The sequence below is a fragment of the Mytilus trossulus genome, chromosome 2, assembly GCF_036588685.1.
Source record: "Mytilus trossulus isolate FHL-02 chromosome 2, PNRI_Mtr1.1.1.hap1, whole genome shotgun sequence".
In the NCBI taxonomy this organism is placed as follows: domain Eukaryota; kingdom Metazoa; phylum Mollusca; class Bivalvia; order Mytilida; family Mytilidae; genus Mytilus; species Mytilus trossulus.
Window position 1 is genome coordinate 21529271 of NC_086374.1, and position 242872 is coordinate 21772142.

At 32.2% G+C, this 242872-nt stretch overlaps 4 protein-coding genes across 6 annotated transcripts; 1 reads left to right on the top strand and 3 right to left on the bottom strand.

Moving 5' to 3' along the window:
• Positions 1-3805: 3805 nt before the first annotated feature.
• LOC134704967 (uncharacterized) lies at positions 3806-46754 on the top strand. 2 transcript variants are annotated; one of them, XM_063563746.1, is made up of 10 exons: positions 3806-3866; positions 32063-32208; positions 32867-32881; positions 33107-33320; positions 34092-34124; positions 35337-35393; positions 38647-38682; positions 39386-39517; positions 45888-46145; positions 46417-46754. In XM_063563746.1, exons 2-10 carry the CDS (start codon positions 32074-32076, stop codon positions 46473-46475), a joined length of 939 nt encoding a protein of 312 aa, XP_063419816.1. In that variant the 5' UTR covers positions 3806-3866; positions 32063-32073; the 3' UTR covers positions 46476-46754. The 2 variants fall into 2 exon arrangements, with proteins under 2 accessions (XP_063419816.1, XP_063419815.1); XM_063563745.1 differs by lacking the exon at positions 3806-3866 and adding an exon at positions 4162-4283.
• A 16302-nt stretch (positions 46755-63056) lies between these two features.
• LOC134706727 (glutathione S-transferase-like) lies at positions 63057-72879 on the bottom strand. The gene is made up of 5 exons (XM_063565925.1): positions 72768-72879; positions 68985-69196; positions 68465-68599; positions 67876-68029; positions 63057-63693 (listed from the first exon to the last, which is right to left on the bottom strand). The coding sequence occupies exons 2-5, from the start codon at positions 69193-69195 to the stop codon at positions 63483-63485; spliced, it is 711 nt and encodes a 236-aa protein (XP_063421995.1). The 5' UTR covers position 69196; positions 72768-72879; the 3' UTR covers positions 63057-63482.
• Positions 72880-77603: 4724 nt separating this feature from the next.
• LOC134705654 (putative ferric-chelate reductase 1) lies at positions 77604-142915 on the bottom strand. Its single transcript, XM_063564374.1, has 8 exons — positions 142433-142915; positions 86907-87099; positions 86465-86526; positions 85385-85462; positions 81947-81983; positions 80613-80757; positions 79144-79387; positions 77604-78190 (listed from the first exon to the last, which is right to left on the bottom strand). The coding sequence occupies exons 1-8, from the start codon at positions 142665-142667 to the stop codon at positions 78042-78044; spliced, it is 1143 nt and encodes a 380-aa protein (XP_063420444.1). The 5' UTR covers positions 142668-142915; the 3' UTR covers positions 77604-78041.
• Positions 142916-153617: 10702 nt separating this feature from the next.
• Positions 153618-209736, bottom strand: LOC134706729 (reversion-inducing cysteine-rich protein with Kazal motifs-like). 2 transcript variants are annotated; one of them, XM_063565926.1, is made up of 23 exons: positions 209544-209736; positions 209118-209173; positions 198266-198340; positions 191597-191633; positions 178493-178575; positions 173423-173504; positions 172928-173122; positions 171345-171475; positions 170302-170433; positions 168020-168131; positions 167552-167728; positions 166696-166792; positions 165574-165710; positions 162320-162460; positions 161620-161826; positions 160645-160840; positions 160123-160212; positions 159588-159652; positions 159133-159260; positions 158062-158191; positions 157576-157680; positions 157041-157249; positions 153618-156181 (listed from the first exon to the last, which is right to left on the bottom strand). In XM_063565926.1, the coding sequence occupies exons 1-23, from the start codon at positions 209614-209616 to the stop codon at positions 155951-155953; spliced, it is 2889 nt and encodes a 962-aa protein (XP_063421996.1). In that variant the 5' UTR covers positions 209617-209736; the 3' UTR covers positions 153618-155950. The 2 variants fall into 2 exon arrangements, with proteins under 2 accessions (XP_063421996.1, XP_063421997.1); XM_063565927.1 differs by lacking the exons at positions 191597-191633; positions 198266-198340; positions 209118-209173; positions 209544-209736 and adding an exon at positions 179651-179698.
• Between the last annotated feature and the right edge of the window lie 33136 nt (positions 209737-242872).

The window sequence follows — 242872 nt, forward strand, 5'->3', positions numbered from 1 at the left end:
TTGAACTGTATAAATGGCCATAACTGGACATTTCGTTAATCAGTTGATCTCAAAACATCTTCAAACATCTGTCTATAGATGGACTGATCAAAAGTAATAAGAGCACAATTATTTGTAATGCTAACATATGGTACCAGTGGTGGTCATAGTTTTATTTCTAAGGGAAAAAAACGTCTTTAACGTCGATATATTTTTCGTTGAATTGCAAAGGTATTTTTTCAAGATTTTACATTTTGTTCATTACAGCATATTATATTTGAATCATTAAGCTTGAATATTAAAACTTTTAATTCACTTTGATTTCAACCCTGTATCATCTAATCAGAAGTCGAACCAGATTAGATTCGAAGTGACATCTTTGGGGTAAGATTTAAATAGTAGACAACACTTTGCCTTGTGAAAGGTGATCAGCTAAAAATAACAAATATGAAAATTACCTACACACACTGATAACTTAATCTAATCATATCATTCAAGGTTCAAACAATAGTGTTAAAAGACACTTATGTTTAGTTGATTTGCTTACAAATAAAAAAACAACTTAGTTAGACATAAACTCATCAAAGATACCAGAATTGAAATTTATTATTTGCTTAAGACGCGCGTTTCGTCTACAAAAGACTTATCAGTCAGCAAGTGACGATCTAATAAAAAAAAATTAAAATGCCAAATAATTAAATTACGAAGTAGAAGAGCATTGAAAATAAAAAAAAAAATATTTGCCAACCACTGATGATACTGCACTTTTTAGAAACGATTATGTTCAAGGTTCAGAACCAGAAACGATGACTAAGTCATTAATTAGAGGAGAGCATTGCTTAATGCGGGGTTAATAAATTGCCGATTATTGCTCCCGTTTGATATCAGATAGCGATACGACACGAAAATGGAAAAAGTCGGATTACTATCCTCAATTATCTTGAATGTCTTATCATTGTCTGAACGCAGTCGTTAAGTTCATAACAGATTCCTACGGGTCGGAAAGGTTCCAAATAGTTTGTCGAAGCACCCCGACAGTTAGGTGCGTCCCGTAACATTCAGGGAAACTCTGTCGATTTTGTCTAGTCGGATTACAATCGTGCCTATGTCGTCCAAATCTTGTCGATTGCAACTGTTTTTGCCGAAACCGTTCCGGAACAGTTCCGTTGTTAGTACGAAATTCGTCAATGATACCCAGGTCAGAGTCCCGAAAATTACAGAATACAATACGACTGAGACCAGACAAAGCCGTTTGCAATGCGATAGAGCAGACCGTGATAGGATTACCTTCCGACAGTACCTGATCATCCGGAGTATTCCGACAGTTTTCGAACAGATAACATCCGTCAGCGTCGGTTCATTGTCTGATCTCTGTCTGATTATATTCGGTAGAATCGGGACGAAGTCGTGACAGACTCGGTCGAATTTTACCAGGCGAAAGATACAAATTGGATTAGAAGCGGATTGAGAACGGGATTATTGGGATAAATTCGCTTGGAAACAGTGGAATATTGACGCTTCCTGAACAGTATATTATGGAACGCCACAGCTGTCTTATGTGGAACCCTGATATTACTTTATGTTGTTTTATCATTACATTGTTATTTCGTAATGATGAATTGTCTATTCCTTAAATGGTTTTAACATTACGTAATGATGTTTCAAAATTTTACCATTTTACACTACTTGATGTGTTTGTTTCATTATTTGATGTGGTCTTGTCATTCTTTGATTTTGATGTGGTCCTGTCATTGTTCTCCCAAAAGAGCACATATTAATAAAAATTAAACCCTGACCACATGCAGCACACCTTCATTATATGAACAAACAGACAGTAAAGAGAAAACTTCCTCGGATTCAAACTGTTGGAGGAGTTATGCGGAGTAATTATATACCCATAATGGGACGGAAAGACGGACGAACAAAGGTTAAACACTATGCCACCAACTTTCAGTTGCTGTTAAATTGCGGTGGCAAGAAAAAAACAGTTTCAATTGGCTGGCTCAATATATCGGTATGACTGGGTCATTTAAATCCATCGGGGTGATTTCATCAAGTTCCCAGGGGCTATTCGGTGCCGGTACTGCATTGGAATTATTTACTGTTTGTGGAGTGTACATTTGTCCATTTACGTACAGAATGTCCCGCACTAGTCTTACGTGGCAGCCATCAGCTCTCTTCTGTTTCATTATTGGGTACAGACTTTTCCTTGCCTGTTCGATGGCATCAGGGAATTGTTGGTTTACTCCATATGGTTTTCCTTTCAGTCGGTATGTGTTTGATAATTCTCTGGTCAGATCTTTGTAAAAAATAAATCGTGCGACGATCGGTCTAGGTCTTCCTCTCCTACCAGGCATAGCTCCGTGCCCGAATCTATGGACATTACCGAGTTCAACCCTGTGTGTGATACGAAGTTCGTTTAACATGAATTTTCGTATTACATCTTCTGTGTCTTCTTCTTGAATTTCATGTAGACCCGTGAAAACTAGATTGTTCTTCATCGATCTACATTGTAAATCTAATACTATGTCTTTTAGCTCTTCGTTTTCCTCTCTGATGTCACTAAGCGTTGATTTTATTTCATGTCTAAGTTCGAGGTATAAAGCGAATAAAACATTTTTTTTAATTATTAATTAATTTTAAAAAATTGATATAGTAATTCGCATGGAGTTTAGTTCAATTTTGTTAAAATGATGTAAGAAACATCGTTGATGAATAATTCCATTGCAAGTGAATAATTCGACATTAAATTTAACTCCTATAGCTAGAGAATAAATCAAATGAATTACGACTGTTATATCATTAAAAGGAAAGAACGTTAACATTGATAGTGAAACAAGGATAACCATTTGTTTGACTGATTCGATCCGCAAAAACGCATTTTAGGCCTATATTAGAAAATCAAACAGACCTAGAACAATTCTTTTTTGTGCACGAGTTCGATATATTTTTTATACAAATGTTTATGTCAATATCAGGTTATTTGACCGTAGGCAGTCTTTGGAGATAACCTCGATACTGTTGTTTTTATTTTTTTTAATTTTTGTATGTGTTTATTGCCAAAATCTACACATTCAAATAATCATAGTATATGATATAATAAAAAAAAAAATAAGATTGTTTTTTAAAGCTACAAGATTCACTTTCCATTTTTGTTCTGTATATCAAATATTTTGTTCATAACATTATGAGGTTTTTTTTCCCGCGTTTTTTCTTATAACCCAAATAGATTGAAGATTCAAATTTCTTAATTTAATCAAACACCATATTGTTACAATGGTACAAATAAGTTCACCAAAAGTTATAACATAACGTAAACACACATTGCTAGATGGGAAGATAAAAATAATAATTAAGTAAACAGTACTGGCGACGAGTGGAAATAAACAAGGAAGACGTACTTGAAATGTTACAAACTCTAAGAAATTGGCACAGCCTTTTGAATCATTTTTTTGTATTTTAACTGAAACAGTTTTCAAACTGCAATGTATTTTTCTGTGCAAGAAAAGTTCTAAATTTTGTGCTCGAAAATTTACCAAAGAAGTACATTGCAACCACATAACAATTTCAAGTTTACTTACAATTTACACAGTGTGAACATGTTAAAAACGTTTAAAGACCATACTTTCGTTCCCATAGTTTAGGACTTTATTCATTTGATGTTGAAAAATACAGGCAAAGTTAAGATGTTTATAAAGTGTCCTATATTTGACTTTAGTGGAACCTTCACTAAAACAAAGAAGTCTATATTTAGAGTAGAGTTCATCACATAAATATTTGAAAATTCCCAATTATCACTCAAACGTAATATTGATCCAGTTGGCAAATATAGTGTTAAAAGTCCTTCATGTTTAGTTGATTCGCTTAAAGTTGAAGAAAAAAAATAGGTAAGACAATTTTACACATAAGATTAAGAAACGTGAAGTGACCGTTCACTACTTCTTTTGCATAGGTACTATTTCTGTACTTGAAATTTGTAGTACTGTAAATTCACTTTTATCAATTAGAACTTTTGCTTTACTTTAAAATTATAGTAATATTCAAGTGCCTGTATTTTCCAGTACTTGATTTGTACTTCAAAATATGTAAATAACAAGTACCATCATGGATCACAGTATATCATGTTCGAACTATAAGAGATTTAAAATATTCCAAAGGCTATATTTAGAGTAGAGTTCATCACACAAATATTTAGGAATTCCCAAATATCACTCAAACGTAATATTGATCCAGTTTGCAAATATAGTGTTTTAAACAAATCACTCATGTTAAGTTGATTCGCTCAAAGTTGAAGAAAACAATAGGTAAGACAATTTTACACATAAGATTTAAGAATTGTAATAATCGATTTTTTTTTACTTTTGATTTCGAATAATGTAGCAAACTGCGTTCGTGTATTTGTTATCTTGATTCTTGTTACATGATACCATTCTGTAGGTAACTTTATTGTAACAAGACAATTTTACGCATAAAATTAAAGGTAACAAGAGCGGAATTATTTGTTTACATTTTACCGGCAAGTTTTTAACCCCAGATGGTACACAGAATAGAATCCTACACGGCTTCTGATTGGTTAATACAGGATTGGAATGAAAATTAATCGAAACCAAGATGGTACACAGAATAGAATCCTACACGGCTTCTGATTGGTTAATACAGGATTGGAATGAAAATTAATCGAAAGCTTATCCAATTAGTTTTAAACATTGCCGAAAATCATATTCAATTTTGCGAAGTTTAGAAAATATCTTCCATTTCTGCACGTCGGAGCCATTCAAAATATGCCTTTTTCATTAAGCGAAAAAAGTTGACGTCTTTTTTCAACTGCATTTTAAGTAAATTTTAGCCGCTTGACACTATATATTTTTTTGGTTGTAATGCAACACTGGCATTTCTAGTAACAGGAACTGTTATCCGTTTTTCCCTACTTTGTGTAGTCTTCGAGAAAAAAAATACGGAACACATGTGGTACCTTATGGAAAATGCATTACGAATAATTGCGCTCTTGTAACCTATAGAATTATAATAATCTATTTTTTTTTTACTTTCGATTTGAATAAGGTAACAAACTGCTTTAGCGTATTTGTTATCCTGATTCTTGTTACATGATAAAATTCTGTAGGTAACTGTATTGTAACAAGTGTTGCTTAAAGTAAAACACACTGTGTGAACGGCAACTTCTCTAAAATGTGGCATCCGGTTTCCGATGAAAAGTGACTTCAATTGTGAACTCTGATATTTTATAAACACCAAAAGTACAGCTTAAATAAATTTAATAAGACACAACATACAGATAATTCGTTACACTATTAAAAGTCAGATATTAAGAGAAACGGCTGTTTTATGTGCTGACTTACATTAATTTACGTGTTCGTTTTTATTCTGAAGTTATTCACGACTTCGGTGTTGACATGTATATCAATTATATGGTCATATATTATTATTTTATTTATAAATTTACTGTTTTCAAAAGTATGAATTATTCTAAATACGTCGGAGTTTTTTTTTTTATCCCAGGCAAATAACCGTAGCCATGTTTGACACAACTTTTTGGAATTTTGGGTCATATTGACCTTCGTCTTTGCTTGTCGTTCTTTACTATTTTGACCGGAGCGTCAATGGTGAGTTTTTTTTTTGAAGACGAAATACACATCTTGCTTTTAAATTATAAGCCATGTACCTTTGATAACTATTGGCATGTCGAAATGTTTTATTGTATTGTTTATTTCAGTATTTCTCTATCCTGAATGTTCTTCCATGTTGTTTTGTACTGCAGACCTGTCGTGTAATGTTGTCATTTTAGTGCTATATTTAACATTGCAATAAAAGCGCAAGATTTGGCAAGACACAAAACCATGTTAAACCCAATAGAGGTTCTTAAAAATGTCCTGTACTAAGTCAAGAAAATGGTAGTTGTTATCTTATAGTTCGTTTCTGTGAGTGTTGCCTTGTCGTTCAGTTGTTATGTTGTTTCGTTGTTTTCATCTTAAAGTTGATGTGTTTCCTTCACTTTTAGTTTGTGACCCGGATATGTTTTTTAGTAATCAATTGCTGTCTTTCGAACAGCGGTATACTACAGTTGCCTTAATTATATCTAACAAGTCTTTAAATAAACCACAGGATTTGAAATAATCTTCAACCTTTTGTATTTGTGGAACATGAAGTGAGTAGTACTGTAAATTTACTTTTAACAATTAGAACTTTTGCTTTACTTTAAAATTATAGTAATATTCAAGTACCTGTATTTTCCAGTACTTGATTTGTACTTCAAAATATGTAAATAACAAGTACCAACAATGATCATCATAACTCTAAGAGATTTGAAATATTCAAAAGGCTGAAAATGTAACTATGCAACCATAAATATGTAGTACAAGTCAAGTACTGTAAGATGAAGGTACCTAAATATTACAGTAGTTTTAACGTAACAAAATAGTACTGAATACTAATGTAGATTTCCAGTTCTACATAATTTTGGTACTGAAATTGTACCCATGCAAAAGTAGCTGTGTATACATTGTTGTTTTTTGTAATACATATATATATTTTAAATTTCATCTTAATTCTCATGTAGGAAAATAAAGATGTAAAAAAGAAACTTATAAATATATGGTTAACCATAATGGTTACAATAGAATATTAGGTCAGACATAGAATTATTTATAATAATATTTAAGCCATTCAAAAGAGGGACGAAAGATACCAAAGGAACAGTCAATTGCTTCAGCAACAAATGGAACTGTAAATCTAACTTTACACATGTACGCATATATCTACTTAATCTAAAGTCCGTTTTGTTTCTTTTGTATCTAATTAACGTTTAACCGAAGAAAGCTACAAGTCTTAAGGGTATATATACTTGATAGGGTATATTGAAAATTTACTCTTTTACATCGATTACTATTTCAAACAATTAACGATTAACAATTAATTAGTTCAGGAACTATCCGATGCGATTTCCTTTTAGACTTGTCATTTCACATTATACCTATTATCTTATCTGTACCTTCCGCACCTGCCAGATGCACAATCAAACGGTGTATTACGGATTTGATATATACACGGATTATAATCACAAGGTTGACACTACTAAATTTAATCATTGTCACATTGTTTCCTATTGTAGTATTTTAATAATCATGACTTCATAAAAACACGATACGAATACTACTGAAAAATCATCACTTAAATATTTAAGTCATATGAAACGAGTGACTGTTGAAAAATATTGTTTATTCATTTCTTGAATCAATGCATGTATTTATCATAAACTGAGTCTTCTGTGCACAAGTTTATCATTTTTTACCCCAACATATCATATAATCAGACAGACTGGAGCCAGCATTAAATCAAATTTGTAATTCAGTACAATACAATAATCTCATATATACATATGTTTACATTATATATAATAGTATCTATACTAAGTAATTTAACACACAACTTTGTGAACCAAAAAATATACTTCCGGCAACAATAGTAATAAATATCTATCAACTTCCAATAACATTCCAAATGATAAATATCATATTATGAATACCCGTCATAAACAGACACTCGCCGCCCAGGAAAAACCAACTTATAAAGTTTGGAAACCTGCGCACGGAGCAATGCAAGAACCGTTTCTGGATAATGATGCCGTACTCCATCATGATCATGATTATATAAAAAGAATTTTATATACAAAAAAGAAAGTTTTACCTATACGATACGGCTAGAATGACCACCTAGACAATTTTTTCACGAACCCGCAAAAAACAAATTTGCATAACAAAACATTAGGTCACCTGACCTATCGAATCATACATCATTGACCCATACAACATATTATAGAAACTTTAAGACAGTATTTTTCCGCTATACTCCGAAACGCTGAAAAATATATGTCCTAACTACACAATAATTTTGGCCACTAAATTAGACTCAACTAAAATATAAATTTTGCCGTGCAGACAGACTAGAAAAACAAAGAACGGGCGTGAGAAATGCGATATGAATACAATGTAAGATACTAATCAAAACATAAATCATAATAAAAAATTCAAACCGTAACATTCACAAACCAATTTTTTTCGTAACCTGAAGCCGATGATCAAGTGAATCGGCCACGTAACCATCTTTAGCAGTGTCACTTTTCCACCGACCGTGTCGTTCCCAACAACGTTCGTTAACATCTGAATTGGCGGCTGCAGTAGCCCCACCTGCTCTCAAAGAATGCAAACCAGTGTTTAAATCAGGACAAATACTTTTTAACCTAGAAACTATATATTCTCTAGCTCTGGTATAGCTTAACCGTTTATTTTTATATATTAATGAACAAACTTGTTTTGATCTGAAAATTAATCTAAATCAAAAGTTTTCTGATTCAGAATTAATCATAGCTAATTGAAAATACTTTTTCAATAATAAATATGGACAGGCAATTGACTCTCCTTTACAAATGACAATTTCGTCACCTTATCTATATTGGTCAGTCTTACTCTTAAATATCTTGATTAAAAAATAATCATCTTTGAAAACTATATCCTTACAACGAATACTGCTTATTTCATCATAACGAAGAAAAACAGCAAAACATAAAATAATCATAGTTAAATCCCGTATAACAAGTAAATCCTTACAATCTTTGTACTTAGAACATAAATTTATCAAAACATCTACGGTAATGTGATCTTTTTTCACTCTCGGTCTGTGTGGTTGTCGTTTTGCAGCTTCCATTAAATTCACAACGAAAAAATTTTTTGTCGGGTCTTGGATTCATTGAATGTTATGCGCCCACTTGGTCCCGTAAACGGCAGATTGCACTACACTTTTTCACGATCCTTTATCCAGTAAATGAGTTAAATATAACACAACGTGAATTGGAGAAGCGGGAATAGATTTTCCTCCTTCTTTAGATATAAACTGTTCCCAACGTTTAAAGGAATAAAATTATTTACTATTGGTGTTGCTGCTATGTGAATGTAACAAGTACTCTAACATTTACCCACCAAGTTGAGTGAAATTTTCTGAGATCGCTCCATACTGTGAAATATCTTGCTGAATGGTACATTTTAACCCGATCCCTAAAAAACAAATATAATGATAAATATCTAAAATCTAATTTTAAGTGCCAACATAGTGAAATTTATATCTGTCTTTCCGAATAATCCGTTCTTTCCTCTTCCTCTTATAACTACACTTGATGACAACACTCTGCTGTCTCCTACAAAACTCGCAAACCTTGCGAACCTTCAATACCAACGTTTAAAATTGGCCAAAAAGGAGCTGACCTCCAGTATGGAACAATTAGTGTACCGATAGATATTTCTTGTCTCATTTTTTGAATACATTTGGAAACAAGTGAAGGTGGGGTACAATTCAATTAATTTCGCTTTTCCAATCTTGATCAAAAGCATTAATACCTGAAGTATTGGGACACCAGTGCTTAAAGTTGAAGACCAAACATTTTGTATTATAATCTGACGCAAATCGATCTACCGTATGAGGACCCCACAAATTATCTAGAACTGAATACACTTCTGGGTCTATTCCCCAGTCATCACAGTCTACACTTTTACTTATCTGATCAGCCTTAACGTTTTCCTCTCTTGGTACCCACTGTGGTAATAATACAATATTGTTAAGCTTGCATACATTGGCTATCTTGATAGCCATTAATTGTAGATCGCCCTTTCTACTACCTTGCTTAATAATGTAAACAATATTTTGATTATCATTATACCATTTAATAGTTTCACCTTGTAATGTTTCTAGTAATGACAACAAAACTCTATATACCGCTTCTAACTCTCTCCATGTGTAGCTTTTCAAACTTTCTACTGAAACCTATACCGGAGGCATCACTGTAAACAATGCAAGAGTACTGTTCCACTATACTCAAATCTCTGCCATTCAGTATGACTACGTTTTCCCTCCAGAAAACAATTTCATCTAATGCTTTGCTATTCAAAAGCACAGGAACGTTCCAACTTGCTCTATACAATAAGCAATCGTACATACTCCTTGTACGCAATCGTACTACTGGGCCCATTGCCTCTTGCATAGAAATAATCTGTCCAATAATGGACGCCAAAAACCTGGCTGTTACTTTTATTTCACCTTTTCCCAACCTGTGAATAATCACATTCAGCGTATCTTTCAACTTATTCAATCTAGTTTCTGTCACATAAACAATACCATCTTTCATGTCCCACACCAAACCTAACCAAGTAACTGATTGACTTGGTTCCCAACTACACTTTTCTTCGGCAATTAAAAAACCAGCCGACCTTAAAGCATAACGTACAGTTAAGCTACAGAAATTACCCTTACTAATTTCACTTGCCCCACCTATGCCATCATCAAGATACATTATAATATGTAATCCCTGGTCTCTTAAATATTTTACAATGCATCTAACAACCTTTGTAAATATGTATCCTGCTGTACTTATACCAAAAGGTAATACGTTAAAAACGTAGTATTTTGTTACTTTTTCATGTTCATGAAACCAACTGAAACCTAAGCACGTTTTGTGATCTTCAAATATTTCAATATGATGATATGCCGATCGAAGATCGTATGTAAATAGATAGTCCCCCTTTTCGAACATATAACTAGCTTCAAAAGCATCTTCATATTTTAACCTAAATTTGTGTAAGTGGGGGTTTATATGACTGCAGTCAAGAACAAGTCTGATTTTTTCTTTATTCCTCGCAACTGTGAGAGGATTGACTACTTTAGGTTACTCGGGTACTTGAGATATACAACCCCGACTAATTAACTTAGTAATTTCGGATTCAACAAACTCTGCATTATCAATTGCCGTCTTATTGTTCCTTAAACTACAGCTTTCAGGTTCTGTATAAAACGGAATTTTGTAACCATCTCTAATAATACTAAGAATATAGTCGTTTGCATTAATACTTTGCCAATAAGTGTACGCATTGCGTAACCTGTTTACCGGTGAATCGTCAGAGTTCACCTTTGTAACTGTACTTTTACATGTGTGTTCAAGCTTGACGAATTGTGAATGCGTATCTTTTTCAATTGTGCTTTTGTCAAAACTATCAAAGTTTTCTACAGTTTTATAAAAACTATTTACATTTTTACTTATCTTGTCAATCTTGTTTCTTTGCAAATTTGCACCAAAAGCACCAGTTTGATGGTCTACCCTCCAGTGTCCGGGAATACCACACTCATAAAATTTCCCTGGGCGTTGAACTGGAACATTATTTCTACGTGCGTTGGAATTAAATATCGACGACTGAGAGGTACTGTAAGGGGTTGATGTATGTTGTTTACTTTGTTTCTCGTTTTTAAAGGCAGTGCTTTAAGGCCTGACTTTTAAGTCATGAGGTTCATCTTTTCATACGCAATCTTTGCAGGGGGTCTTTTGGCCAGAAATAGATCCGGAAATGTTCGAATTTCTCCTCTTCTTTTTATGGTATGATATGGTTTTTATTTCTTTCATTTACATTGGGGACTAAAGAAACGATCAGTGTGTTTTGTTTGTTTTATAGAACTTGTTATGAGTGTGTATTTTGCATTATAAGCAGTCAACCTGACTACAAACTATCATTATGTGTATTCCGTGCGGAAAGAGGTCGGGTCAATTTCGAGTGTTATCTGACATCTAAAGATTCTTTAATTAGTTCAGACGTTGATATAACAATGAAAAGTCGACTGAACATGATTAATATTGCATCTTCTATAATTCAAAGCGGAATTCGGTTTATAAACGAGAAACTGTAAAGCGTTTTCAATTTCGGTATTAGTTATGTATGTTGTCTACGTATTATCCTGGTTCCCGGTACTACGTTCCGGGTATCAGCTTTTTGTGTGTATGTGATGTGTAACATTACGATCGGGTACCAGCCAATCTACGTGTGTATGTGTACATGATTTCCCGCCAAAATGACCGATTTACAGCTATGGAAAAAATAGTCCATAAACGTTCCGTATAATGATATGCAAATTCATAATTAATCGTAACTTTTTTTATCTTTGTATAATAAATATAACAAAATGGATTCCACGAAATTGAAAATAGCATTATTTTACGAGGATTTCTCATATTTTTCTCACTTCCGGGCGCAGTAATACGTATGTTTTGAAGAAGCTCGAAGAATATGACAAAGTGAATTGAGAAGGAAACGGATAGATATACGTCCTTGCTATCAGGTAAAACAATTTAAATGTACAGAACAAACACATTTACTTCACACAAATAGTACAGGCTTAAGCTTTTTATTGTCTTATACACGACTGTAGTCTAGTCGACGGCGGTGACCTACAAGGTACGGGTCATACTGGGTCAAGTCTAAATATGTAAACATATCCACGTGCTATTAGGTAGAAAGCATCGTAATGCAATATCTACAATTTTTCCTCCTTTATACATCGTTTAACCAGATATATTTCTCCTTTATAAATCGTTTAACCCGATATATTTCTCTCAAATACACTTGAACACGGGTTGTATGTACGTATCTTTTCTAGTGTTTTCTTGTCCTTATTAAAGTTCATTTGTTGATGTTTAAATATTTTTGAACGACTGAACACAGGAGTGAATGAATGCAACAATTATATATACTGAAGACTTGGGCTGTACAATGATAGTGTACGTATATCATACTGATAATTATTCTAGCAGTAATTATGTTAATTTAGGATGTAATGACAGGAATTCATGAGCTATGCCTCAGGCTTTCTGAAAAAAATATCAATGACAATGTAAACAGGAACAAAACATTGACACGAATGCTGCTCTCTTCTATGTTATAGTTATTTAGGTATGTGTGTTGCACAAGTTTCAAAAAAATTAAGTTATAAAACTTTTTTTCAGGGCACAAACCCACTTTAAAGAGACTTGTCTACTGCCATACCCATCCTAATTTCATGCACCATTTGCAAGCAAGAGACTGAATGGTTTGCAAAATTAAAAATCAGGACGGTGTCCAATTAAAACAAAAGAACTAAACTGGATGAATATTGTAGGAGAAATCTAGAGGAAAGTTTTGATTTGTGAAATTGGTTTTCCTGAAAAGTCATTCATCCTAGCCTGCAGAAAGGAACTATAACTGTCCACCACCAACTGACGAGCTAATGTTGAGCTTCACATATGGAATTACTCAAATACCATCAATGTCTGTGTTTTCAGCACAGATTTCACAAGTTATGACACAGCTGTGTTTTTTATACCTGTTTATAGAGTTGTATACTAAATTTTATTTTTTTTATCAATAAATATATATTGTGTCATTTAAGAACTTGTATTTTGCCAAAAGATGCATACTAGTGAATGAAAGTGGTGCAGTTCATTTTGCTTTGGTATATAGAATTGAATTACAATTGTTCATGTTATTGGAATGCTTATAAAAATAAGGAGATGTGTTACAAGGTATATGATATTTAGTGAGTTAATCATTCAAGCAAAAGTGAATAAGAAATTCGTATAAGCAGTTACAGGTACATGTACTAATGTACAATCTCAAACAATGAGAAAAACTCATACCGTAAAGAGAATTTCATATTTACAAGTAAGTTTTGTTTTTGCGTTGAATAATTTTCTTCTATTGTTTTAATTGCAAATATTGGAAGTGGTTAAAATGCTAATGAGACAGCTGTTATGGCCACAGAGCCTTAATTGAAAACTTCTTTTTCATTCATACCAGTAGATTTTGCCTGGAGTTAGAAACATATATGCCAACTTTTCAAAATGCACATGGGGGTTTTATATGAAAGATGGTTCATATAGTCATACAAAACCTACAAGGGGGCCTTCAAATGGAAGCAGGACAAGTCGCCCCACTTTTTAAAAAACCGCCACAAACTGATTTATCAAATCGCCCCACATGTGAAATTGGTTAAATCATGTTTAATATTACTCCTGCCAACTCGCCCTACTTATAAAAAAACGGTAATATTTAGATTAATAATATATATATAATTAAAAATAAAAACTCGCACCACTTTAATGAAAACTAATGTACACAGAATACAAACAAACCGAAAATTAATTTACTTACTATTATTGATATATACTGAAATTATAATTCTAAAAAAACCCTGATTGTTGAAGAATAACTAAGTTTTGAAGCTTAGTTATTTGCATAACAATTGAAAAGAAACCTGTTAAATGTATCATAATGCAATATATGGAATTGAACTTATATTCGATGGGATAACATCTTTTTCCATAAGTGGGGTGAGTTGGCATTACTAAATTCATCCTGGTTAATAATATTTCACCGATTTCCATTAGGTGGGACCAGTTGGCAGGAGTAATATTAACGGGATTTAACACGGTTCACAAGTGGGGGCGATTTGGTAATCCAGGTTGGGGCAGTTTTTTTGTCGAGCCTGCAACTTTTGTCGCAGAAAGCTCGACATAGGGAAAGTGATCCGGGGGCGGCGGCGATGTTAGCTCAGTTCTTAAAAGCTTTATATTTTAGAAGGTGGGAGACCTGGATGCTTCATACTTTGTATATGGTTGCCTCATGTTACGAAGTTTCCGTCAATCACATGTCCAATGTCCTTGACCTCATTGTCAGGGTTCAGTGACTACTTGAAAAAAAAGTTAAAATTTTTGTAATGTTAAATTCTCTCTTATTATAAGTAATAGGATAACTATATTTGGTATGTGTGTACCTTGCAAGGTCCTCTTGCCCGTCAGACAGTTTTCACTTGACCTCGACCTCATTTCATGGATCAGCGAACAAGGTTAAGTTTTGGTGGTCAAGTCCATATCTGAGATACTATAAGCAATAGGTCTAGTAAATTCGGTGTATGGAAGCACTGTAAGGTGTACATGTCCAACTGGCAGGTGTCATCTGACCTTGACCTCATTTTCATGGTTTAGTGGTTATAGTTAAGTTTTGTGTTTTGGTCAGTTTTTCTTATACTGTTTGCAATAGGTCTTCTATATTTTGTGTATAGAATGGTTGTAAGGTGTACAGGTCTACCTGGCAGGTGTCATATGACCTTGACCTCATTTTCATGGTTCAGTGGTCAAAGTTAAGTTTTTGAGTTTTGGCCTTTTTTTCTAATACTATATGCAATAGGTCAACTATATTTGGTGTATGGACATATTTCATGATCTACATGTCAGTCGCGCAGGTTTTATTTGACCTTGATCTCATTTTTTACAATTCATTGCTCAGTGTTAAGCTTTTGTGTTTTGGTCTGTTTTTCTTAAACTATAAGCGATAAGTCAATTTTATTTGTTGTATGGAAGAATTGTTAGCTGTATATGCCTACCTGGCATGGTTTATCTGACCTTGACCTCATTTTCATGGTTCAATTGTCAATGTTTAGTTTTCTTGGTTTATGTTAAGATTATGTGACAGTTGTAATAAAGCTTTATTATTAGGATTATCAACATAATATCAATGATTAGTAAAGAAGGCGAGACATTTCAGTGTGTGCACTCTTGTTTTTAAAGTTGGGCGATTTGTCATGGATTCCCTTCAAATATATTCTAATGTGGTTTTTGGCTTCTTCGTGCATTAACAAGCTCATAGCCATTGTTGAATTAATTGTTTTCTTTAAAATAGTCGACAAAATTGCTCTTACAAAATTTCCATTTGGGAGCCTTGAGCTCGATGGGGGAATACTCTGCAAATACTGACAGTTGCCAGGTATGGTCATCAAAAAAAGTTGACATGTTACTATGTACATTTACCATTATTTTACTTGATGTTCTTGTATGACTCAGTACAGAGACTAGTCAATCTTTGTGAACTATTTTTTTATGGGAGTCATAGAATATGCGTATACAATCAATAATTAAAAATAGTCTATTTATATTGAAAAGGAAAAGTTCTTATATGTCTAAAGAAGAGGGACGAAAGACACCAAAGGGACAGTCAAACTCATAAATTTAAAGCAAACTGACAAGGCCATGGCTAAAAATGCATTTCATGGGAGGCACAGAAAATATACTGTAAACATAGACTATAGATATAGGTGATCTAGGTACAAAAGAATTCTGAATCTTAAATTCTACAAACCACCTCTGTTCTATGGAAGATAATGGTATAACTAGACTAGAAATACACACAACCTGTAATTAACTGCCTTTACAGCGCTTTCGCGCTTTGATTTATTTTACGTGCAGCTTTGTTTTCGGCTCTGATGATTCGTTTCTCATCTTCAAAGTCGTCGGCCAGACTATGAGTTTCGTATTCTGTCACTGTTTTCCAGCCACTTTCAGATTGGTCGGCCAATTAAACTAATTTTTGTCTATGCCGTAAAATATCCAAACCTTCACTGATACTTTGTGCTGACTTTTGGGTCTGTTCGGTTTGCTCCGGGTCTTCCCTCAGAAAACATCTAGCTTCCTTCATCTGATTGGCAACTTTGGAATTTACTTTAAATTGTTTTTCATTCCCTTTCCTTTTAAACACATAATTGTCCGAATTCATCTCTTCAATCTTAGCAAGTTGTGTTTCTGACAGTTGTCGTTGATTTTCGTTCGTCGACTTTTGGAAAGCGTCAAAACTGCTTTTCATAATCCTGTCCATGTGATGTACAGTATCATTCTGTCAGTTGAAACAGCTTCTTGCACACGCTGTTTAATCAAAGAATCTAGCTGTACCGGCTCCGACATTTTAACTATACGATGTCTACGGCTAGAATGACCACCTAGACAATTTTTTCACGAACCCGCGAAAAACAAATTTACCTAACAAAACATTAGGTCACCTGAACTATCGAATCATACATCATTGACCCATACAAAATATTATAGAAACTTTAAGACAGTATTTTTCCGCTATACTCCGAAACGCTGAAAAATATATGTCTAAAGAGTATATTTACTTGATAGGGTATACTGAAAATGTACTCTTTTACATCGATTACTGTTTCAAACAATTAACGATTAGACTAATTAATTAGTTCCGGAACTATCCGATGCGATTTCCTTTTAGACTTGTCATTTCACATAATACCTTTTATCTTACCTTCCGCATCTGCCAGATGCACAATCAAACGGTGTATTACGGATTTGATATATACACGGATTATAATCACAAGGTTGACACTACTAAATTTAATCATTTTCACACTGTTTCCTATTGAAGTATTGTAGTATTTTCAGCATGACTTCGTAAATTACATTACGAATACAAAATATCGAGAGTTAAAATAAGGCGTAGGTACAATTTCCAATTTGTTAGCCTTAAAACTTACGTTATAAGTAATATAGGACAAAGGCTTAATATGATGTTGATTAAATATTACTCCATTTCAGGCCATCAGTTTGTTATAAATAATGAACATTACCAATAGGTTCCAGGTCGCAGGGTTTAAACAGAAAAAGGTTTAGGAAGCAGAGAAAACTATTCTCAAAATGACTTTAACAGAAGCCAATGCCAATACTAAAATATCATGCTAAAATAAGGCTTACACATAATTAGATACTTTAAGGGCATACGATACAGTTTTGATCCTGTATTTACAAGTTCGTGAAAATTTGCATGTAGGCTATCTTTTACCTGGTTAAATCAAATATGTAATAAAAAATTTACCTTCATGTGCTACTTTTTGAGTAAAATGAGGTCGCAATTTTGTATATTTGCTCAAAATTCAGATTTATGGCCGTAATTTCTTTTCCGAAAGATAGACATAACTTTTTTGTTATAAAAGATATACACAAATTGTTTTTTTGTTAAATAATCGGTAATTTCTGTATTTTATAAGTATCTTAAAAAAATTAGGCATTTTTTATTCAGAAATAACTCATATTTATCAAATGTTCATGAATTGAGGAAAATACGTCATTTTTTGCTGCATGTTTATCAAAATTAAAAAAAATCCTCTATTTACAGTTTTATAAAATTTGGGCCACATAATCTCCACAAAAGCACAATTTGTGTTTATCTTTTATAACAAAAAAGTTATGTCTTTCTTTCGAAAAAGAAATTACGGCCACAAATCTGAATTGTGAGCAAATATAAAAAATTTCGACCTCATTTTACTTAAAAAGTAGCACATAAAGGTATATTTTATATTACATATTTGATTTATTCAGGTAAAAAATAGCCTATATGCAAGTTTTCACGAACTCGTAAATACAGGATCAAAACTGTATCGTATGCCCTTAATTTAGTCACAGACCCGTTTTATCGCGGGTGTGTTGTAGTATCTTTAATATTAGAATACATATATAAGGATATCTTTAATACTATATAAATAACACATAGCTGAAAGGGTGATAGAGCAGATTGGTACCCCGAGAAAACATTGTCAACCGCGGCGAAGCCAAGGTTGACAATGCCTTTTCGAGGGGTTCCAATCTGCTCTATCACCCTCTCAGCTATGTGTTATTTAATTTATTATACTGAATGTTCTGTTATTACCGTCGATTTTTTTTAATTCAAAGTAATAAACTGTGACATCTTGTACATAACCATCCGTATTTGATAAAGCGCGCACTTGATCAAACGTCTCCGTGAAGGGTAATAGAGTATTTGCCATAGGATGGAGCCGTATTTAATAAAGCGCACACTTGATGAAGCGTCTCTGTGAAGGGTGATAGAGTATTTGTAGGGTAATAGAGTATTTGCCATAGGATAGAGTCGTATTTAATAAAGCGCACACTTGATCAAGCGTCTCTGTAAAGGGTGATAGGGTATTTGTCATAGGATAGAGTCGTATTTAATAAAGCGCACACTTGATCAAGCGTCTCCATGAAGGGTAATAGAGTAAATTGACACCCTCGTATTAGCCAATCAAAATCTGGCATTTTGACATGAAGTATAATAAATGATATTATTATATTTCAAAAATGTCATATTTTGATTGGCTAATACGAGGATGTCAATTTACTCTATCACATGGCTGAGAGGGTGACAATTTTTTTGAATGTTGTTACCCTCTCGTCTAAACCAATCAAAAATCGTCAATTTACAGGACAATGGATTGAATTTACATCAAGTAGTTGAATACAATGCTTAAGTTTTACGTTTTGGCTCAAACTTTGTTATTAAACTGTCTAAATAAAAAAAAACATCTGGCTAAAGCCTCGGTCACACCTTACCGGATAGCTCAAACGGACGCCTAACGGATAACTTTTTTTCAATCCGTTCATGTCCGTTAGACGTCCGTTCTTATCCATTGACGTCCGTCCATATCCATTGCAAGTCCGGTTAGCGTACGTTTTATCCGTCGACGTCCGTTCTGTCCGGTGGAAAATTTTGAGCATGTTCAAAACTTTGAACAGACGTCCAACGGATAAAATGTCCGTTGAACGTCCGTTAGGCATCCGTTTTGTACGGTACTCGTCCGTTTCGTTTCCGTTTTGTATCCGTTACGTGTCCGTTATACATCCGTTGGAGGTCTGGAAGATGAATTTACCAACGGACTTTAACCGGACGTTTAACGAATAAAACGGATGTTGAACGGATGAGAAACGGACTTCTACCGGACGTATAAAGGATAAAACGGATGATGTACGGATTTGAAACAGATAAATGCCAATTGAAAATTTCGCGTCAGAAATGCCAATTATTGGTATGTCATATTTCTTAAGGTTCATCTTCTTCTTCTTTAAATTCCTAGCGATCCTTCAATTATTGAAGATTATTCGCCGGGCCTCGACAATAAAATTTATAATTTACATTATTGAAGCAAGAAATAATCAAATAACAAAATCAAAATAACGTAATTATGTACATTCGAAAAATAAATTTTGATAAAACTATATACATTTGACAACAGAATAGTAAGGGGTAGAATATGGGGATGAGAGCAGATTCGGTGACCATACTCTTAAATCCGTCTACTGTACTGCATGATACTATTTGTTGTGCCAAAAAGTTCCAATTTATAATTGTCCGTTGATAAAATGAATATTTATAACTGTCTTTAGATGTTTGTATTTGCCTAAATGAGTGCTGATTGCTATGTCTGATTCTATTGTCTAGTGGGATCAAAAGGTTATGTGTAGGGACTGCAACAACTTCATAGTTTTGTAAAAGAAAACAAGCCTGTAACGTAAACGTCTAATTTCGAGTGGGTACCAATTTAGGTCTGTCATCGTTTCAGTAACTGAACTGTTGTTATGGAATCGGTTGCATGAGAAGCGTGCTGCTCTTCTCTGAACTTTTATGATTTGTGTAATTTGCTGTTTTTGATGTGAATCCCTAATTGTTGTGCAGTACTCTAATTTTGGTCGGATAAGAGCTTTATATGTAAGTGCTTTAACTTTTGGTGAGGCTATTTTTAGGTTTCTACGAATAAATCCAAGGAGCTGATTTGCTTTTGATGTCATGTTATCTGTATGTTTGTCTCATTTTAAATTTGATTGAAGAGTTAGGCCTACATATTTTGTAGAATCAACTTTTTCTAGAGAGTGATTGTGTAATTTATAAGTAAAGTCTAAAGGTTTGCGTTTTTGAGTTACACTGAGAATGTTGCACTTATCAGAATGAAAATGCATGAGCCAGTCCTGCTCCCACCTGCCAGCCGCTTCTAAGTCAGACTGTAATTTATATATGTAATTCATGTATTCTTATTATTCATATTTGATCTTAGAGTATAGGCACGTCTTCACAATCAAGTAGTTCTTATTCAGGCCAGACACTGCCCTTTGATGAAAAATTGAAGAACAAACATACCAAAACCAGTTACAAAGAAACATTGTGAATATTTATGCGATTTACATGTATTATTATTTTCGAATTTGATTTTTCCGTATATCTTGTTCATCCGTTTCATCTGGTACGCTTCCGTTAGGTGTCCGTTTTATGCGGTATTATTCCGTTGGATGTTCGTTCGACATCCGTTCTGTCCGGTACGTGTCCGTTTCTCGTACGTTGCATATCCGGTGTGTGTCCGTTAAGCCTCGGCCACACCTTACCGGATAGCACGAACGGACGCCCAACGGATAAAAATAAAAGTTGTCCGTTGACAAAATTGTTATCCGTTGGGAGTCCGTTGATGTACTGACCGAATAAAACGGACGCGTAACGGATGCATAACGAACACACGGAGCCTTGACTCACACAGAACAGCAAGCTATGAAGGTCCCACAAATTACTAGTGTAAACCCATTCAAAAGGGAAAACCAACGGTATAACCTATATAAAAAAAACGAGAAATGAGAAACACGAAAACTACTGTATATCAGATTCGTGACTAGGGACAGGTACAAACATTTGCAGCGGGATTAAACGTTTTAATGGTACCAAACCTTCTCTTTTTTCTGAAACAATAGTATAACATCACAACATAGAAAAACACACGATAAAATATCAAATGGAAATCTTAACTCAATCAAAAAATGTAAATTTACATGTTCCTATAATTTTATTGAGTTATCCATATAAAAAAATCGCTTTATTTTCGATCTTCGATTATAAGTAAAAAAAAGACTAAACAAGAACAAGAACTCCTTCTGTGGCCACGATATCGATTCCCAGTTTTGTTTTCCATTTCTCTTGTATAGGAGATGAGGTTTTATGTATCTTATTTAGAAAAAAACATTATAGAAATTGTTTGTTTGGCTTTTTAACTGTTTTGATCTGAGCGTCACTGATGAGTCTTATGTAGACAACGCGCATCTGGCGTATTAAATTATAATCCTGGTACCTTTGATAACTATTTACACCACTGGATCGATGCCACTGCTGGTGGACGTTTCGTCCCCGAGGGTATCACCAGCCCAGTAGTCAGCACTTCGGTGTTGACATGAATATCAATTATTTGGTCATTTTTATAAATTTCCTGTTTACAAAACTTTGATTTTTTTGAAAAACTAAGGATTCCCCCCCCCCCCCCCCCCCGGAGTAGATTACCTTAGCCGTATTTGGCACAATGTTTTTGAATTTTTGATCCTCAATGCTCTTCAAGTTTGTATTTGTTTGGCTCTTCAAATGTTTTGATCTGAGCGTCACTGATGAGTCTTATGAGAGAATTTTAGGTTTTTGTCTCCCGTTGGCCATTTAACTTGTAAATTAAACAAAAATAATATATTTTGACGTACGTAATACACCTTAACTTGGCCGTTGTAAAATTGTGTTTGTCTCCCTTTTTCCATTAAGTTAAAATCTATTTACAATAGCGAATTCCACGAGCGAGAGTTTACACTCGTCTTATATCTGAACATATGATACGTAACGAAAAAGCAAACTTTGCTCGCAGGATACACATGAATATATTGAATGATAAACAGTAAACAATGATTCATATTTTCGTAAAAAAAAAGGTTTATTTTCAACTAATTTGTGAATATGGCGTGCCAGAGAGTATACGGGAAAATGAGTTTTTGAACATATTTATTCTAAAAAGGATAAAGTTGATCAAAGATTAAGGACCTTGTACAAGTTCAGTAATTTAGGTAAATATATACATGTAGGTTGTAGTGTCTTTATAATATTTAGACATATTAAAATACCTGGATTCTTTGATCGCTTTTGTTAATATTTGTATGAATACCAAACATATTTTTTTGTGTCTTATTGATAACTCAGCTTTTATTCACTTTTCAATGAATGATATGTGTCGTGTGTGCCACAATCTATCAAAAAAACTTTTACCGGGAAAATACATTAGGGCAAGTGAAAAAAAACATATCGTGGTTATCGCGGTGTCATTAATTTGCCATGTTTAGAATCCCTTGAAGGAGCCTCTGGCCTTTGTTAGTTTTGTATTATTTTAATTTTGGTTTCTTGTGTGCAATTTGGAAATTAGTATGACGTTCATTATCACTGAACTAGTATATATATTTGTTTAGGGGCCAGCTGAAGGACGCCTCCGGGTGCGGGAATTTATCGCTACATTGAAGACCTATTGGTGACCTGCTGCTGTTGTTTTTTTCTTTGGTCGGGTTGTTGTCTCTTTGACACAGTCCCCATTTCCATTCTCAATTTTTATATCTGCTTCATGATAAAAGAGGGACGAAAGATACCAGAGAGGCTGTCAACCTCATAGATTGAAAATAAACTGACAACGTCATGGCCTAAAACAAAAAGACAAACAGACAAATAATAGTACAGAGGACACAACATAAAAAACTAAAGACAACGCAACACGGACCCCACTAAAAACTGGGGGTGACCTCAGGTGCTCCGGAAGGGTACGCATATCCTGCTCCACATGTGGCACCCGTCGTGTTGCTGATGTTATTACAAGTCCGTTAAAAAGTCTAATTCGATATGTCACATTCGTGACAAGGGAAGAGTATTGTAGATAATCCAGACTACAAGAAACTTGGATATATAGTAAAACCTTGGTTCTAAAGTGGTAGATCAGTAACCGGGGCGGATCCAGAAATTTGACAAAGGGGGTTCCAGAAAAGAAGAAAACAAACAATTGGTGTCTCCTTTACCGCAATATTCACGTATTTTTTTTTACTTAATTTCAAGTAATGAAACTTTAATTTTTTTAAATTATACTTGATGCATAAAAAAAATTTCGAAGTGTAAAACTTGCCAATAATTACCAATATTCAGACTGAAACGGCCAAATCGAATTGAAAAGTCTTAAACATGTTAAATGACTGAGAAGCAAAAAACATTTTAGATTTTTCTCAATCTTCAAATCACATTCCGTGCTGTAATTTATATCAGTTTAGTCTGTTGTAAACTCACTCACTCACGAGTTGGTATGAAAAAATGAAAAGGAAGCAAGGACTGTAATTTGAAAAATTGTCTGAAAAGGTTTTTAAATATTGACAATTTCATCTTGTAAGAACGAAATAAAAACATATCTTGCATGGCCTTATTCTGCAACCATAGGAACATCTTGTTCTTCATTAATATTATTTATAAATTCAGCCCTTCTCTTATTAATTCCAACACATAATTCAACAGTACACGAGAGTTAACCTTTACACTTGTCAACCTGTCGACCTATGCATTTATCGACTTTTCAAAATGTCGACCTGTCAACCGAGGCCTGTTAACCTTTACACTTGTCAACCCGTCGACCTATGCATTTATCGACTTTTCAAAATGTCGACCTGTCAACCGAGGCCTGTTATTTTTTACAAATGTCAACCTGTCGACCTTTGCATTTAACGACTTTTCAACATGTCGACTATCCAATCTGTTAACCTTTAACCTTTACAATTGTCAATCTGTCGACCTATGCATTTATCTACTTTTTAACATGTCGACATCAACCTTCTAACCTTAACACTTGTCAACCTTGAATACCTTTCTAAGGTCCACTTGTCAACCTTTCTAGTGTAAACCTGTCGACCTGTTACTCTGTTAACTAATGTCCAAACATGACTAAGCCGATTTACGTCTTAATTTTGACCGATGGAACTACAGTACCGTTTATCTTAATTGACCCGACCTTATGGGGTATAGTCAGATAGTTGAACTCCTTTCTATCAGCTCGATAGAATGCCGACCATGCATACCTATTTGTATTCTGGTATAGTGAGGTCGATAATTCCCTCAGTTTCGAGAAGACAGAAGACGGATAAAAAATGGAAAATATTGACATTCATATACCAAAAATGTATGTGGTAAATTATTTTTCTGTAATTTTTTTTTCTTTCTATTTTTTGTACACATTTTACTTTCGTTCAGCTAAATAAATGTCCATTGTGTTTGATAAGGATGCAACCAATTTATTTTAAGGGGAGGGGGTGCAAGAATAAACTTAAGGCGAAATTTAGATTGAGCCTATTTTGTCTAAGCTTTCCAACATTTTTCTTAACTCCAATAATCTTGTTTATCGGCCATTTTTTGGTTCTGTTTTTCGTAAATACTCTTCCAAAATTGGTTTCAACATTAATTCGAGGGTCCTGCCTATTTATTTCAAATTTGATCTAAGCCCCTCCCAGATAGATAGGATTGTTATGAAAAAAGATTATGTTTAACGCATAAATATAGAATAACTATATATTGTCTCGAAATATCAATGCTTAGAAACAACCTCGCTTTCTTTCCTGTTTCTAAGCCTTGTACAAATAATATTGATATTTTGAGACAATTAACGGTTATTCTGTATTCAATTTTTAATGAAGACATTTTGGGAGGGGAGACTCTGAAATTGAAATTTTGTTTTAAAAATTATCTAATGGGCAGAAATATCTTCATTTCGATTCCCAGCAACACCCTCCCCCCTTTCCTGAAAACGAATGGTCCGTGCCTATTTTAGAATTCAAACAATATTAGTACTAGCCGACTGAAATCTGAAATACAGAAACCGGCGAAGAGAGACAACCATAATTTATATTATGTCTTTGAAGTCCGTATCATTGTAAGCCTGAGTTTCTTGCGTTAACGTACGTAAGTTTCGTTTAAAACATAAAATTCTCTATGTAGACGAACGCTCCTCTATCGTATTAAATCCTAATACTAGTACCTTTGATAACTATTTTGATACTTTATCCACTATTTTTATGGCAGTTATTATTTATGATCAACTGTAGTTTGAAAAGACCTATGAAAGGAATATTATTGTTTCCATTCATTTTGAAGTTTAAAGATTAGTCCGTAAAACTCTGGGAAAGTTGTTGCTATATTGTAGTTTCTAATTAATTCCATAGAATTGTAATATTCTCCATTTTCAATAAAGAGATCATTTATGAAAAAGGTATTTTTACTTTATCCAGCTTTTCTCCAACCAATCATAATTTATTTTTCATTTAAAAACAATGGTTGAGACAATATGTGTTCAGTGGTTTACACAGTGAAGCCGATGATGAAAATACATTTTTAATTGTATTGAGTGCTGATTTTGATGAATACTAAATAGTTTCTCCACCATTCATTTAAAGATAATCTGTCGATAACACCTTCCTTGAAGAATAATTAATAGGGTCTAAATCTGTTTTAACCCAGGATAGCTCAAGTGATTTTATAAAGGATTCAATATGTGTCATTTTTACACCGCCATCCTCATAATTTGAGATAAGTATCTTCCTTTTAATGTTGTCCCCTTTACCATCCCACAGACATCTGTAAACCATAGCTTCCACTTCCATTAATATATATGGAGAAGGATCTGGTAAAACATTAAAACATTGAATTAAAATTGGAAGGACAAGAGTAACATACTTCCCTATTTTAAAAATCAGTCTGTACCAATCATTTCTTATAAATATGCCAAACTAATTGCTACTAAATGTTTCCATTACACACACGTTAGCAGGATCTCAATATTGACAGTTTCAATTCCAAACCTCCTGATTGCACCTGTGCTAGTTCCCAATTTTATATATTATCTAGCTGGCAACGTTATAACCGGAGACCTCAACATTGCCAATGACACTTCCCTGCGAAACGTGTTATTCAATGGTTCGAAAAATCCATCAATTGGAAACATATATATTATAGATACCACAACTGCAACAAGTGTATTACGATATTTCGTCTCTCGAGACAGTTAACTGTTGAGAGTGGAGAAATGTCGCTATACACGAGTTACAGTGGTGAAATCTGTTTCTTTAATTATTTTTATGGCACCCTCAACGGAGTTGGGGTGACATATTGTTATTCTACGTTTCTTTTTGTTCTTTTTTTTATTATTTTTCTTCCACTATTTTTGTCCGGAGCAGTTCTCGAAATAGAATGGACCAAAGTTGATGGAACTATGGTATAATGTTGACCACCATGCGAAGTTGTCCCTCTGACTTTGGAATGGTCAAGATGGCAATAACAATATGTCACCCCAACTCCGTTGAGGGTGCCATAAAAACAAAAAGAAACGTAGAATAACAATACGTCACCCCAACTCCGTTGAGGGTGCCATAAATATTGATAAATTCAGTCGAGGATCATGCCAGGCAATAGTAATATGCGAGAAAGAAGAGAGGAAGATACTCTTTCCGAAAGGATTAAGGTTTTAATGTCATTAATACAAATCTAAATAAACAAACTGAATGGGTCTATCCATACCCATGCCACATCAATATATAGCTGTGTCTTCCAAGTGCTCCACGATACATTTTTCTTAACTATTAACAACAATTTTGTCAGCAATCAAAGCCGGGTTTCAAAGTTATTGTGAAACTGCCTATTCTAGAAGTGGCGTGAATCAGATGTGGATACTAAAGTACTCCAAAGATCTTTAAGAGTACAAACATTTTAAGACTTTCATCTTGCAACTGAAAGAGTTGGTATTGGTATTGCTTTGTTTAATAAAAAAGAATGGCCAACATAGATACACGTATCTTGTCTTTGTAAGAAATAAATACCCCCGATTCAAACAAAAAATACACTGAAACTGACACTATCAAAATGCTTGATTTCTTGGTTGCCCATATTTGTAACGGTTGGGGACAGGTATTTTAACAAAAGATAAGCATTTCCATAGACACCGACTGTGCTACTTTTTCTACCGACTTGTTCCTTTATTCTTTTGAGACTGACTTCATACCGAAACTTCTTAGTAAGAACTAAAAGAAGTTAGCTATATCCTTTAACTTAACTTCCCGCTATATAGATGATTTTCTCTCACTTAATATTTCTTAAATTTGGTGACTATGTTTGATTCCTCTGTCTCATCAAACTAGAGATAAAGGATACAACAGATACAGTTGAGTCAGCTACATACCTTGACTAGCATGTAGAAATTGACAATGATGATCGGTTGAAAACAAAACTTTGAAACAAGAGAGATGATTTCAGCTTCCCAATTGTGAACTTTCCATTTATATGTAGCAACATTCCAGTAGCACCTGCACACAAAGTATGTAACTCTTAATTGATGCGATATTCCCCGACTTGTATTTTCCGTCATGATTTCCTTGCTAGAGGATTGCTGCTCACAAGGAAGGCATTAAACCCAAGAGTTACAAATGGTGAAGTTTGAATCATAGCTTCGTAAATTTTACGTGCGCCATCCCAAATTTGTTTACAATTACGGAATATCCGTTTCACAGTTGATATCGGATATGTTCCTAATGTCGTAACTACAGTCCCGCTCCTTTTCCATGTATTTGATCTTCCGAATTATACTATTTACCGGGTTTGTAATCACATGTGCAACACGACGGGTGCAACATGTGGAGCATGATCTGTGCCCTCTTTTATTTTTATTTTTTTATTATAGACTTTGTGGTAAACCATCCAAACCAGGAGATTTTCCATTTTTCAAATTTTTAAATATGTTTTAAATTCTGAGCTTTTTTATTGCTCCTCTAAATCAAAATTGTATTTATCAGAGGGAGAACTGGGTTTCCCAAAGAAAAGAAGTTAGTCCTGTGAAGATCATTTATAAACTTTTTCGTGGATGTATAAAGATTCTCATAATAAAGCCTTTTTTTCTTGATCAGTGATAGCTTACCCCTATCTAAAGTTATGCTTTTATTACGGTACATTTATAATTTATAATAGCTTTATAATGACCGAAAAGTCACTAAACACTGACAGACTGAACTGAGCATCTATATCACATGGCAAAGCATACAACCATCTTGTATAATATCAAAGCTAGATAGTTTGACTGATAAAGTCATGCCAATTATAAGATACACAGTTTGTCTCTGCTTTCAAATCTTTCTGTTTGAACCCGTCGAACTGGAACTTATAAATTATTGGTAATATTAATTATTTGGAAAACAAAAGGTCCTGGAATGGAGTATTTTTTAATCAACAACATTGTCCTATATTAGTTATAAATAAAGATGAATTCTTTGATTCGCTGTTTTACGTCATGTATGCCCACTAACAAATTGAAAACTGTTCCTCATTTTTAGTCTTGTTATCTTAGAAAGTCTTACTGATTAAAATACTACAATAGGTAGCTATTTGACAATTTAGTAGTGTCAACCCTGTGATTATGACCCGTGTATATAGCATATTAACCCTGAATACACCGTTTGTTGGTGCGCCTGTCAGATGCGGAACGTACAGATTATGTAATAGGTAACAGGTGAATATACTATTGGTATCGGTAGCGGACTCGACCCGGAACTTCTTAATTATTGGCAATACAAGTAATAGCTTTTCTAAAAAGCTTGTCGTATTTTAGCTGATTATATTGAGATCAGTGGTTTATGAGTAGTTTATTTTTATTGGAATATTGCACTTCAAGCAATATGAAAACATAGCGCTTTTTTTTACTAATATGTCAATTTTGTTGTATTATTGGTGGACCCGTGTTATAATGGAAGGAGACTTTATAAAATTGAGAATGGAAATGGGGAATGATATTATAATAAAATGTATTCTGTGTCTATAATCAACTTGATGAAAATAGCATATAATGTAAATATACTTTTGAGGATTACTACTTGACAAAATGGACAACAACAGAAGGCAGTGGCGGATCCAGAGGGCAGAGGGGGACGTAGAGGGCGTACCCCCCATCCCCCCCCCTTTTGCTTGTTTTTTTTAAATGATTAATCATACTAGACTATGTGAACTTCGCCATTTCCTGTGTAATCTATTATTTAATTTTTATGCGACAATTCTTTACTTATTTAAGAAGATATTTTTCGCCATAATTTACTGATTGTCAAAGTCATGTGATTTGCTATGGTGGAGTTGACCAGTGCTTGGAAAAACGTCGCTCAGTCATTTTGAAATTCAAATTACAGTAACACACTGCTTAAGCTGAGGATGACAATCATGACACCTTCAAAGCGACATAGGATGGAGAAAGAACATATTGACTTCTATTTCACTATTCCACCAAACAGGAAGTAATACTCTAGACTATAAACTATAACACTCTCATGAAAAAAGTTTCATGGTAATATTATTTACCTACGAAAACATGTTTAACCCCAAACGCCATTGTCATGATTGATAATGACGTTCAATTATTTATATAAATACAATGTAATTAGGCCGTTGGTTTCTGGTTTGAATTGTTTTACATGTCATATCAGGGCCTTTTATAGCTGACTATTTTGTATAGGCTTTGATGATTGTTGAAGGATGTACAGTGACCTATAGTTGTTATTATTATACTTCAGTATGTTTTTTCTATATAAAAAATAATAAAATATTTGTGCTATTTCATTCCACAGACCATTTGCCAGTCAATAGTTTCAAAGACTATTACCCCAGTTAATAGTTTCATAATCATGTTTCCCGTACTTTTTCATGCTTACTTTTCATTGGACAATACTGATGTCATTGACTATTTTGCTTGGCAACGTCACACTCTAAAATTGTAAACGGTCTGTGTGTGTCGATTGTACTTTCACCTACAAGTTGCCAATATAAAAGACAGAAAATCTTCGTGTGCATTTTTTAAAGATCTAAAATATAGTACCTTATTCATAATATGGGTTCGGTCGTAGTATTCGAAAAGTGAATTTGCGTTTGGTGCATGTACTTTAGCTTAAATTTATCATATGCACGGAACATTTAACACAAGTATTTCTAGTCTTGATTGCAATTAATCAAATATTTACAAATACAAGAAGGACTATATAGCTATATAAAAAAAACATATATAATTCATCTTGTGCATGTCAAGTTATATGACTCTTTTTTCTTTTCTTTCAGATGATATATGTACACTTTTGGAAAATTAGTTAATTTGATATATAAAAACACTTGATGACTGTTTTGTTCAGTATAATAAAACACCTACATAATGACAAAATTTCCCAGAAAAGGATTGCATGCCGCCTGGCCCCATTTAAATCAGTCTCCTGACAACTCCAAAGAAAAAATCATCATGTACGAGTACATCAAAGATCATCTAACTGTCTACCCCAACATGCAAACATCTTTTTGGGAGTTCGCTGTGTTGCAAGTTTTTTGGGTTCGAAGGATCGTATAAATGATTGCCATGGGCTGTTGGGGGTCATTGTCAAATATAGAGCTGTGCATTGTAAAACGCTAAATTATATAATTTGCAACAGCTGACACTATAGTATTCTATAATGCACTTAAACTCTTGCCAGTAACAATACCGTGATGCTTGGTGTAGGCTTCTTTGAACATATTGCTCACCTTGTAATTTGTGTATTCTTCTAATCAGTATCGTCGGGTTTGTTTATTTACACCAGAAATCAATGAATCGATGAAAGTGCTTGAAACGAAATTACATCTTCTGTAAATTCCGTGATACATTTGTAGTAAATATTTTCTAATCAATATGTCCAAGCAATGAGAAATAAATGGTTATTAGTTTTATACATAGAGCATACGTTTTGTGTATTTACTATTTAAAATATAAGCTTTATACGAAGAAATCTAACACAAAAGAATCTCAATCATTTAACCGTTTTAATACGCAGTGTAAAGTGTAAATTATACACATTACTGTTCTATTAATAGAGAATAGCAATAATACATAAATGTACAGTTTCTTACCAAACTAGCAACAAAATTTCAAGATTAAATTCTCACATTGTCACAGTTTGTCTTGAGTTATCATCATAACTAATCACTATAGCAAATGAACACTTTATCATAATATGTACCTATAACATAGTATCATGATTTCAATCCGACCCCACTTACGGACGCGTGGAACATATAATACATGCCACTCATTTATAGCCAATCAGACGTTAAAGTGACCTTCATTTCCCCCAGAATCATTCCGGAAACAGCAACGAAGCAGCCATTAGATAGTATTTATAACCAATGAAATAACAGAAATACCGTAAACAGATTTACCCAAACCTGACGTTTAGCCTCTGACTAATCAGAATCAGACCGTATCAACATGGTGATACGGTAATAAATTACGTGGAAAACAAAAGGGCCTGGAGTGGTGTAATTTTCAATCTACACCTTTGTACTATATTAGTGATATATAAAGTTGAATTCTTTGATTCGTCGTTTTTACGTGATGACGGCTGAAAAATTGGACTTCGTAATCTAGTATTATAGATTTTCATCCCGGGTGTGTTGAAATTGTCCAACTTAAGTTAACCACAACTATAGCATAGCCATTTTTTTCGTTAATCATAGTACTAGTGCGACAATACATATAATATGTTAATATATAAATATGAACATTTTTGTATTAATAGGAAAAGGTCTTAAATGACCTTCAATTTATTGGAAAACACCGTCTGAAACATACATGTAGATATACGAAGTCACAATGATCACATCTAATACGTGTACAAAATAATAACCTCTCTTGACACTATCCATTAAAATTTGATGTAAAACAATCATAACATGTATAAATATTCAAAATATGGTTCAATTTACAGGTTTTCAAAGTATGGCCACGGAGAACCAATATGTTATCAAATTAAATCTTCTGACTGACACATCTGATGAGTTGAGTAAAAGCAAGAAAGCAGTAAATTTCTTTAGGAGATACAAAGAAGTAAATTTCTTTGGCAAACACAAAGTTGTAAGTATGCTATAAAAATACAAATGTCGTTGTTCAATTAAGAGCAAGTTCCAGGTCTTCATTTCCAAGGGAGTTAAATTGTATTGGTCACGCTAAAAAAATAGTCTGTATGTTACAGATCAATCAACGTGATGTAAGAATGAAATACCATGATTGATAATGTTTTATTCCGCTTGAACGATTAATTAATTGTTACTTGCTTAAAGTTTACCAGAACATTTGGACTACCTACGAAAAAGACAAACAACGATACATAATAGTATACTTCTATTTGACTCTAGTGTAAGTGTATGAACAAAAAGACCACCAGAAATATTCATTAATAAAAATGTACGGATAAATCTGACGTAGTACTGTCGCATGAAGAAAAATGGTATTTTTAGTATTTCGAACATTCAATTCTTTATTAACCACCCCGCATTAATTACACTTCATGCAAAGAGAAGAACCCATGCATTAAAATGTAGGTAGGTCAATCTGACCTGTGTTGTACGCTTCATTGACTTTTTTATTTTATATCATCATGTTTTCAATACATTACGATTTATTTATTATGTATTGACTTTTATAGCATATTTTAATTCGTGAAATAATCAACAAACTCATAATAGTAACACAAGCATTGTTATTATTATAACGTTTGCTTTATCTTTTTTAGCTGATGCTCGCATCGGTAAGTTTCAATTCCTTCTTTATTCTTTATGAAAATATTAACCAAAACAATTAATACTCTGTTAAAACACGAGGAATTGTATTAAACTAAAAACACCCATTAAGTATGAATCTAGTTCACCTAGATATTTTAGATTGAAACATTTCTACTCGAAATTTTAACATTATACAAAATATAAAACTAGTTTTTCTACATTTTTTGTTTCTTTTCCAACCTTTTCAAAAGTTTTTAGCGTGGATATTTGGTTTAATAGTTGGAGTACTAATTGGTCTACAAGTGGGTAAACATCAACAGGATAGAGAGGACAACGACAATAAAACAATAAGTAATGGAACAAACAAGGAAAGTTCAAGTAACGCATTCAGTAATCAAATAAATCAACAGATTGCACAGGAAAAAATCATGAAAGAAACACAATCTTCTTATACGAGTTACAGCAGTAAGTTTTTTCTGTTCATACTTTTAACAAAATTAGCACAATTACATATTTTCCCGTCTTAATATTTAGAACATACTAAGATCAATATTAATATTTTTTTTATTTTTTTTTTCAAAACTGAAGATTTTTTTTATAAATTGTTAAATATTTCACAGTGATATCTTACCATAGCTTTGTTAAAACTTGTTAATTTACTTTTGACCTTAAATATTTATCTCTATAAATATATGAATTGAAAGTATGTAAAGAGTACATTACAAAAACATCACTTTAACAGGAAAGACCTTTCAATTGTTTTACAAACAATTGATATACTAGTTTGTACAATTTTTTCGTTTCTCGTTTTTATTATATAGATTAGACCGTTGTTTTTTCCGTTGAAATGGTTTTACATTTGTTATTTTTGGGTCCTTTATAGTTTGTTGTTCGGTGTGAGCCAAGGCTCAGTGTTGAAAGCCGTACATTGACCTTTAATTGTTTCCTTTCATAAATTGTTATTTGGATGAAGAGTTGTCTCATTGGCACTCATACCACATCTTCCTATACCTATCATGTCTAAATTATAGGAATATAACTGTGTGCATATGATCATTTAATAACAAGTGTAACGCCAACGGCAACTAAACGCACATACGGTGGGGACACAAATCTAATTTATTAGAGTTTTTTCTTGATAACATTTAAAAGAAATGAATGTACAATGTAGCAAGGAAGAATTTGTTAACAGATCCACAGAAGTGTTCATTTTCATCTTTTTTTTTTATTTCTAAGGTTTGGAGAAGTGCCACTATGAAACATCTGAAGGTGAGTTTTGTTTCTAGGAACATATATTAAGATTCAAGATGGAATAAAAAAACTAACAAGACTTATTTATTGGTTGTAGTTGACTGCGAACTAGCTTTTAGTTGCTGCGAGTTATGTTATGTCGGTGTGTTGTGTGTCTTGTTTTTATGTTAGTGTTTTTAGGACTCTTGACGTTTTGAGTTCAATCGATATTACAAACGTCTGATTCCGGATTAGATAATGATCAACAGATTATCTTATATGTGGTAGGACATCCTGATACTTGGTAAGATTAACGCAACCGAAAAAAGTAAAACCAAACATATAATCGGTGCCATGCATTTCGGGGGAAAAGTTTACTGTTATCCGATTATTTGGTCGAGAAAAAGACCCGAAAAATATTGTACCGATTAAACTCCTAATTTTACTTCTTTACATTGTTTTAACCTGACCAAGTACCAGAATGTTCAACCAAAAAGAAGGTAACCTGTTGAAAAAAATGATCCGGAGTCAAAAGTCGGTAATGGAAAAAAATTTCATTGCAACATATTAACATGCTGTGCAATTACAATCGTGTTTCAGATTAGGGAGACGGTAAAGCGCTAACAAACGTGTTTGATAATTTTTTATCTGTCTGTCCCTTTCGAGAACTTTTATATAGTTTAGTGGTTGCTGTTGATTAATGCCTGTTATAATTTTGATTTTCTTAAATTTCTTTGTTAAAAATAAAGCCATTACTTTTCTTGTTTAAATTGATACACAGTTTTCTTGTGTTGGCTTTTTGAACGCCATATGTATTGGAATTTTCTCATTGTTGACCGTCAGTGGTAATTGCTTACTAACATTCCATTTGGTCTTTTTTTTATTTAAGTTTATTTACGAGAGAACATAAATAGAGACAGAATATTTGTATAAGAAGTGGATTATGATGGAAAAAAACAGTAATTTTATCATTAACCATATAGTAAAGTAAAAAAAAATCATGAAAAAAACAAATAATAGATTTTTTCCAAGAAAAAAAAAGCAAGCATTTGTAAGTGAATCCTGACCCAGTATAGAAGGAAACAGATAAACGTTAAAAGACATATTGACACAACTAAGACACTGTGCATATTTGGATTCAAATAAACACATCATAGATGTCAGGACTAAATTTTGTATATACGCCAAAGTATAACTGACATGTAGTTAAGACATAATATGATTACTTATCAAATTTGTTTAAAATTTCAGTTTTTCTGATAAAATTGGTGAATAACACATTTGAAAATGAAGACTATTGTACAATAGGTAAGTATTATAATTAAGATTGGTCTAAGTAACTATAACTATATTTTTTTTCAATCAAATATATAGTTTTCACGTTTAAATCAACACATCTACCAGGAAATATGTGTTTAGTTATAGGCAATTGTGTAAGATGTAAATATCATTGAAAATACACCTATGTCGTGTAATTGCAAAAATTCTGAATACACCTATGGTCCCATTTCCCATGTCATAACAGGATACCTTAACAACGCTCACGACCGAAAGTTAAAATCATTCCTCAGTAAAGGACCTAAATATCGTCCCCCGTCAACTATTAATTGGAATGAGTGTCGTAATATCACCCTATTGTTTGAAATGGGTAAAACGAGAAAAAGCTGACAAAAAATCTTTGAACTCTTTTTTTAATTCAGTAATGAAGATAGTTGGTATTCGAATACAACATTTTAAAGAACCATAAAAACGCTATTTCGTGTATCAAACATAAACTAAAAGAACTAGCCAAGGAATTTGTTTTTGGTCCTGCCTGATAAAGCTGCTAATAATATCATTATTGTTTGACGTAAATTTTATATAGAGGTTCTGCAAAAGGAAATCACGAATTTACAAACATTCCAACTGACTTCAGTTTCAGGTACAATAAAAAAAAATGATAATAAATTGTTCAAATAAGGCCTTTGAAAACAGTGGAATTAATTACTTTTGGAGTGTCAAAAACTCGTTGGAAGTACTTGATAAATTGCATGTATATATTGGTGGTTATGAATCTGTTCAAAGTTTTGATTTTTCTTCCCTATATACCACTTTGCCTCATATTCTTATTAAGAAAACATTCACATCCCTAATTAACTGGGCATTTAAAAAGTCAGAATGCGAGAACATACGTTCAAACTCTTTTAGGTCATTTTTAAGTAGCAATAAACAAAAAATCTATGTCAATTGACATGCTTTGATACTATATATGCGCTTGAATTTTTACTTGATAACATTTTTGTTTGCTTTGAAGATTCCGTATATCGTCAAGTTATTGGAATTCCAATGGGGACTAAATGTGCACCACTTGTTGCGGATCTGATTTTGTATTGTTATGAGTTACAATTTATGACTAAAACTAGCAAAGACCCATCAAAACAAAATTTGATACAAAAATTTAACAATTCTTTCAGATATTTGGATGACATATTGGCTCTCAATAATGACGACTTCAGTATGTATACTAAAAAAAATTATCCTGTTGAACTTACTTTAAGTAAAACTAATACTAAAGATGACCACCGCTCTTTCCTCGATTTTGATATTTGTATTTAACGGGAAGCTTAATACAAAAATTTCTGATAAAAGAGATGATTTTTCATTTCCTATTGTTAATTATGCATTTTTAGATGGTGACGTTCCCTTGCCATCATATTATGGTGTTTATATCTCAACTTGTACAATTCTCTCGTGTATGTAACAACGTATTAGATTTTAGCGAGAGAAATTTATGTATAACTGAAATATTATTACACCAAGGTTTTCGATATCACAAACTGGTCAAAACATTTACTATATTTTATCACCGGTATAAGGAAATAATTCGTAAATATAACTCAACATGCAGACATCTTATACGTTCAGGTATTTCACATCCAATTTGTTATGGAAATATTCTTTATAAAGCACAAAAATGCCAGTATTCACCTCAGAAACTACAAAAACCTTTAAATAGACTTATCAAAAAGGGATATAGTTACGATACTGTTTTCAGGTTATAAAAGATTGTATATTTTGGCTTTCATATTGATTCACTTATAGGGTCTTTGTATCGGAACTAAATACATTTATTTCTAAAAAGCAGTTGTTGGCATGACACAGGTTATGTTCTTCTCATATATTAAGTTAGTATGATACTAAACCCCTAACGGGGAGGGTTGTGTCTGATATTCATATGATGAAAACATAATCTTTCAATCAGTTTAATTGAGGTCTAGAGCTGGCATATCAGTTAACTGCTAGAAGTCTGTTGTTATTTATGTATTATTGTCATTTTATTTATTTTCTTTTGTTACATCTTTTGACATCGGAGTCGGACTTCTTTTGAACTGAATTATAATGTGCGTATTGTTATGCGTTTACTTTTCTACATTGGCTAGAGGTATAGGGGGAGGGTTGAGATCTCACAAACATGTTTAACCCCGCCGCAATTTTGCGCCTGTCCCAAGTCAGGAGCTTCTGGTCTTTGTTAGTCTTGTATGATTTTTAATTTTAGTTTCTCATGTATAATTCGTAGTTTAGTATGACGTCCATTATCACTGTACTAGTATACATATTTTTTGGGACCAGCTGAAGGACACCTACGGGTGTGGGAATTCTCGCCTCATTTAAGACCCATTGGTGGCCTTCGGCTGTTGTCTGCTCTATGGTAGGGATGTTGTCGCTTTGACACATTCACCATTCCCTTTCTCTATTTTGATAATATTTGTTTTTCATAATCAAAATGTATCTTTATAAGGTTTATGCAATATATAAGCATCATATCAACGTTGTTGACGTTATTGAACGTTCGTAATGTCAAAATTGTCCTATCACAAGAAACAGAAATAGCTTTTGCTGTCAAACTTACATTAACGTATAATTAACAGAAAAAGTAGATAATAACTGAAGTTTTATGAAGTCATAAGCATGTTAAAGGCGTAAATAGGTCAGATAATCAAGCATCATCAATGGGGGCCCTTCGGCTGTTGTCCGCTCTATGGTCGGGTCGCTTTGACACATTCACCATTTCCGTTCTCAATTTTACATGTATAATGTAAGTCAGTGAACTAAATTATGTATTACAGTGTCAGTGATGAGTATCAGGTAAACGCAATTGTATTGATAATTTTTAAATGTATACGTATGAAAAAACTATGGGATGTTTAAACTCATTTGATATTTTCCCTGGTCAAGTGAAGCTGTTTAAACACAGGCGTTCCGAATTATGCGACCTGGGCTTCTTAGGTATTTATATATCAGAAAATATCGTTAAAAAACTCCGATTGATCTACAAAATAATTTGATATTTAGAAATTTCTGTATAATGACTAATAAACTCAAATGGTAGCATTTCACATAAATGAATTGTAATGATGTCATCCACTACCGTGAAGTTAAAAACAAGAATAGGCCATTGCTTGTCGTTACTTTTACACAAGTAGTTATATACTTTGTGGTTTTTATTACCTTTAGCTCAGAATTTAAAGGTTCAACTTTACTCGTGATCATTTATATCAAACAATTTTTCCATATTTTGTAGGATCAACAGTTGTAAAAACAATATGTGAATCGGAAAGTAAGTTATTAACATATACAATGACTGCCATGAATAATTGTTGTAAAATCTACGCCACTTCAGGACAAACATAGATGACAACTAGAACATGTGTTCATTAGAGATGAATGTATTTCATTTTTTTATTCCCTTACTCATCAGATCATTTTCTCATATTTTTTCATTCTCTATTCTTTATATTTCAGAACCCTATTTCTCTCAACCTTTGTGTTATTTTCAATCAATTTTATTTCATGAATATTACTTTTTTTACATTTCTATTGTCATGAAAGTTTAGTCATTTGAGTTGTGTTTCTTTAACTTATATTTATGAAAAAAGTTATATTGTCGTTAAACTGCTTGTACTAGAAAGAAATATAATTAAACATAACAGGTTGACGGGGTTCAGAGAAAAGAGGGGAAACACCATACTGTTTTCGGCAAAAATTAACATGTTTATGCCATAAGTTTTCATTTTCGAAGTTCTGATCTTTGATTATTTTAATCTCAGTATTTGTTGATTATACATGTGATTACGATATCTTTTTCAATAACTACATTTTTCTTTTTCATCATTTATGCAAGAGTATAAGTTTAATTAATATACAATACACTATCCATAATGTGTTGCAAAACCACATACTGACAAGACCAAATGAAATATGAACTATGTTTTTGAATATCTTTAAGTTATTTATAATCAAGTAATGTGTATTTTCTTAAGTTAGTCATCATGCTTGCGAGAAATGTACAGATGGGAGCATGCTACCGTCCAGTTGCTTCTGTGATAAGAAAGTTAACTGTGTCAACGATGCAGCCTTAGGAGGTGTAGCAGCAGATGACTCTAAAAAAACATGTAAGTTATTATACTAGTGTATTGTTTTTTGATTAAACATATAGTAATGTTTTAATGCATTCATAAACAATAAACCATTATAATTCTCGTCAATATAGTATCTTATATTTCAGGATTCTGTGTTATTGAACTTTAAAATGGAGTGGCGAAATCTAAAAAAAAACTCTTAGTAAAGGAGTTTAATGCACCCAAAGGACAAACACCTGGATTTTTTTTAAACGAAAGAACACATGTTAAACTTATATTTTTATCATGCCGTAAGAAAATGGTCGAATTAATGTAAAAATGTCTATTTAGAGCGTTCTGTAGTGTATAAGACAAAACTAATTGATACACTCAAATGCTAATTATTATTACGAACCACAATAATACAGCTATTGTTTTATACGCAAATGTAATAATATAACACTAACGATAAAGTAGACAACAATAATTTTTAAAATATTTACCATCAACATTTTAAAAACCGGTTTACTTTAGAAGTTGTGGTTTAACACGATTTTAACCGGTTTCTTTTAATAACAGGCTAATAATAAAAAGATTCATTGCTTATTTGGTATTAATATACTCTCCAATATTTACTTTATACAAAACAACTTTCATTTGTAACAATTCGTTTCGATTTACCAGAAATCCGTTTCACAATTTATGTAATTTCGAGCCGTTATTTTTTTATTTAATTCTTATTCGGATCAGTTCTATCAATGTGTAAGCCATTGCAATAGTTTAACTTTATTTCACTTTAACATGTGTAAGTGTTTATATATTTTTTAACATTATTTGATGCTTTGTTGTTAATTTCATTGTTGTATTTTTTATATATATTTGAACATCTAGAGAGGATATAAATTTTTTTTTTATCAATTTTTAAATTGTGTTTAGGTAGCAAAATACAAAGATTTTTTATCCCAAATCAGACATCTTTAAACTGATGTAATTCCCCTCTTCTTTCTTTAAATTTAATAAATGATGTACCAAAAGAAAGAAGAAGGATTAATCTTTCAAATTGTGATAGTTTCATTATGACATTATTATTACATAATTGAAACGTTATGTATTTAGTTGCAATATTGTGATGTCCATACTTAAATAAATTTAGCTTCTTTGTTATTCATAGCATCTCATAATATTTTATAGATTCTTGCACAGAACAGTTTGACCTCCAACACTGTGTCAGTGACGCTCGAATAAAACAAAAGTTAAAAGGGCCAATTAAGTACGGATTTTAAGAGAATTGAGGACCAAAAGTTCTTTAAAAGTTGTGTCGAATACAGCTAAGATAATCTACTCATGATGTAGAAAAGCCTTATATTTAAAAAAATCTAAGTCTTGTAAATAGTTGATTTACAATCATTACCACGTCAACGATAATCATGTCAACACATAAGTGCTGACATCTGGGCCGCTGATAACTTCGGGGAATAAAAACTCCAATAGCAGCGGCATCGGTCCGTGTCAGTGGTTGTTTATAAACCCAACATAGATACCAGGAATGAAATATTTAATATGCACCAGACGCGCGTTTCGTCTACGAATGACTCATCAGTAACACTCGAATAACAAAAGTTAAAAAGATAGAATTAGGAATACATGTATACAAGAGAAAGCCGGTAAGAATTCGGATCATGAATTTGACTCAACGGTTTTACGAGATAATTTTATTATAAATGCTAATGCCCGCGTCACACTGTCCCGATTTTTACGCCGATGGCAACACGATTATTGAAATTTTCAAAATCGGGTCTGATCGTATCCAGATCTGGCTATTCGTAGTGCCATCTTTAACCATCGGAGAACCATCGGCCACTTTTTCTAGCCTTCGGCGACAACTTCGGGAAGGCTTCTAAATTTTTTAACATGTTAAAAAATCCCCGAAGATGCGTCCGATGTTGAAGGTACGTATTGAGTTCGTATCATTATCCTCACCATCGTAATGTCACCGGGAATGCATCTTTGAACATCGTATTGCATTCGTGTTTCCATCGTTTCCATCGGGCAGTTTTGACATTACGATGTCTACACGAATTAATCACGAAGCTACCCGAAGGTCTTACGATGGCAACACGACTTCGTGAAGACCTCGTAATCCCGTCGTGTTGCCATCGAATAAAAGTACGAAGGCGACAAGATTGAACTACGACGGCAATAAATCCAGCTAAATGTAAGTTAATTTTCGTGCTAAAATACATTTAAGTGATGACATATCATATGATTCTATGAGAACATGAAAGGCGACAGCGTTGTTTCTATTAATTCAAATGGAACAAGAAGAGCAGCTATTACAGGCTGAGGATTTACTTTTACAAGTAAAATATTATTTTTCGTCAATTTTTCATATCAAGTAACATAATGAAAATCATAAACGCGCATTGTACACCAACACTGCAGGTTCACGTATATAGGGAAACCAACTTTTTCTTCATTATTCTGATTTTTTATGTATCGTCTGAGTTGTTGTCACACGAATGTTTTCTCCATAGCGATTTTGTTTTCTATATGTCATATTTTACCGCATTTGTTGCTTTCCCCACGTCCTTCCTTTTAAATTGTCTATATTATTATGATATTCTCATGGAAAGAGCTCTTTTTGAATAAAAGGGATCAACGAACCCATTACCTTACCTTTAAAATAAATCAGTAAACATGGGCATAATTATGGGTGATTATATAGATTAATGCACACATTTTACAGTTCAAACAAGGCAATGCCGAGCGTGGCATCCCCTCGTATGTAACATATGGGGGACAAATATGGACACTATATCTGTATATGACACATGCAGAAAATGGTAAATTGAATATGCATATTTGGTACATAAACTATTTTTTTAGAAATCAACCAAAACATTCAGTAACTTGAAATACCTTTAATATTGTCTGTAGAACCAGTAGGTTAAAAAATGAGCAACCAATTTCCTGTGCATCATACTATTTCAAGGAGAAGCTTGAAATAGCGTCGTAAGCTGTACACGAAGTCATTTGGACATCGTATGGCCATCGCGCCATCATCGTTATCCATCGTGTAGCCTTCGTAATCCATCATGTAGGCTTCGGCTGAGATATGAAGCTTAAATACCCGTCTTCTTTTAACCTTCGTATATCTATCTTTTGCTATCGTATATAATTTCGGCACCATCGTATAGACTTCGTTATTCATCGTATTCGCTTCGGTCACTTTTTGGTATTTTAACGAGATCGGGACCAACTTCGTACGAAATTACAAATTTCGCATTCGGATGTCAATCGTATATAAAAATCAGGACAGTGTGACGCGGGCATAATGGTTATGTATAATGCTTGCTGGAATAAAAGTAACATACCAAAAATACCATACTCCGAAGAAAAGTCAAAACGAAAAATCCCTAATAAAATGGCAAAATCAAAAGCTCAAACACATCATACGAATAGATAATAACAAGTATACACCTTCTTAATGTTCTCTTTTGTTGTCAATGCAATCAATGCCTCAAAAAGATTTGTTGGTTAATGAAAAATCTTTTCTAATCGTTTTAAAAAATGCTAGGATGTATGTCGCTTATAGAAAGCATATCATTAATTAGTACTAGTTAATAAATTCATTTCTGGCTTGCGTTACAATTATAACAGGAATAATGACCAAAACAATCAGTTAATACTTTACATGCTAACGAGTTTTTAAGCTCGTATAATGAGATAAGACGATTCCTTACAAGCTGGTTAAGTCATGAGAAAAATAGAATGTACATTTCAAACGGTATTGTTCCCTTTGTCGTCTAATGATCGTCCTATTCAGAAATGATCTCCTATCATATACTTTAATATAGAACCGGTGAATGGCAAGAATACTTTTCATTCTATCACTAGGGATGTATTTTCACAGTAGAGATTTATGACAGATTCAATCTCTGTTGAACAGATACAAGTTATACCAGGACTGGAAAAATCTCTACCAGTCGACGAGCGAAACATGTCTTTGATGACTAGTGTACCATTTAATAATCCAAACAAGCGCTCTGAGTCTCGCAGTTAAAAGAAAGCCAATAGTGATATACTATCCTGTTCTGAAATTTGTAAAGCTCAATCAAGTTTTGTTGCGAATTATGTACAGTGAATTTGTTAAATATCCACATTGATAATGCTTGATTACCTGACCTATTAACGTCTTTAACATGCTTATGAATTTATTAAACTTATTTTACCTTCAGTTATTATCTACTTTTTCTGTTAATTATACGTTTATGTAAGTCTGCTTCTTGTAATAAGACAATTTCGACATTACGAACGTTCAATAACGTAAACAACGTTGATATGATGCTTATATATTGCATATACCTTATACAGATACATTGTATTATCAAAATTGAGAAAGGGAATGGTGAATGTGTCAAAGGGACAACAACCCGACCACAGAGCAGACAACAGCCGAAGGCCACCAAGGGGTCATCAATGTAGCGAGAATTCCCGCACCCATAGGCGTCTTTCAGCTGACCCCTGAAAAATATGTATACTAGTACAGTGATAATGGACGTCATACTAAACTCCGAATTATACACAAGAAACTAAGATTAAAAATCATACAAGACTAACAAAGGCAAGAGGCTCCTGACTTGGGACAGGCCCAAACTTGCGTCGGGTTTAAACATGTTTATGAAACTCAACCCTCCCCCTATACCTCTAGCCAATGTAGAAAAGTAAACGCATTACAATACGCACATTAAAATTCAGTTCAAGAGAAGTCCGACTCCGATGTCAAAGATGTAACAAAAGAAAATAAATAAAATGACAATAATACATAAATAACAACAGACTAATAGAAGTTAACTGGCATGCCAGCTCCAGACCTCAATTAAACTGATTGAAAGATTATGTCTTCATCATATGAATATCAGGCACAATCTCTCCTGTTAGGGGTTTAGTATCATACTATCATAAAATATATGAGAAGAACATAACCCGTGTCATGATAACAACCTTTTTTTTTTTAAATAAATGTGTTTAGTTCCGATGCAAAGACCCTATAAGTGAATCAATTTTAAAACCAACATATGCAATCTTTTATGACCTGACAACAGTATCGTAACGATATCCCTTCTTAATAAGTCTGTTGAAAGGTTTTGTGAGCTTTTGAGGTGAATACTGACTTGTTGTGCTTTGTAAAGAATTTAACCATAAAAATTGGATGTGAAATACCTGAACGTTATATTTACGTATTGTTTCCTTATACCGGTGATAAAATTTAGTAAAAAATGTATAGACCAGTTTGTGATATCGAAAACCCTTGTGGAATAATTTTGCAGTAATACATACATTACCCTCGCTATCATCTAATACGATGTTGCATACACGAGCGAATCTAACAAGATGAGATATATAAACACCATAAGATGGTGACAAGGTAACACCATAATTGGATAATTAACAATAGGTATTAGCTTTATTTAAAGTAAGTTCAACAGGATAAATGTCTTCAGTATACATATTGAAGTCGTCATTATTGAGAGCCAAAATATCATCCAAATATCTAAACGTATTGTGCCATCGTTGTATGGAAAAAAATGAAGTCATAAATGAACAAAATGTCTTATCTAATAAGAAACTTCCATTTAACGTTGACAAATAACGTTGTTTCTATCAAATCTGGTATTCCATACAGGCTATATATATACTGAATGGAAAATTGTCCTCTGCTTTCTTAACATATTTTTCATTTCTGGATTTAACCCAAAATTAACAGTTAGGACAATATTTAAGAATATCTGATTCTCGACCTTTGACCTCAATTATGCAAAAATCCTACCACGCCCCATGCTTACGACATCATTAATCAAAAAGTTTACCATTTTCTCTTTTCAGTGATATATTATTCAGCCGTGTGTTCGGGGGATGCATTCAATTATTTGTTTTCTTATTCTACCGCTGTTCTATTAATCATTGAACGCAAATACTAACCATATATAGTTAGACTGTTATAGTTGTATTCATATATATACAAACAGTACACACAAATAACAACCTGATACCTGCTCTTTGATCAGGTTGTTGTCTCTTTGACATATTACCAATTCCATTCTCAATTTTATATATTATAATACCTGAATATACTAAAATATTTTGAAATTACAACAATTAAATGACTAGAATTGTACATATTTTCAAACTGATTTTTATCCTTGGTTCTAATGTTGATGCAGAACACAACTTACTTGTTACCTGAGGGTTGAGCGTTCACAATTTTGTTAAACTCTATAACATAAGTCAATATTGTTCAGTGGTAGTCGTTTGATGCTATCTGTAAGATATATTAAGAATTTATTGTTTTTGCCCTGAATTTCAGCTACTTTTTTTGTTTTTTTTTGTTTTAAGGTTTTTCGCATTTGTTTGATCTTTGTAGGTAGTGAGTGTGCAAAAACGTTCAACGATCAATTTAAATACCAAGGCAATGCAAGTTGCTCTAGTACCATTCAACGTTATGTTGATATCACATGCAAGGACGGATATGGTGGGTCCATGTGTAATGTCATAACAGCACTTCTATGCAAATTAAAAAATGGACAGTCTAACTTAAAGGAATGCAACTCGTCAAAGTTAGAAGAATGTACAATGAAATCAACGCTATCAGGAAAATATTACCATTGCGAACCGTTCACGGGTAAGAATTCTTTAAGCGTACATTTGGTTTAAAATTTTCAGTTTATTATGGGAAAGTATATTGCGTTGCGTTAACTAGCCATCAAAATTGTTATTAAAGGAGAAATTCCAAACTTCTGAAAATGATGTTAGCTTCATAAATGATGAAGAAAAAGGATGAAGTGAAGTTTTGAGACGGAAGCACAAGTTGAATTATATATTAAAATATTGACCAAAAGGACAAAAAGACAAAAAAATCAAATTTCTATTTTCTTTTCATTTCCATATGACAGATTCCAATATTGGAAAAGCAAAAGACCAGAAAGTTTGTTACCTGGATGCTGCCCCCTAACAGAAAGGTAAACAAATGAACAATTATTCCAAGCAGTCTCATATTGTTTTTGCCATTGGTTGCACCGTTATATAATACATACATCTATTCACTTTAAATTTGCATATTGAAATTACAGATATTGATATTTTGAATACCGGGTAATTAACTGGGTTACAATCAATAAATGACATGAGATATTTGAGGCATTCACATTTCTGACGAAGGGAATAATTCATGCATATTTGATATACCAACATTAAGTTAAGCCTAATCACAATCTTAAATTTATAAATTCAAAGCACTTGAAACTGTTCAGAAACAACCAAAACAAACACACAAGCAATTCGAAATCCCAGAACTTGTTTGGAAAACAAAATTTCAAATAAATCATCCTCTAGGTCTCAATGACAAAATATCAGGACAGGGGAACATAACACAAACTTCTATTGATGTAATTAATATTGTCAATATACGACTTAGAAATAATAGGTCTCATGGTAAACGCAAAAATCGTAAACATCGAACCAATAATACACTTATTGTTGTCAATGATAAACAAATACGGTAAATACTTTTATGCAAACTTGGTTGAATACCAACAAGTAAACTATACGCCATTTCTTCATTTTATTTTTAGCCGGATTTGTGAAAGATAATTCGGTTGAAGTTGTTGAGATTTAAGGCGGGTGGACCGGAGGGCGCTTAGATGGGAGGTTTGACCCGGGCGTCTTCCAAGCCATGTCCTTTCATTTACATGGAAATGCTTTTCCTATATTTTTTTTAATTAAGATAGGTTTCCTGTGACTAGATTTCAAGACTTAAGCTTTTCCTCTTCTTGAACTTTGGATCATTCAGAAATTAAAAAAAAAAACATTTTTATCGTTGAGCGATCGTTACTTGAGCAGAAATTGTCAGGAGTTGTCAAAAAATATTTTTGTCCAGCCATATGCGTTTTGAAGGCAGATGTAACAGTTGTTTACGAGTATTTTGTTAGCCTGTTATGAAAATACACCCGTATTTTTACAGCCGTTTGTCATCACAAACTGTGTCCTTCTATCGAAATATCAGAAAATCGTCAACAGCCTTTACTTGGATTAGTATATATGAATAGAGGTATTGGTTTTATTAACTTATCTTGCATATTGAACGAATCTACCACCTATATCCAAATATCTCCATATTTTGATAATACAGAACCATATTTTTTTTTGGATGATACATCTAGTTTAAGATATGTTTCTTATGGCTATGTCATTACATCGTTGAAGACATTTTTAAAGAACGGACATAAATACCGTCCTCCATCTATATAGATTGAAAACAACATCATCATGTCATTAAATACGCTTTGTCTGTCTGCTGTTAAAATTGGTGTAATTGTGAAAATTTTGATTTAAATCTCTAGATTATGAATACTGTAGATATTCATCAAATTGATAATGGAAATTGGGAATATTTTAAGGAAACAACAAGCGACCAAATAGCAGACGACAGCCGAAGTCCACCAATTGGTCTTCAAAGCAGCGAGAAAATCCTGCATCCGGAGGTGTTCCTCAGCTGGTCACTAATTAATATTGTGTACCAGTTCAGTGAAAATAGTCGTCACACTATACTCCATGACATATACTAAGTAAATACACTTTAATATATAAATTAACCCTCCCCATATACCTCTATCCAATGTATAATAAAAAAAAAATACATAATAATATGCACAGTAAAACACAGTTTAAAAGAAGTCTTAGTCCGATTTCATAATAGGTAACAAAATAAACGGTCTTAGTCCGATTTCACACCTCAATTAAACTGATTGAAAGACAATGTAGTCATCAATATGAAGATCAAGTACAATTACTTCCGTTAAGTGTTTAGCATCATACCGTCATAAAATATATCAGAAGAATATAACCTATATTATTAGGTGAATGCCGACATTTTTGTACTTTGGAAAGAATATCACCATAAAACATTGGATGTGAAATACCTGAAAGTATATGATGTCTGCATGATGAATTAATTACAATACTCATAGAAGAAGACCCTATATCAATACTGCACGAATAACAATGAGATAAAGAACAACGATCAAGAGTTGTTGACATATGTTCTAAACTATGTTAAAGTCCTTCCTTTAATCATAAAGTGATTAAAAATTAATCTACATGTAACTGCCTTTTGGTCAAAGAATTTTTTTTTTTTGGGGGGGGGGGGGGGGGGGGATAGTTGGAACACATGTACACATGAAAAAAAGGAGATGTAAGGTATTGTACTAGACTTTTGAGAAAGTTATATATACTTGATAACAATATTAACACAACACATCTAGATATTCAGGGTCTGATCCATACATTTAAAAAAAAAGGGGGGGGGGTGTTCCAACTATATATCCCCATAATATAATGCCATCCACCATTACTATAGTTGTTTGTTGGGAAGACAAGACACTAGGCACTTTTTGTTACTCAAGGACACACATTAACTTTAAATTTAAAAGAAATTCCAAAGATTTTTTTAAATTACATACAATGTACAGGAAAACTTATTCTTTAAATCAACATTGTTTTAATGCAATATTATTTGAGCATGTTGACCCCTTTTCTAGATTTTTTTCTGAAGAGATGTTTATGGTAAATCATGTTAATGGTACAACCATATTTTAAATTAAATAAATGGATGACTACATGAAGAAATTAAAAAAAAAATCAGCGTTAAGAAACTCACTGTCTTTTCATCATATAAAATAATGTGAAACTGTTGTCAAGAGAGTCTGTCCATTTTATTTTGTATATTACCATACCTTTTTCATTAAATTGCTATATATTAAATTATTTTAATATTTCATATTTTTAATTAAATAAGATTACCATGTGGTCTTTGCTGGAAAGAAATCACTCCATTTGTACTCATATATTATGTATATACTAGTATATGCCAATATTTAAAGTATTTTAAGCAGAGATTTACAATATGCATGTACATCTGCCATGATCTGGCATGCAAAATGTTAACAACAAGTAAAGAATTGACTTTATATGTGCAATATCTATAATGATTTATATCATGTATATATACAACACATGAGATTTACAACTATTACATAAATTGGATGAGTCGAGCATGATACAAAAATGACTTTCTCATGTACTTAGCTTTCATGCGTCAATCATGCGTTTACAATATATGTGATACACGCATGTATTTATTACATGTGAAAACCACATGTAAAAATCATGCGTTTAACGCATGTATTTATTACATGCGAAAACCGCATGTAAAGATCATGCGTTTAACGCATACTTCCGATACCGCATGATTTTCGCACGATTCACACATGATTTACGCATGTAATAGCCTTTTATGCGTAAATCATGCGTTTGAGAAATCATGCGATACACGCATGTTTAAAACGTGCGAAAACCGTATGTGAAGATCATGCGATTTACGCATACTTCATATTTCGCATGATTCACACATGATCCACGCATGACTTTTGCATGTAATGGCCACCATGCGTATATCATGCGTGGCACTTTTGCCTGTGTAGCTTAACCCCATTTTCTATTACAAAGTTGTTGACCACTGAATTTACTCTTTTTTCTTCTGTTCGATTATTGCACCCGCATTTAAGAGTGCAAAATGCCAGTATCTGCGCTTTAGCATTGAAGACCATATTAAAATAAAAAAAAATAATAAAGCGTGGAAACGAAGGATAGAACCTTTTACATTATCAAGTAAACCCTTCCCTGTCAATTCTAAATCTGTCAAATCATAAGCTCCACAGTGAATAAAAATAAAATGTAAGGTAAAAAAAAATCTTTTTGCATCCAGTAGGGAGTCCAAATCTTTCATCTGTAAATCAGATTGCACAATACAGTATGCTGTAACACCTTTTGACCCCAGTCCAAGGTAATGTTCTTACCATATTTCTTCACCTCTAACAAGGCAACTTCCAACTATCAATAAAAATTTTGGGACCTGTAAAAACCTGTAGCTTGTTAGCCTTTTGAAACTGGAAAAAAATTGCAACCTAATATAGCGAGAATAAGCATGCGATTTCCATCTGCCTAATCTCATAATTACCTCACCTGAGACCCCCTGTCTGGCTAGTTCCGTGGCTCCCCCTCTTTTCGTAAACTATGTGACCTAAAATGACCTTTACCAACTATATGAAGAAAATGTAAAGCTTTGATTGAATTAAGCCAGATTATTGAAACGTAAAAAAAAATATAATTTCTATTATATTCATGAACGATGTCCTCGAATATCTTTTTTTGAAAACAAATGAAATTGATAATAGGGTTCATGATTTACCCATTTCTAAAATTAAACTAGAGGCTCTTGAGAGCCTATGTCGCTACTCTTGGTCTATGTGCACATTAAACAAATTGCACAAATGAATTCATGACAAAATTGTGTTTTGGTGATGGTGATGTGTTTGTAGATCCCACTTTACTGAACACACTTGCTTCTTACAATTTTCTCTATCTTTTATAAACTTGGCCCTTTCGTTATACAGGACAATATTTTGAAAACTTAAAAAAAATTACCAAATTAATGAAAATTGTTAAAAGTTTTACTATAAAGGGCAATAACCCCTTTTTGGTCATGTTGACTTATTTGAAGATCTTACTCTGCTTAACATTATTCCTGTTTTTACAGTTTATCTCTATCTGTAATAATCTTCAAGATAAAACCAAAAATGGCAAAATTTCTTGAAAATTACCAATTCAGGGGCAGCAACCCAACAACGGGTTCTCCGATTCATCTTAAAATTTCAGAACAGATAGATCTTGACCAGATTAACACTATTAACCCATGTCAGATTTGCTCTAAATGCTTTGGTTTCAGAGATATAAGCCAAAATCTACATTTTATCCCTATGTTCTATTTTAGTCATGGCGGCCATCTTGGTTGGTTGGCTAGGTCACGTGATACGTATTTTAAACTAGATACCCCAATGATAATTGTGGCCAATTTTGGTTTAATTTGAACCAGTAGTTTAAAAGGAAAAGATTTTTGTAAAAGTTAACGACAACGGACGACGACGACGACGGACGAAGACGGACACCGGACGCAAAGCGATGAGAAAAGCTCACTTGGCTCTTCGGGTCAGGTGATCTAAAAAATTAACTCCTCAAAGCGGTTTGTATTCTTACCGGCAGAAAAAAGCATATAATAATGAAGTGATGGTGTGACTCATACACAACACAGAAGTTCTTCATAACGAAATTATCATATCGTCTCCACTCAGGTCCGTACACTCCACATATAGTCAAATTGTAAACAATCATATCCCTGCCACTTCAAAGCTTAAGGCCTTTACCGAACATTTGCAAGTCCAGACTATGTTACGTTAATTAAACGAACAAACTTATAAATTCCGTATCTAGTAGGAGTTCTACTAATATGTCAGTGCTTCTAACTACCTCCCTTACTACTATCATACAACTTGTTAATAACTTTTGTAATAAAAAATATCACAATAATGGTATTAATTATTTCTGGAGTGTAAAAAAATCCTTCGAGGTTTTAGATTAAGTAAGTGCTTTTGATGGTCCTTTCAATTTTGTTTATAGTAATATGTTTTACTCTCTACATCTCACTTCAACACAATCTCATCAAGAAAAAGTATTCATATTTAATAAATGGCGTTTAGAAAATCCCATTTCAAATGTATTTGCTGTTACCAGGCGATGTTCCTTTTGCTTTATCACACGGCGTTTATATGTCCATCTCGTTCGTTATGCTCGTGTGTATGCATAACAGATAAGTTATTTAGGCACGGATTTCATTACCATAAATTACTCATAACTTTAACCTTTAAACAAACTTATTAGTGAAGGGTTACTTATCATACAAAAGTTGTGATTCGATCTTTGGATATACTTGACATTAGCACAAATATCGAATTTGTCATCAGAAAATTTAAACATAACTTAATTTGTATTATTTTCTAACGTTTTTTATGCCCCACCTACGATAGTCGAAGGATATTATGTTTTCTGGTTTGTGCGTCCGTTCGTTCGTTCGTCCGTCCGTTCGTCGTACCGTTCGTCCGTCCGTCCGTCCGTCCGTCTGTCCCGCTTCAGGTTAAAGTTTTTGGTCAAGGTAGTTTTCGATGAAGTTTAAGTACAATCGACTTCAAACTTTGTACACATGTTCCCTATGATATGATCTTTCTAATTTTAATGTCAAATTATAGTTTTTACCTCAATTTCAGGTTCCATACTGAAATAGAAAATGATAGTGCGAGTGGGGCATTCGTGTACTGAGACACATTCTTGTTTTATAATTTAATTATTTGATTTGGTTTTGGGAGGGGAGGGGATGATGTTAAGATACACATCCACGTTTATTTTCTATTTAAGGACATTACTCTATCTATGCATAACATGATACTCATTTATTAAAAGATGAACTTCTAATTATCCTACTGCCTGTCGATAGTTTTGGTTTTATATTCCACATGTCATGTTTTCTTTGGCTGTCCATGAAATTCAAACATTAAATACCTTGGATGGGTTTTAGTTGAAATAAGTCTCTGATGTATACGGGTTTTTTTTTATTGTGTTTTAGCTTTCAACTAGCTTTCAGTAACTATGAGTACTCTCAAATCGTACTTTCGTGTTGATTTAGCCTGTTAATACAATTTTTAATGCATTTTGGTAATTTACAGTTTACTCACTTAAATATCTTGTCTCACTATTTAGTATATTCCTTGCTCACTTAAATATCTTGTCTCACTATTTAGTATATTCCTTGATTAGTGTTTTGTATGACGATAAATTTCACTTCTATTCTCGAACTATGAACAACAAAATTATTTATTTGTAATATTTCCGTACTTCTTATACGGGTGCCACATGTGGGGCAGGATCTGATTACCCTTCCGGAGCACCTGAGATCACCCCTAGTTTTTGGTGGGGTTCGTGTGTTGTGTCATGTGTAATATTGTTTGTCTTTTTGTCTTTTTCATTTTAAGCCATGGCGTTGTCAGTTTGTTTTAGATTTATGAGTTTGACTGTCCTTTTGGTATCTTTCGTCCTTCTTTTACTACCAATTTTTTGTACCTATGAACGTGTTTTTTGTCTTTGGTGGTATTTTGTCCATGTTAATGGGTGTCTTTATGATATTGTTTTACATTTACCCATTTGTTTTGTTACTTTTATTTGTACATTGTGTCATAGATCAAATCTTTTCGGTTTTGGTTTAGGTAAGTCATTTCAATTGATATTTTATAGGTGTCCTGGTTTAGGTAAGTCATTTCAATTGATATTTTATAGGTGTCCTGGTTTAGGTTAGTCATTTCAATTGATATTTTATAGGTGTCCTGGTTTAGGTAAGTCATTTCAATTGATATTATATAGGTGTCCTGGTTTAGGTTAGTCATTTCAATTGATATTTTATAGGTGTCCTGGTTTAGGTAAGTCATTTCAATTGATATTTATAGGTGTCCTGGTTTAGGTAAGTCATTTCAATTGATATTTTATAGGTGTCCTGGTTTAGGTAAGTCATTTCAATTGATATTATATAGGTGTCCTGGTTTAGGTAAGTCATTTCAATTGATATTTTATAGGTGTCCTGGTTTTAGGTAAGTCATTTCAATTGATATTTTATAGGTGTCCTGGTTTAGGTAAGTCATTTCAATTGATATTATATAGGTGTCCTGGTTTAGGTAAGTCATTTCAATTGATATTTTATAGGTGTCCTGGTTTAGGTAAGTCATTTCAATTGATATTTTGTAGGTGTCTTTCTATGTTGTCATTTCAAACTATTGTTTAAAATTGGGTGAAGGTCGGTGCTTATAACAACTTTTAAACCCGATGCATTTGTTTGCATCTGTCTTAATAAGACGTGGCACGGTACTTGTCTATCTCAAATTCATGTATTTGGTTTTCATGTTATATTTGTTATTCTCGAAGTGTTTTGTCTGATGCTTGGTCCGTTTCTGTGTGTGTTGCGTTTCGGTGTTGTGTCGTTGTTCTCCTCTTGTATTTAATGCGTTTCGCTCGGTTTTGGTTTGTTACCCCGATTTTGTTTTTTGTCCATGAATTTATGAGTTTTGAACAGCGGTATACTACTGTTGCCTTTATTTAAGTGAGACACCTGATGTTCAATTGTTGTTGTTTTTTTAATGTATTGCATAAGTGTTTCTCGTTTCTCGATTTTTTTTCTCTACATTAGACCGTTTGTTTTCCTTGTTTTTATTGGTGAACACTTGTAATGTTTGGAGCCCTTTATAGCTTGCTGTTCGGTGTGAGCCAATGTTCCGTCTTGAAGGCTGACTTTGGCCTATAATGGTTTACTTTAAATTTATAAATTGTGACTTGGGTGGAGAGTTGTCCCACTGGCTACCATACCATATCTATATAATGTGGAGACATGAACATCTATTATTTGAAATTGACGGTATTTGCATTGAGAAACATCAACTATTTGCCTTTTCAGGTAAATCATTTTTAGAACTCTATTTTATCTATTTTTTATATTTTTTTAAGTATTGACTACAATTCTTTCTACAGTTAAAGATGGGCTGCAAAAATATTGCGAGGAGATATATTCTACCAGTGGTGTTAACCAGATGTGGATTCTCAAAAATTCGAAAGATCTACTGCTTAACCTTCGATCACAATCTTTGCAATTTTGCAGCAACATAAAAACTTTTGATTTTTCTACGCTATACACTACTATTCCCCATGCTCAGTTGAAAGATCGACTTCACCATCTCATAAAACAGAGCTTTTTCTATAAAAATGGGAATCGTAGATACAAATTTCTTGTTTTGGGATACAATAATTCATATTTTGTAAAGAATCACACTGAATCTTCCAGAAAATATACTGAAGATGATATTATTAAAATGCTGGACTTTTTGATCGACAATATATTTGTTGAGTTTGGAGGATTTATATTTCAACAGACAGTCGGTATTCCAATGGGTACTAATTGTGCACCCCTGCTGGCTGATTTGTTTTTGTATTCGTATGAAGCAGAATTTATTCAGAACCTTCTAAAAGACAAAAAGAAAAAGCACCTTGCGAAATTCTTTAATTTTACTTTCCGATATATTGATGATGTTTTATCATTGAACAACCCATACTTCAGCCAATACTTACATCTCATATATCCTAGTGAACTTGAAATTAAGGATACTACTGATACTAGAAGGACTGCTTCATACCTTGATCTTTTCCTAAATATTGACGTAGATGGACGACTTCACACGAAAATCTATGATAAACGGGACGATTTCAACTTCCCAATTATCAATTTCCCATTTCTTAGCAGTAACATACCCTCTGCCCCTTCGTATGGTGTTTACATATCACAATTGATACGTTATTCACGTGCTTGTTCACACTATACGGACTTCATATACAGGAGTGTGCTCCTTACGCAGAAACTGCTCCAACAAAGTTATGAGGAGGATAGATTAAAATTGACACTTCGTAAATTTTATGGACACCATCACTAATTGGTGGATCCATATGATGTCTCTTTAACCAAACTAGCTAAGGACATTTTTACCACATGGTAGATTGTGGTTTGTCATTATGTCGTCTTATCTTTTAATTACCAAACGTGACTTATTCCCGATTGTGACTGTTTTGCTGTATGTGAATTCGTATTACTATAAGACGTGTTTCTGTACTTGTTTATCCCAAATTCATGTATTTAGTTTATATGTTTAATGTTATATTTGTAATTCTCATCTTCTCATTTTGTCAAATGTGTTGACGTCTATTTATTATATTTAGGTGTTACGGATAGAAAAAATAATCACCGCCTTTATTAATATATTTAATTTTGTACGATTAATTACGTTTGAAGTTGCATTCATAACAGACTGGACATATATATATTACAGTTAATTGCTATTAATAAGTATTACAATATGCATTTTGTTTTAATGAATTAACAGTATTTAGTTTTAATATAATCGTAAAGCAATCCTAATTCTAGCTCACTTTTAAATTATAGTTTTTCATAGTTATCAAAAGTACCAGGATTCATGTGTGACGTCATGCTGTTTCTAAATTTTATAAATTCAAATGTAGCATAACGTTTGCCTTTTCGCCATCGTATGTGACGTCATTTTTTTAATTGCGTTAACGCCTGCACTGATTCTGGTGTGTCTATGCTGTATTGAACTTGGCATCATGTATTCGGGTTTAGTTTTCTGTAATAAGTTAATAACAACTCCCTCAGGCAAAGTTGGCTTTAGATGAACTTGGCTATTATTTTAGGTATTTTTTTACATACAGCTCTTCAACGGTTTCGGTACTTATACATCTTCGGATTTCAAATGTTTGGCTTTGAGCGTTCCTGATGAAGGTAAGTCCAGAAAAGCGCTTCGGACGCAAGAAATTAATAACGTGTTGTTTTCAATATTTTACATCACTGGGTCGATACCTCTGCTGGTGGACTATCAGTCCCCGAAGGTATCATCAGCTCGGTAGTCAGTATTTCGGTACTGACATGATTTAACAAACTTTACTAAAATTGTCCGTTTATAAATTTATAAATTATTAAGAAACTAAGGTTTCAACTCCCTCAGGCAAAGTTGGCTTTAGATGAATTTGGCTATTATTTTATGTATTTTTTGACATACAGCTCTTCAACGGTTTCGGTACTTATACATCTTCGGATTTCAAATGTTTGGCTTTGAGCGTTCCTGATGAAGGTAAATCCAGAAAAGCGCTTCGGACGCAAGAAATTAATAACGTGTTGTTTTCAATATTTTACATCACTGGGTCGATACCTCTGCTGGTGGACTATCAGTCCCCGAGGGTATCATCAGCTCGGTAGTCAGTATTTCGGTACTGACATGATTTAACAAACTTTACTAAAATTGTCCGTTTATAAATTTATAAATAATTAAGAAACTAAGGTTTCAACTCCCTCAGGCAAAGTTGGCTTTAGATGAATTTGGCTATTATTTTATGTATTTTTTGACATACAGCTCTTCAACGGTTTCGGTACTTATACATCTTCGGATTTCAAATGTTTGGCTTTGAGCGTTCCTGATGAAGGTAAATCCAGAAAAGCGCTTCGGACGCAAGAAATTAATAACGTGTTGTTTTCAATATTTTACATCACTGGGTCGATACCTCTGCTGGTGGACTATCAGTCCCCGAGGGTATCATCAGCTCGGTAGTCAGTATTTCGGTACTGACATGATTTAACAAACTTTACTAAAATTGTCCGTTTATAAATTTATAAATAATTAAGAAACTAAGGTTTCAACTCCCTCAGGCAAAGTTGGCTTTAGATGAATTTGGCTATTATTTAAGGTATTTTTTGACATACAGCTCTTCAAAGGTTTCGGTACTTATACATCTTCTGATTTCAAATGTTTGGCTTTGAGCGTTCCTGATGAAGGTAAATCCAGAAAAGCGCTTCGGACGCAAGAAATTAATAACGTGTTGTTTTCAATATTTTAATACTTTAGTTTCATTATGAATATATCTTTCACATTCATTTGTTAAAATTTACTGTTTGCAATAACATGAATCGTTCTATATAATAGTGTTCTTATCCCGGGCATATTACAATGCCGTATTTAGCAAAACCTTTTCAACTTTTGATATTCAGTGCTGTACAACTTTGTACTTTTTTCACTTTCGGTCTTGTATATCTGGGCGTTATGTATTCGGGTTTAGTTTTCTGGAATCAGTTTTCTGTAATTAGTTTTTACTTCAGTTTCATTATGTATATCTCTTTCATATTCATTTGTTAAAATTTACTGTTTGCAATAGTGTGAATTGTTTTATATAATATGAATGTTCTTATCCTGGGCATACAAACAATGCCGTATTTGGCAAAACCTTTTCAACTTTTGATCTTCAGTGCTGTACAATTTTGTAATTTTTTTTCGTCACTGGTGAGTCTCGTGTGGACTAGACGCGTTTTTATCGTATTGAATTTTAAACCTGATGCTTTTTGTTATCTATTAATCATGCTTTTCTTTGTCTAATATGTTCTGCTTTTTATTTGTATTGTAGTCCTGTAATATTTTGTTTTCATTTCAATGTTATATTTAACTGTGCCATTAAAGTGCGAGGTTTGGCATGCCTTAAAACCAGGTTCAACCCACCACTTTTATTCCCCTTTAAAAGTGTCCTGTACCAAGTCAGGAAGATGGTCATTGTTATAATATTGTTCGTTTCTGTGTGTGTGTTGCATTTTAACGTTGAGTCGTTTCTGTTTTCTCTTATTTTTGAGATAAGACGTGGCACGCTACTTGTCTATCCCATATTTATGTATTTGGTTTTGACGTTATATTTGTTATTCTCGTGGTGTATTGTCTGTTGCTTGGTCCGTTTCTGTGTGCTGTTGCGTTTCGGTGTTGTGTCGTTGTTCTCTTATATTTAATGCGTTTCCCTCGGTTTTGGTTAGTTGCCCCGATTTTGTTTTTTGTCCATGGATTTATGAGTTTTGAACAGCGGTATACTACTGTTGCCTTTATTTTACAGGTACAAATGCTTCATCCTAGAATTTCAGATGAACAACTGCAAGGATAAAAAGCTTTCTCTTCTTGTTTGAACTATGTGAAGTTGGTGGATGGCATCGTCCCTGAATGTGTTTACTGCAGACGAGATACAAAGAATGTTCCAAGAGTGAGAACAACACGAACAGATTAACACTTATAGTGGTACATTACTTTGTTTGATATTTGGCATATTTTTTTTCCATTCTTATAGCATTATGCAGATTGAGTTGGAAATTAAATTTGGTAATATTTGATACATCGTCTTGGTTCTTTTTGTTGTTGTTGTTCTTTGATGTTATATAGTGTGTCCTTAATGAATGTACAATGCTATCGAAAAGGAATATTTTCATTTCGAATAGATTTTACACATTTTTTACAGCAAATGACCTTGAGAGCATTCCGATGTGTTGGTGCTACAGACATTTCTTCCCACATGACATGCTTTTATGGCAAATCATCGGATGTTTTTCGTATAATTACGCGGATATTATCAAATCTGAACTAACATTCATTATCGCTTATTACATATCAATTCCATCAATGAATTTTGTTTTAGATACATGATATGAAAACAATTTGTCGTGAGAAATATATATATCAATACTATATCGAAAATTTGTTTTAGGTCCTCAATGCTCTTCAACTTCGTAGCATAATTACCTGACGATATCGGGATATCGGTATTTAGTCGGATCTTAACATGTACTTGGATCTGTTACAAACCGGTATTTTTAAAAATAAACAAACAAATGTCGAAATTTTCAGGACTTAATTAAATTAAGATGAAACAAGCAAACGAATTTTGTTGCGTCTAGCACTTTGAAAAGAAAATACTTTTTTACGGTGTTGACATGAAGATTAATTATATGGTCATTATGATAAATTTCCTGTTTACAAAATTATGAATTTTTCGAAAACTAAGGACTTTCTTATCCTGGGAATAGATTACCGCAGCCGTATTTGCACAACTTTTTTGGAATTTTAGGTCCTCAATGCTTTTCAACTTTGTACTTGTTTGGCTATGTTACTATTTTGACCTGAGCGTCACCGCATAGTCGTTTGGAGACGAACATGCAACTGGCGTATTTAATCATAATCCTTGAAAACTATTAACTCATGCGGAAAAACATGTCAAGAACTTTTTTCGACAAACACGGGAAAATATGAATGCTTACTCAAATCCAATCTTTTAGAAACACGAATAATTACAGATGAGTGTTCTATCATAGGAATAGTAGAATAGAATGATATACACATGGATGAAATTATATACAACTGTTATACAAATATTATTATATATGTGAACAAACCAGGATATAATGATAACAATTCATTATATCATTTCGATATAATAGTTATTGCGGTAAGGTTGAATTCCCTGACATTTATTCATCACCCACGCACAAAAATATAATCATTTAGGAATTTTGGTCCTCAATGCTCTTCAACTTCGTAATTTATTTGGCCTTTTTAACTTTTTGAATTCGATCGTCACAGATGAGTCTTCTGAAGACGAAACTCGCATCGGCCTAATTTCAAAATTCAATTATCCTGGTATCTGAGATTTTTTTACTTATCTAAATTTCAGGTATAGAGATGGTATTTTTTCTGTACTAAGTACTTGTACCCTCAACAAGAACTTGCGGTCATTCGATTTTCAGCACTTCAGTACTTGGATTTTCAATGTTTCACTGTGAAATTAGATTTGATTGTGTCCATTTGTTATTGAGATTTTATAAGATGAGACACATCTGCGAGACTAATTACTGGGATTTCAGGAAAATCTGATAGATGTATATCTTCTTCCAATGTTCTAATTTAAAAAATATATAACAAAGCTGTTTAAGTTTTTCCGTCATTTAATAAATTAATATATTTAATTAGTTGATACGTTGCTCAAAGCCTATATGCTGTCTATTTATTGTTATAGCAGAATTACATTATTAGGCTAGAATTTCTCTATCATCTACTTTTAGTTTCATCTCAGGGAGCTTTTTGTAAAAGTTCCCGAAATGACAAATGTGCAAGAATTCAAACGAAAGGTAACTGTCTAATGAATGTACAAAACCATAAACGTTAACCAAAAATAGCAGTCACTGTGCCACTGTGTCCCGTATCTATGATATGCCAATAAAGACTAAGCCGGGCAAAATAATTTTGAAAAACACGGACTGTAGGTAAATCGTCATGAAAATGTATATCTTACAAAAAGTTTACAGTATAGTTTGGTGGGGTTTGTGTTGCTTATTCTTTAGTTTTATATGTTGTGTCATGTCTACTATTGTTTGTCTGTTTGTCTTTTTCATTTTTAGACATGGCGCTGTCAGTTTAATTTAGATTTATGAGTTTGACTGTCCCTCTGGTATCTTTCGTCCCTCTTTTATAAGCTGCATGTGATCAAAGACTAAATTTCTACTCCCCTGCATTAGAAATCACTTACAACTCATAGGTTGTAGTGTAAATAGACATATGTAACCAATTGGCACTAATCATTATTTTCAATTTCAAACATGTTTTATGATTTCAATATTGGCGATTTCAAGTCTTAACACCTTGATACAACATGTGCTTCCTCCTCATGATAATTCATATACAATACGACTGGTCCCGTTATTGTTTGCTGATGACCCAAACATTATCAATAACTCTTCTCTGAAAAAAATGTGTTATCCAAAAAAAAACTAATAAGTTCCATCGAGGATTATGCTAATCAATAAGCTTAAAGCAAAAATGGAGACGTTTACATGTATACGCGTTCAGAACTCGTTTAGGTTTATAGGCTGTGAGATCTTTGATACAAATTAGAATGAAACAAACTGAATGGCTCTTTGAATATACATGCATCATCGAAAAGGGTCAAATACTTCACATCTGTTCTACCTCAATGACAAATATAGTGTTGTTCCTGCAGATAATAAAATTAACGGTACCAATTTTTCTGCACTAAATTTATGAAGGGATGATTCATTCTTCACCATTTTGAACTCTTGGTTTAATAGCTTCCTTGTGAGCAGCAACCCTCTATCAAGGAAAGCATGATAGGAAATACAAGTTTGGGAATATCGTATTAATTGGGAGATGTATATTTCGTATGCAGGCGCTGCTGAAGTGTTGCTACTTAGTAATGGAAGGTCACACTTGGAAAGCTGAAATACTCTTTTTGTCGTAAAGTTTAGTTTTCAAGCGACCCTCATTGTCAATTTATATAAACTCCGAGATAAGTGAATAAGATAAAATTGAGAAAGGAAAAGGCGAATGCGTCAAAGCGACAACAACCCGACCATAGGGCAGACAACAATCGAAGGCCACCAATGGGTCTTCAATGTAGCGAGAATTCCCGCACCCGCAGGTGTCGGCCTTCAGCTGGCCCCTGAAAAATATGTATACTAGTACAGTGATAATGGACGTCATACTAAACTCCGAATTATACACATGAAACTAAAATGTAAAATCATACAAGACTTAACTAAGGCCAGAGGCTCCTAACTTGGGACAGGCGCAAAATTGCGGCGGGGTTGAACATGTATATGTGATTTCAGCCATCCCCTTATACCTCTAGCCAATGTAGAAAAGTAAACGCATAACAATACGCACATTAAATTTCAGTTCAAGAGAAGTCCGACTCAGATATCAAAAGATGTAACAAAAGAAAATAAATAAAATGACAATAATACATAAATAACAACAGACTACTAGCAGTTAACTGACATGCCAGCTCCATACCTCAATTAAACTGATTGGAAGATTATGTCTTCATCATATTAATATCAGGCACAATCCCTCTCGTTAGGGGTTTAGTATCATACTATCTCAAAATATATGAATATAAGAACATAACCCGTGTCATGCCAAAAACTGCTTTTTAGAAATGAATGTGTTTAGTTCCGATTCAAAGACCCTATAAGTGAATCAATATTAAAGCCAACATATGCAATCTTTAATGACCTGACAACAGTATCGTAACTATATCCCTTTTTGATAAGTCTATTTAAAGATTTTGTTAGTTTCTGATGTGAATACTGAGTATTAACAAGTCACTTGGAGACCTCTACCTCAACGATATTTAACAGGGTGGTAATCGTCTCTGTAAGAAGGCAATTAAAATGTTCAAGTACAAAGAAAGCTTTATTTTGATGTGTCATGTACAATCAGTAATACATTAACATATTAAGATTATTTACCGTATATCTGATCGTACCAAATACAAATTAGTCGAAATAATTGTGCACAATTACGATATGGTTGAAAAAGGTAAGGAAGATATGAAAAACGAGCGCCTGATGGCAACTATTTTATCAATCACTTCCATATTGGTTAGACATTACTGAGAATAAAATATTTGAGAGATACACACACTGTGTTATACCAGGTGTAAAGGCGTAAGCAATGGTGATATGCATTATTTTGTCGTGAATTGAATCATTGAAATACACATAAGAAGATGAAGTATGATTGCCAGTGACACAGTTATGAAGCGGATTCAAATTGGCGTATAGACATTACCAACTAGTGATCACCGTACGGTGTTTAAATTACATCATGCTGTTATTTTCAAGCGGTACAAATCTATCGGAGTTGAGATATGCAGCAATATTTGGTCTTCTTTCAATCCGATCCCGAAATGACTTTAATAAAGGGCAATAATCTGCACTCTTCCAAGCGTCCGGGTAACTTGCCTCCGTAGCCTTTAAAACCCAGAATAGTGTCAAATCGACATAAGTGAGTTTGTCACCAAATAGAAATCTAAAATAATAAAAAATACGGTATTATAAAGGTATAAAGGTATATTCCTATAAAAACGATGTATGCAACACACATGATTAATTGAAAAAGATAAGCCCGCGTCACACTGTCCCGATTTTTATATACGATGGACACCCGAATGCGAAAATTGTACGCTCGAACGAAGTTGGTCCCGATCTCGTTAAAATACAAAAAACTGACCGAAGCAAGTACGACGAATAACGAAGTCTATATGATGATGACGAAATTATATACGATAGCAAAAGATGGACATACAAAGGTTAACCGAAGACGAGTATTTAAGCTTCATATCTCAGCCGAAGCCTACACGATGGATTACGATGACGTCGTGTACAGCTTACAATGCACTTAAATAATATGCCGAAGGCATCATGCGTTTTAAATTGTTTGATCAATATTGAATATATATTATATTGTACATTTCATTTCTGGTTTTATTTAAAGACGGAAGACCGACTTGAAGGGTAAAACTTTTTGTCTAATTCTTATAAAACTTAGTTTATTATCACCTCGCCTACTACATGTAAGTTGCGTGTAGATTAAATTGTTATGGACACTCTAGAACCAAAATGCTCAAAACTTGGTATGGTGTTACTCGTGAAGAATATCTTAAGCGCTAAGTTCAAAGGTCAATGTCACAGTGGCAGTTGTAATACCGTATAGCGGGTTATTTTCGCGGGGTGTAAATTTTCGCTTATTTTCGCGAATAGAACAAAATCGCCAAAATAAATTCCGCCAATTTAAAAGTGTACATGCAAAGGTAATGTTAAAAATGTTGGATCCGCCAAAATAATAACCGCCAAATTTTTTCGTATACCTTATTCAATGAAAATCGCGAAATTTTGCACCCGCGAAAATAACCCGCTATACGGTACAAGGCAATATCACCCTTGTGGACACTCTAAAACCAATATGCTTCAAAAGATTTTAACCACATTTGGTATATTGTTCCTCCTTGTAATGATCTGACATTTTTTACGTTCAAGGCCAAAGGTCAATGTCATGCAGATGGACTTGTTTTTTTCTTCTTGAAATAGCATAATACACAGGGAATAGGTTGCTCATTTTTTAACCTGCTGGTTCTAACGACAATATCAAAGGTATTTCCAGTAACTGAATGTTTTTGTTGATTTCTAAAAATAAAATAGTTTATGTATCAAATATGCATACTAGTATTCAATTTACAATTTTCTGCATGTGCCATATACAAATATAGTGTCCATATTTGTCCCCAATATGTTACATACGAGGGGATGCCTTGTTTAAACGGTTAAATGTGTGCACTAGTCTGAATAATCACCCATAATTATGCCCATGTTTACTGATCTATCCAAAAGGTAAGGTAATGGATTCGTTGATCCTTTTTATTCAAAAAGAGCTCTTTCCAGGAGAATATCATAATAATATAGACAAAAAGAAGAATGTTAGGAAAGCAACAAATGCGGCAAAATATGACATATAAAAAACAAAATGGTTATGGAGTAAACATTCGTGTGACAACAACTCAGACGATACATAAAAAATCAGAATAATGAAGAAAAGTTGGTTTCCCTATATACGTGTACCTGCAGTGATGGTGTACGAGGCGCGTTTATGATTTTCATTATGTTACTTGATATGAAAAATTGACAAAAATAATATTTTTCTTGTAAAAGTAAATCCTGAGCCTGTAATAGCTGCTCTTCTTGTTCCATTTGAATTAATAGAAACAACGCTGTCGCCTTTCTTGTTCTCAAATTCATATGATATGAGCTCCATGTTTTGTTAACGTCTTTCTTAACTGTCGTATTAGACTGCCCAGTGCATATCGCGCATGGCACTTTGAATGCATTTTAGCGCGAAAATTAACTTACATTTAGCTGAATTTATTGCCGTCGTAGTTCCATCTTGTCGCCTTCGTACTTTTATTCGATGGCAACACGACGGGATTACGAGGTCTTCACAAAGTCGTGTTGCCATCGTAACACCTTCTGGTAGCTTCGTGATTCATTCGTGTACACATCGTAATGTCAAAAATGCCCGATGGAAACGATGGAAACAAAAATGCAATACGATGTTCAAAGATGAATTCCCGGTGACATTACGATGGTGAGGATGGTGATACATACTCAATACGAACCCTCAAAATAATGCCCGCGTCACACTGTCCCGATTTTTACGCCGATGGCAACACGATTATGGAAATTTTCGAAATCGGGACTGATCGTATCCAGATCGGGCTATTCGTAGTGCCATCTTAAACCATCGTAGAACCATCGGCCACTCTTTCTAGCCTTCGGGGACAAATTCGGGAAGGCTTCTTAATTTTTTAACATGTTAAAAAATCCCCGAAGGTGCGTCCGATGTTGAGGATTCGTATTTAGTTCGTATCACCATCCTCACCATCGTAATGTCACCGGGAATGCATCTTTGAACATCGTATTGCATTTGTATTTCCATCGTATCCATCGGGCAGTTTTGACATTACGATGTCTACACGAATTAATTACGAAGCAACCCGAAGGTCTTACGATGGCAACACGACTTCGTGAAGACCTCGTAATCCCGTCGTGTTGCCATCGAATAAAAGTACGAAGGCGACAAGATGGAACTACGACGGCAATAAATCCAGCTAAATGTAAGTTAATGTTCGCGCTAAAATACATTTAAAGTGATGACATATCATATGATTCTATGAGAACAAGAAAGGCGACAGTGTTGTTTCTATCAATTCAAATGGAACAAGAAGAGCAGCTATTACAGGCTGAGGATTTACTTTTACAAGTAAAATATTATTTTTTGTCAATTTTTCATATCAAGTGACATAATGAAAATCATAAACGCGCCTTGTACACCATCACTGCAGGTACACGTATGTAGGGAAACAAACTTTTTCTTCATTATTCTGATTTTTTATGTATCGTCTGAGTTGTTGTCACACGAATGTTTACTCCATATTCATTTTGTTTTCTATATTTTATATTTTTCCGCATTTGTTGCTTTCCAAACATCCTTCCTTTTGTTTATATTGTTATGATATTCTCCTGGAAAGAGCTCTTTTTGAATAAAAGGGATCAACGAACCCATTACCTTACCTTTAAGATAGATCAGTAAACATGGGCATACGTATGGGTGATTATTCAGACTAGTGCACACATTTTACAGTTCAAACAAGGCAATGCCGAGCGTGGCACCCCTCGTATGTAACATATTGGGGACAAATATGGACACTATATTTGTATATGACACATGCAGAAAATGGTAAATTGAATATATAGATATAGGAAGATGTGGTGTGAGTGCGAATGAGACAACTCTCCATTCAAGTAACAATTTAAAAAGTAAACCATTATAGGTTAAAGTACGGCCTTCAATGCATATTTGGTACATAAACTATTTTTTGGGGAAATCAACCAAAACATTCAGTAACTGGAAATACTTTAATTTATAGGAGAAGCTAGAAATAGCATCGTAAGCTGTACACGACGTCTTTTAGACATCGTATGGCCATCGCGCCATCATCCTAATCCATCGTGTAGCCTTCGTAATCCATCGTGTAGACTTCGTGATCCATCATGTAGTCTTCGGCTGAGATATGAAGCTTAAATACCCATTTAACCATTCGTTTAACCTTCGTTTGTCCTTTTTTTGCTGTCGTATATAATTTCGGCACCATCGTATAGACTTCGCTATTCATCGTATTCGCTTCGGTCACTTTTTGGTATTTTAAAGAGATCGGGACCAACTTTGTACGAACTTACAATTTTCGCATTCGGATGTCCATCGTATATAAAAATCGGGACAGTGTGACGCGGGCATTTAATGAAAAACAGACCGATAAGATATGTAATTTAGTTGCACATTAATTTTTGATTATAAGTGAACAACTTTGATTGAATATAACCTCTAACTGTTATATATCCTTAACCATTTTTTTTACGAACATGAACGGGCAATGTCATGTAGTGCCCCTATTAATTACAGATTATCATTGGTCATTTCAACCAGATGACCAATGATAATCTGTGTATCGCTATTTTACCCGTGTCGGTGATGTTAATTTGATTGACAACGGCACATGCATCCTTAGTTCCAAACGATATTTTTCATATCACTCTACTATGCTGAGAAAATGATCATGCAGTCAGTAAGATTAAATTTAAAATTTTGAATAATACCTACCCTTTACCACCATTGTTGTACTTCAGTACAGATTCAAAATAAGACAGATATTTTGGAATCCTTTCAGCAGCAAATCTTTCTATGTATGGTTTAGTTTCCTCTACTTGTGTGAAGTAAGACGCGGTAGGATTAACTCCATGAAAAGCCAAACGACCTGAATTAGATACCAAATATATAATAATTATTAAGAATTATTGCTTTTAAAGAGGAGGCCCCATTATTCAATTTATATAAAAATAAAAATTACAACGCGCAATGACTTATAATCTTGCTGAATAGCAAGTTACAACTAAGATTGTCACAAATATCATCTCCATAAACCCCTTAGGAAAATTGGTAAATCAAGTTTTTATATTTGGAGAAATTAAAAAAAGTCATATTAGATAATAAAATATCAAAAAGGTTAAAAAAAAAACCAAAAAAAAAACAATATTATGCGTGACAATTCTGCGTGTTTCACATTTCTTCCAGTCATTTTTTTCCCGTCTATTCGGTGATAAGTTTAGGTCATTTGTTGCTAATCTAACAATTTCAAACCAGTACCAGTAATCTTTTACTAAATTAATCTGATTACGTTTTGAATTCTTACCCTGAGCTAAATAGTCATGAAGTTCTGTGTTAATCATGTCAGCACGCCATTTATCTTGCTCATTATCCGGAACCAGTCCATACTTTTCACCAAGGTACTTGCATATCACTGAGGTTTGTCCTAACTGAATATCACCTAGAATAATATTCAATGGAATAATGCCTGACGTTTAATCATTTACCTTTTGAAAGACAATAATTTTATTTTGATATTTGTTTCAATACGGACTGTACTTAATAGCAGTTTTGCCAAGTACCTATTAGCAGTTTGGTCGGCAATTCACCTTTATAGTAATCCACAATGATACCAATTAACATTTAACATTTATGTCATAAGGTATCTTTTTTCAAGATTCAGTTTGTTTCCTCTCTAAATTGCATTGATTTGTAAACATCTTAGAACTTCTTTGATCAAATATTGTCATGAATTGTTATTGAATATTTTTGCGGCAGCATATTATCTTCCTGATTTATGGTCTTACTCTAAATGCTGTTGTGTCGTTCGTGAACGTAGAGTTTACCTTTTCGGATGACAGGAGGGAAGAGTACAGGAAATCCATCCAGTTTATCTTTGGAGTAAAAGTATTTCATTATATCTTCTCTACTTTTTATCATATCTTTGTACGGTATACCAAGTTCTTCAAATATTAGTCGAATGTATGCAGATCGTCCGATGAGGAAAGAATGGTAAAATAACTCCCATTCTTCAGTCTGTGCTGCTTCTTCTGTCATTCTACATGTAATGAAATAAGTTTTAGTTGATGCATTTCATTTTTTAAATACATGGTTGTCAATATAAGAAAACGCGAGGAAAGGCTGTTTTTTTTTTTAATAAAATACCATATGTAACAACGAACAGGTACATGGTCCTTTAAAAATAATTAAGAAAATTCGAATCAAATTTTCATTACATAGCAGATAAGAAATTTTTTATAGTTGTTTAAGAAATTTTAGAATTAACTTGTAAAGTCTGTCGTCAAGTCTTTTTCGGTTAAAATTTAAAGGGACGTTAGAGCACTGTGTGTTCGACTTTTTTCTTGTGTATTTCATTGATAAAAAAATTAATGTCACTGTCCTTTTCTGGAAAAATTGAGTGAATGAAAATAAAAAAAAAATAAGTAGGAAATACACCTTAGTTTTTAACATGTGTAGAAGCCCAAAACGTTTTAAGTGTAATTCAGCGCCCCTCCTGTGTTGTTATGACTCCTCAGAAAAGTATCTAAAAGACTCTTATACTTTATTTCATAGTACTGATATATCAACACATAGGCTAAATATATAAAAAAAAATGGAATCTGAAGCACGATGAAGTATCAAATGAACTGTATTCCTGTCACGTAGTAGTGTCATTTTAGCGGTATTTTTGTAAATTGCCATTGAAGCGGGAAAGGGAATTTGGCTAGTCATAAAATCGGATTCAATCAATAACGTTTTCCGTAAATGAGTACCAAGTTATCTGTTATTTTCAGTCTGTTTCTATGCATGTTGTCGTTTGGTTTTGTTGTAGTTCATTGTATTTGTAGTTCCGTTGTTTTCCTCTTAAAGTTGATGTGTTTCCGCGAATACTAGTATGAGTTTGTTACCCGGAATTATTTCTTGCTTAATCGAACTCTGAATATTGAAAAGTGGTATACTATTGTTGTCTTCATTGTTCGTTTTTAAAGCAGTGCAGTAAAAAACGCAAGAAAAAAAAACAGATTTACCAACCTTTCTTTTATTTTTTATGAAATAAATGGCAGTTTTTTATGATTTTTTTTCTCATATTACCGGTATATATTGTATTAAATTTCTTTTAATTCCTTGGTTTAGTTTAAAGCTGTTTTCATTGTTCAAACCGAAAAAAGGATCTGAAGTCTTGTTTCCTTTGGTTCCCGTTCTGTATTTATACATTCCAATAAATCGCAATCGTAAATTTTTAATTTCGAAACTAACTAGCTATTATTGTCAATATAAAGATAAATAAGGATATTTAGCGTAGATACCAATGAGACAATTACCCCTAGAGAACATATGACTATGATGTTAGGACTCCGCAAGGTCTGTAAAATGAGTAAACCTGATACCATTCAGAAACAATTAAATACCCTTACATAAAAAATGTGAAATTTATCAAAACAGGCTGAATGATACAGAAACACAATAGGTAAATAACATAGGTTGAATGAATATTTAGAGATTAACTCCATTTATAACACGGAACGATATTAAAGTTACAGCACAATACATCAACTTAGTTTATCTTTTTTTGCACTTGATAGAGTTTTGCTTGATAAAAAATCCATATGTTACCACCTCAATGTGAACAGAATTATAAATTCAGTCGATATGTTAAGTAAGGCATTTTAAAACTGATTTATATATTTTTTTCTACATTAGTGAACGGAATTAAGTCTGAAAAGATCATTTCCATCCGAACAACAGATAGATTATTGAGTATTTTTGAGTCTTGTGAATTTTTATATATATGTCGAATGTGGGAAAACCGTACAGTTAAGACTATCTCAAAACAAATAAGTTCAATATGTATTCAGACTGTTCAGTAGTTGTTATTTGACATATACCGACTAACAACATACTGAATTGTCTGAAAGGTATTGCTGATACTGCAGACTATAGGTGATAGATAATTATGTAAGTCATCATTTCAAACCATATTATAAGCAATATGTTAGACACTTTGTTTATTGTTTCAAACGTAAAAACACTGACACATAGCATTTTAAACTATATGAAATTTGTAAAATCACTCGAAAAAAATCGGACACATTCGAAAAATCCCGGACTGCTCTCGGAAAAAGCCGAACATTAAAAAATAAAAAATAGTCTCAAAAGGTCGTTTTTAATGCAAATCAAGAATTTTTGGCTCCTTTTTATAATAAAAAAAATGTCGGGTTAGCAATATTTTTCTATATTGTATACTATCATACATAAACTAACTTTGTATGATAAACTTGAGCGTCTATATCACGTCTTGTTATGAATGAAGTCTGTTTATTCACTCGAAAAAAAAACAAGATCCTAGCTGGAAACTACACCTACATTTTTACCGTGGTAGGGGTATGATATCTCTTGTACTATATATAACTGAGTACATTTGATTGTTTTAACCCTTAAGGAGATAAGAAATGACTAATGAGGTCATCATCTATAAATAAAGTTTAATATTTGATTTATTAATTAATAGCTCTGAGAATTTTCAGCGTTCATGATAATTTAATCATCAAAACCTTATTTTAGCTGATGCGTCACATTATAAGCAAACAAAGGCAAAATAAGTTATCAATTCTGCACCTATCATCTGTCGCCCATACTCGAGCGCCCATAGTTTGTGTAAATAAAAATACAAATTCTTAATCCGTTGTTTAATCAATCATATCAGCGCACTATAAATCAAATCTACAAGACAAATTTCCCAAATATTGATTTTCTTGGGTATCATTTCGATGATGGGAGATAGGAAGAGCAATGACGGTCAACTTACTGGGTATTTTGATATTTCTAGAGATTGAGAGCTCATAACCGTTCACAATCGAAATATATATATATATATATATCTAATAACCCAAATAAGATTGCTAAAAATGTATTTTTTTTGTAAAATATGTATGCAAACAAAAATTGAAGACAAATACCATTCCATGACATTCCCATTTTATAAAGGGAAAGAGAAAAATAACTTAATGTATTTAATTGTTAATATTATCAATAATTGTAATGGTAAAAATGTCTGTAGATTCTACCGTTAGAAATGATGTATAACAAAAATATTAATAACAAATACTTTTTTATACAACCTTTTGATATTATAGTAACCTTTAAATTTAATCCTGGTATCTGTGATGAGTTTAATCATGGTAAACAATACACTTTATATTGAGCTTTTATCAATTATTATAATTAATCATAATATCGTTTTTGCTAATAAATATTGCCTTTTGTCTTTTTCGAGCGTGTGTTGTTCAATTGTATAGGACATGTCTTCAATAATAAAGAAGGGTTATGGGTTGAGCTCATTTAATGCAAATGAAAACTTTGTTTTTTCTTCTTCTATAAGGTAGAGCTAGCTTGTTAAATATTCATATGTTCTAAATTGTGACATATTTGATAATATTAGAAAATGTAAACTCAATCACAGAAACGACAAAATATAAAATTACAAAATGTGTATTTATAGTATAATCCGAGCTTTGTAGTACACCAAATGTTAATATCTATACAATATAAAATAACCGTATACGTTATACATCAAAATTAAACATTACAATTCGCATTAGGGTACACATAAGACGATTAAAAATACTTACCTTACTTCCTGTGTGTGTTACATACAAATACAAGAAAGAAGAGGGATAACTCTGATTAAATATAAACTAACACCTAGTGTCAGTTGAACTTGGTCTACCGTAACGTAAATGACGTATAAAACACAAAGATAGATTTGTGGTTACAGCATATCATTATTTTTCTCTTGTTATGTATTACATCAATGGTGTATACTTTGATTATAGATTGTTTTAATTAGATAAAACAAAAATTATTAGAATAGTTATCAAATGTTCCAGGCTTATAATTTGATACGCCAGACGTGCGTTTCGTCGAAATAAGACTCATCAGTGACGCTCAGATCAAAAATGCCAAACAAGTACAAATTGTAAGAGTTTTGATGATCTAAATTTCAAATGTTTTGGCAGATACAGCTAAGGTAATCTATGCATGTGATAAAAAAAATCCTTAGTATTTCGAATAATTCACACTAATAAAAAGTAAATTTGGAAAAAATAACATGTAATTGATATACATGTTATCTATAATACTATACTAGTAGTCAATGTATTATAAAAATCTAAAAGATAAAAACAAAAAGTACAAAAAAAATATTCATTTACCTTTATATTTAAAAGTTAACCTTCTGCTGAATTCAGGGGTAATACCAACAAACCTGCTTGTCTAATTATGATAGTTAGTCGAGCACAACTTTTAATTGTACTGAAAAATTCATATCTCTTGAATTAACCTTTCTTCAACTTAAACACTGATATGCATCTTCAAAGGTTATCGCATGAATCGTATTTTGTGAGAGAGAAAAAACCATTACAGTGTGGGGGCCGTAATATAACGTCTCCCCCGCCTTATTAAAAAATCGGGATTTAATTTGTTTCTTTGTCCATAACATCTTCTTCGGGCTGCTGTATCAAACTTAGTTTCACTCAAACCAAAAAATTGTTGTGGTATACATATTAAATGGGGCCCACTATACATGCATGCAAACTTCAAATGAATACACCTATCAGCATCCCTCACTCTTTCATGTCAAGAAATAGGACAAACAAATCGTCAAAATAGACGCTTCTAGTACCTGTCGACCAACTTTTGGGCAAATTTTCTCCAACAAAACCCCTGCGTCTTCACCCTAACCACCCTTCCTTGTGATCCCCTATCTCAGCTTTGATGAAATCAATATGTACTAGTAGCAGGAAACAAGTCATTTGCAAGTAGTTTGCATATTTTGCAAATAAACAAAAATTATACATTTTCTGAAAATTATTTATTTGGTAAGGGCTTATCCTTCACTACATGTGCTACATCTTTTTGAAAAGTCGTTTTTACTTTTTTGTTGACATAGCAATATTTTGGTTTGTCTGAACAGAACAATGCAAAGTTCTGATGATAATCATCTCTTATGGAGTTCCTTTGCGTTATTATTGTTTGAATACAAAGTTGGTTGTGGTCGAACGACATCAAATTTACGACATATATATATATATATATATAAGTAGTCGATTTTGAAATAATTAAGTATTACGTTAGTACATAAATTGTCGCACGGACACATGGTAGTACAGAGTAGTCTTTTGGGTCTTGAAGAATATGAATTTTTGTGGTGAATGAATTCACGCCTACGCATGAGGGAACAGCGACCTGGCGGAATCTAACAGTTCTTTTATTTCCTCGTATTAATATTGCCCTTTGTTCCTGGTATTGTACTAGGTAATTAAATGTTGACAGGACATATGTTTTAGGTTCCGTGTTCCGGACACGGGTTATTTATTACTGACATAACTGTAAATGTTTCATATACACAGGACTGATATTCACCTAAGTTTGTCAATGTTCACTCCTGTAATTGTTTTATTCACCATACGACAAATTGTACAAAGGTTATATATAACCATTGTCAAAATAAATCACAAGTAAAGTCTGTTAATTACACAATGTGTGTGGTTGTTGTGAGATAATGTTCTACTATTTATTGTTCATCCTTATTTTATTTTCCTCCAAGTATACGATTATAGAAACTCGTTTCCTTTTCCTTTATTCATATGATTATAAGTACTCTGTAGTTTGCTGTAAATAGTTATACACTGCCAAAATAATATAGACCAGTCCATAATTCTTTTTTTTAAGACCAATTCAATATAAATTCATTTAATTTTCCTTTACTGTGTAATCAATGTTAAGTGATATACATAAGTGGCCCGGTACTTATACATTCCGTTATTATGCTATGGTAAAACAATATTGGCATTTTTGTCTTTAATTTTCCTAATGTACTTTGTCTATATGCCTTTTTGTGTTTTTTGTTGACATATTTGTTTGTTTGAGAGTGATTACGATTATAACATAATGTTCACTGCTGTATCCCTTTCTTTCATATTTGTGTCTGTTGTGTCTGTTTGTTTTGTTCGCATATCGTTGGCAATATTTTGGAATTTTTTGCGACTACCTGACAAGTGGGAAGTTAAACTAGATGTGACACAAGGGTTAATCGACCATTTTTTACAAAAGAAAATGTCTTTGTCGAGTCAGGGGTATGACAGTTGTTTCCATTCGTTTGAACTTTTGATTTTGCCATTTGATAATGGACTTTCTGTTTTCCATTTTCCCTGGAGTTCAGTATATTTGTTATTGTGCTATTTACAAGGTTGCCATCTTCTGGTAAGCTCTAACGGCAATATTTTGATGGTTCAACAATATAGTCCTACTAATAAATTATTTAAATTACCTATCTCTGGGTAAACTTGTTTAAATTTCTTCGATTTGTTTTTACTTAATCTTAGTAAAGAATCTCTACGTACAAAATATCTAGATTACACAACTCTTCGTGCACTAGTTATTGCAAGATGTATTCAAAACATATGAAAGGTTTTATCACTCTCAAACAAATTCATTTTTTATTCCTATCCCTTTTTTCCATGAGGACAACACTATTCTTAAAAAGAGTGGCGGAAGGTACCAGAGGGATATTCAAACTTATAAGATGAAAATAAAATGACAACTACATAGTTAAAAATGAAAAGACAAAAATAGTAAACAAAAAACAACACATTATTCCTCCTACAAAATGAGCTAGAACAATTATACATTACAGAATACATTACAAACACTCACATTTGGTACAAATGTTTGTCTTGCTAACTCTTCCTCAAGTTTAAAGGTAGAACAAGAATACATCATACATTCTAAAATGTGTTTACTGTACTATGGTTTGTCTTTTGGTCTTTTTATATTTTAGTAATGACATTGTCTGTTTATTTTTGACTTGTTTTGTGCATGTCCCATTTGCATCTTTCGCCTCTCTTTTATATACTATCACGTGGTGTACATATATCAGTATGGCTAATTTTTTTCCAGATTCAGTGTAAATTTTTTAATGATATCAACAATATCATACTATAATTGCCTAAAATGTGAAACTGGTAGTTGAAAATTTTGAACATTAACAAGCACAACACACATATCATATTTTTGTTATAAATAAAGAAATACTGTCCATGAGTAAAGTTATATCCCGTCCATTACTAAAGACAAAATATTACATTGATTGTCGATTTAGTTCATGGTATTGGTTGTTTATAGTTCATTTAAACCAGGTCTGGGTGTTTGTTTATTGTCGGAAGTTGTGACGGTCTAAACAATAGTATGGTTGCTGGTTATTGTCGAGAGGTTTTGCGATTTAAACCATGATATGAGTGTTGGTGCTTGTTTGTTGACTAGCATTGTTGCTATTAAAACTATGGTATGGGTTTGGTGCTTGTTTGTCGTCTAGTATTGTTGCGAAGTAAAGGATGGTAAGGGTTAGGTGTTTGTTAGTGTGGTTTGTGGAATATGTTGCTAGTTTATTGAATAGAGCCGCGACGATTTATAACATGGTATAAGTGTTGATGGTCATTTATCATTATGACTATTATCTACTTAGAGCATGGTATGAATGTTGATAATTATCTATAATTAATAAAGGACGTTACCTAACAGTAGTATACCGCTGTTCAAAACACGTAAATCTATGGACAAAAAACTAAATCGGTGTAACACACTAAAACTGAGGGAAACGCATTAAATATAAGAGGAGAACAACGACACAACATTAAAATGTAGCACGTACAGAAACCGACTAAGCATTAGACAATAACAATGAGAAATAACAAATACAATTTCAAAACGCAAAACATTGCACTATCAAGAACCAATGTGAACATTGATGCTTGGTTTGGTCTAGATGTGTCTGCGAGAATCGTGTCTATTAACAACATGGTTTATGTCTTAAAGAGTATTTATTTTGTCAAACATGGGGTGTGTATCTATACTTGTAACATTTTATTAAATTGAATGTGTGTTTGTAATAGTTTATTGTAAAGAATTGTAAAGATTTGAACCATTGTTTGGCTGTTGGTTGCTTGTTTATTGTCTAAAATTGTGATGATTTAAAACATGGTTTGTGTATAATGGCTTGTTTAATTTGTAGACTCGTATCAATAAAGGACATTGTTTATGTGTTAGTGTTTTTGTCTAAGCCTGTGTCAATTGAGTTCATGGAAAGAGTGTGGATGGTTGTTCATTGTCTAATCTCGCGACATGGTATTTATTTTCGTATATCGACTTGTAACGATTTAGATTATGGTATGAATGTCTGTTTTTATTTGTTTATTGTCTAGATTCATGACGATTTAAAACACTGTAAATGTGTTTGTGCTTGGTTATTGTCTTAGCTCGTGAGGATTTTGGAAAAGGGTGTGTATGTTGGTGCTTGGTCATTATTTGGTCGACTTGTGTTATCGAGTTGTAATCTTAGGTAATCATTTTAATAATTTAAAAGATCTTTAATAATTATTAAAAAAATACAATAAACATATAACGTCATTTTTCAGTGTCTTTTTTCACCATTTTATTATCTGTTAACTGAAAATCTAGTTTCGGCTAAAGTATTTCAATCAGACAATTGTTATTGAAAGAAAAAGTCTCCCCACTTTCGTTATTGAAATCTGTAGTCATATTATGTATAACAATTGTGTTAAATACATTCTACATCCCAGTATAATGATACATTATGATTGTCATTCTTTCGATATTCCGTGACCTAATATTGCAATTAGATCTATAACAATCCCCTTCTTGAGCAATCATAGTAATCTCTTGAGCAAAATGGTTGTTTTGTACAGTCTCAAATTATCCATTCAGCAGTTTACTGGAATGAAAAATTTTTAATTCCAGATTATCATCACGATGAAATAGTATACACAACGTTGTCCATCTAGAAACTTGCACAAACTAAAAGCCAATCATAGACAATACTCAAACAGTTATATCCATATACCAACTGTATACAATAAAGGAAGCGGAAATAATATGGAGCCAGCATTCACAACAGTGATAACATTTACAGTTTCTACAATGCTTATTAGTCTCTCCGACATAAGAGGTCTTTCGTGATGCTTTTCCATTAAACCGGCTACAAAAAACAACATATAAAAATCATATGGAACAACTGTCATAATAATAGTGATTATATTGTGTGACGAAAAATCATTGATCAGTATGGAGTAACTGTCATATTAACAAATAGTGTATTGTGTGACGAAAAATCATTGATCAGTATGGAGTAACTGTCATATTACCAAATAGTATATTGTGTGACGAAAAATCATTGATCAGTATGGAGTAACTGTCATATTACCAAATATTATATTATGTGACTAAAAAACATTGATTAGTGTACTTATTAGACTTTAGAGGCAAATTTTTCAATATAACTATATATTAGAAATGATTGCAATATCTGTAATACAAATAATTTTACAATGTCGTCTATAGCTTTTGTTATATTCATAATAACTTTTTTAATCTATTATCATGATTTTTTATATCCATAATGCGATATTCGAGTTCAACTTAGATTGGCTTTGAATTTTGTGTCCTCTATGATTTTTTTTAATACTTTATTTTGCCTTGTTCTTAAATTATTCGAGCATCATTCATTCGTCTTTTGCAGACAAAGCATGGGTCTGACGTACAACATTGCAATCCTGGTATCTATCATGAATTTTATGTATAAATATTAAATCGATGCCACTGCTGGTGGAGCTTCATCACAAGGGTATCACCAGCGCAGTAGTCCTCACTTCTGTGCTGACAAGAATTATCATAGATATGGTAATAATTATAAACGTTTGCATTTTTGAAATAATAAGGGTTTTCTACCTCAGGAATATATAACCTTATCTGTATTTGTCAAAACTTTATTTTTTTTTATCCTCAATGATCTTCCTTCAATATTTGGCCTTTTCAACTTTTTTAATGCGAGCGCCACTCATGAATCTTTTGTGAGTAAATGCACGTGGTATCTATGTTAAGTTTCTTTCCGTCGATTTTATATCATTGTTCGAAACTTTTTAAAACACTTACCGGAAACATTTCCACGTGCATAAAATTGTACCCATTCATTCGTCAGATCAACACCACTATCTCTCCTCTTAACAGGAACAATAAAGCGACAATATATATATCCATTTTTGCTTTCGGAATGTTTCAGTGCAAAATTGTGTTTTTCCTGGGGACGAACATGTGGATGAGGATCTTCAAATGAAGCTGCTCGTATAGGCAAGGTTCTTGTGTGTTGGAAGATACATCCAAAAATAGCATCGCCACCCTATAATTCGTTTAAGTATGAAAAAAGGAGTTAAAATTTTAATATTTATATTGTTTGATAATAATAACAAACCGAATGTTGTGTATTTTGTATAGGTGTGTTTTCAGTGGTCACGTTTTCTTTTAAATTTACAAAATTGTTTGTGGGTCAGTTAAAAAGTAGGAACACAAATTTATGTCGAATAAAACAAAACTGAAAATAAATTAAAAAAAACATATTTGCGTCACGAACAATTAACTGAAATAATAGTTATGGTTCGTAAACGAAAATCATTACCAATCGTCTTTAGGAAGCACGTTCGTTGTGTACATCACGAAAAGCTGGGGCTTTTACGGTACGCCTTCAAGAGGGCGATAATTCGTAAGAAAATGTGAGTTCCAGTAACAATCCAAACGCTTCTTTAATAATATATCCTCTAGAACTAGAATTTAAAGAAACAACAGACACGGCTTCCTCTGTCTCATTTTTAGACGTTAACTTTTACCTTAAATTTGACATTAGCGGTCATTTCAGTATCATAATCTATGCGAGACGATGTTCATTTTGGAATTATCAATTTTCTCCACCTTAGGAGCAATATAACAACTTAACCAGCATGAGAAAAACATTTCCCAACTCAAAAGCTTGCAGCTGCTACTCTTTTTAAAACGTCACCCGTGTCTGAGGATTTTGATGACATGAATGTTAAATTCTAAGAATTTAAAAAAAATCTAAAATGAGGCGGAGGAAGCCGTGTTATAGTGTTCTTTTATTTGTCTTTATTTGTCTTTATTTGTCTTTGTATATAACTATTACTTTACCGTGTAGTATATTTTTGGTAATATACATTTGACGTGGCTCCCTATGGTAAAAAAAATATTCTGTCTTTCTTTTTAGGTAACGTGCTTTATCTACACCTTTCTGTGTTTTCTTTGCTGACATATTTGTTTGTATTTATAGTGATAACGATTAAAACACAATGTTGATTGTACCTCTATTTTTGACATTTTTACCATTTATGTCTGATTGGTGTCGTCATACATCGTTGTCAATATAATGGAATGTTATGCGACTGTCATACAAGTAAGAGGTTAGATAGCTATAAAACCAAGTTTATTCCAACATTTTCTACATAAATAATGCCTTTTCTTTTTGATAGTACTACTATTAATATCTTAATTAAATAAACCTACTTACATATGATGACAATCAACGGTACGCGAATACTTATTGTAAATCTGCTCACCATTTTTCTGTCTGACGAGAATCCAACTGCCAACCAACCATCTGATTTTCCACTTAGCTCGAAATCTACAACTGCCTTTTGTTTATCCATCCAGTAGCTAAGAAAATAGTCGCACCCAAAGTGCTGACAATTCTTCATTCCATGTCTGAAATTGGTAAAAGAAGGACGAATTTTTCATTATTTTTTTATGTTTCCGTTCCCTAACTTAAGTTCGTTTCAACCAAATGTAATGACACAATGCTTATTACCATAAAACTCAGATCAAGTACGAATTTTGGTAGCGTCACTTTTATATTTATTTAGGTATGTCCCTTTATAACATTATATGCTTCTATGAAATAATTTCGACATTTAAAAGATTTGTTTTTGCTAAATGATACTGTGAGGATTCTTAACTAATTCACAGTTTTTGTGGACAAACTAAAGTTAGAGATGACTACCACAAAGGGCTAAAATAGAACCATACATATAGTATAAAATTGAAAATGGAAATGGGGAATGTGTCAAAGAGACAACAACCCGACCAAATAAAAAAACAACAGCAGAAGGTTACCAGCAGGTCTTCAATGTAGCGAGAAATTCCTGCACCCGGAGGCGTCCTTCAGCTGGCCCCTAAACAAATTTATACTAGTTCAGTGATACTGAACGCCATACTAATTTCAAAATTGTACACAAGAAACTAAAATTAAAATAATACAAGACTAACAAAGGCCAGAGGCTCCTGATTTGGGACAGGCGCAAAAATGCGGCGGGGTTAACATGTTTGTGAGATCTCAACCCTCATAGTACATGCAGGTTTTCAGATATATACCATCTCGCATACTAACTCATATCATGCAGAAATGCACCTTATGTTCTCTCCTTATTTTGATTTGGTTTTAAAAATCGAGTGTTGGAACGTATTTTATCAGAATCATTTGGTTACCATGCAATCAGTGTCTTCATCATGACAGTCTTTAAAATTAAAACTACATATTAAATAAACGACATTGCTTGATTTTAGTGTTTGATACAGGTTGGTTGTCACTGTGCAAGACACAGTCTGACATAGAACCCTATGGGAAAACCAGACAACATCTAATGTCAGAAAATACTGTCAAACATCCAAACATATTTAAACACTGATCTGTGTCCACACTTGTGTGAAATAAAAGACTAACTTTCAATTAGGATGATATGGCTTAAGTGGTCTACTGCTAGTGCTACCATCGAGTACGGGAGGTTTTTGATCCAATTTAAGACCCGGTCCAAACCAAAAACTTTGATATTAGCTGCTTCTCCGCTAAGCACGCGACGTATAGACTTACTCGTATCATGTAAAGTTTGTACTATACCTGAAGCAGCTTCTGGTCTTTCCACATTCTAATCCATCTGAAATGTATGTGTTTACACTTGAGAAATGTTTAAGGGTATGACTGCTGTCAAATTTGAGACGGGACATTGTAACATACAATCAAATTCGAACCCACTTTGCAAAAATGCGAAGTTTTTTGTGTGATAATGGATGAATGTTGTTGAATAATAAATATTGGTGCATCATTTACAGTGTACGGAATAGATTAAATGTTATAACCAGTATAGCAGTTTTTTATGGGTAAGGTAATGTTAATATGCTTTAATACTATTATAGTCCAGTCGATTTGTGAAACAATTGTTCAGACTGTGGTAAAAGCATCATACTTTGCAGAGTGTTAGTTGAGGTCATAACTAACATGTATAGCTATGGACTCAATTCCGAAATTCAAAATGGCGGCTCTGGGCGGCTATTTTAAAATCATCTCCAAAAAATTAATAAACATTATTAAAAAAAATATGAAAAATATATTACCTCACAAATTTTGATAACCTTTCGTATATTGTAATGACAAAGACTATCAAATGAGGACAACTAAAGTATCAGTGACCTTATTGGATGGTTGCCATTTTGAAAACGTAAATTTCCAAAAGATCATTATTTGCTATCCTAAATTGTTATTTGAAATTACACTGATTTTTTTTTCATGCATTTACAACTAGTTTTGCTAATCATTTTTTATGTCTTTTGCTAACTCTATATGATATATTCACCAAGTGCTCAAATAAGGCATGCATATGTTGACAAAGTAAATATATCTAAAGAAATACATAAATCTTATACTAGCAGTTTAGCTTGTAAGACCTAAGGAAAACATAGGTAAATATTGGAATCACTGGCGCTGAAAAACCTAATAAACAAATTGACTGGAAAGAATTCCGAAACGCCAAAAGAGGTCACGTGAGGATTTACAATGATGAGATATCTGACTATCATCATGAAGCATAAACAATTATGATCGACAATAAAGTAAAAGGTAAATGATTTATCATGTAAACCTACATAAGTAATGCGGTTGTCTGAGCTTTTATGAAAATGATTCTATATACCATTGTTCATAATTGTGTCTATCTGGACACTTCCTGGAATGTGCCACTTAATCATTGTTCATGTTTGACTTAAAAACAGATCATTTAATTAATCGTGATACATGAGTGATTTAAATACAGGTCATTTCATTAATCGTTGTACATGTGTTATTTAAATACAGGTCATTCCATTAATCATTATACATGTGTTATTTAAATACAGGTCATTCCATTTATCATTGTACATGTGTTACTTAAATACAGGTCATTCCATTAATCCCTGTACATGTGTTATTTAAATAGGTCATTCCATTAATAATTGTACATGCGTGATTTAAATAATGGTCATTCCATCAATCATTGTACATGTGTTATTGAAATACAGGTCATTCCATTTAACATTGTACATGCGTGATTTAAATACAGGTCATTCCATTGATTATTGTACATGTGTTATTTAAATACAGGTCATTCCATTAATCAATGTACATGTGTTATTTAAATACAGGATACTCCATTAATCATTGTACATGTGTTATTTAAATACAGGATACTCCATTAATCGTTGTACATGTGTTATTTAAATACAGGTCATTCCAATACTCATTGTACATGTGTTAATTAAATACAGATCATTCCATTATTTATAGTACATATGCAGTTTTAACACAATTCAAGTTCATATAAATCACATTACTCATTGTGCATGCTGAAAACTGAATTGCAATGAGGCAAACCAATTTCGATACACATTTTACAGAATCCCTAGGGTACAATGTATAAATATAAATAATGTGAGGGTTTGAAGTCTTTAACACTTGTTTATGGTATATTTCAATTTCCCAGTGTTACAACATGAGACAATCTATATAATAATGTAAATCTGATTAAAACTATCTACTGTATCCAAATGTAATTTGATAAAATAACGACCATCATTGTAATTGTTATGAGACTTATGTTCGTTAAAAAATGACATTTTATAGCAATGCATCACGTTTTTAATTTAAAAGTGTTCTCTGATATTTAGCTGTTTGTCCAAATTAAAGCAGACAAATAACATTAAGCTGGAATGTTTTAAATTCAAATCAGGTATCGTAGATATTCTTGTTATCGCTAGCATGCATCTTTTCTTCATCTTAAATGTATGCACTCGAAATTTTGTATTCTCGTTTCATCTCTTATTTTCGGTAGGATCTATGGTTCAAGAACCATACACATATTTTAATGGATGTTTTAAGAAAAGGAGGAAAATGAACGGAAATGTTTAACTTATTCAGTATTTGACATTTATTGACCAAGGTTCTTTGATGAAACCGATTCGTGTTTAAATAATAATTTTATTTTCACAGAACCTTTCTTTGTTAATACATTTCTTTGAAGGTGCTTTGAATGTGCAGTTCTAACACCAGAATATCATCAAAAGGGACGAAAGATACCAGAGGGATAGTCAAACTCATAGATTTAAAATAAACTGACAACGCCATGACTAAAATTAAAGACAAACAGACAAATAACAGTACAGAAGACAAAACATAGAAAACTACAGACTACGCAACACGAACCCTACCAAAAACTGGGGGTGACATCATGTGCTCCGAAAGAGTATGCAGATCCTGCTCCACATGCTGCACCCGTCGTATGCGCGCGTATTGCTTGTGTTATTACAAATCCGGTAAATACCACATCTTCCTATATCTATTTCGTACGTATGTTCGTGAAAAGGAAAGGGTATTGTAGTTAAGACATAAGGAACATATCCGATATCATCTATAAACGGTTATTCCATAACGGTCAACCGACTCGTGATGGCGTCTGTAAAATTTACGAAGGGATGATTGCAACTTCACAATTTGGAACTCTTGGTTTAATAGCTTCTTTGAGAGCAGCGATTCTTTATCAAGGAAATCATGATAGGAAACACAAGCCTGGGAATATCGTATCAATTGGGAGATATTTACTCCGAATGCTGGGAAATGTTGCTTCATAGAAATAGCGGAAAGTCCACAATTGGGAAGCTGAACTCATCTCTTTTGTCGTTTAATTTTGTTTTCAACTGACCCTTATTGTCAATTTCTAGATGTAAGCAAAGATATGAGGCAGACTAATCTATAAAAGAGCGTATCTATAACGACGTATCTACTATATGTTAAAATACGTTGAAATCTTTTACACATTTGACCAAAGGGTACTATGATGTTTTCCATATAGTATTAACATACCCATTTGAAATGGACGTGACTATGTATTTATACATCAAACGATCGAAAACCCCTATTGGGTCTATTTTCATTAAGAAAATATGATAGCCCAATCGGATAATGTATAGATGCATCTAAGATGTTTTACCAAATAAATGAGTTTGTAATTGGATTGTTCTGTCGACTTACCTGTGATGGAAGATTTTTCTGTATAACTGGGGTGTTCTATTGACTGCCGTTTCTGTCGGGTTGTCCTCGTATGGTTTCCTGTCCAATTAAGAAAGACGAATAAATGTTTAAATATACTGATCATGTTCTGGAAAATGAAACGTCTACAAAGACATAATCATTAATTTAATTACCGTTAAAAAACACATTTAAGTCATATGAAACGAGAAACTGGTGAAAAAAAAATGTTTATCACATTATTGAACCAATACATGTACATATCATCAACTAAGTCTTCTGTGCACGGTTCTATCATTTTTTAGGCATCCATATAATCATCAAAATGATTCTCTCGGTCTGTTATGGTGTGAAAACATGGAAGCTCAATAAATTGTGTGTTTTAAAACCGTAGTTGTCACCTTAGTTAGTAAACACTCAAAAAAGATTTTAGAATGAGAATATGTATGATTATCAAAAGTCTTCTTTCAAAAAGTTAAACAATGTCAATAAAGCGTGTATTTTGTTTGAGATTAAAATCAGTTTATTTCAGGTTTGATTACAAAAAACGTTTGTTATAAACTAGGCTGTTAGTTTTCTCGTTTGTATTGTTTCAACACGACGGGTACCACATGTGTTACCCTCCCGGAGCACATGAGATAACCCCTAGTTTTTGGTGGGGTTCGTGTTGTTTATTCTTTAGTTTTCTATGTTGTGTCATGTGTACTATTTTTTTTCTGTTTGTCTTTTTCATTTTGAGCCATGGCGTTGTCAGTTTGTTTTAGATTTATGAGTTTGACTGTCCCTTTGGTATCTTTCGTCCCTCTTTTCTCTTTCCTTTCACATTTTGCATGTCTGGTTTTTTATACCCAATTATACTGTATTGGTTTCTTCTCATTATGAAAGATCGTTCAGTGACCTCTTGCTACCTACCAAGTCTTCATTTTTAACCCTGGTTGATAATTGGAATTTGAGGAAAAGTGTATCAATATCAATATGTTCATGACAAACAACACATTGCTTGTTTATTGTTTATTTAGTTGGAAAGTGGGTTTAGCAGGAGACTTTTTTCTACAGGAAACAGATGTTAGTAATGAGGTATACCTGTGCGTATAATTGCTGAAGCCTTTGCTGGTTTTATTCTAGATTCCATCGTAGATAATACCCTATAAAGAAAAAATCCATTATGTGTCTGTCATCTTTGAACTTACAGTTATTATATTTATGAATAATAAAATTCATAGAGAAATCTATCATAGATTGTAATTGACCTATGAATAACAAATTACCAAGCATAGTGTGTCAGTTGAAACCACCAACAGTACATATAGTATAGACATCCTTCTCTCATTTATAATTCATTTGTAATAGACGGAAATATTTCTATTTGAACCCCTTTCCCCTTTGTATATGTATTTACTTATTCCGTCAACAGTGTTCAATCGAAAGATTTTCTGTAAAAAAATGAAGCTTCAAAATAAAAAAATAGAATCTCAGACTTTAAATTGTGCGCATAAACCTTCCTGTAAGAAGTGTGTGTACTTACCTTCCTGTAAGTTGTACCTCACCATGCATCCTCAGCAGTACATATGTTTTTCTGTGAAAGTTTTTATAAACGACTATGCTATCACGAGGTGAACACACTGAAGTAGTTGTAATATTTGGTCTTGTTTTCAGTATTCCACCATTAAAGATCAGTGTTCCAAGGTGGATATTATCAGGCCAACAAATAAATATATCTGAAAAACAAAATTATGGTTAAAATTCCGACAAAATAAATGAAGGTAATTTATCTAATTAATGTTAACCATATGTGCGGTGAGTGTTTTTTTTTTTTATTATTATTATTATTATTATTATTATTATTATTATTATTATTATTATTATTATTATTATTATTATTATCTAATCACATTCATTCCTGTATTTTATATATTAATCTTTCAATTATCGGAATTAGAGCATTGAAAGAGGTATTATGGATAAATGGGAACCACGATACATAAAGGATATTGATAAAAATAGACATTACTTTAGAAAGTGGCAAATTTTTGTATTACTTTCGTTTCTTTTGGGTCTTTTCTGGGGGAAAAGATGGTTTCTGTTATTGTGTGTGTGTTGCATTATGCCTTTTAAGAGGTGGCATTGGATGTGGGGATGCAATTCCTTGTTTGAAGTATTCGAAATTTCGAATTTTACTTATAACACACTTCTAACTGCAAGTTGAGACTTATTTCATTGTTGTGGAAAATACCTCGCATATATTATACATTCTGACGCAGAATTTTCTTTAAATGTATTTTAAAAAAGTACATTAGTTTTCTAATAATATATATCTTGGGTAAACTATGACAAAACATGAATCTGATAGTGTCTTTATCATCTGCATTTCTTCTTCGCCGTTCTTACAATGGCGTACTTCGTTAGCATTGTAGAGATAGTGTATTCTAACTTACTTTAAGGATACAGCACTTTTATGAAGCCTAAAAAAGCAACAATACAACATTTGAAAGTGGTTTACATATATTGAAAGTTTACCAGAATTTTATGGTGGATTTTAAACAAATAATAGTTATCAAAGGTACCAGGATTATAATTTAGTACGCCAAATCAACTATTTACTTTGGTTATATATATATATATATATATAAGGGATAATTTTCTTAATTACCGTTTATGCAAAATATATTGCCGATAATTATTTTTTATTATACTTTTTATAATAGTATCCAGTATGTACACTTCGAAGTTCGAAATATTAGTAAAATGTTCTCATACGCCTTTTGTTTTAGTTTTGGTGTATATATATCTACCGTTCTAGGCATGTGTCGATACATGCAATTTATAAACAAACATGTATACTGAAGCTTTACAAATCACTGAGAGTTGGTAACATTTTTAACTAGTGACAAAAAGTAAAAGGCTTCACTTTAGATGTCAATAGTGCTAAAACGATACAACTCGAAATATAGAGAAGCTAAAAACCAAATGTAAAATCATTCCCATTACTAGAAGAGAGGCGGCCATATGCAAAAAGAATAGTCAAATTCGGAAGTCGAAAAGGCACTTACAATGCATTGCAAGACAACGATATATGACAAAATAAAGTCAACAAAACACAATATAGAAAATTAAAGACTGAACAAAACAGGGACGAAAGATACCAGAGGGACAGTCAAACTCATATATCAAAAATAAACTGACAACGTCATGGCTAAAAATGAAAGAAGACAAGCAGACAAACAATAAAACACGTGACACAACATAAGAATAAGCAACAAGAACCCCACCAAAAACTAGGGGTGATATCAGGTGCTCTGGAAGGGTAAGTAGATCCTTCTCCACATGTGGCACCCATTGTGTTGCTTATGTTATAACAAATCCGGTAAATAGTCTAATTCGGTAGGTCACATTCATGAAAAAAGGGGATTGTAGTTACAACGTAAGAAACATTAGTAAAACGGTTATTCCATAACGGTTAATCAAGTCGTGATGGCGTCCGTAAAATTTTCGAAGGATTGATTTTAACTTCACCATTTGGAACTCTTGGTCTTATAGCTTCCTTGTGAGCACCAACACTCTATCAAAACAAATCATGATAGGAATTGCTACTTAGAAATGAAAAGTTCATAATTGGAAAGGTGAAATTATCTCTTTTATCGTAAAGATTTGTTTTCAAACGACCCTCATTTTCAATTTCTAAATGCAAGTCAAGATGTCAGACCGACTAAACTATTTCTGTTGTATATATATTTTTTTTTTTAATCAGAGTGATCCTTTTCAAAGTGGGATTTATCCCTCCCTTAGACAAGAAACTTGTATCTACGTTGGCTATTTCTTTTTATGAAACAAAACAATACCAACTCTTTCAATTTGTATTTTAGTTTGGAATGTAGAATACTTGTGTAAAGTGTAGAAAAGTCAATAGTGTTAATACTTTTGCAAGATGAAAAAGAGTTAGATTGTATGTACTCTAAAAGATCTTTGGATTTTTTAAGTATCCACGTCTGATTCACGACACCTCTAGAATATGCAGTTTCGAAATAACGTTGAAACCCTTCTTTGATTGCAGATAAAATAGATGTTGATAATTAAGAAAGAGGTTTCGTGGAGCACTTTGAAGACCCAGTAATATACCATTGTTTGTAAAGACACTTATTTAGTTTAGGTATCCAATACAGTGATGGAAGATCCAGTTCTTCATCTTTGGTTGAAATGTAGCATAGAACATGCACGACTGTTCCATTCTGGATTACCTGACTGTTGTTATTTAGAACATATTAGAAAAAAATACATGACAGATTATTCTGATAGTTCTAAGGGGAGGTTAGAGCTGATTCTGACAGTTCTACCATAGAACGCTTGACCAGTTCTAGTAATGACAGATTATTCTAACAGTTCTTCATTAGAACACTTAAGGACAGTTAAACGATCGAGTATTCTGACAGGTCTACCTTAGAACAGTTCCATGACAGACTATTCCAAATATCACTGTGTCTAAACCACACCGGCACAATTTGCTCGGACTCGATGGTATCTAACATCCGGCACAATGACGGAACACCAATAGACAAAAGAAAGGTAGGTTTTTCCTTATTTTTTTATTTTTTTTATGATATCGAAGAATATATATACATATACAACTATTTTCTATTGTGAGATGCAATATTTTCTACAACCGTTCTATATTAACGGAGAAATAAGTCAAAATGCATGTTAAAAGTTTTGGATTCTCATAAATTCTATGTATAACTTTTGGACTAGTTTGAATCTCGGTCTATATCTGTAATTTATGCTTACATACTTTTGATTTTTTAACCATGTATGCGTACATTGCCTATGTAAATTTTAAAATTGTTTGTATGCACATTGAACGACAAATTTATGTGACGTATATAATTTTTCTGACGTCAGACGCTCAAACCATCCATGTGTTCGTAGATAGTAAATGTATTTGTGTCCTGTTAAATTGTTCCTTTTAAAATTGTTATACGATGATGACTGATTTACCCATATTTTGACTATTTTATTAATTGTGACTGTTTATTTAACGCATCATGTAAATGTAGCGGAATTTGATTAGACTGTTATTAAAGTGAGAGGGTTAGCGCTATAGAACCAGGTTTAATTCACCATTTTCTACATTTGAAAATGCCTGTACCAAGTCAGGAATATGACAGTTCTTGTCCATTCGTTTTTGATGCGTTTTGTTTTTTGATTTTGCCATGTGATTATGGACTTTCCAAATTGATTTTCCTCTGAGTTCAGTATTTTTGTGATTTTACTTTTTTTCAAAAAGACGAATTGAGTGAACCTTGCCTCGAAATTGTTTAATTTCTCGTTAAATTGTTCACATTATACGGAAAGAAAGGTACGAGAAGATAGATATTGACACGGAGATTACAAATTTAGTTATTATGTGCATCTCAATAATTTTAACTCTTTGTATGGAAAGAAAGAAAAGGGTCATGTCAAATTAAAATACACCGGTTTCGTCAATGTTGTTACTACACAATCACACGGTTTCGTCTATATATATCACCCGGGTTGGGTTTTTTTTAACAAACAATTTATGAAAAGCAACTTTGGCACGGATCTGAACATTGTCTTTCGAGAATTTAAATATATATTTAATGCAAAGTAAACTTGGCATGTTAAAATCTTTTTTAAACGGGCATTTTTGGACCTAGTTAATTATGATAATACACATTTTCCTAATGAAAGGCGTATCCCTTATTTCACTTAACTTCAAACTAATTTAAATGGAATATAAATACTCAATAGCAAACAATGGTATCTAATTATTTTGTAACATTATTATATTTTCTTTGTTTATAATAGTATTATTTAAAGATGAAAAATAAAAGTATGTGTTTTGATTGTGCCATATTTTAATTTACTATACTAAATTATATACACTATGCATTCAATCATTGACGAACAGTCCATAACCGACTATAATCTATACTGTTCTGCACAAATTAATCATGCATGCAATCCTTCCAGATTTTCTGGTACTATATATACTGTGTTCCTTGCGCACCAAAGCGAGTTTTCACACTTAAGCATCCATAACATAGCAGTGAGATTTGTAACTTTCTTCCCGTTTCTGGTAAGCACATTTATTTTCCTAGGCATGTTTTTCGCATTATTTTTACAGTTCAAATTCATTTTTTTACAGTTCGAATTCAATCAAAACTTCAAGATAACTTTCGAAAACAATATCTGACAATTTTGTATTTTCAATGTGAATAAAAGTTGGTTTGCAAAACATGACCGTCATTTATATCTAGGTCTTATTTAGAAGAAGTGACGGTAACCACTTATCCGATACACATTGACAATGAGACAACTTTCTTTAGACACTAAAATGATGTTGAATTAATCAAGTTTAGGTCAGCGTATGCCTTAAACAATGAGAAAAACACACAAACTGCATCAAAGCAAGCTATAACAGGGCCATAAATTATTAATGTAAAACAATTCAAACAAGAAAACTACCTGCCTATTTTATGTTCAAAACGAATATGGTATAAAGTAACCAAAGACAACCATGGAATTACAAGCTTGTGACTCGGGAATGGACTAAGTCAAAGTGTTGTCGCTGACACAAACAGAACATCAAAAGTACAAATAATAAAAAATGATGAATAAACCTTAACTCGTCTTATGACAGAGCTTGTATAGTAAATTCGCGATTTGTGCCAAAACTTGTATCATAGTTAAAATTATCCCTTAAATATAATAAATATACGTGTATTCGCAGTTTACTATGAAGTCCACTATCACTTAAATAGTATACATATTTATTAAGGGGCCAGCTAAAGGACGCCACCGGATGCGAGAGTTTCTCGCTTCATTGAAGACCCATTGTGGCCTTCGGCTGTTTTCTGTTCTATGGTCGGGTTGTTGGAATTTGTATGAACTTTTCATGTTGATAGACATTTTTAAATAATCTGCTGGTTTTTTACTATTTCAGATGACAGAAAACGTTACAATTGAGGCATTAGATGAGTCATTTCATGAACTTATCAATGAAAACTCATCAGCTGTTTCAACTGCAGTCAACAGGACCGATGATCAATATGTGTTTGTTTGCTGTTTTTAAAAACAAAATATGGCCACAGACGTCCTGAAATAAGTCACTCTTACACTGAGAAAAGGAGACATGAATGCAAGATCTGTCACAAAACGTTTGCAGACAACGCCCACTATCTTGGCCATATGAACACGCATATTGGACATAAACCTTTCAAGTGTGGAAAATGTAATAAACAGTACACATACCAAGGTTCATACAAGAGGCACTTGAAAGTGTGTAACACTCTTAATGCTACAACGTTTCCAGTGTTCAATGTGCCCTAAGATATTTGACAGGAAAGATCTTATAACTGACCATGTGACAGGAAAGCACAAGAAAGGTGTAGCCCAATGTCATTGTCAAGTATGCAACAAAGGCTTTCGATACAGATCTAGCAGGTCTAATCATACTAGAAAAAAACATCATTGAGGATGAACGATCTGTTATTGTTATTTTTTATGCCTTAGTTATATTTATAGATAACTCTTAGGAAGCTACCAGTTTATTTTAAGAATGAAAAAGGGGGCAAAAGGGGGGGAATTGTCCTGCATTTGTTTTCAGTGTTCATCTCTGTCCTGCTTTTTTTTTTTTTAAACTTTATTCGGTCCTTTTTTTAAGTAGTAGCTTATTCCCTTTTTACATAACTTGTTATCCTGCCATTTTCAATCTAAACTTTTGGCTTGCCTTTTAAGCAAATTGTACCCACTAAAATCAAATGGTAGCTTCCTTATATTGTTAACCATGTACTTTTTTTTTTCTACAAATGTTTTTTTCTACAAATGTTACTACGAGAAACACCTTTTTCTACAATTGTTATTTTTACCATTTTTTTTATTATTGGTTATAACTGTTTGTTAAATCTATTGGAAGATTGTAATAAAATTGATTGGAAATTTGAACTCATGATTTCATCAAGCAGATAGAAAAAAGTAAAATCACAAAAATACTGAACTCAGAGGAAAATCAATTTGGAAAGTCCATAATCACATGGCAAAATCAAAAAACAAAATGCATCAAAAACGAATGGACAAGAACTGTCATATTCCTGACTTGGTACAGGCATTTTCAAATGTAGAAAATGGTGGATTAAACCTGGTTCTATAGCGCTAACCCTCTCACTTTAATAACAGTCTCATCAAATTCCGTTACATTTACATGATGCGTTAAATAAACAGTCACAATCAATAAAATAGTCAAAATATGGGAACATCAGTCATCATCGTATAACAATTTAACAGGACACAACAACATCTACTATCTACGAACACATGGATTGATTTGAGTGTCTGACGTCAGAAAAATTATATACGTCACATAAATTTGTCGTTCAATGTGCATACAATAGTTATCAAAAGCACCCGGATTATAAACAATTTTAAATTTTACATAGGCAATGAGCGCAGACAGGGTTAAAAAATCAAAAGTATGTAAGAATAAATTACAGAAATCAAACTAGTCCAAAAGTTATACATAGAATTTATGAGAATCCAAAACTTTTAAAAGGAACAATTTAACAGGACACAAAAACCTATCCACGAACACATGGATCTACTTGAGTGTCCGACGTCAGAAAAATTATATACGTCACATAAATTTGTCGTTCAATGTGCATACAAACAATTTTAAAATTTACATAGGCAATGTACGCATACAGGGTTAAAAAATCAAAAGTATGTAAGAATAAATTACAGAAATAGACCGAGATTCAAACTAGTCCAAAAATTATACATAGAATATATGAGAATCCAAAACTTTATAAAGGGAACAATTTAACAGGACACAATAACATCTACTGTCTAAGAACACATGGATTGATTTGAAGATGTATTTCATACCCTTACGACATCAAGTGTGCCTTTCCCTTAAATGATAACCATGGTTACAACAGTCCTTTTCCATTGGGGACTTTATTTCTCGTTTCAAACCGATAAAGCAACTTTTTACCACATGTTTTTAGGTTTTTGGAAAGTGAATTTGAACATCAACATGTGGATAGATGTGTTGTATGGCACGGTACGACAATTCATGAACGGACGAATCGATAAAAGAACAGAATTAAACAAGTATCCTCCTCTTTAAGACTGGGGTATAACATAAAACAGTAAAAATAATGTTAATACTATGCAATACATGTTTAATATCTTTAAATAGAGCAGTACTGAAAATCATATAAATAATAAGCCGCTGTCCCGTGAACAAACTTGTTTTCGAACGACCCACAATCTCCTTTTGAACGCTGAAGTTAAATAATCAATTATAATGTAATGCGATTATGATTTTTTTCTTTGACCAAACCGGGTGATGCATTTTGAAATCTATGACGAAACCGGGTTGTATACATTGACGAAACCGGCCAGTTGCATTTTGACATGACCCATTTCTTTCGTTCCATACACAGAGTTAAAATTATTGAGATGCTCATAATAACTTAATTTGCAATCTCCGTGTCAATATCTATCTTCCCGTACCTTTCTTTTCGTACGTTGTGAACAATTTAACGAGAAATTAAACAATTTCGAGGCAAGGTTCACTCAATTCTTCATTTTGACATGCATTTTGACTTATTTCTCCGTTAATATAGAACGATTGTAGAAAATATTGCATCTCACAATAGAAAATAGTTGAATATGTATATATATTCTTCGATATCATAAAAAAAAATAAAAAAAAAATAAGGAGAAACCTACCTTTCTTTCATCTATCGGTGTTCCGTCATTGTGCCGGATGTTAGATACCATAGAGTCCGAGCAAATTTAGCCGGTGTGGTTTAGACACAGTGAATATATTCGTATAGGAAAATAAACAAAATACACTCATACAAACAAAATACAAATTAAATAGTTATCAAAGGTACCAGGATTATAATTTAGAACGGCAGAAGCGCGTCAAACACAATTCTTTTATCTCTTCCACAAATGCTTAATATTGCGTGCATCAAGGTTTCTTATGATCATATTATAACGCATATAGTACATACAATAAGTTAGCGGCAATTCTATTAGATTCTTTTATCCTCACCCAGAGCACAATAAAATGTTGAATACACTATATTGATCTGAGTACTTAATGGTCTATGTTACATTTGTATGAATTCATTTGTTTAATGAATCAGTGCAAGTTAACAGTTTCGATCGTTTTGTTGTATAGTTATTTTTGTTTTGTTGCTCCATTTATATAGCTTGATTTAAAGCGAAGTCAAAACAGAAATTATTTCGAAAATCATTTTGCATTTTTTGAAATATGGTATGATTGCCAATGAGCCAACAATTTACAAAAGTTCGAAGTGTGTTCATTTTATTATTTAAACAGAAAAAAACAACGACCAGATGCATTATAAATCAAATATGAAAAACAAATGACAAACAGCAACCAACTGTAATAACTAAATAACTGACTCCTAACTTGGAATAGGCACATAAATAATTTGACTGGTTTGATATTAAAAAAAGAAGATGTAGTATGGTTGCCAATGAGACAACTCTCCACAAGAGATCACCTGACACAGAAATTAACAGCTATAGGTCACTGTACGGCCTTCAACAATCAGCAAAAACTCATACCGCATACTGCATAGTCAGCTATAAATATCTTTATGAAGTACAAAACAGTTAACATAAAGACAAAAACACACAGTATTGATCTAAGAGTACTCGTAATAAATGAAAGCTAGTTCACACGGGTTGGAAAACTACCCAGATTATGTGACAAACGTAATGAATTCAACTTATTAAATTATTGTCAGTGTTCCATTTTGCGGTAGTTACACAGTTAGATGCATATATCATACAAGTGAGAGGTTTCGCTAACTATTATTAAAGCTTAATCCACCATTTTCTACATATTGAAATGCATGTACCAAGTCAGGAATATAACAGTTGTTGGCAATTCGTTTCATGTGTTTGAGCTTTTTGATTTAGCCATTTGATAAGGGACGTTCCGAATTTTCCTCGGAGTTCAACATTTTTGTGATTTTACTTTTTACACCCTCTGCCTCACTGCAATTGCATTTACATACTTCATTGATGCACTACTCTGGTTCATGATTAAACGTTACGGATATCATTCCCCTTGCACTTGAGCTGTGCGATGGCCGACGGTATAACGTGAGTTCTCATAGACAAAGTCACTGCATACGGAAAAATTTCATATGACATTAACTAAATTGAAAGCAATTGAAAAGGAACAAAAAGTTGAACGGATAAATGTCATATATATATATAAGATGTTTGATTGTAAAACAACGCATGTACCTTACCCGCTTGAAACGAAGGATACACTACAGTACTAAAGAACTCACTTACACATGACCGTTTAAAAGATCTTATAATTGTAGAATCTATTTCCCATCTTATAAACATTTTCAATTTATAATGCGCATTTTTTCTCTCAAAAATTTCCACTTATAATGATGAAAAACGCAAAAATAGGAATACGATCCCCTTTTGATTATTTTATGCCATTATATCTTAAATTTATCTATTAACAACACATAAATCAATGGACTTGGATGGAGAAACATGATTGAGGGTAAATTTCTAGAACATTTTTATCGAGGTAACATGCATTTAATTGTGTTCAAAATATTGATCGAATTTTCATTTATCAATTCAGATAGGTAGAATTATGATTTTAATTCATTCAGTAAATGCTCATATAAAAAGGAAGATGTGATTTGATTGCTAATGAGAAAACTCTCCACATAAGACCATAGGACACATAAATTATTTACTATAGTTCAGCATGTTTAAAAGTTTATTAACAATTTTACAAATATATGTGACATCACCTTTTAAATTATTCCCATCACCATTTTACATTGCTATCACATTAGTGGAAGATATTAGCAGGCAAAATCGAGGGAATTGTGCAAATGATGATACAAGCATGAAAATTACCACAAAGCATCATTATTATATACTTTTAAAGAAACAACTGCTGGCCAATAAAAAAAATCATTTTTTCAAGATGGCCACCGCCATTTTCTAAAATGGCTGTTTTTTCAGTTTGAAAATACTGATTTTTTTCTGGAAAACTTTTCTTTTACCTTCTTTTAGTGAAAAACAGCTGTCAGAATAGGCAGCTACCTTCTTTACATGTGGATAATTCACTAGACATGAGTATTTGACACATTCAGGGTTTGCGCGTGCGCGAAAATGTAACAAAATTCATTAAAAAATATTTTAACTATTTACTGTAAAATAAGTGATTTGGGATTTTCAATGATATTATGATTTGGTTTGATAACATTTTGCAAGGTTATGACACACATGATTTTACAATTTTGCGCATGCGCAAACTATTTATAGACATAATGAGTGATTTGTATGCACTACCAGGACAAACTGGTATAAATCGTAGTTCATCTCATTACTCTTAAAAGCAAGTAAGTGTAAAATCTATGATGTCACTGTTTAAAAACAAGCCAATTCAGTTGCATTGATCAGGTATTTGATGGATAAGACGGAAAATGTGGTTAAAACGGGAAAAACATCAATAGTAACGGCAGATTAGCCACTTTTGGTAATGGATATTCAGTGGGAATTGCCTGATTTGTACGGAGAAGATAAGTTTATCGTCATGTAAGGTGGATTTTACATTGAAATGACTTGTTATAAAATTATGGGTGATATATTACGTGAAGGTAGATGGACACATGTGTCATGTGTCCTCACTTAAACCATTATTGCAACAACTTGAACGGCATATTCTTGTATGTATGTTCAAATGTACCTAGGACTAGACACGCGCATCAGATAAACTCTATGTGTTTTAGCTTGAAAGGTATATATCGGCATAAGAAAGCTAAACACAGAAGGTATAATCATGTCATGACTCTGTGACGTTCAAGGATTTGATACTAACTGGCGTAAGAAAATATATTCATCTCTACCACAGTTTAATTCCTGGCGTTCAATTATAAAATAAGAACCTTTTGTGAATTTGGTAGTATGCTTATTTCATGAGTCAGGTTTTGTACAAACAGTTCATATAAAGCATGATACTGTATTCATTTAGGTCTTGATCGTGTAACATATTCTCGATCGCGACCGATCTTCTCCGAGATATGGCTTCCCTTCTCTTAAGTCATCCACAGGTGGCAATTGATTTTGAAAAAGATAATTTTACTGTTCGTAAGACCAGAAAATATTTTTCTTATAACACAATTGATCAGACAAAAACAGAATAATGCAATTGTAAAGGGCGATGTGTTGTCATAGGTTAAACCGAAGACCTCATTAAGACGTATTGGTGGTAGCTAGACCAGAAGTCAGTAGACTATCAGATACATTTGCAAGCTCTAGTGGTTTGAGGCATAATAGATGAACGACTGAATGAACACACAAGGGTTTCTTTAAAAAGATCAAAGGCAAATAAGTTGAAGATCGTTTGAAGCAAATACAAAACGAAGGAGAACCGGTTTCTTATAACCAGATTAAAAGAACAACTCCTATTATGTCGGTAAAATAAAACTGTTAACGTTTTTGTAAACATCAAAGCTAGAGCTCTTCGATATCTTTTCTAGACTTTTATGTTTTGTCGCACTGGACAAATTGATTTGGAATATTTCTTAATCCATAAGGACAAACTGCTCCTCCGTTTTGGTCTTCGGATGTCAGTTTAAACAGTGGTATCAAATCGGTGCAAATGGATAAACTTGAAACATTTTGTAATTTGCAGATCCAAATTCTGACGCATTTATCGTTGATATAGCAGCTATGGTTAACTCCAGGCCACCTTGTAGGGAATCACTATTGGATGATTTTGCAATTGTGTTATATGGTTATACGGCCTTAAATAAAACTTGTATCGATAAGTATTCAAGAGTAGATATTGTGTTATATTTATTAAATGAATCATTGAAAAGCTAGATTTGAGAAGACAAAAGTTGGGTTCTGGAGACGTTTTCTCTATGAAGATGACAACGAAACGAAATTTTCAAAGTGTCTTTGCGACAGAAATGCTTCTGTAGAGACTAATAAGGATACTTTCCAGCTACCCCTTGTAAGCATGGAGAAGCAGATATACGAATGTTTGTCCATGTTCGGCCTGATTATGAAAATTGTTGTAGGACGGTAATTTAAGGTAGCACCGACACAGATGTAGTAGTATTGAGAATTGCAGCACTACACAAATATGGTGGAACAAACTGTGAATAGGTTTTGGCAGGAATGAAGACTTTTGATAGCTTCGTGTACATGATATATCAAATGCGTTTGGTCCTCGTGTAGCTACTCTTCCTTTCATTCATTCATTCAGTGCATGTGACACTTAGGGAATAGGTCAGTTTGGATGACATAGGAAGTATTTCAACATGTAAGGGACGTACTTATTTCTTTGCTGAAGTATAAAGACACATACAAGGACATAAACGAAGCATTTGTTGGCATCGTGTATGACAGAACAACATCACTATTTGCTGTTAACGTGGCACGATGTAAATTTTAACCCAGGAAGCAGCGGCATTGTGATCTAGTTCCGCCTGGAAGAGGTTTTTTTCAGAGCACATCCGAAGAGCAGCGTATCAAGGAGGATAAGTTTTGGCTCAGCCTGATTTATGTACCAATTCATAAACACTGGGGTTGGATGAAAGAAAAAAATCGAGGACTTCTTCGGCTACCGTTAAAGTCGTATCCTCCTGTCGGGAACTTTTTAAATGAGGAGGCGAAAAATCCAGTTGTCTTGATGACTGTAAATGCTACCGTTCTGTCCTTCCTTGCACGAGTTTTGGTTTTGGCTACTGTCCGATAATTTTAAGATAACGAACCTGTCTTTCTAACAAAACTAGGCTCTTAATCTTTACAAAGAATGTGATATCACTTGTTAAGTTGATGAAAATTATAAATAAAATACATTTTCAAAAATTTTGCCACCATTTTGAAACGGGAAATCACTCTTTTTTGTCATTTATGTGTTGTTTTTCCGTTCTTTAGGAACTGTCATTTACGTTTAATAAAACCTTACATTGGATTATACCTAGAGCACAACTTTCAAAGATTTACAACTGCATATGACGCCATTTGCAAAATGATCGGTTGCCATCTTGAAAAAATGGAAATTTTTTATGGCCAGCTCCTGATTTCTTTTAATTATCGTTTAGTCCACCTGTATACCAAATTTCATGCTTGTATTTCATACTTGTGTTATTACTTGTTAAGTTGATGAAAATTATTAAAATATTTTTACGTATTTGCATCTAATTTGGAACCGGAAACCACTATTTTTCTTCAGTTATGTGTTGTTTTGTCGTACTAAGGAGCTGTTTTTAACGTTTTATCATATATAAATTGAATTATACATAACACATCTTCCAAGGATTAAAATCCCTTGTAAAATTGCTTGAAAATAAAAAAAATCGAAATTTTTGACTCGTTAGCCGACATTTTGAAACCGGAAGTCACCTTAAGTTTCATTAATGTATTGTCTAGTCGTTATTTATAAACAGTTATTTTCTTTTTATCAAATCTAACAATGGATTTTACATATAACACACCTTTCAAAGGATTAACAAATATTAGCTTATTTGTTATGACGCCATTTTCAAAATGTGTGGTGGCCATCTTGAAAAAATGACTATTTTTTCTGGCCAGCAGTGGATTTTTTATAAGTATCATTTAGTTAACCTTTATACCAAATTTCATGCTTGTATCACGATTTGAACAATTATGTCCATAATATCTCCCACTACATTTGAGGGAGGATGATATGCGTTTGGATTTTTCGAGAGCTTTGACATCTCGTAGCCTTTCTACAAGTAAACTATCCAATTTTTGTAATATTGACAATTTTTGTTTTATAGTATTATCAAATTAGTATTTCATCAATACATCAAAAGTATATGTTTCAAATATTTCAAAAACTGATAGCTCTGTCTGAAGGGGGAACATACGCATGAATAAAGATTGATTGATTGGTTAATTTATTATTTTTTATTTGCTTAACGCCAATGACAAACGTTTCAGATTTTTTCAGGAAGTAAGAAATTTAGAAATAAATCAAATACGTATGTTCTACATTAAATTCTATGAACAAAAGGCAGGAAATTTAAACTTTCCATGAAATTAGAGTCTGAATCAGGATTTTGAGCAAAGTGCAGACATTTTTCCTCAACACATGCCATCTTCAGAAAGCTGAGTACTAATAGTCCGGCGGCTTTGTAAAAAATTGTGCACATCCTGTTACAAGCATGAAATTTGGCATAGACCTTCCTCAACTATTACTCTTTTATTTCAGATAGGGAGGCATTTGAAAAAAATGTCTCACTTCCGGTAAAATCCAAAATGGCGGACGTTATACTTAAATCAGCCCAATATCGAAGGCTAGCGTGTAAAAATGTCCTATTATCATGCTACTATCATAATATTTGGTACAGCCCTTTGTTTTTTACTACTTTTGGATAAATTAAATAGATTAGATGTCTTCAGAAACCCCACTTCCGGTTAAAATCCAATATGGCGGACATTGTACTTAAATAAGCTTATTTTTTAGGGAGGGTAATTGAAATGTGTTTTAACGTATTGCTATTATAATTACATTGTGTATGAACCTTTCTTTGGTGCTTCTGATGGAGACAATGTATAAGACATATGTCTTAAAAACCCTTACTTCCGGAAGTATCCAAAATGGCGGACAGAGAAATATCAATTTTTTATTCAAATTTTCAACTTTTTTCAAAATGTAAAGAAATGATTTTATTTTGTGCTGGTCATTAAACTTTTGGCTTTAAGTTATCCCCAAAACCACTTATTTTAGCATGTTGTAAATGCTAAGATATAAAGTTGACACTTCCGGTAAAAATATGACGTAAATTTTAAAGATGAGTCCTCAATCTATTTCTTCGATGTAGAGTTTTGGATAGATTGATTTAAACAAAATAAAATCACTATAGTACTAAAAAATATTTAATACTACTTCTATTTGGCCAAGAATACATGCTTATTCACAGTCACCACCACATACACACAAGGCAGTGCACGGGAGACCCGATTTTACACATTAAAAATAACCGCGGCATCCTTTCTTACATCCATAATGTACAAGCTTCTGAAAAAATGATGAGGTCTCAGAAAGAGTTTTTTTTTAAAGGGACCCTCTTTGTCCCTTCGCAATCCATTAGTGACAAGACTAGGTAGCATAAGAGTCAATCCAAAGATCGTCTCACTAAACACCTGCATTAGTATATTACACGTTTTACATGCTTGAAAAGACTAGAACAAGTCGTTGGAATAGCCTCACTTAAAATGAGATTTCCCTTTTGTGCAAAAATTGACTTTCTTGGTTCGTTAATCATGTTAGATCTGATAAGTTTGTACAGTACAACCCCGGTGATTTAGGCTGATCAATCGTCATTCTTTATGTTAAAGTCACATCTTCAAATACCATTAATGTCTCCCACGCAGTCTTTTTTTTCCTTTTCAAGCAAAAGAGAACAGTATCACAACCCGTCATAAGGTATTGGTCAGAAATAAAAGTGTGTGATCACTCATTGCCTAGTGCATTTGAAAGGCCATTGATAGATATCAATCCAAAGATTTTTGCCTCCCCAAATACAATCAATAGTTCGTCTGCCCCTTTGTCACGGAATAGCGAAATACTGGTAGTTTGAAAGCTGCTAAAAGAAGCAAGGGCAACATTTAGGGGAAAGGGAATACACAGACGAACCCATGATTAAAAACATCCTCAAAGATGGGAAAGTTTTCTGAGAGATGACGACAGTAAGAAAGAACTTTTAAGTTTTCATTCACAGGAGCTTGCTCAATACAATTTTGAGTACAAGGTAGTTGAAGCAACAAATGCTCAGGATGTTTAGTGTTATCCAACACTTGATGATGTTTCAAGTTTAGCACCATGTTTACACGAAGAGACTGACACTAGAATCAAGATAGATGTGTCTGATGCAGTGAAACATAGACTTAACTGAGTCATGACTCAAACAGTCGATACTGATGTCATTGCTGTTTCGCTATTCCGTGACATAGGGCAGACAAACTTTGGTTTGCATTTAGAAGGGGAAAAGTATAAGATATATATCAATCAATGACCTTTCAAATGCACTAGGCATTAAAAGATAACACGTTCGCTGGAAAAGGAACTGCGTTGGTGACATTAAGGGAGTTTGAAGATGTGACTATAGCATTTAGAATGATGATTGACCAGCCAACATCACCAAATGGATTTGATGTTTACTGTCATTGAAAACGATACGTGGTTTTGTTGGAAGATAAAAAAAAAAGAAACAGATTAGGTTAACAAGGCAAGAAAATATGTGTTTTTGCAGAATTTATTAAGATGTGAGAAACAATACCACAGTCTTTGTAAATGTTGGAAATCAGCTCTCCGATTGTGAATTGCGGCCTACTGAGTATGCTGATTGGGTATTATGTCCTTACCTAAATAAAATACCTTGAAACTGAAATACGAGTGGATGAAGTCTTGGATGCGTATGGTAGTTATAGCAACAAATGGTCAGGATATTCTATCTTATCCACCACGTAATGTATTTCAAGTTCAGCACCAAGTTCACATTTAGAGGCAGACACTAAAATCATGGTGCATGTGTCTGATGCAGTGAAACACGCACTTAAACGAGTCATGATTCGAACAGTCGTTAATGATGATGTTGTCACTACTGTTTCGCTATTCCGTGACATAGGGGTAGACGTTGTGTTTGGGAGGGCAAAAGACTTTGGATTAATATCTATCAATGGTCTTTCAAATGCACTAGGCAATGAGTGATCTGAGTGATCTGAAACACTAATTGTTATCCATGTCTTTACCTGTTGTGATATGGTTCTCTCTTTGCTTGAAAGGGGGGGAAAGACTATGTGGGAGACATTGATTGCATTTGAAGATGTGACTTTAACAAAAAGAATGATGATTAATCAGACTAAATCACCGGGGTTTTACTGTAAGATCGCACAAACTTAGCAGATGGGTATAACATGGTTAACGAAGCAAGAAAATAACTATTTGCGCAACAGGGACGGCTTTTCGAGGCTATTCCCTCAACTTGGTCTAGTCTAAATAATGCAATATACTAAGCCAGGTGTTTAGGGAGACGAGCTAAGGATTGGCTCTTATGCTACCCACTCCAGGCAGGGACAAAGAGGATAACTTTTGAAAAACTCTTTTTGAGGCCTCATCATTTTGTCAAAAGCTTATACATTGTGGATGTAAGAAAGGATTCCGCGGTCATTTTTAATGTGGAAAATCGGGTATCCCGTGCACTGTGATGTGTGCATGTCATGGTGACTGTGAATAAACATGTATTCTTGGCCAAATAGTAATAATTTTAAATAATTTTTAGTACTATAGTGATTTTATTTTGTTTAAATCAATCTATCCAAAACTCTAATTCGAAGAAATAGATTGAGGACTCATCTTTGAAATTTACGTCATATTTTTAACCGGAAGTGTCAACTGTATATCTAAATATTTACAACATGCTAGAATAAGTGGTTTTGAGGATAACTTTAAGCCAAAAGTTTAATGACCAGCAAAAAATAAATTTATTTCTTTACATATTGAAAAAAATGAAAATTTGAATAAAAAATTGATATTTCTCTGTCCGCCATTTTGGATATAACCGGAAGAAAGGGTTATTAAGACATATGTCTTATGCATTGTATCCATCAGAAACACCAAAGAAAGGTTCATACACAATGTAATGATAGTTGCAATACGTTAAAACACATTTCAGTTACCCTCCCTAAAAAATAAGCTTATTTAAGTACAATGTCAGCCATATTGGATTTTAACCGGAAGTGGGGTTTCTGAAGACATCTATTCTATTTAATTTATCCAAAAGTAGTAAAAAACAAAGGTCTGTACCAAATATTATGATAGTAGCATGATAATAACACATTTTTACACGCTAGCCTTCGATATTGGGCGGATTTAAGTATGACGTCCGCCATTTTGGATTTTACCGGAAGTGAGACATTTTTTTCAAATGCCTCCCTATCTGAAATAAAAGAGTAATAGTTGAGGAAGGTCTATGCCAAAATTCATGCTTGTAACAGGATGTGCACAATTCGTGTGAAATATGCTTGTAGCCGCCGGACTAGTCCGGCGGCTTTGTAAAAAATTGTGCACATCCTGTTACAAGCATGAAATTTGGCATAGACCTTCCTCAACTATTACTCTTTTATTTCAGATAGGGAGGCATTTGAAAAAAATGTCTCACTTCCGGTAAAATCCAAAATGGCGGACGTTATACTTAAATCAGCCCAATATCGAAGGCTAGCGTGTAAAAATGTCCTATTATCATGCTACTATCATAATATTTGGTACAGCCCTTTGTTTTTTACTACTTTTGGATAAATTAAATAGATTAGATGTCTTCAGAAACCCCACTTCCGGTTAAAATCCAATATGGCGGACATTGTACTTAAATAAGCTTATTTTTTAGGGAGGGTAATTGAAATGTGTTTTAACGTATTGCTATTATAATTACATTGTGTATGAACCTTTCTTTGGTGCTTCTGATGGAGACAATGTATAAGACATATGTCTTAAAAACCCTTACTTCCGGAAGTATCCAAAATGGCGGACAGAGAAATATCAATTTTTTATTCAAATTTTCAACTTTTTTCAAAATGTAAAGAAATGATTTTATTTTGTGCTGGTCATTAAACTTTTGGCTTTAAGTTATCCCCAAAACCACTTATTTTAGCATGTTGTAAATGCTAAGATATAAAGTTGACACTTCCGGTAAAAATATGACGTAAATTTTAAAGATGAGTCCTCAATCTATTTCTTCGATGTAGAGTTTTGGATAGATTGATTTAAACAAAATAAAATCACTATAGTACTAAAAAATATTTAATACTACTTCTATTTGGCCAAGAATACATGCTTATTCACAGTCACCACCACATACACACAAGGCAGTGCACGGGAGACCCGATTTTACACATTAAAAATAACCGCGGCATCCTTTCTTACATCCATAATGTACAAGCTTCTGAAAAAATGATGAGGTCTCAGAAAGAGTTTTTTTTTAAAGGGACCCTCTTTGTCCCTTCGCAATCCATTAGTGACAAGACTAGGTAGCATAAGAGTCAATCCAAAGATCGTCTCACTAAACACCTGCATTAGTATATTACACGTTTTACATGCTTGAAAAGACTAGAACAAGTCGTTGGAATAGCCTCACTTAAAATGAGATTTCCCTTTTGTGCAAAAATTGACTTTCTTGGTTCGTTAATCATGTTAGATCTGATAAGTTTGTACAGTACAACCCCGGTGATTTAGGCTGATCAATCGTCATTCTTTATGTTAAAGTCACATCTTCAAATACCATTAATGTCTCCCACGCAGTCTTTTTTTTCCTTTTCAAGCAAAAGAGAACAGTATCACAACCCGTCATAAGGTATTGGTCAGAAATAAAAGTGTGTGATCACTCATTGCCTAGTGCATTTGAAAGGCCATTGATAGATATCAATCCAAAGATTTTTGCCTCCCCAAATACAATCAATAGTTCGTCTGCCCCTTTGTCACGGAATAGCGAAATACTGGTAGTTTGAAAGCTGCTAAAAGAAGCAAGGGCAACATTTAGGGGAAAGGGAATACACAGACGAACCCATGATTAAAAACATCCTCAAAGATGGGAAAGTTTTCTGAGAGATGACGACAGTAAGAAAGAACTTTTAAGTTTTCATTCACAGGAGCTTGCTCAATACAATTTTGAGTACAAGGTAGTTGAAGCAACAAATGCTCAGGATGTTTAGTGTTATCCAACACTTGATGATGTTTCAAGTTTAGCACCATGTTTACACGAAGAGACTGACACTAGAATCAAGATAGATGTGTCTGATGCAGTGAAACATAGACTTAACTGAGTCATGACTCAAACAGTCGATACTGATGTCATTGCTGTTTCGCTATTCCGTGACATAGGGCAGACAAACTTTGGTTTGCATTTAGAAGGGGAAAAGTATAAGATATATATCAATCAATGACCTTTCAAATGCACTAGGCATTAAAAGATAACACGTTCGCTGGAAAAGGAACTGCGTTGGTGACATTAAGGGAGTTTGAAGATGTGACTATAGCATTTAGAATGATGATTGACCAGCCAACATCACCAAATGGATTTGATGTTTACTGTCATTGAAAACGATACGTGGTTTTGTTGGAAGATAAAAAAAAAAGAAACAGATTAGGTTAACAAGGCAAGAAAATATGTGTTTTTGCAGAATTTATTAAGATGTGAGAAACAATACCACAGTCTTTGTAAATGTTGGAAATCAGCTCTCCGATTGTGAATTGCGGCCTACTGAGTATGCTGATTGGGTATTATGTCCTTACCTAAATAAAATACCTTGAAACTGAAATACGAGTGGATGAAGTCTTGGATGCGTATGGTAGTTATAGCAACAAATGGTCAGGATATTCTATCTTATCCACCACGTAATGTATTTCAAGTTCAGCACCAAGTTCACATTTAGAGGCAGACACTAAAATCATGGTGCATGTGTCTGATGCAGTGAAACACGCACTTAAACGAGTCATGATTCGAACAGTCGTTAATGATGATGTTGTCACTACTGTTTCGCTATTCCGTGACATAGGGGTAGACGTTGTGTTTGGGAGGGCAAAAGACTTTGGATTAATATCTATCAATGGTCTTTCAAATGCACTAGGCAATGAGTGATCTGAGTGATCTGAAACACTAATTGTTATCCATGTCTTTACCTGTTGTGATATGGTTCTCTCTTTGCTTGAAAGGGGGGGAAAGACTATGTGGGAGACATTGATTGCATTTGAAGATGTGACTTTAACAAAAAGAATGATGATTAATCAGACTAAATCACCGGGGTTTTACTGTAAGATCGCACAAACTTAGCAGATGGGTATAACATGGTTAACGAAGCAAGAAAATAACTATTTGCGCAACAGGGACGGCTTTTCGAGGCTATTCCCTCAACTTGGTCTAGTCTAAATAATGCAATATACTAAGCCAGGTGTTTAGGGAGACGAGCTAAGGATTGGCTCTTATGCTACCCACTCCAGGCAGGGACAAAGAGGATAACTTTTGAAAAACTCTTTTTGAGGCCTCATCATTTTGTCAAAAGCTTATACATTGTGGATGTAAGAAAGGATTCCGCGGTCATTTTTAATGTGGAAAATCGGGTATCCCGTGCACTGTGATGTGTGCATGTCATGGTGACTGTGAATAAACATGTATTCTTGGCCAAATAGTAATAATTTTAAATAATTTTTAGTACTATAGTGATTTTATTTTGTTTAAATCAATCTATCCAAAACTCTAATTCGAAGAAATAGATTGAGGACTCATCTTTGAAATTTACGTCATATTTTTAACCGGAAGTGTCAACTGTATATCTAAATATTTACAACATGCTAGAATAAGTGGTTTTGAGGATAACTTTAAGCCAAAAGTTTAATGACCAGCAAAAAATAAATTTATTTCTTTACATATTGAAAAAAATGAAAATTTGAATAAAAAATTGATATTTCTCTGTCCGCCATTTTGGATATAACCGGAAGAAAGGGTTATTAAGACATATGTCTTATGCATTGTATCCATCAGAAACACCAAAGAAAGGTTCATACACAATGTAATGATAGTTGCAATACGTTAAAACACATTTCAGTTACCCTCCCTAAAAAATAAGCTTATTTAAGTACAATGTCAGCCATATTGGATTTTAACCGGAAGTGGGGTTTCTGAAGACATCTATTCTATTTAATTTATCCAAAAGTAGTAAAAAACAAAGGTCTGTACCAAATATTATGATAGTAGCATGATAATAACACATTTTTACACGCTAGCCTTCGATATTGGGCGGATTTAAGTATGACGTCCGCCATTTTGGATTTTACCGGAAGTGAGACATTTTTTTCAAATGCCTCCCTATCTGAAATAAAAGAGTAATAGTTGAGGAAGGTCTATGCCAAAATTCATGCTTGTAACAGGATGTGCACAATTCGTGTGAAATATGCTTGTAGCCGCCGGACTATAATTCTATGCACGAAGCTATAAGATTTAAAGTTGTATTTCTGACAAAAGTGGCAGTGTATATATATGTATTTATATCTCGTACAGCCTAACGGACATTATTTCAACATTTTTTTATTGGGAACCAAATGAAAGTTTACCATAGAGTCGGCTGCTCTTGACCAAGGTATATAAACTTTTGCAAGTTTACCTGTCCTATTGAATCAATACAATAGCTAATGTTCTCTATGTAGTTTATTCACTTGGACTTTTAAATTTCTTCTAAGAGAAATCTATTACTCAGTGATTAATTTGCCTGACCAAAAAAATATCTTTTTTGTAGATTAAAATACATGTATAAACCCACATAAACTGCATGTGATACAATTGTATTCAATATCAATAATAGATTTTCAATCTGTTCAATATGGGCACTGATTTAATCATAAAAAGTGTATTTCTGAATTTTTTTAACCATTGCATGCATTCATGTTCTAAACAATTTGCATGTTTTTTGTGGTTGTTCAGTTATAAAGAATACATTTATGAAAACCTTTATGTAAACATTATCATTTCAAGTTTTTATTTGTAAACACACATAAAAAGCAAATTTTGATAGGTCAAGTGTTAAAATTTGATCAGAAATCAAATTTTTATTTATAAATAAGTGTTTATATCAAACAAATTGAAAATGCATTATTGATTTAATAAATACAACATCACATGCAGTTTTATGATTCCTTATTTGACAGGTCAATTTTTTGTTTAGGTAAATTAATCAGTTAGTGATAGATTTCTCTTTTAAGAAATTTAAAGGTCCCATTGAATATACTAAACAGAGAACAATACCTGTTGTATTTGTTGGATGGGACAAAAGAACTTACAAGGTTTCAATGGACAGGAAACTTGCAGGTGAATCTGTGGAAAACTATGATAGGGTTCGCACTAATACATGACTGATGAAGCATGCCCTAGTCTACAGCCCCTCCTTCTTCTACATTCTGTTATACGTGTTTTGCTAATTCACTTTTCTGTTATTTGTCATTTTTTCCAAAGTATCATTGTTCTTTGCCTCATGATCACAAACTATTAAATATACTTCAAAAGCCTCTAGTAAGTCTCTTCCAATTTAATTATGTAATTATGTAAAAGCTACATTGAAAATTCAATCAAATATATAGTCATAACTTTATATGTAATGTCATTGTTTTATACTATTGTTCTCTGCTGTCTATTTTATGTTTTATATTATGTAAATATGTTGTTAATTTTGCCATAGCATTCTATGCTTTTGCAATAAAGATTCATTCATTCATTCATTACGAGTTGTTATATTCATGGTAAATTGTAACTTAATCATAATTTGTTATAAGGAATGAAGAGATTCGAAAAGGAGCTACTATAGTAAGCAAACTTACAACGAAAAGCAAATTAATTACTAGAAGGGTGTAACCATTGAGACAAACGTTAGCGTTACTTAAAGACAATATGAAATGTCATAAATGCAAAAGACAAATGTAAATTGAAGAAAAGATGGTCCAAAAATATAATCAAAATAATGAAAGTGGAATAGAATACCATACAATGAAGTATGGCAGTAATCCGCTTCAATACATTGTATGAAAAGCAATTTATTTTCTCCTAAACTAATTTGTGATACTCTAGAGAAAATGTCTTCAGTATCCAACGATTTGTGACGTCGGCACAGGGGAATGATAGAATGACCAAATTCTTTGACGTCTTACTACAAATGGTTCAATAGAATTATCGAATCATTTATCATAATCATAGAGCTATTTATGGACCAGACAAGCATAAACGGTCCTGATAACTGGCACATTATTTTAACTAGTTTTTTCTCTCATGACCATTTAATTTGATATATGCCTATGCTAAAGAACTCATGTACAAAATATGGTAATGCAAATGTAACAATAAACTTCCTGTCAGCAATGGTTAACGTTTACATGTCAAGTGAAATACGTACATACTCTCATGCGACAAGTAGATGTTACTTCGGTTCTTTTCCTTGCTTATATATATATATAATGTTTGTGGCACAACATCCTGTCCACAAGTTAACAATTTTTTTATTTTTTTTTTCTGTGAGGGTACTTTTTATATGGCCTTCCAAATACCGTTTCGATCCCTAACATCACTGAAGAGACATTTATTGTCGAAATCCGGATATGATGTACTAAAGAAATATTGACACCGAATGATTGTGGAACAACATCATGTCCACAAGTTAACAATTTTTTTTTTCTGTGACGTATTAAATTTATATTAAGATCCATTTTGTTACATCTTGTGATCAATTTTATTTGGCAATCGCCAATGGCAGTCAGCAGGGTTAAAGAACATCAGTTGTTCGACCTGTTAGTCAAATGCGTTTTGTTTAAATATACTTTTTCACTCTTTTGGTCTTTTGGAAAATGTTGTTTGTGCTGTTTTTAGACCCTTCTACAACGAAATTTGTTTGACATGCACACGTATAAAAATTGCGGTTTTTATCCAACGCAGTCATAGGTTTGAACGTAGTTTTCAATTTAGACTCGTTTATATTTTTTGTTTGGGCATGTATCATATTTTCCCTCCGGTTTATATGATCCGTTCATCCTATATATTGACTCTTAAAATTCAAGAGTTAATCTAAAAATGAGGGTACTTTCTCTAAAAAATGAGGGTACTTTTTATATGGCCTTCCAAATACCGTTTCAATCCCTAACATCACTGAAGAGACATTTATTGTCGAAATCCGGATATGATGTACTAAAGAAATATTGACACCGAATGTTTGTAGAACAACATCATGTCCACAAGTTAACAATTTTTTTTTTCTGTGACGTATTAAATTTATATTAAGATCCATTTTGTTACATCTTGTGATCAATTTTATTTGGCAATCGCCAATGGCAGTCAGCAGGGTTAAAGAACATCAGTTGTTCGACCTGTTAGTCAAATGCGTTTTGTTTAAATATACTTTTTCACTCTTTTGGTCTTTTGGAAAATGTTGTTTGTGCTGTTTTTAGACCCTTCTACAACGAAATTTGTTTGACATGCACACGTATAAAAATTGCGGTTTTTATCCAACGCAGTCATAGGTTTGAACGTAGTTTTCAATTTAGACTCGTTTATATTTTTTGTTTGGGCATGTATCATATTTTCCCTCCGGTTTATATGATCCGTTCATCCTATATATTGACTCTTAAAATTCAAGAGTTAATCTAAAAATGAGGGTACTTTCTCTAAAAAATGAGGGTACTTTTTATATGGCCTTCCAAATACCTTTTCGATCCCTAACATCACTGAAGAGACATTTATTGTCGAAATCCGGATATGATGTACTAAAGAAATATTGACACTGAATGTTTGTGGAACAACATCATGTCCACAAGTTAACAATTTTTTTTTCTGTGACGTATTAAATTTATATTAAGATCCATTTTGTTACATCTTGTGATCAATTTTATTTGGCAATCGCCAATGACAGTCAGCAGGGTTAAAGAACATCAGTTGTTCGACCTGTTAGTCAAATGCGTTTTGTTTAAATATACTTTTTCACTCTTTTGGTCTTTTGGAAAATGTTGTTTGTGCTGTTTTTAGACCCTTCTACAACGAAATTTGTTTGACATGCACACGTATAAAAATTGCGGTTTTTATCCAACGCAGTCATAGGTTTGAACGTAGTTTTCAATTTAGACTCGTTTATATTTTTTGTTTGGGCATGTATCATATTTTCCCTCCGGTTTATATGATCCGTTCATCCTATATATTGACTCTTAAAATTCAAGAGTTAATCTAAAAATGAGGGTACTTTCTCTAAAAAATGAGGGTACTTTTTATATGGCCTTCCAAATACCGTTTCGATCCCTAACATCACTGAAGAGACATTTATTGTCGAAATCCGGATATGATGTACTAAAGAAATATTGACACCGAATGTTTGTGGAACAACATCATGTCCACAAGTTAACAATTTTTTTTTTCTGTGACGTATTAAATTTATATTAAGATCCATTTTGTTACATCTTGTGATCAATTTTATTTGGCAATCGCCAATGGCAGTCAGCAGGGTTAAAGAACATCAGTTGTTCGACCTGTTAGTCAAATGCGTTTTGTTTAAATATACTTTTTCACTCTTTTGGTCTTTTGGAAAATGTTGTTTGTGCTGTTTTTAGACCCTTCTACAACGAAATTTGTTTGACATGCACACGTATAAAAATTGCGGTTTTTATCCAACGCAGTCATAGGTTTGAACGTAGTTTTCAATTTAGACTCGTATATATATATATATATATATATATATATATAACGTCTGGTTATTGTTAAAAATTCTTTCCAACGAGGTCACTAGATCGTTACGAGTAACAATACAACTACACAATACATAGTTTTATAAAGGCCAAAAAAGTCTATAAAACAACACCAATAACAAACAAAAAAGAAATATTAAAATTAGTTATCGATATTTCATCATAATCATAGTGATGAAGGATATCTGTTTTCCGAAATACTTATATACATTCATATAAACCTGATATATAAAATGAAAACGGGGAATAGGTCAAAGACAAAGCAACCCGATCAAAGAGCAGATAACAGCCGAAGGCCACCAATGAGTTTTCAACGTAGCGAGAATGTCTCGTACCCAAAGGTGTTCTTTGTTGGCTCCTAATTAAAAATATGTACCAGTTTAGAGAACATTGACGTCATTCTAGACTGCAAAATATATAAACAAACTAAAATATAAATAAAACAGACAATACTTACAAAGGTCAGAGGAACATGCGCAACAATGCGGCGGGGTTAAACATGTTTTGTAAGATCTCAACCGTCCCCCTAAAGAAACACGCACAGTAAAACTCAGTTCAAAAGAAGTTTAAAACCGATGTCAGAATAGGTAACAAAAGAAACTTTGCAAAATGACAATGATACATACATTAACAAAGGACTTCTAGCAGTAACACCCATGCTAGCTCCAGACCTCACTTAAACTGATGGAAAGATTATGTCTTCATCATATAAAAATCAAGTACAATCCCTCCCGTTAGGGGTTTAGTAGCATACCACTATGGAGTATATGAGAAGAACATTATCCGTATGATGCCAACAACTGGTTATATGAATGAAAGAATATGTGGAAAGTAAAATCACAAAAATACTGAACTCCAAAGAAAATTCAAAACGGTAAATCCCTAAATTATCTAGTGAAATTCAAAGAATAAAACACATCAAACGAATTGAAAACAACTGTCATATTCCTGACTTGGTACAGGTATGTAGAAAATGACGGATTAAACATGGTTACTAGCGTTAAATCGCTCACTTATATGACAGTCGCATCAAATTCCATTATATCGACAACGTGAACAAAACAGACATAATAGGTGAAATTGTCAAAATAGGAGTACAGCAGTCATCACCATGTCGAATTTCAATAGAACAAAAACAAACAGATATTTAATAAAGAAGAACAAAACGCATATATTACATTTAACAACCACGTTCGTTGCTTACCTATTTTTGTATTTTATTTTATGTATGTGAAGTCAACCAATAAATCATAGAAATAATTTAAGTCCTGTAACCGAATGGCTAGACAAAGATCAACAATGGTGTAGAAACGCGCGTTTGACGTACAATGTATGCGTTATTTAAACAGCTTACTATCAATACAATGACACATAAACCTTCAGCGAAGTCTTTGTTAAGTTTACAATCTATAATGTTACACAGATCTATCTACTATACATAAACCACTAAATCAACAATTAGATATAGGAAGATGGGACGTGAGGACCAATGAGACAACTCTCCATCCAAATAACAATTTAAAAAAGTAAACCTTTATAGGTCAATGTCTCTAGATATGTTGTACAAGAGATTTAAAATTTTACAACAGAACCGTTTTCGTAATGGAGAACAAACTGTTACTTTGAAATAAACAAACCTTGACGAGATTACGGATTAAGAAAAATAACTACATGTTTCAGGTTAGCATGGTTGTGCATGGTACTTAACTCTTCCCTTATGATTCAATATTAGGATAAAACAAATCAACAATTGCCTCTTACTACATACTGCCTCAAGTTATTTCGACCTACAAACTTTGAATATCGTTAATTTTATAAGGATTCTTCCACTTATCATCATTTACATTGATTTATATGGAGATAAATCAAATCATTATTTTTTAATCTTCATAAGAAATGTGGTGGTTTTGAAGGATGTGTTTTACAGTTGTTGGAAAGTCGAGCGTTTAATTTAGTCATGTTTTATGACCTTGAAATTAATAACGTTACCATGGCCTGAATTATGTTTTTTGATTATACATTTTCTATTGTTTATTTAAAGAGCAACTTGAAACCAAATATGAAGTTTGTACTGAAAAATAACATGTATATCGTCTATATTCTAAATTCATTGGAGGTGTACTGATTAGTATTTTGTAGGGGTTTATTTCTCACTGAAAATGGTTTTGAGCTAGCTTTTAGTAAAAATGAAATCACAAAAGTTCTATGGCAAAATCAAAAGCTCAAACAAATGGATAACAACTGTCATATTCCTGACTTTGTTCAGGATTTTTCTTTAGTAGAACATGGTTGATTGAACCTGCTTTAACAGCTAGCTAAACCTCTCTCTTGTATGACAATCGCATCAATTTATTTTATATTGACAACGATGCGTGGACAAAATAAACAAACATAATAGGTAAAAATGACAAATATACAGCAGTCAACATTGTGTTATAATCTTTGAACAGCGGTATTTTACTGTTGCCTTTATTAATCACTTAAAAAATATTTAATAAATTCGCCATAGTACAATAACGCAATGAATGGATGTGTAAGTACAGAGCCAACGAAGAAACATAAAAAGGCATATAGACAAAAAACGAAGCAAAAAATGAAAGACAAGCAACACATAAGTTTTACATTGGCACAATAACTGGATCTATGAGCAAAGAGCCACTCCATATGCATACGAGAATAACACAAACAAAAATGACAGGGCGTACAAGTAACTTCAAGATTTGTCAGATTGGAATCTTGTGTATGTTGTCTTATGGCAAGTTAATGCGTGTATACATCACTCTGATTGGTAAAGTCCTTTCCAACTGTTTTGTTTACAGTTTGTTCTGATTTTTTCACTTTTTTTTTTGTAATTATTTTATTTTTGATGATGAAACATGTGAAATTACATACTACAGTATTCGATACACATTTTAAAAATAAAGTTATACTTGATAAATAAATTAAGTCATATGGATATAATAAGATATAGATATAAATATTACAAAAAGATTTTGTTAATCAATCAAATAAATTAAATAAAAGTTGCTTCTAACAAATGCCATTTCTGATCCATTTTTACTTTTTGTACAGGGGTTAAGAAACATACAGAGTATTTTTTCTATATTAATCCAATATTTTAAATATTCTACACCACCACATATTGTGGGGGATATGTTCTTACATCTACATTTGTATATATAATATTTGAAATACAACAAAATATTGTTAACTATTTTACTGTTGACAAAATCCTCAGACACACCTAAATTGACTTCTTTTGCACTGAAAGGCAGAAGAATGCCATAATTTTTAATCCAATCTATAACGGATAGCTAGAAGTTTTGTGATACATTACATTCCCAAAAAATGTGAAAAATATTTTCTTTAATTTCTGAACAAAAAGTACAAAGTTCAGTTTCTTTTAATTTACATTTCAATAAAAATGAATTACATGGTAGAATCCTATGAACAATCTTAAATTGGAAGTTTTGCAAAAAAGAGTTTTTGGTTATGATAAAGGGCATGGAATAAATAGCATTCCAATCCTCAATCTGCATATTTAAATCTCTTTCCCATTTGTCACGGGAAGATAAAGATAACACTTTATTATCCTCCAAAAATAATGTATAGAAAAATTTACAAGATTTTGGTTCCTTTTTAACTTTATCTATTAATTTATTTTCAATAATTTCCAGTTTTGAACTACCTTCTATTATACTTTTCCATCTCTTTGGAATCGCACTTAAAATACTATAAAATTCATCATATAAGAATAATGTTTTATTATCTGACATAAGATCATTAATGAAAAATATACTATTTTCAACATATTTGAACCTCAAAATCATCTTGCCATCTATTTTGATGTTTGGATTCAGCCATATGGACTGGGTCAAAATTTCAGTATTGTTTTCAGCTTTAAGCTTATTTTTTAACTTGGAAAAATTTACCAGGATATCATGCCAAAATGGATTCACTTTTTCTGCTAAATAAAGTAAACCTTCCTGACTGAAGTGTAAAATCTTGTCCCCCCCCCCAAATTTTTGTATATAACTAAGTAGCAAGACTTTCCAAGGAGAGTAGTTTTGGCGATCTAATAATTTATACAGCCAAGACATTTTTACACTATAGCAAAAATAATAAATATTGGGCATCTTAGGACCACCATCACAGTGTTCGGACATTATCACTGCCCTTTTCACTTTATCAGGTTTTACTTTCCATAAAAAGGTTAAAAAATATATTCTGAATCTCCCTCAAAACCCCTTCTGGGGGGTTAGGAAGGACAGTCAGAACTTGGACCAAAATGGGAAGGGCTAAAGTCTTAATAACTACAACCCTCCCAATATATGTCAGTTCTCTATACGCCCAAGTATTGAGTAATGACTTGATACTGTTTATCTTGGCTGTAAAATTACATAGAGTTTTATCCATTTTAGCAAGTTCAAACCATTTACCTTGTAGTTTAAACCTCTCAGAATGGTTCCAAACAAGATTTTTTTCTGGGAAAAGTTTTTCCATACTACCCTTTTTTGACCCAATCCATACGGCTTCGGTTTTGTCAACATTACACCTAATAAAATTGAGAATGGAAATGGGGAATGTGTCAAAGAGACAACAACCCGACCAAAATAAAAAAACACAACAGCAGAAGGTCACCAACAGGTCTTCAATGTAGCGAGAAATTCCCGCACCCGGAGGCGTCCTTCAGCTGGCCCCTAAACAAATATATACTAGTTCAGTGATAATGAACGCCATACTAATTTCCAAATTGTACACAAGAAACTAAAATTTAAATAATACAAGACTAACAAAGGCCAGAGGCTCCTGACTTGGGACAGGCGCAAAAATGCGGCGGGGTTAAACATGTTTGTGAGATCTCAACCCTCCCCCTATACCTCTAACCAGTGTAGAAAAGTAAAAGCATAACAATACGCACATTAAAATTCAGTTCAAGAGAAGTCCGAGTCTGATGTCAGAAGATGTAACCAAAGAAAATAAACAAAATGACAATAATACATAAATAACAACAGACTACTAGCAGTTAACTGACATGCCAGCTCCAGACTTCAATTAAACTGACTGAAAGATTATGATTTCATCATATGAACATCAGGCACAATCCTTCCCGTAAGGGGTTTAGTATCATACCATCATAACATATATGAGAAGAACATAACCCGTGTCATGCCAACAACTGTTTTTAGAATAAATGTGTTTAGTTCCGACGCAAAGACCTTATCAGTGACTCAATATTAACGCCAAAATATGCAATCTTTAATGACTTGACAACAGTATCGTAATTATATCCCTTCTTAATAAGTCTATTCAAAGGTTTTGTAAGTTTATGAGGTGAATACTGACACCTTTGTGCTTTATAAAGAATATTTCCATAAAAAATTGGATGTGAAATACCTGAACGTATAAAAAGTCTGCATGTTGAGCTATATTTACGAATGATGTCTTTATACCGATGATAAAATTTAGTAAATGTTTTGACTAGTTTGTGATATCGAAAACCCTGGTGTAATAATTTTTCAGTAATACATAAATTTCTCTCGTTAAAATCTAAAACATTGTTACATACACGAGCGAATCGTACAAGTTGAGATATATAAACACCGTAAGATGGTGACAAGGGAACGTCACCATCTAAAAACGGATAATTAACGATAGGAAATGAAAAATCATCCCTTTTATCATAAATTTTAGTATTCAGCTTTCCGTTAGTGATATAGATATCAAGATCGAGGAAAGGGCAGTGGTCATTGTTAGTATTAGCTTTATTTAAAGTGAGTTCACCAGGATAAATTTCATTAATATACATACTGAAGTCGTCATTATTGAGAGCCAAAATATCATCCAAATATCTAAAAGTATTATTAAATTTGTTTATCAGATGTTGTTTTGATGGGTCTTTGCTTATTTTTGTCATAAATTGTAACTCGTAACAATACAAAAAGAGGTCCGCAATAAGTCCAGCACATTCTGAAAATTTATCAACCAAGTATAAACACTGATTTAGGGATTTTTGGTTACCATCTAGGACTACGGAAGAATCATCAGCGTATTGACTCAACAGAAATTCAGAGTCATTAATTGTTACACCTGCAACCTCAGGGTCATTTTTAATAGCTGCACTTGGTAATTCTAGCACTAAAATAAATAGGTAAGGAGACAGAGGGACCCCTTGACGGACCCCTCTTTTTAATGAAAAAAATTCTGAAATATAACCATTATTCAACACAACACTAGAAGCATCACAGTAGCAAGCCTTAATCCAATTTATAAATGTATGGTCAAATCCATAAAACTGATGTTTTCACTTGTGTTGTTGCGTTACTTCATTTATCTCATGTAAGGTGAGGGTTAAAGGCTTACTAATATTCTGTATTTGACGGTCCCAAGTCAGGAGTTGTTTTTCAGTGGTTGCTGTTTGTTCTTGTCTGCAATATATATTTTTTTTCGTGTTGTATAATAAATATATATAAGACGTTGGGTTTTCTTTTTCAAATTGTTTGAATTTTTTGCATTTCCTTTTATAGCTAACAATATATATAGGTTAGTGAATTTTTTACCTTAGTTGTATACATCCGCTCATTTGGTGTCTGGCGGATAGGTGTCTGTTTAGAAATCATACCACCTCTCCTTATCTTTAAACAAGTATAAATGGAGTGAAAAAGTAGTCACATTACAAATATATAAAGAAATCATAAATGGGTCACGTTACTTTTAGAAGAAATTTTAAACCATTACATTATGTAATACTAGAATTGATTACAGTTGAAAGAACTGGCATTTATCAAAACAAAAATTCTTCATTATTTCAAAAAAGTTTAGAGCTACATTTTTGAGAATACAATAAAAGAAAATTAGATTATCTATACATGACAGATTCAAAGATTTTATTAGAATTTTGCTCGTAATTTTAAATGAATTATTGTTTTGTTGAAAACTTATTATACGACCAAGTTATCTCTCATTCTTTCGGAGATGACAACTTCAAATTGTTCAATTATGTAAAAAGAATAAGATGTTGTGTGATAACCAATGAAACACCTAACTACAAGGGAAGCAACAGATTCTATTAACTTTTTTCACCGTTTGGTTTTCAACAACGAGTAAAACCTATACCGCATATTCAGCCATAATGGAAGGATCGAAATTGTCTTATATTCTAATTTTTATCAACAAACTGAATCCCCAATAAATAGTAAATCTTACAACTAAGCAAACATTTGGTACAGGCATGTCCTAGATTTTTCTAAATAAATGAATAATAACATGCAAAGGCAATCATACCACATCTTCTTTTTATATCTACAAAAAGGGCATATCTCCTCTTATGTACCGTTGGCTTTATATAGTGTTACTTAACTTTTCTTTTAATGTCCCTAATGTTAAGACAACTAACAACGTATGCAAATCTGTTTTACAGCCACAAGTATTAATCAAGTTTGATCTGCCAAATCTGTTAGGTGTAAACTTTCGAGATGAAAGTTTGTCTCTCAAAACAAATTTGTCTATGTTTTCCTTGTGTAACGTTTAGCTGCCACAACTGTTAGCTGTAACCGTTCATATTTAACAATATGTCGGCTGTAAGCGTTCCTGGTATACGTTTTGATTGCTACATAAATTAGCTATAAGTGGTACAGTTTGAATGTCTCACTTGTTATCTGTTATGTTCATGGTTTAAGTCCTTTTTGTTATGTGTAATGATCCTGCTGTAAATATTGATGTAAATGTTGCTGTAAATGTTGCTGTTACACTTGCTATTTGTAATTTTCCTTAATTAAATAATTGCTGTCATATAAGTTATTTCTAGGGTTTTAGATGTAAGGCTTGTCTGTGAGAACTGTTAATTATTTCCCTGATTGAAGTTTTGTCTGCCACAATTTTTAGCTGTACGCGTTTCTGGTGCAGGTTTTGTCTGCCATGTAGGGTAGCTGTAAGCGTATCTTGTATAAGTTATATCAGCCAGGACTATTAATTGTAACGTTCCATAGTAATATGTAAATATTCCCTGGTGTAAGTTATGTGATCTCAGCTGTTGGCTGTAAGCGTTCCCGGTATAACCTTTGTCTGTCATAACAGTAGGCTGTAAGATTTCCTTATGTCAGTTGCCAAATAAATAAACTCACCATAGATACCGGATTTTTTTTATTTACGCCAGACGCGCGTTTAGTCTATAAAAGACTCATCAGTGACGCTCTAATCCAAAATAGTTTAAAAGGCCAGGTAAGATAGGAAGTTGAAGAGCCTTAAGTACCAAAATTCCTAAAAATGTTGCCAAATACAGCAAAGGTAATCTATTCCTGAGGTAGACGAACCCAAGTATTTCAAAAATTCAAAAATTTTGTATTTGAGTATCAGACGCGCCGAAAGTGGATATGGGCACTGAGATAAATTTTCGATAGTCACAAATAGTGAATAACTTGAAGGATTTTTTTTATTCTTGGTTGACTATAGTTTACCCCACATATACTCTAAAAAAGAGATGTATTCTGAGTTTTTTCTCTCATATTTGATATGTTTAATTCCAATGTTTTAATTGATTGCGAAAACGATGACATCTAAAATGTATCACTTGAGTTGTATAAAATCTAAAATATTTAAGGTAAGTGAGTTTGCTAGTCAGAATGTCATACTTTAAAAGGCAAAACTGTTCGGATACGAACCCATCGTTAAATCTATAGAATAAAATATCCTTTTTCTAAAAATAGTTTTACTCATTCAATTACTTCGCAAGTTGTTAAAATGTCAATACTTTTTCATTAGAAACCACTTCAGCTAGCAGAACTTTTCATCTTAATATGTACTAAGCTTGATGACTGAGAATTGAAAACCCTCATTGAATATAGCACTCTGCAATTAATCGTCATGAACTTTAAACACTTCCAGCTGCTGGTAATCTTATGCTTGAAATAGCTTTTGATCAATGACAGATGCCTGTATAATGTCTATTTCAACATTGTTAAACGAGTAAAAGTAGTATTGAGTAGAGACTAATGAGATGTAGTAACACAAAACTGCAACCGAAAAGCAGAAATAAACATATTAAAGCATGTTGACTATAGCGGAGGAAAGGCTAATTAAGGTGGTACCTAACACTTTAACTAAAATTAATTTGGCTCGTTTAATTTTCTTAAAATTTTGACAAAGTATTTACTTTGACCCTTTGACAAAAATATAAAAATTTCGAAAAATTTGAACCAACCGTTTAATCAGAAAAATTACACTGGTTATAGAGCAGTTTGACAAACACTTATTTTGATCATTGAGAAGCTTAATATTCCCTTGTGAACACAACGTCACATAGACCAAATGGCATGTAGGTGTCTTCTTTGTGTCCAATATATCAAAATAGGAAACAAAGGTAGTAGGCATTATCAAGGTGAAAAGGTTAGGGTCAGTTATGAAGTTAAAATCTAATCTTACCCCGTCCACAGATCAAAATAGACGCTATTGTGAAATTACACATTGGTAATATCGGCAAAAAAAGTACAATTTAGTCAAGACATATCAAATAGCTATCACTCTTTCAGTAAATAATAAAAATGAGATTACCTTTTAAGAACTATTGTTGATATATCCCTTTTAAAAAAGAAATCACGGTTATCAACTAGAAAAAAAAGATCCCCTCTCATCCTGATAAAGTATTTTTCACTTTGCATAAGGATTTACATATTTGTATTAAATCACATGAAAGTTCCAATAAATGTTCGAGCCTCTAAGTTAAAAAACAGTATGAGTACGTTTTCTGGATAATCACTAACTATCAAAATACTAAACATTCATTTAGAGATATATTATCGTCATTGTGATATTTAACAAATGTATTTTGAAATTTCTTTCAAACATTCAATTTAAATTTAAATAAAAAATTGATCAGTTTTACAGCTGTATTGTTGTTTTGTTATTCATTCATGAGTGTTTTGTTAAGATTTCATTTCAATTAATAAGATAAAAATGAAAATTATTTGAAATAAAATAAAAAATAATTATATAACGTTATCAATTCCCCCCTAAAATAGCGAAGATTACGACAGTTTTGTATGTGTTGACAGAGTTTCGCGTTATATGTATACGAATAAGCTGAATCAAATCGACAAATGCATGTAAAGTAATCAAATAAAACAAAGAATACAAATGATCATTAATATCCAATTCTTTGGGGTAAATTTAAAGAGATATTACAATGGCAACACTTACGAAATATCTAAACTGGTTCAGTATTTTAACTAAATGCATGATAGCTTCAGTACCATTCTTCATGGTTATTTGTAAACATCTCACATCCTTTAGAATATGAGAAATTAACAAATAATACGACATTAAACTAAACATGTTCATTGACATAAAAACAAAACCAATCGAACAAATTGTACATTTACCAACATAGATAAAACAAAAGATAACCAAACTTTCATAAAATACAAATACGTAAATACTGTTGTACCTAGTCATGATCAGCTTTGCTGTAAATATGAAGGTAAACAGGTTGAGCGTTTATTAACTTAGTAATAACTCAATTACATCTAAGTTAACGTAAGAATAGAATAATGAAATAAAACATACAATCAGCCAATCAGATTACGTGTTATTGCTTAATCTAGCTAGTTTTCCTCTGCTGATTTTCATTTGTCAGATTGTAATTTGTTTTAGTGACTATAGTTTTGCATCCATTGATATATATAATCACATTTGAACATATCACAATGGACATCTTCCCTTCTCACAAACACCAGACAATCTTATCGATCAATAATAATTATTAATGCTTTATTATTACAAAGAAACAGAAAGAATTTTGGGTAAGAGTTTATACAATGTGTTTGCTGTTTGGTTAACAAGCACTCAAAATATATCGATACTGTCCAGTGAATAATCATTACACTCTGCGCCAATAAATAGTTTTATTGATATTGAATTATTATATATATAATTGACGTGTATCCTTAATGCTATGTAGACGAAAATCGCGTCTGACGTATTAAATTACAATCCTGGTACCTTTGATAACTATTTACACCACTGTGTCGATGCCACTGCTGGTGGACGTTTCGTCTAGGTGGGTTTCACCAGCCTAGTAGTCAGCACTTCGATATTGACATGATTATCAATTCTATGGTCGTTTTTGATGTTTTTTTGTCATTTGATTTTGCCAAGTGATTATGGACTTTCCGATTGGATTTTCCTCTGAGTTCAGTATTTTTGTTATTGAACTTTTTATAAATATCCTCTTACAAAACTTTTTTCCCAAAACTATGGATTTTCTTAATCAAGGAAAAGATTACCTTTGCCGTATTTGGCACAACTTTTTGGAATTTTGGGTCCTCAATGCTCTTCAACTTTGTACTGGTTTAGCTTTACAACTTTTATGATATGAGCGTCACAGATGAATCTTGAGTAGACGAAACGCGTGTCTTGCGTATAAAATTTTACTCCTGCTACCTGGCTTTTGTGATGTCATCGTGACGTCACATTTCTAAAATATCTAAAAAGAAGTTGGATTTATCTAGAAAAGATACATCTGTTACTAATAGTTGTCCTTTGTTCATTTATGTATCATTACCATTTTGCTTAGTTTCTTTTGGAACCTTTTCTGACATCGGACTTTAACATAAGTTATACGGCGCGTATTGCTGTGAGTTTGTTTTTCTTCATTTGGTTGAGGTATAGGAGAGGGTTGAGATCTCAGAAAACATAATTAACTCAGCAGCATTTTTGCGCCAGTCCCATCAGATCGTGAGCCTCTGTCATTTGTAAGTCTTTCATGATTTTTGATTTTAGTTCCTTTATATATTTCGGAGTTAAATATGATGATCATTATCGATGAACAAGTACACAGTTTTGTTCAGAGCCATCTGAAAACGTCTCCGGGTGTGGGATTTTCTCGCTGTGTTTAAGACCTATTGGTGGACTTCGGCAGTTTTCAGCGCTTCGGTTTGTTTGTTGTCTCTTTATTTTCTCAATTTTAAATGTAATTTAACACTATAAGCATCTTTATATAAGAAATATTATGGCAAATTTCTGTTTGAATATAAGAACTATTGTCAAATATCTTTATATGAATTACATGATCTCAGTTTTGGCATATTTTAAATAAATGGAAAAATTTTAAGTTTGAAGTCTCACTTGAACAAAACTATATGACAAAATTCAAAAAATATACTGATTTCTTGAATGTTCACATTCTAAGTTACCACGCAGACACTCTTTAAATACCTTTTTGTCATAAAACATAAATCAAATATTTTGAGAAAAATAAGAAAAAGAGGGATACACATACATAGTCACTACTACCATCGTAAGATAGTATGGTTGAAGTAGGAACATGTCAATTGAAAAAAAGGAGGCGGGTCCATTTTCCAAACGCTGGAGGTTTCACTTACAGCGAGAGGACAAAAGCGCTCTAAATTGATTCTAGCATAGGCACGATAACAGACACACAAAGATTCAGACAATTTGTCAAATATTAAGTATTCAATTAGTAACTGGTAAGGTTTGGATTCAAATGATGAGCTATGCCATCCTGCAAAGGAAGTCATAATGTATTCGAAAAAAACTATCTATATATTCTAGATACTCATATGGTACCGGTCTAGATCGGAAAGAGACTTGAGAAGGGCGATAATAATAATGAATAAAAATAGATGTGAAGTGTATTAAACGCCAATTGTACTGTAACCAAACCACAATAATAACCTTTCACAATATCACTACAAACCAGTAAAAGTCTGAAATGGCCTATATCTGTACTCGACCGTACTGAGTTTTACTTGACCAGTCTGAATTGGTATGAAATTTAATTGATAATACTCGACTGTAGTCTACCATTCTTAACAGTTTGAACTTGTACACGACCAGTACTTAACTAGTATTTATTCGTCTTAACCATGCTCGACATAGTCTGAACCATACTAGACCAACTGTTTGCCAATCTAGACCTATATTTTTGGTATCTAACAACAGCTATTTCTCCTGGCTAGAAATTTGAATAAAATTTGAAATTAAAAGTATTCAACAAAGCATTGAAACTTCAACACCGTATTAATCAAAACATACATATATATCATCTTTAGAACAAACTAAAACAAGCTGATTAGATAATTCCAAACTGAAGAGTGACTTATATTTTTCAATGTTATTCAATTTTTTTTGAATGTTTCTCATATTTTTATGAATACTCAGTCTGGAAAGTTTTCACCATTAAATCAAGCCTAGTAAAGGTATATAGTATCAGTTGGAATTACCTAATAATGCAGTGTACAGTTTTTGAAATTATATGTAAAATAGTATATAAAGCAACTTATTAATTAAAAAAAGGACATTTTTGTTTTGTTAAACAAACAATTCAATATAATCATGGTAATTGAACTTCCATAGCAATCCTTGATTACCTTCTAAAAAACTGAAAAGTGTTCCAAAGTTACAATAAAAATCTATTTCAATTAAATTTGAATATGTTTTGTCAAAGTGGCATACAAGAAACACTTTAATAAGGTTTAATTACCTCAGTACATATGTGTTTTACAGGTAAATTTAAAAAGAAAGCCCTATTTTTCTAACACTCTTGTATTCCTTATCTAGTTAATTCAAAATATTTTAGATAATATATCCCAAATTATAATAATAAATATATTTCTAATATAAAGTTAACCGACTTCAGTGATTTTGTTGGCTATTGTTTACCACATTAAAAAGATATTTTTTTAATAATGATAAACTCTATGTAGTTTTTATTTAGGAATTTAGGAAAATTAAGTCACATTCCAAACAAAAAGCACTTTTCAAATAAGGTTTAACTACTTTCAGTATAGGTGTGGATTTTAGGTAAATGATTTTTTTTAACAAAACTCTCAAAATAAATAAAAGAAAATTCTAATATAAGATAATTTGATTTAGCTATCTCTTTTTGATAAATTTGAGAATCATGGAAGGATTTAAACAACTGTTTATATATATATATATATATTTATATATCTTTATTTTATTGTGGCTGTTGGCATGTCAGTTAAAAAGAAATTTATTTTAACAGTTCCAATCAAAAATAAAGTAGAGATTATTAGGTCAAGTAAGGTTCAGACTGGTCGAGTATTGTTCAGACCTATGGACGAGTATGGTTTAGACTGAATAAAATAGGTCGAGTACATGTTGCGTTTGGGTTAAGACTGTTTCAGACTGATCGAGTAATAGTTCAGACTATTTTCAATCGCAAAGGTAAGGGTCAAGTTTAAATCAGTGCAGTCGAGTATGGTTCACACTGGAGTCGAGAAAAACCCAGTACAGTTGAGTACAGATATAGGCCATTTCTTACTTTTATAGTGATATATGTAGAGGGGGGAAATTGACAGCAATAGATAGGTGTCTTCATAATATGTTTAGCTCTAAATTATATGTCGTCTATATATATATATATGTTGTGTACAAGATGTAAGTTTGCACAAATTATAATTTGTACAGGGTTTTTGTACAAGTTATATAAGTTTTTGACACATACCTTCTTGCACCAGATGATACAATTTTGTCCTCCAAAATGTTCTAGTTTTATGTTTTAAATTCAAATCTATATACTTCAACCTAACATTTAGTGCTGTTCTACTTGTCATCCAACTGGAAATGAGGGTACCTGAATGATTTAAATTCAAACTTTAATTTTCTCTTGATACCATATTCATATCCATTAAAAGTCTTTTTGTGGTCTTATAATGTATTAGATTATATCATGTAGTTGTGAAAATATGACAGAAATATGTGAAACAAAAGACTGTGTGCTTGAATCATCCATTTGTGTTAAGCAGTTCATAAAACACTGATAATTTGTACAAAATATCTGTACAAATTATAATGTGTACAACATTACAACTTGTACACAACATATATATTGGTAACGAATAATTCAAAATAGAAATCAACATAAAATTTTCCATATAACTATATTAAATCTACTTTGTTTTATATAGACTCGCCGTGGACAGTGACATCGGAACGAAATGTTTCTTATGCTACCACTGGGACTCCATCTCTGTTTGTAGTCTGTACTTTCCCGAGGGTAAAATTCTTCGACATTCAATGATTTATATTGCTACATCAAAATCTTAATTTTCCAGTATATGTATTATTGAGTTATATTGTGCTTAAATTGACGGTTTAAGGAAAAAAGACCAATTTATTTTAGTATTTATGTTTCCTATATACAAAAGACATACCTATGAAAGTTATTTTAGTAAAATGTGTCGGGGATGATAATAAGAATCATAGTTTATATCAATATGCCAATGTTTGTATTATTTTCAAATTTAGATTGTTACTGTTTAAAAAACATTATATCATCAAAAGAAACAATCTTCAGTTTATTTTACGTCGTACTTTTAATTTTCACCATGATCGTCTTCATTGATTACTTTTCTATAGTAGAGAAACATTTCATAAGCACCATTTAATTACTATGCAGTTTCAAACGTAAAATCTCAGCAGTGAAAGTTAAGTCTGCAATGAAGAAAATACGTCTGTAATTATAGTCAATTGGCTTTCGATATACTCCAGTAATTGGAATTAAAGCTGATGGATTTAATCTGCTGATAGAATTTCCTATGTCTATACAATTATTTTCCCTTTTAAGTTCCTTTATGAATGTATTCTTCTGACATTTAAGTCTTGTTGAAATCTCGTTCTCGAGTTACATCCATAACATGTGATATAAGTGGAAAATAGCAATGAATTTAAAAAATGTTATTATCAAACTTAACTCTGTGGAAAAATTGTATATTTACAATTAGTAGCTTTTCAGTAACATTTTTTCCAAATTTTGTAACCATTCAAGTCAGTTTTTTTAGTCACTTTTTAGAAAATTGATGAGGGGCACAACACTGATTTTACCAGAAATCTGTTCATCCCATATCACTGTTTTCTTTACAAATTTCTTCGATATGTGTTTTATTCAATCATTTATAACAAAAAAGCTAAAATAATATGCATGTTGTTAGAAATTATAATACATTAAGGAATGTATCTCCCTCATGCAAAGCTCTGATTCCTTTCACGGATTTGGCTATACTTTTTAGACCTTTTGGATTATAGCTCTTCATCTTTTATATAAGCTTTGGATTTCAAATATTTTGGCCACGAGCATCACTGAAGAAATATGTATTGTCGAAATGCGCATCTTGTGCAAGAAAATTGGTATCGTCAATTTTATTGTTCTTAAAACAGAAAAAAAACACAAATTGACAAAATTGACAGAATTGTAAATTTGACAAGAAAAAGCATCAAAATGAGATAAAACTTTCTTATATTAACAACTTCTTATAATTTTTAAAGTTAAATTTATATAGAATGATACACACCATTTTTATTGAAAGTATGAAAAAAGTTAAATTGTGAACCTGTGATTTTTTTTCACGATAATAGCCCAAAAATGGATAAAAAATTATTAAACGTGGGAAAAGCATAAAATTAGTTACTATTAAAGAGCCGTGGCAAAACAAGAAGTGCACTCCATATGATTTTTTTTCTTCACCAATTATTTTCTTACAGTCTTAAAAACCCAAAATCCAAGTTAAGAAAAAAGTTTAATTCTAGAAATAGTTGGCTCCTCAGAGATGTACCAGGTCATCTTTAACTGTAGTCTTCAATTTATTTCATCTGATCTGTTTTTCACTTTTTACGACACACCTATAGATACACTTGTATATGTTATTCGTAATTATTACATCCTTTGAGATTTTCGTGAAAAATGTTGGATTGGATGTATTTGTATTCTGTCATTTTCACTTCCTGTTACATGTGCGTGAGATATGTTGTATAACATGTGTTTATAAAAAAAGATGTGGTATGATTGGCAATGAGACAACTATCCACAAAAGACCAAAATGACAGAAAACAGCTATAGGTCACCGTACGGCCTTCAACAATGAGCAAAGCCCATAACGCATAGTCAGCTATAAAAGGCCCCGATTGTATTCTGTCATTTTCATTTTCTGTGACATGGGCTTGATATGATGTATTTTTTCTATCATTTTCACTTTCTGTGACATAGGCTTGATATGATGTATTGTATTCTGTCATTTTCACTTTCTGTGACAAAAGATTGGATAGGATGTATTGTATTCTGTCATTTTCACTTTCTGTGACAAAAGATTGGATAGGATGTATTGTATTCTGTCATTTTCACTTCCTGTGACAAAAGATTGGATAGGATGTATTTGTACGCTGTCATTTAACCTTTCTGTGACATAGTTTTGATTGGAGGTCTTTATATTCTGTCATTTTCACTTTCTGTGACAAAAAATTGAATTGAATAGGATGTATTGTATTCTGTCATTTTCACTTTCTGTGACAAAGATTGGATAGGATATATTGTGTTCTGTCATTTTCACTTTCTGTGACAAAGATTGGATAGGATGTAATGTATTCTGTAATTTTTACTTTCTGTGACAAAGATTGGATAGGATGTATTGTGTTCTGTCATTTTCACTTTCTGTGACAAAGATTGGATAGAATATATTGTGTTCTGTCATTTTCACTTTCTGTGACAAAGATTGGATAGGATGTAATGTATTCTGTCATTTTCACTTTCTGTGACAAAGATTGGATAGGATGTAATGTATTCTGTAATTTTCACTTTCTGTGACAAAGATTGGATAGGATGTATTGTGTTCTGTCATTTTCACTTTCTGTGACAAAGATTGGATAGGATGTAATGTGTTCTGTCATTTTCACTTTCTGTGACAAAGATTGGATAGGATATATTGTGTTCTGTAATTTTCACTTTCTGTGACAAAGATTGGATAGGATATATTGTGTTCTGTCATTTTTACTTTCTGTGACAAAGATTGGATAGAATATATTGTGTTCTGTCATTTTCACTTTCTGTGACAAAGATTGGATAGGATGTATTGTGTTCTGTCATTTTCACTTTCTGTGACAAAGATTGGATAGGATATATTGTGTTCTGTCATTTTCACTTTCTGTGACAAAGATTGGATAGGATGTAATGTATTCTGTAATTTTCACTTTCTGTGACAAAGATTGGATAGGATGTAATGTATTCTGTAATTTTTACTTTCTGTGACAAAGATTGGATAGGATGTATTGTATTCTGTCATTTTCACTTCCTGTGACAAAAGATTGGATAGGATGTATTTGTACGCTGTCATTTAACCTTTCTGTGACATAGTTTTGATTGGAGGTCTTTATATTCTGTCATTTTCACTTTCTGTGACAAAAAATTGAATTGAATAGGATGTATTGTATTCTGTCATTTTCACTTTCTGTGACAAAGATTGGATAGGATATATTGTGTTCTGTCATTTTCACTTTCTGTGACAAAGATTGGATAGGATGTAATGTATTCTGTAATTTTTACTTTCTGTGACAAAGATTGGATAGGATGTATTGTGTTCTGTCATTTTCACTTTCTGTGACAAAGATTGGATAGGATATATTGTGTTCTGTCATTTTCACTTTCTGTGACAAAGATTGGATAGGATATATTGTGTTCTGTCATTTTCACTTTCTGTGACAAAGATTGGATAGGATGTAATGTATTCTGAAATTTTTACTTTCTGTGACAAAGATTGGATAGGATGTATTGTATTCTGTCATTTTTACTTTCTGTGACAAAAGATTTGATAGAATATATTGTGTTCTGTCATTTTCACTTTCTGTGACAAAGATTGGATAGGATGTAATGTATTCTGTAATTTTTACTTTCTGTGACAAAGATTGGATAGGATATATTGTGTTCTGTCATTTTCACTTTCTGTGACAAAAGATTGGATAGGATGTAATGTATTCTGTAATTTTCACTTTCTGTGACAAAGATTGGATAGGATATATTGTGTTCTGTCATTTTCACTTTCTGTGACAATGATTGGATAGGATGTAATGTATTCTGTAATTTTCACTTTCTGTGACAAAGATTGGATAGGATATATTGTGTTCTGTCATTTTCACTTTCTGTGACAATGATTGGATAGGATGTAATGTATTCTGTAATTTTCACTTTCTGTGACAAAGATTGGATAGGATATATTGTGTTCTGTCATTTTCACTTTCTTTGACAAAGATTGGATAGGATATATTGTGTTCTGTCATTTTTACTTTCTGTGACAAAGATTGGATAGGATATATTGTGTTCTGTCATTTTCACTTTCTGTGACAAAGATTGGATAGGATATATTGTGTTCTGTCATTTTCACTTTCTGTGACAATGATTGGATAGGATGTAATGTATTCTGTAATTTTCACTTTCTGTGACAAAAGATTGGATAGGATATATTGTGTTCTGTCATTTTCACTTTCTGTGACAAAGATTGGATAGAATATATTGTGTTCTGTCATTTTCACTTTCTGTGACAAAGATTGGATAGGATATATTGTGTTCTGTCATTTTTACTTTCTGTGACAAAGATTGGATAGAATATATTGTGTTCTGTCATTTTCACTTTCTGTGACAAAGATTGGATAGGATATATTGTGTTCTGTCATTTTCACTTTCTGTGACAAAGATTGGATAGGATATATTGTGTTCTGTCATTTTCACTTTCTGTGACAATGATTGGATAGGATGTAATGTATTCTGTAATTTTCACTTTCTGTGACAAAAGATTGGATAGGATATATTGTGTTCTGTCATTTTCACTTTCTGTGACAAAAGATTTGATAGGATATATTGTGTTCTGTCATTTTCACTTTCTGTGACAAAAGATTGGATAGGATGTAATGTATTCTGTAATTTTCACTTTCTGTGACAAAGATTGGATAGGATATATTGTGTTCTGTCATTCTCACTTTCTGTGACAAAAGATTGGATAGGATGTAATGTATTCTGTAATTTTTACTTTCTGTGACAAAGATTGGATAGGATGTAATGTATTCTGTCATTTTCACTTTCTGTGACAAAAGATTGGATAGGATATATTGTGTTCTGTCATTTTCACTTTCTGTGACAAAGATTGGATAGGATATATTGTGTTCTGTCATTTTTACTTTCTGTGACAAAGATTGGATAGGATGTAATGTATTCTGTCATTTTCACTTTCTGTGACAAAGATTTGATAGGATATATTGTGTTCTGTCATTTTTACTTTCTGTGACAAAGATTGGATAGGATATATTGTGTTCTGTCATTTTCACTTTCTGTGACAAAGATTGGATAGGATATATTGTGTTCTGTCATTTTCACTTTCTGTGACAAAAGATTGGATAGGATATATTGTGTTCTGTCATTTTCACTTTCTGTGACAAAGATTGGATAGGATATATTGTGTTCTGTCATTTTCACTTTCTGTGACAAAGATTGGATAGGATATATTGTGTTCTGTCATTTTTACTTTCTGTGACAAAGATTGGATAGGATGTAATGTATTCTGTAATTTTTACTTTCTGTGACAAAGATTGGATAGGATGTAATGTATTCTGTAATTTTTACTTTCTGTGACAAAGATTGGATAGGATATATTGTGTTCTGTCATTTTCACTTTCTGTGACAAAAGATTGGATAGGATGTATTGTATTCTGTCATTTTTACTTTCTGTGACAAAGATTGGATAGGATGTAATGTATTCTGTAATTTTTACTTTCTGTGACAAAGATTGGATAGGATGTAATGTATTCTGTAATTTTTACTTTCTGTGACAAAGATTGGATAGGATGTAATGTATTCTGTAATTTTCACTTTCTGTGACAAAGATTGGATAGGATATATTGTGTTCTGTCATTTTCACTTTCTGTGACAAAGATTGGATAGGATATATTGTGTTCCGTCATTTTCACTTTCTGTGACAAAGATTGGATAGGATATATTGTGTTCTGTCATTTTCACTTTCTGTGACAAAGATTGGATAGGATGTATTGTGTTCTGTCATTTTCACTTTCTGTGACAAAGATTGGATAGGATATATTGTGTTCTGTCATTTTCACTTTCTGTGACAAAGATTGGATAGGATGTATTGTGTTCTGTCATTTTCACTTTCTGTGACAAAGATTGGATAGGATATATTGTATTCTGTAATTTTCACTTTCTGTGACAAAGATTGGATAGGATATATTGTGTTCTGTCATTTTTACTTTCTGTGACAAAGATTGGATAGGATGTAATGTATTCTGTAATTTTTACTTTCTGTGACAAAGATGGGATAGGATGTAATGTATTCTGTAATTTTTACTTTCTGTGACAAAGATTGGATAGGATGTAATGTATTCTGTAATTTTTACTTTCTGTGACAAAGATTGGATAGGATGTAATGTATTCTGTAATTTTTACTTTCTGTGACAAAGATTGGATAGGATATATTGTGTTCTGTCATTTTCACTTTCTGTGACAAAGATTGGATAGGATGTAATGTATTCTGTAATTTTTACTTTCTGTGACAAAGATTGGATAGGATGTAATGTATTCTGTAATTTTTACTTTCTGTGACAAAGATTGGATAGGATATATTGTGTTCTGTCATTTTCACTTTCTGTGACAAAGATTGGATAGGATATATTGTGTTCTGTCATTTTCACTTTCTGTGACAAAAGATTGGATAGGATGTAATGTATTCTGTAATTTTTACTTTCTGTGACAAAGATTGGATAGGATATATTGTGTTCTGTCATTTTCACTTTCTGTGACAAAGATTGGATAGGATATATTGTGTTCTGTCATTTTCACTTTCTGTGACAAAAGATTGGATAGGATATATTGTGTTCCGTCATTTTCACTTTCTGTGACAAAAGATTGGATAGGATATATTGTGTTCTGTCATTTTCACTTTCTGTGACAAAAGATTGGATAGGATGTAATGTATTCTGTAATTTTTACTTTCTGTGACAAAGATTGGATAGGATATATTGTGTTCTGTCATTTTCACTTTCTGTGACAAAGATTGGATAGGATATATTGTGTTCTGTCATTTTCACTTTCTGTGACAAAGATTGGATAGGATATATTGTGTTCCGTCATTTTCACTTTCTGTGACAAAAGATTGGATAGGATATATTGTATTCTGTCATTCTCACTTTCTGTGACAAAATATTGGATAGGATATATTGTGTTCCGTCATTTTCACTTTCTGTGACAAAAGATTGGATAGGATATATTGTGTTCTGTCATTTTCACTTTCTGTGACAAAGATTGGATAGGATATATTGTGTTCTGTCATTTTCACTTTCTGTGACAAAAGATTGGATAGGATATATTGTGTTCTGTCATTTTCACTTTCTGTGACAAAGATTGGATAGGATATATTGTGTTCTGTCATTTTCACTTTCTGTGACAAAGATTGGATAGGATGTAATGTATTCTGTCATTTTCACTTTCTGTGACAAAGATTGGATAGGATATATTGTGTTCTGTCATTTTCACTTTCTGTGACAAAGATTGGATAGGATATATTGTGTTCTGTCATTTTCACTTTCTGTGACAAAGATTGGATAGGATGTAATGTATTCTGTCATTTTCACTTTCTGTGACAAAGATTGGATAGGATATATTGTGTTCTGTCATTTTCACTTTCTGTGACAATGATTGGATAGGATGTAATGTATTCTGTCATTTTCACTTTCTGTGACAAAGATTGGATAGGATATATTGTGTTCTGTCATTTTCACTTTCTTTGACAAAGATTGGATAGGATATATTGTGTTCTGTCATTTTCACTTTCTGTGACAAAGATTGGATAGGATATATTGTGTTCTGTCATTTTCACTTTCTGTGACAAAGATTGGATAGGATGTAATGTATTCTGTAATTTTTACTTTCTGTGACAAAGATTGGATAGGATGTAATGTATTCTGTCATTTTCACTTTCTTTGACAAAAGATTGGATAGGATATATTGTGTTCTGTCATTTTCACTTTCTGTGACAATGATTGGATAGGATGTAATGTATTCTGTCATTTTTACTTTCTGTGACAAAGATTGGATAGGATGTAATGTATTCTGTAATTTTTACTTTCTGTGACAAAGATTGGATAGGATATATTGTGTTCTGTCATTTTCACTTTCTGTGACAAAGATTGGATAGGATGTAATGTATTCTGTCATTTTCACTTTCTGTGACAAAGATTGGATAGGATATATTGTGTTCTGTCATTTTCACTTTCTGTGACAATGATTGGATAGGATGTAATGTATTCTGTCATTTTCACTTTCTGTGACAAAGATTGGATAGGATATATTGTGTTCTGTCATTTTCACTTTCTGTGACAAAGATTGGATAGGATATATTGTGTTCTGTCATTTTTACTTTCTGTGACAAAAGATTGGATAGGATATATTGTGTTCTGTCATTTTCACTTTCTGTGACAAAGATTGGATAGGATATATTGTGTTCTGTCATTTTCACTTTCTGTGACAAAGATTGGATAGGATGTAATGTATTCTGTCATTTTCACTTTTTTTGACAAAAGATTGGATAGGATATATTGTGTTCTGTCATTTTCACTTTCTGTGACAATGATTGGATAGGATGTAATGTATTCTGTCATTTTCACTTTCTGTGACAAAGATTGAATAGGATGTAATGTATTCTGTCATTTTCACTTTCTGTGACAAAGATTGGATAGGATATATTGTGTTCTGTCATTTTTACTTTCTGTGACAAAGATTGGATAGGATGTAATGTATTCTGTAATTTTTACTTTCTGTGACAAAGATTGGATAGGATGTAATGTATTCTGTAATTTTTACTTTCTGTGACAAAGATTGGATAGGATATATTGTGTTCTGTCATTTTCACTTTCTGTGACAAAGATTGGATAGGATGTAATGTATTCTGTAATTTTCACTTTCTGTGACAAAGATTGGATAGAATGTAATGTATTCTGTACCAGGATTATAATTTTATACGTTAGACGTGCGTTTCGTCTACATAAGACTCATCAGTGACGCTCAGATCAAAATAGTTTGAAAAGCCAAATAAATACAAAGTTGAAGAGCATTGAGGACCCAAAATTCCAAAAAGTTGTGCCAAATACGGCTAAGGTAATCTACTCCTGGGGTGAGAAAATCCTTAGTTTTTCGAAAAATTCAAAAGTTTTATAGACAGAAAATTTAGGTAAGATTGGATATATCTTCATTTGTTTCTGTATATTTATAGATTGAAAAACTAGACCAGTTGAAAATGTCTTATTAAATATTAGAAGTCATATAAATATGTCTTTAGGTACGGATGCGTCGTTTTGGTTGGTGTCTCTTTAAAGTTTATCCCATATCTCTTTTTATTCTCGGGTCGTCTGCAGAGAATTGTTTATATCTTATTATCCCTCGCATTTGTATATGAATTAACCCTTAAGACGACAAATATAATTTCATCATTCTGTTAGTTATTCTGAATTGCTTTTATTTTGTTTATCGATTTCGCCCACAGTAATTTCTACATTCAGACCTTTTTTTTATTGTAAAACCAAAGCATTACTTGAGTCAATTGATACAAGACAGTAAGTCTCAATAAAAGTTATATAAATCGTATCTAAACCTGTCAAAACAGTTTGTTTAAAGTGTAAGTCACTCCTAAATGTGTGTCTATAAGACCAAACGCGACGAATCGTCATTATGATATATTTCCATTAGTTTTTGTAATGAGGTGTTTTTGTATTCAGTGCATACAACTAAAGCTTTGGCAGAACTGTACTGTTGTAGTAATTTTTTTAAAAAATCACTAAACGCCAATTTTTATAAATAATAGATTTGATTCAAACAACACCATATATCAGTTTCAAATTTCGTTTGTGAAATTTTTAGTACTAAACTTTGGTCGATATGCAATTCATGGGTCAAAAAAATTCTTCAAACCAACAGTTCTCAATAAACTATCCTGCATTAAAAACCCTTAATAAACAATGATCCAGTTTAAATCTACGGGTTTCTATAAGAACACATCGGTTTCGTCATCCGGTTACCAATAGTCCTTGTAACTTTCATTATATTCTTGAAATATTTAATGAAAAAAAAATACATTTCAATGCGTAGAATTCTCGATTCCAATGCTTTTTGTAAGATTTGTGCGACAAGTTTGACGTTACTGTTTTGTAAGATTTGTGCGACAGGTTTGACATTACTGTTTTGTAAAATTTGTGCGACAAGTTTGACGATACTGTTTTGTAAGATTTGTACGACAGGTTTGACAATACTGTTTTGTAATATTTGTGCGACAGGTTTGACGATACTGTTTCGTAAGATTTGTGCGACAGGTTTGACGATACTGTTTTGTAAGATTTGTGCGACAGGTTTGATGATACTGTTTTGTAAGATTTGTACGACAGGTTTGACAATACTGTTTTGTAAGATTTGTGCGACAGGTTTGACGATACTGTTTCGTAAGATTTGTGCGACAGGTTTGATGATACTGTTTTGTAAGATTTGTGCGACAGGTTTGATGATACTGTTTTGTAAGATTTGTGCGACAGGTTTGATGATACTGTTTTGTAAGATTTGTGCAACAGGTTTGACGATACTGTTTTGTAAGATTTGTGCGACAGGTTTGACGATACTGTTTTGTAAGATTTGTGCGACAGGTTTGATGATACTGTTTGTAAGATTTGTGCGACAGGTTTGATGATACTGTTTTGTAAGATTTGTGCGACAGGTTTGACGATACTGTTTTGTAAGATTTGTGCGACAGGTTTGACGATACTGTTTTGTAAGATTTGTGCGACAGGTTTGATGATACTGTTTTGTAAGATTTGTACGACAGGTTTGATGATACTGTTTTGTAAGATTTGTGCGACAGGTTTGATGATACTGTTTTGTAAGATTTGTACGACATGTTTGATGATACTGTTTGTAAAATTTGTACGACAGGTTTGATGATACTGTTTGTAAGATTTGTGCGACAGGTTTGACGATACTGTTTTGTAAGATTTGTGTGACAGGTTTGAGGATACTGTTTTGTTTATGTAAAAGAGTCAATCAGTCTGAATCTGAGGTTGCTGTAAGATGTTCAAATAAGTGTATAAGTCTATTCATTGACAAATTAGAGTTTAATATGTTTCACCTTTTCTTTGCACAGAATAATCACTTTTGAGTTATGGACGTAAACTAAAAATATATATAGCCGCAATGGTACCACAACGACATAGCTCAGTTATAGTCTGGAGCAGTAATACTATGCAAGATACGTAGCTCAGTAATACTATGTAATAAACAAACTTAAGTTATATTCCAAGATACATTTAATAAGCTCTACAATATTCTCCGATATCAATACCCCAATAATAATGTTATCTGATGTCAAACTCAAACACCATATACTCCGGTATACATTCTTGATATTTATACTAAATATTAAATACTAAAATTCATGATAAAAGAGATGATTTTTCATTTCCTATCGTTAATTATCCATTTTTAGATGGTGACGTTCCCTTGTCAACATCTTACGGTGTTTATATATCTCAACTTGTACGATTCGCTCGTGTATGTAACAATGTTTTAGATTTTAACGAGAGAAATTTATGTATCACTGAAAAATTATTAAACCAGGGTTTTCGATATCACAAACTAGTCAAAACATTTACTAAGTTTTATCATCGGTATAAGGACATCATTCGTAAATATAGCTCAACATGCAGACTTCTTATACGTTTAGGTATATTACATCCAATTTTTTATGGAAATATTCTTTATAAAGCACAAAAATGTCAGTATTCACTGCAAAAACTAACAAAACCTTTAAATAGACTTATTAAGAAGGGATATAGTTACGATACTGTTGTCAGGTCATTAAAGATTGCATATTTTGGCGTTAATATTGATTAACGTATATGGTCTTTGCATCGGAACTAAACACATTTATTCAAAAACCAGATGTTGGTATGACACGGGTTATGTTCTTCTCACATATGTTATGATGGTATGCTACTAAACCCCTAACGGGAAGGATTGTGCCTGATATTCATATGATGAAATCATAATCTTTCAATCAGTTTAATTGAAGTCTGGAGCTGGCATGTCAGTTAACTGCTAGTAGTCTGTTGTTATTTATGTATTATTGTCATTTTGTTTATTTTCTTTGGTTACATCTTCTGACATAAGACTCGGACTTCTCCTGAACTGAATTCAAATGTGCGTATTGTTATGCGTTTACTTTTCTACATTGGCTAGAGGTATAGGGGGATGGTTGATATCTCATAAACATGTTTAACCCCGCCGCATTTTTGCGCCTGTCCCAAGTCAGAAGCTTCTGGCCTTTGTTAGTCTTGTATTAGTTTAATTTTTATTTCTTGTGTACAATTTGGAAATTAATATGGCCTTCATTATAACTGAACTCTAGTATATATTTGTTAAGGGGCCAGCTGAAGGACGCCTCTGGGTGCGGGAATTTCTCGCTACGCTCAGTTATAGTAATCTCATTAATACATTCCTTATAATAATGTTCTCCAGTATACATTCCTCAGTTATAATGTTTTCCGATATACATACCTCAGTAATAATGATGTCCTAAAAACATTCAACTGTTTTAATGTTCTACGATATACATTCCTCAGTAACAATGTTTTACGATACACATTCCTGAGCAATAATGTTCTCCGATATGCAATCCTCAGTAATAAAGATCTCCGATATATATTCCTCAGTTATAATGTTCTCCAATCTATATTCCACTGTTTTAATGTTCTACGATATAAATTCCTCATTAACAGTGTTCTACGATATACATTCCTCAGTAATAATGTTCTCAAATATACATACCTCAGCTATAATGTTTTCCGATATACATACCTCAGTTATGATATTTTCCGATAAATATTCCACTGTTATAATGTTCTCCAGTAAACATTCCTCAGAATTAATGTTTCCGGATATACATATCTCAGTTATAATGTTCTCAAATATACAATATATGTAAAACATGCGTGGCACTTTTTCCTGTGTAGTGTTACTTAAATACAGGCTCATACAGCGCTTGGTATATATCTTTTCATTTTTAGCAACCAATTTCGCTCAATTTTGTCAAAATAAGTGAATAATTCGACCTCATTGAATCGGTGTCGATTTGACCATGAACTTAACCCAATCGTTAAAGGTTGGTTACACATGTAGAAATCATGGTCAGCCATTAACAGGAACAGGATGTCAACAATTTTATTGACTGATTCGATCCAAAAAAAATATCAGTCAAATACAGGTAAAAACAATTATTTACTTTTTATTTAGCCAATAACATGAAATCAAACCGACCTTGAAAAATTCAATTGCACGAGGTCGTTAAGTATTGATATTTTTTTATGTTTATATCGGGATATATAACCATCGACAGTCTTCGGTGGTCATCTCGAAAGTTATTTAGATGACACCAAGACTAACTTACACATGAAATTCTGAAAAATGTTATCGAGTATATGCAATGCTAACTGTTTATTTCAGATCCCCTAAAAATCTATAATCATTACTTAGTTTCATTAGTGTTATTTATATTTGTGCGTTGGTTATTTTCCAAATTCAAAGTTGTGACCACTACTGTGATACAGATCTTTTGCATTCAATCCTATCTTCTTTGTTGGTTTTGTTGGGTTTTTTCTTTTTCTTGTTCTTATGTTTAATTTGTTTTGTTTTGTTTTGAAGTTTAACAATGTTTTAATCATTTTGGATAAACAACCATTGTACATGTGTTTTATACGGTTTTTGTTTTAAAGCTTTATTTTGCAATTCAAATTTTGACACATTTGAAAGAAAGAAAGAAGTTATATTATATCAGTTCAAAAGTTGTTTTCCAAAAAAAAAATCATTGACTTACCTCTGAAAATAAATTTAGTTTTGTTGGGAGGCACTACTTCTATAATCTTTAATTTGTTCGATCTCCGCGGACATTCGACAGAGTCAAACGAAGAAGTATTAGTTATATCAACGATATCATAGCTTTGGTTAGTTTTTAGTAACTTATCAACACAATCTCTTCCTGGTATGTTGCTAAGATTATATGATAAAACACAGTTGGTAAATCCTATCCATAATGCAAGTAAGTAGAACATTGTATATAAGTTTATTACAATGTAGTAAGTTTAACACACCACAGTCAATACTCAGTATACAAGTTTATTACAATATAGTAAGTTTAACACAACACTTTCAATACTCAGTATTGTTTTTGCTGTTGTTATTTAAAGCACATTTTAATCACCAGATAGTAACAGTAACACTTGTTGAATCTTCAGAATACAAAACATCTAAAGAATTGTAGTGATTAAATGCCATTCGAACGAACTATTGTCTGTTTATCACCGCTTCCGATTACAAATATAAAGATTTTTATGATTTGCGAAACCATCAGGAGCAGTACTACAAATAAAACCATAACAGACAAATTTAGATTGGTGTTCATCTCTCAAGGGTATTTAACGCAGTAACGGAAATATCGATTCTGTCTCAATTTCATAAAATATTATCAATTTATATATCTTATGATGTTATTTGGATTAATCAAGAGCATAATAGAATGTCCCCTGCTTTCCTCTTTATTTGATTGAGATATTTTGGTGAATGAACTAACTGCAGGATATTCATCTTATCCGTGAAATTACATAACGCATTTACAACAAGTTGTTTTAGTGACACATTTAAAGCTCTTAAATTCAATGTTATTTCCTTGAAAACGATTTTTTTACTATAACTTGAATCGTGGAAGTATTATATTGATAATATGCTTTAACTTAATGTACAGCAGATCTATTTATCAGACAGTTATTCAACTTCTTTCGAAGAGAAACAAAAAAATGTCCAAAAAGTGCTTTTCTTCAAGAGCGCCCCCAGTTTATGGTGGGGTCCGTGTTATTTGTTTTTTAGTTTCCTATGTTGTGTCTTTTGTACTATTGCTTGTCTCTGTATTTGCTTTTTAAACATAACGTTGTCACTTTTATTTCGACCTATGAGTTATAATGTACCTCTGGTATCTTTCGCCCATCTGTTAATCAACTTTATATTTGTATCCCTAAATTGAACAAGGAGTTTTTCATTATTTACTTCGGAACTTAAAGTATTATTGATTAATTTTCTTGGATACCAAGTTTTGTGGGGAAAAAGAATGGTTTCACTGATGTTACTTTCAAATCTGAAGGAATCTATGATTTTGTTAAAAACACTGAAATTGATGGTTCGCCTTCACAACGCAATTTCCGAACATGAGTATCTCACGAAAAATAAGAATTCCGCAGTAGGAAACTGTAGTTATATGTTTCAGGAATTTGTCGAGTGATGAATCTGACAACGCATCACACGGTAAAGCGGACTTAAATAAACCCTAACACCAAATTACAGAAATCCTTGTATTGTAGATGGACTGACGGACTAGCGGACGGACTGACAGGCGGATGGACGGACGGACAGACAGAGGTAAAACAGTTTACCCGTCTTTTTTCAAAGTGGGGTATAAATTATGTGACGTACATTTTGTATTTGAAAATTCGAGCTGATAATAATAAAATAATATGTTTGACGTAAATATTTGATCTCAAATCATAAATTGCAAGTATGTTCAATAGTGCACCATTACTCTGAACTTCTTTGCCGACAGCTATACAAATATAAAACAATGATGTTTGTCAAACTGTAAACATAAATCAGAAAACATAGGAAATGGCTGATGCATTGTTTTAGGTAATTATCTAAACTCTATTGATTTTGAAGCAATTAGTAGGATAGAGTATGAAAACAACGAAGATAATTACGTTTGAAATATTGGCAATTTCATAGAATTTTCAGCCGAATGACAAGCTGTTCCTAATTTAAATGTTTTCATTCCCACTCCATTCATTGTCAAGCTAGATAATAGAATAGAAAATGAAAATTAAGAACGTGTCAAAAAGACAACAACCTGAACAAAACACTTTATCCAGAAAACGGCTACAAATAGAGTTTTAACGCTCCGAGAAAATCCTGCACCTGGAAGCGGGCTTCAACTGGTCCCTAAATGATAATGCATACTCATTCAGGAACGATAATGCCACATCAAATAAACATGTATATACTGTATAAGGTATAAGGTCATCACAAAATATTTGGTTAGGTTAAATAATGATTGTGATGGACTGATGATTAATGTCAAGTTACATTGTCAACCAACTATGGTAGATTAGATGGTGATGGTACTGAACTGATGATGATGATGATGATGATGATGGTGATGATGATGATGATGATGATGATGATGATGAGGATGATGAGGAGGAGGAGGAGGAGGAGGAGGAGGAGGAGGAGGAGGAGGAGGAGGATTGATGCGTAATGTCAAGTTACATTAACATCCAGCTTTGATACATTAGACGATGATGATTGACTGATGTTTTATGTCAAGTTACATTGACCTCCAACTTTGGTAGATTATATCATGATGGTGATGGACTAAGGCTTATTGTCAAGTTACATTGACCTCCAACTTTGGTATGTTATATCATGATGGTGATGGACTGATGCTTCACGTCAAGTTACAGTGACCACCAACTTTGGTATGTTATATCATGATGGTGATGGACTGATGCTTCACGTCAAGTTACAGTGACCAGCAACTTTGGTAGATTAGATGATGATGATGATGGTGATGGACTGATGCTTCACGTCAAGTTACACTGACCAGCAACTTTGGTATGTTAGATCATGATGGTGATGGACTGATGCTTCACGTCAAGTTACATTGACCACCAACTTTGGTAGATTAGATCATGATGGTGATGGACTGATGCTTCACGTCAAGTTACATTGACCACCAACTTTGGTATGTTAGATCATGATGGTGATGGACTTATGCTTAACATCAAGATACATTGACCACCAACTTTGGTATGTTAGACCATGATAGTGATGGACTGATGCTTCACGTCAAGTTAGTTGTGTTCGTCTCCTTGTGAGCCATTACCAAATCGGGAAAAGGACATATGTTTGATAAGAATATTTGGTAATCAAAATTAAACATTTAAACTATCGGTCCAAATATATATATGTTTTCCTTGTTCAATGCGACATTATCAAACAAAATTAAGTCAGCAGTGGACATAAGATTTAAAAGGTTAAACCGGAAAACAAACATATTTGATGTATAACCCAAGATCGCTTTTCATGTACGCAGTACCGATAGCATTATTATGATCACAAATATAGTTCACGAAGGTTGTTATCAGCTACATCAATTGGTTATAACAAAATGCAATGAGAAATTAATAATAATAGTTATAACTCAATTACGAATGGGTTTGAATCGGAGGAAAATCGTACTTGAAGTGTCTATGATGAGTTTCTTTACAACAAATGTGAATTTCAAACACCACTCTGAAAAAGAACATACGTTTCCTGATGATGCAATCTATATTCCAATGTTCTGACATATGATGTAGAAATATTGAAGGTTAAAGATAGCTTGTTCTTGATAATTGCAGATTTATTGCTAGTCTTCAAGCCAAAGTGTTACTCTAATGCATTTTTCATATATGTCAACGTCTTTTACGACATTAATTGACCGAAAACAGAATTTAAGGAATGAGCACTGACGTTTATGTCTTTGCTTCGTTCTAAATGTAGTTAATTAAACCTGTTTCTTTTCAATTCGACATTGAGCATGTGTAAATTGGTAGCATTTATTGTTCTCATTTACACAAATTGATCAAAGCTGTTGATTTCCAATTTCTGTATGTGAAGTATCGATAATTCTGTTGTTTTCTTGGTGCGTAGTAAAACATGCTTACTCTTGCCTGACTTTGCAGCATGATAATTTGTGCAATGGGTTTACTAACCTTCACTATGAATTATCTTGTTTAAAAATTGTTATCCTTTAAAGTACTATTTGCTGATCGCAGATCTTCTGTATTGTCTGGATTCGGGCGATCTTGAGCTTCAATGGTGGAACACTGTGGCGTTGCATGGTTAGTACAGGTATATAAAAGAACGAACTCCAAGGAAAATTTAAAAAGTCCTAAATCAATTAGCAAAATAAAAAAAATGAAATTCGTCAAACGAATGGATAACCTGGTTTAGAGCAAGCGGAACTATACAATTTCATCATATTGACGTCGATGTGTGAACAAAACAAACATCTTAGGCACAATCGGTAAAAATGTCAAAAAAAGGGGTACAGCAGTCAGTATTATGTTATTAATCACCATAATAAATATTAAAAAAATGACGGAGTATAATAATAATTATCGAGCCACGTCAACTGCATATTACCAAACAAAGACAAAGTAGTAAAAGTAATAATTTACAAAGACATATAAAATTAAATATAACATGTAATGTTATATAATGTTAAACAACGTCAATACCTAGAATCTATACATCAAGACCATCGGGTATTATTTGTGAAATTGATACGGAATATTTATCAACAAGGTATAGGTATCTTCCGATGAACTTTTTAAGAAAAGGAGGAAACGTTCTTTTACATACATCCCGGGTACATCAACTTTCAGTTCAGACACTGGTGACGCTTGTTAGAAGAATTAAGAACAGAAAGTTTTAGGACAAAAAGTCACTATTCAGTTTTGAGATTATTTTTCTTTGGATAAGAAAAACCTAATTTAAAAAAATTGGGTATTCCCTCATATAACATTGAATCTAAAATGGCATACATTTGTAGTATTAGTATATAGAAATTTTGACTTCAACCAATTGGTCGCCGAGAGGTTACGTTAATTTGTTTGATTATAAATTAACCATTCCAAAATTCTAGGAGGGATTTAGTTTCCCAGTGCCGGATATAAATAAAAAGTTTAATTCAAAATAAAATGCAAAAACATAAGATTTTAAAAGTTTTCACCCTAATGTGGTGACGGATATCCGTAAAAGAGAGACTGTTTTTTTAGATATAAGAAGTTTAATTCTTGAAAAAACATAACATGGTATTGTCACAGCGGTGGTTAAATAAATATTATTTTGTCAGTTTGACAGACTTTTAAATGTGAAAAAAAGTAAAATCACAAAAATACTGAACTCAGAGGAAAATCCAATCGGAAAGTCCATAAACACATGGCAAAATCAAATAACAAAACACATTAAAAACCAATGGACAAGAACTGACTTGGTATAGGCATTTTCAAATGTAGAAAATGGTGGATTAAACCTGGTTTTATACCGCTAACCCTCTAACTTTGGTTACAGTCTCATCAAATTTCGTTATATTTACAATGACGAGTGAACTAAACAGGCATAATAATTAAAATAGTCAAATTATGGGGACAACAGACATCATCGTGTAACCTTCTAGTCTAAGAGAGAGTACCCAAATTGCACATATTAAAGTTGCCATTTTGAATTTATTTTGTATATGTATCCGTATTTTCTACATAGTTCCACCATTTTTTTTTAATCAAAATCAAAACATATTACCCAAATTGCACATATTTTTTATGGCCAAGATTAAAGTTGCCATTTTGAATTTATTTTGTATATGTATCCGTATTTTCTACATAGTTCCAACATATTTTTTGAATCAAAATCAAAACATAGAAAGATATGTTTGAACCGACCTCCAAACGATCCATGACTTGGTAATGAAGCATACCCATATTGCCTCCAAGATTCAATTACCATCCGTAAAAATCGTACAACTGATGTTTTGTTTTACTTCTTCAAATAATTAGATCCATTCGACAGTAGTCCGTTCTTTCTATTCATTTTTTAACAACTGAATGTCTGTCACGTTTTCAAAAGTTTACTTTGTTTACGTCACATGGCGACGTTTCTGTAGATTTACATTGTTTCATTAAATACTTTATCTGTCGCAATTGACATTTACTGTGAAAGTTTTGTATATATTCAAATATATTATCTATGCTGAAGTCTTGCATAATGATAAATCATAAACAACAAATTGCTTTGTCTTTATTATTTTCGCTGTTATTTTTGCTAAATGGGTGCTTTTGTGACATAAGTATAATGTGGATCATATGTGGATGCTTAAAAACTACAAAATTATGTTAAATGTACGTACCAAAAATCATCTCTACTAGGTGATCCTATGTAGATTGAAAGTGTCAATGAACTGATGAAGGAACTAGAAGATATTTTGTAATAAAAAAAAGGAAAATTCAAATAAACAGTTTTCTTAAACTCGACATCATTAGAATTCATTGACAACGTAGGTGTTTCATTTGGTGAAAGTGTTTAAGAGACATATTCCTTCAAACGTCTTTTTTTTTTTAAAAGAACCCATTTTTAACAGATACAATATGATTTTGTGTTTTGTTTTTATGCACTATGGAAGACAAAAGTAAAATCACAAAAATACTGAACTCAAAGGAAAATCAATACGCAAAGTCCATAATCACATGGCAAAATCAAATAACGAAACGCATCAAAAACGATTACACAAGAACTGTCATATTCCTGACTTGGTACAGGCATTTTCAAATGTAGAAAATGGTGGATTAAACCTGGTTCTATAGCGCTAACCCTCTCTCATTAATAACAGTCTCATCAAATTCCGTTATATTTACATGATGCGTTAAATAAACAGTCACAATTAATAAAATAGTCAAAATATGGGTACATCAGGCATCATCGCATAACAATTTTACAAGGGATTCTGTATTCTATTGATTGATCCTCATTTTATCATGTGCTTTTCACTGTATAGGGAAATCATTAAATTGTTTGGTTACTTTTCGGCGTTTGCCTGGTCGTGCAGTGTTTACAAGTTAAAATAAATTTTCGAAATTTAGAAATATCATGGTTAAATTATAATTATACCAATTATCAAATCAATATCTATAAGTATGACAAAAAAAGGTGTTGAAAACTGTTTTTTTTCGATCTTGGTCTGTAAAATGTCATGATAAAACAACAAATATTAAATCATCCCTTCGTAAATTTTACGGACGCCATCAGGAGTTGGTTTACCGTTATGGAATAACCGTTTCACAAATGATATCGGGTATTCTCCTTACGTCGTAACTACAACCCCCTTCCCTTTCATGAATTTGACCTACCGAATTAGACTATTTACCGAAATTTGTAATCACATAAGCAACACGACTGGTGCCACATGTGGAGCAGGATCTGCTTACCCTTCCGGAGCACCTGAGATCACCCCTAGTTTTTGTTGGGGTTCGTGTTGTTTATTCTTTAGTTTTCTATGTTGTGTCATGTGTACTATTGTTTTTCTGCTTGTCTTTTTCATTTTTAGCCATGGCGTTGTCAGTTTGTTTTAGATTTATGAGTTTGACTGTCCCTTTGGTATCTTTCGTCCCTCTTTTAAATCAATATATTCCCAGCACGAAGAATACATTTTGTAAAGTTGATTTGATGGACTGACTGATGGACAGGGTACAAACCTTAAGTCCCCTTTGACTTGTCAGTAAGGGAATAACTTCGATGTATCAATGTATCCCAGAAAGCATCTCCCATTTCTTAATTGTTAAAAGGTGTTAACTATCATTAACAATACATCTAATAATGAGGAAAGATAGTATATTAGATTACATGCTTCTGATTTGATTGTTTTGTTTAAAGTGTGTAAACTGTGTTTAATACAAATGGAAGATTGTAGGCATTGGAAGTGTATTCAACACAGTTCACACCTTAAAACCATGACAATCAACACAAAAACATACCTTTTAAATTTTTCCCTTGCTTATCCATCGTAAATGATGGTAAATACCTTTCAAATATTTAAAACACATCTAAAGAAAGAAAATACTGGAAATACATTTTTTAATCCTCTGTATGAATTTATGTTTTGTTAATGTGTAAACTGTGTTTATTGCACTCCCATTGCCTATAATGCACCAACTGCATTTCTTTGCATCACAGAGTAACTGTTAATACCAAACTATGACAGTTAAGGAAATTAATGTCTTGTCAATCCTCAGTGATGCTTAATAGGAAATATTTGAAAAAAACAAAAAACTTATAAAAATAAACAAGAACGTGTCCAAAGTACATGGATGCCCCACTTGCATAATCATTTTCCATGTTCAATGGACCGTGAAATTCGGTAAAAATCTTATTTGGCTGTAAAATTAGAAAGATCATATCATAAGGAACATATGTACTAAGTTGCAAGTGGATTGGACTTCAGCTTCATCAAAAACTGCCTTTACCAAAAACTTTAACCTGAAGCGGGACGAATGAACAGAAGAACGGACAGATGAATGAACAGACGGACGGACACACAGACCAGAAAACATAATGCTCCTCTACTATCATAGGTGGGGCATAAAAAGGACCTAGCTATAGTCAAATAGGGGCAAATCAGAACTTCAATTTAGGTCAATTTATTCCTTAATTGAAAATAATTTACAACTTTCTACCAGCTGATTTCAATCAAAGAATGTCTCTATTTTCATCATACTTATTGTGTAAACTTTATTTCAGGCACATTTCTACCATCTTCGCCTCTTTTAACAGCAAAGTAACCAATTGTCAGTTCTATGAAATCACAAAAACTACACATTTACACAACAAAATAACTTTATTTTTTCTCCTTCATTGTAACAATAGAGATGATAACAGAATGATATATATACAAAGCAATGACACATTGCATAGTCCACTATGATATTTTATGACTAGATGCAACGTAGAATGTGCACAACATTCATACTGATGTACACAAATACACCACTTCTCCATTCATACTGATGTACACAAATACACCACTTCTCCATTCATACTTGAAAATAAACAATTTGCATGTCTTTTTCCATATATACAGATATTTAAAGAAAAAAGTTATACTTCCATTTAGTTTCAACCCAATGATAGCTTTGATAATTTCTTTGTAAATGACTATTGTTAAATCATTATGGCTATTCAATGGTCTCAAAGTTTTGTGTTTGAAATAAATAAGTTTGAAAGTTGTGTCATTTTTCTGAACCAATCAGATTGCAAAGGTTTATGACAGTATTTAGTTTTATAAATATTTTGTTATTCCCATTTTCTATTATAGTCACAATAATTTTCTTTTAAAACACTTAACCCAACATTCATCTCATATTTATAGCAAGCACACACAAATCCCACACATTCAGGCACAAATCTTTCAAATATTGTGCAAATAATCATACAATGCTTTGAAGTTCTTTGGTTCGTTTATATAACCTTATACAGATTAAAAATGTACACAGTTATAAATAAAATAATATAAAAATTGTGTCTATGTACAAAAAGATTTCACCTATCTTATAAGTTCATGAAAATAACAAAGTTTGTATGGATAATTTAACACTTTCTATTGTCATAATGACTTTAGACTTTAACTTGAGAAAAAACATTGCTTGTAATCCTGAACTTCATTAATAAAAGGGAATAATGTAATTCTGAATTTTATTAGTTAAAGGGGATGAATTACTTTATACATATTCATCTGATCAAATCAAAGTTTTCCAGAATAAAGATGCAAATCTGCAAGAACCATAGTTCATTGTCTATGATAAAAAAATAAATATATGAGATATAATTTTGAAAAAGTGTCAAACAATTTTAAAGCAGCCAATATAAACATCAGACGTGTATAATATTATGTTTTGTGTCTTAGGCCACACCAATTTGATTCCTTGTTCGACGGACCCGCCCGCACCTATTTTTTTCTAAACAGATTTTTTTTATTTTTATTATATTCCCGCTTCCCGCATTCCGAAATGAAATCATGTCCATTTCCCGCACCGTTTTTTTTTTGTAAATATTATATAAAGATCTCAACATTGTTTTTTAAAATCACAGTCTAGGCTTTACATAACGATTTAAAACCTATCAGCACCCACAACACTGTTAATATCTGCGAGAATATTTGTTTCAGCATGAAACCAATTTATTCCAAGCGGGAGTGCTCCGATATAAATAGAAATACCAGTACAGAACAAAACAAAACGTTGGTTTCTATCCCCCTCACTTATATTCCCTATAAAAAAAAAGTTCGTTGTTAAAATAAAGTACAAAGAACTAGTACTTCTGAAGGATTTGCCTTCAACTGCAATTATAATGTATGGTGACGGTCATACCCGCTGCAAGTTTGTTCACCTGTCCTGGTTGATTTAGGGACCTGTCGTTCAGCAGTTATCGTTTGTTGATGTGGTTCATTGGTATTTTCCCGTTTGGAAATATAATTTAGATCGTTGGTTTTCCTGTACGAATTGTGTACAATACTAAGTTGTGGTCCCTTATAGATTGCTGGTTATTCTTGATCAAAGCCCTGTGAAAAATGCTGTACTTTGACCTATGTTTGTTATTATCAGGTTGGGACCAACCCTCCCTCAGACAAGGGCATTGAAGGGGTCATTTTACCATGTTTACTGTTGTAGAAAAGAAAATAGAAATACTAAGGATGTGTACAGTGCTACTTTACAAAACCTTTGACAACTTAGAATTTTTTACTCAAAAAGAGGAGAAATACATTATATTTTAAACAACTTTTCTAACAGAGGGATGGGTCCACTTATTTTAAATAATATTAAACTTATAAAGTAAATGTGTTAACATGGTTAAAGTCCAGGAATATAACAAAATTCTTGGACATGTTTTGACCATTTAATACCAAATATTATAGTTCTTAGGGAAAATATAAGCCCTTTTGAACTTAGAGTGTTTTTACAAAAAAAAAATATTATAACTTATTTTGACCCCTCATAAAAGGGATATTCATAATATTAAGGGGTTGTTCTGAACATGATTATGACTTGGATGGAGAATTGTCTCATTGTCAGTCTCATATACATAGACAAGATTTAATTATTCAATTATTTCTTGTTGAACAGGGAAAAAATACTTCATAAATTAAAGAAATGTCAAGGTACAAGTGATAAATTAAGTTTTAATATAGTCAAAACCTACTATTTTATGTTTACAAAAAAAAAATATAATCGCTCGCCTTTAATTTTTAAGCTTCACCTCAAAAATTTTCAAATTAAATATTTTTTTATTAAAATTTTCAAATCGCTCGCTCGCCCCAATTTTTGGAGTCCAAAAATCCGTAGAACAAGAAATTAAATTGGTGTGGCCTTACAAATAAGTGTTATTAAAAATAAACTTGAAATCAATTATAAAATTTGTAGAATTTTTCCAGCACTAATAAAAATATTCACGCTGAATGTTTTAGCACTTTCTACAGTAAGTAGAATAAAATTATAAACATTTAAATATCACAGCAATAACAGTTAACACTATGGCACATACAGTTTCTACAAATGTACAATCATGCACACACATAGACTTCACAATTATTCTTGGAAAAAAAACATAAAACTTTGTACATTTGTAAGCTGCAAAATCGTGTTTACTCAAATTTTTGCAACCTTTTGTTCAATGTTGATACTTCTGAAAGTTTTCTCATCACATAAATGGAATGATCATGTCTTAATTCTATGTTTTCAAATCAGAAATTTGGATGGTAAGATGAAATAAGCCTTTGAAGGTTTAATAGTCATAGAACAGTACGAATACAGCTTTTACAATAAGTTAACCAATATTTGCCAAAAGAAATTGTACGAGACAAAAAATGTTAGCTTGACGATTGAGATGTTGAAATGTATCTGAACAATGTTTCTGTGTTGATATTACAAGTCATTAACTAATAAGTAGGACATATACACGTACATAAAAATGCCATTTTACAATTCATTATATAAACACAAATATACTTTATTTGCATTTATAATGCATAAATCATATTAAATATATTTACATATAAATATTTGGTAATCATCTTTTAAAATGCTGTTTATTTCAGATAAATGACAATAAAACATAATAAATAAACATAACAAGATACACAAAATTGACATGCTAAAGGTATTAAATGGTAGAACCTAAATTGATTCTGGTGGGAAAGGATATAAGGCAGTTTTCTATCATATTGTTTTCTTACAGCAAATGAAAAGTGTAGCAAGTGAAACATTGATATGTTTAAGGGGAGGAAATTAGACAAAATTCTCGCTGAGCATTTACAGAAATGAAAACAATATATCTAGGGTTGAAATTAACTTTTAAGTTTTAACAAGATTATAGAGTTATGTTGCTAGTTATATTCAACCTACATTTTTGTCATTGATCTGTTTGACTTTTCCTAGGATTTATTAAATTGCTTCCCTCTGTGGTAAATTTTAGCTAAGATAAAAAGCAATTTCAAATTAATACCATTAACAATCCAATGCAAAAAATCCCAAAGAACACAAGAGATCTCTATATGGAGGAAAACTTGTGAAGTAAACTTGTTCCATTTGTAATAAGATTCAAAACTTTAATTTAATACAAAAGATTCAGATTCTATTTAATTTTGTTGGACTAATATGAAACATAATATCAGATCTAATAGTGTTATAAGTTCCAATATATCTAATTAAAGGATATAGAGAAGATGCCAATGACAAAAGTTTATGATGAAAATATCAATGTATGATACATGAAGTAAATGATAGAGAAATATAGTTTACAGTGTATGCAAGTTTTCTCAAATAAACCAAATGTTCATATCTTATTTTAGTGTCAGTATTTGAACCAGAATGTTTTCCCCTCTCAGAACAACTTAAATTTCATTTTATTAATTTCGCTGAAATCTATTACTTTCAATAAAAATATTCTTTGAATGCTTGTTAGTATCAAGCTGTGAAGGTACTTTCATCATCTTCATATTTATATCGATTGTTTATTGCTCTCATTTAATTTCAACAGACTAACTTGCATCATTACATTATATATTTATATTGTATATTACATATTAGACAAAGTTTATAGAATTGTAACTGTTATTATTGTAGCACCAGACTTTAAGTATATGTTTAATAATAACAATATTTGACAAAATAAGAGCAAAACAAAAAACCAGAAAACTTTATGTAACAAGATGTGAAAAAATCTTAAATAGAAATACCAGCTTTAACGAATCAATAACGAACATAAAATAACTAAAAATCAGCCATTAAGCAGTAATAAACACAGTAACTTGAAACTGAATCCAAACCACCTAACCACAAGGTGGCAGGTTCTTTAGTTGGTAGAAAGCAATGCTGACCAGTTAACTTTTAAGCCACAAGGTGGCAGGTTCTTAGTTGGTATAATGCAGTGCTGACCAGTTAACTTTTAAGCCACAAGGTGGCAGGTTCTTAGTTGGTATAATGCAATGCTGATTAGTTAACTTTTATTTAAGTTCAAAATCTGAAATGGCTAATAGTACTCAAATTAACAATCTAGCCATACAGTACTTCAAACATGGTATTTTAAACCAAGCTCTTATATCTTCTGAAACAAGTCACAACTATTTATATGTTTTGTAACTTCAGTATGGCTACCACAAGCCTCATATGAGATTCTTTATAATTCTAATGCTTATAATAAGTAGTTATCACGAAAACGTCAGTCTGACTAATGCTATCACAAGTAATGCTGTTAGTAAAACAGATTGATATGGAGCACCAGCTCCTCCTGACAGAGCACCGGCCCTAGAAAGGGCTGTTCCAGGAGTTCGTAGTGTTGCTAAAAGCAACGGTGTCATTGTTACATGTGATTTTAACAATGGACTGTCATTTTGAATGAGGTATTCTATTCTTTCTGTCTCTTTAATGCAAGCTTCAAGCTGAAAATAATTTGAGATAATTAATAAAACAATATTAATCAACACAGATTCAAAATACTAAAATATATAAATACTGTTAATTCATTTATTTTTTTTGGGTGAAATTATTACGGAAAACTGAAAATAAAAGAAACATTTGACTATATGCCTTCCTTTTTTACTTTTTGTTGCATAATTTTGTTTATGGTGATAAGGATTAAAACACAATGTTGACTGGTGACCCCCATTATTTTACATTTTTACTTATAATGTTTGTTTTGGTCGCACATTGTTGTCAATTTGATGGATACAAGTGAGAGACTTTACTAAGCTAGCTAGATGACCAGAATTTATCCACCATTTTCTCATTTTCTACATAAGGAAATGCTTTTACCAAGTCAGGAATATGGCATTTGTTATCCATTTGTTCATGTGTTTGAGCTTTTGCTTTTGATTTTGACATTTGATTTTTGCTAGGAGTTTGGTATTTTTGTTTTTTTACATTTTATAAGTGTGGATATTTCTTTCTTGTAAGTTCTGCATACAAGCCTTGAGGGAATTTGTATTTTGTTTTACACATACATTCCCTGGAAAATAAGTACTCTAAGAAAAATTATGGACCCACAGAAAATCTAAAATGTGTGGGTTTTTTTAATTTAACTCATTAGTGACAACTACAGGTATAAAACAAATATGCTATCAACTAAAAATTGTTTGCTATAATTCTATGTTCGTCTGTTTACCAATGTCAATATGTTAACAAATGACAGATAAATGTGTATTGAAGGTAAAAGTAGCACTCATAAATAAATAAAGGTCATCCTTTGTATATCAGTAATGCTTATTACAACATTAATTAAAACACTAAAGAATTACATACCTGTAATAGAGTAGGTGAGGCAGTAACAGGTTTAACTAAGACCACTAGGTCTGTTTCTACATTGAGGTAGCCAAAGACATCACATTCCCTCACCATTAACTGCTGTGAGAGGACATCTAAAATGCTGCTGACAGTGATTGGACCAGAAGGCCTTGATGTTGTCATCACATCAACCATATTAACACTATACAACATGCGTAACTCAGCAGCTACAAACAAAGTATTAAACATTTATCATTTGTCATCACTTTCTGCTTTTGTTTTAGTGTAAATTTAAATTATTAGCAATTACTCTTTTATCTGTATAAAAAATTAAGACCAATCAAGGTTGGAATACTTCTGTAAATGCAAAATCTTCATAATGCCTATGTAACCATTGAGGTACTACCTGCAAATCATATGAGGGAAACACACTTATCAGCTATATGGATTGCAAGTTCTTTTTACCTTTTTTCTAGACAGTCAATAGAGCATATGAAGGAATTAATGTGTTTTTCCGTTGTTGAAAGCATAAAATTAGTTATATAACACTTACCACATACAGGACAACAGCCCCCTGGTGGGATTATTGGACGACAATTAGCTGGTTTTACCAGTACACACCTGACATTTGAACAATCTGCTGTTTTGGAAACATTACCTATAATTAAAAACAATACTCTTGTCATTATTCTTCTTTTCAATGCATTCACCATGGCTAATATCTATGTATAACATTCAATGTCAGTTATTCATGATGTACTGTGAACTATTTCTTTTATATTACGCCCAGGTATGTATCAAGAAGGTTATGTTGTAGTAGCTTAGAAAAATATTATATGTTCAAAATATTTTTTCAGGATACTAGGCTAAGTATCAAACAAGGAACTGATGTCACAAGGTACGGCATAACTTTATATCAAAAATTTGTAACTTACAGACAGATACAGGAATGGACATCGGTAATCAAATATACTATTTTCTTTGTAGAGTAAAAATCATTTCATATCTGAAGCATTTTTTTCTATGCACTACAACTTACCCATATATTGCCCAATGACTCTACATTCACCATAATAATCAACAGTAGTTCTGGCAGCTAATGCAGCACATTCATGTGGGTAAGTTTCTCCATTGTGTCCACATACTGGTTCTGAAGTAGAACAGTCACTCTACAATGGAGGGCAATGGTAAATAGATTATCATATCAGGTATTTTAAAACCATAATAGCTACATCTATCACTGAGGTAAACATTATTCTATGCGTTTCTTTATTCTACATTGACTAGAGATATAGGTGTAAGGTTGAGATCTCACAAAACATTTTCAACCCGCCACAATTTTGCCTGGCCTTTGTTTGTCTTGTATGTTTTTTTAACTTTAGTTCATTTTTAGTGTGACATCTTTCTTTGCTGAACTAGTACATAATTAATTTTTTTTAGGACCCAACTGATGGTGCACGATTTGGTGAACTTTGGCTGTTGTCTGCTTTTGGTCAGGTAACATGTTGTCTCTTTGACATATTCCCAATTCCAATTCTTAATATTGTTCTGACATACTTAGCATAGATTATTTTAAACATGCTTAGATCAGTTATTCATCAAATTTACAAGTATCCTTACAAATCCATAAATGTTTAATTCAGGTATGTAAAAAATCTAACTTTAACATACTGATTCAATTGAAATGTTTAAATTCCTCCCTATTCAAATATATCCCTTGGTGTTTTTATTCATTGCCAAAGATCACTAGGTTAACTTTCAAATGTTATTCCTTGATAGTAATCAGCAATTACCTGTACTAGATTTGTACACATACATGTATACTGTAAACCTGACTGACTACAGCTGTTATATTTACCTGACAATGTCCCCTGTAATCAAGGGTTCGTTTATGGTGTAACAGTAGACAGGGGTTGGAGTATTCTTGTCCTGTTATATTTACCTGACAATGTCCCCTGTAATCAAGGGTTCGTTTATGATGTAACAGTAGACAGGGGTTGGAGTATTCTTGTCCTGTTATATTTACCTGACAATGTCCCCTGTAATCAAGGGTTCGTTTATGATGTAACAGTAGACAGGGGTTGGTGTATTCTTGTCCTGTTATATTTACCTGACAATGTCCCCTGTAATCAAGGGTTCGTTTATGGTGTAACAGTAGACAGGGGTTGGAGTATTCTTGTCCTGTAATATCACATACTGGGTCATGGAAATGGTGGTCACACTTCTCATGTAAGGGAACTGTAATGAAAACACATACATTAATAATCAGGAATATTAATGTCACAATGTGTGATCTGTTCAAATTCACATGTATGAAAAATTATCTCTCTTCTACTGCTAACCTAACTTTCTATTGTTTAAATTCTTTTTTCTAAAACATGTTTTATTCTAATATTCTTGTAAGCATCACTGTTCAATGTTACAGAATTTGGTGTCAAAGCACTGTTAAAATTATTAATCTATTTGCAACTATAAAATTTCTAGCATATTAACTTTAACTTTGGAGAAATAGTGTGTCTATCTATTGATGCTGACTATATTTTGTCCTTTTTTAAATATACTTACCACATTCATATTGAGGACAGTTTTCATAATTAATACTCAGACAAACTTGTCTCTTGGGTAAGCACCTATAAAAACAGTAAGACTAGTGTTAACTCACACAAACCTATAACATACATTCAATTTCATTTTCAAAAATGAAAGTAGCATGGTCAAGTCCTATGGAGTTTGCAGCTTTTATTCATAAAAATCATTGAATTATCAAACTTGCATACCATATATCATTCTTGAACATATTTACAAAATTTAACTGTTGATAGTTCATGTATGTTGCGATGTCTAGATAGAATCTAACGGTTTGAAATAAAAATATTTATCGGGGTATTTTTTGGCCCATAAAATATTAACATAGTTGTGTTAAATTTTTAGGACCCTTGTCAATGGTATAGAGACACCATTTATGTACAATATTTTTGATTAAACAGAACAAAAACATATTTATTCAATATTCAAAATATTTAAATAGGACAAGGTGGAGAACCATGAAATCATTTGGAGTTACTCCTAACTGTATAGAAGATATTCCTTTTTCTCTTACCTGTAACTGTCTCCACAAGGATTATCTTGACAATCATCAAAGGAATAACAAGACCCTTCTCTTAACTCATTTTTTTTCAATCTGCCACACCTAGTCAATAAAAAGAACAATTGATGAATAGAAACAGCAAGTTTTCATTACCTAAATTTATGTGGCTTAAAAATATTCTTTTGTTATTTTTACGTTAATTCCATGTACAAATGCTTTTCATAATTTATTATCTGTTTCTCTGCTGTGTTTATGAGACAGCCAGAAAACAGCTTTTTAATCTAAATAAATGAAAAACCCTGCATCATAAAAATAAAACATAAGAAAAATAAAGAATTTTGATAAGTTTCTTGAGTGTGTTATTGGTGCAGCTGAATATTGCAGTTTGAATAAAACATTGTATTTGTAAATAAGTCTAAAATTTATAAAAACAGCAAGCAGACTACAATAAATGAGTTTTAAATTTCGAATTTATGAATGAATGTACGTTACTCAGGGAAAATGCATCATAGTTTGTTTATCAATTTGATTTACCTTTCAGCCAGACAAGGATTAGGATAGGTCTTGCCATTATGTCCACATCTAGGCTGATAATCTCTGGAACATTCACAAGGCAGATCTCTCCACCGAACATTGGTTTCTGATGATGGACATTTATGCTTGGTACATATTACCTCCCCTTCATTACAAATACAATGGTTACAATCCAGCTTAAATTGGGAACCATGCTCTGTAAGAATAAGTATCTAAATATTAAAAAATATGTATAAAATGCCTATTTTCTTGAACTACTGTGTATTCATTTATTTTTGTAGGTAACAATTTTTATGGTTTAAAAAAAAACTTGCATAATTGTGGATATATAATTTCATGGTTTTGCCAAAGTCTGCATACAGGCCTATGTAAAATTTGACATTCGCTGAACATTTAATTTCAAGGTTCACCTATACCAACAAAATCAACGAAAATTGTCATTCAATGAATAATGAAGAATCAGCAGCATTGCTTACAACTGTTTTAGTTTTGGCTGTTCTGAATATGATGCTTTTTATGATATTCTTATGATCTTATGATTTATGTATTCAGCTTTACAAATGTTGGTCTTTAAAAATGTATCCAGAAACATGTGTCATGTGTACTGAAGGAGGTATAATTTGCTTACTTAATTTTACTGATAAACTCGTGATAATACTAAATCCATCAACACCAAATGATGTAAAAGCAGTTGTTTCTTTTATTTAAGAGTCATTAGAACTGAGGAAAGGACAACAGTAACTGTTTTTATCATATTTCTTATAATATTGTCAAGTTTTCATTGTGTTTGATTATGTTTGTTTTGTCAATGTATTTGCCATAACCAAAATTGGTTTTTGTATGTTTTGCAAATAAAAAATTATTATATAATGAATAAAATCTATATAAGTTTTTTAATGCATAATCTAATTATATCTGTGTAAAGAACAAACCAAGTTAATACTGTTTTTTTTTCAATGCATCATCCAAACATACCTTTTATAACAGAAGTCTGACCAAGGACACAACTCTCTCTTCTGAAGCATGGTATAGTTTTACACCTATGTAGGAAGTTCTGCTGACCACAAACACAAACCTGATGTTCAAAACATCTAACATTAGCCTGTCCCTCAGCATATAATGGTATCCTAACATAGGAATGACGAGGTACCAGTACACTGGATATATCTCCCATTCTACAAGCTGAAATACAATCAAGTATTTATCTATAGTAAAGTCATATGTTGTTCTTATATTCAAGTTTTAATTATTTTTAAAAACATAAATTCCTCAAAACTTTTCTGGATTTTAAGGGAACAGGGCTATGTTTGTATTATTTTATGAAAATATAACAGAAACAAGATTTAATAAAAAATCTTTTTTTTTTTAAGCGTAAAATTAGTCAAACTCGTAATTATCACTTTCATTATCATAATTTATTAATTCAATGTTCAAAATTAAATGGTTGGTTCTTATACATAATTCTCAACTGTATTTTTGATATTTTAAAAAAAATATGTTGACTATTTTTTTTTAACTGTATTAAAAAAAAGTCAGAAAAACAAAGTTCATAAAGTTTGAATGAATATCTAAAAAAAGTTCAACTTATTTCAAACCAAAAAGAAAAGTTATCAATTTAACCAGATGATTTTACTTCTGTACCCAATTTTCTAGTCAAGACAATTTTGATGTATACCTTTATGACAGACAAAAGGTGAACAACTTTCTGGATGTCTACATTTCCTTCTGTTCACCCAGCAAGTCTCTTCTTCAGGACAAGGGTTAGGGTTACAGGGAGTTGTTACTTCTTGTAAATTTATCTTTGGAGCAGGATCTGCTACAATTACAAACAAAATCACTTATTAGACATTATATAATTAATTGTACTCTGGAAATATCCATATTGCATTTAATATAATGAAACAGGTTTACATGCATTCTGATTAAAACAGCAAATATTTATTGCTATGAAAGACATAAATTTTAATACCATCTATTAAATTCTTCATCACCATAATTTTACAAACTATATTGAATTGATTAGATATTAATAATACAAGATGATCAGCCTATCACAATATTTTATAGCAAAATAAATTTCATTTAATTTAATGATTGCTATCAGTGTTTCACTAGATTTCACATTACAAAAAGGCTTTTCCAATTATTATTTTTATTTCAGAATGGTTTTGTCATAAAATCTATCATGGGTATCTAGCCATTTTGTAATTTTGTAATTAACTTGAAAATTATCCATGAAACTACAATAACTACATGAAAACATAATGAATAATATAAATAGAATGGATTTAATTAAAGTGTGTGTTTTAAATAAAGGGTTATGACTAGGACATGGTACACACAAATAATGCTAACAAGAATATATGCATTTACAGCAAGCGAGGATACATCTGTTTACCTACGCTAAATTCTCCTCTAAAGTAACTTAGTTTGTTATTTGTTAGTTCAGTGTCACATAATCATTTCATTCTTTTTTTAGTGTTTTGTGAACTGTTATTCGTAATTTTGCTATTTGTCTATTTTTCTTTGGACTTTTTTGGTTTTTCATTGCCCTCTTTGTGTGTCAAAATATTTTGGCCTATCTTTATGTATTATAATTTTCAACTAAATTCCAGTAATATTTTATGACAAACCAAAATGTATGAACTTCTTTGCATAGTATACTTTACTTAAATGATGATGAAAATGATACAAAGATAACAACCACAAAGAACTGACAAATTAACTTCAGCTTTACTAACATAATGATAAACCAAATCTACATTTAGCACATACAATGGCTTCAGTCTGTCCATTAAATAAAAGCACCAGAGGAATTCACAATTTCAACTTTCAAACTCGTCTACAGTTAGTTATTAAAACCAGATGCTCCGCAGGGCGTAGCTTTATACGACCGCAGAGGTTGAACCCTGAACGGTTGGGGCAAGTATGGACACAACATTCAAGCTGGATTCAGCTCTAAATTTGGATTGTGATTAAAAAGTTGACACAGCATAGGTTTCTGACACAGAATGAATGTGTTCTAATGAACTTAAAATTTTTGTTTTCTCTTAGAGCAATTCACTATGCTGTTGAATATTAATCCTCTCAAAAAAAAGTTTGAAGAAATTTTCTTTTTATTTATGAAATTTCAAATGAGAAAAATTGAACCCAATTTTTTTAATCACATCCCCCTTTCCCTTATTCCAAAACTAATCTCAATTAAAATTTCTAATGGAGTTTGCAACAATAACTACTCATTTAAATACATCATAAAATATTAAGATGTAAAAAAACTGCTTGTTATCACTGAATGGTAAAGATTATTTTAATTTATCAGTTGGTAGTAAAAAGTGAATATACATTGTATATTATATATAACAAAGATTTAAGTTGATTCTGGACAAAGAAAGATAACTCCAATTAAAAAAAATTCTTGCTATTTCACAATATTGTGCAATTAGATATTTCTTGCTTACTATTCTGGACAAAGAAAGATAACTCTAATTAAAAAAAAAATGCTATTTCACAATATTGTGCAATTAGATATTTCTTCCCATTGCACAATACTGTGCAATTAGATATTTCTTCCCATTGCACAATACTGTGCAATTGAAAAGTCTTGCTATTGCACAATACTGTGAAATTAAAGATTTCTTGCTATTGTGCAATACCATACAATGGAAAATTTCTTGCTATTGCACAATACTTAAAATATAATAATTTTAGATCCTGATTTGGACCAACTTGAAAACTGGGCCCATAATCAAAAATCTAAGTACATGTTTGGATTCAGCATATCAAAGAACCCCAAAATTTCAATTTTTGTTAAAATCAAACTAAGTTTAATTTTGGACCCTTTGGACTTTAATTTAGACCAATATGAAAACAGGACCAAAAATGAAGAATCTACATACACAGTTAGATTTGGCATATCAAAGAACCCCATTTATTCAATTTTTGATGAAATCAAACAAAGTTTGATTTTGGACCCCGATTTGGAAAACTGGGCCAATAATCAAGAATCTAAGTACATTTTTAGATTCAGCATATCAAAGAACCCAACCGATTCATTTATTGTCAAAATCAATCTAAGTTAAATTTTGGACCCTTTGGACCTTAATGTAGACCAATTTGAAATCGGGACCAAAAGTTAAGAATCTACATACACAGTTAGATTCGGCATATCAAAGAACCCCAATTATTCAATTTTGATGTTATCAAACAAAGTTTAATTTTGGACCCTTTGGGCCCCTTTTTCCTAAACTGTTGGGACCTTTACTCCCAAAATCAATACCAACCTTCCTTTTGTGGTCATAAACATTGTGTTTAAATTTCATTGATTTCTATTTACTTAAACTAACGTTATTGTGCGAAAACCAAGAATAATGCTTATTTGGGCCCTTTTTGGCCCCTAATTCCTAAACTGTTTAAACCAAAACTCCCAAAATCAATCCCAACCTTTCTTTTGTGGTCATAAACCTTGTGTCAAAATTTCATAGATTTCTATTAACTTAAACAAAAGTTATAGTGCGAAAACCAAGAAAATGCTTATTTGGGCCCTTTTTGGCCCCTAATTCCTAAAATGTTGGGACAAAAACTCCCAAAATCAATACCAACCTTCCTTTTGTGGTCATAAACCTTGTGTTAAAATTTCATAGATTTCTATTCACTTTTACTAAAGTTAGAGTGCGAAAACTAAAAGTATTCGGACGCCGACGACGCCGCCGACGACGACGTGATAGCAATATACGACGAAAATTTTTCAAATTTTGCGGTCGTATAAAAAATAATTGGATTTCTGTCATCTGTAATAGCTTTGTAAAATTTCCAAAATTACTGAGCAGTAACTAAGTATTATAAAAGTATAACAGCAGCAACCTATCAATTAAGGACTGCCAAAGTTTGCATCTGTGTAAATGATTATAAATCTAGCAAACAAGAACTTACTTATATATGGCATGAGTGATATACACGATCCTGGTGTCTCGTCAGCTGATAGTTTGTTACACAGATGTTGGACAGTCTGGCCTTTCTGTAATCTGCTATGGTCTACACATTTATTCAATATATACATACATTCATTTCTACAAATATAATATATATTTTATTACGAATTCTTTGGTCAATTGACTTTTATTATTTTATAATACAAAACAACTCTAATGTTACCCTTGTAAAATGTGTTGCAAGGGAAATAACCCACATGCTCCCCCTTGAATCAAATTTTTATGTAGACAACAAACAAATGTTTTATGATTACTGTCAGAATAACTTTCAAGGTTAAAACACCTTTATATAATCAACATTGTTTTGATAAATATTGCATATCTCATTTTTAAAATGTGTGTTGTTTTATTGTTTGCTGATATGTAATATAGCACAAACCAACCCTCCAGGGTTTAAATATTCATTTATAAATAAAGTTGATACTAAGCCATATCAATAGAATGTTACACCATTTATCAGTATGCTGCACCAAAAAAATTGCAATGCAATACAATTTTTATTTCAATGAGTCATTACATGTTTACAATAGGAAACTGTGTGAAAAGTATCCAACATAAAATAAATCAACATTAGCTAATATTAATATATAGCTATTTGGTAAAATAAAACAAAAATAATAATAGTTTTTATTTGCAGTTGCTGTCCATACTGTGATTCCATTGATAAATGTTTCCTGGGATGTATATTTTACATTAAGATATCCTTACGCTGCCCAACAACTTACTAGGTTAATCCCTATCTAGGTGACTTTGCCATAATTTTGATTTTTTGTAATATTAGAACTTTGTTCATGAATTCATGAAAGAGTTTGACTTTGTTCAAGACAATTTATATTCAATTTATTGTTTTTTGTTTCTCATGAATAAAGGTAAGCTTATGATGATTCTGGTGGTACTTTTGAATAGAAATTATAAAGTTAAATATTATTAAAAATCCAGTTATACTTCTTAGGTCAAAGTTTTTTCTGTGTCAAAGAAAATAGCTTAATTGACAACCTTCTGTTGTGGCTGTATTATTCTGAACACTGACTGTGACTTGTAGCAAACATTGTCAAGGACAAACCTGCATAGAGGAAGATGAGAAGGCTTTTTGTGACATGGTTTAGTATGGAGGGCACAGGCTATAGCTTTCCATATCTCTGGCTCACATTCTCGTATATCTGCAAAAATAAATTGAATTTACTTAAAAGTCACAAAAAACATCTTATGATTAATTTAAAACATCTGTTGTATACATCTGATGTGAATGTGTATAACTTTAAGAAATGTTATATTTAAAGAAGTTAAAGAAGAAGTAACTATTGACTATTCCAATAACAATGGATATCTATTATCTCAGTATTTCATGGTACCAGTCTACTTCTACAGATGGTATATCATCAAGACAAAGTGCTCAAGGTATTAACCCCCATTATACAGTAAACTTAGTTTTTTATAATAATAGTTTTGAAACATTTTCTGAGAGTACTATGATTCAACTCTACTGTTACAAATTGAACACATCTTCAGAGAAAATTTTCCCTTCAGCAAATTATAATAAAGGAATTATACATCATATTATAGACTGATAAAACCTTGAAAAAAGGTTATAAATTCAGTAGAAATATAAATAGGTTAAATATCAACTGAAAATATTGAGGTCTGTTGAAGTTTTCAAAAGTGTTCTGATGATAATTCAAGACAGAGACCAAACAATTATTGAAATTCAACTCATAATTAGGTTCTGGTAGTCAGGTATTTACATTTACAACACTTACTTCAAGAATTTTAAATGTCTAAATGTACTGTGGTTTTAGCAGGTACATGAAAATTCTTCTGTTTATTTCCTAATTTTGAATTTAGTGTCTTCAAATGTTGATGCTTAATCTTAATACAAAACTCAATCAAAACTAGCAGTTTCACATTATAAACTGTTGTACCTTTAACTGGAATGATCATTTGTGGCAGTCTTAAATTGCCTTTCTCCCATTCTATGATTTCTTTCTCAGCAGCAGAGTCAGCCTGAGCATTACAACTTCTGAAAGGTTGGGTTGGACGAAAGTTGAAACTTTTACAAAACTTAAGGCCACTACAACCAAGCTTACATGGTTCTTCCACTGAAAAATAATGAGAGTTCATAATAAAAATATACTGTAAATTAAATAATGAGAAAATTGTAAACAATTTAGTCAAGTCTTCTGTTTTATATTATTTAGTGAAGAATGCAACTGAGACATTGTAGTGAAAGAAATATAAAACAATAGACCAAAATAATATGCAATCTCCATTAATTATCCAATGTACAACTATTTCAATTTCAATCTTCCAACAAAAAAATATGAGGATAATAAACATTTTATTAAATTTGCAATTGCTTTCATTCTGAGTAAAAATAGGTTATGACTTACCTTCATCTAAACAGTTTAACATGGCTGCTTCTGTCATAGACACTGGTAAAGACAAGTCTTGACATCTAGAGTTAAAATCTCTCCAGGTACTGTACCACTCTGTGTTAAAAGTCTGAAAGGTAAAGTTAAGAATTTGAAACTAGTATAAAAACGTACAAAAATAAACAATCAAACTTTTCTCTTTTCTCACTAGTTATAACCTTATATACCTAATATGGTGACTATAATTTATAGAGAGTTAAGATTTATATCAGTTAAAGTTTTTTAAAAGACAGAAATAAATTCTCTATTATTTTTTTTGTTTCAGGACTAAGTTAAATACTTGGATGATCCAATTCCTTACATTCATACCTTTATATGAATTGTAAAAATATTTGGTCACATAAAAATATCTCCAAGACTATCACTCATTCTACATTTGCTTACCTCCCCTACCCTCTATTGTATAATCATACATACTTTGCATATATATGATACATTTTATTATACTTAGGTACTGGTTTGCACGCAATTACTTGAATTTGTTCAGTTACCTCTTAATGCAGACTGACATGGTATTGACAAAACTAAAATAACTTTGGACAGCTTATAAATAAAGAAAGACTGAAACCTCCAATTAGACAACATGTAGACACTGATCCTGACACAAGTAAAAGTAGTTTGACTATTTCCCACAACTGTCCACATACTGTGCATTCCCTTTCAACTGGTTATATAACCAATTAACATTGTTATACTGTATGTGTCAGGATAACTATGACAATTATTGGACTATATCTCATCAACCCCATTTCTCCTTCACAAAAATTCATCTCTCAAACTTGAACATCTTGCAGTAAGTACATCAGTATGTATCTCCTCATTAAACCAGTAAGCATTTTGTTTCTATCTATAATAACTATCTATTACTTCCATCTATCTTATACTATCATGTTTCATTAGGTTGATATGACCTAATCAAGTTGACATTTAATGAAATATTACATCATTACCGTGATTCAGGCTATTCTTGTCTACATTGTCTGTGATTACTGATTTTATCAGAAACCCTCTATATCATTATTGAATCAATTTGACTTTTTTTGGTAATGACGTTTATGATATTTTTCAATTCCATATTGATTTCATCCTATTCTATAATTTCTTTTTGCTGTTGATGTTGCCCTTGATTGATATTGTTATTAAACTTTTCAAGATGGAGGGGCAGAACTCTAAATTCAATTACTTTGGTGAATTGGGCAAGGGGGGAAATTGCTTTGCAGAAGTTTTGTAGAAAAAAAACAAGTGTTACACATTTTATTCAACATATTTTATGCTAAGTGGGTTTGCCATCCCAACCCCCTTACACCTATCACTGCTTTGCACGAAAACATTTCCCATTGGTTTTAAATAGAAGTTTTTAAAACTATGAATAATTAAATTCCATGAAGACCCTCAAACTAAGCTTGTATGTGTAAACATTGAAATATGAATTCAACTTTTAACTTATCACCCAGATGATGTAATAAAACATTTAATTTTACAAAATCTCTACGTTTATTACAATAGCGGACAAGTTTTATTTAACATTAACCCTCAACAGAAGTTTCATTGTATCCATACTAGTAAAATAAGTATGTATTATGTAATCAGATAATTCCATACATAGAAACAATTCACTACTGAAAAATATTTATGTATGTTTATTTATGGGAGTATAATACGTATAGGAATCTTTGAAGCTGGAGATATAATATCAATAAGTCTGACTTTATTTGACAAGGTAAATGTGATCAGTCTTTATGTGACCGAGTTCACAAGGTGGAAGGTATTGTTAATATTTCATTGCCATTATTACCATACAGTTTATAAAACATGTCCCTTTATTCTTTTAAGTGTGTTGTTGGGTTGCTGTCTTATACATTTGCACCCTAATCTTTTTTTTTAAACATAATATGATTAAGTTCTGTTTGAGAATTTACTTCAGCCATTAATTTATTAAGACCAGGGTAGCCCCATGTCTTTGTTGTTTGATCTATTCAATGAAAGCATAGCTTATTCGTCTAATACAACACTATAATTCATTTCTGCCATGACTTTTTCATCAAATATGCTGTTGTGATAGATGCCAAAATGCTATTTTTTCTTGACACATTTTTGAAATGTTCCCTTGTCACCTAGGTTCCAGACGTCTTGCAATTTTTTGCACATTGTTGTGATGCAATTCACTTCTTATGATTTCTAATTAACACAAACAATAATATTTCCCTAATAAAATCCCCAATAAATGATGGTATAGTTACCTTAGAGCATAGGTTCATACATCTCTCTGTAGCTGCCTTAGAACAACAATGTAGTCTGGACCCATCCATTATCTTAGGTTCTACTGGTGGGTCAGGACTGTTGTTAGATAGAAAACATCCCCAAATAGGCACCTGTAACAAACCATGTTAATTTAATGTCTCCACTCATCTCTCAATCTGACTTATGTTAGGACTTTGTGATCTGATATTCATTGTATTGATCATGTAAAACAATCTTTTTGTTCATTAAAAATCTTTACCCTAAAAACACACTCTATCATAAAGTTAATATCATAATAATTACACACATTTGTTAATCAAAAAATGTTTTTGCTAAAAATTATGGGTAATTAGCACTTCCTTACACAAATCATGCTAGAACATTAAATAAAAATTCCAATTCTTTTATACCAACACTTGTAGTGCTGTGGATTTATATTCTTGGGTATCATATTTCATTGATTGGTGAAAAACATGTATTTTCATGAGTACTTGCTATTTATCAGTTTTATAAGTTCTGTATTTAAGCCTTAAGGAAATTTGTATTTTGTTTTTAAAAAAACAAGAATGTGTCCATAGTACATGGATGCCCCACTCGCACTATCATTTTCCATGTTCAGTGGACCGTGAAATTGGGATAAAATTTTTAATTTGGCATTAAAATTAGAAAGATCATATCATAAGGAACATGTGTACTGAGTTTCAAGTTGATTGAACTTCAACTTCATCAAAAACTACCTTGACCAAAAACTTTAACCTGAACCGGGACGGACGAATGAACGAACTAACAGACGGAGGCACAGACCAGAAAACATAATGCCCTCTACTATCGTAGGTGGGGCATAAAAATACTAAAATTTGTAGACTTTAACCAACACAAATATTGAACATTTCTGGGTTTGTTTTTGTCTGGTTTTTTTTTTAAATTAGCACCTAACAAATAATGATTAATCTACAGAACGGGTAAGAATGTCATGAAGGGAGTTGTATATTAGTTAATCCTCTAAATGTTGAAGAAAACATGTTTCTACATTAAAACTTACATATGGTAAAGCTGGTCCACATGTTTTGATAAGTTCTGCTACAATCTGTTCGTTATTCTTCATTGTCATTAGAGTTTTTACACACGTTTTTCTACATTCTTCATTAGAAGCCACTGAACAACATGGTAAACCTTAAAAAAAATAAAATAACGGTCAACAGGATTATGGATGTAAGGGCAAAGTTAAATTTTCAGTGGCTATAGTCATCAACTTTTAAATCACTGAATTGATCATGTCTATATTACAGATTTAAGGCTTGCCAGTCACAAAAACAGTCTGGTCACTCTTTCCTATACATATATTACTTGTTGATTAAAATAAATCTTAAAGTCCACTTCATCCAATCCCCTTGAAATTCATTTCTATCAAACAATGCAACCTGTAACAGTTAGATTTTTTGAGATTTTGATACAACTTCACAAATGGAGGAACTACTCAAATTCTGCTAAAAAAATCAAATTCTTTCAATTTTATTTTTTTTCAATTTGTCCTCTTTAAATAGCTGCACATTGTATCAAGCCTTTCTATTTAATGAACCATTCTGTTTATCCTTCTTAAGCTGATAATTTGTCATCTTTTCCATGAAATCAAGTTCAATACTATCTAAATCATCCCTTTTTCCCCCTTAAATTGAAAATCCTCTTTAATATCTTTAATCATTTTATAAAAATATCAAAAATCTGACAAAACTGCACTTAAATTATCATTTTGAAATTAAAAACTAACAGTATTTTCCATATGTTGAACTAAACAACCCATGATTGGTCATGCTTGAGGAAATTTCCAGCAGTTGCTGTACTAATTAGCTCTGACTGACACCGACAGGTTACAATGTAACTAGCAGCTAATGAATGTCTAAAAAAGTAAATAGCGGAACTGTTTTGATATTGTTATGGCAAATTCTCCAACAACGCTCACATGTAGATGATGCAGAGGTGCTGAATTGATGCAGTTTGCCATGAAAGTTTTTTAAAATAAATGTTATAGGGTAAAAGTACAAAAACTTTACTGATTAAGCTTTATTCAATGCAGGTATATGTTTCTTTCTGCCAGTATCCGAGCCAAATCTTTTTTTAACAGGACAAAAAGTAGAAATGTGATCTCCAAATTGTGCATGAGAAGTAACTAAAGATGAAGATTACATATGCCAAAGCAAGTTTTTGTTTAGTTTTTGAAACAGAACATACTATAAACTCATCAATTTCTGTGAGTATAAAGAAATGACACTTTAAATAGATAAACAGAAAAGTAGGAGAAATGAAGGTAAAAAGAAATAACTATTTTTAAGGCTTAGTGAATATGTACATAATAATATACAAATTTCAATTTTGGGAAGTGGACATTATTCAAATAGAATGGTAATAATATTACAGAGTATCTTTTGTTTGTTTATTAAGTTAAGAGATGTCTTCATTTGTGACCTTGCCTTCTTCTTTCTGGCTCTATACCTTATTCTTTCTTTGGAGACCTTTTGTTGCTCTATACCTTATCCTTTTTTTGTGGACATTCACTCACTCACTCACTCACGGTTAAAGGCTTTTATTTAACATTTAGGCAATTGTGAATGACTGATGAAGACTTACTATCTATAGGATTACTATCTCTGGGTGATTTGACTTTATTTTGTAAACACTGCATGATAGTCCTGCTAGTACTATGACACTGTCCACGTAATGTTTGTCTTTGTTCCTGTCGTGTCATACTCTCCATGGCGAACATTCCCTGACAGACCAGCTGACAACTGTAATCGCTGGACGATCTACAACATCTAGCACCATCTACAAAAATTATACAGGAATTTACAAAAATCCACTGTTATTTCAGGACTGGTTTTTAAACTAATTTTGTTTGAATAAGTTAAAAAATGTATCTAGAGTTTTATTCTTAGACAAAAAGAATCAAAAGAAAAATTAAGACTTTAAGTTTCTCAAATTTTCTAAAACAAATCACAACCTTAAGTAAATAAGAAAAGTAATCTTGTGGATTTGATATAATATTTTAAGTTTTTCATTCTTATAATATCTTTAATTGACTCAAATACTATAGTCTGAGAAAAACATTTTTGTTTAAAATCTCACCCTCCTCTTTGTCCAGACAGCTAAATAATCTATGCTCTGTACTTTTACTACATTTTTCTTCCACTTCTTCTATCGATGTTGACTGAAAAACAAAAATAAGTCAGTTATGCAATTTAAAACTTAAAAATTTTATGCACATTTTAAATGCACCCTTGGAATCCTCTCAATATATGTAAAAGAAAAAGCATGGTACATATTAGTTCTAATTAGCTGCTTAACACAGAATAGTTTAAACAATTTAAAGAACATCTGAGAAAGAAATCCCACTGTTACATGGACGCCATAACTTGTTTTTTTACAAATTTATTTAATGTAGTCTACCAGAATTAAAGGTTTTTATAAACTAATGATGGAAAGATGGCAAACAGTGATTCTTCAATACAGAGGCTTGGGAAGATTTACATATTGTTATAAGAATTACTCAAGACTTTGGGTAAAAATTGTCCTCTACCAATGTATCTACTTCATTTCTAAAGTATTATAACTTTAAGCATTGGGGTATACTGATCTAATACAAAAACAACACTAACAGACGCACAACATGAAGACATATTGACAATCAACACCTCATAAAATAGTTTAAAAGTGTTCTTCTGATGTCAATACACTAATGTAGATCTCTGTTTCAGCAATGATTGTGTGATAACTTTTTGCAGTTATGAGTGTTGTTGGTTAGCTGTTTTACTGTTGTTATGCAACTTTAACTTTAATCAATGCAATTTTCTTAGTTAAAGGGGCATAACTCTAGATCAGTAAATGACTCACTAAACTGTGGGGGATGTGGTTTTGAGCATTGTGAATGACATGAATGAGTTGCAAAAAATTTGGAAGAATCAAAATTAAATTGATGTGTGGGAACTAAAACTGAATCTAAAGAAGGCTAGACAAAAGGACAAACAGACTAAAGAACGGTCAAGGATAACACTGAATGGTTGGAAATGCATCGTTATGTGCATTCTAAATTCAATAATTTATGAATTCAATTTTCTAAACTATTCTAAAATTTCTGGTATTTAATCTTATTCCTACATATGTAAGATGAAGCCACATTGTCAACAGGACGATTAGTATCATTTGGTAACCCACCTATTACCAGGACGATTAGTATCATTTGGTAACCCACCTATTACCATAATTAAACAGGCATCAAGTCAGCATACGTTAAAAGATTTAAGATAAGCTGATAGATTTCTACATTTCATTATAATCTTCACATGCAGTTGATTCTTTTTTCTGTATTAGACATGAAAACCACATTATTGCACCACTGCATGTTAAATAAGTGTTTTCACGACAGAACGTTAGATGAAATCTAATCATGAATCAGAATATGCATATTGTAATCGTTCCATACAATTGTTAATGCATGGCCTCTGAGATGAACAGGGAGTAAATATAAAAATCTTTACAGTATTATTCCATTTCTATTCTTTTCCTCTATCATCTATAGAAATAAGAAGATGTGGTATGAGTTCCAATGGAAACTTTCCATCCGAGTCACAATTTATAAAAGTGAACCATTATAAGTCAAAGTACAGCCTTTAACACCAAGCCTAATGGCTCAGACAAAACAGCAAACTGTAAAGGGCCCCAAAACTGACTAGTGTAAAACCATTTAAATGGGAAAACCAATGGTCTAATCTATATTATAACAAACATGTGAAAGCTCTCTTACAGACAAACATATACATGTTATATGAAAACTGGTTTAAAATATAATTTACATGATTTAGGAAATGTTCATGAACATTTCTTATATCAATCTTTTAAATTTCAATTTTATCTTCCAAAACAACAGTAACTTTTCATAATACTGAAATAAATTTCTACTTCAATATGAGTCATTCTATTGTATAAAGTTGGTGCAAGACCCTCCCATACTATTTTTACTAATTACCCAAGGTTCTCTGTTTTATAACACCGAAACCATTAAAATAAATCATTTCTGGTATAATTTTAAGTATCGCTTTTAAACTAGTAAACAGTTTATTAACGGGTTTTCATTATTATCATAAAGTTATGTAATACAAATTAAGATTGGGTTAAAACACAGAAATGATTTTAATTATTTACTAGCTTGGAAATGGAGAATAGTTGTTTTCCTTAATGGATGTTGAACACAATATATATCAAGTATTCATATTCACAATATAGGAAAAATTAATGTTGAATAAACAACACATAAAAATGCCATAGAATGTTTTATGCCCTGAAACATTTAAGTGTACATGTATTTCAGGACCTATAACAAATGAACAATGCAATAGGGCTCTTCACGGTTAGTTCTGCCATATTGGATAGGGGGCAGATTTTTCAGAAAGAGGTGGAAATAGTATGAAAGTGTGGGAATTCCTATGTGTGTTTCCAAGTAACTGCTCTGTTTTAATGATGTTTTCCCGTATGTTTCACACCGTTTTTACCTCCATTATGAAAATCTGTCCCCTATCCAATATGGCCGAACTAACTGTGAAGAGCCCTATTCGTAAATCTTAAACAGATTGAAAATAACAATAACTTCACACAAATTTACCAGTACTACGGAAATACTTAAAAATAACTTTGAAAATCCCTAACATCGTACAGAAAGATTTATTTTAGACATCTTGCAGTTGTGCTACCAAAGTTAACTTGGTCAAATAAGTTTTCTTTGACCAGGTAAACTAGGTCCAAGTAATCTGTTGTCCTCTCTAAGTTTTAAATCAAAAACTTGGACTAAAAGAAAACTGCATTGTGATTCCAGTCCAAGTTTAAGCAAGTTTCAAGAAAAATTGGAGGAGATTCTATTACATTCAAATCATTCATATTTTTTTTCAAAGTTTTCTTTAAAGGTTATTGTGCCACTATAAAAAAAACCATCAAAAACTTAAAAGAAAACTTTGACATATAACCAAGCTAACATTACAAGTCCCTGTTAGCATTACCATGCAGTTCAGAAGTTTAATCTTCTTTGATTTTGATATATAACTTCAAATTAAACCTAAACCTATTTGGCTTCGATTTGAACATGCATTTCACTTGAATACAACCATTACCATGAAAGCAAAAAACAGAGTAACCAGATCCTTAAATATTTACACATGAAATAATTTACTTGTTAAAATAAGTTGTTCTGTAAATGAGAAACAGTGAAAAAGTATAAACTTTTGTCCAACCAGACCACAACAGACCACCCATTCCAGCACTGTTTTATCAAAACATTTAACTGATCCAGATGAGTCTGATCTGCCAAATGCTTTTCCATGATTAATTTGTTTAGAACACATGTCAAAAAATGACATGTTTACTTTCCTGATAGCACTTTTGCCTTGAGAATTAATAAGATTAACAAAAATTTAATATTTGATTCCTCACTTTTTTCTAGAATCCAATGACAGAGTAGGGAGGAATTTCTAAGTCAGACTTTTCGTCATATCATGATATGAATATCATCAGGAGTAAAAAAAAATATTATCTTCTCAAATCTGTCTTGAATAAGTTTTTTTTTTAAATATACTTTTACAGTGGTATATAATTAAAGGGCTATTAAAATTTGGTTTTGACATCTTACTTAATCTGTAAATCATTTATTTTATCAATGAAGAGGATCACCAAAGGCTATTTCCTGAATTATGTATTTCACCGGGAAAAGATCGTCAATGACATACGCCTTTATGAAGATAGAAGGTGTGCCAGTATCAGCACTATTCCAAGCACTATTCAAGTGTCAAGCATTTTCAGGACTGTCATTCTCCAGAATAGTAGCAGAAAATTTAGGTTTTGAAGGTACAAAATCTCAATTTCTTAACAACTGTAAAAGGGTATTAAATCTTGATTTCTCAAATATTTTGTACAGTAAGTCTTTAAACTTAATCACCCATTGCCTCAACATAGGTTGGACCTGATGATTCCTACATTTTGGTTACATGGTGATGAAAGTCACATGACAAATATAAGGAACAACATTTTAGGGATACATGTATGCTAGATCAAAAATGTTCAGTAACAAAAAACAGGAACCATAATGAGGGCGGGCATCTATCATTGGTCAGGAAAAGATAGATAATTTATCACTTCAATCAAGTGGTACTGAATTTGGAAACATGACATAGACATAACTTTTAGGTTAACCCCAACATGTAACACTTATGGCAGTGTCTAATGGTCAACATTCATCTCTGTGGGAAAGGGCTTTACAAATAAAATCATTTGGTTTTAATGAAAATAACTCTTTGAGTTTGACAATTTTCTGGATTGGCCTATATCGGGAATGCTCAAACCAGAAGAACTTGAATACTTGATAAGATGATCACTGGCACCTTTGTTTTTGACTGATTTCTAAAGGTTAGAGGTCCTACAAGGTCAAGTCTCTCTGTCTGTATAGCTACATGCATCACTGTCAAGTCCTACATCAGATTGTTGATATAAGTTTATGAAACATTTTGCTTGGAAAAAAAACACGTTAAGATAGATGAATACAAGGATTCTTAGTTTAGGTGATTAATCATATCAGTCAATACTTATAATGTCTCAACATCTTTGATAAATTACTTGAAAAAATTTATAGTCTTATCAGAGAGCTGCACAGAAATAGTGTTTCACTGTGGCTCTTTGTTACATGCCTGGGTTTGCACTGTTCATGCTTACATTTTATATTGTATATTGGCCAATGCTCGATTGAAAAATTGTGTCCACTTTTGGTATTACCTAGGCATCATATTTATTTATTAGATATTCAACTGACTGGTCAGAAACTAGAAACCTGTGATTGGTTGATTGTTTGTTCATTTCTTTGGTTAATTGCATATTCTTTGCTGAATGTCCAATGACAAGTATTTCAGGACAAACAAATCTGTGTCAAGGTGATAATAATTTAATGCTACTTGTATTCATATTTAAGATACTACAGTTAGATATAATTAAACATTACATTTTGTAACTGTTTGAAGTTGCAATGCATTTTTAAGTTTTTCTCTCAGATAAAAATGCTGATTTCTATCTCACAATAAAATAAAGAAAGGGCTACTTGGGTAGTCATCAAAATCCCATTTTCAGAGAGTTTTCTGAAGAGGAAGAAATGTCAGTATTATTTACCTGTTGGCATGCTTCTTTACATTGTCTTTTGACAGCAAGATCACAACAAGCTCTGCCATTCCACTGGGAAATACTATGGGCAACTGCAAAGATAAATCAGAACTAGGTTTAAATATGATATGTAAATTAAATAAACTAAAGTACAACAATGACTTTAAAAAATTTGCTTGTAGATACTGTAAATTAAGAAATTTGTGTGATGTTTTGAAAACTCAGAAGTTCGCATTTTAATGGTGAGTTGAATTATTTGAATGCAGCATTTCTTTCTTGAAATTATAATAATCAGACTAAACAAAAATGTTTGTTCATTTTGTTTAAAAATTGCAATAATAAATACAAGGAGACATTTCCCAATTTACAGTACACCTAAACCTTTCTTCCATCTTAATGCTTTGGAATGGTCTACTTGGTGTCTGTTATATATAGGGGTTAAAACATTGACAACAGAAGACTGCAGTCTTAAATCATGTAGCTATCATGGCTAATGAGACAGATAACTTTCTTATTTTGTCACGAAAAAATGTTGTTTTATAAAAGTTGACTGCCTGCTACTGTCAATGATTTAACCGACGTCTGTCTCATAACAATTACACAACAATAAGACAACTGATACCCAGTGTTTTAAACTGATACCTCCATTGTCGCATATCATAAGTTTAAATCTGGTGTATCTTATCATTTCTACCATTTAAAACAAAGGTCGTGTCGGGTGGCCTTACAAAAATATCCATTTCTCCTCCTTCTATATGTTAATTTCGTCAACAGATCATTAAACTTAATATTTATGACATGTCGGATCCATTTAAAAAATGTTAAGAGTTGTAATTTTTAACAACAATAGTTAAATGATCAACTGCTCATCAAAACCTTAATAGGAAATGCCTTGCTATCTCATCTTCAAACAGATAAACAAACCGTTTGTACAGATGATATCTTAAGAAAATGCATTTTATTTCAATTGTTTCAAGATAAATGGAACATAACTAGTAGTTAAACAAGCTTATTTCTTGAGAGAAACTGAACCATGATTAAAATCAGCCATAATGACACTGACATACTTGGGGTGGCCTTTAAAACTTAAGTTCTCCAGTAAGCTAGACTTTTTACACAAGCTATGTAACTGTATGACTACCATGTGAATGATATCATCTGACCTACCTGACCTTGTGATTCAATATATGGGGTGGAAGTTATATGCCATAATCTCAATAGATACAGTCAAGTATCAACAACATTTCATCAATTTTTATTATACTTCAAACAGTTCCTAGAAGCTCTATTGTTTACCAAACCCAAGAAAAAGGGTCCTGTTCATTGCATATATCTTATCACAAACCATCTTAATTTAAGTCTTTTAACAACTCACAAGGGTTATTACTACCAAAAACACATCATTCCTACTTGGCATTTACGCCAAACCTTTCACATTCAATAAAAATATACATTTGCATTTCATAAAATGCACTTAAAAAATTTGATTTTTAACTCTTTTAAATGATACATGAAAATTGATTTTGAAAGCATGTCAATAGCTCTTACAGAGCTTTAAAATCCTTTGAACAAATAAAAATTAAATTGCATTTTTTCGTCAATTTGAAATTTGTATGCTGTCAGCTAACTTGTTTTTGTTTGTGTATTCCTTAGATATGTTGAGATAGCCGTACAATAAACTTTTTATTCCCGCTGCCAATCAAATATTAGACATAATCTATATTTAGCTGGAGGACAAGATTTTACGATAACGGTTTAAAAAGAGTAAGTCATTGAAATTCTCACAAAGAATATTGTATTAGCGCTGTAGAGTTTTGATGCTTATCCAAGCCACATTGAAGCAAAAGTGAATTGCTGTTATTACCCATTTGTTGTAGCAGAATAATAGAGACTGTTCGCTACTCCTCCCCAAATCGTTTATCAGCTTAAAACACCTAATCATTTTAAACCACACTGTTGAATTTACTTCACTGCATCCATGCATGAAATTGTCAAAACGTAATTACATTGAACAATGTACCAACCATATTTATCAAAAATCTAAATTTACAAAATAAAAAGTTAGACAATAAAACGTGTCAATCAAAAATTTAAATGGAATGTCAAAGCAAAAAAAAAAATTTAAATTTAATAGTGGCAGTAAGCAAACAAATTATTTAACAGTAAATTTTTAACTTTTTCGAGGCTCATTGATTTTATATTCTTTAGACTCAAATCTTTAGGCGTAAATTAAACTGGGATGTCAGTACCTCAATAATGATTTTATAGAGTTTTTATTATGTGTTAAATGTAAATTCTTTAATACTTGGATTAATACAAAATAGTTTTTACTGAAGTGATAATGATTTACGTCTAATGTACCAATCAATACATGCATTCAGAAGAAAATTAGTAAAATATTTGTTAAAGTCAACTACATAGAAAAAGTTTCTAAAAGGAAAGAGTTAACCAATAAATTTGTTAGGTTATCAAAATGGTATCAGACTGCAAATTTCTGTTTAAAATCTAAATAAGTTAAAAATATAAATACTAACAGGGGTCATGTGATCAGATATACTAAAAGAAAGGAAACACACACAACATGAGTTCATTGGAGAAATCCATGATATTATATTGTATCATTGCTAATAAGATACTTTTAAGCGTTGTCTTTTTTCTGTTTTGCCAAAAATTGGTTTCGGTATCGGTAATTTTGACTCTGCTCAACATTCTAGAAGCATTATCTTAGTCTTTAACACCATATTCTCAAACCCTTTCCTTGATTTTTAAAGTATTGGTGTTTTAAAAGATGTCATCAATAGGATGGTTAACATATCTAAATAGACAATCTGGTTTGAAGGTGATAAAAAACTTCAGGTAAACATGATGGCAGACAACATAGTATCCATAGTTTGTTTCATGGTAAACCTGGTGGCACTAGTCATCATGTTAAATGTTAAACTACAAAATTTCTTTACGGTTGTTAGCAGACTTTGAAAAAAAACATAAAATCACATATCCACCAAAAAGGCAAGTTTTTGGCAATCCATGAAAATTGGTACCCACGAAAAAAATAAATGAATCCACAGTACACATAAGCATGATAATGTATAGAATGTGCAAAGATTAAACTTAAAAGTCTTGCTGCTGGATCATGTCAGTCATGTTGATTTTTCAAAAATTTTGTTCTTATAAATTTGGCTGTTACTTTTCTCATTTGAATTGTTACACATTTTTCATGTCATGGCCTTAAAGGTTGCACTTTGTAAATACAGCTGTTTCTCAAAACACGCCTCTTTTGGGGAGATCTTGAATATTCCTAGAAAATTAATTTTGTTTACATACTGGTTCCCAGTTATGCTCTCTATGTTCCATATCACAGAGACAGAACTTAGGAATGTTACCAGTAAATAAACACGTGCATATTGTTTACATTTAAATCTGTGGTAACCTTTCATTCGAGGTAGGGGTAGTTAAGAAAACTAGTGTTAGTTTAAACTCTGAGAAGTTCAGGGCATATAAACTTTGAAAATATGCGGCACACTGCACAGCCTTATATTTTGACCTTTGAAACAAATTGTGATGCATATGAACTTTCAATTCTAGGATAAGATTTGTTTCAAAACTTCATAGTAAAAGTGGTACAGTTTTAGCCACAAAAGGAGTTCCTATGGGAAATTACATTGTCAGTATTTACAGAAATGCAACCTATATAGCTGATAATATTATTTTTCTTTATATTTAGGTTATCTGTACTCTGGTTGATTTAATGTCCTGCTCATTGACAAGTATACCCCATCTCTTCATTTTAATATTTGGTTCAATAGATGTCCAGCCAAAGACAAGTGAGCTACATTAACTATAAAATCTTAATTTAGTCTTCAGTATCAGAGACATATATATGTCTGTTGTAGTATAGACCCCTAACTTCACAAATATTGTTAAACCACATGATGTGAATTCCAAATAGTTTAGATTTAATTTTTCATGCAATATTTCAATTATTTTAACATAAATCTTTCCCAATTCACAAGTTTTAACAATACTATAACTTCTAAGTTTATATGACACAAATTCACCTTTAACCCAAAAGACAATCAACTTTCTCTGATGTAGAATGGCCCTCAAGGAAAATGGAAAGTTTATACAATAAAAACAATTTTTCTTCTTTAATCTGTTTAGCGTGAGTGTTTAATCAAATACATTATCCTAATTTATGTGACAAAAATGATTTCTGACTAGAAAACACTTCAGGATGTTTCGATTTTGGTGAGTTATTTCCCCTTGGTGACCTCAATAGTTAAACAAAATCCACCTTTGTTGTTACTGACAGGTGTCATGAAGGAAAATACAATATTAGTTTTTGATGGTCCTCCACTGAGCCATGAAAATTTGACAAAAATTTCAATACCATAGTTGTAAATGTTTATAAATTATTCTATTATTTCCCTTGCAATGCAGGTAAATTGTAAAGGCTGAATACAGTATAAGCTTGTGTATAAGCTTATAAAGGTGGTCTCCACTCCCCCTAAACAAATTTTACAAAACTGTTGTGAAAATCCTAAATTTATTGCATGGTTTTCATTGTTAAATAAAAGATTTTCAGATTAAAGTGTTTAATATTCTCTGGTAGAGCTGACAATAAATAGGATGTTAAGCCTCTCTCCCTTTACTTGTATTACTGGTCGATAGCTGAGGTCGATAGTGCTTAATTCTCAGTTTTTATATTTTAGGAGAAAATTACTTTAATTTCTTCATCTGCATGTTAAAGAATTGCTGTCATACTAACATATGATAATTGAAATATATTTCTCCTAAATGATTGTTTTCTTCTGGTGATATGACAAAGATGTATTAGTAGACTCAGGGCAGAGCTTTATACAATACCACCCATACACCACAGGAACGGTAGTAACTGATATACTTTGACTGTCAACTTGGTAACTCCCCGACTGTTTTGCCACATTTTCTACACTACTTCATACTACTGTCAATTAATATATCTGAGACAATATGTTTTGGACTAAATGTATCATGATATATATATTTTTATCAATACTAAAATTTAGTTTAAAAAAGAATTAGAAGAGGGTTTTTTAAAAGCTAAATGTCCAAAAAATTTCCAATGGAGAAACATTACTTTTAAAGTTAAATTTTCAATTTCCTAAGATTAAATGGTACTAAGCATCAATAGCATCATTAAAATGTTCAAAGTCTTACATCTGCAAGAGTCAAGACAACTTTTGGTTCATTTTTCCTTTTTGGAGTAGTAATCACTGTGGACAACATTGAAAGCACTGTATCCAGTTGCGGATTCAGAAATTTTCATAAGTGGAGGCCCGATTTTGTCATGCTTCAATAAATTCCCTATATAATTAAGCAACCAGGGGGGCCCCCTCCCTAAATTCGCCTCTGGTATCTTTGACATATACCGTTTTTTTTACATTTGTCCAGAATAAGTGAAGATTTTTTAGTCTTGGATATACTTAGACAAGGTTATTTCTTAAAGTAAGCAAATTTTGTGCAAAAATTGAAACTAGTAAAGTATCAATCTTGGTTTAACATAACTTGAATAATATAGGTAAATCTGAGGTACCACATTCTGAATTTCAGAAGTATCAAATTTGACAAAAAATTTAAGCAGCAACTTCATATTCATAGTGTTATTATTTACCTACAGCAAGTTAACTGAAAAAAAGGTATTAAAATTTACAAGAAACATTTTGTACCAAAGCTTATGAAGAACACCTGGAAAAGTAATTCTGGAAAACACTATTAAATCATGTCAACCATCAACTTTAAATTGTTTTTGGAGTATTTGTAAATTTATTTCACTAGTACAACATATCATAACAATATTAGTAGACTTCATTACATCTATTATCCTTAAGGTGAATTTGGGTACTTGAAGTCTGTGAAGAAATCCCAACTTATAGCTAGGTGGAATGTATATCTATAATATCAATAAAGGTAGCACATGTAAAGTACATGTATTATTTAATAATAAGTTAGTTGAATACAAATACCAGCGGAGGCAGATTTAGGGGGTGCAGGGGGTCCATGCCCCCCCCCCTTTTAGAGAAAAAAATTTGATTGATTATATAGGGAATCACTGAAGAGTGACGGTAAAGGGCCCCCTCTTGAGCAGCAAATGGGCCCCAACTTATGAAAATTTCTAGATCCGCCACTGACCAGTATAAATATACAAAACATTTAATAACTTTTTTCAAATCCAAATATTTAATATCTTGTGCTATTACTGATATTTTCTATGTTTTTCATAAATAAAATTGTTCTAGAGGTTTGTATCTAGGAATTGCATGGAGCATTTGTATATGATTTTGTCTATTATTATAACTTAAAAGCAAATTTGTGCAAATCCCAACACATGGGGCTTACTAAGTTTCCTAAGAGCAATTGCCTATTTTGAACAAAACACTTCATTCAAGGTTATGACATGTCAGAAGCTTGATATCTTCGCCCATATATCAAAATATCTATGTCTCTTTTGTATTAGGGTAGGACTGTTTTAAGAAAAAAGCCAAGTACTTGCCCTTCTATCATATGTACCTACTAAATCAATCACCTGCAGACAATATAGATTCAATCCCTTTCAATACCTCTGTAGCAAAGGATATTAAGTAGTGGGAGGGATACCATTGATAGAACATTCATTGAACATGTTGATAGCTACATCTTCAAGACTTCAAGGTTCAAAGAGATCAGCTATAGGCTCAGTATGTCTCTTTATACTGTTTATTGATGTCATAAACATATAATCTTATCTTGTTAATTAATTATAGCTAATTAGACCATGTTTTACTCAGGAAAACACAAGGCCAGATGTGGAGTAGATCTGACGAAAATAAAAAGGTATGCACAGGGAAGGAAAAGAAAACAATTAATTGTAAGCATGCAAATTCCATTAACCTGCTTGCAGTTTGTGTTTTTACATCCACTTTTCTGAAAGTGACTGTCTTTCATTGTTAAACCAACTCCTCAGGCCAGGGGTATCTGACTGTAAGGAATACCTAAAGTTCTTATAGGAAAGTCCAAACTTCTCATACTTGATAGATATATATGACTATAAACTTTCAGACCATACCATTATTACTTTACTTTAAAAGGTAAAGATGCAGGCACTCTCAAGTTTTAAAACCCGTGCCCTAGATGCCATTCTGAGTACTTGAGTATTTCCATCAATCAAAACAAAATTAGCAAAATAGTGAGGAAATAGTGTGTCTAAAGCACTTCTCTAGATTTATACCATCTTGACAAGAATGCTCAAACCAGAAAAAGTTAAAAGTATGGTTCATAAATTTCCTTAATATTAAACAATCCTTGTGTACTGTGGCTAACTCTTTGTACCATATAACCTTTTCAGAGATTAAATAGAAAACACTCTCATTTAAACCCTCTATGAAATATTTTTTTATTAATTTCAACCATATGGTTAATTTCAACAGTAAATATACAAGTTTTAGAGTTATTTATCTTTCCTGCCAATTAAATAATCTATTTTCTAATATTTTTAGCCTGTTTATCTTATTAAATCTACCAGCTTTTTCAATAGATTGGTGTTGCTAAAACACAACTTCAATATTTGTTGCAGTAATGAGAAAAATGTGATCCCCTGCTTAAATATTGAATCATTTCTGTCAGGACATTTAATTTAAAGAACAATAGTGTCACAATGGACATGTTCATACAAAACCTAGGAAAATTGTTAAAATTGAAAAAGTGTCATGTAAAAAAACAGCTCAGTGTCAAATTGTAAATATTTATTACAATAAATTGCATTCAGTTCAGTCATAGTAAAAAATATGCTGCACTAAGAAAATATGCTATATAAAATCTTTTTTTGTTATGTATAAATAGTTCTGATTCCAGGAATTTAATTAAACTTAAACTTGAGAAATGACTTTACAAACTTTAAAAAAAAAAAAAAATTTAGTATAACAATAAGGTTAACGTGAAATAAAAAAAAACAACACTTTTTAATGATTTTTAAAGAAAAATAACTGGAGAGTATGCCTATGGGCCACGATACCCTCGCTTGTGAATATACACAAGTCAATTTCCACATACAGATGCAGGATTTTGTGATTATAAACATTGTTTCATAACTGGGTTGAGGCAAACTTGAAAGTTAGATTATGAAAATGACAGGTTCAGTCACTTTTAAATTTATAAAGGGGCATAACTCAAGAATGGTAAAAGTAACATTTTAACAAATATTTAATTATGAAAAAAAAAGTAACTTTTGAGGTGTGTAGGTAATAAGCATTGTGTATAAGGTTTCAAGAGACAAACTAAGTGAGAGAATGGAAACAAAAAATTCAGCAATGTTTATGTTTATAAAGGGGCATAACTCATGGACTGTTAAAATGACACAACCAAATTTCGAACTTGATCTGTGCTTTACATGGTAATTAAGCAATGTGTATAAGTTTTAAAACATTTTAAAGGGCAAACTAAAGTTAGAGAACAGAAACAAATTTAGGAACGTACAGACAGGACAACCAGAGGGACAGGACTGTGAGACAAGGGTAACACTTTAATGCCACCTCCACCATGACATGGGCACTTGTTATTTCATTTATGTGACCTTAGGATAAACCACAGCTAGGTACCTCAAATTGTATTTTAAGGACATCTTGATGTAAATGTGTACAAGTCACTCATAAATAGAAACTGCAAAAACTCTGATTGAAGTAAAGTTGGGTCAACAGTGAAAAGTACATGTATACAAAGTTCATATTCTGAACACCAAGAATGTCAGATATCATTTCCAAGTTCACTACTATTATGTTTGTAGTTATTATCTGACTTGGGGTATTTGAAAGTCATGCAAAGTTCAAGAAGAAACACCTGCCTTTGGTACCAATTAGAGCATCTGAAATCTGACATTTGACATTTTCAAAATGTCACCTGTTGCTCTTATGACCAACACCACAGGGTGAGGGCTGGTGTCAACAAACTTTCTCAAATCATGAAACCCACAAAAAAATATCAAATTTTTGTCACGAGAACATGATGAAAATATTTTTCAAACATTTTGCAAAAGAACCTCTCAACTTCCTACTTGAATTGGTTGGAGTCAATTTGCCAGCACATCACTTAAATTCTTATCAAAATATTGAGGAAAACCACAAATGTCCCTGTAAAGAATTTTTAAGTAGTTGAGACTTTCTTTAACTGACCACTTCCATTCAAACATAATTTGTTAGTTAACAACACACAAACACCTTGACCTCTCAGATTATAAACTACAATTAACTCTTTAAATCTCAGATGAAAACTTTCAATAAAAAAGATTGTATAAATGAACAAAAGATCTTTGAAAAAAGATTCTCCCTCTAATCACATGAAAAAATAAACCAGTTAAACATCAAAAGTTGCAAAACAAATGTGAATCTAAACTGTATTGACAAACTGAATAAATACAATTGACAGCTAAATTAAAGTAGCTTAATAAAGCTGACCAGGTAAACAATGTTGACACTAGTGGACACACTATTTGCTTTTCACTGCCATCTTTTCAAAGTTACAATAATCGTCCATTTAAAACAGCTATCTGCTACTGTATTAAACATTTGTTTGGTACAATGCCTCTTCCTTGGGCTGTTTGTTCAAGCCCATTGACAAACTTTCACTTCTCATTTGCTGAAAAGTCAACATACTTCTTGAGCTTTTAGAGAATTAAATTGAACACAATTAGGCCTTTCACGATTGGTTTGTCACAGAGACTGACAAAAATATGTATTATAAAAGGCGTCACTTGTCAGTTTCAAGTAGATAATTGTTGAATTATTCACATTGCTAATTAGGCCTCCTTGAAATTTTTTGCAGAAACATAATTTGACTAAGAGTTACTTAAAACATGTACAAGCCATTCTCATTGTATGGAATTATACTTTTATGTTTTCAAATTATATATGATATTTTAAAGTACAATTAAAGACCCAAAATAATAATGCAAATACACGAAAACTTTCAATAATTTCTTCGTCTCAATTATTACTGTAGTGTAGAGATTTCGAGAGACAACATTTCTATAACCAAAGTCTCTTGTTTTTTGTGCATTTTAGTCTTTTGTTCCGTCTTGCACAAACATTAAATTGTTAATTTCTAAGTTACTAGTGCTGTTGAAGATGTTGCAAAAAGTATTAAAAGCATAATTCTTCCCTCTCTGTGGGAAGTATACATCATGTCTTCAACTAAGACACATACTTAGTGCTGGAAAATTGATGGCAATATTTCTATAATTCATGTCATAAGAGGCTATATTGAGAGTCATAACTCCTGACTAAATGCCATGCAATGTCAAGATACAGGAAAATGAGTGTAAATAATTGATGCTGTTGCCTTATCACTTAATAATAAACCTCACTCATTCACAGAGTTACTGCAAAACATAATTCTTTAATATTTCTACTATGTCATGTACATGTATGTAAGTATAATTTACTATAAGACTGGCCAAAAATTTTGTTTCATAAGGTCTTGAAAGAAATACAAGAAAACCACATTTAGCATGGAAGTAATAAAAGTAGGAACCTGTGAAACACTGAACTGAAAAGACTTGATGCATTTATAGGTTCACCATCCTCTGTGGTGCATTCTTACAAGTCTGAGATTCCTATCCAGGAGAAAGAGCTATGACCGTTGAAAATGACAAAACTAGTGATGTCAGATTGATGATGATGGACGTAATCCACTTTTCTTGGCAAAAATAAAAGAGAGGCATAAGATACAAGAAGAACATTCAAACTGACAATGGCATGGCAAAAAAACGAAAAAAAGAAAAACAACAGTACACAAAGCACAACATAAAAAAGTAAAGACAAACCAACCCAATCCACACCAAAAACTGAAGGGGTCGTATCTTCAATGTGCTTCTGAAGGGTATGCATAAGCAGGTCATATTCTCAGAGTTTGAATTCCATATATCCATAATTTTCAAACTAGCAATATCATAGTACATACACATTTCAGAAGACAATAATGTTGCTTTTAATTCATTATAATGAGATTATAATTTATAATGTGAAATAATTACTGAAATGAATCAGAAATATGATAATAAAGGTAATATGATCTGATAGCTTTAGAATGTTGCCAAAAACTCATGGGCAAGTTGATTAGGAACTCTAGAAATAGTCCAACAGGCTTATATTACAGACAGCTCAATATTAACAAAACATATCAAAAGTGTGCAATATTATAGGGTAATTGCATGAATATTGGGAAATATTGTCCCGAGTAGAATTCTATATTGCACGAGCTTGCGAGTGCAATATTTGTTCTACAAGGGACAATATTCCCCAATATTCATGCAATAACCCTTTTATTGTATAGCAATATAATATTTGAATGTAAAAATTGTTTTAAATTAAGATTTTTTCGTTGATGACGTCATGATTTTGAAGATTTATTGCACTAGTGCAATATTAGAATTCATTGCATGCTAACTTTTGGTTACTTTCTGTGGGAAATATTACATTGCTATGCAATAAAATGTAACCAAAAGTTAGCGTGCAATAAATTCTAATATTGCACTAGTGCAATGAATCCTCAAAATTCATGTTGTCATCAACGACAAAATCTAAGTTTAAACCAATTTTTACTTTCAAATATTATATTGCTATACACTATAAGGGTTATTGCATGAATACTAGGGAATATTGTCCCTCCTAGAACATATATATTGCACTCGCAAGCTCGTCAATATAAAATTCTACTCGAGACAATTTTCCCCAATATTCATGCAATAATCCTATAGTATTCAAATCAATGAAGTCAAATATGGGGCCAAACACTCTTCTTGGTAAAATAACCTTCAATATAAGTCACTTATATGTATCATTCCAGTCCCAATTGATGGTTTCCATTAAATTAAATAAAACTTCTTCAGTCTAAATAAAAGATTTATATTTTATAAACTTTTGTTGTTATTCAGATAAAACAATCCAGTCAGTCAGAAGATTAACCAAACATGGCTCCTCTTATTGTCAAATTGTTTAAATACAATGTGAATAAAAAAAATATAAATGTTAAATTCAGCATTTCAGATGAAAAGATAGGGCATGTTTAATATTTACATGACTAAACATTTACATCAAAATGACATTTTCCTGACGGCCATGTCTGTCCAAACACAGCCATAATTCTGATTTTTTTTGTGCAAAAAATTGCTTTCTATATACATGAACATGTAAAAAAGCCTTCAAGACTAAAGCTTCTGTCTATTCGGTTTTACAAATTGTAAACAGCAAATTGGTGTTCAAATTAACAATTGGTCATAAGAAGGTAGACTAATTATAATCATCATATATCATAAAGATTATAATTTGAATAGTTATTAATCATTACTCCAAATATAGAAGATGACTTTCAAAACAGTGCAACCGACTTTCCATCAGACACTCTCATGTCAAAACTACAGACACCAACAAAGGTCATTTTTGTTGTTTAGCTATGGACAGTTAATCAGGAACATGACTCATGCATTCTTTAGTTTAATTAAATCACTTTTTATGGTTAATTTATTAAAATATAAGACATTTGAGGGCTAATTAAATTAAGTTAATGTGATTTAGTAATTTCCTTGTAAATATTAAACACTCTCTAATATCCTTTAGGGAGTATCCAACCAGTGGCTGAAATTGAGTATGGTTTTTTTTAAGTTGATGGATTTGTTTGACACTTAAAAGATACATCCTTTCAATTCCCATAAACTGTCATGTTTTCTCTAATACTACAAGCACTTAAAAGTGAACTTGCATTGTTCCTGATGTATAATATTTCGATTACGGTACTAATTTCAAGTAATAGTGTTTTTTTTTTTTTTAAATTCATGTTAAGTAATATTAATAATTATCAATGTCACACATATGAGTATAATTAGTAAGATGACAACGTCTTTATTTTCCCAGAGATCTATGTTTTTTCTGCAGTTAGCTGTTTTCAAAAACAAAGATGTCTTCTTTTTTTTTTTACCTCATTGAAATACAGAGTCCCCTATTGAATTGCCTGAATGACTAATGGACAGACAGACAGATGGACAGAGTGCAAACCTGAAGTCTCCTTCAAATTTGTGGTGGGGGACTTATAAAAGGTGGTCAAACTTACCTGGAATTGATGTATTCACACAACGCCAAAACTCAATCTGAAAAAGATAAAAAGACAAACTTAAAGACAAGAATGATACACCATTTTCCTTGCTGCATTGCCATACATGGTTTATATTCAACTTTTAACAACAGGGGAGTCAATACATGTTTTGTTTTGTTATTTTCTAATTTTGTTTTATACAGCCTTGTAGCAAAATTTTATAACTATGGCCTATATTTGATCATTTCCACAATCAATTTCAAAAATTAAACCCGACATGTTGTCAAATTGCATAAAGTCTCAATGAATAGTTTCAACCTAGGTTGACTGTGTGGGGTGATAAGCTTCTTACAAATTAGATAAAAAGGCCTTTACACAAAGTTATAATGAATTTATTAAGGGTCCGGGATTACTTATTAAAATTTAACTTTTCCCTTTTACTTGCAATTTTAAAGAATTCTTTATGATACTTTATTGATTGGCCACCCAACAGATAAATTCAGTGTTAAAGTATGAGTTACGTGAAATACTACAAAAATTGTAGTATTTCGTGACTTTCTTTTTTTAAATTTAAATTTTTTGCAAAAAAGGAATTGAACATTTCAAATTGTAATCATTGAGTGATTAATGGCCATAATAACAATTTAGCTGTTTACATGTCTTTGTTTATGTTGTGTCAGGACAAATGACTGCCATTGACTCAGCTATACAATTTTGTAAAATCTCTAATTTTATGTATGAACATGCATAATGTAGACAGAACTTAGTTTGATTGTGTAAAGTTGAACAAAAATGTAAACTATACAAAGTATGAGATATAATAATTACAGTACATTTTTTTACTATGTCTCACAACAGTCGACTGAATAAGAAATCATTAACAGATCAGCTTCAGCTTAATGAGGAATTACTCTCCTTGCAGATCCTAAAACAAAAGCCATCAACGCAATCTCTCTGTACATATCTCTTAAGCTAATTCATCTTCCTGTCAACTTACATGCAGATTTAATTAAAAATAATTTTTGTTATGTTTTGAAGTACTTTGAGAATACCAAACTGACAGGTGTGATTTATCTAGTTAGTGTGTATATATTTGTGTGTGTATGTTGTTTATGTGAGGTTATTCAAAAGGAAAGTTGATAACTGCATAATATGATTATAAGACGTAATGACAAACATCTACTTTATCATATGTGAATTCATGACCCCATTAAAAAGTCTGCCTTATCTAAACAATGCACTTCCTTTAACTCAAGAATAACAAATCTGCAAATATCAAAATATTGTAAATGAGGTGTAAATGATTTAAATCCAATAACTTTATGCAATTTCGAAAATTGTAAAAATTAAAAGCCAGACAAGTTTTATTGTAAAAATGTGGTGAGGATTCAAAAACACATTGTGACTTCATTAATCCAAAGTTTATTATGAGATTATCTTGTAACAATCATCATAAGGCTAGCTTATTCTAGTTATGGTTCATTCTTTTAACTGTTTTCTTTCTTCATCCAGTAAAATAACCGGGACATTTGGAATTTCCCAAAACAAGACCTCAGTATAATCAATTGTGTTTTCCTGCCTTTCCCCTTCTGGAACCTCATTAGCATCTTTTAAACAATAACAATTTGCCATGTATTTTCTGTCTTTGGTGCCATATTAGATGCTATCAGTATCAACTGTACATGATTTAGGAAGACATGTTTCCATTATTTGTAGCTTTGGTCAAATTGCAGATGACTAATATATACTAGTAATTCAATTGTTCAGCTACAAGTCTGATTTCTCATCATCTGGGGGCAACAATAACAGGGAACTTATTTTTACTTATTATTTAAAGCCATCATTGAAACACACATTGGAAAATACAATCATACAAATTGTATTATATAATATAGAAGACCTGAAATAAAATATATACTGTGGATTCATTTATTTACAAGTGGGAATCAATTTTCATATCCACGGATACCAATGAAAATTGGTATCTGATGAGTAAATGTTCGTCTTTTTTAAACATGTAAATTTAGCTTAAACCTGATTTTGATCTTTTAAAATGTTCATTTAAAGACCCCTCCTTTGATTCCCTCATAGAATTTCTACAAATAACATGTAAATCTAATCAAAACAAAGAAAATGTATGTACTTCTTCATTTATCAAGATAGGAAGGAAAAAACTCCCCTCTAACAAGGCTTGTATCTCCCCTGGTAATCTATCCCAGAACAGGAAGTCTTGATAGTGCTCTAGGTTTTCAGGGTTAAATGCAATCTAAGCCTTGATTATTTCACATGTCAAAAATATTCTAGTTTTCTTATTTTAATTTGTAAAAGAAAATTAACAAAAAAATGTGTATCTCCTTGAAGAATGTTATTTTTCAATGTTCTATTTTCTATTACTGTATTATCAGAATCAATCTCACTTTTTCTTTTCTCTTGTGTAAGTCAGGTGAAAAGATAAAAACTTGAAAAACAATTTATCAACAAAACAGTGTTGTTGGCAGTAAATTTCTATAACCTAACTAACTGATTTAATAAAAAAAAAATCAAATTATGATAAATTGGTCTTTCTTTTTGAGACCCTGAATTTTTTTTGTTTTCAGTGAAACCACATTAACTTAATTTACAAGAATATCATTATTTCTTTCAACTATTTTTATCCCAAGATTTCCAAGATTTACACACGAAATTATGAATAACAATAGGCTTCACTTTGATTGAGGGCAATGTTATGATGACCTCTCTGACATGCCTCTTTTTGAGGTCTTTAATTGTTGCGTTGCTGTCTGACTGACATTTAACCAATATTAAAACTGGACTTTGAATCAATATGTTACGGACCAACTTGAAGAATTTACAAAAATTATGAAAATGCTTAAACATGTAATACATACAAAAAACCTCTTTATTTCCTTAAAATCTCATACCAAAATATCATTAATTTAGTATCAATCTTTCCTTAATCTCTTTTGTCATTTAAAAGAACCCTCAATATCTTCAAAAATATTTCGTCTTTACTTAAGATTTTGTCAAATCAAATTTTCAACCTACTTAGAAATATAATTTGTCATTCAAAGATCAAAAAGTCTGTCAGTTTTGATCCTAATTCCCAATAAAATATTTGAAAAACCTAGGGTAGTGTGTTTTGATTAAAATGAACATCAGGAGCCCAAAAGCTCTTACCCTGTTTTTTTAAAGGTGTGTTAGTTTACAAATCTTATCAATTTGATATCAATTGTGAGTACGTTTACGAATCAATATTATTCTATTCCAATTAAAAAGACATGCCGGAAATCTTATGTCATGAAATAATCTTACTGTTAAAAAGACTCATAGATATCAGAATAAATCTTTGCCAGAGGTACAGTCACAAAGGTTAATTAAATACAATGTCTTTCAGCAGGTAGTACCTGACAGAACTGAGTTGATAAATTACATGCATAAGCTTAATATTAACAATTAGTGTTATTCTGCTTTCAATTTAAAAATATATTAGGAAGAAATTCATTTGGAAAAGAGGGGTGAGGAGGAGGACACCTATTCCTTTATTTCATTTTTCAACATTTTTGTGTAATGCATTTTTTAAATGAATTGAAGTTACATTAATTACCTACATGAAAGAGGAGGGATAAGACCTTTATCGGGACTCCCGGATCGGCTGTTTTTAAGCTCGGGATTTCAGGATTGACCCTTTCGGGATCCGGGAATTCTTTTTTTCCGATTTCGGGATGCCGGGATTTACTTTATTTAATTTCGGGACCTCAGGATTTAGTGTTTTTAAGCCCGGGATTTTGGGATCAGGACCCCTCCTATCCCCCTCATGAAATGATTGTTAATTATTGGAACACAGGGGAAGACAAGAGTCAAGAAATATTCTTTATAATGGACTCATTTCAATAATATTTGTTAAAGGTGTTAGACATGTAAGTCTGTTCAAAATACCTACAATACCACTATTATAAAACTTTGAACATTAACAGGGCTCAAACTGTTCAATTAATGCAATATTGCTGAGTAACCCATTCAAAAACGTCTTTATGATGGATGACCCAAAACTATCCAGTTCTGATCTATTTGGGCCCTGGAAATTCTTATTCCGCTTCTTCCTCCTTTTCTTAGTAACTGTGTATCAATGTAAAGTTGAACTTGACTTAAACAGAAAATTGTTCATTCGGTTTTTTTTCTGTCAATATGGTTCCATCATTTGTAAGGCTTTTTGTTTCCATGGAAATTGATGACAATACTAACGTGACAGGATATTAACAGACAATAAAATGATTACCCTTAATAAACCTGATGGAATCTATTAAGTTCTGACAGCAGTAATTTATACTGAGGAAAATTTGTCAAATTCAGAAGTATGGAAACTTAATATAAACTGATCTCTAATGGACACAGAAATAAATAATCCTTGCAACAAAATTCATTGCAAAGGTAAGGCAACTAAGAGCAAAATCTATATAACATAGACAGCTTTAAATGACCCTGAACATAGGTGGATCCAGGGCCCCTTCATTGGAAAAATTTGGTTGATTATATAGTGAATTGCTGAAGCATGACTGTAGCAGGACCCCTCTTATGGCAGTCAGCTGGCCCCTTTTATAAAATGTTCTTGATCCACCATTGCTGAATGAATGCTTTTGGATTGTGGAAAAATGATATATCAATGAGATACATGTTGCTATTTCTTATGAAGCCAAAGTGTATCATGGTTGTGTTTTAACTCAGATTTATTTTTAAAAAGGGTGGGAAAAAAAACATGAAAAATGGTGAATGAATCAGAAATCCAAGAAAAAATTATCAATTTTCAAAATGTATAAGTTTGCCAAAATCCTCTCATGAAACAGCTGAACATTTAATTGACATGAGATAACATTATAATAGTTTTATTGTATTCATTATAACTTTATGTTATTACTACTTCATTTCGTAATGTAACTTACATCTGTATACAATTTCATATAACTTTTAGGAGGAAATAATACCTAGAATATACTTGAACAGTGACAGACTGTCAAGAAATTGCATTTTTGTCACACTAAATGTGCATTAAGACTATAGAATTACGATCCATTACAATACAATATAATGTGTTCACTAAACATATTAACTTGAGGATCTAAAGTAAGAAAAAAATATGGAATAGAAACAATAATCAACATCTTACATAACAAAGAAAACTTAAAATTACACAACTTGATCTCTAATGAAATGAAGGCAATACAGTCCAGTTAAAAACTCCTGCTCCACTCATGATACCCATAGTCTTGATCAACAGCTCTTCCAGAAATCAAAATACAAGACGATTTGGAAGGAAATTGGTAAAAATATGAATGATTTCTGTAACATCTTCATATGTGTTTTACTAATATGAAAATAATTGTTTAAGCAGCTCCTATTTATATCTATATAAGAAAATTAAATGCCATTTCTTCATAAGCAGCTGCAGAAGTTCATTTTTTGGAATTACAAAAACTAGCTTAAATAGTTGAAGGTGGTTCTAGATGATGAATTCAAGGCTCAAAATTTGTATAGCACTGAGGATATTTTCATTCATATTACTTTCGAATACAATCTTCAATGAAATTGTGGCATTTACGGAAATGTAAATTGATTTCACCCAAAGTTTAAATTTACATAAATGTTTACTATTTAATTAATTCACCTCCATGTACCAAATACCTTGTTTTACTTCTAAGTCCCTGGTAGTGAACCCCATACAAAAGAAACTCCCTTTCAAATACCTCAGTGCATTTACATAATCTGTTGATTAGCCAGGCTGTGGTAGTTTGGTTGCAAATCACTTGAATTCAATTTGTTGTAACTTTAAGTGCAGAATGCCTCATTTGGCTTTGTCAATAGGAATGAATTTGAAATAGAGTTGGTTTAAATCATAATGAAACTTTACATTGTTATTACAAATATGACCTGTATTTTTCTCTGACATTTTATGCTAATATCATCGATTTAATAATTACTGAATTTTTTTTACAAGCTTAGAGGTAACTATATGAAATAAGTGCATGTATTGTTTATTATCATATTCAAACAACCACTACAGATTTAATCTTCTATAAATTCTTTCACCATATGTGGCTTTTCTGACATAGCAAAGAATCTTTCTCTTCAATGATAAACAACTGTCAATCTAAACATGTAAGATGTACAGTTCTTCAAAAACCTATATCTTATCAGCTCATAAGGACTTTTATTTTGTACAACTAGCTCTATTTGATTTATCTGACGGACTCATAAGACAATAAGGCAGTATTTTATCCAATATACAAGTAAATTGTTCCTTACTGCAATATACAGTGTGTCTTGGGAGTCTTAGTGTAGATTGCTAGCTCTAAGTGCAGAAAGTTTTGGTTCAATCACAGACTAGTCCAAAGCCAAGACAAGTTGGCTCAGTGTCTTGAGTAATGTCATGGAGGACGGTTGAGTAGCCTTTCTGATGAACTGCAACTTATCATACCATTACTCCCCTTAAAGGGGAATAACTCTTATAAAACAATGACAAATTATTCTATAAGCTTTTGGTATTTTCAATCTTTCATTTGTCTGTGTGTGTGTGTGTTTTTGTTTAGACTAAAAAGGTTCTAGCCAAATGTATAAGGTTTCAATAATGTAAATCATATGAAACCTGCTTGTATAGGCTTAGACATTTAGTACTTCATGTATACTGTAACATACCTGATCTGATCTACACTGTTTAGATGTCTTAATAATCTGCTCTATCTGTTCAATCTGATTGCCTGTTATTACCATCTGAAATAGAAAATATAACACTGGTCAATAATATGTCTCTAAGTATAGCGTGTATTAAGACTTTAATGTATTGAGCTCATGTGGACAGTCAAACTGAATTAGACTATCTTGTAGCCCACATATTACTCTGGACAAAGTGGACCATGTGGTCATTTGAAAAACAATTGAGTTAATTAACTTTCCTACTGATGATCTGTAATGGTAAACCTGTATATAACTTTCTTTCCCCTAACCAGAATAGGTTTTTTTTCTTGAATCAATATATAGTAGATATATACATTCCTATTTATTTTTGTTAATTTCAAACATTTCATTCATTCCATTAATATCTGAACAGCACATCTGTATTTATCAAAAAAAAGTTATAAATTTTTCTCAGGGAAAAAATGAAAGTTTCTATATTCAGTCCACAGGATGCAAACCATGAGAAAATGAAAAAGATTTCATATGTCATGTCATTTTGTATAATTTATTTTAATACATCTTCAAAATACTCTAAAATCAAATTTTTATTCTGTTGAAGAGAGGTTTAGACAAATTTTAACAGACAAATGGTCTGACAGGAAAATCAAAGAAAAACATAAGATAAAGAAACAATAACTGAAAGAAGGTGAATCATTTTCCAAAGATCAAAGGAAGTGATAATTCATGAATAATAGCTTAGGTCAGCATGTTTTTATAACCCCTGAATACCCCTGTCATATCACACCACATTTGATCTTCTATGTATTAAACCTACTTTGCAAAACTGACTTCATACTGACATTTTGAATTAATCTGAGTGAAAATATCTAATACATAACTACCATGATGATTGGTAATGTTTTGGGCGATTACATGCCATTTTTGTAAGTTTAATCATGGCATTCATAGGCATTGTTTGGGATATTGTCAATTTAACATAAATCAGATTACTGTCAAAGCATAATTTATTCATTAAACAAATACCAGTAATGGATGAAAATTGCAAGCTAGCAACATAAAACACATCCCAAAATTTGGATGTCATAGGGTGACATTGGCAAATGTTATTTTAATATGTCCAAATATGTAAATCAAAAGAGGATTCGAGTGTTAAATCCTCCATACAAATACTTTGGTACTTTTTATTCTTAACACTTCCGTAAGAAATAAATGTCTTACAAAATGACATTTCCCCCTGCCACAGTGAATTACTTAAATGGAACATCCCTGTGCTAGTCTTTACAAAGTCCATGATTCAGGCAAGGATACACTTTATAGCAAAACGAAATAAAAATTTCAACTTTTTCTACTCATATTATCCTTATAATTTGTGGAAATTATGAATTTGATTGACTATAAGATAATTTTCCTACCCCATACAAAAGCCACAAAGTGGTACTGAGAAACGTACAAATAATATGAGCTGTTTTGATTAATAAATGTTATGTTTTGGTGGGGTTCATTTGGAACTGTGCCTTTGAAATAACAAAAGTCAGTTTTTCTTCAACTCTTAGTTCTTTATGTCCCCTTGGTATAATCCACTAATTTTTCAGTAGGTCTCAGAAAGATGATAAAAAAAATGATGCAGACTCATACATTGAAATAAATCATGGAATCTATATTTGGCTATGGAAAACTGACTTGAAATCTCTAAGTGTCTCATGATCCAGTTCTGATGTCCACAAATAAAACACTATCTGTTTGATACCTTAGTACAATGGATTTGGTTTGTTTCTGTTGACATATTTATTTTAAGAACAGTCAGAGAGAAAGTTCATACATGACACAAAATATTAAACAGACAGTATGGCCCCTACATGTCATATCCCTTGCACAGGTCATGTAATACACATACACATGTTGACAATACTGAGTCATAGAAAATTATTATTACTTGACAGTTCCTGTAAAAAAAAAGTTAGCAGAGTCACATTTAAAATTATAAAGTACATGACTGAACTGCAGTCTATTAATTCAAAATGCTACAGATTATTCAAGACCCTGCAGACAGAAATAAAATGTACATCTGTTGTGCATTTTAAAATACAAGTGCCTCCAGATAATTTGATGGAAAATTTTTAAATTATAAAATGAGGGGGAAAACATGGAAAATTATATTCAAGTCAAATTGTTTCAAAAAGTTAATTTTTGTGATTTATTATGATACAAACTAATGAACCACATGTAGTAGTACATTTTGTTATGTATTTAAGATTATCTAACAAAAACAATATGACTGCACTGCAATCTTTTACTTTGCTATTCAGCTGCTGGTTTTTTTAACAATTATATAAATCATGAAAGTTATTTCTAGGATAATAATTGTATTGGTAGATTGTAATCAAAAGATCACATTATCTCCAACTTATTAATTTCTACAGAGTCTGCAGGGGACTGAAATTCTATTTTCTTAGTAAAAAGCCATCTTCATAGGTTGATCGATCAGCCAAAAGCCAATTGATTGATGCTATGGATTAATTAGATATTTTATATTAAGAAATCTTATATTCCTAAAGGCATTTTTGTAAATTTTTAAGATTAAGTTACAGAACCAGTGAATGATGAAAATGGTTCAAAAAGACTGTGTTTGCTACATTATGAAAAGACAATTGTTATCAACATTTCATAGAAGCTCTGAGCATTGCAGTGTTACCCACACAAAACTATAAATTTCATAAGAGTGCACCTTGAAATTGTATCAATTAGAGCCCAACTCTGGATTTATGTGCATTACATAAAAGAAAGTTAGCAATACATTTTTTGGCCATGTGTATACAGTTAGATTCAGCTACATAGATCCTGTCCCTCTAAGTTCTTTCCCATATGAGATCAGATTAGTAAGTTATATCATGTGAGTCCCCTTTGTTACTAAACACCTATTTTTCACACCTGGGACATAAACCCAAGATCACATGATCCCCATAAACCAATTCTAAACATAAATCAAGTAATGTGATAACTCCCCACAAAACAATCTCAAGAAGCTGGAGTCATACCTCACAAAATTTAGGTTCAATGCAAATTTTATTATTAGGTAATTTAATCCATAATCATTTAACATAAATTTTGTATGCTAATAATTCTGCATTACTGTTTTTTTCACATATTAAAAATAGAAAGTATACCTAATGAAATTTATGATATTATCTAAAATGATTATGGCAATAATGTTGAAATTTGATGTCCTGTCTAAGATTATTGAATACTCTAGAGATGTAATATCAGTACCCACTGTCAGTTTATTGAAATATTAACTTCACAAAAGTCACACCTGATACCATACTCATTATTTATGAGGTGGTAGGGACTTATTTTTCTCAACAAAATTGCTTATCATCACAAATGTATTGTTTGCAATATTTCATAATCTTCTTTAACATATGTTGCATTATATGGTTATTCATCGTTAATGATGAATACAACATATTTGCCTTTTTCTATCTAAATTCCTTTTTCGACCTCTCTCTTTCACTGATACACTGCTGTATTTGTCACTCCACTCACAAACTACTACATTTCACTGTATATAAAGTATTAAATAACTGAACTGACAATCATTCATTTCAACATAAACATCAGATTTCTGGCAGGCCATATGGCACACACTCAAACTGACACAACTCATTTTTACAGTATTAAAGCAACACCTGGGTTATATAGTAAGTATAATCCAGGTGCTATCAAGTCTATATTCTCCCAACCATCTGTGACCTATCAGAATGTAAATCTACACTGTATATATATACTCCTGATAATCTACTGTGGTCAAATTACATGTTGTGTAGAAGTGGTTACTTTTTGCTAGCTGCTGACAACATGGTCCACAAATAGTCACAAAAAATAACAGAAGGACCTATAAGCTCCCTTAGACTCAATGTTAAAAAGATTTTTTTTTAAATCCCTACCTACCTTCCCTGGTTTTTTCCCCAAGCATGTGACAGTAAACACACATACTTTTAGTTTGGCGTAAGAGCTAATCTTGGTTCTACAGCTAAATTTCTGCTTGTTGAGTTAAATTTATTATACTGTGGGTAAAAAATATGCAACATTTATATCCCTTAAAAGTGCTTTTATAATTCACCCAGTACTTAGCAAATGAATGTCCAATTTTACTGGTAATGCGAGATATATATTATACACATGCCAAAACACTGGTGTTAATTTGTTCTTTATGTGTATTAAAAGATCACTGTAAATAAAACTGTAATAAAAAAATTCAGAACAACATGTCTATTAATTGTCTTGGAGAAGAGGAAAATGGGAAAATTTTCAATGAAGTAATTAAACAACACTCATCATCACCCTACAAATAACAATAAACAGACTCAAATCCATACACTCTTCAGGTCTTCATGTCTTCATTGTTGGATTGCTGTTTCATTGCCTCCCATAATTCTCTTCTGTGTGTTAAGGACTGGAGTGAAATCAATCTATCAATAGGCAATACATAACAGAGAAATCCTCATGAAAATTTAACCCACCTGAGTCAGGTGACAGTATTAACATGGAAAACCTTATGGGAATTTAACTGACCTACGTGTATCAGGTGACAGTATTAACAGTAAAACCACCCACTAAAATTTATAATTAACTAACTAAATATCAGGGACAGCATTAACAGGGAAACCCTGATGAAGATTTAACCAACCTATAATAGTTGACAATATTAACAGGGAAACCGTTAACCTCATCATTGAAAATTAGGCATGTAAGGTGACAGTATTAACAGGGAGACCCTGATGAAAATTTAACTGACAAAACCCTCGTGAAAATTGAGCCACTTTAGTCATGAAAATTTAATCACTTCATGTGTAACACAACAATTGTCAACAGTATTAAGAGCAGGGAATTTGAAAATTTATCCATCATTTGGAATTTAACACCATTTTACAAAGAAAACTATCTTCATCTTCAGAGTATTTTGTCGAAATCAATTACAAACTATGTAGAATTCCGCATGATACTGAAAGTGGAAAAACCATATAGAGTGGGGCGCTCATATTCGCCGTGGACACAATTTCGCCAATTTATGATTTTGAGGTGTAAAAACTTCAAAGGATGGTTGAAATGAAAGAAATATGCCGTTAAATTGTATTTTTATAACAAAAATGATTATTTTTGAAAATGAGACTTAATTTCGGCACTTACGGCAAAGGACCTAAAATTGGACAACGACTTTCAACCAATTTCCTGAATGACAAAAACAATTTCAAAGAAGCATTCCTTAGTCATTCTTTGACTGATTGCCCTAAATTTCATTTTTTTACACCTTTCAAATGTCTGCTAATTGTCTATAATGAAATTTATTTGATAAATATTGTTTAAAGCTGCAGTTATTTGGTTTTAAATGGATATGTAAATACAGCGAATATGTGTCCCCTGTTGACAAAAACTTAGGAAATTTCAAACACCCTTTAACCCAACTTTTCAGATGATTTTACTCAATACAAACCCGTTTTCAAGTTAAGAATATTTTGCATTTGGAGTTATCTTCATATAAAAATATCAGTATACTTCAAAAACATAAAGACATGAACATAAACTGAAAAAAACATGGAAAGATGTGGCGAAAATGAGCACCCCACTCTAGATGATCATTTGATAAACATCTAAAGTCTTACAAAAAAGATTAATAAAACTTTTTTTTAGAAATTCCATTTCCTATCAACACAAAAAGACTAACAAAGTGCCAAAAGCACAAGAAATTTAGATTTAGGAGCATTATAAGAAATGTTTTCATTTCTGAAGAATAGACAACAATTTAAGATTTTTTTAAGCAAATATTTCGAAATTTCCAGTATCGTTTCAAACAGTGCTGTTCTGCAAACAAACAGATAACACAATAAATTGCCCAGAATTGATTTTGACTTATGCAATATATTCTATGGTCTAAATTCCTGTCAGCAATAAGATTATGTACCCCTATCATTATATCAATACAAAATACCAATTATAGGATGATAAATTTGCCATATTTTTCTATAATACTATGACAATTTAATCCTAGGCTTTATTTTAGGTCTGTCAATAGTGAAATGTCATGAGAAGTCAAAACATTCACAGCCCAATTGGATTTTTTAATAACTATTGGGAAAAAATGATTAATGATATCCTGAAATGAAATATATTTTCCTGGGAAAACAAATAATTATTCTTATAATACCATCTGTACAAGAGTGTGTGTGTGTGTATTTTCAGCTTGGATCATTTAAATTGAACCAATACAAAGACTGGAGATTAAAACAAAGATTTGCATGAACCTGGTATCAACATGTGGTAGAACAACAGTGGCTTGGCTTGACGAATACTTTTGTTTACTTATCTAAACAAAATGAATTGTTAGAACTCACACACAATTCTATTCTGTAACACTTATGATACCAAAAGTTTGGTAAAATACTAACTGGAAGAACAATTTGGTAAACCTTACAGCTGATTGCATTGAGTGTATAGGGAGAGGTAGAATCGGCTGTAAGGAAAAGAATGACATTTTTTGCTTTAGTTTCTCCACTAGTCATAGCCAGAAATCAGTAGTGCTTTTGCTCATTAATATTCATAATATGTAAATCAGAATTGTAACACGTGATTATAGTTTGAACTAGATTGGCTTGATATCGTTAAAATCTTTAAAACACGGATATTATAAGTTGCCCGTCACAGAGTCCTTGTTTAAAATAACTCTGATATTTCTGTAAAGTTGTCAGGTGGTCATAATCAAAACAATGAACGTGAATTAAGTGAATTTTTTGTGTTCTCATGAGTTTATTCTTCTTAAAATATTGGCATTTTAACATTACGTGGGAACCTAGAGTTCAATGACAACACATACAAGGTTTAAACTTGTTTAATTCTTTGGACATCCAAGTTTCAAGTTTCACCTCGGCAACTTGTTTTTCTAATGACCTTGTTAGCCACTATTCAACACAAAGTTTGCAAATTTGACATTCAGCCATTTTAGCCTGTATTTTATACTGCAATGTAAAAGCCTCTTGCTTTGATTTTCAAAATAGCTCACGAAACCTAGATCTTTGCAACGACAGTTATAATGTTTCAGTTAAATGGTGTATATTGTTGTATATATTTATTTTCTGCCCCGGCAACCTGTCTATCACTTAAATTAAAGTTAAAATAGACATTTTTATCAAAAAATCCCTATCATTTTAATATAATTTCCATGACCTGTGTCCAATTTCATTAGTATAATATTCAAATGAGCAAAGTGGTGTTGATTTCTTAATATGTCCATCTCAAAGGCTTGTGAAGACTTAAACCCCAAGATTTTTCTGCTGAGTTACATGTATGCTCCCATCCCAGTTAGAGATAAACTAGTTGAGAACTCCCTGATCATGTTTAAATGCACCCATACTGGTACCCATACTGGTTCCTGGTTCCAAAAGTTCTGTTGTCTTCTATAATGTGATGATAAACCAATAAGGAATTTTATTTTTCTGCTATAATTTCTTAGTAATAAATATGTCCGCAAGTAGTACAATTAATAAATCAGATTCAGATAAAAGTTTATATTTATATGTTTTCAACATTATGATGTCAAGTTCCTCATTAATAATGTCAAATGCCTACATCAAAATGTCATAAGGTAATATTTACTGTGCTACCTTAAAAACTTTTCATATTTATGTACTTGATAAATTTACATGGAAATTAACTTGCAAGTTTCCTCAGGCTAAAATTAATTCAAGATTTAATCTTTTAAAGACGCCCAACTTAAATAACTACCAAACAGTTAATAACAAAACTTAAATGTATAAGTTATATAAGTCCCAATTATGAAAGAACTTTCATCTTATTTAAGAGGACTCATTATTCAGTTTTGGAAAAAGAGCAAAATTCAATCTATAACTGCATCAGGATAATCCTTGTTTAGGGGAAAGACAAAAAAAAAACATGAACTTTTCAAAGACATAATATTCCTACTAAACAGGCCACCAAAGAAAAGATCTGTCCTTTATTCAAGTATGTAGCTACATGTACTATGATGTACAAATGTATGCAGCAGAAAAATTTCAAGACCATTATAAATGTCAACGACATGTCACTCTTAAAACCATGGAAAACATTAAAATAACACACTCAACCTGTACAAAGAACATGCATCTGAATATTGCAATGTTTAAAATTTCAGAAGTTAGAGTTAACATTTTTTAAACTACATATACATGTACTGATATTTTTCGTAATGTTGAAAGCAACCTTGCAAATGTAAAACAACAGGTTTTTTTACTGTGAATTCAGAAAATTCTGGCTTACGGAAGTTCCCCAGATATATATAAGGAATTGACAATCCTCAGAAAATTACAGTGGTACAGTAAACATTGCAAAATTTTGTAGAATTTATAACATATATATATATACATGTATATAATAACAAGAAAAGGGCCTCAGACAAACGCATTTATCTTACTAAATTAGTTCAGAATAAGTTGTCAAGTTTCTTTATAAAATTTAAAACTGAAAAACGTGATTCGGGCAAGAAATAAATGAATTTTATTGATTAGAAAATTTTCCTCATTTGTACAACAAAGTGAATTAAGATTAACTACAGATTTTTCTATTCTTTGTCTCTATGATCTGACAGCTTGAGAGATTTTAACATCTAACTATGTAACAAATGCTCCCAGTTTGTACACAATAATTTAATCTCACAAAGAAAAACTCAGTTGAAAGATTTTTCCATTGTTGTTCTCTCACTACAACTAAAGATATGGAAATGAAGCAAATGACTTACAGCGAGCAATCATCGAGGTATTTCAGGGGCGTGTTTATTACAGAATAGTAACACAACTTTCAACCCAACAAATCAGTTTTTGATGGCTTTTCGACTCTAAAGGTAAAGATGGGCTGACTTAGATAGCCTTAAGTATTCATCGAAGCTGAAAAAGGCAGTGTACGAATAAATGGCTTAAAACAATTTTACAAAATAGAAATTCAAATTAAATCACTGAAAAGGTAAATGATAGGAACTGCTTTAAACCATATCTGTACTGAATCAAATTATTTATGAGATTTTAAAATTTATTGAAATTTTATGGTATCTGAATATGTAATAGTTGAATTTGATACTTGGGTGTTTTTAATGTAGAGAAAATTGAGATTTATTTTCATTTTCTTTTAGAGAGTTCGACATAACAATTTATCTAATAAATATTTAGATTAGATTTTCACTGAACAATACAACTTGCAATCTGCAAATCTTCTGACTTACACAATAGCTTTATTGGCCCAAAAAAATCCTTTTTCTAAATATATATATATATATATATATATATTCTCTGGCTTACAAACTCTTAAACCGCCTAATGAGTATGAATTGTTTTCTTTGTTTCTACAAATTTCATCATTTTAGGCAGGTTTATCTCTGCCCCATGTTTATGTTTGTGAGTTGAAATATATATTGTTTTGTCATTATACAGTACTGTAACTCATTTATTGTTTTATATATTAACCAGAAGTCAATCCTAAATGCAAGCATAAAACAAAATTAGATGCACATTTGATCTTCAAATTGCTACTATAAACATGAAGAAAATAGAAATATTTTTGAATGAGATTGCAGAACTGATCAACACATGGATGAAAACCAATTGTAATTCATCTTTCTGTCATATCAACAGATAAGGAAACAACTTATTAAATCAAAACTCATGCTAATGGAAAAAACTATATTCATATTTAATAAAACAATAAGAATTTTTGGCAATGAATCAATTTCACAATCTCAAATGGTCTTTTATATCTATCATTTTTTACTTTATTATGTTAAGCTTTCGGCGAATTATGACATACAATTTTACTGTCTTCGATAAGCTGTTGTACATTAAAGATTTGATCAAGTCTATTACAAAATGCATTATGCCTAAGGTGCATATGCAAAAGATTATGAAAATGCCAAGCTATTATCCTATTGCCTTACTAGTGTCAAGCATAATCTTTAGTTTTTATCAACTTGTAAGAAAGAAAATTATTTTAATTCTTTTAATGCATCACTTTTCAATTTAATACAGTAGAAAAAAAACACAAAAGTTGTCAAACCTTTCTCATCTCATATCTCAAATTTTGATGCACAGATTTCCTAAATCAATTATCTGAATGAGAAATTGTGTGTGTACCCAACCTGGATACACCTTTCCTTGGACTATGTATATTTACTTGAAAAAAAATAATCCTTTTAATTCTGACAATAATGACCTATACTGATATTTTTGTCAATTGTTAGAAGTGTAGTCTTTTGCCATTATAACAGTGATAGGACAAAAATACTTATTGTGGTAATAAACTATTTGTTCTAAATCTCAAAAAAGAATAAATATTCAAATTGAAAACTGTAAAATTTCTAAAAAATTATTTATATTTTAATCTTCAACCAAGAAAAATGCATCCTTCAATTTACTCTCATTTTTTTTTTACAATTTATGTAAATTTTTAATTGATTTATTGGTGCTCTTTATATTTGGCAAATCTTAAAACAACATTAAATTTTTAATGCTCCATTTAAATTAATTTTTATATGGTTTGGCATATGCATATGAACAGCAATAAAAAATACATAAAAGTGTAGAAATCATGTATAAATTCAGTTTTTCTTAAATTCTAACACAACTGATAACATCACCAAATATGTGACAAAATTTTAAAAGTTTCTCCATTCATAGCGTAATAACACACATATATATAAATTTATAAAACCTTCATTTATGTTTATCAAATTAAAATCAAGCTTGAAGTTTTGTACATGAAGCTGTTACTATGAAAACAAAAGTTCCTCTTGATATATTGAATGCATCAAAACATTTACCTGCTTGCATGCGCGTTTGCATCCCTCCTCTTTCACTGTATCACAGCAGGAAAATGCTGAAAACAAAGATAAAGTTGAAATAATTTATATATTCTTTTATTGAATTATCTTTGTAAGCTTTGCCAGACGGCTCAGCTACTGTAACTTACACCGCGTGAGATGAAAGTGTATTGCACGTGAAAATGTCAACTTCAAAGAAGAAAGTGTGTAATTCATCTAATAATCTAGTTAAATCAGTTTGCAGTTTATATATTATATTATTTAATCAAAAGACTGAATTATTAATACCTAAACGACAAACAGACGACAAAAGGTCCATTCAAAACGTATTTATAAACATACAAGTTCGATTAAATACACTAGAGCCAACAGAATTATGTGTATTCAGTATTGTATTCATAACATAAGATATTTAACACTACTTACCAAGAGACTGTGAATTGTGAACGACTAAAAATATAAAAACACAAAACAAAATCATGTTGGTAAATCCGAACATCTTTCCCCAACGTAATTCATGATTAAACTGAAAATATCTTAAATCCACTTGCACGTTGTGTGCATTTACCGACGACGTTAAAATCTACAACAATGGGCTGTTCTGTTCAACTCCCGCGTCAAAGGTCAAACGTAAAAATAGCACAAAAATCAATAGCACAGGTCGCTAAATAATATTAAAATTTTCTATCGCTGATAAATTAAGTCTTAATTAGTGGATTTATTGGACATGAGAAAGATATTATTAAAAAAAAATATTTGTGGTTGCTATTGGCATATAAAAATTTTGTTTACAAAAGTAGAGTTTGCTGGAGTTGATCTACACAAGGCGTTTTAAAAATATTTCGCTGTCAATCAAAGTTTAAATAATAAATAAATATATATATAAACACAGTACGTTAGTAAAAATATGAGACACAAACGAGAACAGTCTAACTCTTGGTCCTTAATTGGTGTTTTTATGTTGCATTCATCTGACACTATTTTGATCAAGTTTAAACAGGCGAGCCAGCACAAAGTTCTGAGGTGGTTTGGGTTACGGAACGGTCGTGTTTCAAAATTTGACGTTGGGTCCGGGGTTTTCAAAATCCGAGATAAACCCCTGCAGTTGTCACGGCCACTAAGGGTGCAAATAATTAACTTCAAGGAGGGCCAGCCTGCAGGTTATGTGTGTCATATTTTTTTCTCACTATCAATTTAATTTTTTTTTTAATTTAACATTAAAAGTTATTGGGGAAATCAGGATTCAGAATATTTTTGTCATCATCTGTTTTACAACAACTTTTCTTTTATTAAGATAGAGGGTCACAAAACCATATACCTACCCCTTTAAAGTTAAATGGTCCAGTCGTTCCCTAACAGATATGGATAAAGAGGGATCCAGGTGGCCCGGTCCCATTTTTTGCAGCCAGTGATCGAGCCGGCCCTAATGAAAAAATTCTGGATCCGCCACAGACTAGGTAGTATTTCGTTGGGATATACTAGTTCAACTACGAAGTAACACATAAGTACTACAGGCGCTTGAGAACAAGATTTGGATAAACACAATTTCATTGTTTGCGCTGGATATTAAATTTTCTGTTTTATGTACCACATACTTAACACTACTGAGCTTGACTTGTCTTGTTTTAGATGAATTTGTAGTGCCACCTATTTTACCAACCATGCGTATAAAAAAAAGCAACGTAACATAAACGAGGGGGGGCAAGGGGTTTAACTGTTATGCTGTTATGGGGCATTTTAATTCTTTGTTATCTGTTATTCTTAAAATATATTTACTGTTAGCTGTTATTGTCTAATTCTTTGTTAGCTGTTATAGGACTATTTTCTATTTTGTTATCTGTTATTGTGAGAATCTATTTGCTGTTAACTGTTATTGAAAATTTGAATGTTAGCATTTTGACAGCCAATCTTCCGTAGAAATTGAAGATAATTGAAAATTGAGGTTTAAATGGATAATAGTCTCATTGGCACGCTTACCACATCTTCTTGCAATGTTTATCTATTGGGGTCTTTCTACTGGTGATATCCGGCGGCCCTGTATTTGCAGAAGAATTTCAGTAACATACATCACATAAACATATAAAATCAATTGGACCCAGGACCATTCCAGTATATATTATTATCATCCTTTGTAATAAATTCCATTGTCTGTGAACATGTAGCATTTTGTACAAATAATAATTCACTTATTACTTGTACAATAACTTATAGTATGGATTATGTTATACTATTACACCACTGTCCCTGATTAGGGGAGGATTGGACACCAACTAGCATGTTAAAGTTGACGCAGTCACATTCTGTATGTGCCTATTTCCAAGTGAGGAGTCTGGATTCAGTGGTTGTAGTTTGTTACTGTTTTACTAAGTTTCTCGTTCACTATTTTGTGGATAAATTGGGCAGTTAGTTTTCTCCTTTGAATTGTTTTACATTACTAAGTGGTGTGGGTTTGATTTATGGCTTTTGAAATTACACAGCATCTTTATCTTTTAGCATTTCTATTATAAGTGAAACACCCTCTTTTTTCATTTACATGAAAGAAAATCATGACCACCATATTTTGAAAAGCTTTTTAACTGCTTCACATGGCGAAAATTGAAGCTCAGAAACCATTGATGCAAATACAGATGTGTCTTCAGTTTAATTTTTTCGACGAATAACCTTTTTAAAATCCTACAGCTTGTCCAATGCTGTCTGTGCCCAAATTTTCCATATTCTATAATTTCACATAAGATACATGATTGGTGTTTCACTTGGTGTCATCCAAATTTTCACTAGGTCCAATTTCTATTATACTATCAGAATTGTCACTTGAGTCAATTTCTATTATCAGAATAACTATAACTGGCATGCGTGTTTCAGTTACATGTCCTGTCTATACTGATCTGGGTATTTTTGTATTTTATAAGTAAGTTAAAAATGTCCCTATATCAAATACAGAACCTTGCAATTTCGTTTAAAAAAAAATCAACATGCATACTATAACTTATTGTACAAGTTACGGAAAAAAATCAACCAAAGCAGAACTGCATCAACTACGGGGCGCCGAATGGGACTCTTGTGGTTTTGTACAAAATTCAATTCTGTCATAACAAAATCATTTTTGTCTTACAAAACTATGTGCTACAGACTTGTTTTGTGAGAACTTCAATTTTGTGATGACAAAATTCATTTGTGTAGACAAAATTCATTTTTGTCATGACAAAATTCATTTTTGTAGACAAAATTCATATTTGTCATGACAAAAGTCAATTTTGTCTTAAAGGTATGCAAATATAAACATATTTGCATACAAAATTGACTTTTGTTACCTGATATGGAAATTAAATCACAAAAGTCAATTGTGTACGGTAAGATTCAATTTTGTGAGACAAAATTGGCTTTTGTGAAACAAAATTAACTTTTGTGAGACAAAATTGACTTTTGTGAGACAAAATTGACTTTTGTGAGACAAAATTGACTTTTGTGAGACAAAATTCAATTTTGTCATTTTTGTTGAGACAAAATTCAATTTTGTCATTTTTGTTGAGACAAAATTCAATTTTGTCATTTTTGTTGAGACAAAATTAAATTTTGTCATTTTTGTTGAGACAAAAGTCAATTTTGTTGAGACAAAAGTCAATTTTGTAAATTTTTTTGAGACAAAAGTCAATTTTGTTAATTTTGTTGAGACAAAAGTCAATTTTGTCAATTTTGTTGAGACAAAAGTCAATTTTGTCAATTTTGTTGAGACAAAAGTCAATTTTGTGACGACAAAATTCATTTTTGTGATGACAAAATTCAATTTTGTAACAACAAAATTGACTTTTATGAGAAAAAATTGACTTTCGTGAGACAAAATTGACTTTAGTGAGACAAAATTGACTTTCGTGAGACAAAAATCAATTTTGTTGGGACAAAATTCAATTTTGTTAATTTTGTTGAGACAAAATTCAATTTTGTCAATTTTGTTGAGACAAAATTCAATTTTGTCAATTTTGTTGAGACAAAATTCAATTTTGTTAATTTTGTTGAGACAAAAGTCAATTTTGTCTCACAAAAGTCAATTTTGTGTAACAAAAGTCAATTTTGTGTAACAAAAGTCAATTTTGTGTAACAAAAGTCAATTTTGTGTAACAAAAGTCAATTTTGTGTAACAAAAGTAATTTTTGTGTAACAAAAGTAATTTTTGTGTAACAAAAGTCAATTTTGTGTAACAAAAGTCGATTTTGTATGCAAATTAGTTCACAGAAACCAAACTTAACTAATTTAAATACAAAATTCAAATTAGGTAACAAAAGTCAAGTCTGTGTAACAAAAATGAATTTTGTCATGACAAAAGTGACTTTTGTCCGCTGATAGATAATTTTGTATGACAAAATTTCAAATTTGTAGTATGATTCAAATTTTGTTAAACTGAACTCATTTTTGTTGAACAAAAGTCACTTTTGTCCGTACAAAATTGAATTTTGAGTACAAAACCACAAGAGTCCCATTCGGCGCCCCGTATCAACGGCCGAAACGTTTTGTTTACACAAATTATAATTTTCTAGGTCCATACCACAAGTTATATACTAAGATCTACGAGTCATCTACTGGATTGGTCCTGGACAGATTTATTTTCATATTTCATTTACTGTTATCTGTTATTATCCCTTTTCGGTTCCTTGTTATCTGTTTTTCACCAAATCAATTCCCTGTTTTGCTGTTATGGGGACCCCTTGCCCCCCCTCATAAACTAAGGATGTTTTCAGCGTGGGTAAGTTCAGTTGTGGTAAGAAAAAAGAAAATTAAATTTTCTGTGCAAACAAGGGAAAAAGTATCCAAGCGCTTGGGATACCGGTAAATATCATATGTTAAACCAATTTTCCATGCTGATCTAATACTGTCTGTACATGTATGGTCATGTATTTTGCGGGAAGGGTCCAGTGTTCGTGGATAAGAGTGTTGCCTATATTCAGTATTACCAAATGCTAATGGACATTCGGAAACGTGAACATGTAGTCGTGCAAAGGTTCAGATGTTAAACCACGAATGACAATTATTGTGCGGCGAAACGTCTCGGTACCTAGCATAGAAATAAATGGATTACATAATCATTTTGTCTTTATCACTAACATACATAAGATGCATGTCTCGGGATGCTCAATAGAACCTGAATCTCACACTTTGCAATTATACCCCTAATTACTCTAGATTGTACATGCAATCCTGGTCGAGTACCATTCCTCTTATGTTTTGTTTTATTTAGACATGAGAAAGAAGTCGAACAAATAAAGCAACATTTACCATACAAATAACAAATGTAAGTCTCAAACAGATGCAGTAATATTTAAAGTTAATCGATGAAATTGCAACATCTAGCGATGTAGATTTAGTCGAACGCTGGAGATCTAAAGTTACGTTCGGAGGACGTGTTTTTCAACAGACTGTCGGCATCCCAATGGGAACAAACTGTGCCCCTCTACTTGCTGACTTGTTTCTTTATTATTATGAAGCTGACTTCATGCAGGAACTTCTTAGGAAGAAAGATAAGAAGTTAGCAATATCCTTTAACTCTACTTTCCGCTATATAGATGACGTTCTTTCATTAAACAATTCAAAATTTGGTGACTATGTGGATCGCATCTATCCCATCGAATTGGAGATAAAGGATACTACAGATACAGTTAAGTCGGCTTCATATCTTGACTTACATCTAGAAATTGACAATGAGGGTCGGTTGAAGACAAAACTTTACGACAAAAGAGATGATTTCAGCTTTCCAATTGTGAACTTTCCATTTCTAAGTAGCAACATTCCAGCAGCACCTGCATACGGGGTATATATCTCCCAATTGATACGATATTCCCGTGCTTGCATTTCCTATCATGATTTTCTTGATAGAGGGTTACTGCTCACAAGGAAGCTATTAAACCAAGAGTTCCAAATGGTGAAGTTGAAATCATCCCTTCGTAAATTTTACGGACGCCATCACGAGTTGTTGACCGTTATGGAATAACCGTTTCACAAATGATATCGGATATGTTCCTTACGTCGTAACTACAATCCCCTTCCCTTTCATGAATTTGACATACCGAATTAGACTATTTACCGGATTTGTAATCACATAAGCAACACGACGGGTGCCGCATGTGGAGCAGGATCTGCTTACCCTTCCGGAGCACCTGAGATCACCCCTAGTTTTTGTTTGGGTTCGTGTTGTTTATTCTTTAGTTTTCTATGTTGTGTCATGTGTACTATTGTTTTTCTGTTTGTCTTTTTCATTTTTAGCCATGGCGTTGTCAGTTTGTTTTAGATTTACTAGTTTGACTGTCCCTTTGGTATCTTTCGTCCCTCTTTTAAGGGCTTCAGATACAGTTACAGGGAAGGTAATGACGTTGCTAACGTAATTTGTTATTTTCGCGACGTCAAACTGTGACATATCGGGAAAAGATGCATTTTTCGACTGATTTTTATCATTCAAACTGATTTAATTTGAAAACGAGTTCATGGACCCCTTTTTTTCAAAACGGTATTTGGTTTCATTTTGCAGGGAGATTATGTGACCCAAATTTTATAAAACTGTAAATAGAGGATTTCTTTAAATTGTGATAAACATGCAGTAAAAAATTACGTTTTTTCCTCAATTCATGAACATTTGATAAATATGAGTTATTTCTGAATAAAAAAATGCATATATTTTAAAAATATTTGTAAAAAAACAGGAATTACAGATTATTTAACAAAAAACAATTTGTTTTTATCTTTAATAACAAAAAAGTTATGTCTTTCTTTCGAAAAAGAAATTACGACCACAAATCTGAATTTCGAGCAAATATACAAAATTTCGACCTCATTTTACTCAAAAAGTAGCACATGAAGGTATATTTTTTATTACATATTTGATTTAATCAGGTAAAAAATAGCCTATATGCAAATTTTCATGAACTTATAAATACAGGATCAAAACTGTATCGTATGCCCTTAAGCGCTCGAAGTTGTCAAATCCAGGGATGTAGTTCTAAAGTTTAGCGCTAAAAATGTAAACTGCAGAGGTCAAATGCATACAGCTAAAGAAGTAAAGATTTGTTCCGGACGGATGGGATTTTTGTGCATATGTCCTACGAAAATTAGTGCTACGGTTGGATACATCTTTAACTTAACTTTAGTTCTGTACATGGCTACTATATTCTCATCAGTCCAGCACTGTAAATCTAAAGATAAGCACTGTAGACATGTTAAAGTAAAGTGCTGTAAATATATACTCTAGCACTGTAGACATGTTAAGAGAGAGCAATATCTCTTGCACGTTAAAGGCACCCTTATAGATTTCGAAAAAGAGTAGGCTAATGCCGCTACAAGGCAGCACTCGCACCCGCAAAGTGGAAAGGGATTAATATAAGTTGCAAAACTTGTTTCCAAATCCACTATAAATAAATATGTTTAAACTAAATTTATACTCTAGCGCTGTAGACATGTTAAAGTAAAGTGCTGTAGATCTATACTCTAGCGCTGTAGACATGCTAAAGTAAAGTGCTGTAGATCTATACTCTAGCGCTGTAGACATGCTAAATCAAATTCTAACATTGAAGATGAACAATCGAGCGCTCTATGATGGCCCTTATCTCAAAAACTATAGAAGTTAGCTAAGCAAAAGTGGCATCATATGAACGTGATAAATGAATCAAGGTCTATCTGCTGAAAAAATTTCAGACCAATTGGAACATGCATTGTATGATGTCCGAATTAGCTGAAATTTTACTGATTTTTGTTATTATCTTTAATATTGCAGTAGATATAGAGAGAAAGTGTAAATGTCTAAAATGTTCAGCTAACTTAAAGTATGATCTACAAATAAGTCAACGACAAAAACCTTTTTTTGCTCATATCTCAAAAACTACAGCAGTTAGAGCAAGAGTGAAAGAAAGTTAAATGGGCCATAATCTACCAGTTATGAAATTTATGATTTTTTTAGATAATTTCGACAACCCCCATTGTATTGTTACTGTTGGACATAGTCTATTTTTATAAGATTTTACTGTTTTTGGTTATTTTTTTTAATACTGCAATAGAAGAAAGTATAAATGGAACTAAATGTTAGCTAAGTAAGATCTACAAATAAGAAAACATGACAAAAACAGTTAAATGGCTCCTTAAAGAGTTATTGCCCTTTCAACGTTTTTTACCTTGTTTATGAAAGTCTAAATAGATTTTTCAAATAGTTATCAAAGGTAACAGGATTATAATTTAGTACGCGCGTTTCGTCTACATAAGACTCATCAGTGACGCTCATATCAAAATATTTATAAAGCCAAACGAGTACAAAGTTGAAGACCATTGAGGATTCAAAATTCCAAAAAGTTGTGCCAAATACGTCTAAGGTAATCTATCATATGCCTGGTATAAATCTGAAACAATTTGGCCATATACTTAAATACTTTAATTGGATGTTCCTTAATTAAGGTTTCTAGCTTGCATATTGTATTTGGGGATTTAATCACTTTAAAAAAAACATGGCGATAGTTTCTAAAAATAGAACACAGGGGTCAAATGAATTTTTTGGCTTTATCCAAAGACCTTTGTAATAAGAACCAAACAAGAAAGTATCTTATCCTATAATTTCCCGTTCCAAAATATAAACAATGCCCGTGCACTTCATGATTATTTCAGAGTTCAGTTGATATCGTTTATCTTATTTGAATAGAAATAATATTGATGCAGTTATTTCCCATTTATAGTGCTTGCATTTTGTAATATTTATCCCACCTGGTCATAAAACTGGCTACATTTTATATCACTAGAGTATCTAGCATTAAATATGTGTATATAATGACTCTGCCTTCCAACCAACATGGCCGACATTGCTAAGACATAGCATATGGCAAAAATGCAAGTTTTATCTTTTATCATGAAACCGCTATGGATATAGAAAATCTGGTATAATCAAAAATATTCAGAATGAAGAGATCATTTATTATCTTTTTTTTATGAAACCGTAATATGACCTCGTATAGGAGTTTTACCGTATTTTCGTCAAAACTGTCAGACCTCTTCTCTTAGGAGTTAATGCCCTCAATGAATTTTCTTTATATTTTTGCCTTAGATCATGAAAATTATAATACGACACAGAGAAATGTTAACAAATAAATAATCAACAAGACGAGATCCACAAATAGTTTGACCTTGCCGCAATCTTCATGTGATTCCATATATATATATGAGTTATTGTCCATTAATGATGAGATTTTTTTTATCTTTTTGTGTGTGTGTGTGTTTGCAAAATTACACTTGATGGAGAGGAACTTTAGATAGCAAAAATGGCAAAAAATATCTACAATACAAAATCAACAAATTAGTTTGGTCGACTCTTTTAAAGTTAATGTTTCTAAATGACAATTTTTACCATTTTTATTTTACGTTTTGCATATAATATTGAAAACTACAATAGATAGGAAGAAATAGAAATAGCAAAAAATGTCATCACATCACTACTCTTAATATCAGCCCAATAATGTTGCCATTGCCGGGATTCGAACTCATGCTATTGGGATAACGAGATACCACCGCCTGCACTCTGCCCGTCGCTCTCGACCACCTCGACTGAACTAAATAATCAGCTATTGGTGGCCTAATGGTACCTTATGCTCGTCAGTAGAATCTAGAGTTGTAACTCAGTATATGATAATTATATAAGGCATGATTTATTCTTAGATGCAGGCTTTTTTAATTAGCTGTTATTTGCTTTGAACAATAGCTGTCAGTTACTGCAAGAACTCTCATATCTGTACTTAAAGTCTTTTTATTGTTGTGATGTATAAGTACCCGCCCACGTCCACTCTGTAATTTTGTTAGATGTATTTCTAGTTGTATTCATCTGATGAGATGAGCCTTTTCTCAACGTTATACTGTTACACGACTGTCTCGGGTTAAAAAGTGGGTAGTCCCGCTTACATGTTTGACCCCGCTTCATTCTGTATGTATGTGCCTGTTCCAAGTCAAGAGCCTTTACTTTAGTGTTGTCGTTTGTTGCTGTGTTACATATTTGTTTACTTTTTTGTTCATTTTTTGTTCATTTGTTAGTCCGTTAGTATTCTCGTTTGAAATGTTTCACAGTTGTGATTTCGGGGCCTTTTATAGCTGACTATACGATATTATTGGACGATGACCTATAGCTTTTAACGTCTGTGTCAGTTGGTCTCTTGAAAAGAGTTTTCTAATTCGGAATCATGCCAAATCTTCTTTTTTATATGACGATGAAATTGATTTCAGATTAGCTAAACATCTATCGTAAAGAATTAGTCATATATTAGTATAAATATTAGCACAACGATATTACTATAACATGGTAATACAGGAAGATGATGATATAAAATTGTGTTGACAAATATTTTGAATAAACAAATAGCCTTCGTCAGTGTAAATGACTCAAACAAAGGTAATGTGGATTTCACTTCTTCGAAAGTTTGACGGACGCGACACATACATATCTCAAGAACTCTGTGTGTGATTGTAGTAAGTCATATTTTAACATTTGTTTTGTTGAAAACATTAAATTTTGTTACATTTTTAATGCGGAACTCAAAAACCTATATTGTAAGAGAATTGTTGAGTGTATGGGTTCCTTCAAAGCCTCAATTCATTTAGAATATTCCCCACTGTGTAAGTGACGAGAGTCTTCCGTGAAGACCTTATAGAGACGTTTGTGGAAACGTTCTTTTAAGTCTATAGATGATACATTTGCAATGTGAGAGTAGTTCTGAAAAATAGATCAATTATTATTTCCAAGTTTTGAAAAAAATAATCCTTTTTAACTGAATGTGACAACAAGAAATTCAATCCAACATTTTATTTCAAAATCCGATAGAAATACTGTTTTTTGTCTATCTTTGATCCTTTTTGATCTTTTTTTTATCACACAGATAGCAGAAATCTTTTCGCAAGACTAAAATGTTATTCAATTTTTTTTTGTAAAGTAGTTTCTTCTTACAACACTATTAACGCTTTAAAGATGAAATCAAAGCATCTTAAGAACAAAGAATATGGCTTAAATTCAGTATAGAATGCGTTTCAAATTAAGTATTACCATCGTGTTGAATCGTGTTAGAATAAATGATTGATTTAGAAAAAAAACTGCAGGATGAATCCAATATCACTTTATGACAAAATATGTCAACATCTACTGCATGATGAATCCAATAATTTTATGACAAATATATGTTACTGCAAAACGGATCAAATTTAGTTATAACACAACATATATCACTAGTTATGTGAATGGTGAATCCAATATGACTATATGGCAAACATGTCTCCTTCTTCTGCAGTATAACTCATTTATAATTATTTGGCCAATATTGTGCAATACTTGTGTACGGTGATAAATGACTTTGAGTTATCCTTTGTTATTCTGCGATTTACATGTTGAAATGTACTATATATTAGTTAGTTATGTATTTCTCTGTCCTGAGTGTTCTTACATTTATCTAAACAATATTCCTCTCACGTAATATTGTCATTCTAGCGGTATTTGTAACATTTTCATATAAGCGTGAGGTTTCGCTAGGCATAAACAGTTATAAAAGGTACCAGGATTATAATTTAGTACGCCAGACGCGCATTTCGTCTACACAAGACTCATCAGTGACGCTCATATCAAAATATTTATAAAGCCAAACAAGTACAAAGTTGAAGAGCATTGAGGATCCAAAATTCCAAAAAGTTGTGCCAAATACGGATAAGGTCTATGCTTGGGATTAGAAATGCCTTAGTTTTTCGAAAAATGCAAAGTTTTGTTCACAGGAAATTTATAAAAATGACCACATTATTGATATTAATGTCAACACCGAAGTGTTGACTACTGGGCTTGTGATGCCCTCGGAGACGAAATGTCCACCAGCAGTGGCATCGACCCAGTGGTGTAAATAGTTATCAAAGGTACCAGGATTATAATTTAGGACGCCAGACGCGCGTTTCGTCTACATAAGACTCATCAGTGACGCTCATATCAAAATATTTATAAAGCCAAACAAGTACAAAGTTGAAGAGCATTGAGAATCCAAAATTCCAAACAGGCTCAACTCACCATTTGTTGTTTGCTTTGTTTAAATTTCATGAACTAGGTAAGAAATATGGCAGTTTAAATTTTAGTCCGTTTCTACGTATGTTGACTTTTGTTTTTGAAGCCAGTCAGTCTTTCTGTTGTTCCTTTTATTCTCTCATAGATGACGTGTTTGCCTCTGTTTTGGGTTGTGACCCGTTTTTTTTTGGTAGAACTGATTTATGACTCCTTACTTCTAGTGCCTATATTTGTCACTATCTACTGCAATTTGAATCCCAGATCAATTATTGGTAAACAAAATGTGTCACCATCTATTGAAACCAATATTAGTATGGGATAAACACATGTCATCCTCTACAAATGTACTACAGGATGAATTAAAAACCTTTATATGACGAATTATGTCACCATCTACTGCAAAAAGAATCCAGTTTTATTACATAATTTAATTTTGGATGTAAAGCGTCTTCTGATTGGCTGACGATATTTTGTTATTAATCCAAAGACATAATTAAGTCATGTGACCGTGACGTCATCAACGTTTTTTCGTGGTTTTCTACGGTTTAAAGTGGAATTTAGAATTAAATTATAAGAAATGACTGTAAGATTTTTTTCTGTCTATTCTAAATAACATAAAAAATGTGGTGCACACTGTTTAATAACCCGCTAGGCGCGGTATTCAGTGTGCACCATTTTTTTTTTTTTTTTTTTATGTTATTTCTTCATAGACAGAAAAAAATATTACATTCATTTTAATTTACTTAAGGTGGTACCCAACACTTTCACTAAAATTTATTTGGCTCCTTAAATTTTCATAAAACTTCGATCCTTGTACAAAAATATAAAAGTTTCAAAAATTTTGAACCAACCGTTTTGTCAGAAAAATTACACTGGTTATATAGCAGTTTGACAAACACCAATGTTGATCATTGAGAAGCTTGATATCCTTTTTACAACACAACGTAATTAAAACGTTTAGCTGACTTTACATAGTTATCTCCCTGTAGTGTTAGGTACCACCTTAAATAACAAAATATGTCACCATCTACAATAGGATGAATCAAGTATCACTTTATGACAAAATATGCCACCATATACTGCAATATGAATCCAATATTAGTATAGGACAAATGATGTCACAATCTACAGCAGAATGAATCCAATAATTATTATATGACTATAAAATTTATGTGTTCTCATTGGCTAAAAGCATATCAACAGTTCAACTTATGAAAATTAGCAACTGCAAAAGCAAATGATAAAAACAGGGAACAGTTCAAAAGTATCTTCTGCAAATACTGAAAACTAGTGAAGTATAAAAATTCATATACTAAAACAATTGTTTACTTTTGATTTCAGTTGATACTATGATCTTTTAACCCGATGAATAAGACATTCACCCTCGACCGGTGGCCTCTGTGAATATCATATCGCTGGGGTTGATAAATCAGAATCATTGTATACACCTCATCAATAGTTGTGTAATGTCAAATGATGTCACAATCTACTGCAGAATGAATCCAATATCACTTTATGACAAAATATGTCATCGTATACTGCACGATGAATCCAATATAATTATAGGACAAATGATTTCAACATCTGCTGCAGCATTAAACCAATACCACTTTATGAATAAATGTGTCAACATTTACTGCATGATGAATTCAATAAATTGACAAATGTGTCTTCATTTACCCCAAGACGAATCAAATTTAGTTATATGACAGAATATATCACTATTTATGTGAATGTGAATCCAATATTACTATATCATGTATATGGTAAACATGTCTCCATCTTCTGCAGTATAACTCATATATTATTATATGGCCAATATTATAGTATTAAACACATTTTTTCTAGAGGTTATTGATGTGTGAACCGGGGCGGCTAACTCACAAACTGAATAAAAGTCCGAAGAAACAGAAACACAACATTTAAATGTAACACACACAGAAACGAATTGTAATATAACAATGGCCATCTTCCAGACTAGGTACAGGACATTTTAATAGACAAAATGGTGAGTTGATCATGGTTTTGTGGTATTCCAAACCTCCCGCTTTTATGTCAATGTTAAATATAATATTAACATGACAACATTACATGATTGGACTACAATACAAATAAATGGGAGAACATTTAGGACAGAAAAACACGCGAATAATATCTAACAAAAGTGCCAGATTTAAAATTCAATACGCCAGACGCGGGTGTCGTCCACACAAGACTAACCAGTGACGCTCTGATGAAAAAAGTTCGAAAGCCAAAAACAAAGGTACACAGTAAACTACTATTGCCTATATATGTCAGCATCTACTATAGGAAAAATCCTATATTATTATAGAACAAAGCATGTCGCTATCTACTGCCGTATGATTTCAATATAATTTGATGACAAATGAAATCGCCACCTACCCACTGTATGGTAATAACAATTCGTTATCTACAGCAGGATGAATTAAGTAGCACTGTTAGGCAAATCATATCCCCATCTACTGTGGTGATACTAGTATCATTGTATGACAAATGAAACCCTTTACTACTACTTAATTCAGTAACAGTGTTTGACAAACGATGTAACAATCTACTGTATGGTGTATCCAATATCACTTTATTACTAAATATGTCAGCATCTACTGCACGATGCATCCAGTATCTCTCTACGGCAAATAATGTCATAATCTACTGCCGTATGAATCCAATATCATGGTATGCCACATGATGTCACCAACACATGAAAGATGAATCCAGTATTACCAAAGGACAAAAGACGTCGCCATCTTCTGCAAAGGCAAAATATGCTCACATGAATCTCACATGAAATTCATGTGAAAAATTTAACGTGAGAATCACACCAAACGAGCTTATACGTGAAACTCATATGAAAATTTTCATGTGAACGTCATGTGAATTGTGATTTATATGAATCTAATGTGAAAATTTTCACATGAATTTCACATGAAGTTTAACTAAAAAATATTGTTATTTTTCATGATTTTAATCAAATTTGAAAATTCAAATTTTATTTGAATTATTTTAATCTATCAATTCTACAAACTCATGTGAAATTTATATGAGTTTCACATAAAAATCACATGAACTGATTTCACGTGAGGTTTACATACAAGCTTGTTCATGTGAATTTTACACAGTGAGATTCACACGAATTTAAATTCACGTGAAGTTGATGTGAACGTTTGTCTGTGTACAGGATGATCAAATATCATTAAATGATAAAAGATACCACTAACTATCGCCGGATGTATTCAGTAACAGTAGATAGCAAATAATGTCACCATCTTCTGTAGGATGAATCCAATATCACTATTCGACAAAGTTTTTCCGCATTTTTCGCCTGATGAATCCAAATGAACTATACGAACAATTACATGTATGTACTCGTCTGTTGAAAATGAATCTAATATCAATGTGTGGCAAATAAAGGCAACAGTAGTATACCGCCGTGACAAAATCTGTTAGCAGTAGTAAACCGCTGTGGTACAATCTTTTAGCATATTTCGCTGGATGAATGAAATATTACTATATGACAAAATATGACATCGTCTACTGCAGTCGGATGAATCCAGTATCACTATTTGTATATTGTTGGATATGTCGACATCCATACCGAGTATAATACAAGTTTCATTTTACAACAAAAGAAGTGAGCATTTTCTGCAGTACCATGCAACATTTGTCAAGAAGAAGATGTAATAATCAATAAATACATAACGAAGTATATTTAGATAGCTCTATAATTCTAATTGACAATAACACAAAATAATTTCCCTGCCTGAATATGATAACCCAGCTACACGAATCTCGTAACAGTAAAAGTTTCGTTGTAAGTAAGAGTTCCTATAATGGAAGATCAATGATCAACGATACTATTTTCATATTTAATTTTTTTTCGGATCAAATAGTTATCAAAGGTACCAGAATTATAAGTTAGTACCCCAGACGCGCGTTTCGTCTACATAAGACTCATCAGTGACGCTCATATCATTTTTTTTTATAAAGCCAAACAAGTACAAAGTTGAAGAGCATTGAGGATCCAAAATTCCAAAAAGTTGTGCCAAATACGGCTAAGGTAATCTATGCCTGGAATAAGAAAATCCCTACTTTTTCGAAGAATTCGTAAACAGGAAATTTATAAAAATGACCACATTATTGAAGTGTTGACTACTGAGCTGGTGATACCCTCGGGGACGAAACGTCCACCAGTAGTGGCATCGACCAAGTGGTGTAAATATTTATCAAAGGTACCAGGATTATAATTTAGTACGCTAGACTCGCGGTTTTCTATAGCTTGCGTGTTTTTTTTAGAAATACAACTGTTTCACAAGACATGCCTCTTGTGGGGAGATATTTTCTTCATATATATTTTGTGTTGTTTACCTACTGGTTCCAAGATACATGTAGGATATCTATGTTTCATCTCATAGAAAAAATAATCTGGGAACGTTACCATTATAAAAACACATGGTAGCGGCGATCAATGAATTCTGGTAGAGACCCAAAGTGAAGGTAGGGGTAGTACAGAATGTTCTTTTGCCATGTCATTATGGACTTCCCGAATTGATTTTCCTCTGAGTTCAGTATTTTTGTGATTTTACTGTTTCTTATTAGTTTTAACTTTTGGAAGTTTGGAGCAAATAAATGTTGAAAATATGCAGCACAGCCCTATTTTTTTACATTTGAATAAAAAAAAGAAGTCAATATTATCTTTTCGTTCTATGATATATTTTTTTACGACAAAACAGTAAAAGTGGCAAAGCTTTTTTGCAAATTTAATTCCTATGGGAAATCGTATTGTCTATATTTACAGAAGTCCGTTAGACTAGAACAAAGCAGAGTACATGTGTATCTTGTTACGACAGTACCTGAATAAACATATTATATGTGGCATTGGACATATAGGGTCATTTAGCAACTATCTTGTTTCCATTTCCCCACATAGAGAGAAACGAAATATGAAAAACGATTATGAAACAAAAAGAAAAGTGTATGGTGAAAGTCACATTTACTGAAATAAATATCATAAGTATAAAATAGTAGCCATAAACACATCTATCAAATAACATAAAATTTGGTTGTGGGTGATTTTACCTTCTTTAGGATCATTACTTTATATGGTTAATAAAAGTTAAGAGGCGTTATTGCAGCGTAATATAACGATTAAATAAATAGCTGCCTAATAACTTCACAATATATGTAGAAATGGGTTTTATTGGAGCAGACGCGATTTACACACAAATCTGCTTTATTTGTTTTTTTATTACATTTCAACATAACACATTCTAAGGTAGAGTTTTGGATATGACACAGTAATTAAAATCTTGGATATGACACAGTAATTAAAATCTAAAACAAAAAAACACTTATTGCAATGTGTGAAACTCGTGAGGAAAGGGGTGTGTTGATTCTGTTCATTTGGAAGGAATGGAATTATAGAGCGAAAAAGAAATGTACCCTAAATAAACTCATCGTAGAAACCAGCATTAAAATTGTGTACGCCAAAACGCGCATTTGGTCTACAAAAGGCTCTTTAGTGATGCTCGAATAAAAAAAGAAAAAAAGGCTAAATAAAGTACGAAGTGAATAAAGCTTATGTATAGAATGCGAATACAAAGATATGTTGAGTATACTTCAAAAAGAGAACAAACACAAGACAAAAATAACCAAATGACATATACATGACAACAAGAGAGATGTGTCTATATTATTTTTCGAGCTCTTAATCGGCAGGAGCAAATTCTTCAAATATCGAAAATCATTTAGATATGCCTTCAATCTGCATATAATTTTCGATTACAGTTCTTAGACCCCTTAAATGGAGTTGATAAATAAAGGCAACATTAGTATACCGCTGTTCAAAGTCCTCACTCGATTGAGAGAAAAAAAAATCCGGTTAACAAACTAAAATCGAGGGAAACACATCAACAATAAGAGAAAAACAACGAAACAACAGAAACACTGATGTATAACAAAACCAAACGACAATGCGACACAAACAGAAACGAAAATTTAGACAGCAACTGCCATTTTCCTGACTTGGTACACTGAAACTGTTTTGTTATAACAAATTCAAAATCATACTGATGTTATAAAATAATACAAGATTCTTGGATTATTCGAGAAACTGATGACCACGAATGTCTTTGTAAACGAAACAAAAGGAGTGAAAAAATAGTAAAAAGGCACCAAATTATTGTATATAGAGCATGCAGATGGTAAAAGGTAAGATAACAAAAATACCGAGGAAAAGTAAAATCGGAAAGTCCCTCATCAAATAACAAAATCAAAAGCTCAAACACATAGAACGAATGAAAAAAAACCCATCATATTCTTTACTTGGTAAATGCATGTTTTTATGTAGAAATTGGTGAATGAAACCTGGTGTTATAGCTAGCTTAAACTCTCACAGTCGCATAAAATTACATTGTATTGCCAATGATGTATGTCAGAACAAAACAAAAAGACGAAACAGTCAGATAAAAATGTCAAAAATAAGGTTATACAGCATTTAATATTAATAACTAATTAAAATGAAGAAACTCAAAACTCAATGGACTTCAACTTCGTACTTTCTTTGGACTTTTTAACTTCATGGATTTGAGCATCACTGATAAGTTTTATGTAGACGAAAAGCGCGTCTGGCGTAATTACAAAATTTAATCCTTGTATCTATGGTAGGTATATTGGTAACGGCAAATTGACGACTATGGTAACGATTCGAAACGTTGGGGGAGAAAAAATGCCACTTTTTTGACGTGTGCATCAGTAGTATTTTATTGGACGGCAACAAATTAAACAAACATAACATATCAACCAATAAAAAAACAAAGCTTCCGCAGATGATATAACCAAACAAATCTTAAAAATATTTATAAATTTGGCGCCTATTTACTCATAACATAACAGTTGCTATAGTTAGAAATAAATCCGTCAAACAAAACTGATATGAATGATAAAGAATATTTTCAATATTCCTAAATTCCATAAGTGGACTTTTACTAATCTATCTTCATCATTATACATAGCATGTGTTTAGTATTACACTCGAAAGAATTTGATTTTCATGTGAATGTAATTAAATTTCCTCTGATAAAGTCCACGGTTGTTCGTCTTCATTTTTACCGTTTATGAAATTAATTTTCTGTTTTTGTATATAAAAGCGTAGGATGTCATTTCTGATCCTTGAAAGGAGGGATCATATTTTCCATTTAAAAGAAAATGAATTTCTATTTCACAACCAAGATAGGATAATTTAAAATCAATTTGTCGTTAGATTTGTTTAGTAACGAGGAAATGACATTTCTCAGCATCGTGTGTCTAAAGAGGGGTTTAGAGGAGAAAACATTAGCTAAAAATAAAAATACTTGTTTAGTCGCCTTTAAACAACAAACATTTCATCGATTATAATATCTATTCGTTTATAAAAGCAAATTAATTAAAGTAGAATTCTTGTTCGATGTCCAGTTAAACTGATTTTCTCCTTTGTTAAGCCCGGCAGACATAATTACTAGCATGACTTTCACCACAAGCGGTAAAAAGGATTACCTCAGCTGAGTCTACCCGAATATCGACTTTTCTTACATTTATTTACTTTCAATTAAAATCCAAATTATTAGTCAGCTGAAACAAGATTCTCGTTCACGTACTGGTTTCACCGTTGCGCTCTATGCAAGTCTAAAGACTTTTGTTATCAGAACTAAGCAATGCTTTAGTGGCTATGAAAGGAACTTAGCAAGAGATGTAAGGAATGGTAACCATACTTAGTATTTGTAATACTTCACATACTGATTTAGTTTCCTTTTTTAATGGTTAAATCTGTGTTTATCGGATTTGTGCTTTTATCTATTGATGATCATTCCATAGGTTTGTCGGAATCTGCACTGAACGTATCGATACTACAGAGAAGTCTTAAGGATACAAAACATAGGAAGTCAAACGGAAAAGAAAGATGTTGCTTGAGAAATTTATTTACATCTTATGTATTGAATAAAACACAATAGACCATAAAATAAATAAGATCAAACAGACATTTGATTGGTATGCTGCACGTCTTTCTAATTCAAGACTTCTTTGTGTATTTACTTAAAATGCTTTGAACTTAACTTAAGAAATACAATGATTGACTGTTTCTTTTAACGTTCAAGAAATAAAACGATACCACCAGTAAAGCTAGATACAAACTGATTTGTTTTTACACGATGATATTGAAATCGGGTTTTCATTGACCATATTCGTCAAGAGTCAGCTGAAGTAATCGTGGTGAAAGTCGTGCTAGTAGTTATATATATATATATATTTATCAAATCAACAGTGTATAGAAATCTGTGTGTCTGTCTGTCTATCTGTTTGTCCGCCCACTTGTGTCAGACTTTAAATGTTGTACCATTGAATTTGACTAAACTCGAACCAACGACATAAAACCAAGGACATTTAGAAACAACATATTGTCTTTAACAAGAGTAAAGCATATTTATATATAGAAGTTTAAGTGGCAATTACATTTTCAATTTAAAGAATATTCGGAAGAAAAATTTGGTTTCGAATTTATGTGTTTCCGTTACAATTGAACTTCTTTACTATACAAGGACTTACTTATATATATTATTTTTGATATTCATATGCAGTTCCGCAAACTGTAGTTGCTAGCACTATTTAAGAAAAATGTGAAAGATTTGCCATGTTACTTTCGGATGTTTTTAAGGATAAAACTCTAATTTTAAAGTCAATACGACCCTAAATACAAATCTGTTTAGAATTGAGACAGTTTAAGTTGTTATCAAACAGTCTGTTTATGTTGACGTTTGGTTTTGTAGCAGTTAGGTGTTTCTGCTGTGTCGTTGTTTTCATCTTATGTCTGATAAGTTTCCCTCGGTTTTAGTTTGTAAACCATTTTTTTTCTCTTAATTGATATATGACTTTTGAAAAGCGGTATACTACTGTTGCCTTTATTAGATATCAACGTTTAAAAAAAAGTGGACAAAAATATATTCAGAAGCTTAACACCATTTTTACAGTGTGGATAATACTTATATTGAAAACAGTGATACATGAGTTAACATAGGATGCAATATGTTTTCCTTAAACATAATAAAAGAAAGAACAATTTACGTATAAGAGTTTGTTGAACCTTAGTTGAGAACGATTTCTTAAAAACAAATTTTATCCTTTCTGCAAATGGTTCACAATTATACATATCAATACTCGGAGCCGATAAGAAAAATACAGACAAAATCAGAAAATATTCTGAAACTACTAACACTATCTAATTAAGATACTAATGCAATCCTATAAGGATTAATATAATTTGCTTTTCTTTTTCGTTCTGGTTAAACAAAACGAAAGGACAGCAGAATAATGGAAAATACAATTGTGGTTTACAATGTTCCTACATATAACTCATAACATAGACGACAATGTGGGGTATATTAACAAAGCTAGATCAGAGAAGTTGAAAAAAAAAGAGATAGGCAAAAGATAATAAAGGTATAATCAAACTCAAATTTCGAAAAACGAAAAATTAAATGCAATGACAAAAAACAAAAAACGACTAAAAATAAACACTAGTACGCAAAACCCAACATAAACAATTAATGACTAGGCTACAAGAACCCTACCAAAATTTGAGTGTGATTGTAGGTGCTCTTGCAGTGAAAGCGTAGTGTCGGAATGTACATGAAAGAACAAACCAAGTGATAATTCGGTTAGTCACATTTGAGAAACAGAGGGATGGATTTTGTTTATTATCTTTGGTGAAAGAGATTTTTCATAACGGTCAACCAACTCGTTATTGAATCCTCCAATTTTTCGAAGAGACGATTTCAACTTCACTACTTCGAATTCTTGGTTCAATTACTTTTTTGAAAACAGCAACCAAGTTTCAAATAAATCATGATAATAAATGCAAGATCTGGAATTTTTAAACGTTCAATCGTTTCTGATGAAGGTAAATCCATAAAAGCGCTTCGAACGCATGACATTTTATAATTTTGTTGTTTTCTTTTTCTACAAAACATTGGTCGATACCTTTGCTAGTAGACTATCAGTTTATGAGGGTATAATCAGCTCATGAGTAGACAGTTCATTTCGTGCCGACATAAGAGGTCCTTTTTTTGTGTCATATAGGACTCCATCTGTGGTGGTTTGTAAGCATCATTTGCATTCAAATATTCGGCTTTCAGCTTTCCTCACTAAGATTTATGCAGAAAAAACGCATCGGACGCATGCAATTATTAACTCTTTGTTATAATTATATTTCTCTGTATGGCTCAAACCTTTAAGGCAGTTATTTTTCTTTTTCATGTAATGAAAGTAACACAATTACTTGCGCGTGCAATTCAAGTCATACAACCGAACAGCTAATTCAAAAAAATATATTGATGTTATGGTATTTATTCAATTGCCTTTATGATCTGAGAAATTACATATCTGACTTTTCATATTTATGTGCTAAAGCGTACGTGATGGAGTTTTCTTTAAAAACACATGTCGTATGTGCGGAAATTGGAAGCATACGTTTCATTTGCTATAACTAGGTCTTTGCCACTGTTGCTAGATTTTCAATTCCAAAGGATACTGTCACGTAGGTAGCCACTGGTAACAGACTTATATACCCAGTTCGATAAGCTCAGTCGCAACTGATTATGACCTGTCAGACCCTAATTATATGATCAGTTCAGTAGAGATAGCTGTTTCTTGTCAATCCCCCAAGGATACCATCAGTTAGGTAGCCACTGATAATAGACTTTCTTTCCTGGGATAGTTACCATCAGCTCTGTCGCAACTGATTATAATCTATCAGTCCTCAATGATATCATCAGTTCACTGCACATTCTTGTTGATTGTCATCTCCCAAGGATACCACCAGTTAAGTAGCCACTGATAATAGACTTTCCTTCCTAGGGTTCTATCATCTCAGTCGCAACTGATTATGTCCTGTCAGTCCCTAGTGATATCATTAGACATTGCTGCGGATTCTCAAAGTATATCATCAGTTATGAAGTCACTGATAAAAGACTTTCATTCCTAAGGGTACCGTCAGTTCAGTCGCAACTGCTGATAAGCCTGAATATCTAAGTAGAAGTCCTCGCTCAGCAAGGTTTATGTGATTTCCTGCTGAAACGAATCATGTGGTACCTTTTGTTTTAAAATTTCAAGTAATATGTAATGTAACTGAAACTGTGCGCCCAACCACTGTTTTGGCTGTTTTAGGAATGAACCTTTTGGGTTGTTGAGCTATCTAATGGTTTACACTTTCGCCTTTTCAACAATCTTGAAGGAATCTGATTACGTTTTTTTCGATAAACACGAATCGTTCACAAGAAAGTTTATCAGGGTAAACCAAGTTTTAACCTAATAATTTAATTAGAAAAGAGGTTTCTGTTTCATTGTTTCATTGTTCTTAACACGTTTTCGCACAGGGTAATAATGATTGATTTCTCTAAACTGTACTATTATGATCGGAATAAATTATACAAGGCAATGAAATAAAAGCTGGAAAACAATAACTAAAAAGTTGCGACTGCATGGTTTTACTCGTCGACTGACGCAAACGATTAAAAAAGGTTTCCTTAGATTCGCGGTAAATCTGAAATTCTAAATTATGTATAAGTTAAAATAACACAGATCAGAATAGCTTGACACAATCCTCTCTTGACATTCTGACTAATTTCATTTTAATCTGCATCAGTATGTTGCACATGTAAGGAACTGTTAATAAGTTGAAAGTACTTATTGCAGACTGTAATACAGGTACCTGTTGCCCCGACCTTATGTCATGTCCTGCCATCTGTCTAAATTGAAACCTACTGTGAAAAGTGACGTGTGCCAACATAAGTAGTATTGGCACGCACATTTAAGACACAGCTAGTACTGAATGAACTTCAAAATTAAATTAAAATGTTTTCGTACAGCTTAACCACGTTTCAAACTGTTTGTAATACAAAAACTATGTTAATATAAAATTGTTTAACAAATAGATTTATATCTGAGCCAATTAAAATAGTATTTTATATAAAGAGAAAACTGTTATAGCCTGTGTACTGTGATGCCGTGATAAGAAATGAAATTATCAATGCTCACTGAGTAAAACAGTCTTTATTAAATTTTTTTTTCAAATAAATAAACGACAGAAGAACTAACAAGGTAGAACACAATATGCCCTTGTTTCGGTATAGTTTTACATTATATTTACACTACACAATTGTATACATTAGCAACCCGTTTGGACCCACAACTCATCCTTTCCTGCCACAACTCATTTGCGCTAGTAAATAGTTTGTGGCACTCATTTATAAATACCTTATAAGATTTAAACCAAACATGTAATATACGATTGTGCAAATAGAATAGTGTCAAGTAAGCTTCTTAATCAATTACTTATTGCAATTACACTTTCAACATCATTTAATAAAACGAAGTCGTCCAATTTATTCACCGATAGTACAACTTATTTTTTTTTGTCAAAATAGTTTTCTTCTTTGTCTGTATATTAATTGTTAAAACTTATTTTGAATCAATCCTTTCATGCTGCTTTTTCATCAACAGCTTCAAACAAATAATCTTGTATGTTCTTCTGCATTTTCATTTTCCTTGCGTTGCATTTCTTTTAGGTGTCATATGAACTAGATATTTGGCGCTTTTACTTTTGTTAGTATTTTTAATGTAAATATGACATTGATTTGTTTAAAACCGCAAGTAAAACTCTGTATTTGTACATGCGCGCTTGCAGTACGGTCATTTGTTGTAAAACACTGCCTTTTTATACATTTTCTCGTCTTTATATAAAGATGGATATTATTGCTAATGAGTCAACTATTCTTTTGAGTCCAAATGACATATACATTAGGAGTTATAAGTCACAGTATGGCCTTCAACAATGAGAAATGACACACTAGTTTAATAGTTTTCTTCTTTCGTTAATTTTAAAATGACGTTTCAAATAACTTATTCATCTGATTAGTGGACTGGCCTGGCCTTTGCTTTGCAAGCTTTAAGTTATTGTGGTGTATTTTCTGCATTTTCGTTTTATCTAAGGGGGATGATGTTTCAAGATTTTGTATGCCATCAAACTTATTCGAACTAAAATTGAATTTTGTTTTATTCTCGAAATAGTTTTCCTGTTTCAATCTCTGTGAAAGGGGAAGGATCACAGTTTAGGCGCATTTTTGGTATTAGAAAGTAATGTAACTTTAATTCAATGCATATATTTGACCTTAAAATAACTATTAGGCGGACAATACTTTAGGGTCATACATGTCATTGTTAATTGCTTGAAGGTTAGATAGGTATCTTCTGTCAATCATATACATATCAGATTAACGGATCAACGGCTAGGCTCCACACAGTTATTTTAATATACTGAAACGTATTGTTATTAATTTGCATAACTATGCTGATATTTAATATGTGTAATCAAGTGAAAATAAGCCAATGACTTTATTACAAAGAGTTCAGTCTCTTTGATATGAGGTCAAGATCTAACTTTATCGAAACCAAGGAAATTCTCAGTCCAGATGTCTGCACAGCAATGTCAACAGCACAGTAGAATTAAAAATACGTTGGTCGTGCTAAATGTTAAAAACAGTATGATGTATGAAGGAAAAAATACCACGCGTGTTTATTCTTCAATAGACAACCTCGAAAAGATAATCATATACTAAAATTGAAAATACATTGGTCGTGCTATATATTAGAAAATGTATGATGTACCAAGGAAACAAAACAACGTGTGTTTAGTCTTCAATGGACAACCTAGAAAAGATATTCATATACTAAATTAAAGATATATTATGGTTTATATGTTAAGACCTCACTAGTAAATATGAGTAAAAGGTTACAATCGTATCAGTAAGTTCACGGTAACCTCTGCTGAATAAACAAAAAAACACGGTTTTGATTTTCCAAAATTGTTATCGAATTAATAATGTTACGATTTCAACATGGGATGATATATTCGGGGATCAGCTGAACCCTGTTTGTCAAGCCTTTTCTTTTCTCTCCTTTCCTTATACAGTTTCAGTTTGCATAAAGTCACACATTGTGACCTAGTTGATAATGAATACTCACATCTCGATGCCTGGATTAAAGAGCGACTGTGCAGCAGATTGATATAGGCGATGAGAAGGACCATAATGGGGAGTATTGAATTATTTTTTTCTCAAATCAAAAATTGCATTCATTTTGACTTGTGAGTTTAGATTGAACCTTTGGTCGTGTCTGTTTGGGACCTTTCATACTGGACAAATTCCGAGACAGTATTATCTTAAATCTTGATAGTTATGCTTCTGGGCAGATACAGTTCCCGAAGATGAAATGTCCATAAGCAGATACATGGACCTACGGGTTTAAAAAAGATGCAAAAAATGTCAATCTGACAACAACATTAAAAATAACGACAGAAAGATGTACAATACAGTCAATTAAACTGAAAACGAACCACACAAACACCAGAGATGATACCAGGTGCTCCGAAAGGACCTGAAGACTCTTTTCCACAATTGGCAATCGTCGTATTGTTCATAAGTATGACAGGAACATGGTTACAACAATTGAAACATATCGAAACGATGACTTCAACTTAACCCCGAGAAAACATGGTGTAATTTGTTTTCAGCAGCAATTGTCAAGAAAATCATGAGAGGAAATTCAAATGTTTGAAAATCATAGAATCTGGTATTTCATTTGCAGGCGCTGCTGGAATGTTCACTAGCAATTTAAGTAATTTTTTTACCAGAAGTTACGATGATCTGAATTGTAAATCAATAAATGTCGTCTACGTATTAGAGTGCAACCTTTGCGGATTGGTATACATAGTAATCAAAGGTACCAGGATTATATTTTAGTACGCCAGACACGCGTTTCGTCTACATAAGACTCATCAGTGACGCTCATATCGAAATATTTATAAAACCAAACAAGAACAAAGTTGAAGAGCATTTAATATCCAAGAATTCCAAAAAGTTGTGCCAAGGTAATCTATGCCTGGGATAATAAAATCCTTAGCTCTTCGAAAAATTCAAAAGTTGTATAAACAGGAATTTATAACACGTCGGTGAAACGAAAGGAAGGCTAAACAAACGTATGTGCGGTCATAGATCAGACATAAACCTCAATGCAAACCACATTTTTACCAGCATTTTAATCAGCCCGATCCTAAAGGTCATAGATCAGACATAAACCTCAATGCAAACCACATTTTTTACCAGCATTTTAATCAGCTCGATCATTCCATCGTTTCTATGACAGTAAGAATTATCGAAAAAAATATACCATTGCTCTAACAATCCTAATCTTGCACCGCCTCTCCGTTGACAAAAAGAGGACTACTAGATTAGACCATTGGGAACTGCGACACCATTTGGTTGCAATGACAAAATTGATGGTAGAGGTATTCCATCTAGTCCTTCGTGTAGCTCGTGAATGTGATGAATATTTTCAACTCTTCTCCTCGACGTAAACGCAGTCATGGTCATCACCATTATACATCACTTACTCTGCATGATTTATCTGTTAATGACTTGCTGCCATTTATACAAAATCCATTATGTATTCATCACATTCGCACGAAACTTTATTCATTACCCCTTTCTAAACTTCATTTTCTGTTCAATTTATGTTTGGAAACCACTGTTACAAACCCTCATTTAAACAAATACAAAATTACAGCTATAATTTAGGATATTGCAAGTCACATTCTTTTCAAGCCAGTCCGCACTGGAAAAGATGAAAAAAGAGAAAAGATCTTTCCTTAAACTTTTCAGGTTTTGCAGGATCTCAATATTGTCAACGTCAAGTTTTAACCTTCTGATTGCACTTTTGCTAGACTTTTGCTAGTCTTATTTTGGTAGTATTACCGGTGATCTCAACATTGCTAATAACACTCCCCTACGAAATGTGTTATCAAAAGGTCCGCAATATCGTGAGCCTAAATCCATCAATTGGAAATACAACTTAAGATTTTGATGGATTCAGACGAGGATTATGCCAGGCAATGGGCTAAGCACGAGAGGGAAGACGTATACACTCTTTCATAATGGATTAAGGCAGTGAGGTCGTTAATACAGAATTAAGAAATTGAATGGGTCTATGCCCATGCTACGTCAATCTTTAAAGACCCAAATGTTGCAAAAACACTTATCCTACCTCCATATGTTGTTATCCCCGCATATAAAGCCCCAAACAACATCGTTTTTGTGTATAAAACTCATTACATTAACTGCTTGATAAACGAATTAAGTATGACAATTCACTTGGAAATTTCAACATGTACCCTCACGACACTTACCAAAGAGGAAATCCTGGATAATCATAGGTCTGTTCTATGTTCCTTTGGAATTTTAACCAAAGATGAAGAACTGGATCTTCCATCACTGTATTGGATACCTAAACTAAACAAGTGTCCTTACAAACAACGGTATTTTGCTGTGTCTTCCAAGTGCTCCGCTAAATTATTAACATCTATTTTATCAGCAATTAAAGACGGGCTTCAAAGTTAATGTGAAACTGCCTATTCTAGAGGTGGCGTGAATCAGATGTGGATACTTAATAATTCCAAAGACCTTTTAAAGTACATACAATCTAACCCTCTTTCATCTTGTAATAGTATTGAAACATTTGACTTTTCTACTCTTTACACAAGTTTTCCACATTCCAAACTAAAAGACAAATAGAAAGACTTGGTATTGGTTTGCTTCATAAAAAAAATGGCCAAAGTTGATACAGGTATCTTGTCTTAAGAAGGTATAAAACCTACTTTGTAAAGGATCACTCTGATTCAAACCAAAAAATTCTATGAAACTGACATTATCAAGATGCTTGATTTCTTGATCGACAACATATTTGTTACGTTCGGAGGACGTGTTTTTCAACAGCCTGTCGGCTTCTAGTGGGAAAAATTGTGCCTCTCTACCTGCCTCTTTATTATTATGAGGCTGACTTGATGCAGGAACTTCATAGGAAGAAATTTAAAAGTTAGTGGTATCCTTTAACTCTACTTGCAGCTATATAGATGATGTTCTTTCACTGGTAAATAATTCAAAATTTTGTGACTATTTTGAACGCATCTATACCATCGAAATAGAGATACAGGATACTACAAATACAGGTTAGTTGGCATCATATCTTGACTTACATCTAGAAATTGACAATGAGGGTCAGTTGTAAGCAAAACTTTACGACAAAAAAGATGATTTCAGCTTTCCAATTGTGAACTTTCCATTTCTAAGTAGCAACATTCCAGCAGCACCTGCAAACGGGGTACATATCTCCCAATCGTTACGATATTTCCGTGCTGGCATTTCCTATCATTATTTTCTTGATAGAGGGTTGCTGCTCACAAGGAAGGTATTAAACCAAGAGTTCCAAATTGTGAAGTTGAAATCATCCCTTCGTAATTTTTACGGACGCCATCACGAGTTGTTCAATACTCGATACAAAACGAGAAGTCCCTTAAATAATAAAATAACAGAATCTAAAGATCAAACATATCTAACGAATGCAAAACAACTGTCATATTCCTTTCCATTTGTAGAAAATAGTGGCTTAAATCTGGTGTAATAGATAGCTAAACCTTTCACTTGTATGACAGTCACATACAATTGTATTATATTAACAAAAGTGAGTAAAGAAAACAAACGTTATTGGTATATTAGTAAAAAATAGAGTTCCATACTCAATTTTATTTACTGAAGTCAAAATTGCTTTATAATCTTAATCACTATAATAACATCAAATATGCCAACAAGGAAATCTAAAATGGCATATAGAAAAAGCACATAAGCAAAACCGAAGGATATGTAAGTACCAAGCCACGCCAAAAGGATATTACCAAAATCAAATATAAAAAGTGAAGGTTTATAAAAAGTAAAATTACAAAAATACTGAACTCAGAGGAAAATTCAAGACAGAAAGTCACTAATCGAGATAAAATAAAAGAACGCTATAACACATAACAATAAAGATGATAAAACATGTTACTAGTAGTATTCATGATTAATCTGTACAAGGTTTGGTCTCTTCCGATGAACTTAAAAAAAAAATAAAGAAAAAAAAGGACTAAACATTCTTTAACATTACTCTGGTTCTTCAACTTTCTGCTCTGATACTGGTGACATTTGGATAAATTCTTAATAGCAGCTGCAAGCTCTGGTAAACCGACTGCGTTATGGGGTGGGAGATGTTTATTTCATATGCAGATGACACTGGTTTACTAACGTGGAGGAAATTGATAATTTTAAATTAAAATTGTCTCGTTTGTCAGAGATTCTGGTTTTGAGATGAACACTTATATTAATAAAAAATATTCTAAAAATGAGTGGGATGCAGTCGTGTTTTTGTTGTTTCTTTAATTTCTAGTTCTGGGAGGATATATTTATTGAACCCAATCATACACTTATTATTATCAATATATGAAAGCGATTTTTTAATTGACTTGATTCTTAGATCGTTGGTCGAGTGGTGCACAATTTGTTCCAATAAGAAATGCTAATAATTTGTTGAAAAAATCTAACTGTAAATTCAACTGATATGTTGTTAATAGGAATTTCCAGCATACTGAGCACTTGTTCACCTTGTTCACTATAAAGAAAAATGCCATATGGTATCCCAAAGTATTAAATTTATTAAAAAAATCATTTTTATACTGAAAGGCATTGTGGATTACTAGTATTTATTTTTCAGTTTCACATGGAGTATAGATGTTTAACAAATATCCATCAAAATCTGGTTGTCTCTCTTTGTTCCTTAGTCAATTTGTTTTTGTTGTGTCTTTAAAATGTAACAATTATTGAGGGCACTGCTGTTTTAAGCTTTGTGTGTAATACATATGATACGCATCTTACTGTACGTTTTTTCGTTGGTTACGTGTTTCAAATGTGTTTTAATCGTATTAAAGTACGTACTGATCTAAATCTACTTCAGTATTTACTTATAATGAGTCTTTTGTAGACGAAACACGCGTCTGGCGTAAATTCTAGTATTTATGGTGAGGTTTTTTTTACAACCACTGGGTCGATGCCACTGCTGGTGAAGTTTTAATTCCACGAGAGTATCACCAGCCCAGTAGTCAGCACTTTTGTGTTGAAATGAATTATAATTGATGTGGTCAAAGTTATAAATTAACTGTTTACAAAACCTTTTAAATTTTGAAATACTAAGGATTTTCTACCTCAAGAATAGATTACCTTAGCTGTAAGTGGCAAAACTTTCAGGAATTCTGGTCCTCAATGGTCTTCAACTTCGTACTTTATTTAGCCTATTTTAACTTTTTGGGATGCGAGCGTCACTGATGAGTCTTTTGTAGCCGAAACGCGCGTCTGGTTTAAATACAAAATTTAATCCTGGTATATATGATGAGATTTTTTTACAACCACTGGGTCGATGCCACTGCTGGGTAAGTTTTAATTCCCCGAGAGTTACACCAGCCCAGTAGTCAGCACTTTTGTGCTGATATGAATTATAATTGATATGGTCATATTTATAAATTAACTGTTTACAAAACATTGAACTTTTGAAATACTAAGGTTTCTACATCAAGAATAAATTACCTTAGCTGTAAGTGGCAAAACTTTTAGGAATTCTGGTCATCAATGGTCTTCAACTTCGTACTTTCTTTGGACTTTTTTTAGTACTTCTATATTTCTAAATACAGATGTGTACTTGCTTATTTAAACATACGTTGAGAAATTGACAAAGTCTTCACTGTTTATGCTGTTTCCTTATAAAATGTCAGTATGTAGGATACCTTGTGCTGTTTTGACCCATGTTTGCAGTAGTAAAAATGGCAAGGCAATCGACATGCTTGTTATGTTTATCTGTTTAAATCTCCAAATAGCATTATCCTGCGTGAAATATCTCTTGATATTGAGGATGATCTCAATGAATTCCGGGTAGACAATAATAGAGTGTAAAGAATTTGTTGTACGTCGGTATTTGTTCTGGGCTGTCTTAAGTTTCAATTGTTACAATTTCTTCATTCTCGTCCTCATTCTTTTTATATCAGTTTAGACTAGGGTGATGCCGTACCAGGTCTTCCTCTTGAAATAAGCCAGTTATTTAAAGGATGATTTTAAATAATGACTCGTCCAAAACAGTGTAGTGTAACATCTAATTATTATAATTCTGAAACCCATAGATAGTGTTCTTTTAAGCCGAAATATATCGGTCCTTGTTTGGTTGTGGTAGGTATATACTTTATTTGTAATTGTTTCAATGATATAAATGAGGAGTTCTGGTGGTTCAGTTCTTATACCTGAAACTATATGAAAAAAAGATCTTTGCCCGGATTTTTGCACAGCTTCTCTGTTTGGTGCATTCCCTCTGCATAGTTGGTTGATCTATATACAAGCTAATATTCAATATTCAGTATTCAATGGTGCTGAAGTTGGTTCTAAACGAGTTCATCCGTTTTTAACATTTCATCCTTTTTTAGCATTTCAATTAGATATGCAAAGGAGCATTTAATAAATACAAATAAATAAAATCTTGAAGTATAGATTCTAGTAACTGACATTGTTTATCATCTCAATAACGTGTTATAGTACTAGTATTCTTTTATTTATCATTGTAAAAGAGGGACGAATGATACCAAAGGGACAGTCAATTATGTAAATTATGACTTATACTATTTAGTTTTTTTTGTGTAATATCTATTTGACATGCCTCGGTACTTATACATCACATTATTATGGTATTGTGATATCATCGTAATGTTTTCTATTCTTGTCTTTCGCTTTTGCAAATGTGCTTTCTCTTTACGACTACTTGATTAATTTCTTTGTTGACATGTTTTATTTTAATAGTGATTAAGATTATAACACAATGTTGACTGCTGTGCCATTACTTTTGACATTTTATGTGTTTGTTTTGTTGACACATACTTGTCAATATAATGGAACTTAATGCGACTGTATCAAAGTGAGAGGTTTAGCTAGCGATAAAACCAGGTTAAATCCCCTATTAGGAAAATGTCAGTAACCAGTCATGAATTTGACAGTTGTTATCCATTCGTTTGATGTGTTTTCCTCTGAGTTTGGTATTTTTGTTAGTAGTATTTTACATTTTGCATACGAGGACAAGAGGCTGGCTGTAACAAGTCTGACTAGCCCGATGTCAGAGGAGCAAGACACAGCAAAGGGTTATTGTGTGAACAATTGATAAAAATCGCAACGTTCGGTATTTCAAAACTACGTCATTTTAGCGAAATATTTTATAAGCATTTAAAAAATATGTTTTCCTCATAAGACTATATGAAACATTAAATAACGGCAGTTCTGGTATTTATAGAGGTCACCTAAAATAACCCTATAAGGGATAATGAAATTACTATACCACCACGATGGCATGTCGTTCTGAAAGACATCATTATAAGAGGAAAAGATAGTCATAAAATATTATTTTATCATATGTGTTCTATTTTTACCAAAGCAGTGTCATTGTTAGGTTAGGTTAGAATCACCATCTGAAACAATTTTGAAATTATACTTTGTTAGGATTAATTAAGCAGTTTCGTTTCTATGTGACTCATGTTTCAAATATTAAAATAACATGTGGTAGGATTGATAATGAGGTATCTCTCCAAAAGAAATTGACAACTTAAAGTTACCGTACAGCTGGCCAGGAACATCACTGAAGAGACATGAATTGTCGAAATGCGCATCTGGTGCAGGAAAATTGGTACCGTTAATGTTATTATTTCAACAATGAACAAAGCACAGAC

What these genes read in the sequence shown, in the direction of transcription:
- LOC134706729 (XM_063565926.1), bottom strand. Translation starts at nt 209,616, where the DNA reads ATGTTCGGATTTACCAACATGATTTTGTTTTGTGTTTTTATATTTTTA. An exon ending in GCAAACGCGCATGCAAGCAG is followed by an intron (nt 198,341 to 209,117) that starts GTAAATGTTTTG and finishes TTTCTATTTCAG; the next exon opens with ATGGTAATAACAGGCAATCA. An exon ending in AGATAGTAATCCTATAGATA is followed by an intron (nt 171,476 to 172,927) that starts GTAAGTCTTCAT and finishes ATTTTTTTTAAG; the next exon opens with GTTTACCATGTTGTTCAGTG.
- LOC134704967 (XM_063563746.1), top strand. Translation starts at nt 32,074, where the DNA reads ATGGCCACGGAGAACCAATATGTTATCAAATTAAATCTTCTGACTGAC. An exon ending in CCACTATGAAACATCTGAAG is followed by an intron (nt 34,125 to 35,336) that starts GTGAGTTTTGTT and finishes TTAAAATTTCAG; the next exon opens with TTTTTCTGATAAAATTGGTG. An exon ending in CCATTGCGAACCGTTCACGG is followed by an intron (nt 46,146 to 46,416) that starts GTAAGAATTCTT and finishes TCCATATGACAG; the next exon opens with ATTCCAATATTGGAAAAGCA.
- LOC134705654 (XM_063564374.1), bottom strand. Translation starts at nt 142,667, where the DNA reads ATGTTCTACTTACTTGCATTATGGATAGGATTTACCAACTGTGTTTTA. An exon ending in TTCAGCAATTATACGCACAG is followed by an intron (nt 85,463 to 86,464) that starts GTATACCTCATT and finishes TTAATTGGACAG; the next exon opens with GAAACCATACGAGGACAACC. An exon ending in TGCACGTGGAAATGTTTCCG is followed by an intron (nt 78,191 to 79,143) that starts GTAAGTGTTTTA and finishes TGTTTTTTGTAG; the next exon opens with CCGGTTTAATGGAAAAGCAT.
- LOC134706727 (XM_063565925.1), bottom strand. Translation starts at nt 69,195, where the DNA reads ATGACAGAAGAAGCAGCACAGACTGAAGAATGGGAGTTATTTTACCAT. An exon ending in CCCTCCTGTCATCCGAAAAG is followed by an intron (nt 68,600 to 68,984) that starts GTAAACTCTACG and finishes ATATTATTCTAG; the next exon opens with GTGATATTCAGTTAGGACAA. An exon ending in TCATGACTATTTAGCTCAGG is followed by an intron (nt 68,030 to 68,464) that starts GTAAGAATTCAA and finishes TATCTAATTCAG; the next exon opens with GTCGTTTGGCTTTTCATGGA.